The sequence below is a fragment of the Phodopus roborovskii genome, unplaced genomic scaffold (assembly GCF_943737965.1).
Source record: "Phodopus roborovskii unplaced genomic scaffold, PHOROB, whole genome shotgun sequence".
NCBI lineage: Eukaryota > Metazoa > Chordata > Mammalia > Rodentia > Cricetidae > Phodopus > Phodopus roborovskii.
The window spans coordinates 3469428-3757785 of NW_026126558.1; the positions used below are offsets into that span (position 1 = coordinate 3469428).

The 288358-nt window shown below is 45.7% G+C and overlaps 1 protein-coding gene across 2 annotated transcripts; it reads left to right on the forward strand.

Annotated features, from left to right (window-relative positions):
• Nucleotides 1-38990: 38990 nt before the first annotated feature.
• Sipa1l2 (signal induced proliferation associated 1 like 2) lies at nucleotides 38991-199680 on the forward strand. 2 transcript variants are annotated; one of them, XM_051201622.1, is made up of 23 exons: nucleotides 38991-39180; nucleotides 86842-86908; nucleotides 118818-120562; nucleotides 130127-130260; nucleotides 132125-132313; nucleotides 136852-137026; nucleotides 138202-138305; nucleotides 143555-143712; nucleotides 146206-146782; nucleotides 150413-150687; nucleotides 160698-160955; nucleotides 162578-162661; nucleotides 164168-164268; nucleotides 164666-164769; nucleotides 167001-167386; nucleotides 170317-170541; nucleotides 175404-175557; nucleotides 178627-178846; nucleotides 185143-185274; nucleotides 195447-195500; nucleotides 195999-196122; nucleotides 196833-196914; nucleotides 198400-199680. In XM_051201622.1, the coding sequence occupies exons 3-23, from the start codon at nucleotides 119077-119079 to the stop codon at nucleotides 198544-198546; spliced, it is 5169 nt and encodes a 1722-aa protein (XP_051057579.1). In that variant the 5' UTR covers nucleotides 38991-39180; nucleotides 86842-86908; nucleotides 118818-119076; the 3' UTR covers nucleotides 198547-199680. The 2 variants fall into 2 exon arrangements, with proteins under 2 accessions (XP_051057579.1, XP_051057580.1); XM_051201623.1 differs by lacking the exon at nucleotides 195447-195500.
• The last annotated feature ends 88678 nt before the right edge of the window (nucleotides 199681-288358 follow it).

The following is a 288358-nucleotide window of genomic DNA, read 5'->3' on the forward strand; positions in this document are numbered from 1 at the left end:
AGCCATCTCATTACACAGCTGTGGCGTGCACATGACTGACAGATGTAATCAGAGCTGTGTCTCTGCCTGCATTTGCAGGGTTCTCAAATGACTCCCCTCTCTGCCTGGAAAGAAGGGAGGGATAAGTCAGGAAAACCTTCCAGGGGTTCCTTGTATGCTTTCTTGGTACACACCACTCTGCCTTCACCTCCCAGGAGCTGGGATTACAGGTATATGCCATGCTGGGGATTGTACCTAGAGCTTCTTGTGTGCTAGGCAAGCACTCCACTAGGTAAGCCACAACCCCAGTTCTGCTCCGTAACCATCTTAATGATGGTTGCATTATTGGATAAGATTTACAGAGAAAACAACTTCCTTTAAAATGCATAACCGAGTGGCTGGCAGAGGAGGGAGTACAGGGCCTTGACTGTCCCAGCTCCCTCCAGAGCCCAGCATTCCCAAGCATATTATCCTCTATTTGGGGGGCACCTTTCTCCATAGGCCTTTCAGAGAGTTCCATAAACAGTAATTAATACTGTGTAAAGGCTGGACTGTGCTGTTTACCCTGGCTCTCAATTAATTAGTTAATTGCTCAGCTAGGAAGTGAAGGTTTGTATGTAGCACACGCCTGCAGGCGTGTGGACACACACACACACACACACACACACACACACACACACAGAGTGAGTCATTCACAAAGCTGCTCCCCAACAAAACACAAGATATACACATGCTGAGGCAAGACAAACAAGGCAGCTGCAGGAGAAGCTTCCAGGCCCTCAAAGACAGGTGGGGGCTGTTGTTTCAGCCTTCCTACTTTCCAGTGGGAGGGGTGAATCATCAAAGGCCCGACCCTGGTTTTCCAGGGTGCGGCTGCCTTCTCATTGTGCTGATGGATCTATGTGTCCTGTGCCTCCTAAAGGGCCCAGAGGAAAAGGCTTGTTCCTAGCACTACCCAAACTGTAAAGTGCTCCTAGGGCTTAGGGTTCAGGGAATGCTGTGGGGTGGAGGGCTTTGAGAAGCTGCCCACTGTCCCCATGTCCCAGCTGAGCAGTAGGTCTGGGTAGGTTCTTCTCTGCCTTTCTTAGAAATCTAATCCCTCAGTAGACAAATCGAATTGGGTGTATCCATGGTATACCCTGTGATATTCTCATATGTGCACATGTCATGAGATGATTTCTAGAAGCACGATGAGAGGACCCTCCTCTTACTAGTTCTCACCTTATGCTCCGGGTAAGAACTCTTACAATGTACTCTCAATGAATTTCAAGCATGAGGCTAAAGGTAGCTCAGCTGCTGGGCAAGCACCCTACCAGCTGAGCTAATCCTCAGCTCCAATTTCATGTTTCTCCATCCCTAGTCAACAGAGACTTAGCTTGGTTCCCTGTGGGGCACAATGCCATTGTGTGTATCTCTGTGACATGGGTTAATGTCCTTCAGATTTACAACCAGGAGTGGGATTGAGTAAAAGGCAGGCAAAGAACCTGAATAGACATATCTCTAAAGACGGCAGATTCTGGCTTTTTAAACAGTATGTGTGTCCATGTGCCTGTGTGTGTGTGTCTGTGCTTATGTGCAAGTGGATGCAAGCTTGAGGAAGTCAGAGGCTTAGCTACCCTGCAGCTGGCATTATGGTGATATGGGTGCTGGGAACTGAACTTATGTCCTTTGCAAGAGCAGTAAGTGTTCAGCAGTATGATAATATCTTAGTGACACAGAGGAACACTAGATCTCAGACTCTGACACAGGCAGCTGCTGTGTCACTGCTCCTCTTCTTCTTCATGTTGCCAACTCACCTACTCCACTGATGCTGAAGGCCATCTGACTTGAGCTGTTCCCAGGCTTGGGTTAAGTATCATTATCTTCATCAAAGGTTCCTTCCATGTTGGCCCTTAAATACCCATAAACCCATGCTTTCTAGAAATAACTAACATTGTTTAGCCAGCTTTGTCTCACCTTAGAACTCATGTTCTGCTTTATCCCTGGAAACATCAAAAGACTTAGGTTGCTGGGATAGTATCCTAGTAAACCCAAGTTGTCATCATTAGTGAATGCATTAATTCTAGCTATCCACCTAGCAAACACTATATTACTTTCCAATATGCTTCCATGGCTTGGGGTAAGTTTTACAGTTTCTGAGTAGAACTTCAGAGCCCTGAGTGAATGATACACTGGGGGAGTCAGAGCAGGAGATAGCCAGGGCAGAAGATTCTACCCAGCTGGGGACTGGCCTCTGAATCAGTAGATAGCTGGTGCAGCAGCATGACTGACAAGCATAGGAATGGCGTGTACATGCCTTGGAGTGTCCTCAAAGACAAGGCAGTGGTTAATTAGTGGTTCAGAGCAACACAACCTGGAAAAGGAGAAATTGTTCCTCTATCCAATGCAGGCCCTGAGCCTATGACCATGGGTTGAGGAAACTGGAGTTGCCTGAAGAGGGAAGACAGGCAAAAGGGAGGCAAACCATCAAAGCAATCACATAGCTTCAAGGGTAAGTAGAACTCCAACTGCACAAGAAACCTGGAGTTATTCACCTAAGCAAGGAATCTGGGACAAGAATTACACCTTTGGGTAAATTGCCATGTTGAGGGAGGGGGGCTAGGGAGAGGTTTTAGTTGATAAAGTTCTTGCAGAATAAGCATGATAACCTGTGTTCATATCAAAGAACCTGCATTAAAAAGCTAGACATGGGGCTGTGGAGACGGTGCAATGTCTGCACATGCTTGCAGTGTAAGCATAAGGAACTGAGTTGGGATTCCCAGAATGCACAAAAAAAAAGTGGACATAGTAGCATCCTGTAATGCCGTGCTCCTCTGACAAAATGGGAGGGGAAAGCAGAAGAGTCGCCAGAAGCTTGCAGGCCAGCAAGCCTGGTATACGTCTCAACAAATAAAAGATACTCTCTCCAACAGGGTGGAAGGCTACTACCAACATCTGAGGCTTTCCTATGATCATCACATGTGCACTAAATCACAAATGTGCTCTGCTCCCACATATGAACACACACACACACACACACACACACACACACACACACACACACGTTTTTTTGTTTTATTTTTAAAGTGGGCATGTTGGTAGAAGAATGTGCCTGCAGTCCCAGGGCTGGGGAGCAGAGGAGGAGGACAGGATCCCTGGACTTGTTGATCTGCCAGACTAGCCAATCAGTTAACTCCAGGTTCAGTGAGAGACCCTGCATCAAAACATGCAGGGGATTGAGGAAGATACCCTACATCAATCTCTGATCTCTTCGTGCACACGCACACACCAACAACCACTCACAATACAACATCTAAAATAAAAATAAGGGGTTGGAGAGATGGCTCAGAGGTTAAGAGGACCAGTTGCTCTCCCAGAGGACCCAGGTTCAATTCCCAGCACCCACATGGCAGCTCACAACTGTCTATAACTCCAAATCCAAGGGATCCGACACCTTCATACCAATGCACATAAAATAAAGTTAAATTTTTAAAAAATTAAAATAAATTTCACTACGGGCTAGGTTCCTCTTTTGCACCTTGAATTCTATGTCTGAAGTTCAGGGGCTTAAGTCAGTTGCTTCTAACATCCAAGTCAGATGGGTGAACAGTGGTTGTTTCCAAGTGGTTCAGCTTTGAGACTGAAACTGCATGGCCTGGGGCAGCAGAAACGAGCTCCAATTTCTCTCAAGGTATCCTAGCCTAGCCTTACCCTTTCTACAGCCTGAAAATCAAAACTTAGCTTGCTAGTCTCTAAGGGCTGTTAGTTCAACGAGATAACAATTAGTGCTTGTTTCAAAACTATGCTGTGGTCTTAATGGAGGGTCATTTTCTATGGGAAAAGTAATCAGAATTGAATTGGAGCTTGCTTAGTTCTATGAACTGTGGCTGATGGTTCTCTATCTGTGCATCCACCAACAGTTCCCACTGGCTGCTCACTTGAGAGACATTCATAGGAGACCCAGTGTGACAATATGATGTTCAGTAGCAAAAGCAACCCTGTTCAGAGACAGTGTGTCTGAGTGGTCAGTCTGCTTTCCTTCCTTTCTCCCTCCCTGCCTTTACAACTTCCTTTTCCTCTTCAACTCTATTCCTGCACTTCCTCCATTACCCATTCAAGACCCTGGCTGAAGTACAAGCAAACACCAGGCATTTCCTTCAAGATCTGGGTCAAACCAAAGCAGGCTGTGGGTGCCTTGTAACCCTCTCCTTAGCCTGATACAGGAAATGAGTCCATCTTATCAAGTGCAATGGAGCTAGTGTTGGAGCCTCCTCTGCATCTCTCATTTTCAAGGCCCTATAACTAGTGATAACTGGGAACACTGAGTGATAACATTTGGATCTTGTTATGGCCTCCCCTCAGCTGCTGGGTATAGGCTATTGCCAAGATTCTGAAGTTACAGTAGCAGTTGTCTTCGGCGATCCTTCTGTAACATCCTTGCTCAGGCCACTAAGTATGTTATCAGAAATGCTAGGGGATCCCTTCATGGTCACCAGATGATACCAGGGAAATTGGGGTCCCCTTTTGGAGTTCTTTAGTGAATCCACATGACAGTAGCCTTGTTAGCTACTGTTCAAATCATTTCTTGTATCAATCATGTCTCAAGAGGGGGTAGCAGGCTCTCTGGAATTTAATCAGTGGGTGTGTGGTTAATATTGATTGTCTTAACAGGATTTGGAATCACCATGGAAACAAATCTCTGGGCATGTCTGTGAAGGATTATCTAGATTAGATTAACTGAGGTGGAATGACCTATGCTAAATTTGGGTGGTGCCATTCCATGGGCCAGGAGTCCTAAATGGACTAAAACAAGAAAATGATCAGAGCACCAGCTCTCTCTCTCTCTCTCTCTCTCTCTCTCTCTCTCTCTCTCTCTCTCTCTCTCTCTCTGCTTTCTGAATGTGGATGTGATTGTGATATGACCAGCTGTCTCTCAGTTTTGCCCACGTGACTTCCTCATAGCGATGTCAAAATAAGTCCTTCCTTCTTTCCTTCCTTCCATTGCTTTTTGCTAGAGATTTTGTTGCAGCAAAGAGACAGTGACTAATAAAGATGGCTTCCTACAGTCATTACATACCTAGTAGGGTATTTTTCAGCTAACCCATTCTTGGGGGGGGGGGTTGCAGGAAGCTGTACCATTCAACAGACATTTCCAAGAGACAAAATGAAGGATCCCCCTGACCTCTGGGGGAACAGATTCTGAATACTTTCCCATCAGGAGTCATGGGAATCTGCTCAGCCCTGCAGCCCTTGGGACATGGTCAGCTCTGATCTCCAGTGTCCTGGCCTGCACCCTGAGGGACACTGTGGCTAAACCTGAAGAAAGTAAGGGCAGAGGTATGGAGGACAGAAAACCAGAATCCCACAATGGCCCTGTGTACCAGGTTTGGCAAGGAGTTTGGGGCAGCTGGACTCTTTGGATCACATTGGAGAAGATTTAGTGCCTGCACTCCACCTACGGAGTTAGTCATTCTTGATCATGGTGGAATCCTTGCTTATTGATGGGACTATCTGGGACAGAATAGGACATAAAATGTTCAGGCTCCCATGAGAAACTAAAAGACACTGGGCATGAAGTTAGGAGTTTCAAGATGTCAAGAAAATAACTTCAATCTTGGGGCAAACACTTTGCAAAAGCAGACCCTTCCCACCTGGAAGCAGATAGACTGAGACCAAGCTATGGGTTTCTAGAGAAGCTATCCTTCAAAGCAGGGTGGGAGAAGAGAGAGAAAAGGTGCTGAGAGGCAGAGGCCAAAAGATGTAGAAAGAGCTAGAAAGTATCCAAGACACTGAGGGAAGACAGATTTTTTTTTAAACAAAGAACCCTAGGGCTACCTTGTCTTCATCCTTGCATTTCCTGTAAACCTATTTGGGGGTGGTGGTTCCACTGCTTCTGAATATAGTCACCTGCCTCAGGTTACCAAGGAAGGTTACCAAGGATCATGTAAGACCAGGAGATAAAACAGGCCCTTGTGTGTCACCACTAACCTGATGGAACAGTCTCCCTAATAAAACATGAAGAGCTGTATTGAGCCATAATGGACAACAGAAATAAGGGAGTGATCACAACAAATTCCAGTGAGCTTGAGGACGGGATGAGGGGAGCAGGTATCTGGAGGGAGCTGAGAACAGCTGGAGAACGCTGGTCAGTACTGGAGGTAGTGGTGCTTTGATAGTTTCTTGTGGGGCTTATTTGGGATGTGAGAGTGGGGTTTGAATCAAGGCCTCATGTAGCTCAAGTTGGCCTTGGACATGCCATGTACATGAGGATGATCTTGGGCCCCTTATTCTAGTGACCACCTCCCAGATGCTGGGACTATGGGCTAATGAGCATGTTCTCCAGTGTGTTGTTTGCTTTTTGAAGATGGGAGAGAAATAGCATGTGAGGTGATTTGGATGAGAAACATTCCCCCAGGCCCACATATTGGAAAGCCTGGTCACAGGTTGGTGGCACTGTTGGGGGAGGATGTGAAGCCTTGCTGGAGGAAGTAAGTCACTGGGGTCGGACTCTGAGAGTTTGTAGCTCCCATCCATTTCCAGTTTACTCTCTCTGCTCTGTGTTTGTGGTTAATGACTTGATCTCCCAAACTCGCTCATCTAGCCTCCTGTTGCCATGACCTTTCCTCCCACCCAATACCACCAGCTCTCCCTCTGCAATTGTAAGCCAACATCAGCTATCCCTTGCTTTGGTCATGGTGTTCTATCACATGAAACAAATATAATGTGTCTATATGGATGAGAAGAATAGAAAAAGAATGAGATGGGGGTGGGAGTTGACAGGGAAAGTTCCCTAAGCCAAACCCACAGCCTGGTTCCGGGGATTGGATGTGTACTGGTATGCTGGTAGTTTTGAAATGATGCCAGACTTCATAGAGGCCATTCCATCACTAATCAGGTATTAGTAATAATAATAATAATAATAATAATAATAATCAATAAACTCCTGGAAGGACAACTCTTTAGAGTATAGTGTCCACAAGCTTCTTGGATGTATCCATGGAGGACCAGTCATTGACACCCATTCTGACATAATCCTGCCACTGGGCCAGCACTCACTTACCAAAGAAAGGGGGAATGTGTATTCAAATTTTGGAAGAGGGTGTGTGACTGCATTTTCAGGGAAAGACTTTAGGGCAGGGACTAAAGCATTTTTCCTGCTGGACTTTCCTTTATTCTCTATGTGAAGTAGAGGATGAACATGGTGGGAATGTGCATCTTATTTAAAAAAAAAAAAAAAAAAAAGGAACCTCTGACCTACCCAGTACTTTCAACCCCTCAGCTGCTCCCCTAGGACACTCCACCCTGGCATTTTGATAGATCGTTACATGTGTGATTAACTTCTTTTCTTTACTTCAAAAAACAACTCAGAAACTTGAGACATTCCTACAAAGACTTAAGCAACATAGAAATAGATTTTTCTTTCTGTGGCACTTTATCGTGCAGCTCAAAACATACTGTCTCAACACCTGATCTTCAGACTTCCCAGGGAGTGCATCTTGTTTGAACTGTGACTCCGGTGGGAATTCTGTTGATTTTCCCTCTGTGGTGCATCCGATTGTTTCCTTTCTGAAGAAAAAACATACAATCTGAACTAACCTGCTCAGTGTCTATAGTTTACATACTTATTACAGCTTAATCATCTGCTTTTCTATGATGCTTAGGGTTAGTTGTTAACTGGACACAATCTAGATCAGTGGCTCTCAACCTTCCTAACACTGAGAACCCTTTAATGCAGTTCTTCATGTTGTGGTGAACCCCAACCATAAAATTATTTTCATTGCTACTTCATAGCTGTAATTTTGCTACTGTTACAAAACACAATGTAAATACCTATATTTTCTGATGGTCTTAGGTGACCTCTTCAAAAAGGGTCAAGACACACAGGTTAAGAACCACCAATCTAGAGTCGACTGGAAAGGAAGTTTTGGTGGGGGATGGCTTAGATTAGGTTGGCCTGTAGGCATGTCTGTGGGGGTTGTCCTGACTACATTAACTGAGGTGGGAATACCTACCTATTTCCTGGACAGGGATCTTGAATCGTACAAGGGTAGGAAAACAAACAAAGCACTAGAATACAAGCACTGAGCCACTGCTTTCAACGGTTGACTGTGGATGTGATATAACCAACTCTTCAAGGTCTTACCATTTTGACTCCCTCACAATGATGGACTATAACTTGGAATTATGAGCCAAATATCCCCTTTCCCCACCCACATTGCTTCCATTAGGAAACGAAACTAAAACACTCAGTTGCCAGGATGTAAGCTATAGGAGATCAGGCATTAGGTCCCTGTCCCTAACACCTAGAATCATGTCTAGCCATGTGGTTGGATGTTGCTTCAAAGAACAAAGGAAATTTGATGTTGACTATTTTCCATTTCAACATGCTAAGATCACTCCTAGACAGCTCTACTACATAATTTTCCATTCTGATCCTGTTTCTTAATCTTATTTACTTAATTCAGTGACAATCAGAATTTGAAATCAACCTTGTGTAGGTCTTGGCTAAGAGGTAGGCACACCCAACTGACTAGCCCCACCTTGATCCACTGATGGCAGACAGGAGAAAATGTGCTTAAACAGAGGTCCTAAGGGATCCAAAGGGCAATTTCAGGAGAGTCAACTCAGAGCCATGCTAGGTTTCACAGGGATCAAGGGGTTATTACAAAAGAGAACTTTCTGCTGTCGCTGTTGTTCTGGTTCACAAAGATAGAAACTGAAGCTCTGAGGTATTAAGGTGTCCTAAATTAGAAACTCAGAAGTTAAAAAAAAAAAATCAGAACTCCAGCAAAACATTTGCAAATGATAGCTTGTCCCCAACTGGCTCATGTGTTTGATCACTTGGTCCTTAGCTGGTGATGCTGTTTTGGGAGATTGGGAGACCTTTAGAGTCTCACTGGAGCAGGTGGACCACTAGGAGTGTTGGTGGTTTGGTTTCATGGCCTGGCTCTGCATTGCACAGGCTCTCTGCCTCTGATGATGGACACAGTGTGATCAGCTACCTTGCACTCCTGATGCTGTGACTTTTCCACCATAATGAGCTGAGGCCACTTGAACTGTGACCCCCAAATCAATGCTCCCTCCCTTAACTGCTCTTTGTGAGGCTTTTGCTCTTGGCTGCAGAAGAAATGACTAATACAAGCAAAGGAGGGGATAATGCTGAGAAACAAGACAAGGAACGAAACAAAGTTTCACCTTTTAAAAGAAAAAAAAAAAAATGATGAGAATGCTATGCCTGTAATTGTCATCAGTAACTCTGGCCAGGGAAACCAGATCCAGTCACAGTCTGGCAAGGCTTCTGGCTCACTTAGAGAACTGATACTTTGGCTGGACTCTTGAGAAACCATATAGATGTAATTCAAAAATTATGAGCAATTGAAAAATAATCTCTAGATACAAAATATAAAAATAGTTTGAGCCAACTTTCATTTCCTCTCCCTCCATTGAAGGTCACTCCTCCTTGCTCAGGGATGAGCTCCAAATTGTATTATCTCTCTAATTCCATGCTCTCAGTAGTGACTCACCCAGAGTCATCTCCCACTGAGGCTGAGGAGGTGGAGGGCAGGAGTGGGCAGCTACTTTATAAATTCTCTTCCTGTTCACTTTCTTACTCTTTAGTTTCTTTTCTCCCTCTTCAGCCTTTACTTATAAATTGCCAAAACATCTGGCCAATTTACTTAATATCCAGATGTTTGGGCCTTTACTTTACATTGCCTTTTTAAAATTTTTTTTATTTTTATTTTTTTAGCTTTGTAGGTAAATATAGCCTAAGCGAAAGTGAGTGAAGGTTGCCAGCTGCTGAAAATGGAACTAACTAGCAATCAGCAGCCAACATCTGCTCCTCGTTTCTCCATGGCTTCCTGGCTCAATCAAAAAGAATATGTGTAATCTTTGAAGAAATTCCTGGAGAAGTTTAAAAAATAAAATCACTGGAGAATCTTCACCTTACTGGTATCCGAATCAGGAAAAACCCTGTGTAAGTGATGGGAATAGATTCACACATTTAGCATGGGAATCCAGTTAGGAGCCGAGATCCGAAATGGTCAAAGCTATTTGTTGCACAGACTCCATCATTTGTGCTTCTTCTCCAGCGGCACCCCAGCATGCCCTCTGATAAGCATGGTTAATTACCTTGGTCCAGGAGCCATAGACTAATGAGTCACAATCCTATTGGGCTGTAAATCTAAGCTCCAACCCAGTCTTCAGGGCCCCATTGCAGTGAAGCCTATGTCCCATGGTGACTTGAGCCCTTGGCCACATTGTCAGACAGGCAACATGGGAAAGGTCCAAACTGCATCATACTTCCTATTCTTCCTTAAGGTTTGGATGTGAAAACCAGACTGAAATATGTTTTACTCAACTTGTCACTAGTCAAAACACTCCACCTATAGATGACAGGTTAATTTTGTAATTCCAGTCTTGATTTTATTTTGGATGACGTATTTATTGGTTGTTCACTCATTCATTCAGTTACTGATGTGAAGGTGACCACACTTTATAGAAACCACCTACTTTGTTAATTTTTGTGTTTTAAACAGGGTCTTGGGTAGCCCAGGCCGGCCTCAAACTCACTATGTAACCGAGGCTAGCTTTGAATTCCAGATCCTTTGCCTCCACCTCCCATTGTGCCACAATGCCCACCATATTATCAGTCTTAGAAACATATTTAATGACATGATAACACTGATAAAGGCCACAGAAGTCACAAAGGGGAAAACAGAAACACAATTTTACAACTGCTTATTATTAACTTAAAATGAAGAGGTAGCTTCATCTCATCTCTTTAAACATAACCTATGCTGGGCCATTTCTAATCTGTAAAAAGAACAATTTGACAGTGTTAGTTAGGTACCACCATGCAGGCCATTTGACCTGCTTCTTATAAGCTTGGCACACAAGAAAAGCATACAAGGAAAGAAATGTCCAAGACATACATCAAGAACCATGATTATCACACTCTAACACAGCTGGATAACTGTCGAAAATGCAGGCCACAGCCACACAAAGTAACAGTTAAAGTTAAAAATGAAGTCATATGTAAACGAAGTTAAAAAATAAAGTTAATTTTGTGCAATGTTTCATGTAAACTTCACAGTCTTGGGGACAGTGTTCTACATATGTCATGGGTTGAATTTTTAATCTCCATCTTCAATATTTTTTAATTAAATACATTTATATGTGTGTGTGCTGTGCTTGCGTATCTCTCTCTCTCTGTGTGTGTGTGTATGTCTGTGTATGTTTGTCTATGCATCTGTCTATGTGTGTGCATGTCTCTCTGTGTGTCTGAGTGTGTGTGTGTCTCTCTGTATGTCATGTCCATATATGTGCCTGTGTTTGTGTCTGCTTGTATGAGTGTGTGTGTGTGTGTGTGTGTGTGTGTGTGTGTGTGTGTATATGTGGAGGTCAGAAGACAATTTCACTGGGGTGGCAGGGGACTGAACTCAGGTCACCAGGCTTGTCAACAAGTGCTTTTATGTGCTGGGCCATTTTGCTGGCCCTTCATCAGCTCTTAAAAATTGATTATTAGTGTGTGTTAACTGTACAGAGCAATGATTTTCTTTTGACATTTTCAAACATAATGTGTTTTAATCATGTCCATTCCCCTTCTCCCTCTCACACCTCCCATTGAATCCTTTCCTCTTGACAAATAATTACATGTCTAAAAAAACTCTAGTCTAAATTTCCCATGTCCTTCCATGTTTTAGTTTTTCTGGATCCCCATGGGTCATTGCATATTTCATCAGTTACTGTGTAAGAAGTGTGGAAATATTTTAAAATCACTGTGATGTCATGACTTTCTATTTTTGCTCTGTAGTGTTTGCTTTCTATATTTGGAAGCTTCTTATTAGGCAGATGATTGTAAAGCCTTAAAAAGACTGTATTTTATATGTATGGGTATTTGCCTGCATATATGTCTGTGTACCACATGCATACCTGTTGCCCATGGAGGCTAGAAAGAGCATCAGATCCCCTGGGACTGGAGTTACAGATGTTTGTGAGAGCCATGTAGATGCTGGGAATTAAACCCAAGTTCTCTGGAAAAGCAACCAGTGCTCTTAATCACTGAGTCATCTTTCCACCCCAGTGTAACATGTTTATGCCCCCCCATGGTGATGACCAGTATTAATTATCAAGTGGACAGATCCCAGAATCACTGGGAACATGAGCTTCTGGGCATTATTTTGATTGTGTTAAGTGAGGTGGGAAGTCCTGCCCACTGTGGGTGGTGCTGTTCTTAGGCTGGAATCCTAGATGGTACCAAAAGAAGCAGCAGCTGCTACTTTCTTTATTCTCTGCTTCCTGTTTGTGGATGACCAGCAGTCAAGGATCTGCGGCCTTGACTTACCTAAGCCACTGAGCCTGAGCCACTTAGTTTTTGTCAACTTTACACAAGCTAGAGCCATCTGGGAAGAGGGAAATACAGTAGAGAAAATGCCTCCATCAGATTAGTCTGTAAGCAAGTCTGCAGGGCATTTTCCTGATTCATGATTGATGTGGGGGACCCAGCCCAATGAGGACTGTGCTACTCCTGAGCAGGTGGTCTTGGGTTTTATAAGAAAACAGGATGAGCAAGGCCAGGGGTAGGAGGCCGGTAAACAGCGTTCCTCCATGGTTCAGTTCCTGCTCCAGATCCTGCCTTGAGATTCCCCATCCCACCCCACCCCCGCACTTCTCCCAGTGATGGACTGTGACCTGAAAGTGTGTGCCCATTCCTCTTCTAGTTGCTTTTGGTCAGCATTTTATCACATGAACGGAAACTAAACTACAACACTACTTTAGAGATGTGATCCAGAATGGCCCCTTACTCCATTAAGTTGCATATGTCAGAGCATGTATCACAGCTACTGGAAATGTCCTATTTCCTCATTTTCCTCAGCGATTCTTCCTGCCTTCAAGTTATCCCCAGTGATAAAACAGTTCCTCTACTTCCTCTTGTGTGAAAGCTGTAGTGTTTGTCTTTCTCTGGCCTCTCAGATCTATATACTTATGATGTATCTCTTATGAGCAAAATTATAGTTTATCTAATCTGAGTATTTGCTTTTTAATATATTTAGTCCATTTGATTTTAATGCTATCACCTCCTGTTTCTGTCTTGTCAACTTCTTAATCATGTTCTCTGCTTTCTTACCACTTGTTGCTCTGCAGTGGACAAGGGTTTGATTGCTATAAGCCTGTCAGGTGGATAAATAAAGAGGGTAAAGATGTATGGTTGTGTCTGTAACTATGAGTGATCCCCCAAGAGATTGCCCCCCAAGAAAAAAAAGAGTTTATAATTTTTGTGAATGTATTAAGTTAATGGACCACTAACTCCTATCAAACAAAAATCTAAGAATGCTGGCAGGTGGCACCTGAAACACACAATGAAAATGTCCTGGCTTTGCTGTAACCAACTCACCCAAATTTCTGCCAGGGTATTTGAAAAGTGCCTAGATTCGTGGCTATCGTTTGTTGTTACCAAACAAACAAAAAACTGAAGAAGCCAGGTGTGGTGGTGGAACCCTAGCACTTCGGAGGCAGAGGTAGGCTATTTTTTTGAGTATGAGGCCAGTCTGTTTTATATAGTGAGTTCCAGAACAGCCAAAGCTATGTGGAGAGATGATTTAAAAACAAAGCAAAACAAAACAACAACAAAAAAACCACCCCTATGAGACTATTGTTACTATGTTAGAACGGAACACAGAGTCAGACATGAGCAACCTCAGCCTGTGTCCCTGGGCCATTGTCACTTCATATTTGGCTTCAAAATAAACTCCTTTGAGGAGAGAACTGTGTGATGTACATGCACACACACACACACACACATACACACACACACACACACAGAGAGAGACACACACATTCATCCAGCATTAATTGATTTGTCCATACCTATTTTAACTAAGATCATATATGTTGGATTCTCCAAAATGAAATGTATAAACATCTTCAGTATCAGGAGACTGCTAACTGAGCCCTAAGAAGTGCTTATCTTTCTTTACATAAAAGTGATTTTTGGTAGGCAGGTCTCTGTGAGTTCAAGGCCAGCCTGGTCTACAAAGAGAGTTCTAGGAGCGCCAAGGCTAATAGATAAACCCTGTCTTGAAAAACCAGAAAAAAAAAGGTGAGTTCTGTGCTACTTTTGGCTGGGTGTGGTATGGTAGTACACAGTTTTAAACCCAGCACTTGGGAAGAAGTGTCAGGGGTAATCTCTGTGAGTTCTGTCTGGTTGGCATAGCCTTTTCTAAGCCAGCCAGGGCTATATAGTGAGACCATGTCTCAAATAAAGCCAACACTGAAAATCAGTTATTATTTTATGCTACTTTTAATGTTTATTAGGGGCCTACCACACATTAATAACAGTTATGTTAGGTCTCAGGCTGCCTGTATATCTAGAAATGAACTCAAGTGGGACCATAGGAGGATTTCTGGCAGTTAGATAAAAGCCAGCCTTCCTTAGGAACTTGTGAAACTGGCTCCCATCTGCTAAAAGGAGTCATTTCCCTTACCTCTGGCAGAGGGGCATATGACTCTCCAGTGTATCAACACCCATGCTGGCCTCATGGCTCCCTCAGTATCACAAATGCCTGTTATACTCTTCAAAGTCCATGCCAGCTCCTGACCCTTCCTCCCCCAAGTTATTCATTCTCCTTATAATCCACATGCATGGTTTGTCTGCTCCACACTCTATCTCTTGCTATCTCTAGTGCTGGGATTAAAGGTGTGTGATCCCAAGTGGAAGGATCACCTTTGTGTAAGCTCTGTTTTAATTTTAGACGCACATTCAATCTCATGTAGCCCAGGATGGCCTTGAAATCCCAGAGATTCATCTGCCTCTGTCTCCTGAGTGCTGGGATTAAAGGTGTGTACCACTACCACCTGGCCTCTGTGTCTAACTAGTGTGGCTAGCTTTGCACTCTGATCTTCAGGCAAGCTTTATCTGTTAGATCATAAACAAAATATCATTACAGAAAAAATTTTGGATTATGTGATAGAGTTTTGTAGTTGAAAAACAACTGATAAATTTCATGGGAGTGAGAGAAATAAGTGAATACTTCTGAAACAAAAGCAAGTGAACAACAATGCACCCCTATTTCTGCCCGTGCTCTGACTTAAAACAGTAGTTTTTATAGACGTTTGTCTCTGGATATAGATGAGACACCATGGGGAGAAAACTAGGGTGTTTTGCTCACGGTCTCTTCAGTGACAGCATTTTCTAACCTACATTGGCTCAACACACTTCTGAGTTAGAGAAAAATGGTATGTGCGTGGTGAGGAACCGCAAACCATGCATACTCAACACATTCATGAAGTAGACAAAGGATGAATCATAGAGGGCTGCAAGCAGAGTGCTTCTAACAGGGACAAAATGTGGCAGGCTTCTCAGAGAGGCATCCTGGCAGCCCAGTGGAAACAGGTTTCAGGCAAATGCTCCCCTGCTCTGCTGCCCTGTCTCCTGACATGAGGCCTGATACCATGCGTACTAGCCCACATCCTCAGATGCTTCAGGTTTGTACTTCCCATACTTGGATGGTTCATTTATGAGTCTGGGTCCTCTGTGCATCTCCAGCTCTTTGCCCTGAACCTAGGGGCTTCCAGAAGAGAGGAAAAAAACACCCCATCCAGTCCTGTGGTTTGCATTCATGGACCCCCCCCCCAATTCACTGAGCTGTTATCCCTGGGGTACCATGATCCCAGCTAGCCTCTGAATCCCTGCCTTGTGTTATAGCTGGAGAAACACCCAACTTCCCCACTTGCACCAGGAGATGGTCTGACACCCTGACTTGTTTCAAAAGATGTTTCATAATTCTCCAGCTTGGAGATGGAGAGAAGGAATATTTTACTTCCTGATTTTCTGTTCTGCTCTGTGACCTAAACACTCTTTTCTCAGACCCCTAATCCCAAGAAAGCAATTTTGAATTACTTAGACTTTTATAACATAATTATCAGACTGTAAAACACGGACTACAGAAGGCCCATACAGCCCCATGCCTGGAGCCGTGTTTTCTTTGTAAGTAAAAATTCACAAAAGGAAGACAGATGATCTTTCCAACTATTCAAGGTTGTTCTTGTCTACAACAAACAAAGGTTAGGGAAGACCTTTGGATATGGAGGATAAAGATCCCTAAATTCCACCTTGTCTTCTTTAATAGCCTGGATCCATCTGCTGCTGCCCCTGTGGTTTTATGACTCTCTCCAGGGTCATAAATGGCATGGCTGCAAAGATGCTTCCAGAAGAGAAGAGACAACAAAGCAAGATAATTGACATTCCCCCAGTCTTACGGCTCTTAGGCTCAGATATTCTTTTCTTTAATGGACCCGACCAGCTCTCCATGCCCAAATATAAATCAAGTACTGTATACATTTCCAATGCACCCCTGAGTCTCCGCTGAGATAGAGTGCTGGAAGAGCCTGTTTTCCCATGCACCACTCCTAAGAGAACTTTCAGTGTTGCTCCAGAGAGCTTACTCTGGATCCCTCTGTCCTCCAGCTGCTCTTGTCACCTGCCTTTTGTTCTGTATGTCTGTTAAGATTCTGGTCATCTCAGCACACAGCTTGATGTCTTTGATGCAGTCCTTGCATCCCTGCCCATGTACTAGTACAATGACCTACAGACAGGCAAAGAACTGTTCATTCCGAGGGACTTCAGCCAGTTGTATTGTGTGAAGTATCTGTGATAACTGCCCTGCACATCACTTGCTGGGTAACACACATGCTACATGAAAGCTCAAATCTCAGGCTTCTCCCTCATGGCCTATCTCCAAGCATAGCTGGCTTTCTTCTGTTAATGCTAGTGAGACAAGCTGCTGTGACTGGCCTGTGGCTCCTTGGGAAAAGCAGAGACATGGCTCAGTTAGTAAAGAGTTTGCCAGGCAAATGTGAGGACCTGATTTGGGATCTCTAGAAGCCACATAAAAACTGTGTGCATGTCTATAGCACCAGTGCTGGTGGGAATAGAGTGTCACTGGCCATCCAGTCTAGCTAAATTAGTGAGCTCCAGGTTCAGTCAGAGGTCTTGTCTCAAAATACAAGATGAAGGAGATCGATTGAGGAAGAAATCAGAAGTTGACTTCTTGCTTATACACACACACACACACACACACACACACACACACACACACACACGGAGGTACACACACTAAAAGTATTTACTTATAATTGTGAATGTGTAGGATGTGTACAAGTTCAGGCTTCCAACTGTCTCTGCCTCCTGAGAGCTAAGATTAAAGACCTGTGCCACCATGACTGGCCATCTTTTAAATACAGCATGACTTTTCCGAATTAGATTTTGTGACAATCTGTCTGTGTGTGTGTGCATATATTTGCATGTTCATCTGGGAGGTGATGCATATGGAAGCCAGTGTCATTCCTCAGACACGGGTTTTTTGAGACTCTCTCACTGGCCTGGAGCTCCCCAAGCAGGCCAAGGTAACTGGCCAGGGAGGCCCAGGATCCTCTTCTCTTCCCCTCCCCAGCTCTGGGATTACAAGCACATGTCATCACACCTAGCTTTTTTCAAATGTGGATTCCAGGGATTGAACTCAGGTCTTCATGTTTGCAAGGCCAACACTCTACTCAGTGAGCCTCTCCCTGGGCCACTTCTTGTTACTCATGAATGCTGGTCTTGCTGCCTTTTGACATAATTCTCATGATATTTAATATATATTAACTACCAATTGTTTATTGATTAGAATGATTTAAGTTGAGTTTTTGATGTCTGGGAGAATGTCCAGGTCTATGAATGACATGTATCTTGTTGAATGTCTGAAGGACATGGGGAGTAATTATTTTATAAACCGTGTTTCTCAGCTGATATAAAGCCTCTGCTTCATATATGGTGTGTTGTTGTAACACTATGGTCCTGGTACATTTCCATGGCAAGTTCTGCTCTAAGTCCCAGAGAAGGGGCTGGATTAGACAGAATCTTAAAGATGGAAAACTTAAACTTATCTATCTACTCATGCTCAGTAAGAATCAATCAGCCTGGCGAAAACAAATTGGAATAGTGGAAGCAGGGTTGCCTTTGTAGACATGGTGATGGCTGTAGTGGAGGTGTAATAATCACTTCTTAAAATATAGTGTCTGTGTGCATTCATGTGTGTGCGAATGTGAGTGTGGGCATGCCATGATACAGATGTGGAGGTGTGAGGACAAACTTGGGTGTCGTCCTTGCCTTCTACTTCATTTCAGACAGGGCCTCTCCTGTCACACTCTACTCTGTACTCCAGGCTCACTGGCCCTAGAGCTTCTGGAACTTCCCCTGCCTCCCGTGTCTCCATAGCGGTGCTGGGATTATGGAAGCTTGCACTTTATCCCCAGCTGTGACATTGCTTCTGGGCATCCAAACTCAGGCCAGGCTTGTGGAGCAAGTGCTTCACCCAGTGAGTCATCTCTTCAGCCATGAGAAGCGTTTGGGGGAAATGGCTCAGGAGTCAGGAACATACTCTTGCAGACCTGAGCTCTGTTCCCAGCATCAGGCAACTCACAACTGCTTATGATGCCAGCTCCAGAAAATGCAAAGGATTTCTGATGAACAGTACCTGAGTGCCAAAGAAAGGCCTCCAGAGACAGGTGGGGTGGGGTTATATATGCCTCCCTTTCTAAATCCTGGTTCTTTTGAGTATAGCTTGGATGGTGACCATGAACTGCTGTGTGGAGAATCAACGTCTCCATCTGCATTTCAAAGTATAGTGCCAGGACCTTGAACCTCAGTGGGAATGCTTTCTTTTCAGTGATGTTGCTGTTACCTTTGCTGTTGTGATGGTCAAGCTGACTGGAGACCTACAGAGGCAGCAGTTCTTAGGCATTCTCAACTACACTATGCTGTCTAGGACTACAAGAAGGTAAGCATGCCTCATTCCCTCCTCAAAGTCCTTGCAAAGAAGTGTCTCCACTGGTTCCTCCCTCCAGCCTGGGGACTGTAGTCTTGGAGATTCTTCTATTTCTACTCACCTCTTTTTCTTCAGCATAGTCTTTTCCTAGGTCAATTGCTCTCTCTCTCTCTCTCTCTCTCTCTCTCTCTCTCTCTCTCTCTCTCTCTCTCTCTCTCTCTCTCTCTCTGGGGTTCATCTGGGAGTGAGAGGCTGCACAGCTGTTTTCCCTTCTCATCTGGAAGTCTAAAATAGGTTCTGAGGTACAGAAAGAAATAGTGAGTCTGGATCTGGTGCACTCTCTTGCATGACACATGGCTGAGCAATGTTAAGTGTCACCTGTGCCATTTGTTCACTTTGTAAGTGACTTGAGGTTACTGCAGCATAGTTGTCTTTATGAATCAAGTTTGTTTATCATCTATTTTGACAAATTCTCCGTGTGATAGTTAACATTGTTGCCTAGGAGACCAAGCCTCTGGGCATGCCTGTGAGGGTAATCTAGCTTAATTAAGACCAAGACCGGCCCTAAATGCATGACTGAATTAAAAAGGAGAAAGCAAGCTCAGCCTCAGTGCTCATCTCTCTCTTCTTCCAGACTGTAAACATAATGTGACCAGCTGCCTCACTCTCCTGCTGGCATGCCTTCCCCACTGGGATGGACTTCCTCTCAAACAGTTATCAAAACAAAAACAAAAACAAAAACAAAAAAACAACCTTCTTCCCTGAAGTTGCTGTGGCCAAGCATTCTGTCAAAACAATGAGACAAATGAATAATACAGTGAAGCTAAAAGGGAGGCCTCTGTCTTTTGCCAGGAAAGCAGGAGTTAGAATGAATGAAGACTCATATTCAACCATGGATTATTTCCCAGATAGGCCATATATTGGAGAATTGGATTTTAGGGGCAGCTTTCCTTCCTCACACCCTCTTCCACACACACCAAATGAACACCAGGCTCTGCTCTGAAGCCACACCTTGTGTCATTTCTATAGATACAGAGCCTCCCGAATACTTCCATTTCTCTGCCTGTCTCCCTACCTGCTATCCCAGTCTGCACCAGAAAAGCAGCCCTGCGAATGGGAACCCTTCTGGACATTGACTCCTACCTCTCTAGGATCAAGGATGGTTCTTTGTCCTGCATTTAGGTGTGACCTTTGCTAAGTACAAACTGCTCTAGTATTTAAATTAGAGAATAACTTATCCTAATATAATGTAGAGCTGTGCATTGCAGATGGAAGAGCTTATTTGGGGGGAGGGGGATGATGACTCATTCCTTTCTAGGCCTTCTTCCAACTCTGAGAATCTAGGATGCTTTGAGGACCTTATTTTTAGGAACAGAAATTAGAAATGAATTGACTATCCCTCCAAGAAAGAGAGAGGGAGAGGGAGAGGGAGAGGGAGAGGGAGAGAGAGAGAGAGAGAGAGAGAGAGAGAGAGAGAGAGAGAGAGAGAATCTTCTTACATCATCTTTAGATTTTTGTCCCATAACATCAGGGATGTCTCTTTCAAATACCACAGTTCATTCGCTTGTTGGAATCTGGTTCAATAACACCATTATATATTTATGTGGGTTTTGTGGGGGAGCAAAGATCAATAGAGATATTTCCAGCCATGTTCTAGAATGATGACTTTCTTTTCCTGCTCTATTTATTATTTATTGAGTACCTCTTTGTGAACAAATTCTGTCCTAGATCTTCAATGTGATTGAATGGGAGGACCAACAAGGCCAACCCCTATGTGGTGATATCATCCTCCCGAGTTTGGATTTTATTGGAACGTGCTTAAGATTATAGATGATCTGTCCATGAGAATCATATCAGTTACTGTTATATTTTCAAGATAACACAGAACAGCAAACCCAGCACAACACATAGCTTGCTATCATTTGGCAATATACTGAATATAATAGGAAACATCCACAGTTTTCTGTGGTTAATGTGAACAATGCCCAGGCAAAGGCATAGTAAAAAGGCCAACACTGAGCTGAAGTATAAGTTGCTTCCTTGAGTCAGCCCCTTTATAAACTACAAAAATTAGACACAATACCTCCCCTGTGGGTGTTTCCCCAAGAAGCAGAGGGAATAGACTTCATGTTGGGAAGGGAAGGGCATAGCTCTGAGTCTCAAGTGTGAAGGCCAGACTCTCATCCCAAAGGTGCAGGGTGGACTTCTTTTGAAAATCCCTGCTTGAGTTTTCCAGCACTCTGTATACTGGAGGTCTCAGGGGGGAAAAGCCACATTTGTGGGATGGGCTGCTGGAATGTTGCAAGTTGGGAGCCAAAGTATGCTAGGGTACCTTTAGTCCCTTTGATACCCATTCATAGTCCACCTCTGTGTTCAACCTAATATCCTTAGGACTACTAGGTAAATCTCTGGAATGCACAGACAGGCACATAGGCTAAGAATGTCATCAGATCTGAAGCCCATCACAGAGACTCCCCACTATGTTACAAAACACTGCCTGATGATCCCATGGATGTATTAAAAAAAAATCCTTGATTTATGGCTTTCTTTGTTCTATAACTATGAAAACTTCATGAAACTGTTACCACCCTGGACAGTGGTATTTAGAGAAACTTGAGTCTGTGTTCCCAGGCCACAGTCATTCATATTTGGCTCTAGAATGAACTGTCTCTTATTCCCTTTGAATGAAAGTTACATTTTTGCTTTGTCAGAGAATTTGATGCAGAAGTTTGGGAACCAACGAGTTTACTAAGTTGGCTCAGGATTCTTGACCATCTATCTGGAAAGCAAGGACCTGGGAAGGAGTCATGGATGATCAGTCCAAGTTCTAGTCTTTGCAGACTCTGAGGGTCTCCTGTAGCCAATGTGGCTATGCCCTATGTGTTCAGCCACTTTTGCATTGGTTCTTTGGAAAGAAGGTTGAAATTTTTGATAGTGACCTGGTGTGATAAGAAAGTCTGATGCATACCTGTGAAGCCCTTCTCCAAGCCTAATGGTCTTGACATTCATATCTTCTCTTGTGGCCAGTACTCTTGACGTTTGGTGAAGGAATGAGTCATATGTCATGACACATGAGTTGGGGTGATGGCTCTGTGGGTAATGTGCTTGCTGTACAGATCTGAGGACTTAAGTTCAAGCCATAGAACTCATGGAAAAAGCAGAGTATGGTGGTACACATTTGTAATCCTAGTGCTAGGAAGGTGGATCTGGGGGGGCTCACTGGCCAGCTAGCATAATGTATCTGATGAGCTCCATGCTCAATGAGATACCTGTCTCAAATAAACAAGATGGGTGGCTCCTGAGAACAATCAATTGAGGTTGCTCTCTGACCTCTGTGCACATATACATGCACCTGAACACACAGAACTGTATAAATATAAACACAAATACACACACACACACACACACACACACACACACACACAACCACACACCATGTGAGCAGACCTCAGAGTGGAGGCAGCTTGTGTGGCTTCATTCACATATGCACTGATACTGAAAGACGAGGAACCAGAAAGAAGGGGTGACAAGTCCCCGCAGATGACCTCATTGGACACTTACCTTGTAGTGGGGCAGGCCCTGCTAATCAGACTTTATTCCTATCTGGTGATGCTTGTGTCTGGCTTGCTGTTAACACTCTAGACAACTGCTTGTCCCTCTGTCCAGCCACTGCAGGTACTTTCAGGTGCCTTTGTTGTTAGGGCTGCTCTTGAGTGCACATAGATGCTAAAAATAAATTCCAAGTGCTACTTTCTAGCTGCCTGGTAACCCACAGTTCTCTGCCTTATGTGCTTCTATTCAACTGGCCTTTGGTTGCTATGCTCTGAGAAACTGGGTCTATGCAGACACCATGCCCAGAAAGCAACAGATGGGCTGGAGGTGGAGAGAAAGAGACTTCACAGGAGAGCTGAGGACTGATACTCTGTGACCTTGCCCAGCTGTGCCTTTGAGTAAATTGTGTTATCTCACCGAGTCTGTTTCTTTTACCTGGAAAAAATGCAAAGAGCATCAAAGTGCTCTCATTTTAAGTGTGTGTGTGTGTTGGATACAATTTTTAATGTCAACTCTGTAACGCTTTGGATTCATATGATAAAAATTATTTGGAAGTACAAACCTTGAGTTTTATATGTGTTTATTCATGTTTAACTCTTTCTCCACCAATCAGGCATGGCTAGCTTCTTTCCAAGCAATAAATGACAACTTCTTCAACGAATTCTTCTCCTCATCCTCTTCCTTCTTCCTCTTCCTCTCCTCCTCCCCCTCTCCTTATTCTTTTCCTCTTCCTGACACACCTTTTCATTTTCAGTGCTAGAAATCTAATTCAGGGCTTAAACATGCTAGTCAAGCACTCTTCCACTAACTTTTAGGTCAGGTTCTAATTAAGTTCATCAGGATAGCCATGAACCCACTCCATAGTGCAGGTGGCCTTTGAACTTTTGATCTCCCTGGCTTAACCTCCTGAGTACCTGGGATACAGACCTCACCATCAGGCTCTGCTGAAACCTTAGACTTTTAAACAACTGGTTGGGGAAGACTATCTCTGGGGAAAGGAAGCCACAGGAGGACTTTGGTATCAAGTTAGAAGAACATAGACTTATAATGAACTAACATGAATGAGATAGGCATACAAGCTGAACATTAATATGTCAATGTTTCTAATTTTAAACACTGTCTATGTTAATGGGCTAGGGAGAGATGGCTCGGTGGGTCAAGTGTCTGCCAAGCACAAATGAGGACCTGGCTGTGGATCCCAGCACCTACATTAAAATCAGAGCAAGGAAACACACATCACATTGCATTCCATCACATTGCATCCTATCACAGCAGCACTAGGAGAGCAAGCAGGGTCAGACAGAGCCTAGCTTTTTGGAGTGAGCTAAGTCAGTTGCTGTGCTCTGGACCCAGTGGGAGACCCTGTCTCCAAAAAGTAGGATGAAAAGTGATCGAGGGGGAAAAAAGTGATAAAGATATAGAGGAAGATTATTCAGTGTCAACTTCTGGCCTCCACACTCATGTACACACACAATCATATATTTGTGCCCACATATGTGCATCCTCATGTGAGTGTGCACACACACACGTGCATGCATGTGCACACACACACTCATATTAAATTAATTGCAAACTTCTAGAGTTAACATTACTTGATTTTTAAAATAGATTTATTTACTTTTATTTTATGTGTATTGGTGTTTGCCTGCATCTATGTCTATACCTACATGTGGGTAGTGCCTGTGGAAGTCAGAGAACAGCATCAGACCTTCTGGAAATGGAGTAACAGATAGTTGTGAGCCACCATGTGGGTGCTTGGGATTAAACCCAGGTACTCTGGGAGAGCAGTCAGTGCTTTCAACCACTGAGCCATCTCTCTAATGCCCATTCCTTTTGACACAAGGCTTTACTATGTAGCCTTGACTGGCCTAGAATTTGCTATGTAGATCAAGCTGGTCTTGAACTCACAGAGATCCATCTGCTTCTGCCTCCTGAGTGCTGAGATTAAAGACATGTGCCTCCATGCCCAGCCTCATTCGTTACTCAATGTTCTACCAACAGAAATGCTAACTTCTGCGTTATGAGATATATGAAGAAAGGTAGGCACAAAAAAAAAATCCCCAAAAGATAATGGGAAACACATCTGGGAGTTAAATGGAAGCCTCGCTATTTTAATTAATTTTGCATCTTGTGATAAAAAATATACAAGAGAACAACATAAAGAAAGAGGGATTTACTTTGGCTTGCGGTTTCAGAGTATTTATCCCATGGTTACTTAGCTCTGTGTCCTTGGGCAGAACATCAAGGCAGCAGGGGTGTGTGGCAGACAGGAAGCAGAGGAAGGGTCACACAGGAAGAGACCAGGTCAAACAGAGCCCCAGAGATATGTGCCCAGTGACTTCCCTCCTCCATCTGATGTTAGCTGCTGTGTATCCCCATTGTCTCCCAGCAGCGCTGAAATCACCTTAGAATTCCCACCATTCACCCACTGGTTAGGTCAAAGCCCCTGGGGGCACCTGGTCTCTGAATTGCCCTCATAGACACACCTGGAGGTATTATGCTTCAGTAACCTAGGTGCTTCCTAATCCATCTGAGTTTCCGGTCAAGACTAACCGTCACAGCTGGTTGTTGCCAATAACACAGTGTGCATGGTGCACACTGAAGGATTCAATGATCCAGCTGACACTGGCCTAACCTCCTGTAGTAGAGATCTTTGGGCAGCAGCTACTGGATCCTCTCATGGTTCTGGAAAGGACAAGATCTTGGCAGAGCAATAATCTACAGGCTTCTGTTAGAAGTGAATGAACAGTCTTCACCACTATTTACAGTGTGACCTTGTTTTACATTCTCCTTCCTCAGACAGAGGAAAGGGATGGAACCAGGGAAGTGTTTCATTGTCAATTGTTTGTAGAGATAGTGAAAATAATAAGGCCACAGCCTTTGTGTTTCACAGTGTACTCCTCTGGGCATGGGAGACTCCCCCAAAGGATGAGGATCCAGGGCAGTCTAGAAGTCCTGCTGGGATGTCTAGATCAAGGATAGAGGAATGGTACAAAGACCAGATGTAAGGAGGGATGGAGCTGGGAAACCACATGGGCTTGTGAATATAATTAGAAACAGAGGGTCACTTACCAGCTTTGGAAAACACACAAAGGAGAATGAAGAGAGAGGTAGGCAACTTTCTTCCTAGTGCTCACTAGCCATCTACTTTGTCTCAAACCACAAATAGGCCCATAGGTGGCCCTTTCCCTGGCAGAAGCAATGGGATGAGGGTGTTGTGGGGAGATATGAACAAATGTCTACTCTTCCCCAGGACACCAATGACAGAGCTGATGATTCCACCAGAGTCCAACTTGGGGAAGCAAGTGGCTTATTTGGGTCACTTACAGAGAGCATGGATGGCAGTGTCTCCAGTTTCCACACCTGTGTGTTCTAGCCCTTTCCAGGACCACAAGGCCACGCGGGATTAGAGCAGACTTACATAGAGGTAGGAGGGGGGTAGAAGGGAAGGGCTGAGACCTCAGGTGAGGGTCTGATGAAGCCCCTCTTTCCTTCTATGAGGGAGCTGATCAAGGGAAGCCCCAGTACTCTAAACATAAGCAGATAAATAATTATTTTGCAACAGTGGAGATTGAAGTTTATGTCTCACACATGCTAGGCAATCACCCTATGACTGAGCTATGTCCCCAACTTCCCCCACTTTTTGTTTTGAATTTTAAACAAGGTCTCACTAATTTGCCCAGGCTGCCCTTGATTGAACTCACTCTTTAGCTAACGCCAGCCTTGCATTTGTGACCCTGTCTCGGCCTCCTGAGTAGCCAGGTTCACAGACCCACATTGCCAGGCCTGGCTGGTAATTTAGATTTTTGTTTTGTTTTGTTTTTTGTTTTTCGAGACAAGTTCTCTCTGTGTAACAGCTCTGCCTCTCCTGGAACTCTATAGTCCAGACTGGCCTTGAACTCACAGAGATCCTATTGCTTTTGTTTCTGCCTCGGGAGGATTTTTTTTTTTTTTTTTTTTTTTTTTAATGTAAAAAGTCATGCTATCAGAATGTATGGGGAATGAGTAGAATTTCCTTTCTTCAGCCCTGGAAATCAGGAGAGGATTTCTCTGATAAGACTTTGAGGACTCAAATGAAGCCATTGGTGGCCCAAGACCTTTTGACAGGTTTAGTCACAAAGGGGCAGGTAATATTGCTGGAGAAAGCACTCTGGGAACTCTCCGGATCTTCCTAGGAAATTACAAAACTACATCAAACCTTATAAAAGTCATTCCTCATATCCCAACGGAGAACAAGACTGATTAGAACCCGACAGAGGTGAAAAGGACAGGAGAGGAAGCACTCAGGGGCAGACTAGGGCAGGGCAGAGCCAGGCAGGGGAAGCCTAGAGGCTGGGCTCCTTGAGGCTGCAGAGAGAGCTGAGAGCCAATAGAAGTGCTGGGAGGAAGGGAAGAGGTGGGTTGGCTTGGGGCTCAGGACAAGTGCTAGACCACAGATAATCCCCTGTAGAGGGGATCAGCCATGCCTTACATCCCAACCAGTACTATCCCTTAACTGTTAAGCTCCCAGCAGATAGCAGCTCCATGCTAGGGCAGGACAATAGGATTAGCTTTGTAAATTATAGGCTTAAGGTTTCTTCTAGTGCCTCACTAATTTGCTAAACTCAGAGACCTCTCTTCTCTATGATCTATAGGCATAAGGAATTTTCCTCTGTTCTGCTTCCCCTGTGGCAGGTGGCTGGCTTGCTGAAGGAGGGTTTAGCTGAAACCCATCCCAGTGTATCTCTGGAAGCTGGAAAGCATCTCAGTATTTAGCATCAAGCTCTCCTCCAGATGGGGTAAAGTGACAGATTGACACTGGAGAACTGGAATTCAAGGAGAAACCCAGGAGACAAAACTTTGGACTGAGTCTTCAGATCTAAAGAATTAGAGGAGACGCCCGTGTTAGCACTATGAGTATATGGGGGGTTTGTTGTTTTCTTATCTATAACTTTTTGGAATTGTTAATAAATACTATTTTACAATAAAATCTATCTCACATCTGTCCTTGCCTGATAAGGCTGGCTTAGCTTATACCTGCCACTCATCTTTCTATGTGTTCACTGCTGCTCATTCAAAGCTGTCCCCTCCCTATGGGATCCTGTGTGGCTTTCCTTGAGCCTGGCCCACTCCCCTCCCCTCTGCCACCTTGCCATGGTTTCTATTGTGCCAGCTGAAGAGAACCTGTGGTCAGAGATGGAGAACACTTGGGAAGTATCTCCAATACTTCTCCCCCACCACACACACCCTGATTTTTTTAAAAGTCCTACCTGGAATAGGGATGTGGTACCTGGAGGCAGCAAAGTCATCCAGTTACTCAGAGACACCAAGATTCAGGAAGCACCTAGAGAACGGCAAAAGCAATGAATGCCCTTACAGACAAAAGCATCTGGCAACGCCAATAGTCTTTTGTCTCCTCTCATCCAAGTACTAACCAAGCCTGACCCTACTTTGCTTCTGAGATCAGGTGAGATTGGGTATGATCCTGGTGGTGTGGCCTCAGACCACCTTCTGTCTCTTTATAGGAGCAAATGAAATATGTTTGTTAAATCTGCTGTCAATGAGGCCCGTGGGGATAGTTTCTCTGCTCCTAGTGGCAGCAGCTGGAGGCTTCCACGGAGTCCTGGAACACATTTTCAGGATGTATATTCACATAACTGGACTAACACACTCGCTATGGGATGGCCATCATTCTCCTCCATACAGGCCTCTCCATGGCTGCCTGGGCATCTTCATAGCACAGGGTTGGGTTCCAAAAGCAAACAAGCAAGATAGCAAGGGCAAGCCCAGGGCATCTTCCCAGCCTGGACTTAGATGCTACCACACAGCAACCCTATTACCACAGGCCATCAGCAGAGTCACAGTACCCACATGGCTGAGGGTTAGTGGACAATACCACCTCTTCACTGGCTGTGGTGAGGTTCTAGGGTGGAAGACACAGCTGCCAGCATCTAACTGCTAGGAGAGCTGAGGGGGCGTGTATTCTAGGCCAATGGTAGTTGTTTCTTCTACGTCTGCACTACAGAAGAGATACGCTGCCACTTCTTTTACAGAAAAGGCCAAACATCCAGCTGGGGATAGAATTTGGTTGGTGGGACACTTCCCTAGGTTCCATTCTCAGTACCACACAAGCTGGGTATGGTGGCACAAGGTTATGATCCTAGCAGCCTGGAGGGAGAGGCAAGAGGATCAAGAGTCCAAGTCACCCCAGGCTACCATGTCCAGTTAGTTTATGTGATGTGAACACCAAAGAGACTGAGGTGTTCAGTGGCTGAGTATATTCCCTGAGTACTATAGCTAGTTGATGGACCTTGGACCACCTGGGCTCCCAGGCTTTGGTGAAAAGAAAAGGCATCTTTTGGCAACCACAGCCATGGGTAAGATTCTTTGAATGAATGGCTTTGTCTTCCTGAGAGACAGATTTAGGTTTCTTCATAAGAGAGTCTTCGTGGTGGTAGGACCTGCCTTACCTGAATGAGAAGTGTTCTGTCAGGAAGTACAATATGAAGGCAACAACAGGTCACAGGTGAGTCACTGAGATGCAACCAAGAGGAATAATAGTGTCCCATTCTCCATGGAGTCAGCCGCCCTCAGACTAAATGCCAGCCTGCAGCTCTTTTCTCAGTGGGCCCCATTGTCCTTTTGGTTTGAGTTTTGTTTTTGTTTGTTTTTTGAGACAGGGCCTTATATATGTTAGGATAGCCTTGGTACCATGTGGCTGAGGATGACCTTGCATTTTTGGCTCTCCCTCCTCCCCCCTGAGTGCTTGGGTTACAGGCAAGGGGTACCACACAGCCTGGGCTTGAACCCAAGGCTTCCTGTATGCTAGACAACAACTCTACTAACCAAGCCAGATTCCCAGTCGCTGCCCTTGTCCTCCTCATTATCCTTAGCTGGTGCCGATTAGCAGAAAGACACTTTTTTTTTTCCTTAGAGCACCTGCAGAAGAAGTGCCACATCTTGTTTTGATGCTGTGTGCAGTGTCACATCTTGTTTTGATGCTGTGTTTTGTTCCCACTGGAAAATGCCAAACAGGCTGAGTTGTAGGCTGGGGAGAAGGGTTAGAAAGCTGATTAAAGTTCTGAGGAATAATTCAACTCAGTTACACATTCTCTCTGTCTCTGCCTCCCTCTGTGTCTCTGTCTCCTCTGTCTCTCTCTCTGTGGGTGTGTGTGAGAGAGAGAAAGAGCAAGAGAGAGAGAGAGCTAATCTATCTATAATTCAACACAGCTACACATTCTCTCTGTCTCTGTGACTCTGTCTCCTCTGTCTCTGTCTCTCTCTCTCTCTGTGGGTGTGTGTGTGTGTGTGAGAGAGAGAGAGCTAATCTATCTATAATTCAACACAGCTACACATTCTCTCTGTCTCTGTCTCTCTCTGTGACTCTGTCTCCTCTGTCTCTGTCTCTCTCTCTCTCTGTGGGTGTGTGTGTGTGAGAGAGAGAGAGCTAATCTATCTAATCTATATCCTTTGAGTTAAAATGAAATTTCTGTGCAAAGTTCAGTAACTCTCAAGTTAGAACCAATGCTGACTAAAGATTTTAAAGACAGAGGGTCAGGTTAAGGTCATACACATGCTCTCAGGTTGAAATCACAGTTGAGTGTATAAGAATTTCAGGAGGGCTATACACAATGGCTGCGCTGAGAAAACAGGATTAGCTAATGTACTCAGTGACTTTGACCCCTCCTGTCAGTTACTTTCATGCTTACTTTTACAGTGTAAACATAAAAATGGTTTGAATGGTAACAATAAAATCATCTTCACAAAGCAACAATTCCAGTTTTGTTATTTCTTTAAAAGCTTGAGATCTTCAGGAAATGCATTTGTGTTTAAGTTTAGGAGATTTTTTTGTCTTCTGAGAAAAAGAATACTTATTTCCATATCTCAAAACAGGGTGGCAGGGACATAGCACTCAGCTCTTTAGAGCTTTCTTTCTTTTTTTTTTTTTAGAGCCAGGGACATATAGCCCAGGATGGCCTCAGGCTTGCCATGTAATTGAGGATGAACTTGAACTCTGGATCTGCCTGAGTCTACTTCCTGAGTGCTGCTTTGGTCTTGGGCAAGCTTCCTCCGGGGTAGAATGAAGGGAGAGTAGTCTGTTGAAGGTATGGTGTCCCCCCCCCACCTCTGTGGCTCCAACGTTGGAGTCCCAGGCTGATCTGCAACTGTGGGTGTCGCAGGACACCTAGGCTCATGATGCAAGGCTCGAAGGAACACAAGCCACTGGTCAGAAACAGTAACACACTGCAGGACTCCACAGTTTCTGTCATGTGCCTTTGGGGAAGGAGTGACTGGGAGGAAGCTACTGACAGACAACCAGCTCCAGCATGAAGAGAAGAGGGGTTGGTAGACATAAGAAGTGACCCCATAACAAATGCCTTGCACTGTGAGGATGAGGTTGGAGACACTTTATAATAATCTCTTGTTCACATGTGCCTCAGAGGACGATCACTCTTTGTACCCCCTTCCTCTCTATTGCTTCTAGGACATAGGAGGGTTGATGGTATCAAGGAGGATGGAGAGGCAGAAAGAATGTATTTGATACTAAGATTGCCAAAGGGTCTGGGTTCTGGCTCCAGGTACTAGAGACACACATATCTCACACACACACACACACACACACACACACACACACACACACACACACCAAGAATGGCTTTAAGAATTGCAAGTGGTCCCACTGAATTTTAATTGATTTTTGTTTACTTACTAATTTACTTTTAGTGTTTTGAGACAAAGTATCCCTGGGTAGCCTAAGCTGCTTTCAAAACTGCTTTGCAGTACCGGTTAGATGTAAACTCAAAGTGATCTTCCTGCCAGTTTCCAGATGTTGGTTCACAAGGGTGAACAACCGTGCCTAGGTTTAAAGTGATGATATTTTTTAAATGAGATTTACTTAAATTTTATGTGTATAAATTTTTTGCCAACTCATGTCCCTGTGCACCAAATGCATGCTTGGTGCTATGAATGCCAAAAGAGGGCATTGGATGGCCTGGAACTGGAGTTGAAATGGTTGTGAGCTACCAAATGGGTGCTGGGAATCAAACCCAGGCCCACTGGAAGAACAGCCAATGCTCTTAACCAGTGAGCCATCTCTCCAGCCTCTAAGTGATGATTTTACCGTTTGCACTGTTTCTCCTCATTAGCTATGAGGATGTTCCCACTTCAGTGCAAGTCACAGATGTTGTCTTGTTTTGAGACCACCTCTCCTCTCCAGTTATGTAGTTCTACAGATCACCCAGTTGTAGCTTTTTGTGCCAGGAGCTGCCTCTTCCTTGATGGTGCATGGGGCCTCCTGTCAGTAAAGGCAGCTTAGCGGACATACTCCCTGGGCCCCCAGAGACAGGTACAGAGGATAGTATGGAGCTAATGCTGGGATCTCTGGTGGAATTATTTCATTGGTGAGGTGAGAAAACCCATATTTTCTGCCTTCCTTGGGTTAGGTTCTGGTGGGAAGGACTTGGTCACTATTAAGAAATCATGATAGTTCAGGAGAAGATATGGGTGGCCTTGCCTAGTGTGGAGTGCACAAGGTTCCCTGAGAGAAGAACAGGAGCTGGCTAGGAGAGGAGGGGAGGAAAGGAGACAGTGCTGAACGAATAGAGGAGCTGCAGCCAAGGGAATGATGTTCAATGGCAGAAAGGTAGTGACTGGGTCTGCGGAGGAAGGAGAAAGGCAGGAACTGCGCTGGAGGCTGTGGCACAAGGTGGGCTAGCCCAAGATGTGGGGCTTCTCTTAGGACCTGTAGGGAACCTGAAGCAAGGAAGAAGTGATTGATTCCATGCAAGAGCACAGCGGAGCAGGGGGATTAGAAGAGATCCAGACAGGAGACAGCAAGATAGACAACCTCTGCTCCTGCCCAGGCCACTTAGGATGATATATAAGAGTATGGAGGCAGAGTTGGACCAGAAACACAGATGGACACATGAGAGCTCAGAAGTCCTGGCTGAGGGCTGGAGGAGAGTAAAAGGGAGGCGTGGGGTGGAGGAGAAGTCTGGTGGCCATGCAGATTAATGGGCAGACTGTTACTGAAGCAGGGACTGCACAAAACAGAGTATAGTGAGGTCTCAAGATAGTAGGTTTTGGGTACAGTGAATTTGAGCCAGTGGCAGATGATTCCTTCCTGAATCATGGAGGCCAGAGGAAGGAGGCACTACAAGGAGAGTCTGGTACCTGGTGCTGAGTAGCAGCACAGCATCTATCCTGAGTGCCCCAGTTAGCAGACAGACAGCCTTTCGGGAAGCTTGATAGACTGAATGAATGTTCACCATTAAGCTGCAGGCAAAAATGCTGATTCATCTGAGGGAAGGGTGTTAGATGCCCAAGGTGGCTGCCACAAGCCCTTTACGTGGTTATTTCTTAGCATTCTTTTTTTGGGGGTGGGTGATAAAGAAATAAAATTTTGTTACTGTCAGAGTGCACTTTTAATTTTCTTTTCTAGCTCCCTGGTCTTCGTTTCTGGAAACATTGGGGTCAGGAGGATCAAGGTTCTTTAGTTTTGTTTTATGTTTCCTTCTTGTTCTGTGAGTTCTTGTTCTGTTCCAAACTTCCAGTAGTCCTCTTGTCTCAACCTCTTGAGAGCTGGGATTAGAGGCGTGAGCCACCACACCTGGCTCCTTTCTCTCTAATTGTTCTTTTGACTTTAAAGCATGGATTTACTCTCTCAATAACAAAGACATTTCAAATATTTAGTCTTTAGATTTGTGGCTAGAATTTGCACAGCTTGTCCTTGGCTACACTTGGGTTTCTCTTTGGTTGCCTCGCCCTCATTTTGCTTTTCCATCTCTCCCCAGGCTCTTGTTCACCTAGGCCCCTCTGAAGTAAGGAGTGTGCTACAGAGCAGACAAGCAGATGTCAGACTTAGGAGCTGTCTCTATGTGGAACCAGGGTGTAGTAACTATCTGGTCTTGACAGAACATTGCACGTTCATCTTAATTTCTCCCTTGTAACTTATGAGTTTCCCCTACACATCTAGTTTCTTATGTGATTTAAGTGTCATAAACATTTCCATCTTAACATTCTGATAGTTTGCCTTTATAAGCTAGTGGTATGGGTTGGGTCTGAAATGCCCTCGAAGGCTCACGGTCGAAGGCTTACTGTCCAGTGTGGCTGTGTTAAGAGGCAGGGCATTGTGAAGACTGGATCTCAAGGACTCTGACCTCATCAATGGGTCCATCCATTGCTGGTTCACAGTTGATAGGCTACTGGGGGAGGGAAACGGGAAATTAGAATGTGGGATCCTTAAAGGAAGGTAGGCCTTTCAGACTGTGTGCTCCAAATGGATTTCTCCTCCACCGCTCCCTTTCTCCTTGCTGAGGTGAGCAGCTCCATTCCACACCATGCAGCCCACCTTCTGTTTTGTTTCACCATATACCAGGAGCATCAGAAGAGACAAGCGAGAGTTGAACAAATCCTTTGAGACTAGGACATCAAGCAAGCCATTCTCCCTTTTAAATTGACTTCCTTGAGGACTGTATTGTGGAAACTGACAGAACATAAGCACTTCCTCCAAAGCACTTAAAATACTAGATTCATTGTCAAATGAATGAATGAATGAATGAATGAGACAATCAGAATAAGGCACCTGCCTACTATTTTTCTATATTGCTTTCAACTTTTCTTACACTACTTGGTATTTCAGAGTGACTTAGGAATTGTCACCAAGTGCTGTGAAGTCCAATGCCTTGCAGGATGGAACTGCTTACATTTTATTTTATCTTAAGTTATAGTTTATCAAGTATTATTAAAAGTAGTAGTAGTAATAGGTGTGTGTGTGTGTGTGTGTGTGTGTGTGTGTGTGTGTGTCTAGGCATTTGTGTAGCGGTCAGAGGACAACTTTCTCTCCTACACTGTAGGTCCCAGGGATCTAACTCAGGTCATCTGGCTTGCACAGCACGCACTTCTACTTGGCTCCAAAGCTTAGTATTTAATTACAACTTTAAAATGTTACTGAAGACCTTCATGGCTTGCCAAATGACAGGCGGCTGTAGATTCATAGCCAATATTAAAAAGAAATCACACGTAAGAGGTGAAGCCACACATATATAAGTGGATATAAATGTTTTCTTGTATTGATTTCTCAAGAATTATTACTTGGCAGAATGTGTGTAGAGCTCTTGACCCCTCCCTATTGATAGATGCCATCTAGTGGTGAGAAGTAATAGCTGCTCACAGGTAATCCAATTTACAAGAGATTGTTATCACTAATTTTGTAAAAACAAAATAAAAAATACTGGTTAAGGAGCAGTATGTTTCAACTAGGAACAAAATTCGGGGATGATGGGAACCTGAAATCTGCTGTGGTGTGGAATAGGAAAAGCAGTCCTGTTATTGCATCAAGTGATGTCTTACTCAGTCATCAGTTTCTTGTCTGACCCAGCCTGGAATCAGGCAATGGAAATGGTGAACACTGGTAACTACAATGTTTCTGCACTCAGAGGCATCACCCACCTCCACCCTTGGGGTTTTATCATCCACCTTATCTTTGGAGATGAGGGGATGGAATTTTAAGTTGTTACTTATGTATACAGCCAAGTGTCTGAAAGCTTCTAAACCCTTTGCTGTTGAGACTCTGAGGGCTGGGATGATGGTGAAGACTCTTCTTGGGTGACATGTAACTTCTGCTCTTCCTTCCTCCTGCCCTGTACAGAGGCAGAAGGCCCTCAAACCTCTCTGGAGGCAGTTGTCCCTCCTTGCTTGGTTGCAGGCCAGGCCTGAAGACACTAGAGTAGGAAGTGTTTAAATCATCAGAAAAGAAATTGCACCCATACCCATCCTGGAAGTCCATAGGTGTGGGCACATGGGCCAACATATAGGTCTCCTCTTCTGTGAAATATGAAATAAGGTTAGGAAATCTTTGTCTGCTGAAAGATACCCATCAGTCACTGAAGTTTTTGTTGTTACTTTTTTTTTTTTTTCTTTTTTGAGACGTGATCTTACTCAGTAGCCCAGGCATGCCAGCAACTTAATTGTGTAGTCCAGGCTGGCCTAGAGCTTGCAGCAATCCTCCTGCCTCAGTCTCCCAAGTACCAGAATTATAGAAGTTTGTTAGTCCTTATGCCCAACATTTTGCATCTTTCTATGTCTCCATGGCGATCTATGGTACTTTAAGTTCACAGTGACATTTTAACTATATTTTCACAGTTTAGATCTGTTTCCTGCAGAAACCCAGCTGGGTTTGCTCTTCCTGAAGGCAGCTGCCTCTGTTGTCTCCTGTTGTCCCCAGAGTGACCCTGACAGAGCTGAGATTTTTAGTAGGTGCCATTCTTGGTCTCCTGTGAGAGTATATACATTATGTCACACGATGGCAATTAGCACTATAATACATTTCTCTCTTGGTTTTCACTTCAAGGGAACATAGGCTTTATTTTGGTCAGGGATAGTGGTATATCACATATCCAGGGCAAGCAGCCAGTAGTGTGTGTGTGTGTGTGTGTGTGTGTGTGTGTGTGTGTCTGTCTGTCTGTCTGTCTGTCTGTCTGTAGTCTGTTTGTCTGATAGGGTGTGTGCGTGCCACTATATACTTGTAGATGTCAGAGGACAACTTCATAGAGTCAGTTCCCTCTTTCCACTTTTACATGGGTTTTAGGGATCAAATAGGTTATCAGGCTCATGTACCAAAAGGGCTTAACCAACTGATTCATCTCCCCAGCCACCAAAGCTACTTCTTAAAACCTTGTTACGACTGGAAAGATGGCTCTGTGGTTAAGACCCCATTCAGTCTTGAGTTCAATTCCCAGCACTCACATGGCTAGTTGCAACTGTCTATAACTGTAGTCCTATGGAATCCAGCGCCCTCTTCTGGTGCATAAATGTACATGCAGGTAAAACATCCACATACATAAAATACATAAATAGATAAGTGTTTGCTAAGTGCAGTGGCATATGCCTTTAATCTTACCACTCCAGAGGTAGAGGCAGGTGGATATCTATATATTCAAGGCCAGTCTGGTTTACAGAATGAGCTCCAGGACAACCAAACTATATATAGAGACTTTGTCCCCCTCCCCCCCCCAAAAAAAAATCAAAGCAACAAGACAAAAACAAAACTTGTTGAGGGACCTTTTCTATTGTACTTAAGGTCACATCCATACATTCTGTTGTGAGAGGCTCCTACTGTGAAGACAGGGGAAGCATAGCCAGAAGCTGGACACATGTGAGGACAACCCTGCATCCCAAGCAAACAGAACCAGCAGAGACCAGTGACATATATGTGTGTACTGCATAAGCAGGGACACTGCACCAGGCCAGAGGGCATGGCTGCTTCCCAGGCCGGCCTGGTACTATCTCTCTGGGTTTCCCAGTCATTGGCACTGTTTCTTTATTTCCTCCTGTTTTAGTATTTCCTTTCTCTTTCTTCTTTCTTTCTTTTCTGGAGATGAAGGTGGCATTTTGAGCTTTACACAGGTCAGGCAAGTACACCTCAGCCAAGCTACACCACCTTCTCCTTCCTTTCCCATCTGACAGCTTTGGCACAGCCTTTGCTGACTATCCTAAGGTTGGTCTGCATGCACCATCTCTCCTTGTGGGTGCCAGAGCACCTACCTGCTCTCAAATGGCTCCTTGTCCTGAAGCCTCATATGGATGTCAACATCCCTTTGGTTCTTTTGTTTGTTTGTTTTGTTTTTCAAGACAGGGTTTCTCTGTGGTTTTGGAGGTTGTCCTGGAACTAGCCCTTGTAGACCAGATCTGCTTGCCTCTGCCTCCCGAGTGTTGGGATTAGAAACACAAGCCACCAAAGCCTAGTTGTTGCAGATTATGAATATTCATTTGGCACGAAAAGGAAAGCTTTAATGGGACGGTTGTAGTAGAAAGGGGAAGGAAGAAATAAAGGTGGAGCTCTATATCTTCGATAAACTGGCCCTTGACCTTTACTACCCTGCATGTATCCTGGTAGGTTAAATCTTGTGGCTTGTTAAGGAAATTAACAAGTGAAAAGGTAAACAGACACAAGCAGCAGGAAGGTTAGCTGGCAAGCTTAGCTCCTTGGATTGGCTGGCATATCTTTGTTCCTTTCACTTCTCTTAGACTGACCAGTGTGGGACAATTGGAGAGGAAGGATCCCTAGAGCTTGTTTATGTAGGCACCCCTAAGCACAGGAGACTCCCTAGGGTAATGAGGCCTTTGAAAGGCAGGGAGGGAGGCTAGGGGAAAGTGACCAGGAGATGATGAATCTATAATAGCTCAACTAATTTTCACATGCATTAGTGAATGCTTGCATTCACATATGTGTATACATGAATCCAATGCCCACAGAGGCCAGAAGAGGGTTTCTAATCCTCTGGAATTGGAGTTACAGAAGTCCAAGAGTGGCTTTTGGAAGCTGGGCACCAAAGCCAGGTCCCCTGCAGAAACGGTGAGTGCTCTTAGTGGCTGAGGAATCTGGCTCACACTGGGTTTTAGACAAGCTCACCTGTATGCTTCATGGTTGGTATTTTTCTTTGAAACTTCAGCAGTCTCCAAACCTTTGCTAGAAGAGGCATTTTATATTCTTTCTGTAAGATACCTTGAGCCCATGGCCATGCACTGTCCTCCTCATCAGTGTTGTATTCTGCAGTCTAAACCCTGAGTTTAATCTTCACATGCCTCGAAAGCAATAGATCAGGGACTTGTAAATAAATAAATAAACTTCCCAGGAAGCACAGCAGCATAGGTCATTTATCAAGCTCCATGCTTGCTGAATACGTACATACACGACCTTGCAAACACTAAGTATGAAACAACCATTGAGAAAGACCTCAAAACCTGAAGATCTCAGGATTGTCGTGTCATATACAGGTCGCTGAAATGTTTGCCAGGCCAGTTCTACGCATTCCACCTATATTATAAAATGATATATAGAGGATTGGACAATGTGTACCCAGAGAAATACAACGTGGGTGGGGATCCACTTTGTTTAAATTTTACCAGAGTGTGTGTGCGTAGTAGGAAGCACTGCGACCAGGAAGGACGGATAACGTTATAACATTATCTCTTCCAGGGAGAAGCTCAAAGTCCCAATCAAACCAGATCGAGACTCCAGGGACACAAGGTGAAGCCGGCTTGGGAAATCCTGCCACCTGCACCTCCTCAATTACGCCTCCTCGAGCCGGTACATCTCAGAATAGGGCCCAACCCAGGTGGACTGCAGCAAGCCGCAGGTGAGACTTCCTGGAGGCAAGACAAGGCCTGAACACGGGGTGCAGACGTTCCGGGCAGGAGAGAGCCCACTCGAGCATCACAGGTTCCCCCGACCTGCGCTTAGGACTTTTGCGTCAAGTGCGTCCCCCGGGCTTCGCAGGACTGTTGTGATCCTCAGGAGGCCAGAAGGGTAAGAGCTTGCGGGGCTGAGAGGCCACACCCGGAGAGCACGGGTCGCTCCGAGGGCGCCCCGACTTGCGAGCGGTGGGAGGCCGGTTGCTCCTCGCAGCAGGATGAAGGCTCGCGCTCCCTGCTACAAGCGACTCACTCTCCCAGGACGCTCGCGCGCGCCCGACGGCAAGGTCTGGCCAGGAGGCGCGCCAATGAGCGTGGGCGGAGCGCTAGAGGCGGGGTCTGTCCTGTTGGCCAATGGGCGTGGGCGGAGCTCTAGGGGCGGGGGCTGTCCGGATACTGGCCAATGAAAGGAGCTGGAGCGCTCGGGGTGGGACCTGCCGGAGCACCGGCCAATAGGCAGGGACTGAGCGCGTGGGGGCGGTACCGGGGCGGGCGGCGGCGGCGGGAGCCGGCTGCAGACGGAGCCGGGCGGCCGAGGACGCAGCGCGGCGTCTGGCGACAGCTCGAGCCGCGGGCGCAGCGGCCGCGCGGGGAGCGCGCCCATGGGTAGCGCGGGACGGCGGCGGGCGGCGAGGCCCCGGCTTCTGCGCGCCGGCCCTAGAGGGGCCCAGAGGACTGCCGCTCTAAGGTGCGTGTCGGGGGGTTGCGGGGTGCGTCCGCTGGTGCGGGTCGCAGGGACCGGACCTGCCCGGCTGCGCCCAACTTGCGGGCCGCTCCCCCGGGGCTCCCGCTCCTTTGTACGCGCGGGCTCGCATCTTCGCGGGTGAGGACTGCGGTCCGGGAGCTACCCAGCAGCGTCGGCACATTCATTTCAGTCCGGTCGCAGAACCCAGAGAATCAGTTTCGGCTCATCCTTCCGAGAGCGAGAGCCGAGGACAACTTGGCGTCACCCCTCCGGGAGACGTTTGGCGTCATTAACCGGCTCCGGGTACCTTAATTCAGCCCGGCCAACGCCAGCACCAGTGAACCGACAGCAAGTGCGTTTTCACGAATTGGGGCTCGCGGTACCTGATTTTGGTCAAAACAGGACTTAGGCGCTTTGGATTCTGCTTAGAGTTGACTTGGTTTGGACAAAGATGGCTTTAAGAAAGAATAAACAGCGAGAGAAAAAGGCAAAGCGAAAAACACCCCAAACCCAAGTCATTCACAGAAAACCGGGCATCTTGGTTATTCTCATTGGTTTTCTCAGTAACTTCAAAATAGTCCCAGAAATGTTCCTTTTGTCTGCGGTTTCACTTCTAAACTTTAACACTAGATGGCTTTCTTATGACAGGCAGTACACTGCCCGCTTGAGTTTCCTGCGTCTGCAATCTAGGCTGGGATTTATTTATTTATTTATTTAACGTCTTACAAATTGGAATGGAAGGGAAGAAAGTATCCCAAACTGCTGCTTTGTTTGAAATATACTATTCCCCTTAAAGCTTAAGCCAGTTATTTTTGAAAATACAGAAAAGTGGGTTTTGGTGTCTACCACCTAAAAGGTGAATATGACCAAGCTGAGCTCTGCATCGTGTTTTGACTTATTTGGAGAATGGAGAGTCCTAGGGTGGGTTTGGTGATTACACTTGAATAGATTTCTACTTATGCTGTTTTCGCTGCCCGGGTTTAGTTTGGAGGCTTCGGGGACAGGCAGAGATGGGATCTGTGGTAGGAAAGAACAGTCTGTCTTGAGTTTGGGGCTTATGCCTGAGGGTTGACTAGCAGCATTTGAGGGAGATTCGTAGTTCGGTGCATCTGCCTGAGTCATACTGAGGATTGTGTCAAGGACCTCTGCATTTCCTTCTTCCCTGATGAGGTCTGCTTCTTTTTTTCTAACTGAGCACAGCTCTTTAATGACTAGTACAGTTGCCTCTAGTTAACTGGTCCAGCAGATTTTTACATTTTGGGTTAAGTGCTTTTTTTTTTTTTTTTTTTTTTTTTTTTTAAATTTAAACCTAGAGGCTTACATGTACTAGACAAGCACTCTACCACCAAGCTACATTCCTAGTCCCACTTAATTAATAACTTAAAATAGTCATTCATTTATTCTTATTATTTTGGAAGAGTCTCACTAAGCTATCTAGGCTGACCTCACATGGTAGCTCAAACAGGCTTTGAACTTGTGATCCTCTTGCATCATGAGTGACTTAAATGACAGGTGTGCCCTGCCACGCCCCACTTCTTGTTCAGTACTTTTACTCTACAAGCAACGTGACAGCTAGCTGCAAGTCTTGCTCAGATAGGCAGGCATATTAGCTGAAGAAATTTGAATTTGGCTTTATAGTTGTCATTTCTTGTGTGTCTTGCTTGGCTTAAAATACAACAATTTAAATTTGTATGCTCTAAATTAGAATGTATTTTTAAATATGGGAGGGGGGGAGATCCCCGGCTGAGTAGACATCTGGGAAGTGGAGAACATAATAAAACAGGAACTGCTTTCCTCACTACCCACGTGCTGCCTATAGATGGGGTGAGGTGAACTTGCATAAGATACCTTATAGACATTTGTTTGCTCCAGAGGATGAAGAGAGCAATACTGGATCCAGTTAGGGTGTGGGGGTGGAGCTTCCGCTTGGGAGTGCAAGCCTGGGAATTGCACTGTCTGGCTTGAGTGTATATTTTTCAGAACATGATTTTGATACTATAAAATGCTAGGCTTCTATAAAGAGCATTTTGTTTTCTTCTGTAACTTTTCTCCTCAAGAGTGGGATTATCATCTTAGTCAACACTATAGAATATACATTTGGAAAGGGCATCCATCCCCCCACCTACCCCCCACCCTGCCACTGGTATGATTTTGGAAGGGCTCCTTTCTGTAGCTTGGGAATCTTCTTCACCTGAGACAAAGGTACAATCAATTAGATTGAAAATCTATTTCCAAAACTAAGGAATTGTTAGTACCAATGGCAATTTTCTGGCTTGAAAACGCTGTGCATGGGCCTAGTCTTGGAATTGTGTGTCCACTGACATGGATCTGCTCCTAATGCCTTGTCCCAGCAGTAGTTGTTAAACCCAGCTTTGGGAAGCCTTGAATTGTCCCTTTGAACTTCTGATCTCTGGGTGGTAGGTAGTAGATTCAGATTACAAGTCTTTACAAAGATGTGGTGGATTTTAAGAAAACTTGGATTATGCTTGCTAACTTGAATGAAATATGAAGTTAAGCCCTAAAGAATACACAAGAACCATGGTCTAGATTTTCTTCTTGTACCTATGTAGGCTTTCCTTTTTTGGTGAGTAGGAGGAAGGGTGAGACCCTGGAGGGCTGTTCTTTGTAGTTCCTAGGAGAGTTTGGGTAAAGCAGAGCATAGCTCCTTTTGGCTCCAAAACCATAGGTTTCTTTCTTTCATCATTTCACTTTTTGCTTTTTAGTGTGTGTGTGTGTGTGTGTGTGTGTGTGTGTGTGTGTGTGTGTGACAGACATGATGTCGATTTTCTTCCATCACATGGATTCCTGGAATTGAATTTAGGCTTGGCCTTTACCCACTGAACCATCTTACCAGCCCCTTTTGTTTCTTTATTGTTTAAAATACATGCATTAGAGCAATAAAAGTGCCTGGCCAGGATGGTTTATATTTCCCATAATTATCAGTCCTGCTAGATTCCGTGTATTGTAAGTTTGTATATAGTGAACCTCCTTGTATGGATTTATAGTTGCTAGGTTTACCTTTGAAATCAATGACTCTGAAATTGCTTTTCTATGCCAATTGCGTTTAGCTTTGACCCTTTTTAAGGAGAGGTAGCCATGCAATTAGAATTCAAATGCCTCCCAACTTCAAGGGTAAATTAGATTGATCGTCTCTGAACCTGATGCATAAACTTTTCCCAAGAGTGGCAAGTGCTCTAGGGGTTCAGATCTGATGTTGCAGGGTTTTTCTTCCTGTTAGAGTTCCTCTGTAGTGAACTGCTCCTTGAGACCTGTTTCCTGTGCAGCATTGTGTAGAAAACTGAGTAATAGAAAGGAAGACAGGCTGTGAGCTGAGTATAATTGTCATGTCAGCCACTATTTCTGTGCCAGAAAGGACTTTTAGCACTGTTACCATCAATCCATAAAATTTAGAAAATAAAACCAAGCCACATGTGGTATATTCTGATGGTCTCAACACTAGGGATCAGAGGCAGGAAGATCAGGAGTTTAAAGGCATCCTTAGCTACATAATGAATTCAAGGGCAGCCTGGGTCCCCATCTCACAAAATCAACACAAATGGGGCTGGAGAGAGATCTCAGCAGTTAAGAGCACTGGCTGTTCTTCCAGAGGATCCGGGTTCAATTCTCAGCACCCACATGACAGCTCACAACCCTCTGTAACTCTAAGATCTGACATCCTCACACAGACATACATGCAGGCAAAACACCAATGCACATAAAATAAAAATAACTAATTTAAAAAATAGCACAAAAACAAATTTTAAGGATGTTAGATTTATATGCATTTGACCTTAATACCCTAAGCACATCATTTGAATATGCATAGTTTATTAATTAAATGAAACATAGCCATTATTAACTATTATCAATGCATTTAATCAAGATAAGGTAGGGCTGGTGTGGTAGCTCTTGCCTGTGATCTCAGCTCTAGGGAGGCTGAGGCAGGAGGATTGCTGGGAATTTGAGGACAGTCTAGTCAACAAAGTTTGGACCCTGTCTCAAAACAACAGAAGAAGAAAGTAACACCAAAAAGATATGTATTGGGGAAGAACCCTCCCCCCCCCACCGTGTGACTAACTGGAGAGAACATTTAGTGTAGTTACCTCATACCTGCTCATCTGCCCACACATACCTTTTCCTTTCTTACATGACAGTGAGAATGTCACAAAGAGGAGGACTTAGAAGGCACGGCCCACTTACCTAGGTTTCTTTGGTGCAGATCCTTCCATACAGTTTCTGATTGCACTGAGAACTGAACCTGGAGCCTTGGCACAAACCAGGCATGTCTCCTACTGGACTAAACCCCAGGCAGCTTCCATATGACTTCCAAAGGGCATTTTCCAGAGGAATCCCAGTGGGGCCTGGAAAGGGGAGTGGAATACCACTTTTTGATGGTTTCAAATCAAATTAAATTCAATTAAAACGGGAAAGTTTTTTTTTTTTTTTTTTTTTTTTTTTATTTGCAATGCTTGGGGTTGAATTCTGGTCTTCCACGTACTAGACATGTGTTTTACCATGGAGTCACACACTTCTTTTTATTTTTTATTTTGAGACAGGACTAAGTTGCCCATGCTGACCTTAATTATTCCTTAGCCTAAGATGGTCTTGAACTAACTTGGGATCCTTCTGGCTTGACCTTCTGAGTAGCTGAGAAGACAGAACTACACCACCAGGCCTGACATTAGGAAGTTTCTTGAGCTATGGAATAGCCTTGTGCTACCTGTTCTTTGGAATTTTACCCTGTCCAGGGCCTTTAGTACACATCTTTTTGAGCAGTGGTTTTGAACCTTTCTAATTCTGTGGCCCTTTAATACTGTCCCTCATGTTATAGTGGACCCTAGCCATAAAATGACATTGATATTTCATAACAAAATTTGCTACTGTATGAATTATAATGTAAAGTTCTGATATGGGACCCCAGGGGTTTGCGACCCACAGGTTGAGAACCATTGCTCTAGAGCACTGTTTCATCTCTGCTACATACTTGTCAAAGTGAGGCTAGTAAACAAAGCTCCTTCTGGCTGGTGTTGAGCATGCCAGTAGGACCAGCATGCTCTGGGGCCGCCTGTCCTGCTTGCTGTCTTTGTGTTCGTGTCCAGCCCTACTGCTGTCTCTGTGTTCTGGAGCCCTGAAGCCCTACACATGTGCTTCTACCTTGTTCTGTGACGTCCACTGCTCTCTTCTGCTTCCTTGTAATTAGTTCTTCTTGTAGTATATTTGGAATTTCGTTCTGTTAACACCTTTGCTGTTCCTCTCAAAGAAGTGCTGCCTGGGTCTAGCCAAGTAAGGACACTTGTCACTAAGTCTGCCTCCCAAGTCTGAACTCCTGAGTGGGATACATGTGTTCAAAGTAGAGAACCAAGTCCTGAGATTTGTCCCAGACCTCCACGTACGCAACATAGCATGCACTGTCCTCTCCACTAAATGAGCACGTTAAGAGGAAAATGTGCCATCTGAGCTTTAGGACAGTCTCTGTACCTCTTCCTGCATCCTTGGTGGGATTTTTCCATTGCCTGGGCACCCAGTGTGTGAGCCTTAGCCATAGGGGTTCCCCCACCACCTCTTACAGCCAAGCCCTAGTACAGATGGGAGTGCTTGGTTTCTTGTAACCTACTGTATCTCTCCCCCTTCCCACAGGTTATTGGGAAAGATGGCGCCTAACTTGCTTTGCGGGTTCTGCTGACCAAATTATTCTAAGTCACAAGTGAGTCTATGTTTCAGTGTGTCCCTGGTTAGACCTGCTTTGCATATAGTTAGTGATTAGGAAATGTATACTTAATGACAGGCTGACTAGCTCTGAGATGTTAGGGGACCACATGGCTTTCTAAGGACTCGAACAGAAAATTCAGGAAAAGCATTGAGTAGTGCTGGACATCTTCTCGGTCTCAGTTTTGTGTGGTCTTGTTTCCATTGCTTTTAGACAGTAAGAGCTAGAGCTAGTGTTTTCATTATTATTATTATTATTATTATTATTATTATTATTATTTCATCATCATTATTGTTAGTGCATGTGTTAGTTGCACTTACTGTTGCTATGACAAAAGCAGCTTGAAGAAGTTTATTTGGGCTCACAGTGCATATATAATCTATCTTGGTGGGAAGGCTAGGCAGGAGTGTGAGCCCTGGTCACAATGCAGAGAGATAAAGCGGTGTTCAGCTCACTTTCTCCATTTTACTCAGTATGGAACCCCAGTCATGGATGTTGCTGTTCACATTTATGGTGACTCTGAAGACCCACTTAGGTTAATCCCAATCTAGAAACTCACAAACATGCTCAGAGGCTTGTTTCTTTGGTGACAAGTTCTAGATCCCATTGACAATATTAACCATTACAGCCCATATGTATTTCTTGTGCAGTTTTCCTTCAGCCACAGGGGCATCTTGAACTCTGTGTACATGTTTCCCTACTACTTTGCGTGTTTACCACCTCCTCTGAAAAGTGTCCTCTTTTATTTGTGGTGTTTTCAAGAAATCAGAAGTCTAAAATAGGTGAATTAGTTAGCTTTCTATTGCTAAGACCAAAAATCTGACATAAAGCAGGAAGAATTCTTTGTGTTCATGGTTCCAGAAGTGTCAGCTATCATGGCAGGGAAGACATGGCCCAGCAGCTCACATCATGGTAGGCAGGAAGCAAAGATCAGAGGAGGACCCAATGTTGAGCAGACTCTGTCCTGTTTCCTATTTCATACCAGCTCTAAGCCCATGGGATATTGACACACACATTCATAGTAGGTCCTTACCCAGTTATGCACTGGAAACGCCCACAGACACACCTAGGTGCGGACCTCATCAGTTAGGTGATTCTAAGTGCAGTCAGGTTGACATTGTGTGTTCAGTTATCCCTTTTCTGTTGGGTGCTTTTGAGACAGGGTCTCCTGGGCTAGCCTTGATTTCACAATCATCCTGCCTCAGTGCTGGGGTCACAGGTATGCACTATCACAGCCACTACTCTTAAATTAAAAGACCAGAGCAAAGAACTGGTCTTTGACATTGTTACTTGGAAAGTGAGGGTTCTTGGGTATGTAAAACATCATATATTCCCAGTGATCTATTGTACAGGAATCCAGATTTCTAAGAGGCTTGGAGGGTCTGGGACCCATGTTGTCAGTACAATGCCTCCCTTCTCTGTGCTGTGGGGCGTGTTTTGGATTTGGTTCTTGTGGAACTATGGGATTCGTGTTGTTCCGGAATAGCTCTGGGCTGTAGTCTTCTTTGTATTGAAATGTCTAATAGGGGATTTTAGGAATTACAGTTTTGGTCATTCATCCGGGGGAAATGCTACTGTTACAAGTGTTTAATGCCTTAATCCAATGAACAATGGCTGTTTTGTAGAAAGGTCTGCAGGCTCTTTCCAGTGTACAGTCAGTTCTCTGAATGTCTGTGTGTGTGCATACACATGCATGTGTACATGTGTCTATGTGTACACATATATGCTGCTGGGCATGGTGAGTCTTGCCTTTAACCACAGCAAAGGGGGGGGGGGACAGAATATGGTGGATTTCTGTGAGTTCAAAGCCATCCTGGCAAGTTTCAGGACAGCCAGAGGCTACATAGTAAAACCCTGTATCAAAAACTAAAATAAATTACATGCATACTTGTGTGTATTATGTCTTAGATCTGTATATGTACACATGTGCTTTATCATGCTAAGATGTCTTGAACATCATAAAATACAAGCAAAAGTATGAGAAAGATGTTTTTACACGTGAGTAGAAGTAAAATTATTTTTGTCTCACACCCCAGTGGCTCATTTGCCACCCTTCAAAATGTGTGACTCCAGTTTTGGAGCCAGCTGCTCCCCATCCTCCCCCATGTAATGCTCTATGGTGTATAAACAAGTTTCCAAGGGTCCAGGGCTAACTCACTCTTTGGGTTCTGTGTTTACTGTATCTGTGTCTTTCTTGGGGGGGTCTTTTTCCTGTGTCCCTGGGACTATTTGTGGGTGACTTGGTTGGGTGTGGTGATGGAGATGCCAGCCTCCTTGAGATGTTCCTGGTTTAGCTTGGTTGTAGAGGAAGCCTCACACCATTACAGCTATTTCCTGCATAGAATTGGGAGGAGGTATGACTTATTACTTGTCTGTCCAGAAGTACATGAGAAAGTCAAGAGCATGCTGAGTACAGCCTCACACATTGGCATTCTGTCTCTGTGTGACGGGATGGGACTGTGCTTCTCTGTTTTTATGGTTCAAATGTGAAATGTCCCCCATTGGCTCATGTTTGAATACTTGGTTCCCCAGATGCTTTTGTTGTTTTGAGAAGTTGCAGAACCTTTAGGAAATGGGGCCTGTGGTGGTTTGAATGAAAATGGCCCCCATAGACTCATAGGGAGTAACATTAGGAGGTGTGGCCTTGTTGGAGGAAATGTGTCACTGGAGGTGGGCTTTGAGGTTTCAGATGCTGCTTGCTGCCTGTCAGTCCAGATGTAAAACTTTTGGCTCCTTTTTCAGTACATCGTCTACATGTTTTCTGCCATGATGATAATGAACTAAACCTCTGAACTGTAAGCCAGCCCTAATTAATTGTTTCCCTTTACAAAAGTTGCATGGTCATGGTGTCACTTCACAGCAATAGAAACCCTAACTAAGACAGGGCCTGCCTGGAAGAAGTGGATTACTGTGAGCAAGCCTTATGGCTTATGGCCATAGTAATAAGCCATTCTGGAACCACATGAATCCCATGGTTCCACAGGACCCAAGCTCAAAAAACTTCCCAGAGCACAGAGAAATCATATGTTGTGGCTGACAACATGGGGACCAGGCCTCTCAGAAGTCTGTGGAAACCTGCACAATAGATCACTGAATATGATATAGTAGTCATATACATAATTATGCATATGATGCCCAAGAGCCCCAATTTTCCATGGTAATAATGTCAATTCATGGCTATGGTCCTGGCCTAAGTTCCTGATAGCTGGTCCCACAGAGATGTGAGTAATTTGCTGTAATCCTACTGACTTGATGAGCTATATCCTGAAACTGTGAGCCAAAATAAGCCCTTCCCTCCCTATGTTGCTTCTTATCAGGCATTTGGCCATAGGAACAAGTACAGGAAGCAGCTCACCAGCCCTTGGGCTGCAAAAGGGCTGTGAATACAGAAAGATGGGATGGCTTCCAGCTAAGTACTATACTCTTACACTGCCCTCTTTAGCAGGATGTATATCGCACCCTGAGCATTAGTTTTATACTCCTGCATCTTGTTTCCCTTCCCTAGAGCACCTTTGTCCTGTGGGCAGGGACCTCCCTGCTGTGTTCATTGTGCTTCAAATGTTTTTGCCACACCATTAGCTCCTGGCCATCATAGTTAAATGACTAGAGTTTGGAAGCGAAGGAACTTTCTGAATCTTGACTTTTGTTGAAATATGTTGTGGATTCTACTGTGACTCACCCTAAGTGGCCTTTTGCACTTCCTGCATCTCTCCCAGGTTCATAGGAAGTGGCTGGCACTGAACTCTGGAGCTGTTGCTGCAGGAGGCAGGAGTTCCTGCGGAGGGATCAGCAGGGCTGCACAGGTCCAGAGAGACTGCTGAGCACTGCCTAGAGTACTAAGGTTTTGAAGAGATGGCACACTTCCCATGAGCTGGTGGTCTGCCCTTTCTTGTGTCAGTTTGGTCCCCTAGGGTGGGTCCAGCCCTGTTGGAGGCCAAGGGGGAAAGCTGAGTTTTCTTGGAAGCCTTGGCTTGGGCTACTTGATACAGATTACTGGGGGAAATGAATGTGGAGGTGCTAGCACTCTGTTGTCCTTCTCAATCCTGAAAGTTCCTATGGGAAAAGGGGATGTTTGAAAATTTGGTCTGCAGAAAACAGGTACCCTTTCTTGCTTATGTGTTTTTAATTCAAGACTAACCAAAAGTCCATTGGAATGTATGACTTAAATATGACAGGCACAACAAAACTACAATTGTTGCTTTTATTTGAGACAAGGACACATGTAGCCCAGGCTGGTCCTGAACTCGTTCTGCAGCCTTCAACTTCTGATCATCCTGCCTCCATCTCCTGCATGTTAGGGTTACAGACATGCTCCATCACATCTGGTTTATGCAGGACTGGGGATGAAACCCAAGGCTTCCTGCATGTGAGATAGGCACTCCACCACTGAGCAAACTCCCCAGCCTTGCAACTCACCTAATAGGAGTCTTACATTTCATATCCTAGCAGAGTAGTGGTTGTTGTTTTGTGTGGAATCTGCGAATCATGGTTCTTTCTCCATGCTATGAGCAGAGCTGACTGAGGGATCAGCCATCACAAAGAGTAGGGATATCCAATTGGTTACCATATTTTATTTGAGGGTCATTCTAAGACATTCTCTGTGAATTGTGGATCTATTCACTATTTTAAAAGTTATGGTCTGTAGGAATGAAGGGGACTCGTGTGCTTGACATATAAAGAGAATGAAGAGCTGGGAGGAGACATTCCAGAACCTAGGCAGGTTTCAAAAGTTGTGTGTGAACTTTTCATGTCTTTTCTTCCTTGCGTCTGCCTTATGTGGGAGCTTTTTAAATATATATAACTTAAGAAAAACTGTGTGTATGTATGTATGTATGTATGTATGTATACAGACATGTGCATCTGTGTATGCGTGTATGTTCACATGCCTTTGGAAGCCAGAGGACACCCTCCACAGGCACTATCCACCTTGGGTTTTTGGGGACAGGGTCTCTCATTGGCTGGCTGGCCAGGGAGTCCCCAGGGACTCACTTGTCTCCACTTCCTCAGCTTTTGGACCATAAGCATACACTGCCATGGAAGGCTTATTTTATGTGTGCCTGGGGGTTCCAACTCAGGTCCTCATGCTTACATGGCAAGCTCTTTATCAACTGAGCCATATTTTCAGCTCCTACATGGGAATTTAGTGAGTCCAGTGGGATTTGTTTCCTGTTCTAGATACTGTGGCTTAATGAGAAGTGTGCTTTTTCTGGATCCTGTGAGTTTTTAATGTTTCAAACCTGGGTTTCTTGGATCCAGCTGTGGTGCTCTGTTCTGTCCTGGGCACTGTAGCTGCCTCAGGGCAAGGCAGATCTTAGTATATCATGGGAAGAGGGGTGAATGGAAGGGAAGGAAGAAGGGAGAGGGGTAAAGAAAGGTAGGGACAAGGGAGTGTGGTGGAGGCAGCTAGCTTACTGTCCTAGAGAGTGGGCTGCAGAGGGTGGAGGTACCTTTCTCAGTGGTGGATGTAAGGATTACTGTGAGGTAGCAGCCCAGCTTGGGAGTTGTTGGTCCTTCAGAGGCCATTTCTTCAGCTCTGAAAGTCTCTGCCAAGATTAAAAGAAGTGTAAGAGGGAAACAGTTTTTGTTTCTCATTTCTACTTTGCAACATTTGCATAATCTTTGTTGAAGCCAGCTGAATGTGAAGCCCTAAATAAATTCCAGGCATTTAAATATTTAAAAGGATTCATCCACAGTTCTCTACTCACCCAAAGAATAAACGCTTTCAACAAAGAAAATAACACCCTCGCAGATGCAGCCCGGATAGACTGTGTCCACCTTGTCACTGAATTAGAAAATGTTAACAGCAAAGCTTGCCTTTGACGGGTTCTGAAACTGGCTGTGTGCCAAAATATTGTTTCCCTGCTGGAGAAAGCCGGTGGGTGTGTTTCATGCTGGCAGCTGGCCAGCCAGGGGCTCTGACGTAATCACCCGGTCCCCGTAACTACTTTGCAACTAATTTTAGGGCAGTTAAATCTAGTCGCTGTCTGGTGGCTGCTGTGCGTCTGGTTCAGTGGCACTTTCTAAATCCATCCTTTAGCTTGGCACCAAAGCTCCTGGCTCTTCCTAGAATAAGCCTGGGGCAGAGGGGATGTTGAGTCAGGAGGAGGAGTGAGGCTGGCAGGTGGGGAGAGGTTGGGCTCAGGTCTCATCTTGCGTTGTGCTGTGTCATAGAAGCAAAGCTTAGGTGACTGTATCTATGACATTGCCCCCTTCCCCCACACTTGCACAGGCTGAGGAGGGGAGGAGCACACCAAGGCTCCTCCTTCTTGCAACAGCAGCCCTAGGGCCACTTGTTTCCTTGTCTCTGATCTGCCAGCCTCACCATGCTAAATATTGAACCTGCCCATCCTTTCTGGAAAATATAAAATGAGAAAAATAACTTTAAAAATTTGTAAAGTGGCTGCAGCTATTTAGAGCATTATAGGGAAGAGAGAACTAGAGTTGCATGCTTGTGTTTATTTGCATGTGTGCATGTGAAGGCCTGAGGTCAACATCCGGTGTCTCCCTCGGTCTCTTTCCACATTGTTTTCACCTGTGCTTGCTGGCCAAAGAGCCTTGGGGTTCTTCTGTCTTCAGGGCTGAGGTTATAAACATGTGCCACCATGCCCAGCTTTCTTTCCTGGGTTCTGGGGATCAAACTCAGGTCTTCATGTTTGCACAGCAGGCACTTTACCAAGTGTGTCATCTCCCCAGCTCTTACAGTCAGTTTCAGCGATGATGTGGGGCTATAGGCTACAGGTTTGTTTAAAAGTCTGGCCTTTTATTATTGACAGAGCAATTGCATGATTGATTGCCAGGCTTGCTGGGAACCCCTGGAGTTCTTGACCTCTATCCTCATCCTACAACCCTCTATTAGAGTCTGTTTTAGATTGCAAAGAAACTCATGGGTGCTTTTTCAACGGAACTTCCCTATCTGACTAGTTCAGAGTAGAGTGTGATGGTTTGAATCTAAAGATGTTCCTTGGTAGTTCATGTGTTGGAGGCTTGATCCCCAGCTGATGGGCTATGGAGAGGTGATTGGATCATGAGGATGTTAGCTTCATCATTAATTAGTTATTGCTAAATGAGCTGTTAGGATGTGGGGTCTATTTGGAAGAAAATTGTTCTTCAGTTCAAGATTATGTCTTGTCCTTGACCCTTTGCTGCTACCATGAGGTGAGCAGCCCCCAAGCCCCCAGTTTTACTCACCTTGGCACAGGCCCAGAGCCATGGAGCCAGCCCAGATATGGCCCAGAACCCTGAAATCTTGAGTCAAAAGAAACACACCCTTCTTGAAACTGTACTCTCATAGGCTTTTGTCACCGAGAGAATGGTGTGAGCACGAAGTCTTGTTCTGATGTCCTGTGTGAGGGGGATTAGGGGAGGTTCCTGTGTTCTGGGTACTGAGAGGGTGGTAGGAGATAGTGACCTGGAGCTGAGCTTTGGAAAATGGTTAGGATTTGAAGATTCTCCAAGTGTGGCGCTCACCATTAGCTCAGGTGGGCCTTGAACTCATGATAGTTTTCCCAGTTCAGCATCATGAATGCTAGAAGCTTAGGCATGCACCACCGTGCCAGCTCTGGCTGTGTTTTTAATCTCTATTTCAATGTAAGCTATAAGTGTGGATCCATGTTCTTCATCACTGAGCACTTCCGCTTGCAGTTCACTCACAAGTTTAGAACTTACCCATTGTGTGAGGTGCGATTTCTAGGACAAAATGCAGAACTCTTAAGTATTGTTCATCCTGTGGATTTTGACAGATGCCTTATCCTTTGTAACCCACACTCCAGTCAGGGTGTGAAGGGTACTGGCTGCCCTGAAACTTCTCTCCTGCCCCTTCCTGGACAGCTTGCCCAACCCCACCCTAGTTTCTAGTTTTCTGCTGTGAGGTTTTGCGTGTCCTTGTAAAGATATAGTTACTCAGTTACAAGGTTCGCACTCTTCAGCTGTGTATGGATATATTACTATATTTATTTTAGATCTGTGCTTAAATATATCACCCTCCACACTTGCTGTGCTCTCCTCATGGGGTCGGGATCATCCTCAGTGGCCTATGATGCCCAGAGCAGTTTCCTCCCTGGTCTCTTAGACACATTCAACCCCCCTTCCCTGCCAAGGAGTGGCTCCCTGTCCTGCCAGCCAATCTGCCTGCCTGGTGTCTTTCCATGGTGTATTCTGCCTCTGTGTGCTGCCTCCTGGGCAGGGCCAGCAGGGGCTCCTGGCACTGGCTGAGCTGCTTTGTTTCTTGAAGTTGGGTCAGTAGAGCTCAGCTGTTCAGCTGTATGTGCTGTTTGGAAAACTCGAGGCAAAAGAAGACACGGGTGTGTCCTTGTGAAGCTGAGGACTCATTTTTAGTTCAAACTTGACAGTTGCTCCAACTCTCTGGATTCGGTTTGATGATGTCATCTACAGAGGAAACAAACCACCTGAACCGGGAATACCAGATTTTCAAATCTGCTGTGCTGAGGTGGTACTGGCTAATGCAATAAAATCCCCCGTGGAATTACAAGTGACTTTGTAGACTGCCTCTTTGTCACGCCCGTAGTCACTGAAGCTTTGGGGACCAGGCTTCTCCAGCCATAAACAGAACTAGCTTTTACCTAATGCTGGACAACAACATGTTTGTTATCAGTGTGTGTGATTCTTACTTAGGGCCAGGTTGGGTACAGTAGGTATTCTCCCTGATCAAGAAGACACATTCAAGTGTAATTCCTGACAGCCAAGAAACCTTTCTTTGCTATGTGACAGCCTGAGTTCTGCACAGATGACACTCTGGACCCAGGCTCCTGCCATCTTCTTCCTCTGCAATAAGGCTTTGTCCTATCTCACTAAGTGATCTGTAGTCCATAGTCAGGCTTGCTGAGAAGGAAAGGTCCCTCTCACTTTGCCCTCATTCTTTCTATGACATTCCCTGACCTCAGGGGAAGCAGGGAACTATTGTTAGTGTCATCACTAGCTCATGTCTAGTTCTGTAGAGTTGACACCAGGCTTCATGACATCTTGTCTAATGCTGCCGCTCGTGAGTAAGGCTTCCCTGAAACCTGCCTTCATAACAGATGACTCCTGGGAAGGTCATGTAACCTAGGGAAAGCAAAACAAGTGCAATCGCTGGTTTTGGGCCTCTGGTTGCTGCGCTTTCATCCCACACTGTAGAATGTGTGCCTCCATGACTGTGGTGTCCAAGGTCAGCTGCTTTCTTGCCAGAGCTTCAGTTTCTGCACTTGTGAATGGGGGGCATTTTTTGTTCACTGTGCAGCATTGCTGAGAGGTGTCTGTCAGACACATGCCTGCCTTTATCTGCTATTTGTAGTGGGCTCCCCTGGACCAGGCTTGGATATGGAGGATCAGCTCTTGGTGGTAGGAGGTAGATTAGTGTTGCTGTTGGGATTCTCCCATTGTGGGAAGAGAAGACTTTCTAATAATATGCTTCCTAGTCAGTTTTTAAAATCTTTGGTATTGAAGGCATTGCTACCTTGTGCAGTTTAGTTCCATATGGGGGAAGGGAGGGTAAAATCCAGTATGAATATGAATGAGGGCAGACTCTAATTTAGAAAGTGGTATTACTGGGGATGTAATGAAAGACTTGGGTTCCTGTTTAAAATCCAGACTCATAATAGAAGGCTTAGGGATACTCCATGAATGGAATAATAGTGATGGCTTACTCAGGGGCCAGAGGGGCTCTCAGGAACAGGGCCCTTTTGAATGACAGTAGGGCTTTGGGGCTTGCATGCCATTCAGAGGGCATTTGGGGCTCTTTCCCACTCACAGGAGGGGACCTCAGTGGGCCCATTGGCTGCTAGCCTTTTAAAATACTCTTTCCAGGTGCCAGTTCAGACTCATTATAGTTGCTGCTTTAGGGTTTGTGGGAATCTACTGTTGATGGAGGGCTGTGGCTAAGCAGCTACAGATGACATGTGCTGTCTTTATGCTGCCATAGTTTGGAAGTTTTTATATATGTGTTCATGTGTGCAGGCTCATGGGCTTGTATGTGTGTGCTCCTGTGTGTGTGGAGGCCAGAGGCCAGTCCTGGGAGTGGCTCCTCAGGTATTGTTCACCTTTTCTTGAGACATGATCTCTTATTTTCTTGCAGCGCTGATTAGGTGGCTGGCTGGCCCATGAGTCACAGGGATCTGCCCGTCTCTATCTCCCCAGCTCCTGAACTACAACCACAAACCACCATGTTGGGTGTTGTAATGTAGGTTCTGGAGAATCTGAACTCGGGTCCTTGTGTGTGTGAGGCAGTTACCTTGCCCTCAGAGCCATGCCCCAGCTCCAGTTTGTTTGTTTTTTCTCCCCATGTCTTTTTGTTGGCAGGGAACAGAAGAACAACCAGGAACCTAATGGTGGATGTGGAGCCTGAGGACACTGCCACCGTCTTAACTGAAATATGCTCCTTGTGTGTAACCAAGAAAGCTGACTTGGGGACTGTAGGGGGCTGATAAAACCCTGAAGGGTGTGTCCTGACTGTCCACTAGTGGACAGATACCTACACTGCCCTCAAGTTGAAGGGGATTCTTGGCAGCAGAGTGAAGGTTTCTCAGAATTCCTGTCTTTGTGGAGGAGTCAGGAGGAGGAGCTGGAGAGATTACAGATCCTGGCTACCCTCTGGAGCAGTGGTTTTTACATAGTACCCTCCCACTAAGTGATCTTTCTGTTATTGTTGGACTCAGAAGAAAGGCCTGCTGGACCACGCCTCTGGTTCCATGGACATTCCTACATTTCTATGTTGGAGATTCTTCTGCGCCTAAGGCTCAGGTGCTGGGTGTGTCCAACCAATTTACGAAGGACCTGAAGGAACATTGCTTGGGCTCTAAATTCGGATGAGCTAATTTGACCAAGTTAAAACACTTTCTGGCAGTTTGTCTTTTGTTCTCAAATAGTAACTTATTTTGAGATAGGGTCTCATGGTATCTCAGGCTGATCTCAAACTCACTATGTTGCCAAAGGAGGATGGCTTTGACTCCTGAACCCCCTATCTCTACCTCCAAGTACTAGAATATTCCATTGCACCCAGTGTTTGCCATTGGAGGGTGGAGGGGCTTTGTGGTTGGTCTCTTTGTGAACAGAGAATTGCCCTATGCACCCAGGATGCAGCTTAGATCTGTGTCAGCATGAGCGATTCTTTCTGAGCATCTCTGGCAAATCCCCTCCACTCTGTGGCCTATATTCTGACCCTGCCCTGGGTTCTCGTGAGATGGATTTGCAGAGAGGAGACAGATGTAGACTGGGTGCTTCCTCTCTGCCGCAAGGGCTGCATGCAGCTGCCCCAGGTTGCTGTGGGGCCAGGTGCTTAGGATTGCCTGCATGGCTGATGTCTAGGGGAACTGTGTGTGCACTTCCTACTTCTTTAGAGGTCAGGAAGGGATCTGGGAAACAGTGCTTCACTGTTTATCAAGTCTGCTGTCTTTCTGCTGTGCTCCATCTTTAAAATCAGAGGCATTCATGGAGAGGAATCTCCCTCCTCACATCCCTCAGGGGGGCTTTGTTCCCTTGTTAGACTCTGGGAGGTGGATGTGTCCAGCCCAGTGCTGTTCCTGCACCTGGCAGGGTTTACTGTGACTTCCTCCAAATCAGTCCATCCATATCACACAGCACAGTGCCCCACCCCCACCCCCCAGCAAAGGATTGACATACTCTGTTTTCTTCCAGCCCCTCACAGATCAGTGCTTCTGAGAATAGAATAAATATTGCTTATCAAGAACACACAGACAGGGCTGGTGAGATGGCTCAGCAGGTAAAAGCACTCACTTGTACACAGGTCTGATGACCCGCGTTCGATCACCAGAACTCATATAAAAGTGGGAGGAGAGAACCAACCCCATAAAGTTGTCCTCTGACCTCCACACATGTGTCCATGGCACATGGCACACATCACATATGTGTTAATAATAAGTAAAAATTAAAATAACAAAACACACAGTGACTGGTTTCAATGGATGGAGTCATAGTAACCCTAAGGGGGAAAACTATTGATAACTTACGCTTAACACAGGATGAGTCTTGTAACTTTGCTGCTTTGCGGTTATAACCAAACAAATAAGTGCCGAGATCCATCCCCTAGTCAAATGCTAACCACACATTTCATGTAGGTATGTAGAGATCATGCTGTGATAAGCCTGCTTGCATCCTGCTTGCTGATTAATTGGGGTTGGATCTGTATACTGTTGGCAGGAGATGGTATGTCTCTAAATAGGTCTCACAGACTTTGTCCTAAAGGCATATTGATGAAAACGGAGCACGGATTGATTAATTGGTGTTGTGGTTGTTTTTTGTTTTTGTTTTTTGAGTTTTTTGTTTTTGTGTTTTTGAAACAGGGTCTTCCTGTGTAGACTGGGCTGACCTTTAACTTGTGATCCTACTGCCCCAGCCTCCTAAGTACAACTAGCATTCCAAGAGAGCATTGTTGTACCCTGGGTTGGAAAGGAGATTTTGAGACAACTTCAAGAAAGTTCAATTAAGTCATTTTGAACTTTTACCCCAAAATAAAACACAGGATATTGGCTCCCATGGTTTCTCTTTGACCCCCTTCTTGGGTTAAGGTTTCGACTCTGTTCTGCAGGTCTATAGTTAATTTGTCCTTTGAACACCCTGGCTCTCAAATTCTTCATGCTTTTGTATTCAGTTGCCAACTATAAAATCTCATAGTCACCCTGGCTTTATAATCTTAGCTACTTGCCATTCCAGTTCTGCAAGATGGAGCCTGGTCTTGGGTGGTTTGAAGGGAATGATTATCTTAGATTACTTCTCAGAGGAGCAGTGTAAAAGCCTGGAGCACTACTGGAGAAGAGTTGACTTTCTTTAAAGAGAGGGATGTGGGGGGGCTGACTTTATGAAGGTTGGTCTTTCCAAGTAGCTAGTGGACTAGGCACCTCTCAGAAGATTTATATTGGGGGTAATGGGACCTCAGGGTCTCTCTGCCCAGCTAAGCCTGGGCTTGTTGGCCATGTACCTCTGCTGTGGAGGTGATCATTTCCCTGTAGCAGAATGTGTGGAAATGTGAAAAGGAAACCCTTTTAACAAGTAGTTTTTGAAGAGAGGAGGGCTTTGTTGGGGAATAGCCTGTACTAAGAGGACAAATTGAAGAATGTGTGCACCTATGGATTCCAGCACATCCATTTGTATTGTTTCTTTGGAGTCCTTACTCTGTTTCCATGTGGTCTGTCCTCTGTATCATCTCCCTACACGACTTGTATCTCCTGTTGAGAAGCTGAGACAATGATTTTCTGTACATGCCAAACAAGTGGCTGGAGGTGGGGTGAGGGTGGAGGTGTGTAATAAGAGCTTAGAAACAGCTTTGCTAAAAGATGGGACTTCTTACTTAGGAGTCGAGTTCACTAAAGGCAGAAAGCTTGGTACCTCAACATTCTCTCCTCTACATTTCCTTTACTTTGTGTCAGTCACCTACTTAACTACATGTAGGCCTTTTGATTATCTGAGTATCTGCCTATACCTGGGAGCCAGACTTATCCTCATCCAAAACTGAGGAACCCCCCCAGGTACTGTCTAAGCCTTCAGTCATCATGGATGCTGGGAAGAGTGAAATCTTAGGCACAGATAACCCCAAGTAGAAACTAAGGTTTGACCCCAGTTTCCCATCATCACTTGTGGGAACTGACTGGGAGAGAGAGATTTCTCTATCAGTGTTGAGATAAGTTCCCCCAAGGGTGCTTACTTACACAACTCAGGCTGGGGAGGTGGCTTCGTGGGTAGACACTCACCAACAAGCTTAGGGACCCGAGTTCAGTTCCTGGAATCTACATGGCAGAGGGAGAGAACTAAATTTGTTCTCTGGCTGCCGCATGTCAGCAGTAGGGCATGCACACCCCTTCACCCCAATAAATAAATGTAGCAAATAGATATACCTCACACTTGCCCAGTTCATCCTCTTTTTAAACCTTAAGCTGAAGTCAATACCCCAAAGGTGGGCTGAGATTTTTTTCTCCCTCTTTCCACCATGTTTTAATCATTGTCCTTTTCATACAGAGATACTCTTTCTTCTCTCCTCTCTCTCTCTCTCTCTCTCTCTCTCTCTCTCACACACACACACACACACACTCACGTTTATGTAATTACACATTTATGTAATTATAAATAAAACTAACCTGGGTGGTGGTGACACATGCCTTTATTCCCAGCACTCAGGAGACAGAGTCATGGGGATCTCTGTGAGTTTGAGGCTAACTTGGTCTACAGAGCTAGTTCCAGGAGAGCTAGGGTTGTTACATAGAGAAACCCTGTCTTGAAAAACAAAATAACAACAACAAAAATAAATAAAAATCATCTTTTTTTACTGTTATGCTTCCATCTGACTTCAGGGTAAGTGACTGAACCTAGTTTATTGGGAAGCTTCAGATTTGGGATGCTGACCTAGGACTCTTGTTACAGGTGGGCACATCACCAGCCAACTCCTGGAGTGTGTGCTGAAGACCTTGAAATAGGCATCCTGCTCCAGCTCTGGGCCAAGGATTCTAATTCATGAAGCCAGAAACCACAGCTTCTACTGTGGGCTTTCTGAGTACTGAACCAAGCTTAGTAATTGTGTGGGGAGTTTTGCCCTAAGAAATAGTCACAGCTGGTTTATGTATGCGAGTACTGAATAGAAGATCTGTTATAAGGTGAAAAGTGTTGGCAGTAAGACAATAAATATGATACTCCATACCATCAAGTAATTTAAGTCAATTTAACATCTTGTTTCATAAGGCTATTTAATGACAAGGGAGAATGTCTACAAAGTATTAATATTAAATGTAAAAATGTTCTTGCTGAGCAACATATATGATCTCAGTTTCCCAGGAAAATGCACATATTGTTAGCACAAGACTACATTAATCATTTACTGTGGCTATTAGTTGCAGATACATGTAATTATCTTTTCTTATGCTTTCTATATTTTTTGAAAGGAATGTACTAATTTTGTAAGAGAAACATTCTATTAATATATTAGAGTGAGTTATGTTTGTTAAAAGGGATCAGTCTTTCTAGTTTGGGTTGGTTTTCTTTCCCTGTATCCTCCTCCTCCTCTTCTTCTTCTGAGTATTTAAAATGTTTTAAAGATAACTTATTAGCAACTTTACTAGCCACCTATAGTGGCTAATAAATGTTGTTGGGTATCTATAAAAAGCATTGTGCTCTGATTGTCTATGTTTAATCGCCATCTCCCATAGGGACATTTCCTTTCAATATTTATTAAAATTTAGGCATTGGGGTTTTTAAAATGTCTTTCTTCTCTCCTTTAAACTTGTTACTTGGAATTATATATACACACATAGTTAGAAGCACCAAAATTAACTCTGGCTGTTTAATTTCTTCACTGATAGTAAGGAGTCTCACCACCCTGCTTTTATATGAATCCTTTAGTCCGCATAGATAACTTCCCTGATTCTGAGTTGCCGCTAAACATAGATTTTTGACATTGACTTGAAAATAGCACTGTAGCCCTCTCTTATCTCTGAGAGCACAGACATCTTGACTCAGAAAATTCGGTGTGTCTTTTTAGCTGTATAATTGCCAGCCCTTTGATACCACGCTCTTTGACATTTACATTAAAAATAAAAATTAGCTAATTTGTAAGTTGTAAGGTCTTAAAAAATAGTTCATTCCTCTTTCATGCCTATGAATGGTTCTATTAAAATTCTAAGATGGGTTATTAAATTATATGTAGTGTCAAAGGCTAATTGTCTCTCTGTGAATTAGCGTACGTGATGTAGAAAGGCCTGGTTTAAGCATTACCTTTGAGAGGCAGTTCTGAGGTCCATTTGCCAAATCTATCCATTCATAGTATTTGGAGATGAAAAATCTGTGGACTGTGAGATCCCTTCTGTAAGAGTCCTGAAGGAAGCCTCTGGGAGGCTAAATTGGTCAAAGCCTGGAGAACAAGTAACTGTGGTGTCTTTGGTTCCTTAAACGGGATATTATGTATCATTTCCCACGTTCCTCTGAGGCTTAAGAGACATTGTGAAAGAGTGCTATGAAATACTGGCTTCTAGATGTGACCTGGTCCATGGTCTGCCTTTGCACTCAGGAACTCACCGCAGCTGTAACAGTTACTGCACAAGACTTACACAAGAGTCTTCATTTCGTTGTGCACTGACTGAGGAGGTGTTCATGGGTCTCCCTGATGGTCTCTGGGCCAAAAAGCAAAAGGCAACAAAGTAGGAGGGGGATTGTTGGAGAGAAGATGGCTTTAGCAGGACAGAGGGAGAGTGGGAGAGGAGGAGGGATGATAATGCCAAAATTCAGTTCATGTACATGTCTGACTTTAGAGAGCTAAAAGTACATGGATGCCTGGACATAATCAGTGTTCTACATGAACTCCCTGGTGTTATATGTGTGGTTGGAGTGGCAGAGTTAGCCAAGGCATCATCTCAGGTGAGCAGGCAGCAGCTGTCCATGAGTACCTGAGAAGTTTGTAGCCATGTGCTATCAATGGAGAATCAGAAGTAATTTCCCCATTCTGTCATTTTTCTAACTTTAGAAACCATATCTCACAAGTCAGTGTAACCTTGGTAGGGTGAGTGGAGTGTGAGGTTTGACGTAACCATCCTGTCATTGTTGGGACACTGGAGACCCCATAGTTTGAGCAGTGGACTCCCAGATTCCCACTTACACACAGGGATGGCATACCTGAGGGGAAAACTCGTGAGCTTCTGGGGACTGGTGTGAGGATTGTGCTTGGTACGCAGCACAGCACAGGCTCTTATCATTCAGGGTAAGTCTCCCCTGTACAAAGCATCATCTACATGAGCTGAAAGGTGTGGCCATCCAGTCTGAATGCTGTGCAGAGAATGAGAGTTTGTGACTGCTAGGAATAAGTGTTAAGTAGATGTTTGAAAGTCAGAATACCCACATTATGTTCAAGGGTGATGGTCCCTGTGATTGGTGACAGTGGATGTTAGGACATGGGGTTGGAGAAACTTGCTTGATCCTTGCTGGGAATGGCCCTTTTGCTTGGCTACCTGGAAAGCCCCCTTTACCTTTCAACTGTGTGTAGACAGGGTCTGTAGAAGGGCTCTGTTTTCCCTGGATGCATTTGGTCCCTGCTGTGGTACCAGATAGAATTATTTCAAAAGCAGCATTCCCTAACTCTAACCCTTAACCCTAACCATAGCCATAGCTCCTGCCTCCCAATGCAGCCATAACACTTGACTCTAACTAACCCTAAACCCTGACATTAACTTCAACCCTAATCCTAACCATAAAACCTGACCCTAACCACAACCCTAACCCAGTGCTAACCCTAACCTCTGACCCTAATACAAACCCTAACCCCTAATCCTAATTCTAACCCTAACTATAACCCCTAACCCTAACATTAACCCTAACTTTACCCTACCCCTAACCCAGAAGTACCCCCATGCTCTCAGTGCCCCTTATTAAGGCTAGGGTCCCTCCTGCTGCAGTCCTCTGGCAAGTTAACAGACCTGCCGGTTCTCCTTGTGCTCCTCTTGTCCCCTGCCCCTATATCTCTCCTTCTGAACTGTGAAGAAAGCTTTCTAGACTGGTCATCAGTGGGACAGACATTGCAAGGTGATCACTTTCAGTTAATGTGATGATGTTGGTAAGTGCAAACTACATTTAAAAATGCAGTCTCTCTCCCATCTGGATGACCACAGCTCACGTGCTCAGTGATCACGCGCAGCTGGTTGCTGCCACATCAGACAGCATGATGGGATGCTTTCATGAGTGCACAAGGCTCCCTTGTTCACTAGTCACCCTGTAGTCAGTCTCCCGGCCTTGGGCTTCTGGATAGATTCCATCCTTTATTCTTCATGGGGAACACATTCAGGGATGGCCCTCTCATGTTTAAAATCTAATTGTAGATGTGTGCTTCCTGCAGGGCCAGTAGGTCCCCAGCACTAGTTCAGGTTTTCTCAACATATTATTCCTGTGCTTTGTTAGCCCGGTAGCGAAGCATCCTTGACCACCAAGCAGGGCTCACTTCCTCAGCTGGGCTCCCTGTTGGCTTCCTAGAGGTCTCTAAATATTCCTGAGTCTACTCCCTCAGAAAAAATTGTAATAAAATTCTAGCACTACACACATTTTTGAAGTGACATCCAACACTTTCATGACACATTTAAGTAACTTTTGTTCATGGGACATGGAAAAACATCAAAACTAATACGGGAATAAAGTGAGCACTGACTTAGTTGGAATCTTTCTTCACAGTGTAATTTGGGAGAATCAATTGAACTGCCTGATTGTGGAAAAATATCAGTAAATGCTGTGAAGCTGTCACCTGTGCCATGTCTAATGTGGTTTGAACCCTCTTGGGTTCGTTTGCCTCTGGCCCCTCTGAGTCTGAGCATCCCCACATGGCCCACATTTGCCAGGTACACATCTGCCACATACAGGGATGGTACCTTTGGGCTTCGGGCCAGGTTGATTATTAAAGACTTATAGTGGCTGAGGTTCTGAAGTATCTTTATGTAAAGCCCTGGAAGTTTGTAACCATGGCTACAGTGCATTGTGGGGAGATCTTGGTGGGAAGAAAAGGATGCTCACCTTTTCTTTAGAAGTCTTGTAGGGAAGGTGAGGGTCTAGATGCTCATTAGTCACACACTTTGCACATGGAGTGTCAGGGTCATCGGATCTTCAGGCTGATGGCTCAGGTGGGAGACAAGCTGTAAGGCAGATTTTTCTGTCCTTCCTCTCCTTTGGACCTGCTATAGAAGACTGTTCTCTTTAACTTAAGATATCATCTCCTATAAAAGTATACAAGTAGATAATCATAGGCAAAAAATTAATTGAAAAAAATGATACAAAATGTCGTTTCTGGCAGCTGTTTGATTATGTCACACTAGTATCACAGGCTCTGGATCCCTGCACACTGGAAGCTCCCTCTTCTGGGAGTGTGTGCGTGCATGTGTGTGTAAGCTGGGGTAGTAGGGGTGCCTACAAGAGACCCTTTCATTGGCCTTAGGAACTTGAAACATATAGAGGAGTATTATAGAGTGTTATTATCCTCTAAGCATAAGATCCCTAAACTTCATATACTGTGCTTGCAAGATGCCCAGGAGATTGGGCCTGCTGCCATTCCCTCATGGGAGGGGGTGAAGGGGGTCATTGGACCCTCACATAAGATTCCAGCTGTACTTTCTAACCAGTTTTATGTAAGTCCACTCTAATTCCAGAGAGTTCCAGAGTATATAATAGAGTATGGACAGATACTGAAGTGTGGGAGGGCAGACTAGGTCATATAGCTCTGGGGAAGTTGTTGTCTCTGCTGGAGTGAGGCTTTCCAGTGGTGTGACTGCTTTGGGGTCACCCCACTTAAGTAGCCATAAACACACTAGTTCCCTAGGGTGGACCTTTGTGTGCTTGTACTTCGATTTGACATTGGAATCCTCTAAAAAAGGGGGAGGGTGGATACACTTGTTTAAAAATAAGGTTTGATGCTGGACATGGTGGTTCATACCTTTAATCTCAAAACTTGGGATATAGAGGCATGAGTGTGTATCTCTGTGAATTTGAGGCTACCTCGTCTGCATAGCTGGCCAGGGCTACATTTTAAGATTCTGTCTCAAAAACAAAACAAAACAAGAAATCAGCCATGTTAATTTTTACTCTACTAGGGAAGGCAACTAAGAAAAATCTATAATTGTTTTCAAATTCTATTTAATATAGCACAAAAATGCCAAAGAAATGGTTTCTACTCATTACTTTGTAGTAACTATTAATGCTGTCACAATGTGACTGTCACTGTAGCTCCTCTCCTTTCCTAGGGCCACTTGGGGAAAGTTAGGTATCCCTGGCACAGATTTGTGCCCAGAGTCTGGCAGAGCACTGCATCTGTGCAAGCATAGTCGGGGCGGTGGGGGGGTTTCTCTGCTCACCAGAGCATTTTCACGCAGTTTAGTATCTGCTAAGTCTGAAGCAGACCCCAGGGGAAGTATTTCTTATCTGGCATAGGAGGAGCCCAGGGAGATAAGCAGTGCTGAGTGGTTTATTGAATGTTCTTGGGCATGCGCCTTGCAGAGCAGTGGGCCTCTAGCCTGTGACAGAAATCCTAGCCAAGGGAGACCCAGGCCATGCTAGGAGCTGCCAGCAGAAGTGTATGTGCCACAGCTATGGCCATCACTGTGGGGAGACTTGGAGCAAGGATGGGAAGATCTGCCCTGTGTGTTGCCCCTCGATGAGACCAACCAGCTGCTTCCTCTGGTGACCACATGGGGGTTGCACACCACAGACTCTGGATTTCCCCAGATCTGGTCACACACATGTTAGGACAGTGTACAGAACATAGTGCAACTTCCTGAATGGGTAAAAATGTCCCTGGCCACAGTTCTTACAGATGTCTGATCAGCTGTCAACACTGCAGCCTCAGGTCTCCTGCCAAGTGGTGTAGTTGATAGGGCAGAGCCAATAACTGCACGGGGGGGGGGGGGGCGCGGGCGCGGGCGCGGGCCTGCTTACAGAATCTGCTGTGTGACCACAGCTATCCTGGTGGAAGAGTCAGCTCGATAAAGAGCTGTCGGCTGTAATGTGTGACCCCAGCCACTGTGCTGTTAATTTACACAGTGTATAACCTGTGTCTGAAATCCCCATTCTGCTGCACCCAGGGCCTAAAGCACTCTGTGTCTTGTTTCTGAGCGTGCTCTTTTTTTGCTAAGGGAAGCAATGTGATCAGAGCTAGTGAATTTTGGGTCACCAAGGAAATTGCTCAATAGGAAACTGCAGAATTAAATTTAAATGTACAGGCTTAAAGTCACAGGGTTTAGAGGTCTTCTCTTGGGGTAGCTAGTCTCTAGCTAGGCAATAAACAAGTTTTGTAGAGGCTTTAATGGAGTTCTCAGCCCAACTCAGGGTCAGACAGACTTGGACTGAAGCTGGCCTGTGGCTCTGTCCTGTGGCTCTGTCCAGGGCCTTCTCAGTCTGGATCACTAATCTCTCCAGCTGTGGACTGAATATACCTTCATTCTCTTTAACAGGTTAAATTCCTAGCTCCCAAGATGATGATATCAGGAAAGCTGGGGTGGGGGTGGGGGGATCATCACCAGGGGTGAACCCTCAGGCATAGGAAGGAGACCTCTTCTACCTCATGCATGTGCCTTTCATGACCCCAAAATTGGGTACCCCAACCCCAGCACCAAGCCTGCCTGTGTCTTGGACCTTAGACTTCCAGCCTCCAGGACAGCCAGAAGTAAACACCTGTCTGTAGGCACCAGCTAGACCATGGTGTTGTTACAGCAACTGGAATAGACTGAGCTTGTTTAGCACACCTCTGTGTTTAATATGTAGCATGTATGCCTCAAAGGACTATAGGTGTCCCTGAGTTGGCTACAAGCTGTGCTTTAAAGGAACAGTGTCACACAGAGCAGGCTTGGCCTTGTGAGCCAGATGTGGACTGAGGTCAAGTCCTCACTGGAAGGCACAGAGCTTGGCCACACTCTCTGAAGTCAAGATGTAGTCTCAGCACATATGGTGGGCTTAGGCGCCATGGGGAGTTCCCACTCTGCTTGACTTTGCTCAAACCTCCACTTTCTCTACACAACCCACAAGAGCCTTTTCTTGCTGGATTATGAAAAGCAGTGACCAGCTTGCTGTGACTGCCACATCAATTCTTGTTGCCTCTTCAGGCTGAAATTGGGTCTCTAAGTGACACCACCAAGTCTGTAGGTCCCTGATCTATGCCCCTCCCACTGCCTCAACCTTGCTCCTTTTCTCCCTGCTCCCAGATTGCTTCTCCTGTGCCCTCTCTCCTGGCTCTTGCTCTTGTCCTAGCCCTTCCAGCCCCTTTCCTGCGTGGCTACTTATTCCCCGTCAAGATGTATCCACATCTCTGCATGTACCTTGTCACACCTTAGGTTGGTGCCCATTGACTCAGCCTTGGTGGGGGTCAGGGAACAAGCTAGTGTTCCACCCTGACATATATCAGGGCTCTGCTTGTCAGCTTAGTTCCTTCGTATTTCATGTGCTCAGCACATCTTATGGAATGAATGAGTGACCATTCTGGAAGCAATTCAGCAACCAGCTTTCCCACGAGCAGATCCTGGTATAAGCTCAGGCACACCAAGTGTGTGTGTGTGGGGGGGGGGGGAGTTGCTGTCACCTTTTATGTGGGGGGTATTGTTGTCACCTTTTAACTTTAGTTGCTTTCATATTTATTAGCTTGATGTGTCCATCTGGGAAGTGAAATTGATAGTTACCATGCACAGCTGTTGGGATGTTTAGGGTGCTTGGTAAGTCTTTTTCCCCTGCCCTAGCCTTGACAGGAGCTGTAAATAGAGAGGATGGGCGGAGGCCCCATGCTCCTTGTCTCTCATTGGCTGTTGACAGAGGAAGCTGGCTGGCGGGCACAGTTTGGCTCTGCTGACCATCTCAGATTGAGGCCCCACACCCAGTAGTTCCAGGCATGGGGCTGTGCTGGAGGATGTGAGTCAGGCCATCTAACTAATAAGACAATGACAGAACCTGTGCTAACGGCATGGAGCCTCTCACAGGTGGGAAGAGCACTTCTCACTAATAGCAGCTCTTGGTTGAAACCTCTTCTTCCCTAGCGAGCCTCTCAATATGGGTAACAAACAACTGCTGCTTCAACACATGGGAGCTCAGAGAAATACAACAGGTGTGTTGAACTCACCCAACCCTTCCTTCTTAAGAATGTTGATGCTTTTAGAATACATTGTTGACAAGACATGATTGTCTTGTGACTTCTCCTGGGGAGATAGAAAGAGATGCCTATCTACCCCAGATAGGGAAGGCAGACCAAAGAAGATTCTGTTCAAGTTAAGCTTGGGAACCCAGTAGCTACTCAGAGGCAGCCTCACCCCTAGTTGATTGTTTACAGTTTGGTGGTGATTGGAATGGCCTGGTGAAGATCTTGTGATCCTATGAGCCTCCCCACTGCCTCTGTGAGGGAGTGTTAACAAGCTGAATCTCTGCATCATCGCAGTTATGCTGCTCTGAGAGAACTGTGCTCATGCCCAGCCCAGAAGCAACGCTGCAGCGGCACAAAATGGTTCTGCCCTTGCAGCTTTATTTTCTGGAGTGTTTCTAAGAGTCTCCATTGCATGAATGAATGAATGCAGTCCTTCCCTGTGTGTGACCTAGGCTGTCCTGCAGTGTTTGAGCGATGCCTTGGAAACACCCTCAGCTGACAGCCAGATTCTTTCGAATCTTTTACACGTAGGACACGTGTGTGGTCGGGAGATCCTTCTAACTACAGTCTTCTTGATGTTTCCTGCTGTTTATGAGGGAAAGGGAGGATTACAGGGTGGGAGCAAGGAGGGAGTCAGAACATACAGTATTTTCAGGGCCTGCACGGACCCATTCCCTCATGCATTGTTGCCTCACCAGTCTGGCTTGGCCTTAGGATCGAACTTCCCTTGCTTTCTGCTCCTTCCTCTGTGTGCAGCTGCCATCCTCGGGTTAAAGCCTGTGGCTAACCAACCTCTCTAGAATCATTCAGGGTATCCTAATGAATGGGAATAGTCTAGGGAGCCTCCATCCAAGTGAGGGGACTCAGGAAAGCATCAGTCTTTGGGGACATAGCTTTATGATTTATTTTATTTGGTTAATACTTGTTTTGTGTTGGGTTTGGATATTCTTGTTTTGGAGACAGGGTCTCACTATGTAGTTATGGCTGGCCTAGAACTTACAATGATCCTCTTGCCTCTGCTTCCTGAGTGCTGGAGTATAGTCATGGGCAGTTCTGATGGTCTCTACATATCCCAATCTGGTCTAGTGAAAACTAGTTTTTTTTCTTTTGAGATTTTTGAGGAAGAAAAGCTCAAATTCCAAGTATCTATAAGAGTCCATCCTTCTCCAAGAACAGGGGAAGAAGATGGCTGTTCACCTCACAGATGGATTGCAGGTATTCCAGCAGGAGGGTTCCCCTGCCAGAAGTTTGTGCTGCCAGTCAGGCTGGGGCAGACTGTGTCTGTAACAATGAGGTGAGCAGGGCTTGAAGAAGGTGACAGCTGAAAAGAATCAGGAGCTGCCTGGCAGCAGAAACAGTGGGGCACAGAGGGGTGATGGCTTCTGCCCTTCACCTGCCCTTGCTCTCTCTCATGGTGGGGTGACTGAGACAGGCTACATCTTCCAGCTTTTTCTTCAGATGTAGTCGCAGACACCAAGCCGAGTTGTCTAATTTTCAGCTAGTGTGAGAGTGAGGCCAGCTCAGGCCAAGGCTTGGCATTTTCTGTGCTGGATGTCAGATAAGATAGGGTTAGGTATCCGTGTCAGCAAGGAAAGATCTAGTCCCTGAGAGACTGAGGCCTTGCTGCCCACCTAGCAGGGTCCATCATGCAAAGGGAGAGGGGAAGCTGGGAGTGAGTTAGGACCTGGGAAGTGGAGTGTCTGTCATGGGCTCATCTGAGCCCAGCTACCGGTGCCCTCCTGGAATCTTCTCAAAGCCAGGCTGCTCAGTAGAATCACTGGGCATTTGAGAAGTTGGTCTGTCAGCCACTGCAGTTCACCCTGTGGCTATTGTGGCCCTACAGTCCTTCTGCCATCTGTGAAGGGTGCCTCTGGGTACTAGGGGATACCAGATCACCTAGACTGCTGGGAAGAACATGTGTGCCTCGATGAGGACTCGGGGCGCCTCCTGTCTGGGGCTTGCTCCTGTGCTCTGCTCTGCCCCTCTGTCACTGCCTGTAGTATTGACACTCTCTATATGGACTCAGGGACTGGAAGTTAAAAACAGTTCCATGATGTTAGATTATTTCAGGAGAGGTTCCGACTAGCTCCAAGATGCCATGTGTTAAATTTAGGAGTCTTGGGCTATTTGGGGCTGGGAAAGCTTTTATGGAAAATGAATGCTGAGATTTTTTTTTTTTTTTTTTTTTTTTTTTTTAAATTCCCTTAAATCCTCAGAAGGGCAGCAGCAGCGTGAGACTGGAGGCAGGGCGAAAGAGCACCAAGGCACTTGCAGTTTCTCCCCACAGCTTCCCTCCCCTGCTGTTGGCTCCTCTCATGAGACATTTTGTTGCCGCTCCTCCCCGCTCTTGCCCCTTGCATGGCCTGATCTGCTCTCCGTGCCTTCCCCTTTCCCTCTCGTCCAGGTCTTATGTTCAGCCTCTGTTACCAGCTGTGTAGTATCTGCCAGAGCCACCTAAGAAGGCAGGGATGAGGTCACCCGAGTTTGGCAAGGAGCTGGAGTGTGGGCATGGCTGGGGTCAGGTGGTTCTTTTTCTCTGCCAGTTAAATAAAGAATCAAAAGGAAGGGAAAATCTGAAGTGCAACAGGTAGCAGAGAAATCTTAAGCACCACAGACATATTCCTCAGCTGAAGAAAGGTGTTCATTGAGGGAGGGTGAGGAGAAAATGCACACAGCAGACACACAGAGCAGAAGACCCTCTGCTTTGCAGAAGCCAGGACTCACTCAGAAAACAAACAAAAGTTTTGAGGGCAGCAACTGTTTGTTTGCTTGGCTTTTTTTTTTTTTTTTTGTTGTTGTTGTTTGTTTTGTTTTGTTTTGTTTTGTTTTCCTCCCCTAATTTAGAGTTGGTCAGTTTGAAGAAAGATGGGATTATTGATTAATTGGTCCACTCTGTTGTATAACATATCCTGATCCAGTATTGAACTTGTTGAGCCAGTCTATTAGCAGGGGGCCTGCTGGTGGAGACAAAAGCCAACAAGACCTTAGGCTTCTAGGCTTTTATCTCAAATAAGGAGGGTGAGGAAGAAGCCAGCCATCTTGGAAGTACACCACCTTTATTGCCTAGCCATGGCCCTTCTCCATTTGCCTACGAAGAATCTGCCTCTCAGTGCCTGACACACGTGGGTCGCTGGAGGTCCCGTGCCCTGAGTTGCTGGCATGGCTTTGTGCTGTGGAGCCGCCTGTGGACCTGGGTGTGGTGGCAACCTTACACAGGGCAGGTGCTACAGTGTATGCTGCAACCAGCATTGCCAAAGGTCCGCGTCCACTTTAACTCCAGCCTCTTTGACAGGGTCTTCTACTTGGGACATCTTCATTCTGTCCTGACACTGCTGAGATTTTTGTCTTTTTTTCAGTTGACAACTTGTTAGGCAGTTCTTGCCACTCTGCTGACTTCGGAGATGCCTGGCAATGTCTTATGGTTTGGACAGTTTCTAGTCACGTTAATGAAACCATAATAAATCATTTTATGAAGAGCCCCCTGGGGACAGGAACTCTAAGCTGGCTTTCCGATTCTGCACACTGCAGAGCTCTGCTTTCTAATGAAAAGCAGTGATAGGTGAGGCCTAAGCAGGACCTGCCTGAGTCCCACTGGCACCCAGAACCCTGCTTGTAGCCTGTGTGCACTGCCTTGCTATTCCCCAGCTCAGAGGGAGAGTGAACTCTTTGCTGCAGGGCTGCCAGAGAAAATGGAGCCTCAGCTTTCTCAGGGTTGCTTTGGTGTTCGCCTGAGTGACATAAGCTGCGACCGTTCCCACGGTGTTCCTGCAAGGACTTGTTGAGCAAGGCAGGCTGTTGCCCACTTCCTGAGCAGTGGAGTAGAGGTAGCCAGTCCAGGCAACAATCTGCAATTACCTGGGTGTGCAGTGGGCCAGCCACTGTTAGCACAGGAGCTAAATCACAAGGAACTGGTTTTCTTCATTTTGAGTGGTCCTGACTGATTTGTTTGCACTTTGTAGTTACACGACAGAAGGACATGTTTAAAAACTTCTCTTCCCTCCCTTTCCTTTCCTTCCTGATTAACTAAATCTTGAAATAATAGTGTTTAGTTTGATTTTACATTGATTAATCTTTTTAGTTTTCTAAAGTTCTGTAAGGAGAGTTTGGAAAGGCTGTGGATTGTCTTTTTGAAAACAGAATATTTTTTATTTATTCTTTGACAAGTTCGTACATGTAAGCTTCATGTCTTGATCACATACATCTTCAACACGCCTCTCATACTCCTCATGTACTCCCAATGTGCCCCGCCACTTCTTTTCCTGTAAATGTTTTAATTCATTAATTTAAACTATATTTTATTTCTAATTATGTGTTTGTGCCCTTGGGTGGGTATGTACATGTGAATACCTGCAGAGGCCAGGTATTCTTCCCTTGATGGTTGTGAGCCGCCCACTGGTGGATACTGGGAACCAGATATGGTCCTCTGTAAGAGTAGTACACGTTCTTAACTGCTGAGGCTGAGACATCCCTACCCGTGCTTCCCTGTGCCATTTAAAATAACCTATTAAGCTGAATTAAGTGCTACCTGCTGGGGTGTTGTCTGATCCTTTTGACTTGATCTTGTCAGGTTAGCACAGATGCAGTAAGTCCCTAGGCATGGAGACCATGCCTTGTCCCCATCCTCTGGGACTTAGATTTTGTTCCATTCCCATCTTCTGTGATGTTCCTGATGCTTGGGTGGGATATCTGTTGTGATAGATGTCCTGTTTGGGGGTCACCCAATAAGCACTCATTCTCAGCACTTTGATCAGTTAGGAGGAGCCTTGGTGCTGAGTGTTGCCCACTCAGAGAGAAAAGTTTCTGGTCAAGGTTGAGGGAAAGATTAATCTATGGATAGAAACATAAATATTTAAAAAGCAGTCTGACAATTTGTCACTTGCCAAAGCAGGACCAGTGACGCCTTGAGCCATGCTTCTCGCCAGGTTTACAGTACAAGGCTTAAGTTCCTTCCTGTGGAGCAGGGCTCAAATCCAGTCCAAAAGCAGTTGGTTGCCTCCAGAACCTTTGTGTCACTGTTACACCAGTGGCCACATTGTGCTTGCCAGGTTAGTGTTGTAGCATGTGCTAGGTCCAGTGCTGGGTAAGACCACTGATGTATTGTCTCTCCCAGTGGTCAGTTCAAGCTTGAGTTTTCTATGTTCTACAACCAAAGTGTCAACAATAGGGTCTTACTATCTAGTTCTGGTGCGTAACCAAGAGCAATAGCAATAGTGTGTATTGTCTTGGGGGCCTTTGGAACCTCTCTGACCAATGACTTGTAGCGGCAATATCCTATGCCTGGAACTGGAATTTTCATTTAATAACTCGTGTCTTTCAGGGGGGTGGGAAATCCACTCCCCCTTTTTTCCTAGAGAACTTTTTTGTTTAATAATCAACATTCCTTTTGTATGTGTGTGCAGCATGTCCCTGAGTGGTGTTTGTGTGAGAGTCCAGATGGAGGCCAGAGGTCAATCTTAGATGTCCTTTATGGCTCTCCAGCTTTTAGCCTTATCTTTTGAGATAGATAAGCTCTCTGGTTTATCTGGAGCTCCCTCTTTCAGCTAGATTGGTTGGCCAGGGACCATGCAGGGTCTGCCTTTATCTACCTTCTTCCATCCTTGCATGGACTTACAGGCACATGCCACCACACCTGGCTTTGTGTGGGTGAGGGGATCCAAACTTTAGGTCCTCATGATTGTTCAGAGGCAGTTTTCCACGGAGCTGTCTCCCTGGTCCAACATTCCATTGTCATTGCCTTTTAATTTTTTATGAGTTTTTCTTATCCTCCGGTGTCTGAAGGCCAGGAGTCTATTGAATGCCTAAGGAATCACCTTTTATTTTCACATATAAACCAGAACTATTTCTATTTGAAGCCAGCAGATTCCCCGTATACAAAAACACATTTAAAAAGGGTGAATGCTTTAGATAAGTCTTCTCCCAAATAAGAACCTCTGAGAAGCCAGCAGCAGGTGGCCCTGCTCCACCACACCAGTTTAGAGATGTTCACCTCTGGAGACAAGGCTGCCACTCACTGCTCCAGCAGCGAGTGCAGAACAAACGTGTCTTGGCTGCTCATTCCTCGGTGACTTCTGTCTGCCCAGCTTCCCATTTTAATTCTGGCAGTAAGCGTCTGCGAATGTCTGCTAAATATTCTTCTTGCTATCAGACAGCCCCCAGCCAGACTGTGTGTGACTGTGTGTGTAAGAACCGAAAATTTTATATTCCTTCCCTTCCTTCTCCCTGGTGGTTTACTCTCTATAGCCAGTTTATGGGAATAGTCTTTGGGCAGCAATGGAAGGAGAGGGAGAGGGACACGGAACTCAGTCCCAGAAGTAGCCCCAGTGGGAGTGGCCTTCTGTGACAGGTGGAAGTTAGAGGCTGGGGTTCTTGCCATTTGAACTGTGCTTGCATTTCTTTGTGTGAGAGTCTGAACACCTTTTAGGAAATTAAAAGTGAGAATGTAAGAGTCTGGGCAGACAGTTCAGTCTGTAAAATGCTTGCTCTGGAAGTATGAGGACCTGTGTTTGATGGTCATGACCCAGATAAAAAGCCATTGTATTGGGAGGCAAAGATAGGCAGATTCCTAAGCCTAAGCCTGAGCTCAAAAAAGCAAGATAATTGGGGAACAATACCCTACACACACACACACACACACACACACACACACACACACACACACACTCACACAAACACACACACACACACACACACACACACAAACACACACACACTGGAAACATGGGGAAAGCATCTTTATTCTTCTTGGCCTAGCAGGTGGGACTGTGGTGTGGTGTGATGTCTCTTCATTGGATCTTGGTAGCCCAGGGACCCAGGAACTTACTATTTGTCTTAGCGCCCCCCCCACTGTGCCCTCCTCCCCCTAGCTAAAGAAAACCCTGTCTGTTTGATAGCTAGCCAATGAAAGGGCTCACAGACAAAACATAGCAGCAACATAGACTCCCACCAAGCACAGCTTTGCCTGTGGAGGATCCCTGTGGACCTAGCCACATCGCTATAGTCTGTGGAGACTGTCAACCCTGGGAATTCTATTGCCTATCAGGCAGACCTGGTCAGAGCTGGTCACTTCAGCTCCCACGGTGGGGGGTGGAGGGGTGGGTGAGTTGGGGAGTGTTGTGGCTCATCTCCCATCTGCTGATATGGAAAAAACCTCACTACCGCCATCGAGAAGCTTTTTAAAACCCCTGCTTTGCTGTGCAAATAGCTGGGTTATTTTCTAGTTTAGGCTGGGAAATGGGAAAGTTTGAAATACTTGAGCTCCAGGCTGTTGCTAACTTTGTTTCCCATTTAGATGTTCCTGTTATTTCTTCCTGTTGCCCTTCAGGCCAATGTCTATGGCCACATGAGGCAGGGGACTCCTCAGTCCTTCCTGTTGCCTGCAGTCCAGAACCAAGAACCTCCTCTCCTACCCCAACACACGCACACAGAATTACTAGGATTTTGTCAACCAGGCCTTCAGTGGGGTCAATTGCCTTTTGTATGTTGTAAACTGTATGGAAAACAAAACAAAACAAACAAACAAAAAACTAGGAACCCAGGCTTTCCTGTCTGCTTGTGGCACCTGGTGGCTCCCTGGTCCCTCCTGGCTACTTCTGGTTACTGGTCTGGTGCATGCTCACCACACTGGACATAATAACTCTGGTCCGCCGGAGCTGCAGGGTCTCATCCATGTTTGTTTGAGGTGGATCAGGTCTTGGGAGGAAGGCGGGGAGGGGTTGTTAGTATATAGCTGCTTCTACAGGCCTGGCACTGGCTGTGCGTAGCAACAAGCCAAGTTCTGCTTCAGAAGGTGAGCTGGAGTTTAACGCTCATGGCTGTCCAGCTCTCTGTCTTTTCTCTGTGCCCTCCTCTCCCAGAAGAAAGTATATGAACACAGGTTTCTTCCCTCCTCTCAGCCTTGCCGTTGTGTTGTTCTCACTGAGTTAAATTTCTTTCTCCTTTAGCTGTATTAAGCTTTGGTGTAATTAGTTTACTTTCTGCAGACTCGGGTGTGTGCTGACATAAATTTCCCCTTGACTTTGTGTCAGTTGTCGATGCATAGTCCTGGTTGGCATTCCTGAGGCAGGCAGTGGTGAGATCCTGGGAGCGGAGGTGAGAGTTGTCAGGGAGAGATTTATGACTATTCTTGTTCCTGTAACCAAATATGGCCAGAGCAACTTGAAGGAGTAAGGATTTACTTTTGCTCACAGTTTGAAGGTAGTTCATCATGGGTGAAGGAGCACAAAGCTGCTTACTTCCATCTCAGTGGACCGGGAAGGAAAGGCAGGACAGGAAGAGGGCTGGGGCTGTAAACCTCAAGGCCCACCCCGTAGGAATCTACTTCTTCCTACTAGGCCCCATCTCCTAAAGGCTCTACAAGCGCCCTACCCCCTACAAAGCCATCACCTGGAGACCTAGTGTGCAAATTCCTAAGCCCTGTGGGGCTATTTCATAGTAAAAGCACAGCAGGAGGCGAGGTGTTCTTTCCAGTGCATTTTCTCTAAGGTGTCCATGGTCTCGATTCTCTGGTGAGACAGAAGACAGGAGAGTGGGGAGTGGTAGGCGTCTGAATCACATGTACCCTCATGGACTCAGGAGACCTTGGTGGAGAAAGCCTTTGCTGGAGGCAGACTGGATGTGTGTGGTGTCCCACAGCAGGAAGCACCCTGGGCTTCAGGAAGTAGAAACTGGCTTTTCTTTGGAGGCGATAATGAGAAATTACTTCTTTTCTCATGCTTGCTTCTCATGCATCTCACTTTGATGAACAAGGCGAAGGCACTCATCTATCATCCCTCTCTTGGACTCAGGAGACCTCCTTTCTCCCGAGAGTCACATAGTAAAGTTGTTGGCAGGATTGAGCAAAGTTCTCCCTGGAAAACATCCAGGCTCCGGACCAAGAGGGAAACAAGCCTGTGCCCACTCAAGTGTCTGGTGACAGCCGAGCTATTTGCCAGTTATGCAGAAGATGCTTTTTAGAACTTGTCTCATCCTCAGGGTTCCAATTATTTTGATCTCTCACCCCTCCCCCAGAATCCAGTGGTAGAGGAAGGAGACTGGGGGGAAATCCCTGCAAAGATGAGCCTGAGCGGCTCTTGCTATGGTAATTAATTGGCAGGAAAATCAATAATTGAGTGAGAAGTCTCTCAGTCAGTGGTGACAGAAGACAGTGCAGTGAGATGCCTGTGAACTTGGGAGACGGCATTAGAATCAGGGAGCTAATTAGATGAATTTACATACTGCCTGCTTTTGTAATGTCCTGCACGTGTAGGAGACCCAAATGTCTAAACCTCTTAACTGCTTGACCCTCAGAGAAACTTAAGTGAATATATATCTGACTTCATGAATTAAAATGGGACTACCTTTTGCATTGTCTGTCTGATAATTAGAAAATGTTAGCTCACTTCCTTTCTTCACAGATCAAATTCTTTCCCATTCATGTGCCCCTTTGTGGTTTCTTTTGGGAGCTGCTGTCTTAATGTTGTTTGTAGATACTGACTTGGAGCCAATTTAATCACAGGGTTTTTTTGTTTGTTTGTTTGTTTTTGTTTTTTTCCTTACAGATTATTGAGAGCCTCAAAGATGTTATTGAGGACCTCAAAGATGTTTTGTTTCTATGAGTTCTGTCAGTAGTCATCATATGAAAAATGATAAACAAATAACTATAGAAACCACTATTTAGACACAAGCGAAGGCTGAGACTAGCTCAGTGGTAGAGCACTTGCACAAAGTCCTGTTTCCATCCAGAGCAATGCAACCCCAAACAAGGACCAGCCAGGGTCCTGGTGGATGGGGTAGCTTTTTTGAAGGGCTACTTTTTGCATAAAAAGCACGGCATTTCTGTTTTCCTTGGAAACAGACACTTCATTTCTTTTTCTTTAAACTGTCTATGGCATGGCCTCATTGGGTAAATACTTGGGATAATTTGCTCTCAAGTGGCAGATGTATCCTGGGAGAAAGTAACTCACTGGCTCCTAGGTCTGTCCCAAGGTGTGATCCCTTGAGTGACAACTGGATGCTGAAGGAGGGCACCTTCAGCCAGCAAAGTGTTAGTAGGTGCATGCTCGGCCCCAAGGGTAATGATTTTACACAATTAATTATTTTTATTTGTTCCTGAAGGATATTGAAGATGACCTATTTAACTTTTTAAGTATTTAAAAAATATTTGAGCTTAATATATCATTACTCTTTATTCTTTTTCCTTTCCTACCTCCAGATCCTCCTGTATTTTTGTCCTCTCTTGTTCTCTTTCAAATTCATGGCCTCATCCTCTCTCTCTTGTTCCTAAATACATAATGCAACTTGCTCTGTCTGTATAATGTTACTTGTATGTATATATTTTCGGAGCTGACTATTTGGTATCGGATAACCAATTGGTATGCTGATTGCTCTTCTCTAAGGAAGACTATTTCTCCCACTTGAAGCTTTCCTTAGTTGCCTGCCAGTCTTTGTCTAGGGTTGAGGCCTTGTGAGCTTCCCTTGTTCACATTAGCATGACTGTTAGTGTCTTCCTTGTTCATGCCATGCTTAGGCAGCCATATTAGTGAGACTTCATGAGTATAGCTTCTGATTTGTAGGAAACAATCTCCCAGTGAAGTTCCCATACCTGTAGCTCTTAGAGTCTTCTTTCTTCTGCAATGACCCCTGAGTCTTAAGTTTAGGAGTGTGTTGTAGATGTTACAATTTTATTTGTATGTGTGTTTGATTGCATGTGTATATGTATACCACCTGTGTGCAGGGCCTGTGGAAGCCAGAAAAAGATATCAGATCTTCTGGAACTAGAGTTACAGAAGTTGTGAACTGCCATGTAGATGCTAGAACCTAGCCTGGTCCTCTGCAAGAGCATTAAGTACTTTCTTAACTACAGCAATATCTCTGGCTTATTTATTTAGAGACAGAGTCATGTTATGTGGCCCAGGTTGGCTTTGAACTCAAGATCATCTTGCCTCAACCTTTTAACTTTTGAGAGTTTGATTACTGCCTCACCATGTTAAGGCTTTATTTTTGTTTTTACTGCAGTTTGACAGAGAGATGACCAAGTAGTTTGGTGTTATGACCTTGCCTTATGTTCCCAGGCTGTCATTTAACACAAGGTTGCTTTTATACTGCTGATATTATGACAAATATTGTGAAATTAGTTTATCCATTAAAGCTCCCCAAGGGCTCTATGTGATTCAAGTTCACATAGTTTGAGAACTGCTACCTTAAGGTATGGAGGAGGTGCTAGAGAACATGATTTGTTTGGTAAAATTTGTTGCAGAATCATGAACATTTAAGTTTGAACTCTAGCCTGGTTCAGTGGTACCTGTAATCCTACAGCCATGGAGGCACAACAGGTCCCTGAGGGATAGAGACGTTTGAAATAGACCTCTGCCTCCCCCCTCCCCCACACACACACACACAGTGTGCTAAGTGAAAAGAATAGGATCTGGTAAATATTAATTCAGTATCACTGAAGTAGACTGGAAATCTGGTGTATATGCATAGGCTGGAATCCACATAAGGCATTTAATCCCCCTGGAACAGTGCTGATATCTTTTGGGGACTGCATGACCTCAGTAGCTCTGTGATACTTTTTGGCACATTAAGACAGCATGGAGGTAGGTCTTCCCCATGTGTGGTCACTTGATCCTGAACTTTGCAGATGCCGAACCATGAACCAAATAAACTTCTCTTTATAAATGATGAGGTCTGTGTTATTTTGTTACAGCAGTGGGAGCATATTATAGACATGTGGGGCGCCCACCATGGGCTGTGTGAGAACAACTAAAGCATGGTACTCTAACTAGGGGCGCCAGCAATCCCTGTGCCCTGGCCCATAATTCAGTGCCTGGTACATGACTCAGTAATTATCTTTGGTAGTTTGAATAATTTGAGGGAGTTAGATCTATAGATGAAGGGCTTTAAAAAATCAATTTTAAGTTAATGCATAAAAATGAATCAAGGGTAAAATGTTATTAAAAAAAGTAGTGTTCTGAATTATACCTGCCCATCCCTCCTGCCTTCCTGTGACCCTGTCCTCTTTTCTCTATACCCAGCCCTACTTGTCTGTGGCCCTTAAACTCCAGTCACCAACTGTGTAGGTACTCTCCTGAAATACTAACTGCGGCCTTTATGTAACCCACTAGTTTGAAAAGCTAGCCATAGGGTTCTGATTGAGAGTATGCCCAGGGTAAAGGGTTTCCTGTTGGGACAGCTGGCCTCACTCTCAATTCCCCAGTGTTTGTGCTCTGTGACCAGGTCTTTGGGCTGTCTGCCTTCTGTATACAGAACAGGAAACTCTTTTTGTGTGGCCCTGTGCCTAGAAGGACTCCTTCGTTCCTATCCATGTTTCTCTCTGGTTCTTCTGCCTTTAACAAAATCTACCCTGGTGATAGTAAGGTTTACTTTCTCTTTTATAAGTCAAAGCCACCACCTTTGTGCTTTGGTTTATTTTTTGTCCTGAAGTCATTGGGGTAGCAGGTTCCCTGTGAGTTGATATTTTGACCAACTGCATTTGTTTCTAAAGGTTGCTGAGTTTGTGTGACTGCAAGAAGGGTCTTTTCTAGTAGCTTGGAGCTTGTGGGCTGGAGGAGCCATGTGGTCTGGTAATGGGGTCCTACAGCTTCCCACTGGAATCTATATTATACAGATGGGTGTTGGCAGTCAGTTGTGGCGGACAGGAACCTAGTGATGTCATGCTGTCTTTCTAATTGTATTCCCTTGAGCACACACAGAAGGACCCTGGTTCCTAGTGAGAGGATATAGGCTTGGATTGGAAGCCCAGTCCCCTGGCTAGACACTTTGTACTGAGCAACAGCTGGGCTCTGAGAGGCAGCAAGCCTCACTTTGTCCTTTCATGTGGAATCTTCCTGGGCTGGCTGGTGAAGCCACACTGAGTCATCCTTAGCTTCTTTTGGTGTTGGCCTCGTGTTTTGAAATATTCCGACTCTGTTGCCCTACCTGGTTGGCTGTGCATAGTTATTATTTTTGCAGATTAGAGGCACCACCTTTTCCAGTCTTTCTCATCACATGGTTTCCTACTTCAAGCTGTGAGAGATTTAATTCAGTTCTGTAGGCGTTTATGGGGTGTTTGCAAGTCGCTAGCTTCGTTATTACAAACCTGCCTCCTTGTTTTCCCTGTTGCCTGGAGCCCTTTGATTTGCATGCTCCGTGCCAGTGCTGTGAGCCTGCTCCTCTCACAGCTCTCCCTTGGTGGGTTGTTAAGACCGAGAGCCTTGTCATGGAGATGAGTGGTCCAGGCTTGACTCTCTTCCTTCTTTGTTCTTCCTGCTTTGTTGCAGTGCTGTATTTTGCTGTCTGGTTTGTACACAGAGCTTTGCCTGGCAATCTGGTAGCTCCCTTTTTGGAGTGGTAAGTCAGGGAAGTGGAAGAGGAGAGAGGCTATTAAAGGAGAAAATGACTCTTTCCATCGCCTCTACCAAAGCAAGAGTATACTCAACTGACTGTTTATGGAATTGTATAGAGAAACCAGGATAAAAGTTACATATTCCTAAGTACAGTGAGTTACCAAAATGGGTGGTAAAAGATGATTCTCTTGCATTTACATCTTCAAAGGTTTCTTGGAATTTTTCTATCATACCATATAATTGGTTGCAGAAGTTTGCTGTTTATGTCAAGTGATAACCTATGCCCCAGGTACACACATAACAGTTAAGGTCTATGCAAGATAAACTTAGGAGGAGCCCTGTCCTGTTGAGGAAATATTCAGTATCTGTTAACCAGAGTCTCCCAGCCCCCACATGAAGAAACAGATCCATAATTTTCCGTGAATACATTCATTCATTCTCTTACAGAAGTAGTCTGTGGAAGAAAATCTACCTGTGTTTTCTCTTTCGTACCTTTCTTTTGTTCACAGAGAATGGTGGATTCTCATTTGTGTTTTGGGTGAATGGTAAGTCAAGCATGCATCAAGGAATTCATATGGCAGTGAGCTCTGCCCCTTTGGGTGTATAGAAAGAATAGAGACAGCATGAGTGGGGAAATTATCAGCTGGAACATAGTGCCTGTTGTGGATACCTATTGGCATTTGTTTGAGTCTGTCTTTTCTTGGTTTATTATGGTTGATCTTAATCAGCAGCCTTAAAATAGAGAATACACTTGGATTTCACAAATATGGTTCATTCTCTTCATTGTCCATTGACTTAATGAGCACCAGTGTAGGTTTACACTATAGGACACCCAGGCTGAACATGTTCAAGGCATTGTTTGTTCAGTTGGAACTCTGATCAGCCGCTGTACAGAGCTCAGCTCAGCAAGGCTCTCACTGTGCTGTACTTGACCATGGATCAGAGATCATCTCTTAAGATAATGAGTATAAATGATAGCTTCTCATTTCTAATGTGTTGCTTGTCTATAAGCAGGTACTAAAGCAAACTAGCAGATGACTGTGGAAAGCCTGGATCAGCTATGCATGCCAGGTCAGGGGCCTTTGTTGTGCCTGGGTGGGGATGCGTGTGTGGTACACTGTGCTTCCTAGCATAGAACATCATGTAAATGAGCCTGCATTCCATTACTGAAGAGTTTTAGTGTTTTACAGATCAGGAGGAGGAGAGGATGTTTCTGCAGGTGCCTTGATGACTTCTTACTCTTCCTTGTGCCAAAGCAAGTGTGACGAGCCACTGTCTGGGCATGAGAACCAGAGTGGCAGAATAGAGAGCTGGGTGAACAGAGGCTAGGAAAGCTGCCAGGACTGAGCTGGCTGCCTTGCCTACAAATTTGGCTTTGTAGTCATTATGGGATAGAGCATTGTAGCATTAATGTAGTAGGAGTCTGTTGGTTCTGAGGTTTTCCTTATTCAATCTGTCTGGGGTAAATGCTGAAAGAGGCAGAGAATTTCCTATACCACATATGCTAGTGATAGTAATTCATTATTAACTCCCAAGATTCACAAAGAAGAATTAATACAATAAATTCAGGGGGAGAGGATAAAAATAATAAATTCACTGCAGTGGCAGCAGTCAATTTTTTTTTTGAGTGTAAGAAGCTCCTCTGTTTATGTTTATTTATTTTATGTTTATTTATTTTTACCAACTATTTGTTGATTTGTTGATTGCCTGTTACACCTAAGGCTCCTGCATATCAAGAACTCACAGTGTTACAGAAGAGAGTTCAATGTCCTTGGGGTACAATGGGGAATAAGGGCACCTGTATTCTCTCCTGGAGATGTCAGACAAGATAGTGATGACCTTTGAAGCCATGGAGGATGCTACATGGAACTGAGAGTGCCCTGTGAGGTGATCTGGGGCTGAGAGCATGCCCAGTGAAGTGGAGTACAAGGCCGAGATAAATGTCATGTGAGGGGAGGTGCCGTAGGGCTGAAAGGATGCTGGATATGAGGTATGAGCAGTGGTCCAAATCCCAGGTTTCCATGTTAGCCCTAGCAATGTTGAGATGGGAGTGGCAGGTCTGACTGAGAGTCTACTAGGTGAATACCTTCCTAACGGTCTTAGGATGAAGGGATGTGGGCCTCTGGTGTCCCCTGCTCTCCAAAGCCTTTCCTTTTTCCCTGTGCTTCTTCCAAGTCAAATACGACTTCCTCCTTTTCAGTGAGGAGGATCCCACCAGAAATTTCTTCTGGTGCCATTTGAGGACACTTGGATTCATTCTGTGGGAAGCCTGGCTTCCTGTAATAGGCAGTGAATTCTGGTGCCAAGAATTGCATCTTGGTGTACAGAGCATGTAGGTCTGCATGTGGGTACTAGATGTGCTACATAAATATTTGTTGAATATTAAATAGCTTCAAAGGGTCTCTGTGTCCAGTGTCTCTCTTCCTTTCCTGAGTAACTTGAAAAGAACCAGAGTAATTACATAATCATGTCCTTAAGCCATCCAAGTTACAATGTTCTTCACATTGGGAATTCCACAGGATCCTGACCTGCCTCAGTGCACAGACGTGTGTGTGTGTGTGTGTGTGTGTGTGTGTGTGTGTGTGTGTGTGTGTGTCTGTCTGTCTACTAGCCTGGATGAGTGGTTAGCATATTGAACACATACCATAGTCCAAAGCATTAGTGTCCAAAGCACATTTCCAGGAAGGGTGATGTCAGTGCACTGAAGTCCCTTATGACCCATAGTCCTAGTGAGTGTGATCTGTACCTAGCACTAACGGTTCCTGTTTTCACCTTGTCTTCAGAGGTGTAAATTGGGCTTTGGGGGCGGGGGGGGGGGGCAGGGCTGGTGTCCAGCTGTTCTGGGCAAGCTGAACTAGGCCCAAATGCTGGTATCTGCTGCTATTTATTCATGTCAGAATATCTCAGATTGATGAAGGATATGAGGTGGCCATGCCCAATCGCATAGGATGCTGAGGGGAGAGAGATGAAGCTTTTGTTGATTGCCAAAGCTTCTGGGCCATGAACAGAGGGACAAGTCATGGCTTGGCATAACTGATTTTGCCTTGCAGAAATCTCAGTACATTGACAAGGAATTCTCATTTCTTTGTTTTTTGAATGGTGTGTGTGTGTGTGTGTGTGTGTGTGTGTCTGTCTGTCTGTCTGTCTGTCTGTCTGTCTTTATGTACCGATGTATGTGCCATTCATCTTGTTTTATGAAATAAGGTCTCTTCACTGGCCTGGGGTTCAACAGTTCAGACAGGAGCATACCTGATTTTTTTCATGGGTTCTAGGGATTGAACTCAGATCCTCATGCTCACACAGCAAGCTCCAGCTGAGCTGTCTCCCCAGCTCCAAGAATTTTATGTTATAATACAACAAAAACAAAAGAAAACACCACAAGCTGGGTGGTGGCGGCAAATGCCTTTAATCCCAGCACACAGGAAGCAGAAGTTGAGGCAGGTGTATCCCTGTGAGTTCAAGGCCAGCCTGGTCTATAAAGTGAGTTCTAGGACAGCCAGGGCTACACAGTGAAACCCTGTCTCAAAAAAAGAAAGCAAAACATAACCTTCCTTGGATGCTGGCTTTACTTGAATGCCAGCAGGGTTGTCTTCTTACCAGTTGGAGAAAGAGCTAGATGGAATACTTGTGGGTCAGTGCTATAAGTACTTTCTTAGAACCTCACTTCATCAGGAACCCTGCTGGTAGGAACAAGGTGTGGGGGAGGGGCATGTCTGCAGGATCGGTTTCTGTGCAGAGCACCTTGTGATGTGTCTCAGCACAGACAAAGGAATGCAGACCTTCCTGTCCCTCTCTGTTATGTCCCACCCAGTTCATGGCAGTTGCCCAGAGAAGATTGCCTTGCTGAAAACCCAGTTTCACCCTCTCAGACCACCCCCACCCCCCACCTCTGGAGAGCTTAGACAGACAGCCCATGCCTCATTAAGCCACCTGTGAAGGAGGAAGTGCAACCAGGCTCCAGAGCCCCCATTGCTACTTGGAGAATCTTTGGCTTCCTTTCCTGCTCATAAACAAAAGCAGCCAGCTGAAAGAGTAGGCATTTCTTATCATGGGATGCTTGCTGAGTCAGAGGAAGGAAAGGAGCATTTCCAGAATGTTCATTGTGTAGGGCATCTCACTATAATATACAGAAAAGTAATTAACACAAAATTGAAGGCATGAGACTGACTATAAGCAGTAGACTTTATAAACTTAATTTGGTATGTTATGTCAGGGTTTCATAATGCATGCACATGAGGGCATTTGAGAACAGAACTCTTAGAGGAAAATTAGAGTCTTGAACTTTGAGAAATATTGATGCTTCAGAAATGCCCCTCTTTTAAATTCTGGAAAGTCACAAGAGACACTTGTCATTTACAGTGCAGTAGTGACTCCCAGATAGGTCTCCCTGGTGACTGCTGAGTGTGTCAAACATAGCATCCCTCTTGCCTGTCCTCTGTGGCAGAGACCATCACATACACAGTGTAGAAGCTAGGAGGTGGTCTATGGGCACTTGCGCAGTGCCTGCCGTGATGTGGGTCTGTGAACACTTGATATTACCTATTTATTTAATGTTAGGAATTTTTTGATAAATATTTTGGCTTTGGGGGCATTTAAATTGTGGTTTTAAAAAAAGCAGTTCTTATTATCAAGTAAATTCCCATTTATGCAGCCTTGGTGTCAGTGTCTGTCTGTGTTTGTCTATAAAACTAGAATTCTATAAGGCAGCTTCCTCACATCTCCTTCCCTCAGATTCTGCTTCTGCTTGGAGTCTACACAACTCCAGAAACCCCACTTAGGAGAAATTGCCTCAGCCTTTGTCCCCTTGTGACCCATGTATCTTACTTAGCAGTCCTCAAGGTTCATCCATAATGTATTAGATATCAGAATTTCCTTCCTCCTTAAGGCTGAATACAATTCCATTGTATGAATGGATTAAATTCCCTTGTATGAATGGTCCTCATTTTGTTTATTCAACCATCAGTGGACACTTGGGTTGGTTCCACTGTTCACTTGTTGCAAAGAGAGCTGCTGTCAACCTGGGTTGACACATAATCAGTGGTTCTCAACCTGTAGGTTGAGACCTCTTTGGGGGTCAAACAACCCTTTCACCAAAGACCATCAGAAAATACAAGTATTTACATTAAGACTTATAACAGTAGCCAAATTACAGTTACACAGTAGCAACAAAATAATTTTATGGTGGGGGGGGTGTCACCAAACATGAGGGGCTGTATTAAAGGGTCTCAGCATTAGGAAGGTTGAGAACCACTGCTTTCAGTTCTTTGGGGTGCAAATCCTGGATCCCATGGCAAGGCTGAGGAATCCACTGACTGTACTTCTGACTCTGAACCTCCAGTCCCAGGGTACCTGATACCCTCTTCTGGCCTCCAGGGTCACTGTATGCATGTGGTGTACACACATGTTAGGCAACACATGCATACACATATAAATAAGTCCTTAAAAGTATTTCTTGAGCCGGACATTCGTTGGTGGTACACACCTTTAATCCCTGCACTCTGGAGGCAGAGGCAGGTGAATCTGTGTGAGTTCCAGTCCGACCTGGTCTACAGAGCTAGTTCCAAGACAGGCTCCAAAGCAATACAGGGAAATCCTGTCTCTAAAAAAATCAACCAACCAACAACAAAAAAAAGTATTTCTTGAAATGACAGTACACAATAGGGGAGTGATAAAAGACTGGCAACAAACCCTTTGCCTTCTGTTATAAACAATATTTTTCAGCAATAACTTCTGCAAAGCAAGAGTAGCAGTGTACAGAGAGACTGTGTTTGCAGATCTCTAAGTGTGGATGCAGAACAGGCAGCTAGCTACAGCTGGGTTCTTTTACCTGCTTCTTTGGTCAACCTTTGACACTGGCATGTTTTATTCAACTGCAGCAAGTGCCATTACAGGCTGTGAGTGGAGGAGAAGGAAAAAGATAAGATATGGCTTTGGTGTCGTTGATGAACCTGGGTCTGACCTCCTAGGGTCCCCGGAAGGAGCTTGGGATCCTAACTACACTGAAAACTACTGTTGAAATTTCCCTCAGAATCTGACCAGATTTCTTCCTTCTCCTGCAGGTTCTTGCTTCAGGCTGTGTGAGTGAGCTGCAGGCTCTGCTCCGGAGCAAGGCTGCAGTCCTTTTAGGTAAGCTGCTACTGGCTGCCATGCAGACCCAGTTATCCTCCACAGTTATTATTTGATGTTTTAATTGGATTCCCGTGTCCCAATAGTGTTCCTTTGGAAAGGTTGTGTTCTTTTCTGTGTACTGAATGTTGTGATTTTTCTTGCTCCCAACAGATGTGGTGAACACAGCTGACAGGGCTTATACAGGCTCCTTTGAACTTTGGAGTTGCCTAAAAGGGGGAAACAGGGGTGCTTCAACCAAGTAGCTGATGAGTTTCTATACATGTTCCATTGTGTGTTTATGAAGGTATACATTTTATATTCAACTTGTGCATATCTACATAGAGAGTGCCCCGTAAGTAACAGGGACTCAAATGAATATATTGTGGGCAAAGGGCTGCCTGACTGTCCTGGAGGATACAGGATGTGGTGGGATGCTGAGATGAGCTGTTGTGAGTTGGATGGATGAGGCCGATGGAACCCATGGTCATCTGGCCCACCTTTTCAGCCTTGAGTCAAGGCTGTGCTGCCCCCTTCCTCAGTGAATATCTAGAAACAGCAAGAAATGAGATAGATCTGTGAAGGGGCCTGTCAGGGCATACTAGGTCTCTAACCTGTGTCAGAACTAGTTCCTACCCTACTCTGCCCTGCCTCGTAAGACCACACACCTATGTGCATATCTGTATCTCTAAGATACCCTGGCTCTAGAACTTCAGTGTATATTTCCTAGGAATAAAACAAACAAAAAACCGTGCATTTGGGTCACAGTGTTTCAGTTATTAACCTTGGATTATTTAATTATTTAATACCAGCTTATTTATGCTCCATCTGTTATCAGCTCCCAATTCATTCATCATGTGACCCAGAATGCCCTTCTAGCTGGGTGCTACCTAGAACTGCCATGTCCCTTGTTCATCCCGTTACCTGCAGCCTTTGGCTTCTCTCTCTCTCTCTCTCTCTCTCTCTCTCTCTCTCTCTCTCTCTCTCTCTCTCTCTCTCTCTGTGTGTGTGTGTGTGTGTGTGTGTGCACACGTACAAGGGCAGGATGTCACCACAGGAGATGCCCACATCACTCCATCTTTCTCACTGCACTGGGCCAGTGCATGAGGCTCATGTTTGTGGAGAGAATATGGAATTATAGGTCAAGGGCCAGGGTAGCTTCTCCAATACAGCTGTGTTCCCTGCTGATGGGAACCAGAAGACTCAGTCCACTTCCTGTGCTCAAGGAAGCATGTGAGCCTGAGTAAATTCTGATGGGGGTGGTGGTTAGAAACTGTAGGGAGGTGAGGAACATTCAGCACAGGAAATAAGCAGGGTTTGCTTTAAGCAAAGGGCCTTACCTTCCAGTGCTGCAGCTTCTCTTCCGCTGGGTGACAAGTCAGTGCTATCAAAGCCAGGTGGTGGCCTGAGGGCCTCATGGAGCTACCTGGACACAGTTGAGGACCCTCTGGTGTTTCCTTACCTTGGAGAGCTGGGGGAGGCAGCTGTGCTTGTTCTCCAGCCTACAGGGTATACTCCCAGACCAAGGCTAGAAGGTAACCATGGGGTGGAAGGTCCTGGGCAAGTCCTAGGATGTGCTCAGCATGAGCAGTTCTGAGGCCTGCTAGAGATTTTAGGCATCTGTAGTTTTGTCAGAAATCATAGTTTATATTACTACATATATAAAGAGAGATAATATTTCATACAACCCAGAGACATGAAATAGAGAAAATGTCCCTGTGTGGAGAACTGTGTGAAGGTGACCACAGACTTCCCGTAAATCTAATCACATTTACAATGCAGGCACATTTAAAAAGTAGAATTACCTAGGTGTGGTTCTGCAGACCTTTGACCTCAGAACTCAGAGACAGGTGGATATCTGTGAATTCAAGGCCAACTTGATCTACTTGGAGTTGCAGGCCACCAGAGCTGTTGATACCCACCCACCTGACCCCCAAAGCTCAGTGGGTGAAGGCGCTTTGCCCTGCAGGCCTGGCAGTCTGAGTTCATTTCCCAGAAACCACATGGTAGAAGGAAATAACTAACTAATGTTTGCAGTGGTACGTGTGTCCCTCCCTCTCTGTCCTCTACACACATGTGTATACATGTATACCTGCAAATATGTGGAGTTTGCCATCCTGGTGTGTACTGGGACTTCCAGTGTGCTTCACTTTGGAAGGTGTTTCCAGCCCTGCATTATAAAGATGTATTTCTGTATATCCACTTAGTGGAAAGCCGCTGAGTTGGCTCTTAGTTTATGAATATGAAGGCTGGGCTCTGTCACAGAACACATTGTAATTTCATAAGCTGTTTCCTTTCTTTGGTTTGTTTGTTTATACAGAGCGTTTGTTTTGCGGCAGTGGCAGTGGAAGGTTTCATGAAGGAGGCATTCACAGAGGAACAATGAGGAGCGTTCAGACTTTGATTCCTTAGTGAAATAACTGTTTTTGTTCCGTGGAGGCTTGTCTGTGTTAATTAACCATGTGTCTGAGAGCAGTTGGAGAATCCACCACAGCTTGAGTCATTCCAGCCCAGGCGTTCCTGCCTCCTACTTTCTATGGGTCAGGTTCTTGATGATCTTGGGACATTTGGTTCCCTACACACCTGGCTAGCCAACCCGCACTTTGAAGGACTGTTTAAAGAGATGTGAACAGAGAGACTAACCAAGCATGTGCCACAGCGTGAGACCTGTAGCATGAATCTGCTGATGAAATTTTTGTTTATATTAAACACAGTGGGGTTAGCAGCCATCATCTGTGACGAGTCTTTCTCTGTACTTCGTGTCCTTCCTTCTGCTAGGGAGGGTAACAAAGCCCCAGAGTGAGAGAAGGGTTGTTGTGGAAGGGACTAGAGTCTTGTGCTAGGCTGTCAACCTTGAACCATTTTGGCTGTGGATATATGTAAACAAACATGCTAGTACATGGACTTTGAGTGGTGGTGGCACATACCTGTAATCCTAGCATTCAAGAGGCTTTGGCAGGAGGGTTGTGAATGTAGAACCAGGCTGGGACTACATGTGGAGACATTGGAGAGAGAGAGAAAGAGAGAGAGCTATTTCAATACACACACATCCCAAAAATGAGCTTGGGGGAGCCTGTTTTGTGAAAGGAACCTAATGTTAGAGTTGGACAGCAGCCTGCTTTGCCATCAGATTGTGTTAATTTATTTAACCTTGGGCAGTTTGCCTAACTGTTTGCTTGTTTGTTTGGTGCTGGAAATTGAGCCCAGGGCCTTGCCTTGTGTATGTTAAACAGACATTATGTGCTTCACTTTCCATATAATCAAAATGCACTGAAGAGTCACACCCCTGTCAATAACCTCTGGGCAGGGCAGGCCCTGGTGAAGGCTCTGGAGCCTCCCTGTCCCCAGGAAGCAGTGTTTAATAGGCGAACTGTGGGAGTATCTCCTGTGACTGATCTCAGATGCTGGGTTTCAAGACTGGATGGTCACATCCAGCTTGGAGAAATAGCTATACAACAATCAGTCTCAAGCTTCCTGTCAGAAGTTATTAATGGGACACTTGCTGCACTGACATAGCTATTTAACTATTTTTTTTCTGAAAAAATTGGCTCAATTGTTGGTAACATGCTTATTATGATCTCTTATGTCCATGTAACATAATCACTCTGTTTTAAAGAGACTACAGTAAGAATTAAATCTGAGCCAGGTTGACCATGGGCAGGCAACACAAATGACCCTGAATGACATCTTCCACCATGAAAGAGATGAATTGCATTTTATGGCCTCCTGTTATTCTGTTCCTGTAAATCAATGTATTTTCCATTCTGCTGGTGGGAGTGTCAGGTGGGTGGTGGGTGGTTACAGCCAGTTACAGCCAGCCTATGGTCTCTAGGTTGCCTGTGTTATCTCTCAGCACTTTTAGCCTCAGGGTTTAATAGCAGGAAGCCTGCTAAATTTCAAGGTGCAGTACCAAAAGCTGAGTCTGTCACAGAAGTGGCCTAAGATAATTGTGGCTCTGGACCTGCAAGCATTCCACATTGAGGGGTGTTAGGGTTAGCACTGGGCCATGGCAGCCCTAACCGCCTCTGCTCAGCTGCTCTCCTCAATAGACCACTTAGAGGGACAAGAGACAGTGAAAAGCCAAGAAAGAAGATTTATTCAGTATGGCCACACTGACAAGAGGAACCCAGATGTCCAGTGACCCCCCCCCTCCCCCAACTTCTATTCTTCAGAGTCCTGACAGGAGGTTTAGGTTGAATAGAGGGCAAGAGGTGTGCATAGCTAAGCAGTCCTGGTCAAGGTGTGGGCCTGCCCATCACTAACATGTTATTGTTTCAGCTCCAGTCTGCCCTGCATGGTGGTCTGACAGATTGTCAGAACTGTGTAATGTCTCTTCCTGGGAGACAAGCTCTTCCTCTGGCTGGCACCAGGCGTCAGCCTTTTCCTTCAGGAGCATGAGATTATTTGGAAATTCTACTTTCTCAGGGTCTGCTCTTTCAATAGTCTGATAGCTGGGTCATGGGGGAGGGGGGAGAACACAGATGTCTCTAGAGTAGCTTCATTCTATCCAGGACAGTCACAGGGTCAGGATATCTCCTGGCTTGGATTGAGCCATCTGCGGCTTCTTTATTACAGATGTGTCCTCTTCAGAGAGCTTCAGCACATACACAGTTACCTCCCCATCTTGGTCTTGCTCCATGTCCACAGTAAAACTTCACGGCAAAGATGTTAATGTATCGAAAAAATATGAGAGCTAGAATCAGCATTGTAGGACTATTGAAATGTAGCTTTTAAGTTTTCAGTTTGTTGTGTGTCCTGTTTCTGATGCCACCTCTCACAGTGCCATCTCTGTTCTGTCCACAAGGGCTCTTGGACTCTTGGTTGTTGAGATTGTGCAGGCTTCAACCTTCAAAATTGTCCACTGGAGATTGGTGTGTGTGTGTGTGTGTGTGTGTGTGTGTGTGTGTGTGTGTATGTACACATGTGTGTATACATGTCTATATGCAGGTGCACATGTGTATATGTCCACATGGAGGGCAGATCCACTTGGAAATATTATTCCTGAGGTGCCTTCCACCTTGGTTTTGGTTTATTTGTTTGTTTGTCTGTCTGTCTGTTTCTTTAATATGGAATCTCTCACAAATTTGGCGATAAACTCACTTAGCAATAAACTAGTTGGCCGATGAACTCCAGAGACCCGCCCGTTACTGCCTTCCCAGCACTAGATTCATGAATGTATACATCTGTGCTAGGCTTTAAAAAAAAAAAAAAAAAAAAAAAAAAACATGATTTTTACGTGCGTTCTTGAGGTCAAACTTGGGTAGGTCCTCATGCTTGCACGGTAATCACTTTACCCACTGAGCCCCAGACTCAAAAGTGTTCTTGTTGCCTACTTTGCTGGCTAGGGTAATGGAAAGAATTAATGTATTAGATGTGATGAATGTAGTAACATACTGTATGTATTAGAGTGGAGAACCTTGTTCCTCACTGCATGTGTGGAGGTCAGAGGACAATTTATACTGTCAGTCTCTCCTTCCATCTTTCCATGGGTTCTGGGACCCCAGCTGTGGTCACTAGGCCTGCAAGCACCCTTTACCTACTGAGCCATCTTGCGGCTAAGAAACTTGAAACTCCTGGCGTTTGATATTTCAGAACTGAATCAACACAGAGTTGCCAACACCTGTTTTCTAAGCTTTCCTGGATGATTCCCTTAGGCAGTGGCAGTGGAGAAGCCACTTGGGCCCAAGGGAAAATTAGCAAGGACAGTAGTTATCATGTTGGCATCACCTTCAAGGCCACTTCAAGGGACAAGAAAGTTCTCTTTAGTGGCCATGAATAAATAATGTCATGGGTCCTGGCTTCACTTCTCTGCCATTACCTGCCTGCCCTCTCTTGATGGGGTGTGTGTGTGTGGGGGGGGTGGTTATAAGGGCTGATGTCTTTCACCCTGTGGTCTGAGGATACAAAGTCTGGGGAAGTGTTCAGGGAGGAAGACAGCTAGCTACAAGAGCCTGATGCAGAGGGAGATCCATCCTGCCCTCCTTTCCCCATCCTTTGTCTATTGTGTGGAGCTCCTGTGATCTGCCTGCCTGGGAACCACACTATTTTTAGGCACTACTCCACACAATAGGTTTATAAAAAGGCTATTGAACCTTTTGAGGCTGCTGTGTTCTGTCTGACAAGGCTGAGTTACAAGCAAGCTTTCCCGCCTCACTGTTCAGGCGTGTAGGATTTCTTTTCTTCATCTTTCATTTTCCTTTTCTTCCTTGGAAAGCACTAGTGTAGCTTGGTGATCCAGAGGTTTGACGGTCTTGACAGGCCTTGCCAGGTGTCTGTGGAGCACTCGAATGCCCTTTCTCCAGCTCCATTTCATAGGCATTGGTTAAGTTGCAATTTGTTTTATTTTCCTCTTTTCCTTTTAAAACGTGCTAAAATATTCATAGTTAGTGATGCTTCTGGGAAAAGTGAACAAGGGAGGTGTTTTCTCCTTCTGAGTCTTTTGTGTCTTTACTTGTGTTCTCCAAGGAAGGGAACCCCATGCCTGGACTTGATGACCAATCTGGAAAGCAAGCACTGTTTATTACTTTATGTTTGTTTTTAAAAGGCTCAGTAGGCAGCATACTTGCCTAGCATGAACGAGACCCTGGATTCTATCCCCATTTCCACATAAACCCATGTTGTGACTCAGGCCTGTAATCCCAGCACTTGGGATGTAAAGGCAGGAAGATGACAAATTCATAGCCACCCTTGGCTGCATAGTAAGTACAAGATCAGTTTGGTCTTTATGAGACTCTGTAGAAACAGAATCAAAAAGAGGATGAGAAAAAAAAAATGTTAGTTTCTTATTTTAGGCTCTGAGTGAGTTTGTTTATCAAGATGGAAGGACTGACTTGCTATCACTGAAATGGAAAATCAAAACAACACACACAGACACACACCATCTTAAAACTTGATGCTCTCATGCGCCTACCAGATACATTGGTCACTTCTTTTCCTTGGTATCTCTCGATTAAGATGCTATTCCAAGCAGTTTGCTAGACTTAATGCTGTGCAGCTGACTTTTTCAAATGCACAACTTCATAAAAACCATTCTCAATCTAATTTCCTTCTAGGCTACTAGCCAAGTGAGGATTTTGGATTTTCTTAGCATTACTTGTAGGGTTGGTAGACTCCAGTCCGCGATGACCTTGTAATGCTTGCAAAGCTAGTTAGCACCTCCTCTGGTAATTCTCCTGGCATTAGGACATCAGCCACTGTAAAGAGAGGTGTACATCTTTGTTGAGGGTACCACTTAGGTTCACTTGGCTGCTGAGTCATTCTTCCATTTATCTTCTCCAGTGTCTCTCATGTTCCTTGAGCTTTTCAGTAACCTAACTGACAGCCAATTAATATTGATGTCTCTCTCAAGGTTCCTCTGGTGCTTGGCTCCATGGACACCTACTCTCTTCAGCTATTGAAGCTGTTTAGTAATTTCCAAACAGCATTTCTGCACATAGATCCATTACCAAGGTCACTGCACACAGCATCCTGTGTCCTCTTCCCTGTTACCTCTAGTGTTGAGGCCCAGAAGATGAAATTTCCACCAAGTCCTCCTGAGGGAGTTATCCATATGGGCCATCAGTGGTTGAACCATAAGAGCCTGGATGATGAGTAGCTTAATCAGAGTAAGAAGGATCAAACCCATTCCTTTCACTTTGTTTTGTACTTGAATGCAGTACAGAGTGTCCCACAGACTTCTTAGGCTACCCACCCAGATGCAGGAACTGGCTTTGCCTGTCTGTATTTTCTGTTGCTGGTGGGGCCAGGTGACAAAGGGTAATTGTGTGGATTGCATGTCTATCCAGCCCCAGACTACAAGCTAAGTGGAGTCTCAATAAGTATGTTTGTATGATGAGTTACTGGTGATTACCTTGGCCACCATCTTGTTCTGTTTGTGTTTGTGTCTGCTTACCTTTGCACACTGGTGGTTGTATGTGCTGTGAATATGTTTTATTAGAAAACACAGGTTCTCTTTAGGGGTGACTCAGAGCCTGGTAGGGACATGTCTAAACTGTAGTTGAATTAACATTTCATGGTGACAGGTACCTCTTTGTAAAAACAAAAATGTTTTTATTTGCTGAGAAAGAATCTTGGTTTATAGCCCAAGATCACCCCAAATACAGTTGTCCTCCTGCCTCAGCTTCCTATGTGCTGTTGTTCCAGATGCAAGCCACCATGCCTCGTTTATAAACCCATTTAAATAATCAAAGGCTGACTTTTGAGGATCTATCTGAAGCCTCCCTCTCTCTTATCAGCATAAATGATATTGGGGAGTGCAGAGATAATCAAGGAGAATGTGGTGGTGATGAGAAAGTTCCAGTTTGTGTTCTTTGCCTTTCTGACCCAACATGTTCTGATCTCATCACATGGAGACAGTGTTCCTCCTGGGGAATGAAAGGTGGGCATGTCTAAACCAAAGGCCTTCTCATCCAAGTGAGCAGGGATGTGTGCACCAAGACACCATGCTGTTCAGTTGTTTTCTTCAGTACAAGAGATTGAACCTGGGGCTTATGAGCGTATGCTAGGGAAATACTTTTTCACTTTTCTTTAGTTGAGGCAGGTGTCACAGAGTTGTTCATGCCCCAGAGAAGTTGAGTAGTTGTTACTAGCCTTGACCTTTGCTCCTCCTGCTTCTGTCTTCAGAGTCACAGAGATGACAGGCCTATGTCACCAGGACTGACTTCTTTAGTAATATTTCAGGAGTAAAACTTCATGTTAACCAACGTTCCACTGATGTCTGCTGAACTTCAGCTTGGGATGGTGGTGATTTCATTTACTTTTTCTTCATAAAAACCAGGACTCTGAAATTCAGTGTCTCTGTGACCCCACATTGTTCTCATTTCTTAGCCATCTGAATTTTTGCATGGCTTCCAGCTGTGGTACCTTACATGCTTCTGCAAGAAATTCAATCTTTGTAGGCTCTTTCATTTCTAGCTAACTGACATAGGCCAAGGCCTACAGCTGTGAAATCCACCAAGTGGAGGCTTCTGTCTGTATCTGGGCCTGACTCCCTTGGTGCTAGTTAGCCTCTAGTCCATGTGAAACACTTGAAAAAGTCAAGGAAACTGGATGTTGTTCTTGCAGACCATGGGAGACCAGCAAGCAGCACTGTTCCTCCCATGACCACTAGACAGCTGCTGGAAAGCACCCTGTATCTGAAGCTGTGTGACCTGTGATAAATGCCAGCTTAGTGGGTAAAGATGGCTGACTGAAATCTTAATCCCAGAACAGTGGTTCTCAACCTGTAGGTCTTGACCCTCCCCCTTAGCAAACCTCTATCTGCAAAATATTATTATTATTATTATTATTATTATTATTATTATTATTATTATTACATCATGAGTCATAACAATAGCAAAATTACAGTTATGAAGTAGCAATGAAAATAATTTTATGGTTGGGGGTTACCACATCTTGAGGAACTATATTAAAGTGTCAGTATTAGAAAGGTTAAGAACCACTGTCCTAGAAGATTCATTAATGACTGATGGGATACAGTCCAATGGTGGATAAACTTTTAAAGGGTCTGATTTGGCTAAATAAGTGACTTTAATAACCAGGTTACCAATTTCTGTCTTTCTGGTGTCATGCTCATAGCTAATATGTTCAGGTGAAGGGGTCTCTGATACAGGTTGGAAGATGGCATTGCCATTATCATATTGTCACTAGTGTCAGAACAGAGAACTTGGATTTGTGTGTGTGTGTGTGTGTGTGTATTCATGTGAGTATGTGCACATGTGTGCTTGCATGCACATTTGTGTAAGGAGTAAGGTTTTCCCTCCCGCCACTGGTCTTGTCCCGCTGCCTCGCCAGCCCCAATTAACACACCAAGACTCTGTATTTGATATAATGCTGTTGGCCAGATACTAGTTTCTTATCGGCTAGCTCTGTCTTAAGTATTAACCCATTTCTGTTAAAGATAAGTACTTCCACATGCTCTAATCTTACTGGGGAATGGGGCAGGCGTCTAGTCTCCCCAGTCTCTCCATCTTGACTCCTCCTTACTACTTCCTCCAATCCTCCTTGTCCCCTAGTCCCACCTGTCTTGCTTTCCTATTGGCCAACAGTGCTTTATTCATTAACCAGTATGAGAAACATATTTACAGAATGATATCTCCCATCACATTTGGAGGTAAGAGCTTATGTGATGTGTCTTCCTTGATAATGCTCCAGCTTATATTTTGAGGGACAGTCTCTCACTGAGTCTGGAGCCCGTTGGTTGGCTAGGGTAGCTGCCCCTAAACTCCAGGGATCTATCTCTGTCTCTCTCTTGCTGGGATTGCACATGTGGATGCTAGGAATACAAACTCAGATCTGCATTTTATACAGCAGGCACTTTACCCACTGAGCCATCTAGCAAGCCTTTGGTTTTGTTTCTTAAGTGCAAAGTGAATTTCTTTGCTGAAAGACAAAGTTTATTAAATGGGATGCTGGTACTTGGTGGTTGAGCTCTGCAGAGGGGAAAATACTGATTCAGCCTGGTCAATTTCTGGTGTCATCTTCATACTCCCAGGGGCCAGCAGCAGGCAAGTTTGGCTTTAACTCCTTGCTGGGCTAGGAGGACTACTCTCTGGGGTGCTCTGGGTAAGTTCAGACACTCTGCTACTTTATATAATTGCACAACTCCCCCCCCCCCACACACACACCCATGGGATGAAGACCCTGGAGTGTGAAATTAACACATCAAGTGAATTTGATATTGCAGTAGCCTTGGGCTGGTTTTTGCAAATTAAATTTTGCAGAAATTAGCGTGAGCCTTGCAAAGGCGCATTAATTTAATGCCATTGACACTGAGCTACTTCCTTGCACTTCTACCCTGAGACAGAGAGGATGGTTTTATGCTAGGATAATGATGGACCCTGGCTGTGTAAATTTTCTGTTTGGTGAAAAATGCCAATAGCTAAAAAAGGATTGCCCAAGTAAACCTCCACCCATACTGCACCCATTTAAAGATAACATGAATATAGAGTCTGAGGAGGTGCAGCAGTCAGTAGAAATAAAATTTCCAGAGACTTTCATTAATTGACCTTCAAGAGAAAAAAAAAGTTAATTTTTCTTTCTGAGATGGATTCTACATTTCAGGCATGTCATGATATCCAAGCTCACTATCCCAGCTGTAGTGCCAATGCCTGCACAGGAATTCTCATTATAGAGAGGGTTGCTGGGGCACCTGGAGACCAGAATAGGAGTCAGCTGTGCAGTGACTTTAAGACTTGGACTGCATATCCAGCCCAGGGTTCCTTTCTGTCTGGATGCCAAAACTCTCCCTTTGGCCATGTCCTCAGTGTATGTTCCAACAAGTTCTTGTCTTGTGTATCTGTATATGTACACATGTGGTGTATGTTTGGAGGCCAGAAATCGACCTTGGTTTCTGACTATCCAACATTTTTAACTATTATGTATATATTTGTGTGTATGCTTGCTCTGTAATGTATCAGGCACCTGCAGAGACCAGGGGAGAGTGTTGGATTCCCTGGCACTGGAATTACAGAGAGATGTGACTGTTATGGGTGAGGAAATTGAGTCTGGATCCTCATGAGTGATCTTAACTGTGTAGCCTTCTCTCCTGCCCACCTCTTTGTTTTTTGAGACAGGGTCTCTCTGACCTGGAGCTCACCAATTGAGCTAGGCTAGCTGGCTAGTGGGCCTCAAGGATCCATCTGCTTCTGCCTTCTTGGGAGATGACATGTGAGCCACACAGGTGTGGTAGCACCTGGGTTTTTATTGGGTCATCATGCTTCAGTGGCAAGTCCTTTACCAACTGAGCCATCACCCCGCTCCTCAGACCCTTTTCTGGCATCACATGTTATTGTTAATTGTGATATGTCTTAGCTTTCAGGGTGGAGGCTTTTGTGTTTTCAGTTTGCATCCCAGAAGCTAATCCCTCCTTCCAGGTCCCATGGTGGGGAGGAGCACAGATTTCCCTGTGGGAGCTGAAATCACATAGCACTGGCTTTCCAGGTAAGGTTCTGTTTGCCCAATGTGGCCGTGGCATGTCTATTTCCAATGCAGCAGCTGCTACTTTGTTGGAGCTTACTCTCCATGCCTGCACTGCTCTGTTGATGTGGGATAGTGATTCACATAGAAAGTCTGCATTAGCTGTATCAGGGTATTTGAATTTGTGATTTTATCTGTGGACTGGAGATGTGACTGTGGTCAGGCAGGTACCAGGTGACATTTGTAGCAGTTCCTGGCAATAATTTGTCTAGCTGGCTTTGTGTGTGTGTGTGTGTGTGTGTGTGTGTGTGTGTGTGTGTGAGAGAGAGAGAGAGAGAGAGAGAGAGAGAGAGAGAGAGAGAGAGAGAGAGAGAGAGAATTAGGCAGGTAAGAAAATAGAGCCAGGAATAGAGTTCTCAGATTTCTCAGATTTTTTAATCCTTGCTTCAGTGAGGCAGACAGGTGTCTCAGTTGGGAATGGTAGCATTGGCTTGGTCCCCTGAGCACTGAAGAGAGATGGCTGGGGCTTTCTGAGGCCATGTGATCTGTCAAAGATAGCTTGTGAGAGGAAGCATTCACAGGAACAGGGAAGTTAGTGGAGGTTAGATTTGGTTAAGGAGGGTGGAAGAGGGAATGAGCCCCAATAGTGGGGAATGAAATAGAGGGCCTAGACTGTAATGGGTTTAGGGGGGTGAGGGTCACTTTTGTGAAACTGTGACCCAAAGTGCGTGAAACAAGTCACTTACAGAGAAAGGATTTTTCTTGGTTTATGAGTTCAAGGGATTCATCTTGTGGTTCATGTACCTGGGTAAAACATCATAGTGGCCAGAATGTTTCAAGAAAGATTCTCACCTAGTGGTGGGCAGGAAGCAGAGCAAGGAATTTACAAGGGACCAAGTCTAACCTTCAGAGACATACCCCCAGTGACCTGTGACCTCCAATTAGGCTTCACCTCCTGGTTTCCAGAATCTTTCAAAGTAACACCAGGAGGCAGGGACCAGGTGTTCAAACCCCTGACTTCAGCAGCAATTCAAAGCTGGCCTGCCAAGCCACATAAAATTTGGGGGTTCCTGCTGTTACTGGGAATTTCAGAAGGCCCAGGGTCTGTCTCCAGTGCATCCCTGCATGAGTTTTAGGACAGGCCATGGTGAGGTCTGACAACTGCCCTCTGCATGCATTCCTTCTCAGGAACCCATGCCTCCTGAGAACATTTGCTGCATGTAGCTCTTTAGGCTGCACATTTGTCTTTCTAAGGGACTTTTACTGCTGTGACAAAATACTATGGCCAAAGCAAGTTGAAGAGGAAAGGGTTTGTTTTTATTTGAATTTCGTAGCCTGAATCATAGTCCCTTGCTGGAAGCCAAGACAAGAACTCAAACAAGGTGGGAACCTGGAAGGCAGGATCTGATGTAGAGGCCATGGAGGGGCGCTGCTTACTGGATTGCTCATCATTACTTGCTCAGCCTGCTTTCTTATAGAACCCAGGACCACCAGCCCAGGGATGGCACCACCCACAGCAAGTTAAGTAAACCCTCTTACATGACTTAAGAAAATACCCCACAGGCTTGACTACAGACTGATTTTATGGAGGTTCCTTCCCCTGAGATGACTCTAGTATGTGTCAAGTTGATGTAAAACTATCCAGCACAGCATTCATGCTGCCTTGACCATTCTAAAATAGTGTTCACTCTTTTAGCTGAGCTGTGTGCTACTGGAACCATCTACAGCCTTCTAAAGCTGGGCCAGTTATTACTTCAGGTGCCCTTTGAGGACCTCATGGCTACCTACAGATGGCTGGGTATGAGCTTGCTGCTGGCTCCTGGCTTATGATGGGCAGATCTTTCCTCCTCTCCTCCTGTGATGGAAGTGTTTTAGTTAGGAAGTGATGTTGTACTTTCTAGGATTCTAGGAGGAGTTTTCTATGACCAAGAGTCTTTGAGATTTCTGAAAGTAGAGTTTCAGGCCAGTGCGTTCTCTCTCTCTCTCTCTCTCTTTCTCTCTCTCTCTCCCATATATATATAACTCAGATTAGTATGGAACTGACTGTGTAGCCAGGTTGGCCTTGAACTTGTGGTAAATCTCCTGCTTAGCCTCCTGAATACAGGGATTGCAGATGTGCACCATAAGGCTTGACCTGGGATGGACTATATTTTAGCCATCTCCTTTGAATAGGACTGGATAATGCATGGTGAGATCCTGCAGGACAGTTTGGGATTCTGTCATCTGTAGTTGGCACTTCTGGGGCATCTCAGTCAGCAGGTGTGGGAGGTCAGAGCTAGACTCACCTGCTCCAGACACAGTGCAGCGTTGAAGGAATGTGTGATAGTCTTCTGCTGGGCTTTGCATATGGGAGAAATGTAGACAAGGAAACAAACCACCATGCTGCCTTTTCCCTGTGTTTTTGAAGAATCACTGTCTTCTCCATACATGGAAGAGTGGCTACATGGCATGGAGCTCACATGTTCTCTGGATTTTGCGGTTATAGCTGTTTTCAAAGTTAAGGCTTCCTTGAAAACTGAATTATATACTGGCATTTGTAAGCAGCTTCTGGTTTGGGTACAGCTTTTATTTCATGAGTTCTAAAGGAGAAAAGTAGAATAATAGAGAAAGACACCTGATTTTACTTTATAGTCACAAGGTGTTGTGTACTCTAGTTATTTTCTTTTGCTGTGATAAAACACTTTGACCAGATGCAATTTATGGAAAGAAAGGCTTTATTTCAGTGTGTGGGTCACTTCCATCTTTGAAGGAACTCAGGGTAGGAACTTGGAGGCAGACCTGCTTACTACTAGGTGCAGTATTACTCTAAACAAGGGAACTTGCTGTATAGTCAAGAAGTACAGCTGAAACCATGGAGGAATGCTGTTTGCTGGCATATTCACAGGCTAATGTTTAGCTAGCCTTTTTATACATCCCAGGACCACTTAGAGGGGAATAGATATTGCTGTGCCCAGTGAGTGGGCTGGGCCTTGCTACAGCAATTAAAATCAAGGCATGCCCCTAACCCAACCTGATCTAGGCAGCTCCTCTCAGATAACTCTAAGCTATGTGAAGTTGTCCAATAAAGCTGACAAGGACAGTATGCAGACTCCTCCCCTTAAAGAATCACTCCCTTGTTGTTATTTTAATAGAAGGTAATTGACCCTTTTTGAACCCGTTTGATAAAATGAAACTTTGAACCTCTGTGGAATGCCTAAGTCAACAGGCCCTGGAGTTTCAACAAATGGGGCTGCTACAGACCCGTATTTCTGGAAGGAATACATCTTCAAGTGTGACAGTACCAGCTATGCGTGTTACAGAAATAGCATATTCTTGCGAAAATAGTAAGTGCTTCATTCTTCTTGGGTACAGCCCATTGCAGAAACAGACTGGAGGGAAACCTGAGTGCCTCCCTGAACAAGAATAAAAACATCACTATTTTTAGGGGCGTGTGGTAGAAAGGCTTTGCTATTGAAGAGGCTAGACAAACAAGTTTGTTAAAAATAGGACCTTAGGTGTAAACATTTTGTTTTTCGGTCCCTTCTTTTAACCCAGCCACAGAATGGAATCATCCTTGGGTGAGCATGCTCCCATACGTGGTGGGCATTTTTGTGTAGTTGTTGTTTCCAAGGGTCTGGTTGCTGGCAACCTATGACTTAACTCTCAGATACCCTGGAGAGCTGTGTCTAACAATCAGACTTCCATCCCTTTGTCTTGTTCTTTGTGTTCCTTCCATGACTGCATTCCAGTTGGTCTAGTGGATACTCATACTCATCAGAGGGGTAGACAGGGTGTTAAGGTAGAAATTTAACCCAAAATGTATTCATTTCAGTTAATTCTGGCAGGGAGAGTATTAGATATGAGATGGCAGTCTTTGAAGAAGGTTGGGTGCTGCTCTTGCCCTGGGTAGAGGATTCTAAGTTGGCTGAAGTCAGGGCTCATGCTCTGCACAGTTTCCTTCACCTACCTTAAGGCTTTGCCAATTGGCTAATTGCTGATCAAAACTTGAGTGAGAGGATGAATGTTTATGAGGGACAGAGCGAGGCTGAATGTGTGTACTTCATACAGGTGTTGGGGTATGTACACCTGGGCTAAAGGGAGATGTCAGGTGTCGTTTTCTCCCTTATTCCCTTGAGACAGGGCCTCTCACTGAACTTGGAGCTAGGCTAGTGAGCAGTGAACCTCAGCAATCTTCCTGTCTCTCTGACCTGACAAAGCACCGGATCACAGACCAGGTTACAGGCATGCTTGAGACCATGCCCTTCTTTGTATGTGAGTGCCAGGTCTTCATGCTTGGACAGCAAGTGTTTGTATTAGTGCTTCTGTCTTAGGCCACATAATTACTGCATTTTCTTGTGTTGCTGTCACCTTCTCTGTTAGAGGACATGTTGGCCCAGGCCTGCTGCCTGCACCATGTAGATGTTGGTTGAGTTGATGGAGACATTGCTGATACCTTTGAGATCCGCAGGCTGCTTCTGTAGGCATTGATCATGACAACAACAGCTCAGAAAGGCGGAATCAGCTGTTTTCCAAATGCCTCTCTGACTTGTTCTGGCTGATGGTACCACTGCTGTCAAGGTTATTTCTTGTGCAAATGAAGGTGGCTATGAGGCTCCTGAGGCTGGCAGTCCTGTTTGCCTAAACTAAGCTACCCTGACATTGAAGTTTCTCTATTGTCCTGGAAAATACAGAAGGGGGAAAAACTCCAAGCCCAAAGCACTGTGATAAAGTCTGGCTCACGGGTGACTGAGTAAGAATGCACACATTTAAAACCCTGAGAATGGTAAATATTTGCCTCCCTGCAGAGCGCACAGCCTTCCTCCTGTGTCTTGGTTATTTAGCCTTCTGCCAGGCTTCCTGAAAGCTGTCCCTGGGAGTAGTGAGCACTCTTCTTTGAATGCTTCAAGGTGCTGACTGTGGAACTGATGGAGTGGGCTTATTAATAAGTATTTATGCAACAGCAACAAAATGTGGACACTAGAGGTGTTAATCTGAAGTATGAGGGGTTTCTGAATCTCAGGAAATTCAACATGACCCTTTTCAAGAATTCATGTAACTGCTCTCCATGCCTGCCCTGGAGCCATGAACAAATTCCCTGTGGGTTTTCTCCATCAAACTGTCCATCAGGAGCCTCTCTCTTTCTACAGCTGGCTTCAGAATGATCCAGAATGCTTTCCTTCTTGCTTGTCATCTATGATAGCAGGAATATAGGGAATTAGAGACATAAAGATTCAAGGTAGAGACAGTGGGTAAGCTGTCCAAGCCTGAGGTCCTGAGTTCAAACCCCCAGTGTTCATGTAGAAAGTTGGGCATGGCAGCACTGTGGAGGGTGGACACAGGAGGCTCACTGGGGTTTGCTGACTGCCAGACTAGTTCCCAGTTTAATGAGAGACCTTTGTGTCAAGGGATTAAGATGGAGAGTGACAAACCACAAACCTGACATCCTCCTCTGGTCTAGTTGTGCGCAAGGGTGCTTACACCCTCCCTCCCACATGTGCACATTCCACACACATAAAACATACACACGGTCAAGATTAACACGGTGAAGAAGCAGAGTAAAGCTGATCGTGTTTTTGCATGTTCAAACTCCAAGTTGAAATTGGACCGGCAGGATGTTGGTTCATGAAAGACTTAAGTTCACTCATCTGTTCCCTAATCAGGCTGACAGTGACCTCGTCTATCCCAGAAAGTAGCATCCTGTCTATATAAGCTTTCCACAGTGAGGCCACTGTACTACACTGGATGCTTGTAAGCAGTTTGTGAGGCCTCAGCAGCCTGCTCCCCTCTGTAGTAGATAGTTATCCCCTAGCCACCACAGATGTCTTGAAGTGGGCAGCTTGCATCCAGGAAATGAATGAGTACCCAAAGGAGGTGGCTTCCAGGGAGTAATTAGAGAATCCCAGGAGGAGAGCAAGCAGGTGGACAGGGATGAGAAGAGTCAGAAGGCTGGCCTTGGCAAGAAAGTGCTGGAGCCAGCCAAGGGTACGTGAAGTGCTGGGTGGGCCAGAAGCAGAAGTGCCCACAGTGGCCAGGGCCTTTGAGGTTGCTCCTACACCTCTGCCGGTACACTGTACACCCAACATACAGGGGCAGGTCCTGTACCCTCTGTAGTTTCTGCAGGCACTCTGTTCTTTGTCAGTTTTCTCCACACCTCTAGCTCTCCAAGACCGCTTGTTCTCTGTGGAGGTGCACATACACCTCTGCTACCCTTACCTGCCCTCACCTTCTCCCCAGACCCATTACTAACCCTACTTAACACTTCCTGTCTGGATGGATGCCATCCCTGTATGATGTGCCCCTTCCTTACAGTTTGTCTGAACCCTGTATATGCTCAGGCACTGTGTTCCACTTAGAATGTGGTCTTTACAAGGTGACCAGCTGTGTCTCTCCTGGGATACTACTGCAGTGCTGGCTTGCTACCAGCCCAGGCTTAGTTCATGTTTGTTGTAAGAGTAAACTTGCCACAGTGTGAGGACTCACGGAAGACACAAACAAGAATAAGCTCGATAAAGACACTGCATTCATTTACTCTTGCAGTGTCTTTATCGAGCTTATTCTTGTTTGTGTCTTCCGTGTGACCTCACACTGTGGGAAGGTACCTGCCATACAATGAAGCCATTTGGGTTCCAAGTTCATTGTGAATTGAGCAAAGGCTGCTAAGAGACAGGAAGAATGGTGTTTGCAGTCTGTGCTGGTCCCCGGGGTGGGGGTGGGGTGCCTCTGCTGTGCTTGCTCATCCTCCAAGCCTAGTGCAGCTCCAGAACAGTTCTGTCTGGGCCTCACAGATGTCAGCAGAGCTGGGGAGGCTCTGCCTTCAGTGTCTCCATGATTACTGCACTAATATTCATTTGAGTATTTATTTTCCTTTTGCTCAAGTAATTATGCTGTAGCAAAGCTTGACTGTAAAAAGCCGGTTATGTAATTACCTCTCTAGAAAATTGGCTTTCGACTTGCACTTGGGATTAGTGTCTGAACAGATCGAGATTCCACTGCGGGACACATGTGGGTCTCTCCTGGCCTGTTATGTGTCAGAGCGCCTCTGCTCAGCACAGGTGTTCAGTGGGTGCTGTGGTAATCATTGAACTTGGGGGTTACCACATGTGCCTCACATCAGGTCCAGCCAATTAGAAGAGTTAAATTGTAAATAAAAACAGAAAAATGAGATTTATTTTATATTATTTTATGTGACAAAACCCCCAAGTCTGTCTTTGGGTTCCTAAAATGAGACCATCTATACATAGAACGTATCTTGAAAAAACAGGGTTCTTCAGACAGGTGAATAGAAGACAACCCAAGAGTGGAGGCTTTGTCCTCAGTCTCAAGGTTAGATGGGGCCCAGGAGAGGCCACTGGATGCTGCTTCCTTCAGAGGGGAATACGGTCTTTCCTTCATGACCTTGAACTAGTTCTTATGAGAGTAAACTGTTAAAGAGGGAACCTAACCCTGAATTCCTGGCTTCCTGCTCATACTGACTGATTCATGCTCAGAAATTTCCAGAACTGGAACTAAACTTTCCCCCGTTAGGCACCTGGCCAGATGAAGGAACCTCGTTTTAGTAACAGAAAGCAGATTAGCTCATGGGCTTCCTCAGACAGTCTCTTGCTTCCCATGGGCCTCTGTGGGCGTTGTTCTCCACCTGTTGTTTTGTTTTGTTTTGGTCAGTGTGCTCTACATCTGAAGTCCTAGCTTTTTGTGCATGTGTGTTCCTGTGCTGTCGTGGGCATCCCATGTGAGCATGTATGGAGTGGGGCAGACAACAACCTCCCTCAGTGTTGTTACTCAGGCAGTGTCCAGCTAGGTGTTGGGGACAGGGTCTGTCACTCAGCCTGAAGCTCACAGATGAGGTTGGGGGCTGCCTAGCAAACCCCTGGGATCCACCTCCCTCATGTTGGGTTACAAGGCATCCAAATATGCCCAGCCCTTTTGTGGATTCTAGGGATCTGAACTCAGAATCTCACAGGGTCTCTTAAGTTCCCGCATATGTCTGTGAGACTGGGGGAAGTCAGGAAGACAAAAACTCCAATTGGTGCATAATTTGCATTCTGGAATGTCAACTCTGGCTCCATATCTTATGACTTATTTAAAGGTCTGACACAGAGACAGAATTTCTGGGGGTCTGGTGGCAGTCTAACCTAATCAGCAAGTTCCAGGTTCCACAAGAGGCCTGTGATGGAATGTGAGAGTAAATGTAACAAAAATTTTAAATGGAGAGTAACTGAGCAAAACACCTACCATGGATGTCTGGCCTTCATATACATGTGTGCTTGCACTCAGAAATAAAATAAAAGAATCTTTGATTGTCGGGTGATGCCTGAGCCTATCACATGCTGCAATTGCAGGTGTGAACTACCACACCTTGTTTCTGTCTGGATTTTTTCTTTAGACAGTTGTGTTTTGTCAGAATAAAAGGCCACATGCTCTAGTTTTGTTTTTTTTTTTTTTTTTTTTTTTTTTTTTTTAGCAAGAAGCACAATTCAGGACAAGCGGCAGGAGAAATGGCTCTACCTCAGCTTATGTGGTTGGTTGGTACCTTGTGTAACTGTGGGTTTTCCTGTCGTTCTCATGGTTTTAGAAGGCAAGTTGATCACTGTTCTACAAAGTCAAGCACTCTGGAACACTTGAGCTCCACACAGTGCCCCTGGCACAGTCCAGTCAAGTGCTTCTATCCAAAAGTCAAATATTGATGCCATATTATAGCACATCCTCTGAAATCCCAGCACTTGGAGGCCAAGGCAGGAGGATTGCCTTGAGTTTGAGGCCAACTAGTGCCAGACTAGCCAGAGCTGTATAACAAGACTCTGTCTCAAAAGTACTAAAAATCAAAAAATACGTTAAGTGCTGGTGTGGAATGTGGCAGTAAGGAGCTGCCTGTCTGACAGCTGTTGTAGAAGGGGGCATCTAATTTTGGAGTCTTTCTGGCAAGGATAGGAACTGATGAGGTCAGTTTTAGACATTCTGAGCCTTTGTTTTCCATTTTATGTATCAAGACTTAGCTCTTTTGGGCCTCAGGGACTTGTCGTTGATGGTGAGCTGGTAAGTGGGGGCTAATTTTTCCATGTGATCCTTCTACCCAATGGTTTGTTTATTTTGAACAAACTGATGCCAAGCATGGTTGGGATCACATTCTTTTGGAGAGAAGATCATGGTCGTCATCCAACTATCTTAACATTAAAGTTCTTGTAGCTGGGCAGTAGTGGCGCACACCTTTAATCCCAGCACTCAGGAGGCAGAGGCAGGTAGATATCTGTGAGTTTGAGACCAACCTGGTCTACAAAGCTATGCAGAGAAACCCTGTCTCGGAAAAAAATAAATAAATAAATAAAAATAAAAGTCCTTGTAACTATCCCCTGTTCCACAATGTGGAAGTAATTCAGTTACTTTTCTGTATATAAAAGAACAAAAATTTGGATTTTAGGAGATGGTTTCAGGTGGTGGAATGGGTACTGTGCAACACAAAGACCTTAGTTCGATCCCCAGCAGTCACAGAAAAGCCAGATGTGGTAAAAACACATGTGTGACCCCAGCTTTGGCAGATGGAGACAAGTGGATCCTTAGGCTTGCTGGCCAGCCTAGCCTAATCAGTGAGCCCCACGACAAGTGAGGGACCTTGGCTCAAAAGACAAGTTGAATAGCACCTGAGGTATAAGACCTAAGTTTGATCTCTGACACCCCCCCTCAAGCATATGCACACAATAAAAAACTAATTTTTATGTTAGAAAAGAAAGGTTATGTTGCAGCTTACATTGATCCGTGAGTTTGCATGTAGGTGCTCTTAGATGTGTGTACCATGTTTGAGATAGTTGGTATGATTATGATAATTTAACATTTCATTATTTTGAGTACTGATACTGTTTTTTTCCTGACAGGAAAGATTTCACCAGGTCACCCAGACTGCATTATGTACCATGTGTTGGGCCCATCTGGGTGGCAGCATGGGAGAGTATTGGTTTCCTTGTGTCTCCTCAGTGGATGGTACTGTGTGGCTATAGACTGTCCTTTGAGGAGTAGGGGCACTTGGAGCTAGATGGAGGTACTGTGCAATGTAGCCTTTTCCAGCACAGCCTGGGAGCACAAGTAAAGCTTCCCTTCAATAGCTTCTTGCTGGTTCTTGGGCAGCTTAGCTGTTTCTTCATGCCTGGGGAAAACAGCAGGTGGAGAAGCCTGATTTTTGTCATGTGCGGCTTCCAATATGTACAAACAAGGTGTTTCACTCACTGCATACAACCACACAGGGAGGAGATCTGCTGTTTTCTTGCATTTTTCCCCCTTCCGTCCATTTCTGGTGCATGCATGAGGGGTAGGGGCAGAGTCTCATGTATCTTAGGCTGGCCTGCCTTGAACCCACTTTGTATTCAGGGAGGATTAAACATTCAAAGTCCTTGTAGGTGAAGGCACACATCCTTAAGCACAACTTAGATATTTCTCTGCCCCTCTGTGTGCTGGTCAGCTTTCTGTTACTATAGCATGTGTCTGAGGCAGTCATCTTATAAAGATGTTCATTTTGAATCTAAATTTGGAGGTTCCGGTCCACATTTTCTGAGTCTGAGGGTGTTACATATGACACAACTTGTATTTGTTTTGTGTGCTCAGACAAGCCAACTCCATGGTGGTACCTGGTAGTGCAATAGAATGATCTCTAATCAAGTAGCATTTGTTGAGTGGAAGTATTTTGAGACATTAAGATGCTAAGCTGTTTGGATATAGGAGGAGGTGGGTTTTTTGACATTTACTTTCTGTCAACTCTTTCTCCTGTCACTTGAGAATGATCATTCATTACTTTTAAAAAATAACATGATTACCGTTCACACACAAAAGCAAACAGATAGTAGGGGGACTTTGTGGTATTGATTCTGAAACTATATATTGTTTTATAGTGGTAGTATGGGCTATTTCTTAGTTCTGCTAAAATCCTATTGTTTATTTTTATGCATATGAGTGTTTACTATCATGTGTTTATTTGTACTACATCTGGGTATTGTCTGCTGAGTCTAGAACAGGGTGTTGGATCTCCTGGAACTGAAGTTACAGACAGTTGTTAGCCACCCAAAGTGGGAGCTAGGAATCATGTCCCATCGTCTGTAAGAGCAGAGCAGTCTGTGTCCTTAACCACTGAACTACTCCTAGCCCACAAGTTTTAATTTTATAGCTTGTTTTCTCTTATCCTGAGTGCTTTGATTAATGACAGGTACCATGTGAAGCTGGTTCAGGGAAGTTGTCCCTCAATACAGTGATCACAGAGGTCTGTAGAACTGTGATTTCATCTTCAAAGCCACACTGTGGCCTCAGGTGTCTACAAACTTACGGGGTTCAATGAGATTCCCTCTGCTTCTCTGTAGAGGTAGTTCATATGTATGCAGCATTATATGGCTAAAACACTGGGGTATTTTGTGTATTAGCTGCCAGTAGAGAGCTGTATGGCCATCAGAGACTTGCTTGGGACAGAGATGGCACATTTCACTGGCCATCCTAAGAGAGTAACTTGTGTGAGTGGTAATGAGTCTGTCTCCATCCCTCTTGGGCTCCCATCCTGGGCACACTGAGGCCCATCTAGTTGTATAACCATTTGGACTCTGACCTAGAAGTCAGAACATCCCCACCTCAACCCACCCAGAGCTGTAGAGCATGTCCTCCTCAGGGGAGAGCCATCCTCCTTCTCAGGGGAGAGCCATGCAGTCTGAGCATCCGTGGCACTGATAGAAGACCAGGTTTTTCTTATGTGGCATGTCTGTGGATGTTTGGCATTAATAAAAACCTGCAGAAATGTTTTAGAACCTGAGATCGGAAATGGAACACAAAAGGATTTCCTGGGGAATTTCTTATCTTTTAGACTTGTTTCCAGGTATTTGACTTGTAGAAAACTGTGATTCTGGTTTTGTAGGGGAAAATAAAAAACAAACCCACATTTTGCCAATGAAGAATATTAAAATTCAGGCTTCTGCCTGTGTCAGATTTCATACAAAAGACATTTTACAGTCAAACCAGGGAAACGTGGAAATAGAGATTTATAATGGAAATGCTGATTCAATTTGAGCCAAAGCCAGATATTTCATGAGGGAAAATTAGATTAAACAGTAGATGCTTAGAGAGACTTAAGATTGTGACAGCCTAAAAAAAACATACGCTGTGCATGCTTCCCAGGCATTCGGGTGCTTGCTGTGGCGAGCGGGAGACGGCTCCTTGATGTTTGAGGCCTTTATTAAGTGCCCTTTATCTGTCTTTGGATCACTGGACCCCAGAACGTATGGTTTGGAGTCTGGCAATTCTTGCACATTACTGCAGGATCAAAACCTGATGTTGTGAGTGGAAGTAATTCAGTCCTGTCACGGCTTGTTGTCTTTGTGAGTTTGAAAGGCCATTTTAGTTGGTAAGCATGGGTCTTCTAGTTACCACTGACCATTTAGATGTGAGGGCAGGGAGCCCCAAGAGGAGGGTCACTGGGACCTATCAGCAAGGAACATTGCCAAGGGGTGGGGCTTCCTGCTGTGGTCGGACCTAGACCTGAGTGAGGTCAAGGCTGTCCCAGATATGCATCCCATTCCAGGGGCTGCCAGCCTACTTCACACTGCCTATAGTCTCCTAGATATGCACACATTTCCAGTTTGATCAAATCTAATTATCAATCATTTTCTTTGGTTGACAGTGTGGTTGGTGTCCTATTAATGTCTTGTCCAAGAAGCAATTGCCAAATCCTCGTTCATACATCTAGCTTCTGTGAGCTATATTTCTTGTATGTGCTGGGGTATGCAGGTTGTGTGCACGCACATACACATGCACGCAGGTCAACATCACACATTTTTCCCAATCACTCTCCACTGTAATGTTTAAGACCAGGAGTTCTTCTGTTCAGCTTGGCTGGCCAGTCACTAGGGCCCAGGGATCCTCCTGACTTCACCCCGACCCCCACACAGCCCTGTCACAACAGGTCTACAGGCATATGCCACCAAGCATGGCTTTTATGTGAGTGTTGGAGATCCAAACTTAGACCCTCAGACTTGCATGGCAAGAACTTTATCAACCTCCCCAGACTCTCCTTATTGTTTTTCTTGTGAGCTTTATCATTTTTATACTTTTATATTTAATCTGTTTTGGGTGATTTTTACATATGGAGTTAAGTAGGGGCCAGTTTCATTCTTTGTATATGCACATCCTTTGTTGAAAAGGTTATTCCCACTGAATTCTTAGCATCCAAGTTGAAAAAGACTTGACAATGCTCCTGAAAACATGCTACAGTCAGGGTGTGTCTTACTTTGAGCCAGCAGTGAATAGATTCACTGTATATTGCTACTCAAATTTTTTTTGTTTTTTGTTTTGTTTGTTTGTTTTTAATCAAGCACTTAAGTTGTGTATAGAAGTGGGCAGGGCTAGCCTTCTCTCAACCTCTATGCTGAGTGGAAGAAAGCTGCTTTGGATTGGAGGGTTTCCTGGCTCACCATGGACACTGAGCCAGCTGCTTAGCTCCCTAGGTTCAGTTTTAATCTTGGATTGATTGTGGTTCTATGGAGGGAAGGGCAGGAGTCTGCTTGTAGTTCTTAAGACTTAGTGCACCAAGTTTCATGGGAAATGTTTATGTTCCCTTCTTTTCCATGTGAAACCAACCTTAAGATTTAAGGCAACTTCTGAAAGATTTGCTCTAGGATTTAAATAAAGTCAGGCACATTGGGCAGGCTAGGGAAGAAGAGCTTGCTGTTTGGGCAGGGAGCATTCAAAATACCCTGGATAATAACATGAAGTTAGCATGTGTGAACATAGAGTTGGGAGGTCCAGGTGCTGGCAAGGACCAGGATAGATAGGTGCAATGCCCCATGCTGACTCAGGCTTTGTTCTGAGGAGATGTGACAATGATTCAACTAGGTTGGTGGCAGCTGAAGCAGAGAGGGAAATGTGTCTTAGAGAAGCATTGGATGGTGAACTTGGGAGGGTGTGGGTTGGATGTGGACTTCGGGAAGAGCTGGATGAGAACTTGATATGTTGTGGTGCTGGGTAGGGTGGGGGTGGGGCCCTGGAGAGGCCAGAGTATAAGCATGAATGAGCAGTCACAGGGAAGGTTGGAAGCATTGAATGAAGCAGCTTTGAGTTGTGGATAAAGACTGAATCATCAGCATAGAGAGGGTGTGCGGAACCCCCAGGATGCATTCAGAATTTAGAGAAGGCAGCCTGGGATAGCTGGAGCACCAGCATCTGCAGGAAGTCCTAGGAGGAGGAGCCAGCAGGAGATTTTTAAAGAAGCAAACAGGGAGTCGGTATCCAGTGGTTCGTGTGCTCTGATGGTTTCTGCTGGGTCTGCAGCCACATGGACTGGATAACAGATGTAAGCTGATCATGAGTGCCAGCCCAGGGCCCATGCACAATAGTAAGGGTGGGGGAAAACAGTTTGTTTAGCAGGCTGGGCCTTGCCCATGTGGAACTAGCAGAAATTCTGCCTGATACACCCATGGCTCAAGTTCTCCTGTTTACCTTGGTCCTGAAAGCCTGTACATGATGGGCTAATTATAAGGGGTTATCTGTGGACGAAGTCTCCTAGGGTTTGCCCTGAAATCCTGCTGTACTCTGATGGAAAACAACTTAACTGTACTTTGGGGATCTGCTTTCCTGAAGGTGACCATGTTGGGCAAATTCCCCCAGGTAGCACATGAATCGCCTAAGGAACTATGGAGCTAACACCAGTGTGAGCTTTTTATGATAGTAAAAAGCTGTGGGTGGCTTACCCCTGTAATGTAGTAGAGAATTCTACTCTCTGCATTCTCATGGCTCGAAGTGTCAACCTAACTTTGGTACAGTTCAGGGGTTTTGTTTGTTTGTTTTTCAAAAAATATGTGAATAAAACACTAATTTTCCTGCTTAGATTTAACAAAAAAATAAAAAAAAAAAAAAAAAAAAACAAAAACCAGTCATACTATGATTGAATTTGCCTATCAATGGATTGTGGTTGCTACTTAATAATAGCTATATTGGCTACTTTTCTCATTTCTTGGACAAAATACCTGACAAAATCAATTTAAGGAATTGTTTTAACTCAGTTTGAAGGTACAGTACCTCATGGTGGGGAAGGCAGGTAGGCAGAAGCGTGTGAGGTGGCTGGTCACATTGTGTCAGGAAACAGAGAGAAAGAAATGCTGGTGCTTAGCTCCTTCTTGTTTTTCAGTTCATGGGATGGTGCTGCCCACAGTCAGGGTGGATCTTTCCTCCTGACCTAACCCTCTCTGGGAACTCCATCATAGACAGGTGCCTCTCTCAGGTTATTACAAATCCAGTCAGGTTGACAGAGAAGACGAGCCAGTGTAATAGCCCATTTCTCAGGTTAGTGGTCTCCCGTGACACCAGGCTGAACATACTTGGTCTGGGTGGCTCTGATGATGGGCCTTCAGAGAAGGCCACAGCCCAGCTCTTGACCTCTTCACCACAGAGAAAGTCAAAGTGGGGGTAATTTTGTTTCTCTGTGCTTTCTCAGATATGTTCTAGATGGATTCTGCTGTGGAGAATACGCATTTTCCCCATAGTTATGCTTGTATTGTCAATGCACTGTATAATTTTTTTCTATGAATGAGACTCATAATTTGTGCATTTTTGTGGGTTTCAACCATTTGCTACAGCTGCAGTCCTGATAAGAGACTCAATTATAAGCATAATATTAGTCTTTAAGATTCACTGATGTCTCATGGGAGGCATAGAAATGCATCTTATTTGCAGACAATTGTGCTTAAGCAGTGTAGTGCTATGGTTATGCCTCCTCCTTTTCTGTGGAATACCATGGGCATTAGCTTGAGTGCCTGTCCTTCTCTCAGATTCCCAGCCTTGACTTTGTCCTTTAGCTGTTTCCCTAACTCCTCCCTGTACAGGTCTCCTGTTCATGCCCTGGAAGGCCACACAGCTTCCTTGTTTCCTTTTTTCTAGTGGCCACAGAGGACTGGTAGCAAGTCGTTTATTTTTGATAGGCAGCAAAAACCATAGAACTTGACACAGTGTAAGAGTAATTTTTGTTAGGGATGTAGCTGAATGGGTAGGTAAAGTGCTCACCTAACATGCACAAAGCCCTGGATTCAGTCTCCAGCATAAACTGGTGTATGGAACAAGCCTGTACTTCCAGCACTAGAGAGGTAGAGGCAGGAGGATCAGGAGTTTAAAGTCCTCTTTGGCTACATGAGTTTGAGGCTAGCTAGGACTACATGAAAGAAACCAAACAAACACAGAGAGAGTGATTGCAAAGGTTTGGGGATGGTGCATTCTTGATATTGAAAACAAACTTGAGAAGAAAAACTCATAATCTGGAGAGTCTTGTGTCTTCTTCCAGCTGGTCATTGTCTGGACTTGGGAACTTGTAAGGATGAGTTTATTTGGCCATTTACATAAGAAAACAGTGGTCCTTATGCTACTCCTAGCAGGATGGAGCAGTTAGAAGGTCAGTGCAAATAGGTGCACATTCAGTGCTGATTATACCTCACAACACACCTCCTTAATATGCAATAAGTTTCATGTTTCATGAGGAAATTGCTGTGCGCTTATCATCTGGGACCCCTGCATTTGTCAACATATACTGTCAAAACCAGTATTACACAAGAAGAGCTGGCACATGGCAGATGGTTAAGATGAAGGATGTAAAAACTTGTTGGCATATAATAAGGTGACATGTAAAACCTGCTTGTTACAAATTTAAATAAAAAATATTATCAAAATAAGAAGAAAGAAAGAAACTTGTTGGGTTTGTTGGGTTACAGGGCTTTTGCTGCTAACTCTGACATGAAGCCTGGGTGCACTGAATCTTCCATTTTCCGTGACATCATCATTTGCAGTCACACTGCTCACAGAATGCCTCAGGAGTTTCTCCAAGGAAGCCACCTAACAGAAGAGGGCTCTGCATAGCCCAGAACACTCAGAGACCCATGGCAGATGGATGGACTGTGCAAACTGTTTCTGCGGGACTCTGTCTTGCCAGGGGGAGTTGCTGGGATGTGGAGAGGATGAAGTGTGGCAACCATTTGCCATCTATTCATTTGGGGGCATCTGCAGCTCCTTTGGCTGGTACTTCAGTGGAATGGGATGCCCTCTTTACAGGATGGAATAGCTGTTGGTTGTTAAATTCATAGTTATTTTAAGGGTTTGAGGAGAAGCCTTTTGGTACGTAATATCCTGCCCTGGGTTCCCAGGTGTTTACACTCATCCACTTTTGCAGATGAACATGTATCACATGTATCTACAAAGTTATAGTGGACTCCTTTTTTTTTTTTAATTTTTTTTTTTTTAAAACAAAGTCTCAAGTAGTTCTGGCTAATCTCAGACTCACTCTGTAGCTGAAGGTGACCTTGACCTTCAGATCTGGCAGTCTTCCCTCCCAAGTGAGCACACCACCATGCCAAGGTTTATGCAGTGGTAGGGATCAAACCCAGGGCTTCATGCATGCCAGGCAAGTACTGTTCCAATTGAGTTCCATCCCCAGGCCTGAACTCTTACAGTTAAGGCCTGTGTAATAGGTAAATGGACATACCATTTGAGTCTCTTAAAGTGTTACTAACCCTGGACCCACAGGGCTACTTTGAGAAGAGATTCACACAGATTCGGGAAGCTACTGTAAAGAATAAAAGAGGAGAAAGTAGAGGGCACCATGGGAACATGACACAGGGGTGCACAATGAGAAGAGAGTGGCCTGGTGTGTGGTCAGCTCTGCCCAGCAGTTGGTATTCCAATTAAAGGGAGCAGCACAGAAACAGCCCAGAGTGTGGGGGTGGTAGAAGACTCGAAGGTACTTGGTACAGTGGGATTGAGACATAGAAAATGGGGCTGAAGAGAAGACAGAGATGGAAGAGAGCCTCACACAGAGGGGAACATAGAGGGAGGGAAGCGAAGAGAGAATGCTCAACAATACATGGAGTCTCATTACTTGTCCAGTGCTGTTTACCCAGCCAAGAAGATTTTAAAATGGGACTCAGAGCCCCTAATTTCTGTAGCTTCATGCTTTGTCTTTGTGGCCCATGTCTTGTCCTCAGTAGTCCTGGAGGTAATGCAAATACTTAGTTAGCTTTTAGCAGGTCTGTTAGAGCTCGCTGAGCCTCAGCCCATCCCATGTATCTTGGTGAAATGCTGGTTGGCTTAGTTTGGCTATGGTGGATGGGGCCACTTGTGGCCAGACTGTTGGCTGTGCATGGGGTCTTGGCAATTTCCCACTTTGTATCATATATGTTAGGTACATTCTGGTCCTTCAGTGTGTGCCAGGACATGAAAATGTAAGGAAGTCATGTAAATAGGAAGATGAGAGTTTCAGAGAAGTTGTTAGGGTAGCCCTTGGCATTTCATACATATTTTTGTAACATTTTTGTTAGGAATAAATGTTTCTGTTCTCAGTGGCAGTGAATCTTATTCAGATTTTCCATTCCCGGGTCAGTTTGGAGAATTTGTATTTTACTAGGACATTATGGGTTTTCGATTTTGTTGTCATGTGGTCACTTCAGGTATTCTTTTATGCTTAATTAACATAATAATGCTCTGAATATGTATGTGCCCTTTGTGTTTTCTCGTTTTAAAAACCTGTGTGGTGTTCTGTCTCTGTTGAGAAGAAGCACATTTTTGTTTTTAAGTAGCTTTGATTTGCTTATCCTGTCTATTTTATTCCATCAATTTTGGGCTCTTCTGGTAAATTTTATTGTTTTTGAAACTGGCCAGAGTAATGAAACCCAGTTCTTTGTTTATGACTTTATAAGTTAGAGTAGGAGTCTCTGCACAGAAGATCTATAAGTTAATACTAGGAACCTAGAGTTTCCTGGTATTACCTGTTAGGGATTCATGTAGCTCTGTACCAAACATGCATGTATACATGAGTGTCTGCCCCCATGAGTGCTCTTGCAGAGGCCAGAGGAATATACAGTGTATTTCCTCTAATGCCCTCCTCATTTTTGGAGACCTCTCTCTAAACATGGAGCTTGCCATACTGACTGGACTGACTGGCCAATCAACTCTGTTTACATTTGCCAGTGTTCAAGCTGTAGACACTTACAGCCATGCCTGCTTTTACATGGATTCTTATGATATCAACCCAGGTCCTCATGCTTTCATAGCAAACGCTTAACACTAAGGCATCTCCCTAGACCCCAACTATTGTTCCTCTTAAGTTTAAAATTGTATTGTTTGTAAAAAGCAGCCATCTAAAGAACTGATGGGTTCTGTAGAAACCAGCTGGCTGAATCAAATGCATTTCAGTAGAAGAGGGGTGAAATCATTTGCCTTGTTTTTTTTTTTTTTTTTTTTTTTTTTTTTTTTTTGCCTCTGTTGTCACTCTCTTGATTTTCAGGGACTGGTTGCATAACAGTCTAAATTGTATAGGAAATGACAGCAATCCAAGCAGTCTACAATCCTTTTAATGATAGCAATGCTAGGTAGATTGAGAAGAGGCAGTTGTTCCTCTGTCTTTCTGAGAACACAGGTCAGTATATCCGGACATCTGCTTGTATTTTCTCCCCTTGGTTGTCATATCCTAACACCCCTTATTTCCTCAGTTACATAATGACTCTGGGGTAAATAACATAAGGCCATACCCAGACTGATAGCTTTTTTTAGTATTGGGGACAAAGCAAAGCAGCTGCCACCCTAGGAAAATATCTGCACTTCTAAAGGATGCCTATCTATTCATTGTGGCCACCAGGAGCTTTCCAGAAAGTTCTCACACTGTTTAGCTAATTGGATTTTAATCTTGTCCAACTGAACTGTAGTTGGATATTATGCTTATGGGAAGGAGAGGAGCCATTTCTCTCTTGGGTCCAAGTCATCCATCCTGTCCTGAGCTGGGAAAGTATGCCTTGCTAGCAATGTTTGTGTATGGTTAGAGATAAAGAAGATAGACAGAAAAGAGTAGATCCAATCACATTTCTACCCGTATGTCCCACCTGTTACAGTGTTTGGCATCTAGTGCCTGGGGTAAATCTTGCATCTTGGGGCAGGTTTTTCTAAGAGTGATGGTTTTGGTTTTCTGTGAGAGTCAGTCTTGCACAACAGAACAAGCAGGCAAACCTAAGCCATGTGACAGTTGACTGTTTTCTGTCTTTTAATTCAGGTGAAGGAAATGCTTATGGACAGGTGTCTTGAAGAGTGCTGCTGAAAAGAACAGAAGCAAGGACAGTGTCACTGTGACTGCTGGCAAGCACCTCCACCATGGCTTTGGAGAAACTGTGCTTTGAGGATGTTGTTTGCTGTGGGTGAAAGAGAAACTCCAGGCAACCAACCTTTCTGTCTGTTTGTGATAGTATTGTGTGATGACCACAGAGGTGGGTTCACACCATTGTTGCTGATGACTGCTTCTTGCCTCTGTGGACATGAGTGACCCAAGGCCATCACAGGTAGAGAAGCACAAGCTCGGCAGAGCTGCCTCCAAATTCAAGGACCCTTCCAGAACCATGCAGTCTGATGATTATTTTGCTCGGAAATTTAAAGCCATCAATGGCAGCATGGGACCTGCCACTTTGAACACCTCTAGTCCAAATGAGGGCAGTGGAGGTGGTGGCGGGCCAGCCAACGGCACCCCAGCAGTGCCCAAGATGGGAGTGAGGGCCAGAGTGTCCGAGTGGCCTCCGAAAAAGGACTGCACCAAGGACCTGGCTTGCAAGATGCTGTGGGAGAGCCGTTCTCAGTCCAGTTATGAGAGTGTCACCTCCATTATCCAAAATGGCCAAAATGACCAGGGTGACAGGCAGCAAGAGGAACAGCTGGACTTGGATTTTGTGGAGGCAAAGTACACCATTGGAGACATCTTTGTCCATTCTCCTCAGAGAGGACTCCACCCCATACGACAAAGGAGCAACAGTGACGTTACCATTAGTGACATCGATACTGAGGATGTCCTGGACCAACATGCAGTCAACCCCAACACTGGAGCTGCCCTGCACAGGGAATATGGGAGCACTTCATCTATTGATAGGCAGGGTCTATCTGGAGAGAATGTTTTTGCCATGCTCCGAGGATACCGAGTGGAGAATTACGATCCCAAGGTGACCAGCTCCTTTGGGTTTCCAGATTTCTTCCCCTGTAATACTGCCATCTCCCCCAGCCTTCATGCTGCAGCCCAGATTTCTAGAGGAGAGTTTGTCCGCATCTCAGGGTTGGACTACATGGATGGAGGGCTGCTGATGGGGAGGGACAGAGACAAGCCCTTCAAGCGCAGGTTAAAATCAGAGTCAGTGGAAACATCACTCTTCCGAAAACTTCGGACAGTAAAAAGTGAGCATGAGACCTTCAAGTTCACTTCTGACCTAGAGGAGGGTCGCCTGGACCGGGGCATACGCCCATGGAGTTGCCAGAGGTGTTTTGCCCATTATGATGTGCAGAGTATCCTCTTCAACATCAACGAAGCCATGGCCACGAGGGCTAGCGTGGGGAAGAGAAAGAACATCACCACTGGGGCCTCGGCTGCATCACAGACTCCAGTTCCTGTAGGCCCAGCTGGAGGCTGCGAGTCCCCACTGGGCAGCAAGGAGGACCTCAACTCCAAAGAGAACCCTGATGCTGATGAGGGTGATGGAAAGAGCAATGACTTGGTCCTCAGCTGCCCTTACTTCCGAAATGAGACTGGTGGGGAGGGCGACAGGCGCATAGCACTCTCTCGGGCCAACTCAGCCTCATTCAGCTCTGGGGAAAGCTGTTCCTTTGAGTCATCCCTCAGCTCACACTGTACCAATGCCGGTGTCTCTGTCTTGGAGGTGCCTCGAGAAAACCAGCCCATCCACAGGGAGAAGGTCAAGCGCTACATCATAGAGCACGTTGACCTTGGGGCCTACTACTACCGCAAGTTCTTCTATGGCAAAGGTAAGCACCCGGCTACCTCCACATGCTCCAGAACTCTCACTTCACATTGCTGTGCTTCTTACATTCCTTCCTGGCCGGGGGGTGGGGTGGGGGGGTGGGGCACATAAATAGCATTCACTCAGAAACCCCTCCCCCATGTCCCAGGGACAAAGCAAGGTATGGTTCTACCAGCATTCACTCTGGGGAACCAATAGGTCTATTAGGCTTACTTACAGAGTGTAGGTAAAGGGTTGTGAACAGGTGTATGGGTGGCCTTACAGCAGACACAAGAAAAGGTCTACATCCAGCATGGCTGACTCCCCAATGGCTGCATAGATGGGATCCCTCTTCCCTAGTTCTTGCCCTATCTACTTTAGCCCCTCTCTGAGACCACATGCAGTTAGAGCAGAATTAACACACAGCTGACTGGAAGGAATGACTGGGTATTCAAGTAAGGGGCCTACCACCCTCCCTGCCATTCCTTTTACAAGGCATCACCAGTCAAAAAGCCCAGCTGTGATGCTCAGATCAGGCACCACTGATCTGATGAAGATGGCAACAGTTTAGCTCAGAGGATAGTCTTGCAAAACATACTGTCCAAACTATCCATCACCTGAGGGAACAGCTTAAGAGGAGAAAGGATTTCTTGTGACGCGGTTTCAGAGTCCAGTCCATAGTCAAGTGCCCTCCTATTCTCAGGGTGGACACGGGAGCATGTTGTGCAGAGAATTTCTTTATTTCACAGTGGATAGGGAGGGAGGAGAGGAGGGAAGGTGGGAGAGAGGATGAGAGGGAGGGAGAGCGGGATTGGGGATCAGGAATCACTTTCAGTGACATAACCCCAGTGACCTGCTCTTTCTAGGTAAGTTCAACCTCCTCAAGTTTCTAGGGCCCTCCAAAATAGTGCCACCAGCTACAGAAATGTGGGAGACATATGAGGATTATGTCTTCAGAGCCTGCCATGAGCTTTACTGCATTAGAGCAACTTCCTCAGGGTCCCAGAGTTATGGCCCATGGGGCTTGGGTTGCCTGGTCAGTGATTTCCCACTGTAACCTGTTAGGAGCCCCAGGTCTGGCCATGCTGATTCGTAATCCCTGCCAAGGGCATGCCTTCTCCTCCTCTGACATCAGGCTTCATCTAGATTTTACCCATCTTACTAAACATCCTGTGATTATATCTGCCCTGTGTTGTTCTTCTACATAGCTCCTAACACTGTGTGGACTGGGTAATTATGTGGAGTTTTCTCGCTATTCTTTGCTCTTACCTTGTTGATGCTTAGATTGAATATATCAAAGCCTGTTGAAAGAAATTTATGGAATATCCGGATATGCATGATCCTGACAATGGGATTGCATGGGCAGAGATAAAATCTCCTTCAGGTGTTACTGCAAAAGTCTTTAATATAATATGAAATAAGTTATTTGCACTCATTTGTCTGAGCTGTCTTCTCCCCAGATTTTAGTTACCAGTGCACTCCTTTCCCTACTCTCCACTCTTACTGCTTTGAGTTCAGTCCGTGTTTGTCACATTAAAGCCCAGGAACCGCTGAACTGTGTTTCAGGCTGTGACCTCACTGCTGTGCCCATCCCTGGGTACCAGTTACTAGACATGTGGAGGACTGGCCTCCAGAAAGAAGTCATTTGCTTTTGGCTTTCAAAAAGGGACCGCAGAGGAGCAGGCTTCCTCACCAAGGCTTGTTACAGCTGAAAGCAGACACATGAAATCAATCTCTATTTGTCACACTCCAAAGTCCATAAGTAGCTCAGCACCTGGGCAGCCGAGTGCTGGAGTGTAGGGATCAGGATATAAGGGTTTCTATGGTCCTGTTGTGCAAATGCTTACAGCTTCCCACTCAAACTGTCTCACATCCAAAGTGTGTGAGAGAGGAGCCAAAGTGACTGCCCTATACCATTGCCACCACTGGACTTAGTAGTGGTCTCATAGTCTGTCCCAGGAGGTGGTTTCTATCTAGTCTGGTCTGTGTTCATCTGTTACTTGTTTTGAAGAACTCTCTGCAGTGACTTATTTCCTCTGCCCTTTCTGATTGCTGGCAAAGACACTGGAGAGCATTAGAAGCAACACTGTCAGACCATTTAGGTCAGTACACTAAATAAGTTACTAAGTTCTCAGAAATAATTGCTGTGTACACACCCCGGAGTGAATGTGAGGGGGTACAGCTGTGCTGGCTGGCAGTGCCAGGGTCTGGGATTCATCTCTGATTGGGGGATTAGCCAAGAACCTAGGGAGTAGCTGGAAAACAGTTCTAGATTGTTCTGTAAAGCCAGGAGAATGAGGGGATGTGTAGCAGGCCCTGAGGTCCCCCACTTGGGCGAGTGGCCTCCAGGGAAAGAAGTAAGGCTTCAGTGCAAAAGAGACTCCTGCTTCCTCAGGGCTTAGCTCTTTACCCGTGGCCTAGTATGACTTGAGATAAAATTGGCAGCAGCAGTGTCTACATGGAGTCATTAGGGACCAGCCATTGGTGGCCAGAGTCCTGAGGGTTCAGAATAGCCTAACCCCATAGCCTTAGTTGCTCGACAAGACAGAGCAGGGTATTCCTACAGGCTCGCCAGCAATTGGATGTTATTGCTTAAAAGCAGACCCATCAGGACAAGCTCTAAAGCTGGGCTCTGCAGATCGCTGCCTGCCTTTCCCCTTCTCCCTTTCAAAGCTCTTCTCTGTGGCTCTCAAGGGACCTGCTGATAACCTCTAAAGCACCTTTTATCTTCTTCATTGGAAACTCCTGGTCCTGTGGGTTGTCTGATGTGTAGGCTTTGTAATTACTGGGCATGGTTGTGCAGAGGTGACTTCTGGTGCCAGGATATGTCCCATGACAGTCACTAAACGATGATTCAGTGACTTTGTGAACCCATCAACTGGGGAGTGGCTGGCCACCTTAAACAGAGCCAGCAGCATGACCTGTCCAAACAAATTCTCCTGCGTCCTCAGAGAGTTTGAAAGGAAATAGGCATGATAGTAAGCATGGCCAACAGCAAGAAAAGGACATCCCTCACTCTGTCTGGTGATGACCAGGAAGAAAAGTTGGACCCTTGGCTCCACATTGCCACTGTCCCTCTCTGGGGCTTCTCCATGGCAGCACAGGCCACTTGAAAGAGTCCTGCAAGCATCCCAGATTCAGCTCGTGACTCTTTGTGAACTCTTGTGCAGCAGCAGCTTCAGGGTGTGTTTCAGATGTGATGAAGCTGACAACCATGAGTTCATGCTTGCCCTCTTTCTCCCTTAGCTTCTTTTCCTGTTGTTGTGATGAGCTGTTCTGACAGATGCAACGTAAAGGAAAAGGGCTTTATTTTAACTCACAGTCAAGGTAGAATCCATAGAAATGGGGAGTCTAGGCAGCAGGAGCTTGAAGCAGCTGGTCAACATCATATGCACCATCAGGAAACAGAGAGGGAGGAATGCAAGCTGCCTGGGGAATGGACCCCTCACAATGAAGATGGATCTTCCTGTATCCGTTAACGTGGTGGAGAGATGGTCCCCCACAGGCATGCCTAAAGGCCCATCTTTCCAAGAGTCTGGATTTTGTTAGGCTGACAAGACTAACCTTGATGCTCTCGTTCCCTCGCTGTCTCCTTTCCTCCCTCCCTTTTCCCTTCTGTCCTTTGGTTCTCCCCCTTTCTTCCTTCTTCCCTCCCTACTTTATAAACTGGCACCTGATAGGACATATTTGATTCCTCCTTGTCGTATCAGCTTCCTTCAGGGGTGCAGACATCTTGAAAGGAGCAGGAGCAGAAGGGTTTCAGAGTGCCATGAGGTCCCAGTCACGTTGGCAGTGGTGCTACCCAAGTGACGCTGCACCCGGGGTGCCCGCACATCCTCTCTGTGTCACTTCTAACCGCTGCTCCACCCAGCTCTTTGTAGATGCTCCCTTTTCTCCAGTGCCGACCTTCCTCAGCAGCACTCAGAGTGAAGGCTGTGTGCGTAAGTGAGGCCAAGAAGAGTTTATTCTGGGCTGGAGCAGGGCTGCTTGTACAACACTTGCCTGCCATGCACACGGCCCTGAGTTCACCAGCCAGCGCTGACAACAGTGAGAACAGAGACAGAAAAACCTACTAGCCCTCTCCTGTCACAACACCGTTTTACTATTTCGTGGGTGGGAGACTGGGGAACTGTCCTTTGCCATAGGCTGCAGTGCCCATCCATTGTAACAATGGCTTGAAAGTTCACACTAGTGAGGGACGCTCGCTCGTGGATTCCTACCCCAAGTAGCTCTATCTTTAAAATGAAGTCCTACAAAGGGCATAGGCCAGTGCCTGCCACACAGCATGGGCCCCCATGCATTTCTTACATAAGTGTGTGAGAACTTTCTCTCTTGAAAGAAGCCATTGTCCCTGCCACAGACAGGCACAGCATTGAAGGGCAGACCTTTGTTTTGGTGGTTAAAAGATGAGGAGAGAAGGAGAAGGGAGCTGGGATGGGGTTAGGGGTGTGTCTGGTAAAGCCCACCACCTGGTTCTAGACACACTTATTCCTTGTCACTAATGCAGGGTCATGGCTTGGGGGAAGGGGGTGTCTTATGAATCCCCTGAACTCACTGCTGAATGATTCATGACTGTTTCCTTTGAATTTCATGCCCCCTGCCTTTTCTTCCCATTTTATTTGGTCGATGACTAAAATAATAGGGAGTTGGACACTTAGATTCACATGGATAAACAGAGTGAGACCTAACAATAGTACTTCCTAAGACACATGTGCCTCCCTGAGGACACCATTGATAGACCCTGCATAGCCTCTTTCTCTGCCTCATCACCACCACAAACAGAGGCCCCATTGAGTCCAGGAGCTCCTAGCAGGAAGAACTACCCAGTAGTACTTGGGACTCTGGCACCAAGGGACATTGCCCCACACTTGCTTTCCTGCTGTGGGCAGTGAGAACACAGGGAGTTCTCCATGGAAGAACTTACAAAGGCCTGTTGACACTGGACCTCAGCGGGTCTTGGGTCAGCCATGGAGAAACAGGAAGGAGAATGCTGCTATTTCTGTTAGGCTTGCTTGATGGTCAAAGTGGAGAGCTCCAGGATACTTGTAAAGCCTCCTTTGGGTATGCTCAGATCAAGCTTAATGCCCCCTCCTATCAGAGACTGCACAGAATCTGGACAGCTATTGCCTCACTGGTAGCCTGTTACTTATGCTCAGAGATGTCTTTCTCCTCCTGAGAATATGTTGCTAAAAGCTATAGTGAGTAAAGGCAGCCTGGGGTGGCTCCCTCAGTTCCTAGTCTTTGAGGTTGGGCGCTGATTCTTATGACATACTGTTGTATGTCGTTTGTTGGTGGTACTGTTGTCCATCTCTAGGCTGTGCTGGCTCCCCCAGGTGACTTGCTTGTTATTGGGGTTTTTTGTTTTTGTTTTTTTAGCATATGTGTGTTTGTATGTGCATGGTTGTACATCTGTGCTTGTGTATGTGTGCACATGTATGCCCATGCATTTGGAGGCCAGAGGTTGACATCAGGATTCTTTCTGGACTCTTCACCCTTTTTTTAGAGACAGGGTCTCCCAGTTGAAATAAGTGCTTACTGATGTCATTGGTCTGGCTAGCCAGCTTGATGTAAACACTCACATACATGCACGCATACCCATCTATCTCCCTTAATGCATATGGTAAGCATTTTATCCACTGAGCCATCTCCCCAGCCCATGGCTTAGTTTTTACTTCTTACGTGATGTCAACCCCTGAAGCTGTTCATGGAAGTGGCTGTTGCTAGGCTGTTTATAGTATAACCTTTGCAGCAGCTCATTTCCTACAGCAAGTCACTCAGACCCTCACCTTCAGCCCCATCTGAAACATGGATTCTCATTGGGTTTGTATGAAGCAAAGTGTAGTATTTTATAAACATTTTATTTCTAGTGCTGTGGGTTTTCTGCTTTGGTTAAGTTTTGGTCCAAGGCATATGGCAGCACTGATACCTTGGTTTTCCTGCATGGAAACAGGTCTCCAATCAGGAAGCCTTTGCAGGAGCATGGCTGGGCGTGACTTCACAGTGATCTTCACTCACCCATTTGCCCCACTTTTATTGTATTTTGTCCCCAGCTCCTAGAGCACAGTGATGGACAGTGTAGACACACAGTTGTGTAGAGGGAAAGGTAATGCGCAGTCCATCTCAGGAGTTCAGAGAGCCACCAGCTGTGACATGCCACCCCAGTAAGCAGTATGCAAAAGCAGTGACCAACTAGTTGTTGTAAGGCAGAGAACTGGTAAGCTACATTATAGGAGGCAGTGGTCACAGGCCTCTCCTCTGCATGAGTTGAGGCAGAGGCCTGGGGGACATGGGTCCTGAGGCTGTGGCATCTATGACCTTGCAGTGTGCTTTACTATTGGACACCACAACCTGGCAGAGCTGTTCCCATCTATCTCTTCAGCCCGAGCCTAAGTGTGCAGACTGCCTGTCTTTCCTAGTCATCACATTGGTCACGTACCAGTTAATCTCCATCTAAGACACTGCAGACTCTAGAAACAGCCTTGAGCCAGGGGCCAAGGGCACCCCGGTCCTTTTTCTTCATTGGAGTTTGAACTCCCTCTCCCTCCCCCTGCCCTGCTTCTTGTTGAAATATCCAGGATACATCACCAAGATGCTACAATTCTCATTTCCCACACTGCGATCTTGTTAACTAATTTTCTTTTATCAAGTTCTGTTATATTCGAGTGATGTGTGGATTTTCATTCAACTTATCAACAGCTTTCTCGCAGCGTCCATCGTGCCAGGGAAGGATTTCATCTGATTCACTCTTGAAACAATTTTATGGAAATCATCAGCTCATTGGTTCAGAAATAAGGCCAGGCTGTGGGGGGGGGGGGAGGGGGCGAGGGTCTGAATGCACTCAGCTAAGAGGGGCTTACTCACAAGCCTCTGTCCAGAGTGTCAGGCCTTCTTGGTACGAAATTCTCAGGTCTTTCCTGAAAGGGATGCAGGATGCCCTTTGAAAGTGTTGCCTTTGTTTCCTCTGGGGAAGTGGAGGAGGGGGCATAGACTCTGTTTACATCTTCATGGTCTGTGGGCATGCTCAATGTAAGAGCTAGACAGCATGTTCTCAAATCTAGGGGGAAATGTTAATTCTTTAGAAATACATGCAGGCATCCTGCAGACTCCTTGCTGAAACCAAAGGCACTGTGAGGTTCCTAGCAAAGACTGGTAGGGCATAACTGCCATGTGATCTGCAGGCACAGGCATGTTGTCTGTGGACCATGGGAATCTCACCTGCATGTGCATACAGAAATACAGACATGGAGAAAGTCAGAGCCAGAAATGGAAGCAAGACGTGGCTGCAACATAGGTCAGAAAGAGCTGTAAGGAGGGATATCTCCTTTATTCTCTTGTTCCGTAGTTTGTGTCCTTGTCATCCTTAGTGAAAGAACTAATAAATAGTGCTTCAGTTTTCCAAATTATGGCTTCTGATTCAGTGGAGTATTATATGCCACTGTCCTCTTTAAAAAACTGTAAATACAACTGAATCCTTCCAGGCAATCACCTAAAAACATACCAATGGAAAACTCAGGTCTAAAATCTTCAGTAGTCTATTAGAAAACACAGTTAGAAATTTTAGATTTTGAAATACAAATATTTGAAAGATATATGTGGCATATGTACATGTGTATGTATATATACATATACACCCCTGGGGACAGGGCATGGATTCTAAAATACCATGAACCTGTGATCAAATCTGAAGAAAGACCAGTGACCACCACAGAGAGCTACAGAGTATTGCCAACAACAGTAAAGGTCCAAATACGTGGAAGGGCTTGGAAAGTTCTGTACTGATGAGGTGTTGGCTATAAGGTGTAGTGCCCTGGGCCCCTTTCCACTAATGCAGCATCAGGAATAACAAAACACACTGAAATAAACAGATACCCTCCTATTGCTGGTTTTAAACTACTGATTCAAGTCACAAAAGCTGCTTGGCTTCTTCAGCCCTGTGTTGGTGACCATTATCTTGGCTGGTATCAGCACAGACTATACCCACCACATAGGCTTTCTCCATTTTCAGTCCCCAAAGTAGCCTCCTTGCTGCTTTAGGCTCTGCCTGGTTCCAGAAGACAAAATACCTGTGTTACACTGGTCTAGTCCAATCAATATAACATGAACAGCTTGTATTTCAGAACCAATTTAGGCAGTGTGGACTGGAGTGGAGTAGGAAATTGCCCCTTTGGTGACTTCAGATCTATCCAGAAGTTCTCAGAGTATAAAACCATGGCTTGCAGAGCCTAGCAGACTCTGCAGGCTTCTAAAACTCAAAACCTGAGAGTTGGGTCAGTCAGATGAATGGAAACCTAGAAGGTGACATTCCGAGGGGATAAACGTGGTGTTTTGCATAAGGATGTGTGTGTGTGTGTGGGGGGGTCAGTATTTAAGGATACAACCCTTGGAGAACTGACCAGGCCATGTTCATAAGGAAATGAATGAACAGTTCCTGGGGGTTCACATGTACTACCTGCTCTGCACACAATACTGTGTGATATAGCTGTTGAGGACAAACACCCTCTTAACCTGCATTAATGGGCATGTGGGCAGTTGTTTTGCCCAGCCCAACTGCCTCTGCTATGCCGCAGTAAGACGAGCTGTTTCTGAAGAAACATTGTTGTAGACGCTGCACTGGGACATAGTGACGCCTGGTTCTGTGATCCAGAGAGAGTTGTCCACAGTGAGGAGTGTCCCATCACTAAGGCTTCTAACCAGGAGATTCACCATTGTGAGTGGGAATTGCTTCCTTGAATGTCCCCTGTGTCCCCACTACTAAATGTCACCAGATGACAGATGAGTGAGTGAAGGCTGGTGACTGTCCGTTAGAAGATGTGTCCTAGCCGGGCGTTGGTGGCGCACAACTTTAATCCCAGCATTCAGGATGCAGAGGCAGGAGGATCTCTGTGAGTTCGTGGCCAGCCTGGTCTACAGAGTGAGTTCCAGGACAGGCTCCAAAGCTACACAGAGAAGCCCTGTCTCGATAAAACAAAAGATGTGTTTTGTGGCACCCTGTGCCTGATAGATGGGACACCCCCAATGTCCATTCCTACCATGGTGTTGTGTGACTTTCAAGGACCAGAGATTTATGGGAAAGAAAAGGTGAACTGACAGTTTGGTGGAGAGAGTAAGTGGATTTGTAGGATCAATGACCTTCCCAGCCCAGTAATTATCATGTGTTTCCTGTCACTCAATTTCTCCTTAGACACTAGAGACAGTTTAATGACAGGGTGACCTTTGCCACTCCACTGATGGCTAAGATTACTCCAACAGGTCAGAGTGGCTCATTGGGTAACCCCAGGAGTCTCATTCCGTCAGAGAAGGCAGCAACACAGCCTTTGGTGATAACTCAAGGAGCCACACCTCCCCACCCATCCTGCCGAAGGCGCTTTCTACAGAATGGCAGCTTCAGCGTACAGACCCTCATGACACTGACAATGGGAAGCAGCATGAAAAGGCAGAGAGTAAGGGGAAGCAAGATAGGATGGAAGGCTCCACCAGTGCGAAGGGACCATGGTACAGCCTTGTGGCACTTCCTTGGTGACATCGTGCTACAAGAACCGATGCTGCTGTGTCACTTACTCTCCACTGACTCTGCTCTTTTGAATCCCAGAGCACCAGAACTACTTTGGAATAGATGAAAACCTTGGCCCTGTGGCAGTCAGCATCCGGAGGGAGAAGGTGGAGGATCCCAAGGAGAAGGAAGGGTCCCAGTTCAACTACAGGGTGGCCTTCAGGACAAGTGAGGTAAGAGGTGGCTATGGAAAGTTCATCCTCATTGCCACTTCAGTTAAGTTTTAAAAAACCTGATTTTAATGTCAGTCATCTAATGTTTAAGAACTCTTAAAGATGGTCATGTGATCTTTGGTTTTTGGTTTTTGTTTATATATATATATATATATATATATATATATATATATATATATATCTCCATCCTAAGTGAATACTTACAAGCCTGTCCTGGATCTTAAGTGGCCATAGTCTTACCATCACTTTACATAATAGCATGGTAAAGATGGAAGGTTCTGGGGCTGAAACCTGAGGACAGATGTGAGCTACACAGTCCTCACCAGAATTTGGAAATGAATTTAAAACCAAGTGCAGATGATGAGGCAGCCTGCAGTGGGGCTGGCCTCTGACAGGCACACATAACCAGTATGGCCACATGTCCATCCAGTCCACACCATGGCAAAGCAGCTTGTGTATCCAGCTGGCCTCACACTGAGTAAAAATCGAGATCACTGCACACATTGTGCAGCTAAGCAACACACCAACCACCCTAAGGAATCAGGTTCCCCTGTACTTCAGTCTAGGTTCTGTGGCCCGCATAATCAGAGTGGGGTCTATTTGGCAGACCTTCCAGAATGTGCCAGCTGACCACTTAAGTCAGACAGAAAAAAAAGAGGCTTTTCTAATTTCCTTTGCTTCTATATAAGTATGGTGACTCTGTATGTCTCGACTGACATAGGCAGTCGTCCTGGTGCCCTGGGCTCAATGCTGACTCTGTTCATATGGGCTAAGCCCTTTCCTTGAGTGACAGCTTTGGAGATAGACCTGTGCAGACTAAAGTTTAAGATAGTAATTAAATGTAAATAATTGATGAAACCAGCTGTGGTGATGTTTGTCACACTAGTCAATTGCCTTGAGGTCTGTGGACAGTGTGGCTAGTGCAAGTCAGGCTTTATGCGTGCCCAGAGAACACTGCACATATCTGATGTCCCTGTGATCACACTCAGTTCCCATGGCCAGGCAGTAGGATCACTTGTACCGCAGGGCAGTGACTTCTCTATCATGACAGCTTGGAATGGTGACCCAGGTGACTTATATTTACTTTTCTATCGTTGTGAAGACACCATGACCAAAGCAACATAAAAGAAATCATTTATTGGAACTCATGGTTACTAAGGGATTAGAGTCCATGGCCATCATGGTAGGGATCATGGCAGCAAGTGGGCAGGCAAGTATGGCACCATAACAATAGTTAAGAGCTCATATCCTTGATCTACAAGCAGGAGGCAGAGAGCTGACAGAATGGTATGGGCTTTTGAAATCTCAAAGCCTGCCCCAGTGATGTACCTGTTCTAACATGGCCACACCCCCTAATTCTTCCCAAACGGTTCCACCAGCCAAGGACCAAGCATTCAAATATATGCACCAGTAGGGACCATTGTCATTCAGAACACCACACTAGGCTTCCAAGGTATAAAGCAAAACATGAGACTGGGTGCAGTGGTCCCATCTCAGCCACCCACATGCAGCCCCAGGAGTGTTCAGCATGGATATTGAACAGAAGACAAGAACGGAGTAGAAGGGAATGAATAGAAATGGAGAAACAGGAGAAGGAGGATGTACTGTGGGCATATCCTGTGTTCCCTCCTCAGTAACCCTCCCATGGGGTTTCAGAGCTTTGGGGTTAATTGTTTGACTTTGCTCTGTCTTGTTCCTTCATTCTTAGGTTCTCTCTGTTTGCCCTTCCTCTGTGAAGTTGTTCTCGATAAAAGGAATGTTGACTTTATGTTTCAGATGAAGTGTCTTGCTTCCATTTGCTGAACTCTAAGGTCCCTTGTGAATAAGCAGTGACAAGTGCTAACTGAAGTCTCCTTTGTCCCAGCTCACGACTCTGAGAGGAGCTATCCTAGAAGATGCTGTCCCGTCCACAGCCCGGCATGGCACTGCCCGGGGCCTGCCCCTCAAGGAAGTCCTGGAGTATGTTATCCCAGAGCTCAGTATCCAGTGCCTGCGGCAGGCAGCCAGCTCTCCCAAGGTCCCGGAGCAGCTGCTCAAGCTGGATGAGCAAGGGGTGTGTATTGGGTGTGGCCAGAAAGCTCATACAAACTCAGACTATATGCTTGAAAAAGGGACACAAGCGCACGCTCACCTCCCTCAAGAGAAGGTCATACTCTGTTCTTGAACTCAATATCCTCCTGCCTCAGTCTCTCTGGGAGCCAGACATTAGCTCCTCCACCAAGTTCTCGTGTTCTTTCTTTTGAGACAATTTATTGTAAATGTCCCCAAGTAAAGTGCATGGCCCCAAAGACCAAGACCACTCCTGAAAAGTCCATGGAGGGTCCATTTTTCCCAAATCCATATAGTTCAGCTTTGTGGGAGCAGAGTGGCGAGACCACATGACAACTGGCCTGCTGTGTCTTCACAGAGTAAGGCAAGTGATTCATAAGGTCATAAGCCAGGCAGGTCCCGAAGCCATGCGCAGTTTTCTCAGACCTTGGGTGAACACCATCTTAGAATTGGACGCCAGTGAGCTGATTTTGGAGGCAATTGTTTCACTTGCTATCTTCCAGCTTTGTGATGTTGATGTGGCTATATTTTCTGATGATGTTTGGACTTGAGTGTCAGCTGACCTTTCAGTCTTGGAAATCAAGGACTACTGAGAAAAGAGGTTATTTGTTTTACCCCTAAAAGAGATGCAGTTTGCCATCACCCTGCCAGTGTTGTCCTCTTACTCCAGGCACCATTGTTTCTGATTATTTTCCTGAAAGCAAATCTGCCTGTGAGGGCACCAATACAACAACAACAAAAAAAGTTCATATACTTAAACCTTGCTATGGCTCCTCTTGCTTGGTTTCTGTAGCCCTTCTGGTTTCCTGTGATTGGCTCCTGGCTGTCTCACTTCCCTTTAGGACATAGTCAGGGGAGGAGATTCTGGCTTGTTCATTTTGTTTGTTGGATTTTGGTAAGAGAGAGAACACTGTGAAAAACTGAAAAGAAGTTGTAATGTGGAGCCTTGGGGGTTGTGACACATTGTCTCTATAAATTCACATTCCAGCTTCTATAATGCTGTTTTTTTCCTTTTTTAGAAGTGTGTATGTGTGGGTGGGTGTGTGTATGCACCACACATGCTCCTGTGAAAGACAGAGAAGAATGTCAGATACCCTGGAGCTGGAATTATAAGCAGTTATGAGCCACCCCACATAGGTGCTGGGAGTTCAGATTCTCTGAAAGAACAGCAAGTGCTTATAGACAATGGGCCGTCTCTCCAGCCCCCCTTTCCTTTTTGTTTTTTAAAGATTTATTTATTTCTGTGTGTGAATATATACACATTAGAAGAGGGCATGAGGGTCCCTAAAACTGGAGTTAGAGTTGACTCTGAGCCATCATGTGGGTACTAGGAATTAAAGTTGGATCCTCTGTAAGAGCAGCCAGTGCTCTTAACTACTGAGCTATCTCTGCTGCATACATTGCTGTTTTTCCTTCTTAAAGGGACTGTTCTGATTCATACATTAGGGAATCCATAGGTTGGCCTTTAAGAGTTACTTAGTTGGGTCATGATAGCCCCCAAGGGCACAACACATTATAGCGTCTTTGACAAAGTCTATTCTAAAGACCAGCTGCCCTTCCCTTCTTGGCCACATGGCCCAGACACACCAGGTGGACATCAGGTTTGCTCCCCCATAGGTGTCAGGTCCGACCACCAACCGAGCCTGGGAGCTGAGTTGCTGCACATGCAGCAATATTGTCAAGGAAATTCATGGGCTTTCTTTTTTGCTACCTTCATTTGTGTTTAAAACTTGTTGTTAATAATGGCACAGTATCTTAGTCACCGTTCTATTGCTATGAAGAGACACCATGACCAAGGCAACTCAAGAAAGCATTTAATTATGGGCTTTCTTACAGTTATTCCATTATCGTCATAGCGTAAGCATGAGCCATGCAAGCAGACATGATGCTTGAGAAATAGCTGAGAGTTTTACTTTTGAGACCTCAAAGCCCATCCCCAGTGACACACTTCCTCTATCTAAGTCACGGCTCCTAATCTTTCTAGTCCTTCTCAAGTAGTGCCATTCCCTGATGACTAAGCATTCAAATATATAAATCTGTGGGAGCTGTTCTTATTCAAACTACCACCTAAAGCTTCCGGTGTTGGGGACAGAATGGCCAGCCAGTGACCCTGCCCCAGGGGAAGAGATGGCTTAGTCCCCTGCAATCAGTGCATATATCCTGCTCACAGCCCTGAGCTACAGGAGACGTAGCCAAGTGTGTGTCACAGTTCTCATGTCCCAGCACTGGTGATGGGCTGCAGCGGCCATAGCTTAGGATCGGTCAGGTTGGGTTACAGCAGTGGGGAAGGGTTGAGGTCAGCCTGAGGTCAGCAGGTGAGAGACAGAAGGGTGGTCTGGGAAGATGAGAGTTTTACTTATGTATGGCAGTGAGCAACAGAGCCTACGGCTGGCTTCCAGTGGACTAGGAGGAGGAAAAGAGATGGTTTTAGGTTTCTAAAAGAGGCCAGGTGACAATAGGTCACTTCCTGAATCTCATTAGCTTGTTGCCAACTTATAGTGAGTGGTTCTGGGTCCCTAGAAGTTCTCCGATTTCCATCTTGCTGGCAACTCACTGGGGAACAGATGAGGGAGGGATGGTGGTGACAACCCATGCATGAGTACAGCCCTGTTCCTGGACATGTTCTGTGTGTCCCTATATCCATAGACTCTAGATTCTGACTCTGTCATTACATTTTCCAAAGGTCTTGCTTGGTACCTGTGATGTAGGTCTAGTGGTTAAAAACACCATTCCTATTCATTTTGGATCTAGACACAATTTGGTTTTTTGTCTGTTTGTTTTTGTTTGTTTTATTTTCATGTGTGAAAGACAGTGAAATCGGTAGCACAGTGCTGAGCAGGGAGTCTCCCAAGATTTCAATCTCCAGGCATCCATCTTTGCCAGAATAAATTCCCAAGGAATACTATCTATAATTCCACCAGGTGTGGGGAGTCAGGGAATGCATGCCAGTCCATGAAGGGCTCTGCTCTGCAGCTTGAAACCATACCTTTGAGGACACGGGTCTGGCAGTTGGTGGCCTTTCTGTTCTGTAGTTTAATGGTAATGGAGGGAGAAGTACAGAGTACGTGTTTGGAGCTTGTGATGTTAACTTAGACTCACGGAAGTCAACCACCTCTGTCCCTAAAGCTCTGAAGACCCTAAACTGTTTCCTAAGCAACTCAAGGCCAACTGCTTTTCATAAAGAAACAACAAAGAATTTTTAATTATATTTGGTGGTTTTCTTTTCTTTGGGGGAAAATTTTCCTTTTTAGACCCCAATAAAGAATAAGCCCTTAGCACCAGGTACTCTGTAGTTGCTGCATAACTTCTGGAAGCCCACTGTCAAGGCCAAACCCATTATCATCTTTGTGATGAGGGGCTTGTGGCCCACGCTCCCCACCAACCCTGGCATCTGTCAGCAGAGAAAGCTGATTCTGTCATGCTATGGGCACCCATCAAAGAGACAGAGAAACTTCCACAAGCTGCTTAGGTCACCCAGGAAGCACAGTTCGCTCTTACCATGGATAATGAGGTGGCCTAGGATGCTACTCTTGTGTTCTTGCTCCAAGAACTGCCTGTCATTCTGCCTTGTTTTGTTGCTGGAGTTAGCTGTGGGGTTCTATTAGAGGCCAAGTTTCCCATCTCAGTACTGAAGGCTAACACATTATGGGTCCTCATCTGCTGGGAATTGGTGACATCTGAAGGTCTGTCAGTCTCTCAGGCTCAGCTGCTGCTAGGAAGACCAAGGCCACTGCTGGCAGGACTGAGAAGTAGATCTTTTGGCAGGGGGAAGCAATTACTGAAGCTGAATCCAGTTTCTCTCTGGTCCTGGAGGAACCTGGTCATGGTATTTTGGTATTTTGACATGGTATTATTGACTGTGAGGTAGGATTGCTGCAGAAACTATTCGGGGCTGCTGTACATCTTTCTGGAGTAATGTGTCTATAGCCAATGTTTTCTTTTCAAAACAGGCAAATGTGAGAAATGACTATAATTGTACAACCAAACTTACTTTTGTAGAAACAAAACATTTTCTATGCGTGCACATGGATTGCAGTTCTCGCTGGAGTTCTCCTCTTACCAAACCTTAATTTGATTTGATTTCCCTCCTTTTAGCCAACATTTTCTCATGACGTTCAAATAAATTACAGAAGAAAAAGACAAGAGAGCTGGAGAGGGAAAATTTTTCTAAGTCCATGGCCTCTCTGTCTTCTGAACTTGGAAGATTATCCTAATTATGCTGAGAAGTATGTTAGATGAGGCATTTGCTCAGTTGCAGTTTTAGCTTCGTGTCTGAACAGGGCTGCCCACTCTTTCTCAAATCCCATGTGGCTCTGGCCATAGACACTATTTCTTAAAGCTTCTCACTCTTCTCTAGCTGTATCTTGGGGTTTCTGGACTTGGTTCCTATTTACAACGTCTTGCACAATGAGAGTTGCTTTTGGAACTTTTTCCAATATGCTTTCCTGGGAACCAGATCCCAGGCTTCCGCAGCTTTAACTTGGCTAGAAGCGAGCAGGTCTGGAGTCTCTGCCAGGTTCATCATGTTTCCTCTCATTTCAGCTGAGCTTTCAGCACAAAATTGGGATCCTGTACTGCAAAGCTGGGCAGAGCACGGAAGAGGAAATGTACAACAATGAGACAGCAGGGCCAGCCTTCGAGGAGTTCCTGGACCTCCTAGGCCAGAGAGTACGGCTGAAAGGCTTCAGCAAGTACCGTGCACAGCTGGACAATAAGAGTAAGCATGTGTGCAAGTGTGAGTTACAGTGCTTGTGCGGATGGGTATGCCTATAGCCTGGGAAGTTTGTGTTTGTATATGTATGAGTTCCTGTGTTTTTGTGAGTGTATTTTTACGTACTTGTGTATATGAGTAGGCCATGTATTTATATGCATGTTTGTGTGTATTTATATACATATAAAAACAACAGATGACTAGCTTTACAGTCAAAAGTTCAGACACCACCATTTGTTTAAAATATTTATGTATGGTGTATGTGTGTGTACATGTTTGTCTACGTTGTGGAGGGTGCATGCCTGTTTATATGGAGACTAGAGGTCAATGTCAGTCTCCTCCTATATTGTTTTCTGCCTTATGCCTTTTAATTTTTATTTCTCATGTACAACTCTTAATGCACAACACCATGATGGGCATGTGGAGGTAGATCATAGCGTAACTTTGAGCAGTCGGTTTCCTCTTCCATGTCATTGAGGCAGGTGTCTCGTCTCTGATGCTACATGAAGTACCCCAGACTATCTGAGCCCTGTGTGTTGTGGCAGCTCTGTTTCCACCTCCTATCTTGCCATATAAATGCTGGGATTATGGATGCATGAGCCCCATATCCTTCTGGCTTGTGTGGGCTGCAGGGATCAGTCTTGAATTTTCTGGCTTGGGTGGCAATAGGTAGCACCTGCTCACCCATCTCACTGGTCCATCCACTCTACTTTCTAAACAGGGCTTTTCACTGAAACTGGAGCTCCCTGATGAGGCTGCACTGACTGGCCATTCCATCTACCAGATGTGCACTCCTCACCTAGCCTTCTACGTGGGTGCTGCAGATCCTAGCTCACTTCCCTAGCCTCACTTGGCAAGCACTCTATTGACTGAACCATTCCCCCAGCCTCACTTTACCATTTCTTAATGTGTGTTTATGTAGGAAGGAGGTACAGAAAGAAACCATAATCTCCCCTCCTGAGCCCCTGAGTCTGTGAGAGCAGGAAAGCAGAGGCCTGGGGCCCAGCTCCAGGTGGAGAGCTGCTAACAGCTGAGCAGAGTGCCAGAGTTGATCCAGGTTTAAACACGGTGTGGCTTGTGCTGTTCAACCCAAATACCTTTGCAGAAATCACCATTCAAGTGGTAGAGCCCTGATTCTGTGCTTGCCTAACTAACTAGCTTTCTGATTGCTTTGTTTTCAGCGGATTCCACAGGGACTCACTCCCTCTATACTACATACAAAGACTTTGAACTCATGTTTCATGTGTCGACATTGCTTCCGTATATGCCGAACAACAGGCAGCAGGTAAGGCCTCCTGTGTGTATCATAGTATGTGCCCACTCCCATGTCAACCAGCACATCCGTCCAGACTCCCATACACACCATGCAGGTGGGTAAGAGTGAGACTGAGAATTTACATTTGAGCTGTAGGTTGTCCCTTTTAAGCTGATACTCTCTGGCTGTTAATGTAGGCTATCTGAGCTTTTATGGGAAAATTATTGTATTTTTTATTGATCAGGGAACTGAGAAGCTGGCTATATAGAGAACCCCATGTCTACCATATTAATTATGAGAACAGCTGTGTTGACCAGACAGGTTTATTTATAGGAAATATATTAACAACGGTGGGGCCTAAAGCTGTTCTTAGTTGCTGCTCCTCATCAGGGTTTTATTACATTGTTTTAACAACACAATGTATTGACCCTTTGTGTAGGGAGAGGATTCTACTGTGCTGGCAGTCACTCCCCCAGACTTAAGAAGTGTTGAAAGATTAAAAATGCCTAAAACATCACAAAGTAATTAACAGGATGTTTTGTGTTGCTATAAAATGAGTTGAGTTCTTATACTGAAATTGCTAGAATTGATAGCTAATACTGGCAGTGCTGTGGCTACTCCATGCACTTGGGAGTTTGAGGCACATAAGGTGGTCTTGTAGGGTAGCAGTGACACCCCCAGCCCCTTTGAAGGAAGAAGGCTGCTTGTCTGGTGATGATTCCTCTGGAAGGTCATAAGCTACTGGGATGTGATTTGTGGCATTTGTCTTGGAGTTAAGGCAGGACTGAGACACAGTTTTTTCTGAATGCTTACATTCTGGACACCACTCCTGCCTTCCTGTGCACAGAGACCACAGGGTGGCCTGAGAGTAACTTGTCTGAAGAATGAAACAAAATTAATGGCAGAGAATTATCTCTTTTACTTTTTTATTTTAATGTTCTTTATTTGTGTGTGTGTGTGTGTGTGTATGCGTATTTGCTGGGAAGTGGTGTTGCGGATGGTTGTGAGCCACTGTGTGGGCAGTGGAAACCAAAGCGGGGTCACCTGGGAGAGCAACCAGCTGAGCCACCTCTCTGGCCCTGAATTTTCTTGTTTCTTAAACAGTTGTGAAATCCATGAATTGAGTCAAAACTGATAATTTTTTTTCTCAAAGAAGACACCAGCTGCTTCTTTCCCGTCCCACTAGTTCTAAACCGCAAAGTTCCCTCAGCTAGGACTCTTAGCTCAGTCCTTGACCTTCCTGAGTGATCCACAGCTTTTCTAGTATTTATTGTTCCTCCTTCATCTTTGGAAGATCTAACCCGAGATTCCTGGGATTACTAGCCTTTACTGCCAGGCCCAACTGTGGGCCCCTAAGCAGTGTCATGTGCAGTGTGCCCAGGTTTTATTGTTACTACTATTTTATAATCCCATAGGTGTGGCTCATGGGTATTTTTAGATGACTAAATTTCATGTTGGTTTTGTCCCCATTCCTAAAGATCTATTGTGTAAAAGTAAGGCCTAGATGCCTAATCATTTTGGTGACTTTTTTCACCTGGCATTTGGTAGACTTTGCTGATTTCAAGCTGCTGACAGAATACTCTGGTTATAGAGAAGCTGTGGCACTCTCTGATTATGGGCATGGGTATTAAAATTTTGCCACAGGCTCTCCTGACTCTTCACAGTTTTCTCATCCTGCAAATAATGCCCACAAACTTAATAACAAGAGCAGAAAAATCTGAAGGGTCAATCCCTTGGTGACTGCCTTGGGACTCAGCCCAGCTGGAACCTCAACTCTGCCTACATACACCCTGGTCTTATTAGCACCAGAGTGTTTGTAACTTGTTAACTGGTCTAGGCTTGTCCTCAGAGGATCTGATATGGAGTGTTTGTTCCTGTAATAAATCAATCAGGGAGCTGCTTGTTGAGGTAGTAAAACCCCAGGAGCATTCAGCAGGCCTGAGCCCCTTCCCACAGGGGAAGCCTTACTGGCCTACGGACCATAGATGCCCCTGGACCCCACATCTCTACACAAGATAAGTTCACACTAGTCTCTCCTAAGGCTGTGTTTCCTGTGTGCCCTTTCCCTGAACAAACCACAGCTCAGCCAGCATGTGATGTCATCATCAAGAACTTCACACCTCACCTTGACAGAGACACCCTTTCCCCAGAGTAGGCTCATAAAAGAGGAGAAAGCAGGGTGTCTGGTACATAGCAGCCCTTTTTTTCTTAGCACATATGTGAAGTTCAAGTGGCCCTAACTGGAAGGGGCATCAAGCCCTGTGAATTACCTCAGGAGTGACCAAGCCCTTGGGGTTTTGGTGTTATGCTCATAGTGGACTTAGAAGGTTCAGTGCTTAGGCTGGGCTGGACTGTGTTAGACTGGCTACAGTCGCTGCTGTGAAGAGTTTTGCACCTCATGGCTCCTGGTTGCTATAGCTGATGAGCACTTGAGTCCTACAGCAGCCTGGCTTGTTTAGTGTCATCTGAGCAGATCACAATTATGCCCGTGTTCCTCTCTGACTGACATTTTCTGGCAGGATAAAGCACAGAGATGGCTCTGTGGTTTGCTTCTTCTTCGCTAGTGTAGGAATGACAGCAGCTTGAGTATTGCTGTGGAAGCTGAGGGCTGGGCTAGCCCTGTTTTCATCTCGGCCTTGTCAGAAAGGCACTGAAAATCTACACTCTGTCCTGTGTCTTCATCTTTACTTGTGGCTATCACCGCTTGGCTCATTTGTACATTTACTCTTGCTGTTGGTAAAGTGTGGTCATATGAGATGGTAAATCAGTTTGAAACATCAGTTAAGTTTGAGGACTTGCTGATGGGAACCAAGAACTACCAGCCACTGGCTTGTGTGCTCCTGTGGGGAGCAGAAAAGACTGTCTATGGAAATACAGCTGTGTTTAACTGTATGGAAGCTGTCTGCCTCTGTTTGTTTGTTGGTGCTTTGGGACAGGGTCTTGCCACATGCTCATAGATCAGTATCTGTGTACCACCGTGATTGCTCTGGACTCCCATGGTACAGAGCCCCTGCCCAACCTTTGGTTCTCTTAGTTCTGTCTTTGCCATCACTCTTAAGACATCCTGTCCTTTGGAAACTATAAATGAATGATGTGTAGGTCGGAAGGGCTGCTGTGTTCTATATACCATAGCTATGTCCACCACAGCACCAGGCCCATTTCTTTTTAATAGTTGTTTCATTCCTGACCTTCTTAAGTCTGGTCACAATATATGAAAATAAGTTTTCCAGGTATCAGGAAAGAGGGAAGAACTGATTTTGCCTAATGTAGTTTTACTCTCTCTCTCTCTCTCTCTCTCTCTCTCTCTCTCTCTCTCTCTCTCTCTTTCTCTCTCTGTGTGTGTGTGTGTGTTTTGTTTTGTTTACATGAATTTGAATAGATACATTTTACTTAGAGGAGTATCAAAGTCTGTTAAAACTACGAAATTGAAAAGGGAGGTTAAGTAGATCTGCTACTATGTATTAATTTATGTTTCAAAATTTCTTTCTCTGGCAGTACAGTAATTTCCCTGTGCTCAGAGATTTAACCACAGGATATAAATAGGACTCTTCCAAGCTGTGATCATGGATCTCACTGGCCTATGGAGGACTGTCTCTTAAGGAGGAGCATTTCATTTTCACTTCCTTGCCTCTTTATGTGTTAAGTTAAAAGCCAGGGAGCTAGCTCACTGTGGATCCTTTTTACTTCTGAGTTTAAAAGGTTTGAAAAGTTGAACTTGCTGTCCTGGGCAGTGAAACGTGTTCTGTAGATGCCAAATAAACTCAAGGGCAAGGTTGTATTCTTTGTTGTTGCCAGTGAAGGTTGGGGGGTTACTGCTGGAGATGGGCCCAGGCCCTGCAGTGATTGCAACAGCTCCTCAGTGGGTGACTGGCTGCATCTGAGGTGGGTGGGGCCCACTTCTATGCTGCTTGCTTGTACTTGTGGAGGGTCTTGGCATGTGGTCACAGGAAGGTGAATGTGGGTTTATGCAAAGTATAAGGAACGTGGGGTGGGTGCCTACTTACTTGGTAATGGGCATGCCTTTGGAAGGCATTGGGAAGTCAGGAAGCCAGTCAGTATTCCTCCCATCTTTGGAAAGACCACGACCTATTTAGGAATGTGAACCAGTCAGTGAAAGAGAGTGGCACCTGGGTGACCTAGGTATGAGGGTGGAGTGGAGATGCAGCTTTGACAGGCTTCTCACTAATGTGTGTTTATCATAACACACAGCTTCCAATGTTTCAGTCCATGGTCACTTGGCTCTGTGTCTCTGGTCTGTGTAGTTAGGTAGGAGGGCATGTCAGAGGAAAGCTATGCACCTCATAGCATCTGGGAGGCTGGAGGAAGGATTCAAGATACAGCCCTCTAGGGCAGCCCCACAGTGTCCTGCTTCCTCCAACCAGGTCCAGTTTCCTCATTTTCACCCCTTCCAAGTAGCATTCTCTGTTATAAGTCCTTCCATAAATTTATCCACTGGAGGTTAGAGCCCCCTGTGAGCACTGCCACATGAGGACTGAGATTTCCTGCATGAGGTTTTGGGAGACATTTCAGATCCCAGCCTCAGGAGCAGAGAGATCTGTCCAGGTAAGGTGTGCCAAGGCCTCAACACGGTAACTGTCTGGAAGAGCTCGGAGTGAGAAACATTCTTGCCAGAAGTGATGTCAGAAGCAGCTCTGGCTTCCTCCTCTCCCCTGGACATTTCAGTTTTTTAAGGTTACAAAAGATTGGGTTTCCTAGCCACTAGTGTAGTAGAATTCTGGACTCATTAATTAATATGGATTGTATCAAAAAGCCAAGTTTCAGATAATTAGTTTGAAGACCTATGCTACCCAAAGAGACAACCTCCTGGTTTTCTTGCAGAAATGGAAGCCAGCATGGGAGCCTGAGGTACAAGCCAGGGCTGTGTGTGCAGTAGGTCACCCCTCTTCTAAGTTGAAGTACTTAAACCATAACATATCTTACAAATATACTGAGAACTAGTGTGCTATTTTAGAATGAAAGAAATAGCTGGATAAAAATAAAGGGAGATTAAAATAGAAACAGATTTCTAAGTAAAAAGAATAGCTGGGGACGTAGCCAAGGGTAGCCCACTTTTCCCTCCCAGGTGTCATGCTCTCTCTGATGACCTTGAGTATTTTAGATATTTAGGGTCTTCTGCTTGTGGCACCCAGCTAACAATATGCCCAAGGCCATTGGAACCCAGGAAGGGGCTCTGTCCCTGCTCCTTCCTCAGTGGAGAGTGAACAGGTTGTATTATTAGTGTATTTTGTGTTACTCTGGGTGTTCCCTTCCCTACACAGCTTCTGAGGAAGAGGCACATTGGGAACGACATTGTCACCATCGTCTTCCAGGAGCCTGGTGCCCTCCCATTCACCCCCAAGAACATCCGCTCACACTTCCAGCATGTCTTCGTCATAGTGAAGGTGCACAACCCCTGCACAGAAAACGTGTGCTACAGGTGAGTCTGTGGCCCTACCTCCCATCTGGTGTTCTGTTCTTCTTCTGGACCCATAACTACCTAACCTCCTCCCTCTGGTAGTCCCTCCTCCCCCCCTTTCCATTGTGTAGCCCAGGCTGGCCAAGAGCTCAACCTGCCTGATAATATTTTTTATTTATTTTTGGTAGTGCTGGGGATTGAAACAGGCTTTGTGTATGCTAGGCATGTATCTACCACGGAGCTTCATTTGCTAGTCATCCTCATTCTAATTATATTTTTGCAACTAGTAATCACCTCCCTCCCATGAGAAAGGAAGGGCTGGATGTACAGAGTAGTGGGGTTCCATTTTCTGCTTTCCTGAGAGACTGAACCAGGGCCCATGGCTGACACCAGCCTCCTGTTCAGGAAGTGAATGGCAGGGAAAATCCAAGAGACTCCCAGGCAGGGCCACTGAGACCCAGCACCTACACTTGCTTTGATGCCTTTAAGGCCTGTGTATGCTGCAGAACCCCAAGACCATCTTCACTAGGCTTGCTTTGAGTCCTGGATCCTATCTGGGGCTTTGTCTTAGAGGTGTGTGTGTGTGTGTGTGTGTGTGTGTGTGTGTGTGTGTGTTGATAGGAGCGTCCCTGCCTTAGTGCTTGTATTGGGTATATGTGTGTTTCTTTATTTTTCTTTTTTGTTTTTTTGTTTTGTTTTTTCAAAACAGGGTTTTTGTGTAGGTAGCCCTGGCTGTCCTGGAATTCCCTCTGTAGACCAGGCTAGCCGTGAACTCAGAGATCCACCTGCCTCTGCCTCCCGAGTGCTGGGATCAAAGGCATTCACCAACCACACCCTATTTATTTATTTATTACTTATTTATTTATTTTTCTTAACTTTTCCATTTTCATTGTATTCTGGGGAGGGTCCACATGTACGTGTGTGTGTCTGTCTGTGCATGCATATAGAGGTTAATGTCAGGAGTCCTCCTCAGTGGCCCTTCTCCCTTTTTCACTGAGACAGGATCTCTCAGTTAAGCCCAGAGCTCACTGATATGATTTCTGGGGATCTGAACTCTGGCCCACAGGTTTATGCAGCAAGTACTTTAACCACTGAGTTTCTTTACTTTCCTTATCCTTCGGTTTCTTATCTTAACATTGAAGGCTCACACACCTACTGGGGAAATGGTTATGCAGCATGAATAACTTAAATTGAGCAAAAAGATGCCACTAGTCCTTGTGGACAGCAAAGCCCTGGGAAGGTAGAGCTCCTGCTCCACAGGCAGGACACCAGTGTGAGCACTGTAGCCCTACCTCATGTGTAACCCATTTGAAAATACTCTGGAAACCGCTAGTTCTTAGCTGGCTTTGCCTCCTAGTCAACTTGCAAGTCATGAGGAATCCCTGGCTCACTGTGAAGGATCTACTTCATGAGACCTGGAGTAAAACACAAGGTCACTTTCCCCAGGTAATGACTGTGGATGCACCTCTGGCCTGGCTAGGCCACTGCCCTACATTAAGAAAGGGTAGTAGAGAGAATATGTAATGTGTACTCTATATAAACACTGTGCTTAGAGTGGGTGGTATTTGTGCAAACATGGTAAGTCACATCTTCAGGAGTTTCTGAAACCCTCCTCAGGAATAGGCCAAGACTATAGCTTTATTGGTTTTGATACTGATTTTTTGATGCTATTTTTAGTCAAAGCAAACATTTTGGTTACTTTTCTTGTTACTGTGACATCATAGCTGACAAGCACCTTGAGGTTTAAGGACTTATTTTGGCTCACAGTTTCCATCTGTCTTAGTCAGGGAGGTATGGCAGGGTGTCCTCATACCTTGGTGTCCCACAAGCAGAGTGCTCTGGCTGAAGGCAAAGATGTCATCTTTAAGGCCTGCCCCCAATGGTGGATATCTACCAACTAATGTCCATGTCCGCAAGTTCCTCACCTCTTTGAGCAGTCCCAATAGCTGGGGACCAAGTATTTAAACATATGAGCCTACAAGGACATTTCCCATTCAAACCACAGCAGGTATTTGTAAGTACTTCTGGCCTTTATTCTTGCATCATGGCCTGTCTTCTGTTCTACGGTGATTTGTTAGTACAAAATACTTTGGAGGCAGGTATAAATTTTTTTCTTTTCTTTTCTTTCTTTTTTTTTTTTTTTTTTTTTTTTTTGGTATTAATTAAATGACTGTAGGAGGAATGTTTTTCTAAACCAGCATATATCTTTTATAGAGCATAGCACTTCTCATTGTTTTTCTGTATAGACAATGGAATATTTCAGTTCTTTTGAAATTTATTGACTTTTAAGAAATCAGAATGTAGCCACTGATTTAATATTTACTGGTTTGATTCTAATGAAAACCGGGAGAGTGCCTCAAATATTTGGCAGTGTCGCATCAGGTCCATCGATTCCCCTTAAAATTAGAATAAGTGTCTGCAAAATAGATGGGCTAACTAGCAAGTGTGGGAGCCTGTCACCTTAAAGAAGGGAAGTGAGAGCCATGACTCATTTCATTTTTCTTTCTTTCTCAGCGTTGGCGTTTCCAGGTCAAAGGATGTCCCTCCCTTCGGTCCCCCAATCCCCAAAGGTGTAACTTTTCCAAAGTCAGCCGTGTTCCGGGACTTCCTTTTAGCCAAAGTAATCAATGCAGAAAATGCAGCTCATAAGTCAGAAAAATTCCGAGCCATGGCTACTCGAACAAGACAAGAATACTTGAAGGATTTGGCTGAGAACTTTGTCACAACCGCCACAGTGGACACTTCTGCAAAATTCAGCTTCATCACCCTGGGTGCAAAGAAGAAGGAGCGAGTAAAACCAAGGAAGGATGCACACTTGTTCAGCATCGGAGCCATCATGTGGCATGTGGTGGCAAGGGACTTTGGCCAGTCAGCAGACATTGAGTGTCTGCTTGGGATCTCTAATGAGTTCATCATGTTGATAGAGAAGGACTCCAAGAATGTCGTGTTTAACTGTTCCTGCAGGGATGTGATTGGCTGGACTTCTGGGTTAGTGAGCATCAAAGTCTTCTATGAAAGGGGAGAGTGTATCCTGCTGTCTTCAGTGGATAACTGTTCCGAAGACATCCGAGAGATAGTGCAACGGCTCGTAGTAAGTATGGCTGTGTCCCCCACTGTCTGTGTTCAACCTCACAGTCCCAGCAGGTTGTAAGGAGAACTCCCCCTGTGATTCCAGGGCTTGGACAGTCAAGAGTGCTGGGTTCTTTTATTTGTTTGTTTGTTTGTTTGTTTGTTTTATTTATTTTTGAGACAACATCTCTTGTTCAGGCCAGTTTTGAACTCACCATGTAGCCAAGGGTGACCTTGAACTTGTAATCTACCTGTCTCCTTCACCTCATGAGTGCTGTGATTACAGCTGTGATCTGCCATATCTAGTTTTATATGGTGCTAGAGATCACACCCAGGGTCTCATGCTTGGTAGCCCTTCTCTCTCCAACTGAGCCGCATTCCAGCCCTACTGGTTGTGTTTTTAATGAGAGTCAATGACCACAGTGGTGAAAAAACACCCACAGCCACATGATGAGAAAAGCTGAGCCAACTTCAAGTGAACCATTTCTGTAGTAGTTGAAGAAAAGCCGGGACAATTATTTAAATATTTTCTAAGTTGTGTGATGGACACAACACACCTTAAAAAAACACAGAATTGCTGTTTGCAAGCAACTGGGTTCTCTCTCCTTATCCCTTTGTACATACTTATATAACAAATGTTTTAATTTAAATGTTAGGTTAAACATGTTAATCTCTTGTACTTCACAAAAGTGGGCATTAAATTAGAAAAACCTACAAAAGAAAATGACCAAAGTCATCATCAAAAGAGACTTCTAAAAAAGATGGGATTCTTTTAAGATCCTGGGATTGGGCGGGGCAGACAGGTCAGCTAGTAAAGCGCTGGCCATATAAACATGAGGACCTGAAGTGCATCCTGAGCACATGTGGAAATAGGTGTGGTGCCATGCACTAGTAATCCCAACACTGAAGAAGCAGAGACAGGGGAATGAATGCCTAGGGGCTGCTGGCCAGCCAGCTTGCCTAATCCAGGTTATAATAATACTGATATAATAAAAAGGCTTGATTGCAAAACTCAAGGTGAACATCTCCTGAGAAATGACACCTAAGATTGACTTCTGGCCTCTATACACATACATGTACACATGCACACACACATATCAAGACCTAGTCAGGCAATGGTAGTGCACGCCTTTAGTCCCAGCACTCAGAAGACAGAGGCAGGTGGATTTCTGTGAGTTTGAGACCAGCCTGGTCTACAAAGCAAGTTCTAGGGCAACCAGAGCTGTTACTCAAGAGAAACCCTGTCTCTAAAAAAAAAAAAAAAAAAAAAAAAAAAGCTGGGATCTTGCCATGTAACCCAGTAACCCAGGCTGTCTCAAGTTTACAGTATATCCCAGACCAGCTTCAAACTTGAAATCCTCTTGCCTCAGCCTCCCAAGAGCTAGGATTGCAATTGTGTGCCACCATGGCTTAATATGATTTTTAAAACTCCAACCCCCTGCATTGTGCCAAAGATGTAAAACAGTCACATTTTTGTTTTAACAAAGCAAAATTCAGATTTTCTTTGGGTGTGTGCAGTAGAGCAATAGCAGTAAATTTACTGTTTGGGTTGCTTGGTGTAATACAAGAACAAAGCATGTCTTGGCCATAAAACATCTCTTTATTAACTCCTTTCCCAAGGAGGATGTATCACATAGTCAACTGAGACTCATTAAAAAGGGATATGGATAGCACTTCCTGTCCTTTCTTCCCACAGAGGGTGAGTCTCTCTTTTATTATGAGAAGGCTGGTGTGAGAGATAGTAAAATCAATTAGCATCGGTTAGTGTTGGAGTGGCTACAGTCATTGCAGACATTGTCACATGAGATCGTTGTGCTGAAGGTGGTAAGGACACCACTTATTTGTAGATGGTGAGCCTACTGTCTGTTGCCTTTGGTACAGAGTACAGCCAGAACTGTACATTGGGCATAAATGAGGGGAAGAGAGTTCACTCCCAGAGGGACCTTGGGTGTGCTGCCTGGGTCTTGGAAAGGCATCCTCAGAAGAGCCTTGTCACATATTCAACTTCTGAATAGATTTTGAGTAAAGACCCGACATTTGTGTTGTCGGGTGTGCCTCACAAATTATGTAGCTGATCCCAGGTACATGGATGGGAGACTGCCCTTTTCCCACAGTTATTGAGTCTGCATAAGTAAGTATATAGGGCACTCCAGAAACAGGAGACTCTTGGTCTGACTTCAGGGATGTCTGAAAGCAAGAAACAATGATAATGAAGGGGAGTAAGTCAGAAGCGAAGCCTGGCCACTGTACTTCATCCTGGTACCTCACAGTGAGCTTCAGGTAGTGTTTGCTTTCACATCTTCCAGCACACAGGCTCCTTAGATGCCCTCTGTGTTAGGGCTGCTTGAAACAAAGCTGAAAAAGAGGTGAAGAAAATATCTGTCAAGGTTGGACACTATGGAATTGCTCTGTTAACAGTTTGAAATTAGTTCAGATCATTGAAAACGTGAACCTTTTGAAATTTCACTCCTAACTGACACAAGTGTTCCCTTTCTGCTGAGTCCCCAGCATCATGCTGGCCTGGAAGAAGCCAATTGGCAGTGTGTGCATTTTTTGTAACCATGGAAACCTAGACCAGATGCTGATGCAGGGAGCAAGCCACAGCTCCCCAGCTGTACTCACAGCCACGGGGCTCGTTAATAGGAATGTGTGCATTCAGAGCCAGGTTCCTGGAAACGGAGAATTTACTGAACTGAAACTCCATACACTGCCCCAGGGTTTTGGGGATGGGGGATGATACCTCCCAACTTGAAATTTCCCACAAAAAAATGATGTCATCATCTTCAAATGATGTTTAATGAGCCATGTTTTCCTTTCATGGCGTTGCAAGCCACATTCCATCAGTGCCTCAGAGGGTTACCGGGACTAATTACCTTACTTGCAGCACCAAGCTGCTGAACTGGCTCCTTCATGTGCTTCTTGGGGTGCCATGTAGACTCATAGTCTGCCAGAGGGGGGTCACTGGAACTGCCTGGGGTGACCCTTTGTCTCCAGGGCATAGAAGAGAGAAGGAAAGGTGGTTGAGGAACAGAGGACCCCTCTGCCACCTGTCAGCCCCACATTGATCAAAAGGGCCCTTGGTAACAGATAGAGATGGGTAGTCACACTCAGAAGGCCTGGCGGGACAAACTAGGAAGTCTGCAGGCCAGTTCATGGAAGACAGTTAAGGGTTTTCTCACAGTCAAGTCTCCCTGGGCCCTTCCTAAGCACAGGTGCAGTCACTGAGTGTGAGATCAGAAGTACTTTGAGCCATGTTTTGTTGTTTTCTTTTGAGTTAGATAAAAGAATCCAGTAGGCCTTAGAATTTGATGGTTGAGACAGAACAAGATCATCTCGTTCTGTTTCTTCTATCTAGAAGAGTAGAATCCAGTGCTTCAGAGCCCTGTTGTTGTCAGGGAGTGGAGGGAAATGCACAGCACATGCAAAGCTCACAGACTGCAGGTCTGTGACTTCTCAAGATTCAGACTGTGCACCATGCAACCGGTGGTCTGAACACTGAAACTAGGGCTTGCTCTCTGTCAAAGGCAATCATGGTGAACGCTAGATTCAGGAACAGGGGGGTGGCTGGGTTAGAGCTGTGTGGGTCCCAATAGGGTCCCATGAAAGCCAGAGAGAAAGATCAAACCTATGTAACAGCTTCTTTCCCCCTTAGATAGTGACAAGAGGCTGTGAAACTGTGGAAATGACCCTGAGGAGGAATGGGCTGGGCCAGCTTGGCTTCCATGTGAACTTTGAAGGAATTGTTGCCGATGTAGAACCTTTTGGTTTTGCCTGGAAGGCAGGCCTTCGCCAAGGGAGCCGCCTCGTAGAGATCTGCAAGGTGGCTGTGGCCACCCTGACCCATGAGCAGATGATTGACCTACTGCGGACATCCGTGACTGTGAAAGTGGTTATCATCCATCCCCATGAGGATGGCTCTCCCCGCAGGTAAGACCAGCTAGGTAGTGTGCTTTGATACATTCCTGAGTGAGTGCCTGCAGGATCCTCAGAGAGCCAGTCAGATGTCTCTGTGGATCACAAGAGCTTTCGATGGGCAGGTGCTGTGCAATCACTGACAGCTTGTGACTCTAAGAGTGTCATGGTATACTGACCCAGTGACAATGAGTTACTACGGACCAGGGGATTGGTCCATTTGATTCACCTGGCCTATGGAGACTTGAGTGTATGCAGCACAGCCTCCACAGCCTGCATACCTCAAGTTGGGATGATTAGTTAACTAGATGGATAGCAACAGGACTGCCTGTCTGAAGGAATGTAGGATGGCGGGTAGATTCCTGCGGCCATGCTGTGCTCAAGCTAAAGCCTCAGTGGTATCAAGTGGGTCCCAGGTGTCCTTGTTACCTGTCCTGAAAAACAGGAAGTGGGTAGCTACCCTGGAAGGTAGAGGTCTGTAAGTGGCGGGAAGGGACAGGAGTGAAAGTGGGAAGTGGTCTGCTACTGACAGATGACCAGCCTCAAGGGACACCACCAGGTGTGTCTAACCTGTGGCCCGGGAGCTACATGCACCTTCTGAAAGGACTGCTGCGAATTGTAAGTGTATTTCAAACGCTGGCATTTTATTTCTGTGTGGTTCCTTTGGGGTACATGTGTGGATGACAAAGTCATGTTTCAATGTCAGAGGTTTGATACCAATCAGACCATAGGGCAGAGGACACTCACTAGTTAAGACCGTGCTCCCTGCAGACTGCAGCCCATGTTGAGGGTGTGGTGGGCTCTGGTGGCCATATCTCCCATGCAGTTTGTGTCTCCATTCAGGGAGAGTTGTAAGGCAGATTCTGAAGCTTACTTTTTGGGAGGTTGGAGGAGGTCAAGGTTCTAGGGCTCTGCTGTGTGATCATGGGGGACATAGACATTCTAAAGGTCTTTCCACATTTGCAACATAGGGACTCTGTGATACCTAGCCTGTATGGTTTTTATAAAGGTTGGACAACATGATCTCTTAAAGCATTCAGAACTTTCTAGCATAGTTAGTGTTCCTTCTATATTTTAGTTGGGGGTGGGAGAGACAGCTTTAAATTCATTCCAGTTTCTGTCATATTTAAAAAGGGACTTTCTTATGCAGACAGTAGGTGACTGTGTATATCTTCTGGACTCATGACACAAGGGTACCCTTTCTCCTTCTTCCCAGTGGCACACGCCTAGTTGCATCTGTGCCATGTCCGGGCCACATGCAGCTGTCACATACTTGAAATGTGGCTGAATTTTTCACTTTAATTAGTTCAGTTTAATGAACCACAGTTGGCTCTAATGGCTGCCCTTTTGGGGAGCTCGGCCCTAAATGGGGATCTTTTAGAAAACAAACTGCTCTTGTATCATCTTGGTCCCTGTGGTTAATATGCCAGAGTTTGTAATGTCTGTTTCATTATGTTTAGCATTTGCTCCCAGCCCAGTGTGTTTGTTTTTGTGATTCTGGGGATGGAGCCAGGCATCTTACATCTGCCTGTGAACCCCACCCCTGAGCATCAGCCCTAGCCCCCTAGCTTTGCAGTGGCCGTGTTCCTGTGTTTGTCCAATATGTTTATAAAATAAATGGTTAAAGACCTGAAAAGAACTGAGATTCCTTCCTCTTAGTGTTAAAGACCTAACCCTGTAAAGCCCATAAGAGGGTCTCATAGCCTCGCCTTGCCTGATAATGCTCATTAGACACAGGGTGCTGTGTCATGTACCCTGCCCCCAGCCAAGGGTCCCAGGAACCATACTTAAGTGTGTATATGAAGAAAGATAAACTGCTTTACAAGAACCAGACTCAGATTGTCTCGGAGTATATCTTCCTTTCGGCCTTCCTAGAAGCTCATGTATCCTGTAAGTGAACATCTTTCACGGTTAACACTTAAGCCCGCCTGTAGTGGGAATACGTAAGTGTGAGTCCTCCAGTGGTGAGGTCAGGCCTACAGTCTCTCTTGGAGACTGACGACTGCAGAACTGAGTGAGAAGGTTTCCAGACCTCACCTAGGTTTGGTCTGCTGTTACTCTGCAAGAAACTCCCGAAGCTTTCAAGAATGTTAGATAATAAAAATAGTAACATTTTCATTATGCCTGGTATTTCAATCATACAATTTCAAAGAATAGAATTTCCTAAGGAATATTGAATTGTTTTCCAGCCAAAACAAATAAACCAGACTACAGTGTGAATGTTTTGCTGCTATCTTTTCCTCAAGAGCATGTTTTTCCTCTAAAGAGACTTTCTTATCTGCCTGGATCTGCCTATAATTAATTCTTTGTTTTAAATGCAATTGAAAATAGCCAGGATATTTATTCAGAGCCTTTGCCTTTGTTAATGTCCTTCCCCAAGCACAGAGTCTCTTTCTTCTTTATAGTGCACAATCACCTTCTACTGTTGTCACCTTTGGGAGAAGGTTCTGGAGTTTTAAGTCTCAGCACACGTCAAGCAGGATTCTCTGTTGTTTCCTCATTCTTTGTGAATCTGAATTTGAGTCTTTTTAAAGTCAGTATTTTCATTTCTTCTGATTCATTTTCACTTCTGATATGTATGGGCCATGATAACAGTATTTGCTATATTCAGATATCTTCTGTGGCCTGCAGTTCCATCACAATAGCTCTTAGCAGAAGTGCAGTTCTTTCTATCACAACCATGTCCTTTTCTAGCACAATCAGACCCTGTACAGTTGGCACTGTTAGAAAAAGAACATATGTGTTGCACATATCTACCTGTGTGCATGTGCTACTAAAGATCAAATCCGGGGCCTCAAGAATGCTAGACAAGCACAAGCCACATGTCCAACCCCATAGTTTTGAGACCAGCTGCCCTTGAACTGGCAGTAATCTACCTCTACATCCCAAAGATTCTGTCACTCCAGTCTGCATTATTAGACATTTTAAGAAACCACAGAAAAAGCCAGGTGGCTCACACCTTTAATCCCAGCACTCAGAAGGCAGAAGCAGGTGAATCTCTTGAGTTTAAGGCCAGCCAGAACTGATTCACAGAAATAAACCCTGTCTTGAATAAAACAAAACAAAACAAACAAAGAAAGAAAGCATGGAAGAGATGCTAAAAAGAGAATGGATAGACGTTGACTCATTGTCATTGTTGTATTGAGTTTAATTTGGTTAGACTTTCTTTGGTGGGGACAGAGTCCCCCAATAAATACACAGTAGCCTAGGCTGGCCTTAAACTCTCCATCTTCTTAAGTGCTTGAATTATAGTCATGCATTGATGCACTTTAAAATCTGAAACACTTGGGCATGAAGAGATAAAAGGCTGGGCTAGGTAGTGAGATCACCTGCTTCCCCTCAAAAGACTTGAATTTAGTTTCCAGCACCCACATTTGGCTGCTAACAACTGCACTGCCTCGGAGTCTTGAGTGCAGTGCCCTCTTCTGGCCACCTCTGGTGTCTGAATGTGCGTGTGTGCTTACACATGCATTCACATGCACATCAATAAATAATAACATAATCTTTTAAATAAAACTGAAAACTCACTTTAAGGGCGGCTTACTTTGATTCCATAGCCTGTAGTTAACTATACAAGGATTTGCCTGAGGCTCTGACAGCACATTTGATTTGTGGGGTAGAAAATTACCTCCAGTTTCTTTCAGAAATTGGCTCTTCGAGTCTGTCAGGGACAAAAAAAAATTGAAATGAACAGTTATGTGCATACACACACATCTATGTGTTTTTTTTTTCCTGAGAAGTTGCCCTTAGTGCAAGTTCCGTGAGGATGACAGAAATGGCCAAACGAATTAATTATAAGGAATTTTAACATTCATCAACACTGTGGAAAATGTTCCCATTTGTTTCGGAACCTCAGCTCAATAATAGTCTTACAGGGTATCAGTGACAAAATCGTTTGATCCCAGAGCCCATCTGTTTCTGCCCACAGCCTGAGAGGCCTATAGGTTAATTGACACTTCTTGTTATTCTTGGGTCAGAGGTGCCTGGTTGTGGCTCTTCACTGCTGAGTTAGCTGAAGCCTTCTGTAGGGAAGGTATTTGTGTTGCATCAAAAGCCATGAGGGTTTTGAAGTCCCTTTCTGACCCAATCTTGAGGACAGTCCAGCAGTCTCACTCCCGAGTTGGAAGGAAAGCAAAGCCATTTGTGATTTCTTGATGGGGCTTGGGGGTGGGGCTTGTTAAAGGATCTCCTGTTGGGGCTGGGACCCTTGAGTAAATTCATGCACTTTGGGAATGAGTGGCCTGGGGCAACATGGGAACAACTCTCTCCAAATGGAAATGAGCTGAGGAATGGGCAGCCCAGGCTACCATTGCCCTGGCTGCCTAATTAAGGTCTTTCTGGCTGGAGGAATTGCTCAGTGGCTTTACCTTTATGGCTTGCCAGGAAGCCTGAGGACCTGAGTTTGGATCCCTAGAACCCACAAGAAGCCAGCCCTGGTTAGCTTATAAGCTGAGCATTCCAATGGCAAAATGGGAGGTAGAGGCAGGAAGCTCATGGGCCATCTAGCCTAGTATATGCAGCAGTGAGCAGGAGACCCCATCTCAAGGTGGAAGGTGAGAACAGACACCCAAGGTTATCCTGTGACCTAATATAAGAACGATGGCACACATGCACCCACCCACATTTACACACACAAAGGTTTTTTTTTTTTTTTTTTAAGATCTTTTCTTTATTTCTCAAGGGGGTGGGGAGGCCCCAGACCTAACTCTGTCAATGACATTTTAGGGGAAAGGCATCCTTCAAAGGCTGCTATCTAAGAGAAGTAATGACTCACCAGAATCATGCATGACTTGTCACACATTGCTAGCAAATTTAGTAAATATGTCCAATAAAAATGGAAATGAAATGCCTTCAGTGATTCTCTGTGTTTTGTTGACACAGGTCCACATTTCCATTTGATACAGGGCAGCAGAGATTTCCATGGGCTTTCTGAGTCAAAATGATTGCTCTCATAGTGCTCTGTAAAGCAAAGCATCCTACATCATGCTTTTGTCTATTGCCTGACTGCCCAACTCTCTAAAGTACGGGAAGAAGGAAAAATAGGAAATGAGGAACAGGAAGAAAATTCCATTTTAATGGCCTGGCAGTGTGTGTGTGTGTGTGTGTGTGTGTGTGTGTGTGTGTGTGTGTGTGTGTGTGTGTGAGTGATAGTTGAATCTGCCCTCAAGGTTTTAGATTACAATTCTAATTTATATAGATAATGAAATAGGCATTGTGTCTGCTCTTGTCTTACCAATCCTCCAATGAACTTTGATATGAAATGTAGAAACAGTTCAGGACTTGAGGCTGTGGTGGCCACCTGGTCACCTGGCACATGCTCAAGAGTCCTAGCATGTTCTGCCATCATAATGATTACACCCTCCCCCTAAGATAAGAGGATTTCAGAACCTTTGGTGATTTGTGGTTTGTTTTTTTTTTTTTTTTTATTCATTCACTCATTCTCTTTGTCTCCATTTGTTTATTCATTCATACATTTGTTCACTGGTTCATTTTGTTGTTCATTCATACAGTTATTTATTTGTCGGTTGGTTCATTCATTCATTTATTTGAATTCATTCATTCATTCATTCATTCATAGCTCTCAACAAATTTGTGCCAGAAATTGCTGATCACTTGCCTTGTTAACAAGACAGCTTCCTCTTCACCCTGATGGGCCCCCAAGTCTGTCTAGCATTCTTAACGTAGTTCTTCTTGTGCACATTTTACCTGTTTAAAACAGAGTTTTGCTAACCAAAGCAGCAATTTTTTACTTGATAACAAAATCCATACAGCAGTTTGTAAGATACCATCACCCTCCCATTAGCTGGTTTCATTTTACATTCCACATGTAGTGCACCTGCTACCCATGGTGTAGATGGTGGACACTGCTGGGAGCTTGCCTCTTAGACAGCCCTTCATCCAGAACCGGCTACTGGGAATCTTCTCTGTGTATCCTAGAAGTGTTACAATGCAGTAGACTTTTTCTTTTTCTTTTCTTTTTTTTTTTTTTTTTTTTTTTTTCTTGAGTTTTCTAAGAAAAGGAGAGAGAGGTAGCCATTTGCAATGAGGATTTCTGAATTTTTCCAGTTGTGTGCCAGGTCCTGAAGATTCAGAATCTGCCCACTGATGAAGAGAGAGGCAGCTGAGTAGCTGTTCAGGGCCAGAAGGCCTCTCATGTGTGTGGTACCACCCATTCAATGCCAGACCTCTCCTGCTGTGTGCTGTAAATATGTATTGCTCTCTTTGGTTAATAAAGAAGCTGACTGACCAATAGCCAGGCAGGATAAGATTAGATGGAAAAACAAAACTTCTTAAGAAAGGGGTTGAAGAAGGGCAGAGTTGGGAGATGCGAGCTAGCCTCCAGAGGAACAAGATATGCTAGGGAAGAGGTAAAGCCAGGGAACTACGTGACAAAATGTAGATGAATAGAAATGGTTAGTTAAAGTTGTAAGAGCTAGTTGATAATAAGCCTGAGCTATAGATCGAACATTTTGCAATTAATATAATCTTTGTATGATTATTTGGAACCTGGTGAACAAAACAAAAGAAAAACTATACCTCTGTTTACACTCTCCATAGAGTGTCCCAATCAGTCAAGTGAGCTTTTGGTCTAGATCTCTCTCTCTCTCTCTCTCTGTGTGTGTGTGTGTGTGTGTGTGTGTGTGTGTGTGTGTGTGCGTGCGTGTGCGTGTGTGTGTGTGTGTGCGTGCGTGTGCGTGTGTGTGTGTGTGTGTGTGTGTACACCTATCTTGTTGGTGTCTTGAAAGGACAATTGCTGCTTCCTGAGCCTTGCCTTGCCTGAATCTGCCACTACTCTAGCCTTTGTAGCATCTGCAGCCTGGAAATCCATTCTATGGTTATCTTCTGGCAGGAAACTGTGATGCCTGGTGCACCAGAAAAACTTCACAACTCAAAAGAGGAACATCAGTTAGCCTTGCCCCCTTGTTGTGTGACTTGGAATGGTTCTTTTAGCTATTAGAAACCTATTAGCATAACAGACATTAAATATGTCAGCGATTACCTTAATCCCCAGGGCTCTGAAAGGGTTCTTGTACAAAATGAATAATAAAAAAGAAGCAAGTAATGTATTTAAAGGGATCTGCTTTGTTTCTTCCAGAGAAACAAAGTAGCTCTTGGAAAAAGACACAGTAGGACCTGCAGCCATGGTGTATATAAGCAGTCATTGTGGGTGTCTGTCACCTGTGAGGATACGGCTCAAAGCCTGGAAGTGGGGCCACTGTAGACCCAAGCAATCTTCTATAGGATGGTGGTAATATTGTCAACTTGATAGAATGTGGAGTTACCTGGGAGATACATGGGTGAGGAGGCTTTTTTTTTTTTTTTTTTTTTTTTTAAGGTCACTTTAGTCAAGTATTTTGTCACAACAGGGAGAAAAGCAGGTGACAGAGATGGGGTCTAGTGTTGAGAGCAGGGAACAGGAAGAACACTTAGGTGGTTTAGTTGGTAAGTCATTCCAGCAAGCGTGGAAGTGTGCCATGGTGAGTTCAGAGATAGTATTGTTTTTCAGGATACAACACCAACATATAAGATTCTCTAAGGTTCTAGTCCAGCAAACTCTGTGTCTCCTGCAGACCTGTAGCACCACACCAGCACCTGTACATCATCTGTTACTATTGTCTATAACACGTGTGCCTTCGGGGTGTGTGGTGAAGAGATTAGAGTCAGGAAGAAAACCTTTTACTTACTTTGAGATGTTTAGAGAAACATCACTCTGCTCCTTTTTTCACTCTATCTTATGCATGACACTCCTCAAATTCTAGGTGTGAGTGTGCGTTTATGTAAGTTTTTTCTTCCAGGATTCAAGTGAAATTAGTAGTGTGCTGTTGACAGCTAAAGTCCGCAGGCATGAATTAAATAGACCACCCTACTCTCAGCCATCTGCCTTCCCTTTCCCTTTCCTCTCTTAGTGGAAGAGCATAAGTGCAGCCATGAAGGCACACAACAGCCTGTGCCCCCTGCATCCCAGGTGACTACTGGCAGCGAGTGAGAGTGGACACAGGTGTGGGCCCCTCCTACTGTAATGTCCCACTTTGGGGTTTCCAGTGGAAGAATCAGCAGTCCTGGGGGTGCTGAATCTAGATACGTAGCAAAGCCCTCATAAACTCAAGTCCTTAGGTAAAAATTGATAATGTTTCCTCAGATTTCACTCAGAATAAAACAACGCAATCCAGTGCAAATCTGAACTTAAATATTTGACTTCAAACTCAGAAAACCCAGAGGCTTATAAACTAAGTTAAGAAGCAAACTTTGCTTTGGGGAAGGAAATAGAGTTAGAAGGTGAGGAACGAAGTGTACTGGTGCTCAGAGCCTCCTCCGCTGAAGACGGCATGGGTGCCTCTCTTGAAGTGTTTTCCCACCCATGCACCATCACCTACTGAGGTTCCCGAGACATAAACCAGGCCTTTCTTTTTGGCGGTTCTTCCTAGGCCCAGCATCAAGGTCTAATGGGTGGCTAGAATGATTTCTAGTCAGAATTTTCAAGAGAAGCCTTCCTTGAATTGCTACCCTTTGCTTTCCAGCATGGCTGTGGAGCAGAGCTCTGGCCAGCTCTCCACCTGGCTCTCTGTGTTCATTCAGGTCATGCTGTTGACCCAGGATCTGAGGTCCACAGGATATGTGGATAGGTAGCTCTGTCCATTCATGTGCTTCTTGCCCTGTGGGCCTTTCAGTATAGTTTTACATGTCTTTCAGTTCTGGTATTTTGGCTTTTCTTATAGTATTTCTTAGTAATTTCCTCCTTGCCCTCCCTTTGCCCTTTTGGTGAAAGATGGGTATTTTGGATCACCTTGAATTTTCTCATATTTCTCCCTCCTAAGTTCTTTGGGAGAATGCCTCAGTTTACCATTCCACTGTCTGGCCAGATTGTCTTTTTAACTCTAAGACCTTTGTCAATACCAGGGGCTCCTACTTGTTCTCTGAGCCTTGGATTGTCAGGGAGCTTCTCCATAGGACCTGGGACTGACATGTGTTGTCTTTCTGGTGAAAGTGGTCCTCACTCAGCCTTTGGGGACAGGCTGGATTTGGGTAAGGGTCAATAAGGCTGGGTTTCCTCTTTCATCATCTCCCACCCGCTCTTCTCGGTGCCACCTGCCCAAGTCCCTATGTTTCTGTCAAACACTGAAGAGCCCTGTGCTTGCTCTCTAATACCCTCTGGTTGCCCCATGCTTCTTGGACCTCAGGGCCTAGGGTTGCCCCCTGCTCTCTTAGTCTTAGGACTACATACTCAGTCAGCCAGCCATACTGGCATCTCTTGGCTGAGCCTCTGGGCTGTGCAGAGAGGGCATGGTGGTTCTCCTTCTGCACGTCCTGGGTGGTGCTGCGCTCCTGCTGTTCTTCAGCAGTGCCTTTGAAAGGAACTGGCATGCTTTACTGCAGTATCCACTAATGGATGCATGTTCTTGGAGCAGTTCTTTCAAAGGCTTCATAGGAATTTTATCTGACTATCTGGAGAGGGGCAGTGCCTGTGGATATTGATTGCTAGACCAGCATGGCCAATTGGGTGATTCACCCTGATGCCTGGGCCCTGGTAAACAGTGTCTTGTGTCTGTGTCTAGCTCAGTGGACATTGGTAGCACCTGGGTCTGGCCATGACCCTACTGTGTAATCCTGAGCAGGCGTGCAGCATCTCTGGACTTTGATGTGCAGCACTTGGAGGAGTACAGAAGGGCTTTGAAAACACCTAACAACTAACAGTAACTCACAGCATCCAAAGGACTATATTCTTCCCACTGTGCAGCACTTCCCACCCCAAGCAGCCTAGTAGTATGTTGGCAGAGAGAAGAAAGCCACAATTGGACCTTTTAGAGTCTCAGTCTATGACTGTTAGCCAGACAGCAGCTGAATAGTTTTGAGCATCTAGGGAATGTTGCCATAGGAGTGCCTCTTAGGGTAGATGTTAGGTAGCATCCAGTTAGGCCTCAGCAAACACAGGTACACTTGCAGGGAGAATCTGCTCCATCATGAGTGGGCCTTGCCTGGGGTTCCCTAAGAAGCTGCCCTCTTACCACCTCTTCTTGAATCCACAGGGGCTGTTCAGAGCTCTGCCGGATCCCCATGGTAGAGTACAAGCTGGACAGTGAGGGCACACCCTGCGAGTACAAGACACCTTTCAGAAGAAACACCACATGGCACCGTGTGCCCACCCCTGCTCTACAGCCAGTTTCCAGAGCCTCACCTGTGCCAGGCACACCTGACCGTCTGCAATGCCAGCCACTGCTCCAACAGGCCCAGGCCGCCATCCCCAGGAGCACATCCTTTGATAGGAAGCTGCCTGATGGCACCAGGTAATACCTATAACCTTCCTTATACACTAACTCAGGCCAAAGGTTGCAAGTGCAGCCTGACCAGTTCTATGATGGCTTGTTGTGAACGTTAGGCAAGCAGGGCAATCAGGTAGCCTAGGGCACAGGGGCATTCAAGAGTCTAACCTTTTCTTAAGGTAATGTCAGATGCCCTCTGTGGTGGCTCCAAACACCCCAAGGCTATTATCAGTGTACTCCTAGGAACACTTGAACATGTTTGAATAAAGTAAACAAACATGAACAGGAATTTCCCAGTGCAGGGATGCAACCCTCCAAGTAGTGCACATCTCTCTCGCCTCAAGCAAAGTGAGCTGAATTCAAATGAATCTAATGACAGGGTCTCACTGAGTTGCCTAGACTAGCTTAACTCACTCTGTAGCCTGCTCAGACCCTAAATTTGCCATCTTCCTGCTTTGGCCTTCTGAGAAGCTGAAGTTACAAGCCTGCTAACAGGCCTGGCTCAATAACAGCTGTTTCAATGGAAGAATGCATCATTTAAAGTTAAACCTAGTCATATGAGAAGGTGATGAGAGTTCAGGGCATCTAATTTGCATAGGTTGTATTTAAGAGCACAACAATGAATTCCATTATAATGCCTGTCTGTAAACTTCCATGCGACACAGAGATGTGTGTCTTTACTTTAGGCAGCTGATCCCTGACAGGCTCTGATCTGGTGCACTTGTCAGAACACACTGGAAGCCAGGGTTTTACTTACCTGAGACACTGTCCCCCTGGGCCTCTCTGATCTACTTACTTCCTCTGAAAGAGAAGGATGCAGACAATGTCAAGCCCTTCTAAGTACTGACCAGATCAGCATCAAGTGAGAGGCCTAGAACCAGGCACGGCACACTGTAAACTGAGATATATTTACCAACATAAATTACACATTTAATAAAGTGTGTAGCCCTTTCTACTGCCTCTATTTTATTCACCCAGAAAGTGCTCTAAGCTTCATTACTTGATGATCATGGGGTTTATAACCCACCCTTCGTGCTCTAAAGGCACACAGATTGCAGTGCAAGGCCCCAGCCAGTAACACCTGAGCAGGAGTCACAGCATTTAAGTAGAGTTTCGAAAATTACAGAGGAAGCCAGAATGACCCAGTTGCAGAGGGATTCCTGGCTAGCATTATCCCTATCAAGTGAGTTTTCACAAATATTTTGGGAAAGATCCATAGAATTACATTTCATAGCTGTATGAAAGTCAGTGGTTTTGCTGAATTTCAGCTTTGTTCTCTCCCTCTGATGATCCAGACATGGCTGGCATAAGCTCCTTGTAACAGGTGTGAGTGCTGCTCTCCTGACTGCATCCTCCAGCCATGTTCCTGGTTTTGTCCTTTACCGTTGTCATGTGCCTTCATCTTTAGATAGCTCACTTACCCACATCTCCTTCCTATGATGGGTTGCTAGTCATAAATCCCCAGAAATCTTGAGGCATTCCAGTTCTTAGAGTATCTATCCATGATTGGTTCCGTGTCACATTGTAATGTGATTGGCTCTTTGTCATGGACAAAGCAAATTTGTTTGTAACCAGCTCAAGTCAGACAGGTGGGCTGGACTGGCAATATCCGATGTCCATAACCCTATTGCTGTTCTTTCTTGCAGAAGTTCTCCCAGCAACCAGTCATCATCCAGCGACCCAGGACCTGGTGGGAGTGGACCTTGGAGACCACAAGTGGGCTACGATGGGTATGGCTCCTTCTCGCCTTTCTGCCACCCCCCAACCCCGGGGGAGCCTGTACCTATGCCTGGGATTCATTCAGTAGCATTCCCTGTGTGTGGGTTGCATGGAAGGCCACTTGGGAAATGTGGAAGTAATAGGCACTTATAGTAAGCACTGGGTCCAGGCTAGGAAGAACCATTTCTTTTGTTGAAATAGTCTTGCACTGTAGCCCATGCTGGTTTGTAACATGTGGCAATCTGCCTGTGTCAGCCTCTCAGGTGCTGGCATGGCAGGAGTGTACCACCAGTCCCAGCTAGGAAACTCCATTTCTGTGCACATGGTATTAACCAGTCTTTCTAAAACCTTGCTTTTTTTGTGACATTGAAGTGACTTCTGAACACGAGAGTGAAGAGCTGAGGACTCCGTGAACAGGAGCCCTCAGAGAGTCCCCATTTCTTAAGTTGCTAGCAAGAGACAACTCCTTGAAGCCAGAGAAATGAAGTTATCATTGAAGCATCTTCACTTCCTGTTGGAGAAGTGTAGTAGAGGCCACTGTGGTTTGTGTCATATCCTGGGAGTCGGCAGTGTGGTCACAGCTGGAGATCCTTGTGAATACACATACCTCCTGACCTTAATGAACTCTTGAGGTGACCGAACCACAGCAATCATGTCTGTGCTGTGTGGTGATTCCAGTCCACCTATGGTGGTCAGAGCCTAGGCCTGTTTGTGAACAGAACACAGTCACCCATCCATAGAGGCCTTGAACTGGTATGGACAGAAGACACCTGTCCATGGAAGACCCTGCTGCAGGCAGTCGTAGTACTGTCTTCAGGTGCAGAGCAGAACTCGAGTCCAAGCATTCTGTTGTCCAGTTTGGGCTTAGCGTGGACGATTACCTCAGTTGATAGACAGAGCTCTTCACAGCTAAATGTTAAATACCTCTTCTAAATGAAGCTACATGTTAAACAAGGAGGGTGTTTTAGTTTCCTTTATATAGATGGAAACCCTTGTGTGATTTAAGATCCACAGCATGGATTCTCTCCATACAAATCATGTTGTAATAGAAGCACATTTTCTTCAGTTCCTTTATTTTCTAAGATTTGTCTTCCTTTTGTAAGGCAAAGGCCTTCTGGGTGGAATCAAGACTTAGTCAGATTTTCTTTTCTTCAAAGCATTTTTTTCAGATCTATCACATACCTTAGTCAAAAGAAAGACAGATCACTGTGCCCCATCATAGCTGGACAGCCTGTGGCCTCTCAATGCTAGCAGTGTTAACCCCTAGTGAAATAGCATCTTCTGCTCTGGAGAGATCAGCCATAATACTGTGTTTCCACTGGTCAGGGAACCATTTCTGAGAAGGGCTTCAGGCCTAAAGCGCCAACACCCCCAACCCACACCAATAGAGGTTGGTAACCATGGCTTTTGTAGGAACCAACAGCTATCTTGTGCTTGTCCCCTGTAGAAACCAGCAGCCCTGTTCCTCTGCTGGCTGGTGGTGTCAGGAAAGTACAGCTGGACTCTTTTCTTTGCAGATGCCCATCCCCTCTACTGCTCGAGCACCAGGGCCCAGGCTCTGTGGAGTGTGATGGAGCCAGGGAACATGAGGACATCATAGAAGGAGGCAGGCTTCCAGGTAAGGTGGAACCCTGGGAAACTGGCCCCAAGGCTCCCCTTGACTTGCACTTTTTCCCACTGTCCCCACTCATCCCCTTGTTGGCCATACTCAGTAAGCCCCTCTGTGAGCTATGCCAGAGGACTTGGCTGATTCTCCCAGCATCAAAGGCAGTGCCTGAGGCTACCTGGTTGGTTCTGCTGTGGCTGTGGTTGTAGTGTGGCTTCAGACAACTGTGGTTATAATGCCTAAAGAAATAGGTGGTGCTGGTTTTCCTGGCTCCTGTGTATCCATTGGTAACCTGGGAAGTTGTAAAGTCACTTTCCTCCTTGATTGTTCCAAACTATCTATTACATTCCTGTCTTTCTTTCTCTTACTAACATTGGAAATTGGGGGTTCAACTCTCTTTATGTCACAGAAACCAAATGGCATGGCCCACCTTCCAAAGTCCTGAGCTCCTATAAGGAAAGAGCCCTACAGAAAGATGGGAGCTGCAAAGATTCCCCCAATAAGCTGTCTCATGTAAGTCGTTTGCATATGGCCAATCATACTGTTAACCAGGGCTGATGTCAGCACATAGTGGGTGGCAAAACACACTTGTCCACAGTGCTCAAGGACATAGGATGCAGTTCAGCACACAGTAGGACTGCATATGTGTTTTCCATGCTTGAGAGTGTGAGGCGAAGCCAAGCACACAGTATGGCAGTACGTGTGTATCAAGAACATGAATTACATACCACACCCAGTAGAGTAACATGCTTGCCAGCAGCTTGGGACATGCCCCAGCCCACAGTTGACCAGCATGTGTCCACATGCGATGCTCAGTCCTCTGGAGTACATTCTAGTACACAGTAGGGTAGGCAGCACACCTGTGCCAATGATTGACAACATAAACACCTTCCAGCAACAGTAGGTGGCACACCTGTAGCAGTATGATCAAGAGGGTGTTGTTTACCACGTAGGACACCATAGAAGAGGATAATAGGTGAAAGGAAATGAGAAAATGTTTATCTCCTCAATTTGTGAAGGAAATCACAGAAAGGCTGTACAGCAGATTACTGGCAAAGCCAACATGTACATCAACCCTCCAAGCCTTGATGTCCTGGGCGATAGTATTGAGATCTTGTCCCCAGATTTAGTTTGTTAACCACTTAGCCACTGAGTGGGATAGGGCAGTAGTGGAAAGTGAGACAGATATATGGTCAGAAGAACTGCAGTGAGGTCCTTCTGCTGATGTCACTGAGATGTCCGGTAACCATAGCTGCCTGCTGACAGTGCATGGTGGCAGCTGCCCACTGACAGAACATTCCTTGTTATTCCCTCATACTGACTTATGTAGCCTCTACAAGGCAAGTCCCCTAAAAGACTGACTTGAGAAACAGCTTCCAGTGAGACCCAGTACAAAGGAGCAGCCTGTGTACATTTGAAAAATGTGCAGGTGAAAGGAAGTTACAGACTTCCCTCTCTTGGTCAGCAGTGAGTTTTACAGTTCCCCTTAAACGCATGCACACACATGCACCCATGCACTCACGCATGCATGCAGCATTTCTTCCTACAGCCACAGCTCTCTCCTGGTATTGAGTTACTTCCTAAGTCCACTCACATCCCCCTCTACAGTTCCTGCAGTAGTTCTGTCAGAGGGAGACAGGATGTGGAAGGACCCCGGGGTCCAGTGGGATGGAAGGAAAAGAGAGATGGCCAAACCCCTGGGAAATGTCTAGGTAGGGTGCATTGTCCTGGTTCCAAAGCCCTGGTCCTGCTGGTTCTCAAGCTCTGACAAGAGTTCAATTGCTCTGAACACAGTGGACAAAAGAGGTCTCTACTGTTGTGTTTGCCATTGGTCTTCCAGGGCCCCAAAGCATCAAGTGCTCTTCAAACAGGTGTATTTTGGAATCTTCCCTTGGGACTTCATTTGGCTTTAGCCTCCCAAGAGCCTACATGGTTGATTGCAGGGCATGTCACAGCTTCAGAGGGCTTTTCTGCACGGGAACCATATGGCACTATAAGCTCAGGAAGCTTCCAGGGACTAACTAGATGTTTTACCCTTATGACTCAAGCCTGGGTCTCCTTCCTCAGACTTGAGCTGGCATTGGAACTTTTAGGATACATGCCATATTGGCTGTAAATGACTATAAATTGGCCATAAATGTAAATGGCTGAAGGTTACATCCTTCCCAGTCCATACACCCCTCAGTGATGTGTTGCTCTACTTTTGTGTGTTATATACCAGTGGTTGACCAAAGAAAGGATGCCTATCTCATGGCATTAATGGAAGGAGGCAGGGGGCAGGACCTCTGCCTGAGACCAAGCTGGTGGACTAGAGAAATGGCTCAATGGGTAAAGTGCGAACCTGAGTTCAGTCCCTAGCTTCCATTTAAAACCAGGTGTGGTGATGGACACTGGCAATCCCAGCACTGGGGAGGCAGAGACCGGAAGATCCCTGGGGCTTCCCAGCCAGCCAGCTGAATCAGCAGGTTCCAAGTGAAAGTCAGAGACAGTGTCTAAAAGAAGATTGACTAGCACCCTGAGAAACAAAAGGAGGCTGACCACTGTTACACACACACACACACACACACACACACACACACACACACACACACGATTAAGCTGTTGTGAAGAAAAGCCACATTTCTGGTGGCAGCACCAGGAGCACACAGAATTAAACCCAGGCCCTGGTTGTAGCCTAGTGTTTGAGGGAGAGCAGTGCATAGGGGTTTACCCAAAGACTGTCATCTGTCTATCCTCTTCTCCAGATCGGAGATAAGAGCTGCTCCAGCCACTCCAGCAGTAATACTCTCTCCAGTAACACATCCAGCAACAGTGATGACAAGCATTTTGGGTCAGGGGACCTGATGGACCCCGAGCTGCTGGGATTGACCTACATCAAAGGCGCTTCGACTGACAGTGGCATCGACACCACTCCCTGCATGCCAGCCACCATCCTTGGCCCTGTGCATCTGACGGGCAGCAGGTCGCTGATCCACAGCCGGGCCGAACAGTGGGCTGATGCTGCTGATGTCTCGGGAGCTGATGATGAACCTGCCAAGTTGTATACCCTGCATGGCTATGCCTCTGCCATCTCCACCAGTGCTGCAGAGGGCAGCATGGGTGACCTCAGTGAGATCTCTTCTCACTCCAGGTGAGCCAACATGGGCCACACAGTAGCTGCTCCTTCCTGAAGCAGTAAGGGCAGGGCCTGAGGCTGGTTGCTGCTGACTACCCAACTGTCTGACCTCTCAGCGAGATTTTGCCTCTGAAACTGTTGTCGAGATGTGCATGTTTAGTAATGTCCTAGTGATTTTGTTCTCCCTTTTAAATTTGAGGGTTAAGTCACCTCTCCCAGCTCAGCTTCTGACCCTGATACCTTCTGATAAAGAGCTGCAAGTTGGGTAATCTTCAGTGTCTATCAGCCATGTCCACCCTACAGGCCACCTGCATCCCAGGTTAACTGTGAATACAGCACAGCTCATTTATAGGTGGCAACATCATCTCACCATTATGTCAAAAAACCAGTTGGAGACCCCTGGAAAAGGGGCTCCTCATCAGGGACCCACCCTACCCCCTTGTGTAAGCTTGTGAACACCATCAAACCATCCTTGCTCATGAAGCCTGCTAGCAGGCCAGACTTGAAGTTTCTTGTGTGACTGTTAATGTACAGCTGAGATTTTTGGGTTTGGGTCTATGTGTGGGTATATGCACATAGCATTGTGCCCTCAGATGCCAGAAAAGGGTGTTGGATCCTCTTGAGCTGCAATCACAAGTAGTTGTAAGCCATCTAATTGTGGGTACTGGAAACCAAGCTCAGATCCTTCTAGAAGAGCAGTAAATGCTCTTAAATGCTAAGTCATCTTTATAGCTCCAATTGGGAGTTTTAAGTGAAGAGTTAGCTGAATGTGCCTGATGGTGCAGACCCATAATCCCAGCTATTCAGAGGCTAATCAAGGCTAGCCTGGGACATACAGTCAGTTAAAAATCAGTTTGGACATTTTAGTGAGATCCTGTCTCAAAATTAATTGATTTATATTTGTGAAATAGCTTGAGGCTCTGGTAAATTCAACACCCCAGTACTAGGGGTGAGGGGGAAGCTAAATAGAAGGGAATTGAATTATATTCTAATTATAGATGGATAATGCATGCCTGTAAGTATTTGTTCTGTACTCCTTCTTGACAGACATCTATATGTTTGTTTAAAAACTGATAATTTCAAATTTCTGCGTTGTCTTCAAAGACTCAGAGAAGAAATGTGTGTCATTGTGTCTGAGGGTGGGATTTAATCAGGCAGTGTGACTTCCACTGATATTTGCACTGGGTTCTGGGTTGCTCTCAGAGCTTCCAACCATAGAACATGGCTAGACAAACCGTAATGGGACAGTCCTTCAGGACCTAGGACTGATAGGCATGTCTCCAGGAGGTGGTACCTGCAAGCCCCTAAATAGGCCTCTGCTCCTGAGCAGTGGCCCCCAGAGTTTCCCTAGAACTCTCCCCTGCCCTCTCTTGGACATTACTAAAGGAGGCCAATGGCTGTCATTGCATTGTGTATACATTCAGTGGGAGTAAAAACTACACCCTCATTGGTTCATTTAACTAAAGGGGGACAGGATTTTTGCGTCATATTGCATCATGAAACCCAAGTATCTTGAACTATTGAGGTTCTACTTGGCCAACTGTCATTGCCCAACACTAGGTTCCCTACCTTTAGCCTCCACATGACAGCCTTTCACACCGTGAGCATTTTCCTCATGGCTAAAACTGATTGCCACCCACAGGCCCCGTTCATTGCTGTCCCCAGGTGAGAAGGGGCTCTTTCTGCTATATTCAGAAGGCACAGCTCTCGCTGAGAAGTCCCTGTACCAGCTAATTTCTTTGGTCATTGCTATGATGAGATCCATGACAAAGGCAACTTGAGGAAAGGGGTTTATTTTGACTCGTGATTTGAGGGACACAGTCCGTCATAATGGGAAGCATGGTGACAGAAGAGTAAGGCAGCTGTCACACAGTATCCACAGTCAGGAAGCAGAGATGGATGCTGGTGCTCAGCTCACTTTCTACTTTTTATTCTGTCCAGGACCCAGTCTGTGGGATGGTGCTGGCCACATTCAGGGTGGGTTTTCGACATAGCCTCAGACACACAGGTCAGCTCAGGGATTCCAGATGTAGACAACTTAACAAGATTAAGCTCACACCCCCACCCACGTCTCTCAACTCTCCTTGGCTGAGGGTGGTACTGCTGAAGGTAGCTGGAGCCTCTGCGGGGGGGGGGGGGGCTGCTCAGCAGCGGTGACACGTCACCATGCCGAGGGAGGGCCCCTGTTTCTTGGGGCAGAGGGGACTGAGGGTGTGGAGGTGTATGCCAAGTAGACATTCTAACTGCTTTTTACAGATTCTGTTTAATACAGTAAGCTCCGTGCTACACAATATTATATCCAGGGATCACGCGGATTCTACTCCCTGGATATTCCCACCTCTTCTCTGGATCAGATGAAAGTTGGGCATTCTATAAAAGCTACCTTGAGGTCTTGCAGCCAGCCCTGTAGCGTCTTTTCAAAGTTCAGGACACTTGTAAGAAACCTGGTGTCAGGAGTCAGGATACCCTCAGGGACTCGTGGAATCTGTATGGCAGAGAATTTTGTGTTCCTGAGAAGTGAGGTTTCCTTAGGCACTTCCCTTCAGTGCACATCCCCGTCATACTTAGAGGAAGAAGTGTTTGAAGGGATTTTCCTCAAGTACCTCACCTATTAATTTGGTGGATTACTAGGGGATTAAAAAGTCCATGAGGACCTGGGTTGAAGCTCCTCATTGGCCTTAGGTCTTTCTACCTGTAATGAGACTGAAGGCATGGGCAGCTAAGATGGAATTTTAGGCACTGAGTGAGCGGCCCTGCCACCTACTTACCTTTTGCTGTAATATTTCCCTCCAGTTGTATTTCTTATGTTGTTACTGCCACAAGAGAGCCCACATAGGAACGTGGGAGCTTCTGTACAGCAACCTGCCTTCCCAGCCCAGTGGCCAGCTCTGACCACAAGTCACTTCTGCGTGTGACAGTGTTTCCACCTCTGTCTCTCTCCACAGTGGCTCGCACCATTCAGGAAGCCCCTCTGCTCACTGCTCCAAAAGCACTGGGTCTCTGGACAGCTCCAAAGTCTATATCGTTTCTCACAGTAGCAGTCAGCAGGTTCCCGGGGCCTTGTCAAAGCCTTACCACAGACAAGAGGCAGCAAACAAATATGTCATTGGCTGGAAAAAGTCAGAAGGCAGCCCACCGCCCGAGGAACCTGAAGTGACTGAATGCCCTAGGTAAGTGTCTTCCTGTTACATTGGCAACTGCATTCACTATACTGGCTTCCTACCACAGGAAGTACAGTGTCTAGAAAAGGACAGCCAAACTGTGTGTGTGTGTGTGTGTGTGTGTGTGTGTGTGTGTGTGTGTGTGTGTGTGTGTGTGTTGTTGTTGTTGTTGTTGTTGTTGTTGTTAAGGTTACTGTTGCCGATAAAATATCATGACCAAAAGCAAAATGTGGAGGAGAGGGTTTATTTGACTTAAACTTCCACATCACAGTCTGTTACTGAAGGAAGTCAGGGCAGGAATCAAACAGTGCAGGAACCTGGAGGCAGGAGCTGATGCAAAGACCATGGAGGGTGCTGCTTAATGGCTTGCTCCTCATGGCTTCCTCAGCCTGATTTCTTACAGAATCCAGGACCCACAATGGGCTTGGCCCTCCCCCATCAATCACTAATTAAGAAAATGCCCTACAGGCTTGCCTATATCCTGATCTTACAGAGGCGTTTTCTCAGTCAAGGTTCCCTCCTCCCAGGTGACTATAGCTTGTGTCACATTGATACAAAGCTAGCCAGCTCAGTGTGTGCGCACACACATTTGTACACAGTCGTGTGGAATCCAGAGGCAGCCTTTGGTGATGTTCTTCAGGCATTGTCTACCTTCTTTGAGATAGGGTGTTGTAGAAAGTTATTTTAAGGTGTGTGACTTTCATTTGTGCTGCATTTGTTTAACGCTGTGATTTTGTGCCTGTCTAAAGCACCTGATGGTTTAAGAAGGAGCTGAATGTCCAATAGCTGAGGCAGGAGAAAGGACAAGTGGGACTGGCAGGCAGAGAGTATAAATAGGAGGAGAAATCTGGGGAAAGAGCAAGGAAGAGCAGGGAAAGGGGGAGAGAAGGATGCTAGGGGCCAGCCACCCAGCCAGCCACAGAGTAAGAGTGAAAATAAGATATACAGAAGGAAGAAAGGGAAAAGGCCCACAGGCAAAAGGTAACTGAGTAAGATAAGAAAAGCTGGCTAGAAGCAAGCCAAGCTAAGGCTGGGAATTTATAAGAATAAGACTCTGATTTATGTGGGAACTGGTTGGAGGGCCCCTAAAAGAACAAAGAGGAAATAAAAACAATAGGGCCTCCCGCTGACCTGGAACTCACCAAGTAGGTGAGGTTACTAGCCCTTGAGCCCCAGTGATCCTCAACTGGTATTACAAGTTCAGATCAATATGTCCAGCTTTTTATCTGGGTGCTGGGGATGGAGTTCAAGTCCTTGTGCTTGCAAGGCTAGCATTTTACCCACTGAGCCAGCCTGTTTTAAATTCTTTAAATGTTGGCATCTGTGTTTCTTTTCTAAAGTTTTCATTTGATGATGATGGTGGTGGTGATGATGTGGAGGGGTGCCATAGCGTATGTCTAGAGGTCAGAGAACAACTCTGTGAAGTTGTGAAGTTGGTTCTGGGTTCCTGGGATTGAACTCAAATTCTATGGCTTATACTTTAAGATAGAAAGCCCTTTGCCTGATGAGCCATCTCTCTAGCCCTTGACTTTTATATGTTAAAAAAAAAATGTAAAACTCTGCTGTCTTTGATTTTTGAGTCTATATCCAAAAAGCTATCTGCAGTGGAGTCATGGTAACAGCTGGCGATGGTGTGGGCATAGACTCTATGGTATCTCAAGGCCAAGGGCAGCATGAATTCCACAGTAAGAAAGCAAAAGCAGAAACACTTTACCTGATTGTTTTGTAGGACTCCTGAGGGTTGGTAGGCAGGTGGGGGGAAGACTGTATGCGTGTGAAAGGAGGAAAAGCTGAAGGTCTGGTGTCATCTAAGAAACATAAGAAACTGTGTGTCATAAGGTCTGATCGTGTGTTCTGCCATGTGAGCTTGCTATGGTGTAGGCAGGGACAGGGTGTGCCTGTGAATACACAGCTTATGGGAGGGTGCAGATTGTCTTACAGGGTTCACTTCAGAGTTAAGACTCCCATTTGTCAACCAGCACTGACATCTGATAAAATGATCCCATGTTAAACCCAACTATCATGTTTATAATGTCTAAGTTGACCCTCAAGTTAGTGCTTAAATTGTCTCTGGAATCTTGGAATATAGAGAATCATGTCAATTTGTTACAAAATGTTTGAGAAGGGCATTTCTACTATACCTTTCACATAACTGCTGGCATTGGGTGTTCTGTCTTACATCTTCATGAAATTCATCCCAAGCCTTTCGCAAATTCCAGAAAGCATTGTTAGAACCCTGGTGGATGAGGCACAGTCTCTGTGTCTTTATGAATGGACCTATACTGATGTCAAGGGGAAGGGGTAATACAGGAGTGTAGAGGGTAGGAGGTTGGCATCTTTGGGAAACAACTTCACACATTTTATATAGAGCCCAGCATGTCCCTGCTGCAGCTCTCCGCCTAAGAAATCTTCCTGGCCAGATGGTGTGGGGCAAGTGGCATTCTTCCATGTGTATGCTCAGGCACGTGTTATAGGGAGGTTATTCATCCTACCCCCACTTCCTAATATTTGAGCCCAGAGTAGATATGCTAAGGCATTGTGTCAGTGTAGGACTGCAGACCAGCATGTGTGTTCATATGTTAGGCATAATTGTTGAAGCCATGTCTAGCAGGTTCTAAGGAAAGACTGCAAGGCTGGATTTTGAGTGTACTGCCTACCAGGTCTCTGGAAGAACCATTCAGGAAGCTGCCAGGCAGCCATGAGGCTAGCACCACTGTAAATTAAGCATTAGCAATACCCCATTGGTCACAACACCAAACCTCATTTTCTGTTCTTTGGGAGAAGTTCATAGTTCTGAAATTACCAGTGTGCTTGGGAGATGGATCAGTGAATAAAGTTCTTGCTGGACCCTGACATCAATGTAAAAAGGGGTAGGAATAGTAGCATTCATCTGTAACCCCAGCTCTGACCAGTGAAGACAGGTGTTTCCCAGGGATCCCTGGTCAGATAGCCTAGCCAAAACAGTGAGCTTCAGGTTCAGCAAGAGACCCTATCTCGAAAGCTAAGATGGGGAGCTCAGTAAAAGACATCTCAATGTCAACCTCTGACCTAAACCTTCACACACACAAATGTGTAGACATAGCATACACCACCAAGAAGGAGGGAGAAAGATCACCAGTTAATTTAAAATTGTGTTATAGAGCTTTCTGGGATGGCTTTTGCCCTCAGTATCCTGTATTTTAAAATGACATAAGCAGAGGAACAATTGTACCTGGTACCTGAGTTTGTCCCTGCTTCTGCCAAACAGCCTTCCAAGCCCAGCCACATCCTCCCAGGATGGGCTCTGCTCTGCACCATCTGTATAATTCCTTCCCACATGCATATATGTGTACACATTCAGTGACCAGCACAGAATAAACCTTTGGAGCATATTTATGGCACATAGTTGAACACGTTTTTCCAGAATTAACTTAGCAGAGAATGCGGTGATTCTTATCCCATGGAAGCTAGAAGCACTCTCTGTAAGCTGTTATGATCCATGGTTTGGTTTTTTTCTCCACAGTGTGGCTGATGATGAAACCTGGGGGGGGGGTTTCTATGTCTCCCCCAAATGAAACAGGCCCTGCTGATGATCTTGAGCACTTCCCAGCCCAGAGTCAGGTACTTCTTGGACATGCCATTCCCAAAAGCCATGTATGGCTCTCACCTTAGAAGGATCTTCTGCAAAAGTCCCCAAAGTTTTGGGGTTCTGGTCACCCCCATCTCATGCCCTGTTATCACAAGCCTGTCCCCTCCAGTCATGTCTGAAAGGTCTAGAGAGCTACTGCCCCAGCCTGTCTGTTCACATTGTCAGCACCATCTGGACTTGAAGGTGGGAAGTGCCAGCAGAGAGACACAGAGAGTTTCCCATAAAGCCTAGTCACTGTGAACAGGCCCTGGTATGTTTCTTATTCTCACTCCCCTGTGAGCTGTCACACTGTGATGAGGTAGCATTTCATTGAAGCAGGCATATCAGTGCTACAGTGATTCGAGGGTCACCCTTTGTAGCTTTCCGCTGTGGGCAGCTGGATCCTGAGCCTTATGTTTACAGTTGTGTAGCACAGATCATCCAGCCTGATTATCCTGGGTCCTGGGAGTGTCTGGCTGCCCAGATCATGTTTTGATCACAGACTGTTCCAGAGTAACTCCCCAGTCTCCTGGAAAGGACCTGGGCACAGTAATTCAATATGGCAGGCTTTTGTAGCTTATACATCCATTTTCATATCCTTGTAATTAAGGGAGACAGTGGCTTTATTTATCCAAACAGCTTTGTGAAGTCACCAATAATGAAACCTACTTAGTTCATGCCTCAACCAATTTCTCTTAAACCCGACCACCTGGGGCAGCCTTCTCTCCTCATTGGCAGCTGTGGGGTCCTGCTGTCCAGCCTCAGGGAGGGTGCATGTTGCTGCAGCTCTTAACAGTGTCTGATGACCATGGAAGCCACTTCCTGACGCAGATTAGGAGGGAAGTGTGGCTTTATTTTAAAGTTGGTAGTGTTTTCATTTTGAGCTTTGGGGATCTGAGTTACCTCTGAATTATTCAGAAATTCTAACTATATTTAATCTCATTTCACAGATGTGAGATGGTGTAGGGATGGCACACACATACACACACACACACACACACGCACACACACACACACACAGTGATTTTTGAGACAGGGTCTGTTGCTGCCCTGGAGTGTGCTGATTACTCTAGACCGACTGGCCAGTGCCAAGCACAGCACCTGACTGTTTTTCATTTGGATTTGGGGAGATTGAACTCAGGTCCTCATTCTGACTAGACTATCTCCTCAGCTTGCAAGTGTCTACTGAACTTTCATATGACCACCAAGAGGTGTCTTCTAGGTCACAATTCCTCTGAACCTATGTTCTGATTTATTCCATCAGGATATATGGCGAGATGGACCTCATGTCCACAGCCACTCAGCATCCAGCAGTGGTGGGAGACGCTGTTTCAGAAACTCAACACGTCTTATCCAAAGATGACTTTCTGAAGTTGATGCTTCCTGACAGCCCCTTAGTGGAGGAGGGAAGACGCAAGGTGAGTGACCGTAAGGGCTTCAGAGTCACCAGGAACACTATAATCAGTCTGAAGCAAGTTTGAGGTGCTCATGGCACCTTTCTACAAGTTTCTCCATGGTCTCACCAACAGTCAAGAGCAGAGTGGCCATTGCCACTGCACATTTATCAGATTTTGGATTCGGATTTTTTTTTTTTTTTCCTCCAAAGGCAGGGTTTCTCTGTGTAGCCTTGGCTGTCTTGGAACTTGTTCTATACACCAGGCTGGCCTAGAACTCACAGAGATTTACCTACCTCTGCCTCCCGAGTGCTGGGCTCAAAGATGTGCACTACCACTGCCCTGGCTTGTATTTTGTTTTGTTTTGTTTTTGTTTTTGCTTTAGTACTGAGGATGGAACTCCAGAGCCTTGTACATTGTAGGCAAGAGCTGCAGCCCAGGCCTGCAATTCCTTCAGGAGACAAGCAAGCCTGAGGAGGCTAGGGTGGGGAGTGTGGGGAGCGTTGTATTCTTGAAGGTGCTCTGAAAGCCAGGCAGGCTCTCTAAGGTCTTGGCTCCAGCCATGAGCTGCTACATGAGCTTATGCAAGTGGCCTTTGTGTGCTGGTGTAATAAAAGATTATGACAGTAACTACCCTCCAGGTCCAGGGGTGTGCTAGGAAGTGACACATGGAAGCCTAGCATGATGCCTAGACATAACTAGAAATCAAACCTGAGCCAGTGAAGTTCACACTGCTTAACTCACCCAGGACCTCCAGCCTGTACCCTGCCCAGGTCTTCCTGAGAGGCTGTCTGTTCCAGAAATCTACCAAACCTTGTATTCTGCCATACAGAGTTGCAGAGCTCAGAGAGACAGTACTGTGCCATCCTTGTGCCCCGCAGTGCCTTCTCAAGGAAGGAATTCACTGCTCTTGTTCTGTTCTCCCACTCCCTCTCTGCCTCTTTCTCTCTGTCTCATAAACCACTTTTTAAAATAATGCAAATTAGGAACCTCCAAGCAGCAGTTAATGGCACTTGCTGCTGAGCCTGATGACCTGAATTTTGTCCCTATGATCCACATGGTAGAAGGAGAAGGTGGAACCCCCAAGTTATTCTCTGGCCTCCACCTATGTACCATGACATGTATGTGCCCCCCACACAATAATAAACAAATGAACAAAACAATTTTTTAAATAATGCAAAGTATTAAAAGACCACAAATAGGTTTTAGTCGGTCACTTCTTTTTGCAAGTAACTGAGACTCAGATAGTGGAATGTGAAGCAAACATATATTTGCTACTAGAACAGAACCCTTCTCTCACTTGTAATCCAAGCGTCTTTAGTTTAAGTGGGAAAGTGAGACACTGCCTGGTGTGGCAGTGAGCAGCCAACTGTATACTGCTTTCCCATTGTGAACAGCATACAGTTATCTGTCTTGTGTTCCCAGAGCAGCACCATCAGGCAGTGCCCCTCTCCTCCCCATCTCCATCCACTTTCATCTAAGCACTGGCACTCAGCTCTGAAGAGCTTGCTGGGGTGTGAGAAGGGAATCCCATCAGAGTGCCTCGCAGTGAGCCTTTTTCTTAAAACTTGTATCAGTCCCAGTTAGGGAACTATATGTGCTTGGGTTCAAGGGCAGAGGACTCCACAGCATGCAGCTTCTCAGAATGGGTGAATTTGTACTTGATGTGTGTTTTCTTCAAAGATAAATCACTTCCTTTCCCAGTACAAGTGGGCTTTACAGTTCACACACATTCTTCACTGGAAGACCAGACAGAATGAATGGAACACAGGCAATAGAAAGATTCCTAGCCTCCTTGCCACATCCACAAATGGTAATATCAACTACCAGAAATGGTAATATGTATGTGTTAGAAATGGCATTTACATGAGAGGAAAAGTGGTTTAGTATGCCAAGGAAGTGATGGGGATTCAGAGCAGATCTGACTCTTTGTGAGTCCTTGCTGCTTTAGCTGGGATTTGTTTTACTGTATCTGAGATTTAACACATAGTGGTTTCATTATAGTTGGTTGCCCCAGTTTCACTATGCTTGCCATTACTTAAAAAAAAAAAACCAACAACAAGGCAACTGAGAAAAGGATTTATTTCATCTTGCCATTTCAGATTACAGTCCATAAATGGGTAGAGGTCAAGGCAGGAACTTCAGACAGCTAGATGGTCACATCACATCCTCAGACAAGGAAAAAGGGAAGTGGGTGCATGTGTGCTTGCTTGTGCTCATTCAGTTTCTCCACTCCACTGCATACAGTTCAGGAGCCCTTGCCAAGGGAATGGTGCCACCCTCAGTGGGCTGGACAACCTCCCACAGACATCCCCACAGGCTGACCCAAGGTAGACATTGAGACACTCTTCCCAGGTGATTCAAAATTATGTCAGTTAACAAGCCGACCCTTGCAATAGTTTTGTCCCATTGACTGTAATTCAGTCTCCAACAATTATAGTACAGACTTTTGCAAGTGGTAATTTTTAAGTGTACAGCAGAATTTACTAGATTTAAGCTATTTTTCTTAAGCCCATTTATATGGCTCAGCAAATGTCAATGTTCAGAATTAGTTTTCTTATTTAGACTCATTTGAACTTCCCTACTGTCAGTTGACTGATATTAAAATCTAGTCGTTCCCAATTACCATCAAGCTACAGTGTGCTTTTGTGAATATCAGTTGCCTGAAATGGCGACCTTGTGTATTTCCAGGAGCACTTGCCTCTCTACGGTTCCATTTAACATTTCAGAATTAATAAAGATGTACATGCCTAATTTGTGCTAGTATTCCACAGAATGACAGAGGAGGGAGGGAACTCTGAAGTATAGGCATACATAGTACAGGAGCTTCCCTGCATGCTGGGCTTTCCTGGACTAATAGAAGACTTCAGGAAGCTGCTACTGTTGCTCAGTCAGACAACTCTTAACTGCGTATTTATTTTGGGTGTCTTTATTTGGTTTTGAAATGGTCTTGGTAAGGTAGCCTAACTTGCTTGTACTTGCCTCTCAGCAGTCCCCCTGCCTCAGCTTCCCATGTACTGGGGATTATAGGTGTGCACCACTACTCCTTACACTTTCAAATTGTTAGTGACTGCTACCTTTCTCATCCCCTAGTTTTCGTTCTATGGGAACCTGTCTCCACGGAGGTCGTTGTACAGAACATTGTCTGATGAGAGTGTATGCAGCAACCGGAGGGGCTCTTCCTTTGCCAGTTCTCGAAGCTCCATCCTGGACCAGGCCCTGCCCAATGACATTCTGTTCAGCACCACTCCACCTTACCACAGCACGCTGCCTCCAAGGACCCACCCTGCTCCCAGCATGGGGAGCCTAAGAAGTAAGTGGAGGCCAGGCCACCCTGGCTGCCTGTGTGGGTACATGGGCCATGTAGGTTCATGTGCTCTTCAAGTTGGATTTCCCAGTGCACATGTGGAATTGGATGTCAATTGTTTGGCACTGTTTTATTTGTCATTTAAATCATTTTCAAATAGCAAAGCTGCAAGGTGGTTTACATTACACGTTATTATCAAATACTGTTTTTACTTTATTTCTGAAGGAAGTGATGTCTAAAGTCTAACTTTTGCAAAAAAAAAAAAAAAAAGCACAATGGCGTGGAGTGAGTTTTCAGGTTGTGCCAAGCATTCCAGCTCTCCCTTTTCATGGCCCTGGTAACAGGTGATAGAAGGGGGTGTTGGGAGACCCAGCTCAGGCTTTATGACCCTCTGCATGTCATCTCTATTTCTGTGTGCCCAGCTTCCACCAGCACCCTGGTCACAAGTCAAGCTGATAATTGGCAGTTCAAATTTTAAAACTATAATTTTTAGAGAGAGTGTGTGTGTACACATCTGTAGATACAAGGTCTCTTACTGAACCCAGAGTTTGCCATTTCAGCTGTTCTGGCTGGCCAGTGAGTCCCTGGGCTCTCCTTGTGTCCTTTGCTGGCACTATGTTTGCAAGCATACATCAGCATGCTTGGCTTTCACATGGGTACTAGGGATCCAAACTCAAGTCCTCATGTTTGCACAGCAGGCACTTTCCCCACTGAGCCATTTCCCCAGTCTCAATGTGTCAGGTTTTGATGCTATTTAAATGTTAATTTCTGTGCCCTACACCATTCCTATCATACAGGGAAAATGACAGTTTGACCATAAATTTATATTCAGGCTGATTTTTTTTTTTTTTTTTAATTTCATTGTAAAAAGAACCATCTTTACAACCAGTTTAACTTCTGTGGTGTATATAAACATCCCAAGTTGTCTGACATAAGGATTCTAATAATGTTTAACAAGCTGGGGAGAACCTCATCTTGTACAGTACTTAATGTATTTCTTCAAGAGCATGGTACCCTGCCTGTTATAAAACCTCTGAGTTTCTCAATAGCAGGGCAAAAGTTCAGACAGACACATTTATTGTATTTCCCTTTAAATGTCACAGCCATACACCTCTTTAGAGACAGGGACTCATGTAGCTCAGGATGGCCTAAGTTTCTTAAAAGCTTTTGTGAAGCTACTGAAGTTGTTTTATGACCTTATTTTTTCTACTTCCCATACTATAAGTAGTCTATGTTGTTGAGTTTTCCATTCAGCCCTTTTTCCCACTGTGTGACAGATGCAGTTTTTTAGCTTCAGTTTCTTAACATAAATTGTAATAATAATAAATAAATAAACCACTTCTTAGACAGGTTTTAGGTTCATAGGACGAGCATAAAAATACTGTGGTTTCCATGTACTCCCTACTCCTTGAAGACTCTCCCTATCCCCCACCCTATAAGCCACATGGCACTCGGGTTACAGTAGAGCCCACTGAGCATCTATGTCAGCTAGGACTAGTTCTTGCTTTATGTTTCACTCTGCACATGCTCTGTACAGATGGTCAGCAAAATGTGTCTGCCTCCACAGCATTGTACAGATCAGTTTCACAGCCTTAAAAAGCCCGCTTCTTTGATTTTCCTCCTGCCCTCTCACCTTTGGCAAACATGGTTTCCTTGCTGTTACTGTGGTCCAGTAATGTCCTGTAGCTGGAAGGTGTCGCCTTTCATGTTGACCTCTTTCTTAGCATCAGCAGTTCCTCTGTGCCTTTTCTCATCTCTGAATGATAGTCCATGCTTTCTTTGGATCCTTCCATAGTTGTCCACAGTATCTAGGCATAATGAGGAAAGAAGCAAGACATACCATGTTCTTGTCACTCCTTTAAGGGCCCTTGTTATTAGGTGCACTCTCATAAAACACCCTTATTTGGTAATGTGTCTCCTTGAACCTTAAGCTGCTCAGATCTCTGTTCTGGGATAGACGTGTGAACTGTAATGTGTAACTGAATGTAAATAAGAAACCTTGAAATAATGTGTGGTGACTTATCCTCTCCCAAAAGCCTCTGATTCCCTTACTGCTGCCCATGAACCTTAAGTATCAAGGATCCAGTTGGAGGATGCTAGCTCCTTGTCCATGACCACCTCTGATATGATACCTGTGTGACAGTTTCCATCTGTCCCCTCAAAATCCATTCGTTCAATGCCTTTGTGGTTGTTGTACAGCCAGCCCTGCCCCCCCAAAGGGACTCAGCCCTCCAAGAGTGTGGCAGCATTCTGAATTCTGAATGAGCCCTCATCCCCAGAAGCAGTCCTCCAGTGGTGAACACCAAGGAGCACATGCCGGGAGTACCTCTTAGATTCTCAGAGACAGAAATGCTGTGTCACATGAAGACTTGGACTGTCCATGTGCTGTCTTCTAGCTTGGGTAGACAGATAGATCCAACCTTTTGACATCAGGATACACTATTGTTATCTCTAAAGCTCACATTAAAGAGCTACGTAGTTGATGCTGTCAGGTGGTCCCTTAGCGTTTATAATACCAATAGAGTCAGAGAGTCAGGATGGTGGAGTGATGTTAGGAATCCATAAGATTGGTGTTCAGCTAAACAGCATGTTGGCATGTTGGGTGGGCAACAGGGCCTAGACCCGAGCCACCTCTAAAATCTAGGTTCTCATACAATGTAGACAGAGATAATCAAGCAGAGAAATTGCATGGTTCTGTCCAGGTGAAACTGAACATTGTCCACCTATTCTCAGACATGCATTCAGGCCAATCATGCCCCCTTCTGTTCTTCCCCTCCTTGGGTTCCCCAGGAAGTACTCCTATTATAATCTTGTATTTCTCTCTTCTCTATCTGACCTAAGTGTTCCATAGCACACAGGCCTTCTTGGCTCTGTGAGGAGCCAGATGCTATTCTGGGAGTCAGTCACATGCTTCCATAGACTCTGCCACTATGCCCAGGGAACTAGTCAGTGCTGTCACCTAGCTGATCACTTTCTTTCTGAATCTCCCAAGGTGACCCAAGGCTTTGAATAGTTGGATTTGAAAGGAGAGCTTTGGGTAGCCATGACAAGGGAGTTTTCTCTATTTGAAAATGGAACACATGCAGAGTATAGTAATATCACAGGCAGAGTGGTAGCTCCTCCTTCCCACCATATGCAAACCCACCAAACCATGGACAGTGTTCATCTACCAGCTTTGGCTCCACATGGGTCCTCGCTGCTTCCACTGGCATGGTGACAGTGCTTGCTGGCTTCCAGTAATGTGGGCAGAGATGTGTATGCCAGTTAAAGACGAAACAGATTGCCACTGGTTTGAGTCTTTGGACATAAAGAATGTTAAAAGGCTGATCTTGTTCTTAATTACCTCATTTCCACTCAGTGGAAGAAAAAAATCTTAAGTGCCTGATTTTGACAGTTGGAAAAGGCACATGTAGCTCCTGGGTTGTCTGAAGGACAGCTAGAGCCTGAGGCTCTCCCTGCTCAGGTCAAGTCAGGCTAAGGTTCAAATCTTCCCCACACTTATCCCAAGTTTTTATGCTAGTAATGTGTCAAGTGTCTGCCAGCTCCCCCTTATCACTCAGATCTCAAGCAAGTGTCACCTCCTTAGACAGGACTCTGTCTCGAAGCACATCACCTAGCCTGTCATTTTCAAAAGGTTCAGAAAGCCCAGTGTGTGTGTCTTCTAATGACAGAGCCTGAAAGCTGAGCCCTTGCTGTCCCATCCCATAATGTGATAAGTACTCCCTGTAAAGACATCACTGGAGGCTCCAGCCAGAGGGGGCTTCTCACACAGTCTCCTCTCCGCCCATTCCTCGCTGTTGAATCTGCAGAAGTCCCCCTCACAGTGGGCATTGATGATGAGCAGCATTGCATGCTTGCTGTATTCCAGCCTTGGCTCCCTGCATGGCTGAAAGCTGGAGATGAGGGTGTCTGCACTTGCTGAGACCCTAGTCTCACTTAGTAGTGACTGCCTTTGTGCTCTCCTGTGAGCAGACTCTAGGGCTGACTAAGCTGCACCTGTCTGCACACCCAGTCACTCACATCTGCCCCTCAGCACCAAGATTCTTAATTTGTGCCTTGCCTTAGAAAAAGAGCTTGAACTTTTTAGCCCAAGACTACCATGCGGTTATTTCATTGAGTAACCCGGGAAGTGATCTTCCTACTGGAGGACGTTAACTCTCACTCAACCTTCTAAATTAGAACCAGCCACTGTCCCTTTCTTTGTTACCTAGGCCTCCATCCCCTCCTTTATCATGTCAGCCAGCCATTGTCCCTTTTATTCTTCTAACACCAGCCACTGTGTTCTGCAGTGTCCCCCAGAGAAGGCCATGGAGAAGGGACCCAAAAATCCTGAGTGTTTTCTCTCCAGCTCCTGCTCCAGCCTCTGCTGCTGGCTCACCACTTGACAGTGGCAGAGTGCACGCATGAACCGCTGGTATTGTAAAGATGCACAGGGAGAGGCTGCCATACTCTTCCCTCCGTGGAGACTGGGAGTACATACATTGGCAGACATCATCACATCTCAGCATGGTCGCTTGGAAACAGCACTGTCTGATTGGTGTCACTGTCACTGGGAGCAGGCTGTGGGTGTCCTTCAAGGCCACATGTGCAAAATGATGTCTGTCCCATTCCAGATGCCAGCACCTCACAGCTTCCCAGAGGGATGGAGGTGCAAAAATCACAGGTGCATTTGCTTAATTACGCCCCTGAACTTAATTGCAGGTTCAGCCAGCCAGGTGGTCATTACTTTGATTGGTCTCATTAGTCAGATGCAGCCAGAAGCAGCCGCATGCCATGCTCTGGGCAGGTTCAGAAAAGGCACTTTGAAATTGTCCGGTCAAGCCCTTTCAGAATTTATTCTCAGATGTATAAGGAGTTCTTAACAATGAGTGTCATTAATGTTCCAAGCATTTAAGGAGCTGCAAACGATGGTGGGGAGACACATGTGCACCGCTGAAGGAAAATTGTCAAGCATTTCAGGAAGTGAGGGAGGGCCCGGGGGCTTCTGGCGGGGCTGCACTAGGACTGTCCTGTGAAGTCAGAAAAGTGGGCCAGCAGCCCTGCCTGCACATAGGTCATGAAAAGACATCCTTTCTTCTCCCAGTCGGTTAGTTGAAATAGCCTTACTCCATTTGGGTGGAAAAGAGGCCCATGTAACGTTTCGTGATTCAGCTTTACTGACCTTGTTCTTCAGACTGTAAATCATCATAAAGGAAGAGATTGCTGCCAGCTTGTGTCTGGGCAGTGTGAAGGTTGAGGCACTTTTTAAAGGGGGCAGCTACCCTGAGGAAACAGGAACTTATCCCAGGTCAGTCAGGTTTGGGTACCTCCACAAAGCTTCTGCAAGAGTGTGAAGTAAGGATGCTCTACCAGGCTCCATGCTGACCACCCCTTCTTGCTCTATTGTCTAGTTGATGTCGTGTTGGCTGCTAATGACAAACCTCCATCTCTTTTGGGGATAGCAGCTTAATGTTTCCTATTTTAGCAGGACATGTTTTATAGAGTTTTCTAGGCCCCTCTTTGTGAGAGATGATGGCAATACCTGTGCTGTAACCAACTCTGTGACAACTGTGGCATTCATACCATAACTGAGTGGGGACATCCTCTCCATGCTATGACTGACAAACCCACTTATAGACTCTCTGACCCTGGGAGGATCACAGTGCTGTGACTAACTAGTTATGTGGAGACGACACCTATGCAGGGACTGATGGACTAGCAGAATCTAGGTAGGGACTAATTGTACTCATGCTGTGAGTGGCTGATTGTGAGGATGGTGGTACCCATGATCTGACTGGCTGACTGGCTGTGAGCAAAGTGACTAATGGAATGATAGGTTGACTAACTCCAGATAGGGAATCTGGTACTCATACTGTGACTGACTGTGTGAGAACAGTGGTGACCAAGCTGTGACCTACTAACTGACTGGCTGGCTCTGTGTGAGTAGCAGTGTTCATGCTGTGACTGACCATGTAGACAGTGACTAATGCATTGACAGAATAACTGACTGTATTGGGAACTGTGGTGCTCATATTGATGTACTCTGTGGGGTCTGTGGTACCCACGCTGGGATGAACCGACTGACTGGTTCTCTAAGAGGGTGATGGTGCACATGCTCTGGCTGGCTGACTGATTCCCTGCCAGGGTGGTGACTCCCATACTGTGTCTTACTGACTCATTCCCTAAGAGTTTGAGGGCGAGGGTACCCATGCTATGACTCACTGGCCTTCTGACTGACTCCCTTTGAGGGCAATGGTACCCATGCTGTGATTCTGTGTGGAGATAGACCGACTGGCTTACACTCTGATTTTGTTTCTACTCAGATGAGTTCTGGTTCTCCGACGGGTCCTTATCGGATAAGTCCAAGTGTGCAGATCCTGGCCTGATGCCGCTACCAGACACGGCCACGGGGTTAGATTGGTCCCACCTTGTGGATGCTGCACGAGCATTTGAAGGTAAAGATTTCACCCATACTCAGGCCCATCTGTGTGCCCGGGGAGCATGCTTCTGCAGGGCCTATACTGTAGCTCAGGAACACATGTGTGTGTATGTATTGGGTCATCTGGCAAAGGTTGAATGCTTTGCCCATCTTTGAAGATGTAGCTAGGGGAAGATGTGGTTCTAAGGAAGCATCTAGAAGTGTGTCACTTGGTGAAATCAGTGCTAGGCAAGGGATTTCAAACCCTAGATTCTGCTCCTGGTACCAGTTGCCACAGGTCAGACAAACCCCTTTTCCTCTTTGGCTCCAGTTCCCTGAGTGAAAAGCATGTATGATTGTCTAGCTCCCACCATCTCTGTCCTTGAAGCATACTTAAGGTGACATGGCAGAGAACCCTCAAGAGGCCAAAGCTGCTGAGTGTGTGAGGACTTGGTGCCAACAGGAATGACATATGGCAGGATCATTTGCCCCTTGAAAGTCCCCCTCTACCTGTGTGGGCCTTGGCTTCATCTAAGCCTGTAAGTCAGGGGGTTGGTTAAGCCCATGGGTCAGTAAGCTGCTGTGGGTCACTTAAGCCTATGGCTCGGTGCCTTAGTTAAACCTGTGGGTTGGTAGGCTGCAGTGGAAAAAGTTATACCTTTTGGTCAGTGGCTGTGGTGGGTCAATTGAGCTCTGAGAGCCCTTCTGGCTGCCCTGATGCTTTTGATCACCATTGAAACTGTGACTGTCTAGTTGAAGATGCCACCTGGGGTACATTCTTCTCCAGCTTCTGGTGAACTGTCCACAAAGTAAAGAAGAAACTGCTTCCCATTGTCTGGGCCTTGTGTAACACGGGACCACAACTCTTAGAGCTTTGGGCATTTGCCACTTGTATTATTTTTCTCATTGTTGTGACTATATGGTTTATGAGAGGAGAAACCTACCTCAGCTCGTGGTTTGAGAAGTGCCATTGAAGGCATGCTGGTTGGCAAGCCATGGCGGCAGTGGGAGTGGGCAGGAGGTATGACAGGAAGCAGGGCTGGGCCATAGACTTCAAGGCTGGATCCCAAGTCCTTCATCCAACATGATCCCACTGCTTATGTTTCCACAACTTCCCCAGGTATCATCCCAGCTGGGTAGCAAGTACTCAGACACACCAGCCCACGGGAAGATTTTACATAGACCCTGACACTGCAACGTTCTCTCTGTTCCCGCCTTTCCCAGTAGATGAATTGATGCTGGGTTGTTTGATGGTGCTACCTTGCCTTCTGCCTACTGTGAGGCTGTCAGGAACTTCCAGCTTTAACATAATATGCTGTCCCTACGGCTCAGCCTTCATCGGCCCCTCACACCTGTCAGTTGCTTGTGGCTCCTCCACCTTACCACCTATGACATCCAGCTACAGAAGGCCAAGGTCTGCTGCTGTAACCCTTCATCTCCATTTGTGATGTGGCCTGCTAGAGAGGCCTTGTTTATGCCCATGTCCCCAGAGGTACATGTCTGCCAGTGGAGGAATTTACTTTTGAGATGGGACAGCTGAGAGGGGACACTCACACACAGTGAACATGCCCTCACTACTTCCCCACTACATCACTCCCTTCTGGAAACAGTCTGAATAGTGTCCATGTACTCGTTTATTTCACTGTTAGAAGCTGCTAATGGTGGTGGGGTAAAACGTCTTACTGGATTCAGACTTCAGCACCCATATTGATATATGTAGCAGTTGACGTATCGGAAAACAGGTTTTTAAAAACGGAGTTTATCAGCCTGTTGGAGGGAACCGTTAATGTAACTGTTTCCTCTGGGTTAGTGATCTTAAATCTGCATAATGACAAGCAAAAGAACCTCCACAGATTGAACCATCCGCATTCCACCATAGAAGAAGGTAGTCCGGGGACCCTGATCTGAGGTTTCTGTCATTATGCCCTCTCATCCAGCTGCATGTGGCCTTTGGGATGATAGAGCATATAAAAGGCGGAAGGGTGCAGGTGGGAGTTTTCAGTAATGCAGCTGCCTCTGGGTTGCTCACACTCCTCTAAGTCACCCCCAGTAAACTCATCGACTTACCATGCTGCCTTGAATGGAGTCTTTTCTTTGATTCATAGATGCTGTCTCCATCAGGGACAAATAGATGTTTCTTTCCATCTCCTTAGGAAAACTCACACAACAGACACCACAATTCTTACTTACAAAATCAAAACAAGAACTCTTCCCAGCCAGTCATGTGTTCCACTGACTTGCCTTACTCATCCACCAAAAGGCCATGCTCATCGTCATTGAGCTAAAGCTTAAGGGCTTAGATTTTGTTATATTATTCAAGAGTAGAGCTAAGGCTATAAATTCATCATTGTACCCCCCCACACACACACACACACTCCATTACAACTGTTTGACTATGTTTGAATATGGCTAGTGTGAAGAATGGGTGGTAGTACTGTGACCATAGATGAGTCACCAGGAAGCTTGCCAAAGGCCATACCATGAGTACCCTTCCGAGAAAAGGTTCCCAGACCTTGGGGACCACAGGCAGTGAAGCAGTTCATCACGAAAACTAAGATGAAACTCAAGATCTGAGCTTTGGAGATGTGTGAAATGTTACTCTAGTAACTGCCTAAGCAGAATTAAGGAATATAATAGTTCTCTTTTTTATTAATAATTAATGAAAAGAACACTTACAAGTTAAGTATCTAGCCTATAGCCATAGAGAGTAGTTCTTAAAGAAATATACAGTGTTTTAGAAACATTTTAATGGGGAAAGTATGAAAGCTAATTTAACTGTACTTCAGAAGATTCCAGAAAACTGCACAGAGGGGCTAGGGAGACTGCTTAGTGGGTAAGAGCGCTGTCTGTATAAGTACAAGGACCCTGAGTTCAAATCCCCAGCAGCTATGTCAAGAGCTGGACACTGACTGTGCATTCCTGTAACCCAGCCTTATGGGGTGGGGCAGAGGTGGGCATATCCAGGGGCTTGCAAGCCAGCCAATCTAGCCAAAATGACAAGCTTCCAGTTCAGTGACACTCTGGTCTTGGTGTACATGGGTGTGCACACTCATGTATAAGCAGCACATGCACACATACACAGACAAATCCATTTTAAAATACAACAGCAGATAAAATGTCAGTGCACTGTCAGTAATCAGTTTTTCTTTGAATATTGATTAACATTTAGCAGATATGATCCCAAACCATAAAAGTGCATGAGCAAAATGGAATTAATGTGAAAGAGAATGTTACTGGAGCTGCAGCAGACTATTGTCTCCTGGAGAAGACTCTGTAATACGTCCCTCTGGCTTGTGTCATGAGACTCTGTGGTGCTTGGGGTCTTGCTGTCCCCTGCAGAATGCAGACCTGGCCAGCTCAAGCCACTAGCCTAGTGAACTGTTTTCCAAGACAGGTCTTGGCCAGGCCTGTCAGCCCAGCTATGTGAAAGACTAAACAGGAAGAGAACCATAAGTTCAGTGCCTGCCTGGGTGGCAGAACAAGATCCTGTCTCAGAGAGTGCAAGGTCCAGGATCCAACATCTCTAGTACAATAAATAAATAAATAACAGAACTTGGTTTCCTAGCATGCTCAGTGCTTTTCCCCAGTGTCAAAATTAACGAGAGGCTAAAGGGAACCTGTCACCAGACAACCTAGAAGTGGCAGCTCACTGACAATGCCTTAGCTGACTACTGGTGAGGCTCTTACTCAACACAATACTCTGTGCCTTCATCTTAATGGTGGGAAACCATGCACCTGACACTGTTCTGTGGCTTCTGCCCGGCTGGTTCCATTTGCATTGAATAGTAGGTGTCACCTTTCCCCACCTGTCCTCCACATTTTCTCATTACATATTCTCTTGCTGACACTAAAGAGGGATTAAAAGAAGTTATTCAGAAATGTCAACTACATAGGAATAAACTTCATAATGACATAATTGAGTATTTATTGCAAAAAAAAAAAAAAAAAAAAAATGGGGATGAGGAACAAAAGCCAGAGTGTGGAAGTAATTGAAAAGCTATTTGAGAATATTCGAAAATACCCAATATCACTCAAAGCTACCAAGTTTACAGTGAATTGTTTTCATTTTCAAAGAATAATGGTGGCCTTGTGTGAGGCTTTCCTGAAATCTAGAGGCAGCTTTCTTGTGTAATAGAGTTCTTTCTTTTTTACATCTCTGAAAAAGAGAGCCCCATTGAGACTGTAGGATTGCAGTGAGAAAACTTACATGAAATTCCATAGTAGACCCAGATTATTCATTGTTACCGGCAAGAATTTAACTAGTTTAATAAAAGAAAGGCTTTAATTATAGTAAGTTAGTAGGTGAAGTAATTAAGAGTGATTATTCTAATTTCCTGAAAGTATATCTAATAGAATTGGGACCTAGTTCTAATAAAAGATAAGATTTGAGAGATCCTTCCAAAGTCTCATGAAGGATATATCCTTATTCCCAGATAGTGTACATAGTGCAATTGGGAATATGTTGATGAGCAGGGCTTTCAAGTTCAGAAATTAAACAAAGGAACTGCCATAGTTACTTTCTCATTGCTGTAATAAAGTGCCCTGACAGTACAACTTAAGTGAGAAAGCATTTATACAGTCAGTTGTGGCAGGGAAGATATGACAAAGCCACTCAGAGCTTGCCGATCCCATTGTGTCCACACTCAGAAACAAGAGAAGGAACTAGAAGTGGGGCCAGGCTCTAAAGCACTAAGGCCCTCAGAAACCTCCTCCTTCCAGCAATGCTCCACCCCCTAAAGGCTCTACAACCTTCCCAAGTAGCGCCACCAGCTGGGGACACACATGCTTATATATCTGGAAGGCAGGATAAAATGAAAATTATTAAAGATTCTAAAATTGCAGAGTGGTGGTGGTACATACCTTTAATCCCAGCACCCAGGAGACCAAGGCAGGTGGATCTCAGTGAGTTTGAGGTCAACAAAACAAGTTCCTAGACGGCCAGGGCTACACAGAGAAATCCTGTCTTGGAAAAGAAATCTAAAATTAACTAGATAAACAATTTTTCAAAGTAGTCCTGATTTACCAGCTACTATTTCTACATAATAAGCCATCCCAAAATTTATAGCTACCACCATCAGCAGTCTTCCAGTGTCATGAGTTTTCTAAGGCTTATCTGGGTAGTTCTTCTGCTCCACAGGCTTCCAGAGCACATACTTGGAGCTTGGCTGTGTCAGGCTCATCCAGAGAACCCTACTCCTGTCTGTCTGAACTGTGCAGCCCTTGGGGTCATTGCATGCTTTCATACATGATGGAATCCCTAGTGGAATAAAAGCAATTCTGTGATTGTTTGGTGTCTGATCTGAGAAGTCCCAGGCTGTAATATCTGCCGTCATCTGTGGCAGAGCAAATCTCAAAGATATTCAGACACTAGGGTGGGGATGTGGTCAACACCCCATAATGGGCTGGTGTGTTAACACAGTAGAGGGAGGTCTGGTTGGCTCAGATTCTATAGGCATTGCTGTAACAGCCTTGAAAGACACCTTAAGTAAATCAGCAAGCTCCAACTATGTGTTCTTTGGAAATCAAGCCATCGTTAGAATTACAATGAGAGAGCAGAAACGCTCTTAAGTAACTGTAGAGTCTTAATATAGACAAGGACAGGAATGGATAGAATCCTCGGTGGTAAAATGACAGTCCTTTTTGAATTAATTTGAGATAAGTGCAGTTTCAACTCAGATATCTAAAGATATGCTAAGAACTTAATTGCACCCATTTTAAAAAATGATGAACGGTATTCAACAAAAAACCCTATTATAAATCAATAATAATTAAAATAGCATAATAATGATTTAAAAATAGAATAGTCCTTTTGAAAAAATAAAGAACATAGGCATCAGAATGTATTTAACACCTAAATGAGAAAGCAAATTATATACTAGAAAAGTCAACTTTACAAAAAGTGAAAAATAATTTAATATTACCATTTGGAAGATTTAATTACACAGTAATAAGAGAACATGTGAAATGTAATATTATATATAATACATATTATATATTATGTATGTATGTATTAGACCTTTTATGAGCCTGAAAGAGTAGATTTTAAAAGGGACATGGTTAGCTATAGAGAGAGGTTTATAATGAATGTGGTAGATAAAGCCAAGACATGTGCAATGCATAAATGAAGAGTGAAAGAAGCTGCCTCCCTCCATGGTAAACAAATGAGGTGTGTGGATACTGCCAGCTGAAGAAGACACACAGTAACTAAGTGTGCAAACAGTGTTCATGTAAATTTAAATGATAATGAGCTAGCTACGGGCACTCACCTACTCAGTGTGGAAAAGATCCTGCTGCTCCTGAAAACCACAAAGAACACTCAAAGCCACTGTTGTTCTCCAGATTATAAAGCAATCCATCTTCTCTTTCAAACATAGTGACAGTTCATAGCCAGGCCAAAAAAATGTACCACATCCCTTCTCCAGTTTTGAAATCTCATTCCTAAAAACTAGCTGATAACAAATTATTCAATATATAAAATAATATAGCACAATTAAGATCACTTAGAAGTAGATAGATAACCAGAGTCTGGGATAGAGAGGGTGATCTAGGTGCCAGTGGTATCAGCCCAGGGCCAGCAGGTCCCCTGTGCTGTGACAGTCACATTTAAGACCTGACTGGGTCACATGCCAAGCTTTTCTTTAATATGTCTAGTTCTGTCTGGTGTGGGATGTGATAACACTCTTTGCCTGTCAGAGTTTCTGAATAGAATTGTACACTTGACTAATACGACAAAATCCTTTAGCTGTCCACCATGCAGTGCTCAGCTTACCTTTTACTACTTGAAATGATGTTTTCTAGACTGTCCCTGACTCATCTTCTTAGTGAGTCTTAGTGAGTCACTTTGTAGCGGTTCAAGAGCAATGTACCTTCCACAGAAACTGAGCTTGGAGTTGGCAGTGCATTGTGACCCTCTGCCAAGGTGCTGCTTGCAGTTCCTTCACCCCTGTGAGCACAGTGGCCCTCTTAAGGATACTTCGTGGCTGGGCCGTGATATCCTGTAGGTGGTGTGTTATGCATTTCTGATAATGTGTTTATAGTGTGTTCACTTAAACCCAGGCTTAACAGGGTGTGACCCTGTGAACGGGATCAAAGCTACATAGAAAATCTGGCTGTGGGTCAGACTGAGTTCAGGAAAGGGAAGTAGGGTCTCTTTTGAAAGTTCGACCATTACAGGTCTGGGAGACAGCACAGTCAGTAGAATGCTCACCATCAGGCATGAGGACATGAATTTGTCCCAAAGAACACATGTGAAAAGCCAGGCATGGTCACTCACACTTGTAATCTCAGTGCTGGGAAAGTAGAGGTTCTCAAACCCCTGGGTTTCACTAGCCAGCTAGCTTAACCGAATCAGTGAGTGTTCAAGGCCATTGAAAGGCCCTGCTTCAAGAAACAAGGTTGATGTCATCCTGAGGAATATTAGCCTACACACACACACTTGCACCTGCTCTTACATGTGCATACACATACACAGGTCCTGGAGTTTGCTGTTTCGTTCATGTCAGGAGCCAGCCAGTGTGGTTCTGAGAGTGTCCTGCTTACCTGCTGAAGTGAAGAGCAAGTGTGCTTCAGAATTAAAGTGATACTGGCGACCAGAGTGACCAGTATTTACTGTGGGTGATGACTATCACCATGTCTCCAAGACTGAGTATGGGGCATGTTTGCTCACATGCGCTAATGCCTATGCTGGGTTACCTTGGGAATTGGATGACCACATGAGCATATTATAGATAGTAAGTCTATTAAGCCTGTGCCTTTAATTGTGTTTAATTCCAGTGCTGGGCTGCTGTGGGAATTAGATGACCAAATGAACATTATGGATGGATGGATGGGTGGATGGATAGATAGGTAGGTAGGTAGGTAGGTAGGTAGGTAGGTAGGTAGGTAGGTAGGTAGAGTCTGTGCCTTTAATATATGTTCCATGTGTCTTTGGCGCATTGCCTTTAGTCCCAGCACTTAGGAGGCAAAGGCAGGTGGATCTCTGTGAGTTCGAGGCCAACCTGGTCTACAGAACTAGTTCTAGGACAGGCTCCAAAACAATACAGTGAAATCCTGTCTCAAAAAAAAAAAAAAAAAAAAAAAAAAAAAGCTTAATCAAAAACTTTGAAGATGAAAAGTTTTTCATTTTTAAATATTTAGCACCAAGTTGATAGAAGTCTTAAAGTTATTGCTGTCTGATGTCTGATGTGAGCATAAACAGAACACAGGGTGCTGTTGGGTCCTGATGGTCATGTTAATGGTGGAGAAATAGAGAGCACTGACCACTCTGTAGATGGAAACTACGAGGTCCAGTTTTGTATGGTAAACCAGCTCAGAAGCAGATTGAAAGTGTTTCAGGTCAAGGCATGTCTGTGTCTTGAGCAGAGGCTGATTCCAGGGCTCCTCCCTTCTTGTCACTCAGGCCAGCCCTATAGCACTGCCTCTTTGCATTCCTCAGAGACTAACAAAGGCCCAACCCAGGCTGTGTGCTGTGCTTCCTTTCCTGTCAGTTGTCCTGTCAGAGCCTCTGGTTCCTTCTCCTGTCTGAGTGGAAATCTGAGGAAGCCAGAGGCTGACATCAAGATTTCTTTCATAGTTTTTCCTCCCACCATCCCCTTTGCCACAGGATCTCTTTCTGAACCTGGAGCTCACCGTTCAGCCAGTGAGCCTCCAGGCTGCTTACCTCCACCCTCCAGCAGTGGGGGTCACAGACACACTCTCCATGTTCAGCTTTTACATGGATGCCAGGGGTCCAAATCAGGGTCTCATGCTTGTGCAAGAAGAAAAACCCAGCCTAGGTTTTTCTAGTGTTTGGTTGCTGTTGTTTTTAAATGATACATTTTATTTGGGGCCTTCACAGAAGGAGGCTGTATAGAATTCTACATGTGATCTTAGCCAAAATGTTGGTAATTGGTATGTGCAAAATTCTGTAGCCACCCAGACCTCTTACTGACTCCCAGTGGGGTTATCCTTAATCCATCTTCACTATCACTACCTCTATTCAGGGAGACCACATGTGGATGTGGGCAGTGGCCAAACTACATTATTCATTAAGGTACAGGTTATTTCCTCATGTACCAACACCCAAGTATCAAGCATTAAAAGGGTAAAGCAGCTTTCTGTTAGAACTGAGTAGTTGCAGGATCTTTGTTGTGCTGTAGGTTAGATTTAGGCTTTACAGAAAAGTCAATTAAAGGACCTGTATGCCCATGGCAGGTCTTGGGCAGGCACCATGCAGTTCGAGAACCCTGATATGATGGGTCACTAGGTAAGCTCAGCAGGACATCTGAGAGGGCCCAGGGCACCATGAATAAGTAGGCTTGTGCCTTCAGCACTGTATGGCTGCAGTGACTTTCCATCATGTGCCCCTGGCAGCCCCAGCATTGCTATCCTTTTTAATTAACTGGTAGTGTGTGACCCTACATCAACCAAACAGGCAGGTCACCTCATTAGGAGGCCTGCACAGCAGCCAGCAGGAGACAGAGCTCCCAGCGCCTGGGTAGTGCTCCTCCCCATTAATCAATCCCTGTGAGAAGAGCCTCCCCTGTACTCACTAGCAGACTCGATTCCTCCTGTCCAGGTGCACATGCATGTGCACTCAGAGTCCAGGTGCAAGGCAGGCTCCCAGGGCCACTTCCTGAATCCATCCCCATGTTGTATAAAGACAGAACGTTTCCTGCCTATCTTGAGTATTGCTGGCCTGAACTCTGGGTCAGAGGTTAGGACCAGGAGGCTGGGCTGTTCCTGTTTTCCTTTCTTTCCTGCCCAGCCTTCTAAAAACATCAAATGCCAGGTTCATGATCTCTTGTAAAAGGAGGCTGTTTCAGCTGGTTGTGGGTGTTACACTGCTGGCATTGCTGCTCCCTCTGAGCTTCCTGCATGGTTTCAAGTGAGAGAGCCCAGCTGGTTGCTCTCACCACCACTGTTGTTAAATTTGCAGAGTGGATTGTTCAGGACAATCTGAAACGATGGCTATCTATGATTAGATATGTATATGTCAGACACTTTCACCCTGCTTCTAACTAGAATGCTTAAAGCATGAAGCATGTTGTCTCACCATGGTGTGTGACACTATATAACATTGGCACTGAGCCTTCTGGTTGCTGTTTTCTTACACATACACAGATAGGTGCACATAGACTCTTCACACACAAATGCTAACACGGCATGCATGCTGTACTCACACAACCTCATCTTTCAAGCATCATGGGAGAATTCTAAATCTTATTTCAGGTCTTGACTCAGATGAAGAACTCGGGCTTCTCTGTCACCACGCCTCCTACCTAGGTGATTGACACAGGCTCTTTGCTCTTTTGTAGCCTGTTCTGTTTATTTTATGTGTCTGCACGCCTGCATGGTGGTCCGCATACTGATGGGGGAGGGGGGTGCACCAGGGGCAAGTGCCCTGGCTGTTGTATCTCAGGAATGACCTCGAGTTCACGGTAGCTTGCACAAGGGTCCATCTCCATGGTTCTGTCCTCCAGCCACGCCATCCAGCTTGCTAGTTCATGCACAGCCATAGCTTTAGAGTCCTTGGGGTATGGAAAGAAGGCAGTAGATGTGTCTGTGGCTGTGGTATATGTACCATACACCCCATGAACGGCAGCCAGTCTCATGCTTTTTCATTGCCAACAGCTTGCCTGAGTTTCTGTTTCTCTGTTTTGTTTCAAACAGGGCATTGTGGTAAGGAGGGCCAGCAGATTTCATTCAGTAAATTGGTCTGTACAAAGACATGATGCCTGGTAGCTCTCACCAAACTGCTTTCTGTGTGTTCCTCATCTCCAGACCAGAGGGTGGCATCTTTCTGTACCCTGACTGACCTCCAGCATGGACAAGACCTGGAAGGGGCCCCAGAGCTGTCCCTGTGTGTGGATCCTGCCAGCGGCAAGGAGTTCATGGACACACCTGGGTATGTGGATGCTCCCTGTCATTGTCCCAGAACTCAGGTATCCCAGGCCAAGCTGGAGAGTCCTGCCATGCTAGAAACGATACCACTAGACTATATAACCATTGCACTGCATAGACAGGTCCTGTCTGATGGCTGGCCTATGCCCATAGTAGCCAACCTCACTGGCAGAGAAGACCAGGTGGGATCTCAAGTCAGCTACCTAATTACTAAAGCACTAGGCCGTGACCCTTTGTCAGTCAGTCTTGGCCCTCCAGGCCACTCATGCTGTGGGACCTACCTAGGGTACAGTTCATCCCAGACCCTGGCCCTTGATCAAACCATCTACCTGCTGTTGACATATATGAGGAATGCCCCCGTCACTTGTGATGCATGAACCCACTTCTGGCGTCTCTATGAACTGATTCACTGTTAACTTGCTATTGAACCTGGATCTGTTTTCATGACAAAAGCAAGTTAGGGAAATCAGATCTACATTTAGCCCCTAGGATTTAGCTCTGGCCCATCTCTTCTCCAGTTAAATAATCCTGGCCTTTGTTTTCTTAGCAGCCTTTGTGTCCTACAGAGTCTGAGTCCATAGAAGTAGCTATGGGAACATGGTCCCAAATTGTGAATTTACACATAATACTTTCAATGAAAAGTTTACTGACTCAAACACAAGCAATATCTTAGCCATGGGTCTCTTAAGCCCTCTTAATTGTACCGTTTACCAGGGAGCGATCACCCTCCACACTGACTGGGAAAGTCAACCAGCTAGAACTGATTCTTCGACAATTGCAGACCGACCTTCGCAAGGTATGATCCCTGGAGTCTAACAACAGGGCTTTTGCCCACATGCAGGAAATCAAGACAGAAATAGACAGAGGTACAAGGGGTATGTGGGGTGTACGTAGATCAGGAGACCCAGAGTATAAGCTGCTTGTGGGGTATACACCGGCTTGCCAGAGGAACAAGATGCTGCTTTGCAGGATTGCTTGGGAAGATATGGTGATGTGGGGCAGGAGTAACTAATAGTGGGAAGTGATCATTGGGAGAGACAAGGTTCGAAGACATTGAGGAGTGAATACCAGCAAGTTTCCTTTGAAAGACAGGAGATGGCAGTGGCTCAGAAAGTAAAAACTTGAAACTTCTCTAGAAGGGGTTGTGACATCAGTGATGAGGTGTGATGCACTATGGGTAGGAGAGAGAAAAGAGGGAACAGGACTCTAGAGTGGTCCATTAGATTTGGGAAGGCCTTGGAGACAGGACATGTGGACAAGGCTGGGGCCAGGCGGTCTCATCCCTAATGTCAGGCTGGTCAGAGTTCCAAAGGGAACAGCAGTTGGGTGGAGCATTGGCAGCCATTGCCCCCATGGTTCAAGAGCAGGAAGAGGAAGGGGAATCAGAGGAGATATGGAAAACACGGGTCTAATTACATGCTGTGGTGTTTCAGGGAGACAGCAGCTGAGTGCCAGCAGGGTGATCTGAGCCAACGTAGAAAGGGATGGAGAGGAGGGGGATTTCAGGACTGGGCTGGCTGTATGGCAAGGCTAGTCCTGACTCCCGGTCCAGAAGCTTCCTTCCTCTTGGAACCGGGGCTTTACAGGGTAGGGTGGTGAGTTTGGGGCAAGCCCAGAAGATGTGAGGAACCAGGAGGCCATTGTAGGAAAAAAGTAGACACCCTGAGGTGGTAAAGAGCTCTCGGTGACTCAGCCCTGTTCACCCACTGTGTGAGCCACTAGGAGCAGCAGTTGCTGTGACTGCTGTGCCTCTTAGCACTAGAAATCTGAAGCTTGGCATGTATTTCTCATAGCTATGTGTTAGAAGCACCAAATACTGTTATTTTGAAATCCTGTTATTGTGTACTTTTGAATAGCAGACTCTGAAAGTCAGCATGGAAATATGGCCAACACCAGAACAATAAGCATGGAATGAGAGGCCCAAGTGATTGTTCTAGACTTAGCATCCATAGGTGCCACATAGGCACCAGTTTTAGGCAGAGAGGAAGGCAACTGGAGAAGCCCTGCAGATCAGGAGGGTTCACACCAACCTAGCTGCAGTCTATCTCTTCCAGGTGGGTGAGGAGTAGTCTAACTTCTGATTGACAGCTCTTCGTCTTCTCTTGAGAATATACAGAGGAAGCCAAGAGGCCAGGGTGGCTCATATCCCTGAATGAGTGGGAAAACCCAGGCAGACCACTCCCTGGGGTTAAGTCAGAATGAGGGACCCTTATGCCCTTAGGTCCAGCTCAAAGGGAACAGCCGACCAGTGAGCCTATGACATGCTCTCTGGTTCCCACAGGAGAAGCAGGACAAGGCAGTGCTGCAGGCTGAGGTCCAGCACCTGAGACAAGACAACATGCGGCTGCAGGAAGAGTCGCAGACTGCCACCGCCCAGCTGCGCAAGTTCACCGAGTGGTTTTTCAGCACCATTGACAAGAAGGCCTGACCAGCTAGCTAGCTGCTCCTCATCCAGGGACCATGGGCTGGCCTGCCTGCCTCCCTGCCTGCCTGCCTGCCTGCCTGCGGTCCCTTCCAAGTTGGCAATGTAGTTTTACTTGCGCTTTCCACCACCTGTAGGTAGATGTCTCGCTGTCCATTCTGTGTCTCGCTACTCATCCTAGCAGGACAGACAGGTCGGGGGACCTGGACTCCTCCTGGGTAGCTGCAGCAGCAGATGAATGTAACTCCTGGTGAACACAGAAGTAGCCTGCAACTGAAAGGCTCCCCTGACAGTGCTCCTGCCTCAGCTTCCCTGGGGGAGAGAACTGGGTGTCACTAACTGAATTTGGTGACCTCCAGAGATGCTAAGCCAGTGTACAATAGCAGGGCTGTAGGATTGTAAAAATAAATACGGAGGCAGATAATCAGACATGTACTTTAATGTTAAAGGTGCTCTATATTTTTGGATGTACAGTAGTTTTATTTCCACAGCCACACTATCATAGCAATAAGAAGGGTGCAGTAAGTAGTTGGCAGAGCTCTGTCAGAGAGAAACCCTGAAATTTAACACTAGCTCAAACACTGTTACCGTAGAGACGTATTTATTTGCAGGAACAAACGGTGCCTGAATATTAACAGTGTTCTGATTTTTTTTTTTTAAGAGATGCATATGCCTTGTAAATGGCTGGACCTGTTGGTAGTCCCTTCATTGCATAGTTTGCTTTCTTGTAGTTGCTCTGCTGAAGACAGTCAATGTCTCCCCTAGCCCCTCCCCACTAGAGTTCCCTGATGCTGAGTGTCCGAGGGATCCTGTGTACAACTTCAGATTTGTTTATCTTTGTACAGAAACTCTGATAAAGTGTCTTGTATTTAACACTCTTATTTAAGCTTATTTAACCCTACCTTGTTAATTTTATATGATTTGGTTTCACCTGCACTGTATGGAGGGAGGCAGGCAGGCAGGCAGGCAGTGACTGAACTCACCCGGAACAGACTGAAGTAGGAGAGCGAGCGAGCGGAGGACTGGATGCTGCTGGCTAATGCATTGTTTGTATTGCTTTTCCATTTTTAACTGTTATATTTGAGATGAACATACATTTTGCTTTTTTAATAAATGTTCAAAAGAAGTCAACATAAAAAACATTGTTATCTGGTGCATGTAGATTATGACATGCCAGTTGTCTCTGTGAGTTTATTTCAGGTCATTTAGGATCCTGATCTATATTCAGAACTTTTTTAGCTGTGTCTTAACCTCTCAATGGTTAAGAGTGCTAAGGATTCATTACTACTCCACATACACTATTCTCTAAGTTTCTAGTCTCCTTGATCCGAAGTCTCCTTGATCCGAAGAGTATCCTTGGGAGAGTCTGAGGGTTCCCATTTTATAACCAAATAAACTATGACTTGGGGTGAGTAACTTACTCAACCTTCATTTAGGGGTAGAAAGCCATTTAGTTGGCTGATTTTATAAAAGCCAAGGCTTGCTATATAGGTTCACATAAACTCATCCTCCTGCTTCATCGTCCTGAGACCTGGATTTGCACATTTGTGCCACCATGGCTTCCTGCCTCCAAGGTACACATAGTCCTGGGCAGCTTGGCACTGTGCTAAACATACTTGGTTACTGACACCTCTTAACTAAGCATGCTATGAGGATGCACTGGTACAAACTAATATTGGAGTCAAGCCTCTAAAAGGAATTGCTTTTATTTTAGAATAATTAAGCAGGTGTTTTTTTCTCACCTTGTGGGGTGAATTGTTGTGTGTCAAAGCCTTCCCAGTATGTGGCAGTTGAAAGTAATTAGCATATTGGATGGGTCCCCCCCCCCCATACTAGGGAGAAGGTTTATTAAAAAATACCAGTTGCCATCAAAGGGCAACAATAGAAGCCTACCTTGCTCAGCTGCTCAGTTAATCAATGAGACAGAAGAAACCCATGGTCCTACCAGTCAATCAAAATGCAGTTTGATTACATGTCACTCACCAGGGATGGCATCAGACTTAGGGAGCCACAGCTTCTCACCTACAAAGTCTAAGGTCAGAGATGTGGTCACATAGAAGGATGAAGACATGTTGCAAGGGACATGGCTCAGCGGGTGAAAGCACTAGATGCAGTGGTGACCTGAGTTCTCTGTGGAACCACACAAAAAGCTGGGTGCATGGTGTGCACCTGTAAGCCCGGCACTCCTGTGGTAAGGTGGTAGGAGACTAGAGAATCACCTGGCAGAGGGTCTGGATAAGTCACAAGCCCTTGTGACACACCAAAGCTAACTGCTGAGCCTCAGACTGAGGCACCGTGGAGCCTCTGGTGTGGAGACTTCTTGTGGCACTGACTGTGTACTTCCAGCCAAATGGAGTACTCCATGTCCTTCTGGCCAATGCTCCGTGTCCCTCTTTACCTCAGCCACAGCTGTGTCACCTCACCATGAGAAATTTTGTTAAGACCTTCTGCCACCAGTTCCTGTCTCTGGGGGCCATTGAGGAGCCCCAGACCCTTGAAAACAAAGCCAGTGTGTGCTCCTCAGCATCCCTGGATGGAGTGAGGGCCGGCAGAGGCAGTGAAGACTGACAACCCGCCGTGCCTGAGGTTACACATTAGAGAGAATCTAGGCCATTTCTTTTAAATATGTGTGGAAGCTTGGAACCAGGATCTCATTCTAGGGATGTTTAAAAGCTTTTAAGGAAGAAAGCAGAAATGCCTGCTTATTTATTGTGACGCACAGGAGGGAAAACAATCAGATATGTACCCAAACCAGAGAAAGGCATCTGCTTCCTCACCTGCAGCCTCCACATTAACCCACCTGCCCAGCTACCTGGTTTTCCATCACAGACACTGGACAGGAAGTTAGGCACATTGAAAGCTTCCACAGACATCACCTCAAATGTCACATTTTGGGGAGGGGTAGCACCTACACACGTGTGTGCCTGCGGAAGCCAGAGGACAAGCTATCTGTCGTACTTCAGATGCCATCCACCTTGTGTTTCTTGAGGCAGGGCCTGTCAGGTCTGGAGCTGGCCAATTCAGGCAGGCTGGCCATCCAACCCCAGGGCTCCAGCACTCGAGTGTCATCACCACTGGCTTATTTTATTACAGGTTCTGGGGGTTGAAGGGAGGGCCTCATTCCTGTATGGTATGCGCTTTACTGACTGAACTCTTGTCTCCAGCCCCAGACATCACATACTTACACATGTGAACACGTGCACCCCTCCCGCAGTCAGTTCATCCTAACACACCAGATGTCCTGGCCTCTGAAACAGTCCAAGTCTTGGTTCGCTTGTCAATATGCCAACTGAAAACACCTGGATGTCAGGGCTCTGCCCGAGACTAGCAGAGCAGCCTCGTGTGGCACAAGAGCCAGTGAGAAACAGTGAGCCCTCCCCACCAAACACATGCAAATGTCCTTTTGATTCCTGGATTGTCCTCAAGTTACTAAAAAACAAAATTAATTAAAGTCAAGACCAGAGGTCCTGCCCATCAGCACCCATCCATCAACCTTGGGGACTGGAGTGGGAAATGTTCATGGAGCCTGAGAGCCATGAAGAGGGCTGGGGGTGATTCAGAGTCGATTATGTCAACAAATGTTCTGAAGTAATTCTGGCTACAAACGCATCTGTGAAAGGAGACATTACACTCTAACAGAATCTCCTAAAAAACTAAGCCTCATGAGGGCAGTTCTGTGTGAATGCACTCACTGGACATGGACATCAAATCTGTGTCTTTGTATATACATTTTATGTATCCAAGTATGACAATTTTCAATAGTTTCTAGTTTTGTTTTTAAATTTACATATCTGGGTGTTTTGCCTGTATGAATGTCTGTGTGGATGCCTGGTGTCCTCAGGCCAGAAAAGGGTGTTGTATCCCTGGAGTTACAGATAAATTGTGAGCTGCCATGTGGGTGTTTGGAATCAAACTCCTGTCCTCTGAAAGAGGAGCCAGTGCTCCTAACCACCGAGTCATCTCTCCAGCCCCGGGCTTTGGTTTATTTTCATTATTATATTAGTATTGTGTGTGTGTGTGTGTGTGTGTGTGTGTGTGTGTGTGTGTGTTACAGCATATAGGTGGGGATCAGAGGACAACTTTCAAGGGTCTACTCTCCTTCCACCATGTGGTTCCTGGCCTTTTTAGTGTTTGTGCTTGAAAATTTGACCTACCATGCCCTGCTGTAATTATCTTGATCCATATAGACACCTGTAGTCTTTGGTCTTCGCTGAGCCCCCCTCATATATGGCTTTCTTCACTCCTGAGCCGTGGCTCAGGTGAATTGTACTTAGATGAAGGGACAGGAGTGGAACAGTGTTTGAGGAGCTTGTGACTACAATCCCACATCTCTATGTGGACAGAAAGGACTGAAGAGAGGTTCAGAGCTGTGTCTCCATCAGTGTTCACAGCAGCTGGGAGATGAAGACACCGAGGTGTCTGTTATGAATGACGGGAAAACAGAATGTACACATACACTTATGATGGCTAATACTGTCAACTTGACAGAATCTAGAATCACCTAGGAAACAAATGTCTGGGCATGCCTGTGAGGGTTTCTCTAGATTGGGTTAACTGAGGTTAACCTGAGATCACCACCCTAAATGTGAGTGACACCATCCTATGGGCTGGGGTCCAAGACTGAACAGAAAGGAGACAGCGAGCTGAGCACCAGTGTCCATATTTCTGCTTCCCAACTGTCAATGCAGTGTGACCGGCCACCTCATGCCCTTGTCACTACGCCTCTCTCACCATGAAATAACCCTTCTTCCTTAAATTGCTTTTGTTGAGTGTTTTGTCACAGCAGTGAGGGAAGTAAGACAACAGTCAAGATTATTGTTTAGCCTTGAAAAGAAAAAGATGCTGACATATGTTATACTATGAACGAGAACACTATGCAAAGTGAGATAAGTCAGTCACCCCAGATGGGTAATCGTGTGACCCCACTTATATGAGGTGCAGCTATTAGAGTGGTCAGACTCACACAGAAAACAGGTCTGCAGAGCTGAGGGAAGAGAAGGAGTCAGTGCTTGCAGGAAACCAAAAACACCACTGAGAAGCCCCCTGGGAGCCTGGCTTTGATCTGCTGCCAATCATTCAGAGAGCCTGTGCTGGGGAGCTTAGTTCTGGGCCCCCAGGAAGAGCAACAGGGAAGAGAAGCTCTCTCTGAAGAGTGATTAATTTGGTAATTAATGCAGGGAAGAGGAAGAATGACTCTGAAATGTTTGCTTCAGGCCCTAAATTTTAACATTTAACTCTGCAGTTGCGGTGTCTGGTAGGATTTGGAGCTATGGCATGAAATCAGACATGGAAGCATCAGGGAGGAAATTGAAGATGCAGGGCTTCTGGGAGCTGGAGGTGCCGAAAACCTGTAAGGAGGGGGACAACACTTCAAATGGGAAGACAGGCAATTGTGAGAAGGCTCTGGTGCTTAATGGAAGAGCAAGTTGTTCACTAGTGTAAAAACCAAACTTGGCCGGGCTGGAGAAATGAGGCATTTGGGGACCACATTCACAGCAGGGCCTCTGGGGAGGTGGTCTTCAAAGGTAGGGCTGGTAAACAGAGGGAGCCCTGGAGGATTGCATTCTGAGTAAGATATTTGCTTAGAATTTGATTAACCTGTGTATGTTAGGACAAGTGAGACCCTGTAAATCAGTGGTTCTCAACCTTCCTAATGCTGAGACCCTTTAATACAGTTCCTCATATTGTGGGGACCCCCAACCATAACATTATTTTCGCTGCTACTTCATAACTGTACTTTTGCTCCTGTTATGAATCATAATGTAAATATCTGTGTTTCCTGGTGAAAGGGCAGTTTGACCTTCAAAAGAGTCATGACCCACAGGTTGAGAACCACTGCTGTAAGTCAAAATTCAATGAGGTATATGTTTGTCTATGTATGTACGGACATTGTGGACTGTGTGTGAATATGTGTTTGTGTGCTGCGCGCGCGTGTGTGTGTGTGTGTGTGTGTGTGTGTGTGTGTGTGTGTGTGTGTACACTTGAACATTATTACTAGAAGTCCATCGTGACTATCTTCCTCATGTGTCCTCCACATCATCGTTGTCATCATCATCATTGTTATCATCATCATTGTTTTGAGATCTCACTGACTCTGATGCTCACCAATTTTGCTAGACTGGCTACCAGCAAGCTCCAGGGTTCTCTTGTCTCCACCTCCCCAGTGTTGGGTCATGAGTTGAAGCCAATAGAAAGTCTTTATTGGCCAGCTAGCATCTACACTGGGTGATCAGAACCCCAGAGCAGCACCGAACCTTTCTCAGGGTGAGCCTCTTAAGCACTAATGCCATATCCTGGGTTGGCACACTTCAGTTTACTTCAGTTTACAAGAACAGCTAGCCAGAAGCAGAACTACAGAAGCTAAAAGGTAAGGTTAGAACATTTAGAGACTTTCCTAGAACTGTAGACATTTGTGGATTGGGTCTTTGTTTTCATTTTGGCAGGTGGTGCTGTCTGTGTGCTGAGTTGTACAGCCTGAATGGCACTTCCATCATGGAGTCAGCTGTGCTAAGGTCTGGGAGGCATTACAACCACCATGCCTGCCTTTTTTTAATGTGGGTGCTGGGAGTGAAATTCGGGTCCCCATACATATGGAACCTGCCTGTAGCCTTAATCCCAGGGCAATCCCCACCCAATGCCATCAATGAATTGCTGAGCCATCAGCACAGGTGAAGGACAAGGGAATTAAGACTCCCCATGGCTACATCACCCCACTGTCTGACTCTGAGAGAGAAAAAGCATGGCTCAGCCCTGAGCACAGCTGGAAGCCAACAAGGAGGCAGGTGGGATCTGTGCTGTCAGGGACACTGGATCAAGGTCATCATACCTTGAGTCTCTTGCGATTTCCCAAATACCTGCACTTGAACAAGTAGCCAGTGCCTCATGCAGAGTCAGAAGATACCGAGCCATCTTTGTGTGTGCCTACAGAGCCTCAAAACTCCTGGGAATCCATGCTTGCCTGTGAGGAAATGTCCACAGAAGCCTTGAGTGCCAAGGGCATGGAAGTGTCAAATGTGTTCTTCATTTAGGCAGGCTGCCTTGGCCAGAAGGGAACATAGACTGCCCTGTGTCCCTGGCTGCTCACTGTTGCCCTTAGAACCTGAGCACTCAGGTGGCTTCCCTTTGCTGGCCTTTGCCTGGTTGAGATGAGATGGGGAGTAAAGCTTCAACAGAGGAAGATCATTTGATCACCACCCCAGCTGTTTGCCTTTTGCCAGGTGGGTGGTCTCTGTGAGGGGCAGTGCGGGCACAGCTGGGTGGCAAGGCATGCAGCTTCTAATTCAAGGTCAACCCAAGGAGAAATCTTGCATTTGTGTTCCCAGTAGGTCTGGGTGAAGCTTACTGTGTGGATTCTTTCTCTGTCTTGGGAAAAGAAATCTCTTGGAAGTGTTCTCAGCCATGACTACAGCATTCAGGAAGTTGAGTTCCATACCTCTGATCTCACTGAAATGGGCCCAGAACTCCTCATCCTAATTCCTACTTCCCTCACCCTCAGCCCTGACTCCATTCTACCCAGGGATGAATCAATCCTTCCCATGGTGTAGACACTGTGCCCAGAGCTGGGGACACTACGCAATGGGTCCCTCAGGAGATAGCAGCATAGGAGAGGCACCTTAGCCATAGAGGAACCAGGCTGTGTGCCAGGGAGCATAGAGGGTCAGGAGAAAGGGTGTGCAGAGCGGCCTGCGGTCTATCACATCTCTAGTCTCCCTGGCTCCTGCTTCCCACCCTATGGCTGAGGAGCCAGAATCCCTGCCAAGAAGAAGAGCCACCTGGGAGCCAGGGTTCACAGGAACAGAACTCAGTATTAACTGTGTAAACACAGTTGGATTTTGTGCCTTAGAACACAGGGACTGTGGACCGATGTTTCCCTTATGAAACCAGCAAGGCCCATGTTTGCATAGTGCTGCTTGGGCATATGGCAGGACAGATGGCCAGGAGTCATTTTGCTGTGGCCTCAGCAGAAACCAGTACCCTTGGGATCACACTGGGCACTTAAGCTGGCATATTAGTTACTATCTTGTCACTATGACCGAATTCTTTACAGGAAGCAACTTAAGGGAAGAAAGGCATATTTTCAAATCAAGAAGGATACAGTCCATTGTGGAGGGGGGTCAGTGCAGAAGCAGGAAGCGGCTGGTCAGATTGTGTCCGGGGTAGAAAATATAGTGGACAGGAAGTAAGGCTGGGGCATTCTACCCCAAGGCTTCACTTTCCCCCCAAAGTTCTGCAATCTTCCAAAAAACAGAACACTAGCTGGAGACCAAGAGTTCAAACACATGCGCCTGGGGGACATTTCACAAACCAGTGTGCGGCCCAGCGCGCCTGGGCAGGTGGGACCTACAGCCTCTGTCCTGACTTGGTGACAGGGTCAGGTGGAAGGGTGGCAGGCTAAGTGGTCCAGTTCTCCCTCTACGCTTAGAAAGCCAGGGCTGGATGGGGACCCAGCCAGCCTCCTGGCTCAGCCTGGACAGAACGATGGTCACTTCACCTCCAGCCGGCTCCATGATGGGAGGTACTTACCCAACCCCATACTGCTGACAGGAGGTGGCAGGGCTGGCCCTCTGGAAGCTCTTCTTTGTAACAGGTGCTGGTGGTCACCTATGGAGTCACTGAGTTATTTCCTAGTATAGATAAGCCCCAGAGAAAGAGAAGTAACAGCTTCATCCCTTTGGGATAGGAGGGAGCCTAAGGTTAAATGGAACACTGGTTTGGGTGTTTCCCTAGGCCCTGCCTACCCCCGTTAGGCCTTTTTTGATAACTGCCTTTGCACCTTGCTGCCTTTTCTCCTCACAATGTCTTCTGGGATCAAGAAGCTACCATAGGGAGCCACTCTCACTTTCCCTGTCCGCCTATGCCCCTCCCCCAACTCTCCTTCACCTGATGGCCCTGTGTACATCAGCATCCCACTTTGGGGATGGAAACTCTCTTCCAACTCATTGCATCTGCTCTCATTCATAGTGAGTAGATGCCAGGTTTAAACACTGCTGCCCACAGGGCAGGTCGGCAGGCCTCAGTACTGGCTTCCTCTGGGAAGTCAGTCCAAGTCCCAGACCCTGACTCCTTCCCATGACTTCCTATCTACTCCAAGATGGCTCACAAACCTCCCAGGGTGGCCTGATTTCTTCCTCATCTCCAGGAAGAGAACAGAAGGAGGAAGAGAGGGAGGAAACGAGGGAGGGAAGGAGGGAGGGGAGGGAGAGAGGAAGGGAGGGAGTCAGAACAAGAGACATGACCAATGTACTGGTACCCTTATTCAATAGCAAGGCCAGGAGGATGCTGGAACTCTAGGAAATGGTTCAACCCCTCCCCTCACCACCACCACAATATGCATAGGGTTTCCTCTGATGAGAGCCCCTGTCAGGCTCTGTGCTGGAGTCCACACCAGGATGCCGACCTTCAAGGGGTTGTGTGATACTAGGCAAGATGCTTAGCCTTTCAGTGCCTCAGATTCTCTGTGTATAAGGAAGGTTGCTAATGGTAATTATGACTGGATGTGGCTGTGGGAACTGAGGGTTCAGAAAAAGCCCCTTTCAGGTGGAATTACCAGACACCCTGACAGACCAGCTATCCCCATGCTTGCTGGTGTTCTGCCGTGTCCCGGTCAATAGAGATACCAGGCACTCACTAGCAGTTCAGCAAATGTGCACAGCACTCAGAGACATGGAGTGACATGAGTGAATACTCATGAGTGGCCACCAAAGGACTACCTGTGAAAGGGTTGCCCCCTGCCGTGTGATTCTCTGGGACGGGGAGGAGCCCTTGGGAGAGAGAGCTGTGTAAGAGGTCTGTAGGTTATTGGGGGTGTGTCGTGTAGGAACCCAGCCCCTTCCTCTTCCATTGGCTTCTTGGATGATGAGGTGAGCATCTATGCCAGGCCATTGGTTCTGCCTTGATATCCTACTTCCTCAGACATTGATGATACTGGGTCTCCCAGCCTTAGACTGGAACCATCCAAACGGAGACAAAGCAAACCATCTCTCTGTAAATTAATTATCTCAGGTGGTCAGAGCCACAGGAAGCTGCCCAACCCACATGGCCTTCTCACCTTGCTGGTCACATTATCATGTAACAGCCCCTCCAACAGGCTTGTAGGTTTCTTCCCATGACCTATTCAGTATTTACCACCAGGCAGCAAATGATTGCCAGGTCCTGGGTGTTTGTTTGGAGAAAAAAGAAGTCAGGAAGCCAGCACCCTACCCAGGCCCAGGGATGTGCATCCTAGCCAGGTCACCTGAGGCCACATTAGCTTAGCTATCTTTGCTGAAAGCCTTTTCCACTGCCCACTTATGGCGACAAGTGTCACAGCTGGAAGAGAGCTGAGTTGTCAGTATTGCCATCAATAATGCAACAGTGTCTCGCTCCTCGCTGGGCCTCTTATCTCCATGGCACTGGGTGAATGATGCAGCACAGTGGCTGGTGCTCCAGCTGAGTCTCAAGCCTCATCCTCAGAACCAGAAAGACACAGAGCTCCCAGCTGAGCCCAGTGTAGCAGTCCTCAAGATCACAACCAATGTGTGCACACCTGAGTGTGTGCCTGCTGTATACATGTGTTTGTAACAGTGTGCACATTCGTGTCTCCACATGCATGTCCCTACATGGGCATGTCTGCATGTGTGTGCACATGTGTGTGCATATGTCCCTGTATGGGTATGCCTGTGCCTTTGTATTGGGCCCCAGTGTGTGAGCATGTGTGTGCATGTGTGGATGTGCATATGTGTGCATGTCTGTATACTTATGTAGGCCTGATTGTGTATGTATGTGCACATGCGTATGTGTGTCTGTATGTATATACATATGCATGCACATTTGTGTTTGTGTGTGCGTGAAAGCATATTCATGTAAATTGTGTATGCACATATATGTGTGATATGTACGGTATTTACCCATGTGTGTACACTTGTATGCCTGTGTGTGAATTTAAAATAATCCACACATATGAAGTGTCCCAGCAGGGCATGATGGTCATCTGTAATCCCAGAACTCAGAAGGTTGAGGCAGAAGATTGCTGCAAATTGGAGATCAGATTTTACTTCATAGTTAATTCTAAGTCAAGCTGAGCCAGTGAGATCTTGTGTCAACTCTTCCCCTGTCCTTACTTTTTAAAATCCCCAACTCACTAAAGACCAAACATAAGTGACCCTCCCCTCTGCAGCAGACCCTCTTCAAGGTCTTGCTCATTTTCCTGGAGGCAAGAGCACTTCCTCTAAGAAGAGGAAAATCTCTCAAAGGCAGGGCTGCCATAGCAACCAGCCAAAGCTTCCTGCTTCCAGTCCAACCCAGGGGCACTCCTGTTCCCAAGGCTCTCCCACATGCATCCAGCCTGGGAATCTGAACCAATGGCTGAGGAGAGAACTCTTTGGAACAACTGTCCCCTGTTCAGACAGCCAATCTGCTCCCACACTTCCATGCATTGCATTCACTGTCTGCCCCCAGCCCCACCTCTCAACACATTCCCAGGCTGGTGGGCTGACCTACTGGTTGCCAAGGTCACAGAGTCCTGATAGGTCATGAGAATCGCTCTTGGAATGGAGAGGAGGTGCAGAGGAGTGGGCAAAGTCCCCTGGGATCAGCAGCTTAGCAACTGGAGTTTCCAGTTCTCTACAGTGCTTTGGCAACAGGCTGGGGGCTTCTTCCCATTCATTCCACAAGCTGAGGTCCTGGCTCCTGCTCCTTATCAGCTGCTACCCACACATACCAATAGGACCGGTTGCTATTTGTGCTGGACACTGACTCTGGGGTAAGATTTTGAGTCCTGGGAAATGCCTGAGAGAATAGTAAGGGGAAAATGCTGTCAGTCTCCCTGCCAGGCCCTGGGTATACATAATTGGGGTGTTTTAAATAAGAATGACCCCATAGACCCATAGGGAATGGTGCTATTAGGAGGTATGATCTTGTTGGGGGAAGTTTATCATTGGAGGGTAGGCTTTGAGGTTTCAGAAGCTCAAGCCAGGCCTAGTGGCTCACTAGCTCTTCTGCCACCATCATATCCAGATGTAGAACTCTCAGCTACCTCTCAAGCACCATGTCTTCCTGCATGCCATAATGCTTCCCGCCATGATGAAACTGTAAGCCAGCCCCAATTAAATGTTTTCCTTTATAAGCGTTGCATGATCATGGTGTCTGTTCACAGCAATAGAAACCGTAAGTAAGACAATGAGGCTATAGGCAGTGTCCAGGTTTGCTGCCCTCTGGGGAACAGAGGAACCAGGGAGTGCCTGAAAGGACTGCACCTTATCCTTGTGACCTGGAGTCCAGCAGGGAAGCCTGAAGCAGCCAACTTTCTTCTGAACAACAGGTTTGATATGGCAGCCTGGGTCTCAGAGGTCAGGCAGGCCAAGCACATGTGAGCCAGGTTAACAGACAGCAGACCCTGGTGGGGTCTTGGTTCCCTGGTATGGCTCCCTCCTACCTGAAGACTAGCTATGTGCTTGACAGGACAGCAGGGTGGTAGGAAAAAGGGTGGTTTGACTTCTGTTGCTGTGATAAAATATCCTGGCCAAAAGCAGCTTAAGGAGGAAAGGGAGTCGTGATCTTACAATTTCAGGTTACAGACCATCATCAAAGACAGAAGCTTGAAGCAGCTACTGACAACACACCCACAGTTACATCACATCCACAGTCAAGAGCAGAGAGGTTAATGCATGCATGATCACTCATTTGTCCGTTTATTTGTGCTCAGCCTCCTCTCTCCGCTCTTAACACAGTTCAGGACCTCTTACTCAGGAATGGTACTACCCATAGTGGTCTAGGTCTTTTCACATCAACTGATAATCAAGATGATTCCCCACAGACGTGCCCTGATCCCCACAGACGTCAATCTGATCTAGACAGCTCCTTGATTAACTCTCTTCACAGTGATCCTAGATTGTGGCAACCTGGCAACTGAAGCTAATCACAAAGGGCTAAGTGGGTAGGGTCTTCCTTTCTCCACTGAGCCCCAGGCAGAGGCAGCACAGGTCCCCAGGGCTCACTGACCAACTGACTTACCCTGCTTGGCAAACTCAAAGCCCATCAAAGAAAAACAAACAAAGCCTGAGGACATCTCAAATTGTCCTTTGGTTTCCTGTGCACATATATGTATGAGTACACATACATGAACACCCCCATCCTTTTTTTTTTTTTTTTTTTTTTTTTTTTGAGATAGGACTTTACAGCTCTGGCTATCCTGGAACTCACTATGTGTAGACCAGGCTAGTCTCAAACTCAGAGATCCTCTGAGCTCTGCCTCCCAAGTGCTGGGATTAAAGGCATGCACCACCACACCCAGTCCAGTGTATATTATTTTAACAATCTCGAACTGTCCCATGGTGAGAACCTACCATACTTAACATGACTCCCCCAGCAACTTGGCTGTTGTAAGGAATACGGTTTTTCCTCCCACCGCCTGGTCTGGTCCCGCTGCCCAGCCAGCCCCAAATAACGCACTGAGACTCTATTTGATATAATTCTGTTGGCCCGTTACTTGTTTCTTATCAGCTAGCTCTGTCTTAAGTATTAACCCATTTCTGTTAATCTAATATTTCCACGTGGTCTTCTTACCAGGGAAAGGGGCCAGCATCTCATCTCCCCAGTCTCTCCATCTTCCCCTGCTTACTACTTCCTATTTCCTCCTCGTCTCCTAGTCCCTCCTATCTTGCTTTCCTATTGGCCAACAGTGCTTTATTCATTAACCAGTATGAGAAACATATACAGAATGACATCTCCCATCAGGCTGTTTTCTAGCTTTTCATTGTCATAAACAATTGCTTTACTAGACATGATTTACTCGTGCTTTTGAGTCCTTGTATAGATGTTCATCAAGGCTGGATTAGGAACTGCAAGGATAATACAAATATAAAATTGTATAGTTACTACCAAATTTTGCTTACAGGAGGATATACTAGTAGATTTTTTTTTTAACATTAGTTCTGGGAATCAGCAAAGGCCCCCATCCTTGTACAGCAAGCAAGATGGCCGTCTCCCTGGTCCAGGTTGTTTCTATTTAGAATTCAGAGCTTCTGTATTCTATTCTGTAGGCATTTTCTATAACAATATCTTCATCCTTGTCATCTTGCTTATTGTTAGATTTTATATTGTCCTGGTGATAAATTGTTTTGATTCTCTTGGGAAAAGAATCACCTGCCATGGCCTTTAGAACATGTAGGTCTTTTTTTGCTCATTTACATGTAGGTCTGTACATCAGGAATATTTTCTATCTACTGAAAGCTCAGTATCTGGCTACAGTCTTTCCCAGAGAGAGTCAAGATATCTGTTGCTGAATTACCAGGGTGATTCTGCCTCCTCTCTGCTAACTTGGAGCAGATTCCATCACACAGTCAGTCAATGGCATGCCCCTCGCCTATCTTGACACAGAGTCATTGCTCTGTTTGTCTAATGTGGGTTATGAATCTGTGGTCTCTTATATACTAATTTTATTGCATTATCAGCCACACACTGTACTGTTCACTAATCCAGTGTGTAAACCTCAATGGTGTTAGAGAATCCACAGACCTATACAACAATCAGCACAACCTTAGAATATTTTCACACCCTACAAAGAACCCTTGTGCCCTTAGCTAGCCCTCTCCACTTCCTCCCAAACTCTCCAGTCCTGGGCAGCAGTAACTCTTTTCCTTTGTGTCTGTAGGATCTCTGTTCTGGACCCTCTCCATCAATGGAATCCTAGAGAATGCAGTGTTTTAACCTGGCATCTTGCACTTTGATAACATGTCCAAGGTCCACCATGCCTTAACAGAAATAGTATTTCATTGCAGCTTACTTTATTTACTGTATTCCTTATTTTCAAATAGCATTAGACATATAGATGCAGATCATTTTGTTTACCCATTCAGTTGACAGACCTTTGGGTCACTTCCAGTGTCCGGATATTAGCCGTGTATCTATGTACAAGTGGAATGGTCCAGTTATAAGTTAAGTCCATATTAATCTTCAGAGGACCTGCCAAACTACTTCTCTACTTTACACCCTCCCAGTACTGCATGAGGGTTCCCACTCCACACCCTCACTGGCATTTGATACTTGTCCCCCCATATCCATCCTCATGCAGGTGAGGCTAGGAGTTGAGAATGTTAATGATGTCAAGCATCTGTTCCATCTCTTCATGTGCTGCGTGAGTCGGGGAGGAGGGTTCATTGGTAAACGCTTCACTGCACCGTGATGCAACAGGCTTGAAGTAGAAGAAAGCTTTCCTGGTGACCGTCCTATCTGCTTCACTGTGACAGCTTTGGTGTGTCATTGACGCTTGTTTAGTAGCAGAACTAGTTTTGCCTTTTCTCTGGACAGTACTCCAGAATCTAACTATAATCATCACTGCAAACCATTCCACTCACTTCTATTTCCCATTGATTCCCTTTCCCCATACTGATAAGGACAAGACCCAAGGGGCCGGGCAGATGGTTTTGTCAGTAAAGTTCTTGCTGTATTGGCATGGGGACCCGAGATAGATTCCCCAGAACCCACCTAAGAGCTGGGTGCTGAGCAGTGGAGACCAGTGGACACAAAAGAAGACAATAAAGGATCACCAAAAATGTACGTACAGTTAATAGCATAGAGAACTTACTTTTAGAGAATAACACCTTCTTTCTTTTTGTGTCTAGTGTGTGTCCTAAAAATATGCTATGAACCTTTTTAAATGACTCACCTGCGTTCACTTACCTGAACAAGGTTAATGATCTTATGAAAGAACAAAAGACATTAAAATGCAAAACAGAGAACAATTCTAATTTGTTGGTGATTCATTCCCGAGAATCGAGTATCTTGGGCAAGTCACTGCACCAAAATTAGAATTTCCGGGAGGGGAACACAGAGGTCAGTGGCAGGTATCTTTGTTAATCACACTCCACCTTATGCTGTGTGTGTGTGTGTGTGTGTGTGTGTGTGTGTGTGTGTGTGTGTTTATACCATGTATGTGCAAATACTCTCAGAGGACAAAAAAGGGCATTGGACACCCTGGAGCTGCAGTCACAGTATGGATGTTGAGGAAGTGAATTCAGACCGTCTGGAATAGCAGCCAGTGCTCTTTACCATGGATCCATCTCTCCAGCCCTCACCTTATTTTTGGGAGGAGTCTCTAACTGAACTTAGAACTTACTGATTTGGCAAAGCTGGATGGTCAGTGAATCTCATGAGTCTGCCTGGCTGTGCCTCCCCAGTGCTTGGATTACAGGTACACACCATGCTCAGGTTTTTATTATTCAAGTCCTCATGCATGAGTTGAGCCAACACCACACACACACACACACACACACACACACACACACACACACACACACACCTGTGCCCTGGGCAGGAAGCTTATGCTGAGTTCCGAGAGTGCCCTGTGTGGAGGGCTTGGCCAGTTCTCAGCAGTGCCTTCCCAGAACTTTAATGAAGGTTATTTCCTTACCATGGAAGGAGATTCCCTAGGCTAGTTGGTACCCAGGCGCCTTGTGAACATAATGATGGATTTCTACAGCCTCTGATTGCTGAGTTTGGAAAATCTCTTCATCACAGAAAAAAATGCTAAGCATCTCACCCAGCTGTGACTTTTTTTCCTGAAGCAATACACTGGGACATTACTCATCTCTTAGAAAGGGGCTATTAAATAATCCCACAAGACGGTAAACTACATGAAGCAGGTGTCTGCAAGAGAAGACTAAACATTCCATGGCCAAATATGATGAGCTGGTACCAACCCAGCTTCCGGAAAGCCTAATTTAGTTCTTGTTTCTTGATTAAAATGGGGCTCAAGGCAAGTACGCTGTTGTAGGGCCTGACCTAATGAGCCAACACAGGATCTTAGGTGAACTTGCTCTGCTGTGCTCGCCTCCAATGAGAGTAACTAAGTATTGAGTTTTTCATACAGCCTTGCCTATGGCAGTATTTGCTTACTTTATTTTAAGGTGTAGAAACACAGAGATTGAGAGAGGCTGGGAAGAATCCCAAGATCACGTGGTAGAATGGTTTTACTGAACAGAATAAACCAGTATTAAGGGCTGGTGAGATGGCTTGGTCCATTAGAGCTTGCCATGGAAGTTCCTGAGGTCCATTCTCAGCAGCCAGATAAAAAGGAAGGTATAGTGGTGTGTGCCTGCAACCCACACACTGCAGAGGGGAAGGCAGGAGCATCCCTGTGCCCCAAACACACATGTGCTATGGCAACAAAGGGAGGTAAAAAAACAAAAATGTCTCATGTCATCTGACCTAAGGAGCCCTGTCCAGCTTTGAACACTAACTTGAGTTGCTCCAGCTTTTGTGCTTTTGAGAATTCAGGAAATGTACATGTGTATTTAGAGGGGAAGTAACTTGAAATTCTTGAATATATACCCACACATCCTGATTTCTGTGCAGACCAGTTTGAAAATGAAGATGCACCCTGCCCCCTTGGAAGAGCAAAATGATGAATCAGTTAACAGCCACCAAATCTTGGCGAGGTGGCTCAGTGGTTAAGAGCACTTGCTGTTCTTGCAGAGACCCAGGTTCAGTTCCCAGCACCCACATAGAAGACAACCCACTGTAACTCTAGTTCCAGAATATCCAATGCCCTGTTCTCTGTGGGCACTGAATGCATGTGATATATATATATATATATCTCCAAAATGTTCATACATATAAAATAAAAATAAATAAAACCTTCTTTTTTAAAAAATGTAATTTCATGCCTCAAGACCCCAAGAAAAGGGGCTGAGATGTTGCCTGCTGGGACCCACAAGGTAGAAAAAGAGAACTGACTTCCACACCTTTTCCACTGACTTCTACATACACACTGTTGTACATAACCACCTACATGTATGTGCACATGTGTGTGCACACACACTATTTAATGTAATAAACATTTTAAGAATCACCAAGAATGTGTAATGCCAGACTAATTTAAGAAATGTCATGCTCAACTATTTCCTGTAGAGAACTGTGTCTGTTAAAATGCTGCCTGAACCATTACTTTTACTATAAATAGTGAGGCCTGCATATACCACGCCCTCTTGTCTGTGGCTGTGAGGAACTTCTAAAGAGTCTTAGGTCAGCTGAGGAAGCCAGTCTAGCATCCAATAGACAAATGTGTGTAATTCTAACCAGCAAGTCGATTATGAGCTGTTGATATCTTCAGGCATAAGCTGGGCTCAGCTTTGACCTCAATCCACAGGCTGCAGGCAACAGTGTGGATACCCAGCCATACTCTAGCCTTGAAGCTGAAGGTTGTGCCCCAGTTCCTTGCTCACTACGTCTTAGGTTTTGGATTCTTTCCTGGACAGACTTTCAAGGTCATAGTCTTGGAGATGCAGAGTGGTGTCTGTGTGTGTATGTGTGTAGTATTTTGTAGATGAGTGTAGGTGCACATGCATGTGTGGGCACACACATGGAGTAGCAAGAGGACATCAATCATGTTTGTTTGCTTTGTTTTTTGCTTTTTTAAGACAGGATCTCTCATTAGCTTAGGACTTGTCAATTAAACTAGGCTGGCTAGCTCCCAAGATTCTCATGTGTCTTTACCCCCCCCCCCCCCAGAGCTAACACTAAAAGTGTGTAGCACCACACTCAACTTAGATGCAGGTTCTGGTGTGTGTGTGTGTGTGTGTGTGTGTGTGTGTGTGTGTGCGTGCGCGTGTGTGTGTGTGTGCGTGTGTGTGTGGTGTGTGTGCACGTGCACATGTGTGCACAAATGTGGCAAGCACTTACTGAGCTGTCTTCCCAGCCCGAGGTACAGGACCTTTTGAGTTATCCCAGCTATGCTGTTCAGATCAGAAGCAGGAAACATTCCATCTTCCCTTGGAACAATTGATGCTCACAGATCAAAGGGCAAAATGAAAAAGGTTTTTTTTAGTCAGCTTTAACTATCAACTTGACCTAGCTTAGCACCACCTGCGAAGGGAAGTGTCCAATGAGGGATTGCTCCACTCTAAACCATGTTTGTTAGAAGTTTTTTTTTTTTTTTTTTTTTTTTTTATTGTTGGTTGATGTAGGCGGATCCAGCCCACTGTAGGCGGCACCACTCCCTAGAGGGATGGTCCAGGCCTGTATAAGAAAGCAGGAGCCTCTGAGTAAACCAGCTAAGTGGTGTTCTTCCACAGCATCTGCTCCAAGTTCTTGCTTTTATTCCTGGCCTGACTCCCATCAGTGATGGACTGGGACCTGGAAATAGAAAGCAAACAAACCCTTTCCTTCCTCAGTTACTTTGCCCCATGACATTTTTCATGGCAAGAGAAGGGAAAACTAGAGCAAGCTAGAGTGTAGACGCTCCATTGCCAGCTAGCAGCAGGCCTTGTTACCTCCTTGCAGTCAGCTTCCTGGTCCAGATGTCTGGTTTCAAAGTGCACGCGCATCTAGGAGGCAGCCAGAAATGGGGAATTTTCTTAGGAACAGTAGTTTGTTGATGATAGAGGTGAAGTTGAAGAAAATGCTAGAAAGACAGTAGAGGGCCAAAAATCAGTAGATGGGATGGAAAAAGAAAAGTCTCATCATTTCTTTCAGGTCAATACAGAAGTCACAGGGTAGAAAGTTCCTCTGGAAACCCAGCAGTACACTCACCACACATAGTAAGATGTCACCCAGGAAGCTCACAGCTTCCCTGAGATTGACCCTGGAGGACTAGTTTAAACAGCCAGGAAGGAAGGCTATAGTTTTCCCATGAGTCTGTCTTTATCCACCCCTCCTCCCTGCCCTGTGAGGGCTCAGGTTAAAAATTCTGGAAGGATGCCAGCTCCTAAGGTAGATAGATCTGGGTTAGACGACAAATAATAATAATGCCTGCTGTTATTAACCTCAGGCATGTTCCTACTGGGCGGGTTTTTTTGTTTTGTTTTGTTTTGTTTTTGGCTCGTTTTTTATATATCATCCTGATCTAAATCAGGAAAATTTATTCTTACGTCTGGATCAGCCCCCGCAGTCTGCACTGAATGGGCTCCCACCTCTGACAAAGCAATCGGCTTCTTCACGGTTGGCAGGTGAGTAAATTGGCTTTTACTAGGTGCCATTAAATATGGTTTGGGGTTGATTTACTACCTGCTGGCTTTGCATGGAAGTGGAGTACATAATAGTCCACACCAACAGCATTCATCTTTTGTTTTTAATTCATTGCAGTTCGTTGGGCAGACAGCAGTGCTGGTGAGACCTGAGCAGCATGGATAGTAGCATCTGTGGGTGTCAGGTGGGGCACCCCAGTTCCTGGGCCTGTAGCAGCATGTCTTGCCTCTTTCCTGCTGAGATGCCTGGTGGCTGAAGCACCCCTGGCAGGAGCCCCGGAACCTTCTGGCTGCTCCCAGACCTAGCCAAGCATGGCCCCCTTGGCCTTTGCCTTCCTGTCTGCTCAGCCTGTGGAGACCTGGAGGGACTCTGGTCATCCCCGAGCAGAGGTTTACACGGCTTCTTGCACTCTCAGAAAGCCTCAGTCCTGCCCTGCCCTTCCACCCACAAGTGTCTCCTCACCACATCTGCAAAGAGAACATCTGTAGGGTAGGCAGAATTAGCCCATACTGGGAACACCTCACAGGCCTGCCCAGGGGGAGCATCTCTCAGTTGATTCTGGGGCTGATCAAGACTAAACATCACAGCCTTCATTTTCACACTGTCCTCTGCCCAGCGTACAGCCCGTCACTTTGACCATGCCTGCACTTCACACACCAGCACAGGCCTTCAGCCATCCTTTCTTCCTGGTACAGAATCCTTCCTAAAAATCAGCTGAAGCCAGATACCGCCTCTGTAACTGAGCAACTGGACAAATGGCATCTAGTTAAGTTTGTGACCCGATATGCCAGTGGGTCGCTCTGAGTCCTAATGTCCCAACCACTTGCTGTCTTTGCCTCTGGGGGACCTTGAACCTCATTTCCTCACCTTTGTCCTCAGCCAGTGCTATTCTTTCACACTTGGTGATCATACAGAAGCCACAGTCACTCAGGATAGGGTGAGCTCTCCCGTGATGTGTACTTCTGAGTCACCCAGGCTCCCATAAGTGGCCCCAATAAAGTCACTGGTTCACCTAGTTGGCCTTCGGTAGAATCCTTACTTTGTCAGTTGCCTATCCGGTGTGGGTTGGAGTTCTCATGCATGCTCCCTCCTCTCACCTGCCCCTGGCTTAACCGACCAGCTCTGATCACCCTTGCATGCACATGAGCCTGTGTGACATACCCAATGCTCCTCCATCGCATCCCATCTCAGGGCTGCGCCACTGCCCGCAATGAGGCCCTTTCCTCTGCTCTCAGCCTGAGAAGACACTTCATTCAGGTGTCTGCAGGAGTAACGGCTGCCCTACTCCATCGTCTTGCCTGCCTTTCCTCCTCACAGAGAAAACACTGCCTCTTGTCACCCACCACTCGTCTCTGGGCTAGAGAGCCATCTTTTTTTCTTGTGTCCACCACCAGGTTATCAGGCCCTCCAGACAGTGAATATTGAGTAGGTCTGCTGGGAGAAATACTTTCCAGAAAATATTCTTTAGAAACAATGAACGATTGAAAGTCTCCCCTGTTTAATTAGTTTTGATAATGAGAACAAGAATAAGTGCAATAACAAGAACAGCGCAGGAATTTGGTGGTATGGGTCACCGTGGGCTTGCTGAGAGCATACCATGGAGCTGGGGAGATGGCTCAGCGAGTGAAACATGAGGACCTGAGTGTGTCTCCCAGCACCCACATAAAAACCTGGGCATGGTGGCAGACACCTGTAACTCTGCGCTGGGGGGAAGGTGGAGACAGGCAGATCCTAGGAGTATTGTCCAGCAAGTACAGCCAATCAGTGAGCTTCAAGTTCAGTGAGAGATCTTGCTTCAAACGTGATGGAGAGAAACCATCCTACTGCCAGGCTCTACCCTGCACTTATGCAGTCACACAAGTGTCTGTGGGGGGAGGGGGGCTATGCCGTGGGATGAAAGGATGTTTATTTTAAAGCAAACTTTGGAAAGTAAAGAGAATGGAGTGGAAGGAGTTTTCAGAGAGAGAGAGAGAGAGAGAGAGAGAGTATAAAGGTTGGAAGAGCGTGGGAAGGGGACAGGACGCTAGGTTGTATCATAAATCACAGCGGGGCTATTTTCACCTCCATTGTCCTTCTTTATTTTGTGTTCCTGGCACCAAACAATTCATCATTCCTGTTTCATATTACCAGCAGCAAAAATAGCACTTGGCTCAAATTTGAATGGGAGAGAGCAGCTTAGAAATCACAGAAAACGGTGGGGGCAGCTGGAGTTCTGGGTTTCCTGCGCCTCCTCACACTGTCGGCTCCAGGTGTCTTTGTGCTACTCTGATGCAAAGGGCCAGGGTGACAATGGTCTGAAGACAAGGAAGCACTTCTAGATAGTCTGTGTCGAGGGACCTCAGCTTCTCCTTTGTCCCAGTTCTTGCCTCAGTGCATGCAGTATGACCTTGGGGAATGCTTGCCCTCTTTGTCTGTAACACCTCTTTCCTTAGAAACCCTTAAGTTACTTGCTTATTTTGTGGTGTGTGTGTGTGTGTGTGTGTGCACGCACATGTGCACATGTCTGTGTCTGTGTGTCTGTGTTTCTCTATGTACTCTGTGTGTGTCTATATGTGTGTCCGTGTGTCTGTCATGTGTGTGTCTGTATCTGTGTGTATGGGTATGAGTGTGTTTGTGTGTTTGCGCACATGTGTGCACATGTGTTTCATGTTCATATGTATATGGCTCACTGTGATGGTGTGCTTGCATCCATGTGGTAGACAGACAATGACCTTGGGCGTCCTCTTCAGTGTTGTGTACACTTACTCACATTAACTTGTGGTTCACTGGTTACACTAGACTCGCTGGCCAGTGAAGTCTACCTCCACAGTGTGCTAGGATTACAAGCACAGGCTGCAGCCATGGCAAACATTTCTGTGGTTCTTGGGATCAACCACAGGTCTTCATGCTTAAGAAGCAAGCACTTTACCAACAGGGCATTTCCTCAGTCCTCAGAGATTTTTTTTTTTTATATATCACCATATATTCCTTTGGGTATCTATTATAAGGGACTATGGAGAAGTCATAATTACCAGGCTATCTGAGTTCTGGAAACCTGGACATCTGGGAGCCTTGGCACATGGTACAGAGTAGTCCTGAAATCCAGCTGTAGAGCACTCTGGGTGAGAGTGTACAAAAGTGACTATTGGGGAGAGAGGTAGACAGGCACAGGTTGGACCAGACAACATCAGAGCCGCCAGCCATTCTACAGACCCCTGAGGTACGACAGAGCCATCCCATGCCAGCAGCCCGATGGGATGGTCACTCCACATTCTTAAGGCTTTGTGCCCTCTTTGTGCCCCCGCTGTCCCTTATGTTAGCTGAGTCTAACTGCCACCTTCCCCAAGGCTACTGGCTGCTCCTCTCCGGGCCTTTCCTTTCCTCTCCTGTTTCAGTGCTCACATAAACTCATGGTGTCCAGATGGTCTTCTGCGGACAGCTTTTGGTCCAGGTGGGGAGGTGGGGTGAGGACAAGTGCCCAAAATTATCAGTTCCTACTTCAGGCCATGTCTTGTTGGACAGGTGTCAAAGACAGCACCTCATCCCTTCTGGGCACTGGGCCCATTTCCTGTTGTCTATCAAGGCTAAAGAACAGGAATTCAGTGGGCATATTGGGGAGCTGGGCACCAAGAATGGTGGTGCTACCATGCCCTTCCAAAAGCCCATACAGGGTGAATATTAAGAATTGGGGTGTTGTCGCCTGGTGGGTGGTAACATGTACCTTTAATCCAAGCACTCGGGAGGCAAAGGCAGGCAGATCTCTGTGAATTCAGGGCCAGCCTGATCTACAGAGCAGTAGCCAAGTAACAGCCAAGGCTACACAGAGGAACCCTGTCTCAAAATAACAAATAAAAACAATGGGGTGTTGTCTACAGGACAAGATCCTTCTTCTCTTGCCCTGGTTCTCAGGGAAAATGTCTGATTGGCTCATTCTTGATCAGGTGACCAGCCCTCACCCAGATACATTCCGTGCAAGATGTACCTCACAGAAGTGAGGAGTCATGTCCCAGAAGCTAGGTATTGGTTGCAGAAGTTGTTCCTTTTCATGGCTTTGTAAGTTACAGAGGGAACATTGGAAGCTCGGTGATGATTAGACCAGCACCTTAGGCATGGTCCTGAGGGAGATGTCTGGTCCCTGTGCTTTTAGACTTGTGCCTCTAAGAACCGCCACCTTCTGAGTTGCACTCCAACCTCATGGATCAACCCCCAAGAGAGAACCAGGAACAAATCTCTACTCTGAAGGTCAATTAGAGTTTGAACCGAAACACTATTCTGAAAAACAATCAGAGAAGACTTGAGGTTTGTGCTCAGTGGGAAGACATTTGGCTTCTCCATAGACTAGACTACAAAGATCCTGGTCAGGAGGAGGTATAACTGAGACAGTTTATACCAGGAACTGCATCGCCATGGGGTGACAGTTTATACCAGGAACTGCATCGCCATGGGGTCTGGTGCCCCCACCCCAAACACACACGCAAGGGCATTAGAGTGAGTAGAAGAGCTGGGGGCTATCCTTTGCTTGAGTATTAAGAGCTGACCTTGGAAGAAGCTTGTCTCTGGAGAGAGAGAGGGAAACCTCAAGCAGGGAGGCAAGCGAGGAGAGGAAACGGCAAGCAGCATCCAAAGCCTGCATCCTGGGCCCTTGTAAGCAAGCCTGCTTGCTACATTTCTTATTACTCCCAGGCACACAGTCCTCCCTCCTCCAACTAAGACACCACTCCCCCATTCTGCCTGAAAGTGGAAACCTTACTGTTTTAAACAAAAGGGAAGGATGGTTTCACACATATCCTCTTACATTAATCTAAAAATCTTGATGGATAGGTATCACTGCCTTACTTCTGTAAATAATTAAAAGTAAAAATAAACAACCCAACCCTACTCCCAAAGTCCACAAATTTTATGAAGCCTCTTCCAAATTCATATAGCTTTGCCATTTTGGGCTAAAGTAGAAATGAAATTCCACAATCCAAGACTCATCAATGGCAGTCTGTCCTGCTGTGTCCTCAAAGCATAACCTACCACAGCCATGGAGTGTTGGCTAGAACAGAATGCCTCTGAGAACAGTAAAGTTAAAACAAAACAAAACAAACAAACAAACAAAACCTATTCCCTTCATGTTTGCAATCCTATCAGCCCTGTTTCCAGAATGTTCTCTGTAGCCCCTGCTACTACTGCTTAGGCTTTAATTCGTCAGCTCAGCTGCAGATGGTGTCATCCGCTGGGATCCTGCTAGTTATTAACTAGCATCAGCATCCTCACTGGGGGGCCAGCTCCAGCTGATGCATCATCCATCCAGTGTTGCATCCCCAGGCAGCATCTTCTCTAAGACATCAAAGATGCAGGCTCCTCCTGTGCCTAGATGCCCTGACCTGTGGTTTCAAGCCAGAAGAAGTCCTTGATTCTACATCCTGGGGTAGGGATGCTGCAGGGATTTGCCAGAGGAGGGCCAAAGCTACCGCTGGGCCTGGGAATGGCTTCCTTGCTTGAACCTCCATCAGGTCCTACTATGCAGAGAAGAGCAGTGGCAGCATCCTTGGTGACAACCACAGAACAGCCTCACAGTAATTAAAGAGAAACACTGGGGACAGGTGGCAATGGCTGACTCTGCAGACATTGAGGAGGCCGTTAGAAAGAGCTTGGCTGTTCCCAGGTCTTCTCTCCCTTCCCTCATGCTTTCTCACTGGGAATCTGGCTCCAGGCCCAGGCAGGGACTGGCAGTCTTACTATTTTGGGCCCTTCCTGGCCAGCAATTAGTACTGGGATGGCTGAGCCCAGGCCGAGGAAAATCGGGATTTTTTTTTTTTTTACAAGAATGTTTCCTTTTACTAAACTCTGTGTGGAAAAAACAAGGATTAATTAGAATTATTCAAGCAGGGATGATTTTGTTAAAAGAAAGTAAATAGGGGCCAGCAAAATGGCAGGAAAAGACACCGGCCTGCCACCAAGTCTGATGACCTGAGTTTGATCCTGAGGCCCAGATGGCAGAAAGAGATAACTGACTCTTACAAGTTGTTCTTGTAAGACAACTTGTAAGACAACACACACACACACACACACAGAGAGAGAGAGAGAGAGAGAGAGAGAGAGAGAGAGAGAGAAATAAATGCTTTATTTCAAAAAAGTAAACAGGCATTCCTGTGTGCAATGTGTCTCTTCCATCTTCCACCAGGCCCCTGGTCCTCCCAGAACACCCACACACCATCTTCACTGATTGCCACATGTTAGCCATAGTGAGGGGCAGCCCCTGAGCCATCTGGGGCTATACACTCCCACTTTGAGAAATCTTAAGCTTGCAGAAATAACAATAGTAGAAATTACATCTCTCAGTCAAAGAGCATACAGTGATATACATGTCTATGACTGTCTGCCCTCAAATACAAACACCCATGAGAGCCTGTGTCCTGTGGCTGAAATCTGACATGCCACTGGGTCCATTATTTCTAAGCCATGTGCCCAGATCCAAACATGACAGCTCTCCTTGTTTTGAACACAACCTCAAATGTTTCCATAGTCATATGGTTCAGTGCGTCTGGACAATTGGATACTGTCCATAAAGAGCCAGGCTTTTATTCTTTAGCTTTATCCAGAAGGAATGGAGTGGAGAGTGGGTGCCAAAACACAGCCTCGGCTGACAGTCCCTATCTCTGGCAGGAAGCCCGAGATAGGACTATCTTTCACAGTCCCATCTGAAGCAAGGAGGTCATTCACAATGTGGATGACCTACAAGATGCTTGACAAGGAATGGCTGATTTTTCTAAACCAAGGGCAGAAAGGTCAGTGGTCTAAGCATCCTCCAAGAGTTCCCAGAATGCTTTTCCTGTAGAACACCTAGTCTCCAGGCACCAGACACACTCTTGAAAGCTCATGTCCCATTAAGTTTCCTGGGGAGGTAGAAACAAGCATGTCTCCCCCAAGGTAGTACACAAACAAGAGAGCAAAGGACCAATGCCCCCCAAGTCCAACTTGGTGAACCAAGTTGCTTCAAACTCAGCCAGGAGTTTATTGGGGTTACTTATAGGAGAGTAACAGCATGGAAGTCTCACTCCTGCATGGGAGACAACTTCCTCATAGCTGTATAGATGGAGTCCCTCCCCCATTTCAGGTAGCCTTTCATGCTCTGTAATCTCTAGCACCTCCCAAAACCTTGAGCAGCCAGGCCAGGGTTACACACAGTTAGGAAGGAAAACAGGAAAACAGGAGGGACTGGCTAAAATCTCTAGTTAGTGTCTAATGATCTTCTCTAACCCCTCCTTCAAAGAGAACAGGTCAGCAGGTCCAATCTTGAGGGTTTCTTGTAATTGTAAGTTGTCACAGCTACTCTGATGAAGATGGTAATTGATGGGGGATTTCCTTCTATGTATATGTTTCTCTTATTCATTGATGAATAAAACACTGTTTGGTCAGCCAGTCATTGGTGGTGTATACTTTTAGTCCCAGCACAAGGGAGACAACAAAGGCAGGCAGTTCTCTGTGAGTTCAAGGCCAGCCAGCCTGGTCTACAGAGTTCCAGGACAGGCTCCAAAGCAATACAGACAAACCCAGCCTCGAAAATGCCCCCCCCACAAAAAAAAAAAAAAAAAAAAAAAAACAAAAAAAAAAAAAAAGCAAGCAAACAAACAAAAAACACTGTTTAGGCAATAAGGCGGGAAGATAGGCAGGACTAGGAGATAAGGAGAATTCTGGGAAAGGTAGGCAGGAGCTTGCCAGAGATATCATGCTGCCTAAGGAGTAACATGTTGGATTACAGGTAAGCCACAGCCTTGTGGCAACTCATAAATTAACAGATATGGGTTAATAATTTAGAGAGAGCTAGCCAATTAGAAGCCCAAGCCATTTGCCAACAGTTTCATAAATAATATAGCATCTATGTGTTTATTTGGGGATGAAACGGTGATGGGACCTGGTGGGACAAGGAAAGCTCAAACATGTAATGGTTGTCATGATCAAGGGACATCATTCCACAATACCCCCATCTTCAAACATTCTTACTCAAGTGACTTTCACTCAAACCACAGATGCATTCAGCTGTGAGACAGGAGACCAGCCCCGCCTGACAGATGGCTTGTTGCAAAAAGGCAGCCAGGAGTAGGAAGGGGTAATGGTACCAGGCACATTGGGCATGCACTTTATAGTGTCATGAATTTCACACATATGTAAGCAAGACTTCATCTACATATCCCATGGGTTTTCCTGAGGCAAGGCTTCCAATGGTAAAGCAGAATAGAAAGTTCTGATGATGTAGAAGAAGACATTGTGTCAAATAGGACTATCTTCTTCAAGACTACTCCTGGAGCTGGGGACATGGCTTAGTGTGAAAGTGCCTGCCACACAAACATGAGGATCTGAGTTCACAAAAGCAGCCAGGCACAGCAGCATGTGTCTGTGACACCAGTGTTGGGGAGTAGGGGCAAGGGTTAGGTTCAGTGAGAAGCCCTGCCTCAAATAAATAAATAAATAAAAATAAAGTGAAGGAGACTGAGGAAGACATGAATGTCAACCTCTGGCCTCCATGTGCAGACACATACACACACACAGTGTCCAAGAACAATTTTCACAAAACCAAATCCTGTTTTCAACTGTCTGTGTTTATCTGCTTCTGGATTCTTTTTTTCTGAAACATGCACAGCACTACCCCTCATGTACCAGTAGGATAAACTCTTGTCTCCCGAGGCTGGGATAATGTACAGAGCTGAGACCCGTGGTACATCCCACTCTCCCACCAGTGCCCACTGGCTTCTCTTTTCCTCTCCCCAGGCACCTCACTGGGAGGGATGAGCAAACTGGAGCTCAGAAGGCTAGAGGGCAGCAGGACCCCTGTCTCAGGGCAGACAGACCTTTTGGTGAATTTCTGCTTAACTGGCTACAGAGTAGTGCTTATGGGGCCTGTCTTGCTGATTTCTCTTACCCTTCCCTGACCGACTCCCCCCCCCCAAAAAAAAAAAACCCAGACAAGGTATGGACATCACAGGACTGGGAGTATATGCTGAGAGTTCTCTATATTTGACACCAGGCCACCCCCCAGCTCCACATCTGTGCAGTGGGCACCCTTCCGGGCCCGGCTAAAAGACAACGAATACACACAGACTATTGTGAACCCCAGCTTCCCTTAGGATCAATTTCCCAAATCCACAACACAGGTAGTCATCACAGGCTGTGATGTGTCATAACCATGTGTTATCCTTAATCTTAAGTGTCAACTTAATTGGATTTAGAATCTCCATGGAAACACACCTCTGGGTGTGCCTTGGAAGTTTTCAGAGAGGTTAAACAAAGGAGGGAAGACCCATCCTGAATATGGGAAGCACTGCTCCATTAACTAGGATCCCAGACTAAATAAAAGAGAGGGCAAGCTGCGTGCTAGCATACTCCTCCTCATTCACTCATTCCCTCTTCCCCCTCCCCCCTTACCCTCTTTCTCCTGTCTCTCCCTCCCTCTCCCCTCCCACCACGGCGCCTCACCCCAGCCCCTGCTTACTGTGCCATGCACATTATTTTTTTTTTCTCACAAGAACCTTTGGATAGTGCCTCCCCTGGCTGCACTGGAAACCCTGCTAGACACTGTTAGGGGTGTTTGAGCCATGCCTGAGAAGGGGCAATGGGGATGGGGGGGGGGAGCAGTCTCTATGGAGCAAAGATATTTGTGAACCAAGAACTCCTTTCTCTAGACCCCTGTGCCCCTAAGAGAGCTCCAGGAGTCACATTCACGCATTCACAAATTTATAATAGAAGGTAGCACTTCTGATTAGTTCTAGAATGATCTGATTGTTCCCAGTGACAGACACAAACATCTTGGTAAGTGTCATTGCCAGTGTAGAAAGCACAAATGGCAGGCACAGTGTGTGTACCCAGAGACTCTGTGAGGTTGGCATTGGTCCCTGTCAATTCAGAGGACCTGAACAAGCCATGAGTTCTGATGAAACAAGAGAGACAGTGCCATTCGGACCAGGCTTCTTCCTCTGGTCTTTGGAGCAGGCGCCTCCCCTTTATGCAGTTGGTTCAATCCTTCGCCCACGGGTGGAGATGTCAATCATGCCCCTCCCTCCCACGCCTGCTGGGGGGCAGGGGCCTCCTGCAGCATCTGCCGAACAGTTGGTCAAAGCAGCCATGTCTCTCTCAGCCCCTCCTTCTGCCATGGCTAGCTGGGCCAGGGCTTTGTCCCAACTGGGAGCCCATAATATGTGTGCTGACTTGCAGAAGCGAGCTTTAGAAGGCCAACGGGAAATAGCCTGAAAAGGGGGAGACGGGGAACTGTGCACCATGGAGCAGAAACTGGGGGTTGTGAAGCTCAGAGCAGACAGGAGTGCAGGAAGAAGCGTGTGCCAGGTAGCTATGGTCATAACTGTGCCAACTGTGTGGGAGCAGAAAGAGCAGGCAGGAGTGGGGGGAGGGGCTGCCCACAGAGAGACGGTGTTAGTAACGATGGGAGAGAATACACACAGCATGCTGTAGAGAGTTTGCATGCCACTTCACACAAGACCCACCAGGATGAACAGCACCCTTGGGAAAATGGAAGTCCAAACCACGATCTGGTCCCCAGTAGGTACTGAGGATGCCAAGGAAGTCATGGTAGTTTTCCAGGACTGGCTGGAGCTGGCAGAAAGTCAACACATCCAACAGAGATGTGGAACAGGAAGGCCAAGGAAGGGGCAACAGACTGACGGCCTAGACTGTCCTTTGCACCACCTCCTAGGTCCTGGGTAAACTGAAAGCCATGTCTGAGAAGTCCTCAAATGCAAGGCACAGTACCTTTTCCTGCTGAGTGGTACTCAGGACTTCTCAACTCTGAGACTGGAGTGTTGTTATCCACTCAGCATGCATGAAGGTATGGGCCTCAGAGACATGTGCTCTCCATACCCATGGAGCATAGAGCCTCGTGTTTGCTTATTGGACAACACAGAGCCAATAGGAGCAAATCAAGGTATCTCCATCTAGGGCCCTGATATTCATGACCACCCAAAGGGACAAATTAGGCCTTGGAGCTATGTGGGTTGACAAGGCTACTGGGCATGTCATCTGCCACCAGCTGTCAGACAAGAGCAGACCTGCCACTTTTTCCCACAAGAATGGCCTGGCCTTCTTTGCATAAGGCCTGGGTGGGCAGAAGGCAGGGTTTCAACTATCCTTCTGTTGAGCACATCAAGCACACTGGAAGCAAAGCCCTTTTTTCCAGTTTAGCTTGGCTCAAGGTCAAGATGAAACACTAATCCCTCCTCCACCTCATCCTCCAAGACCTGAGGCCCAAGGCTGTTGCTCATCCTTCCTTACATAGCTAGAGTCCAGAGCAGCTAGCAGCAAGCCCTAGGGGCCAAACATGTCTGTGGCACCAGGCAAGGAGTGGGGGTCTGCAATCAAAGACTTCTTCCCAAGGCAAAGGGGAAGATAGGTCTATCAAACCTCAGGTGGATGTGAGGGACAAGTGAGGCCTGCTTGTCTCCATGCCAGGCCACACTCTTTGCTTATGACTTCTGCTGGGATTTCCATTGCAAGGCCTTGAGCTCATGAAGACTCTTTGCGGCTGGCCCCCAAGCTCTGCCCCTTGTCTCCTGCCTGCTGCCCCAGGTGTCGAGGTGGTTCTTTCTAGAGCTGTGCAAACCTCAGCAGGCACACATGCAAATATGTCAGGCTTCCCCCATCATTTGCATTTCAATGTTCCAAACCAACAATCATCCACCCTTGTGTGAAAAAAATAAGAATTTACAGAAATCTGGGCTAATTCTAAACCCTGATGAATTGCACCAAACTATAGAAGCTTACTGATGAGTCTTTTGAGAAAACCTGCTGGAATCCATTTACCTCTGAGAAGGTGCCAGGTGGGAACTGAACCAAATACTGACATTTTCTTTGGCTGTAGTTTAGAAATTACAAGAATCTCCCTCACAAATTGCCCCTTGTCTCCACCCTGTTTTAGGTGGATTTTATCTTTGCTCTGTTCACCCACCCTCTGGGCACCCACTGTGTGGGATGTGGGCTTGGAACCTTCTAGAGAATTTGATGAATGGATACCCAGGATCCAGTCCTGGGGATCTATTTTGTTCTTGAAGACACTGAATGTCACTCCAAGTCATCTTAGGGGCATACTTCCGCCCTGAGACTTACAGCTCTACCGGGATCTGGGTGGCCAATGGGCCCCCTAACTTCAGATGGCTTAGCTCCTGCCAGCTATAAGTGGATCTCCGTAAACTGCCATGACACCCCAGGGCTCTCAGCACCATTGCAGCTGTGGGACAGTTTGAAGAAACAGTGAGACACTGTGATGGGCAGTGGGCAGTGTGGTGGACAGTGTGGTGGACAGTGGAACAGTATAGTGGACAGTGTGGTGGACAGTGGACAGTGTGGTGAACAGTGGAACAGTGTAGTGGACAGTGTGGTAGACAGTGGACAGTGTGGTGGACAGTGGACAGTGTGGTGGACAGTGGATCAGTATGAAGAGATGGTAGGGCAGTGTGAGGGACATTGAGGCACTGAATCGACAACATACATACCATAATGACTATAGATATATTCACAGATATTTAAACAACAGACACATTTAACAGAAAACACTCAGGAAGATCGCATGATGTTTGAGATAATTTTAATTCTAATAACTAATGAACACCACTCCTAGGTTGGCTGGGGCCCTTGTCTACAGCGCGACCCCCACACAGGCTCTTTTGAAACCTATTGCCCTGCACTGTACACAAACCCTCCTCAGGACTACAGGCTTTCCCTATTTCTTTTGTTTGTTTCTATGGTTGATATGAATGTTACTCTTGACTTTGACAATTTTTACATGATGAAGAGATTTTGACAACTTTTTTGATGAAGAGATTGCTCTGAAAATATCATCCCTCAGTGATGAGACAGGCTTGTACGGGTTGTTGGTTGGTCCCATATTAGAAAAAATGATTGACAGGTAAGAGTCAGTATTTCTGCCCCTCCTCTGTGCCCCAGAGATGCATTGTTCTAGAAGGTGACAGAGCTACCATCCATTTAGTGGGCACAGACCCCAAAAACCTGTAGTTCAGGAGTAGCCACTCGCGGTTTTCTATGTTTGGTGTGCATCCCTCAGCAGTACCAGCACTGATGCCATGTCCTGAGCAGGCATTCAAGGACCATGAGGCAGAATCATGTGTGTGGGAAAACACATGCAATTTGTATTTCTATCATCTTCCTTTAAAAATAAAACTATTACATTTATTTATTTTGTGTGTCTGCATGTGTGAACACCCCAGAGCTGGGGCGGGGGGAGCAGAGACAGGAGGATCACTGGGACTTGCTGGATGCCAGCCTAGTTCCTGGTTCAATGAAAGACCTTGTCTTAGAGGAATAAGGAGGAGAGTAACAGAGCAGGACACCCAACCCCCTCTGTCCACACATAGGCAGATGACACACACACAGCCTGAATGGACAGGGCATGGCCTCCTGTGGTCAGGACAATTCCATTACTTCAGGGAGCCTGAAGACTGAGCAGGAACAATTCCAGTGCTGTAGACCCAACTGTTCCTGCAGTTCTGTGATTAGTGATGCATTCTTGCACACAAGCCTCTTTCTCTGTGTGAGACATCCCTTCAACCATGCAAACCCTGCTGGGGTTTCCCACACATCACCTCATATCCAGCAGACAGTCCTGTCTGCATCTTTGGCTTCTTAGAGAACTGCAAAGTAGAACTAGAAAATCAAGCTTGCTCTGATCTGCAGGCCTCACCCTCCCATATGGGAGCTTCCTTGGACATCCCCCTGACCTGCCTCACTGAAGCAAACCCTGTTTTTATGGCATTAGTCATGATGTGCATGAGCACTCACCAAGGCATGCTGAAAAAGTGCAGAGGGCCTATTCTTTTGAGTGCATGTGCTGATTTAAATAATAATAGTAAAGAGCCACGGTGCCGGTCCAAAGTCGGGCATGGCCACTCTGTGGAAACTTCTAGGACAACTTCACTCTTGTGCTTGAACAGTTGATATTATATACAATTATTACATATGCATGCAAACAATGTCTTATACATAAAGCATTATGTTTGACATTTTAACCTTTATTTAGGATTTCAGAATTAAAAAAAAATAGTAAAGATACAAAACAGTGAATTTCTCTATGATGTTTTCAAACATGATTATCATTGTATTTTGCTCATATTGATGCCCCTAACACTCTCTGCTCTTTCCTCCTCCTCACACACACACACACACACACACACACACTAATGCACACACACAGTGCTCATATACAAGTATGCACACATGCACACACAAGCATGCATGATGAACACATACATGTTCACATACTCCACACATAAAAGAGAACATGGTAGTTGCCTTTCTAAGTCTGACTTCTTTCACTTAATATAACTGTTTTGGATTCTGACTCTCAGTATGGTGAAGGTTATTTCCCATGAAGAAGGAGTCTCTGTTACTCTGCAAAGCTCAGGGACTCACTCTACTGTCTCCAAATGCCACCTGCTGGGCCAATTCCAGAGGCATTACCCTGTAAGAGTGCTATTATTATTTCCAGACTTTAAAGTCTGGTGAACAGAGTAAAAATATATATGGGAAATGGACAAAACCAAAGATCATCCCAAGGGGGCAGGAGGAGAGTGCTTTGAGCAGCCCTCGAGCTGGCTGGTCTTACAAACAACCAGGCTCATCTGGTCTCTGGTCAGCTGGGTACCTCAACCACTTGGCAGATCAGCTGAATTCTAGAAATGGAGAGGAGGATGGTGCTGAAGCTGAGAGTGGCCTCCTCCCTCTCTCTCCTCATCCTGCCAGGCACAGAGTCTTGGATGTGAGGGTGGGGTGACAGGGTCTTTAGGTATAGGTGGAGTTTTTCATCAGGACCACCAGTCAGCTCTGTCCCACCAGCCACTCCAAAATAACTTCATAGAAACTTAGTAAATTATAAATGCTCAGCCAATAGTTTAGGCTTGTTACTAACTAGCTCTTACAACTTAAATTAACCCATGTTTTTTATCTGTGTCTGAGAGACTTTCTGGTTTCTGCACTTAGCTCATTGGTTTGTTGTTGTTTAGAATGTTTGTTTTTCTGGAAACTCAGTCTGCCCCATCTCTGTTGTTTGGAGCCACAAGAATGTGAAACCTAGTTGTGCTGGCCTCTCTTCATGTGTTGACACAGCTCCCCCCCCCCCTCAGGTCTCCTCCAAGCAAATCATTTCTGGAATGTTCATCAATCCTCCTTCGAGGATGGGGGTGGTGGTGTTCCAGCAGCCTGAGCAGTATGTTAAGGAGAAACACTTTGCAAGATACTTTTAAAATCCACTGCCCAGAGCAGGACCTCAAATGGGCTCCTCATACATACCAAAACTCGGCATGGTCCCCATGTGAGTGTTAATGCAGCCGGACCCCTCCTTGGTTCCCTTGAGAGCTGGATTCACTGAAGCCCATTCTGAGCTTCCTACAGCTCTAACCCAATAGCTACTCTATGCATACACTGGTACTTTTCAATTTCAAGTGCTGCAGGTATTGACCTAGCCAAAGAGGTACATTTTCTATATGGCCCTGAGTCTTTGGGATGGGGAGGAAATGGGAGTCTGCATTACAGACCTAATGGCCTACTTGAGAGTGTAGGGACCAGGTTGGTCTTACAGCCCAACAAGCCACGGCTGCTGTTAACCCACGGTCAGGCATTTGTAGGCAACTTGTTACCACCTTGCTGCAGGAGAGGAGTCCCATTTATCCCAGCCCCAAAGTCTCCAATTGCTACCTAGAGCTGGGATTAGAGGTAAAATAGCTGCAGATTGTCGGGTGTTGGTGGCACACGCCTTTAATCCCAGCACACAGGAGGCAGAGGCAGTCTGATATCAGTGAGTATGAGGCCAGCTTGGTCTACAGAGCAAGTTCCAGGACAGGCTCCAAAGCAATACAGAGAAACCCTGTCTCAAAATAACAAACAGACAAACAAAAACAAAACACAAACAAACAAACAAAAAGCTGCAGGAACAGATACCCCTGTGTGAGTGAGTCATCATATCAGATGCTTGTTTGCCATCATCAGGAGGCCTTAATGAGCTCACTGTCCTCTTTAAAGTGTTCCCTTGTCCTGTCCTTTGCTCTCCTCTGTCTCCATCCACATAAATCTGGGAAACATCTTACTGTGACAACAGATAGCCTCTGGCTTTTCCTGGTGAGACCAGCCAGCCACATCCCTAGTCATATGTTCAGCTTGTTGAAGTCACTGTACAGGGAGGACCTGCTTATTCATCTGCAAAGGAAAATAGCTAGATCATCTAAAATCTAACTTCCAGCTTTCAACCCAAGCATCTGCCTAGGTTCTGGGTTTGGCTTTTTCCTCTTTTCCTCCCCCTCTCCTTCCTCCCCCTACTCTTAGCAATATCAGGGAGGATTGGACCCAGGCCTTGTACACACTGGGTAAACATTCTATCATGAGCTACACTCCAGTTTAGTTTCAGTTTTTTTTTTTTTTTTTTTTTTTTTAATTTGAGACAAAGTCTCACTAAGTAGCCCAGAATGGCTCAGAACTCACTTTGTAGCCAAGCCAGCCTTAAACTGAATGATACTCCTGCTTCAGCCTCCCAAGGCTGATTTCATAGCTCTACACCAGCCAAGGCCAAGGTTTGATTTGCTGAGAGCTGAACTGAAAAGATTTGGGAAGTGTCGGCATGACACCTGCTTCTGCACTGTCTCAGTGGTTCAGCTAGTAATAACAATCTTAGCAATGGTGCTGGGCCTGAAGGTCATGGATCTTGCCCCAGGATGGAACTCTGCTTTCTGTACACTGCCCTCTCTTCTTTGGCAGATACAGAGCCTAAAAGCATGTTGTAGAGTGCTTGGACACCCTCTTGTAAATGAAACCCTGCCTTACACACACACACACACACACACACACACACACACACCTCCCTCCCCCCATCTTCAGCAGATACAGACCTGTCTTAGTTGAAGTTTCTATTGCTGATAAAATACCACAACCAAAAACAACTTGAGGAGGAACAGGTTATTTCAACTTTTATTTGTAGGTAATTGTTCATCCCTAGAGGAAGTCAGGGCAGGAACTCAAGCAGTGCAGGAACCTAGAGGCAGGAGCTAAAGCAGAAGCCATGGAGGAGTGATGCTTATGGGCTTGCTCCTCATAGTTTGCTCAGCCTGCTTTCTTACAGCACCCAGAATCACCAGCCTAGGGATGGCACTGCTCACAGTGAGCTGGGCCTTCCCAGTCAATCATCAATTAAGAAAACGCCCTGGGTGGTGTTGGTGGTGCATGCCTTTAGTCCACGCACTTGGGAGGCAGAGGCAGGCAGATATCTGTGAGATATCTGTGAGTCCAGCCTACTCTACAGAGCTAGTTCCAGGACAGGCTCCAAAACAATACAAACTGTTTTGAAAAACAAACAAACAAAACAAAGAAACGAAGGGAGGGAGGGAGGAAGAAAGAAAAAGACAATGCTCCATGGGCCAATCTAGTGGGGCATATTCTCAATTGAGTTTTCTTCTTCCAAAATAGCTCTAGCTTGTGTAATGTTAACAGCACATAAGCTCAAAGCATTGTCCAGCAAGTGTGAGTGTCCTTCCAAAAGCAAAGGTAACTGAAAGCCTCAGGGTGACACTCTGTGTTAACCTCAGATGAGCAGGCCCTCAGCAAACATTGCTGAGGGACTTGAAAGGTCATGGTCAGTGCCCTTGTTTACAGAACCCCAGGCAAGCTGTGAGGTGATGCAGCTCATGAAACACAGGGCAGGTAAACAAACCCTGGCTCCCTCTGCTCTTTGTTTAGCCCACTACCCACCTACTTGCTCGGTCAACAGAGATTTGCAATCAGATTCTACTGGGCTCTAAGGAAGGACACACCGAAGAGGATTACATCATAGTGGCATAAGACAGTTCTAAGCTCCTGGTGTGTGTGTGTGTGTGTGTGTGTGTGTGTGTGTGTGTGTGTGTGTGACAGAGAGAGAGAGACAGACACACACACTCACACACACACACACACAGAGAGAGAGAGAGACTCCCATGCTCCTGTAACTAACCCATTAAACTCACTGGTTCACCAGGCAGGACTTGGGTGAAATCATCTTCTGTGTCTCATTGCCTCTCTGTACAGGTACATAGGCAGAGTTCCCCAGGGAATTTCTCACTACAGCTGAGATGGTAAACTCAGCGAATGCAGTATTCTGTTACCATCCACCTGCCGGCCTCCCCTCCTGGGGGGCTCTGAAAAGGGCAGGTCTAGTTTCCAATTTTAGACATTCCCAGTTGAAGCTTTCTGAGGTGCCTCACAGCACTCTGCAGGGGAGACAACCTCCTCATTCCACTCCCCCACACCCAGCAATTCTTACAGATGCAGCCAAGAGACATCAGAGTAGCTGTTGAATACCAAGGATGGACACTAAGTGGACCTAGAATGTAATGAACTTGAAAAACCCCAGATCTCCTTAGATGGTAAGAAAGCTTTCTTAAGCAAGCAATGCCTAGCAGGGGGTGAAGTGGCTTTGGTAAGTCTGAATGCACCCCACCCTTTCCTTCTGAGTCAACCACAGAATGAAAGATTGAGGTCAGGAGTCATACTCTGACCACTCCAACCATTTGACAGGCTCATAGACTCACCTTCTACAGAACAGCTGGGTGATACTGAGAGTCAAGATGTTTCCACCCAGGACATCTTCCCCAGGGACCCAAGTTCTTCTTGCTAAAGTCCCTGGGTCCCTCACAGCACTGGCTCTTTTTCAGCTTTCCTTTAAACGTTTTGTTTTGTTTTTTGCATATGTCTGTCACCACATGACTGCAGTCCCTATGAAGGCCAGAAGAGGGTGTTGGACTCCCTGGAACTGGAGCTATAGATGGTTTTTAGCTGTCGTGTGGGTGCTAAGAATCAAACCTGTGTCCTCTGGAAGAGCAGTCAGTGCCTCAGCTTTCCTTTTTCAACACAAATAAAAGCAACAGTAACAAGTCCTTTTTTACCACAATGGCTAGAAGCAGGTGTCAGATCCCTTGGAGTTGAAGTTCCAGGTGTTTGTGAGTGTCCTGATGTGGGTGCTGGGATCTGAACTCCGATACTCTGATAGAACAGTAAACACTTAACTGCTGAACTATCTCTCCAACCATAGAAACCATAAGACTATTATGAATTGGCTCTTCTGACCACCACAATTTCCATTCAGTGACTATTGCTTCTTTTAATTCCTTTCTCAAAGAGATGGTTTGCACAGCTGGCCACCTTTTTTTTTCTTTTTCCACTTGCGGTCTTCCGGGATAGGTAGAGCTATGCCACAGACCACAGACCACAAACCACAAACCACCAGTCTTGATCCAAATACCTCTTGCTGTTCTCCCTGCCAAGATGTGGCATGAGTCTTTCGAGCCCTTAGTAGGGTCAATGTGGTTGGAGTTGCTAAACTGACCTGAGCAAAGTGACTGATGCTAATAGAAGGTCAGATAGTGCCTACAGCTGGGACCCTTTTCACCCTCCTGTGACAAACACCAGCATGATCTGCTAATGGGGAGAAGCTTGTATCCCTGAGGCTTCAGCTGACTCCCATGACATCTGGTACTTTCTATGAGGCATTGATGATCTTCAAGGGAGCCCCTAGGCATTCCAACAGCTACCTACTTATCTGCTGTTGCTCAATAGGTAATCAATCAGGAATCACTATTGATCCTGACCACATAGCTACTATCTGGGCTCAAGTGGCTGGCCATTTACCTCTCCAGTAGGTATGACTAGGTAAATATGTTTTATTGTGACCTACGCATCACCAGAACATTCCTTGCTCCTTGCATCCCTTATCATGGGTTCACCCTGTGTGGGTGGGGGTTTTCTATACTAGAGACATTGTCTAAGTCTATAAAGTTGAGTATCATCTTGAGCGTTACAGGTCTCCTTTACATGAGAGTATGGTAAGACCAGTATCTTTGCAAAATAACAGAGGAATTGGAGTGAGCGACCCTGGAGGGGGGGTCTATGTGTCAGATAGCTTGTGATTCCATACTCTGTGTCTATAGGGCTATAAAGTGTCCATAAGTTATGCTTAAAGCTTCTGGAAGTAGGAGGTATGCCGTACGGCACTAGAATAACCCACCAGGCTGGTAACAGTCACTGTCGGCACTCAGGTTTATTAACATAAATAAAAACTCATCATGAGAAATAATTACATCCTCGATGGTGGCCCACCCTCTCATTCTCTTGGGCATTGAAAAATAATGGGAAGGTTAATACATTTCTCACATTTCCAAGCCTGTTATTATTTCTTGCTTACACAAAAATTACATAAAAGCCATCACTTTGGATCTGGGAATGGATGACATAGACTAGACGCGGATAAAAGCTTAACCGAAATAGAAAAGCAATCTGGCATCGCTGACAATATTGTCACAAAAATATTACATCTTATGAAGGGGATTTCTCAGAATTCAATAACAGCATGTTTAGCAGCTAAATGGAGTCATTTGCATATTGTGGAGAAATGAAAGTACAATAATCTCATGTTTGAAGTCTAATAGGATTTCCTGGGGCTGTGTTGCTGGGAAGCTTAGTCTGATCTTTGCTTTCTGCCCATCAGTCCCCTCCCTGTAGGCTTCTTTTTCTCCACTAATCCTCCCCTGACACTCCCCCTACCTTTCTAGTCATTATTATTCTTCCCCTCCCCCACCCTTTTCCTGCTTTGCCCCAGTCAGCTTCATATTTACTAAGTAACTCCAACTGCAGTTAATTCATTCCTGAGGATTTTCAGGGAAAACAGGTCTTGATTTCTCATTCTTTTTCCCTTTAAGCAAAAACGTGTGTGTGTGTGTGTGTGTGTGTGTGTGTGTGTGTGTGTGTGTGTTTGCGTGTGTTTGTGCGTGTATGTGTGTTGGAGGGGATGCACTTGTGCCAGAGAGTCTGTGGAGATCAGTGAGCAACCTCAGCTGTTGGTCTTCAGCTTCCTCTTTCCTACAATGTCTCTTCATTGCTAAGAATACCGGGCTAGCTAGCCTGAAGTGTTGAGGGGGATTTTCTTGTCTCCAACACCCATCTCCCAGTAGGAGTGCTGGAATTACAGAGGCATTATGGTGCCTGGCTTTATGTGGTCCGGGGATCTGAATTCAGGTGTTTGTACAGCAAGTGTTCTACTCAGTGAGCCATCCCCCCCAACCCTGGTCCTTTTTCTAACCTTCCTTTTCCTTGTTAGAATTTTACTGGCAGCCTCTTTCCATGTCAGGTCCAGATAATTGGTGCGGTGTCACTCACTAGAGCACAGCTAAAACCCATCAAATTCTGGACAAAGAGACTGGCTTTCTGATACTTGCCAGTTGTATGTGTTTTGACTATTTTCTCTTATTTTGCCTAAATTGTTTGGATAATCACTTTAAGCCACCAGGGCTGGGATGTTTCAAATGGTTAATCTGACTAGATAGTCTTAGTTGAGGCCCAGTACATTTGTAGATTACAGCATCACAATGTTCAATATTGGATCCCCCTCCCCCAAACAAGAGTCACACATGTGACAAACTCTCCTGGTAGATTTAAACCTTAAATTCATCTTTGTGTTTCCCCATGTGCACAGTAGGTGTGTGTGTGTGTGTGTGTGTGTGTGAATACTCAAGGGTCTAGAGAGATGGCTCAGCAGTTATGAGGGCTTACTTCTCTTACAGAGACCTGAGTTTGGTTTCCAGCACCCATGTTAGATAGCTCACTACTGTCTTTGACCCCAGCTCCAGGGGTCTCACAACTTCTTCTGGCCTCCAGGGGCACCTGCACACACATGCACAGATACACAGACATATACACAGACAAATAATTTAGATTTAATAAAGCTTTAAAAACACTCGATGGATTAAGGAAAACTAGTGCAATAAGATATTCAAATAACATGGAAAGGTTAAATCTTTTTAAAATACATACTTTACTAAAATGCTATTTTATATATTTTACTAACATATAGGAATTATCTAAGATAGATTTATTGTCACATTTTTGAACATGTGTGGAATGAACATTAGACAAAGTCATTTCCCCAGGGCTTTCTCTTACCCCCCTCCTCCTCCTGCCCTGCTCTCCTCATAGTCTGCTTTCTACTTTTCTGTCTTTTTATTTTGTAGACCTTAGTTTGATGTTCCATGTGTGTGATACTTGTGTGTGGTGTGTGTGTGTGAGTGTGTGTGTGTGTGTGTGTGTGTGTGTGTGTGTGTGTGTGTGTGTGTGTGTATTGAAGGTCTGGGGACGATGTAGGGAATCCTCAATCATTCTTCCTCCTTATTTATTGAGGCAGGGTCTCTCAATCAAACTCAGAGCTCACCGATATGGTTTATCTTGCTAGCCAGTTTTCTAGATCTAGTGACTCCCTATCTCTGTCTTCTGAGGTTGAAATTACAGGTGGACTGCCTCACCCTCCCAACACTTACATGGATTCTGGGGCTCCAAACTCCAAACTTCACATTTGTGCAGCAAGCCCTCAGTTGATGAGCCATCTCCCAGTCTCTTATTCGTTAGTTATCATAACTAATGCAGCAATTGTACACAAATGTATGAGATCTCTATGGTGTGTTGACTTAGAGTGGTGTAGCTGAGTGATATAGTAGATTTGTTCTGGGTTTAAGAATTCCCATACTTGTTTCCACAGTGGCTGCATCAGTTTCTATTCTGACCAAGAACAGAAACCGGATTTTCAATGTTAGGTTAAGGATGAAACACAACTTCAGGTTTCAGATCTACTAGCAAGTCAAAGGAACTTGTCTGAACTTGCCTACAAGAAACGGACAAGTATGACAGATACTACAACAAGTCCACACCTTGCCCTCGTTCTGACGAAAGTTTGTTGATGTGTGTTTGGTCATGAGCTGTGTTGGTGGAATGGGGAATGCTCTTACAAGCAAATGTGATATTATTTGAGGGGTGCATCTGAAGACCCTCGACTCTACCCACTGGCTAATGTGCAAAATGTCATAGTTACAGTAGTCTCACTGTCAGCCTCGAGTTTGGAGCTAAGGAGCACTATGCCTGCAGGGGAGGTGTCTTGGGTGAGAATGGAGGCCTCAGAGTCCACTCCACAGGAAAAGGTATGGAAGAACCTGAGCACAGTTGTATTGGTGTATTGAGTGAGTCGCAGGTGGCCCAGACAACTGGAGGGACCGGTGAAGAGATGAAACATCTTCAAGAACAGTTATGGAAATTGACTTTCTTCTGTCATCTCCTTCTGTTTCTGTGCTTTCCCATTCTGTCCTGGTCCACACTCTTCTGATGAAAATCATAGCACATCACCGTATTGTTTTCCTTCACAGAGCAGTTGTTGACTACAAAGACTCGGAATGACATGCATCTAGGCCGTAGTTCCTTTTTGTAATATAGATTTATCCCCAAACCCAACAAAACATTATTTCTATAGTTCACTTACCTTTGGAGTGGTTTTTATTGCAGAAAGAATTTCATGGTAATCAGGTTCCTTGAATCAACCTAGTTAAGCAATATGAGTGGTCCAAGTGCCTCCCCAGTGGACGTGAAACCCAAACCCCACTAATTTCAGTTTGGGGGTGCATCTTGAATGATGTCAAGGCATGTGCATGTGGATTTTTGAAAAGCCATAATTCTCCAAAATATAAGCTTGAGTCTAGAATCAGTTCTGACACATGAAAGGTGGCTACTGGATTGTTTTTCAGTGCCATTGAGTACATGGATGACGGAGTTCTGATGTTTGGCCTCATTATTCACATATCAGTGTGTGCTGTCACTAACAAACATGGTGTTGAGGAGGAGGGGCATAAATAGAGGCACCCCAACACCTAGTGCCCACACCTGACATGTGATGATGTAATATTCCTTCTATAGGGCAAGCTATCTCTCCAGAGACTTCAGAAAATTATGTAAAGCCTGCCCAAGCATGAAGGTGGGCACAGTGGTCACCCTGACTGTTTTCCTCCATAATGGGCTTTCTGGTGTGAATGAAAGGAAGAAACCACACCCACAAAGGCTGCTTGGTTGATTAGAACTTCAGTGATACAGAGAGGTTAGAGTGTTTCATGTCCACAGCCAAATTACCTTGGGCAATCATTTGCCTCCCTTAGAGCCACTTATAAGCCCTCCTCTGTGTGTGATCTAGCATCTTTTGTGACTGTCTTAGTCAGGGTTACTGTTGCTGTGATGAAATACCATAACCAAATGCAAGTTAGGGAGAAAAGGGTTTATTTGGCTTACACTTCCACACCATAGTTCATATCACTGAAGGAAGTCAGGACAGGAATTCAAACAGGACCGGAACCTGGAGGCAGGAGCTGATGCAGAGACCATGGAGGGTGCTGCTTAATGGCTTGTGTCCTCTGGTTTGCTCAGCCTGCTTTCTTATAGAACCCAGAACCACCAGCCCAGGGATGGCCCAGTCCACAGTGAAAGCCTTCCTCATCAATCACTAATTAAGGAAATGCCCTGCCACTGGATCTTACAGAGGCATATTGAGGTTCCCTCCTCTCAGATGACTTCAGCTTGTGTCAATTTGACATAAAGCTATCTAGCACAGTGACCATTAGGTAAATCCTTTGGAATGTACAAACAGACCTCTAGTTCTGCCAACCCAAAAGCTAGGAATAGCATCTGTGGCCTATAGAAGAGCTTTTCCCACCATGCTGTAACCGCCACTAATGTTTCTACCAACCAATGTATTCAAAAAGTGTCTTGATGTGTGACTTTGTTAGGTTACCATAAAAATGTCATGTAAAGGTTATGTATTGGAACATGGAATTTAGGTAACCTGTAATGCATGAATTCATCCCCAACACTTCCAGAAATAACAACAGAATGAAAGCTCTTTCTCAAATTCTGCCGTGGACACAGTTTGTTAAGCTGTAGACCTGTCCAGGAATCAGGGGACTTGAAAAGGCTGCCGTGGCCTGCAGTTAACTTTCCTTTTTAATCGTTCCCTTTCCAGCTCTGTTTCCCTCACCCAGACAAACTTCATAAACCCAGGCAGCTCTTCATTTCCCCACAAGAGGTTTTGAGGCTGCAGTCTTCCTGGGATTCTTGCTAGTGAGGAACAGTCCAGAACAGCCGTCCTGCCATCAAAGGGCATGAGGGCAACTGAAAGAAAATTGGTTGCCTTGTCTCCATTGCCACCCACCCCCACCGCCCTCTGCCTTGAGGATGTGTTTGCTTCTATTTTCTGTTCCATTTATTATTGATGGGGTGTTTATTTTCCTCACTTCCATGAGACTTACAAACCAAATAAACTGCTCTGGCTGCTGGCTGTTTTTGCTGGGGCTGCACTCCATTGATCCCTGCATAGGACACCAGAGTGGAAAGAGGTATCTGAGGGATAGGAGGAAACTATGCCAAGAAGCTGGGGCAGGGTGGGGGCATGCAGGGGGGGGGCATGCAGGGTGGGGGTCCTCCAGTGACTCAGCTGAACATCTAGCCAGCCAGCCAGCTCCAGAAAGCCTGCAATTCTCAAGGTCACAGCCTCCCTGACTTGGCTGTGGATTAAATCATTCTCCTGGGCCCTCTATGTATAAGCTCCTTTGTTTAGCAAAAGGAGAAAGGCCTGGCAGCTAGCCTTCCCTGCCACTGGAGGCTGGGAATAAGTTTTTTTCTTGTTTCTAGTGGGTAAGGAACAAAAGAGAACTAAGCCACCAATTCTAAACCACCAGGACATGTCAATCCATGTGTATCTATGTGTCTCAGTAATAATGTCTGCCACCTTGCTCCACACCAATCCCTTCCAAATGATGCTTCAAGCACCTGGGAGGAAGAAAATGAACCAAAAGTGCAGCCTTGCCCCTGGCCTTGATCTGCCCTAGAGAGGACCAAGGAGTGACTGTGGGCTAAGTAGTGCTTTCCCACAGGCTATGGCACTTCCCAAGTCCTGGGGGGGGGCTTCTCTCTGATCTGCTGGCAGCCCCAAGGACCTGGATAGTTTTTATGTCAACTTCATAGAGACTGGAGTCATTTGGGAGAAGGGAACCTTAAGCGAGAAGATGCCGCCAGCAGTTGGTCTGTGGAACATTTTCTTAATGAGAAAACGGGTTGAGCAAGCCATGAGGAGCAAGTCAATAAGCAGCACTTCTCCATGGCCTCTGCATCAGTGTCTGCCTCCAGACTTCCCTCAGACTGTTGACCTGCAAGTATAAGCTGAAATGAACACTTTTCTTCCTTGGTCTTTGTGTTTTATCACTGCAATAGAAACCCCATGATATTCTTGTTCAGCTGAGACCCTCCTCCTATTTCTTGTTGCTGCTTAGGAGGGTTGGAACACTGAGCTACCTCTACTCTGGGGCGGAGATAGCAGCAGTGTACCCTCTAGGCAGCTGGGTCTCTGACTTTCTCACAGATACCTGGAGACTGATTTCCTCAAGCTGACCTCATGGACTGGCCTGACTGCCAAGTGGGAGAAAGCACAGGAAGTGAGTTTTCTCCTCAGAGGCCCATGCCTGAAAAGCACAGTCAGGCTTAGGGAGTTGTAAGAAAGGCCTTCACTCTGGCAGGTAGTATTTCCTGGAGGGAGGCCCAAGGGACTCCCAGCCCAGAAGGAAAATAACTGGTCTGGGGCCCCGACCTCTTCCGTAGTCCTGAAAGGAGAGAAGGCAGCCCTGGAGGCTTATGAGACCTCAGCCAAGTTAAAACTTGACTCCTGGGAGGACCTGGGGGAAGTCGGGCTTGGCTTGCCTCAGGCCAGCCCTACCCAAATGCCCCAAGGTGGCAAATGCCCAACACTATCAAAATACAGGCCATAAATAAATCGTCCTGGGCAGCCAGCTGGCTGGAAATAGAGTGCCCCCAGGAATGACCTTTCCAGACAAATGCTGGACCTGAAGGTCAAAAGAGTCTTCTAAAGCAACAGAGAAAAGACAGGGATTGCCTGGTGTTGAGATGTCTCCCAACAGGCTCATAGGTTAGAACATTTGGACCCCAGCTGGTGGTCCTGTTTGGGGACTTGTAGGACATTTAGGAGGTGGGACAATGTGGATACTGTCCTCTCTCTTCTACATAAGGTTTCTGCTTCCTTATTTGCCATCTGTGAGACACATACTGTAAGGGCCCACAGCCACAGATCACTTGTCAGTACCATAGTTTCCCGGCCATGAGACTATGAGCCAAAGTGACCCTCTCTCCTCACACCCTTTCTCAGGGATTTTGTTACCGAAACTTAAGTCATTAGCACACGCAGAATGTCCAGGACTTACAGCCTCGCCCTACCTGGCATTGCCTGCATTCTTAAACACCCTGGAAAGTGGTGGCTCAGATGGCAAACAAAGCCTTCTCACTCCCCAGCTTCAGGACAGTAGGAAGTGTGGCTCCATCCTTGTCTCCTCAAGCCTTTATCAGATGAATGTTGAAGAAACAGGGGATGACCAGGTCAAGAAGAAAATGATTCTGCACAGTCTGAGGAGGTCAGACAATGGAACAGATAGATGAAAAGATCTGCAGAGATCAAGGGTACCCAACCTGGACCCCATCTGAGGAGGGACCGTGAATAAGCTAAGCAAGCCTAGTTGATGAGAGGCACCGAACTGTGGAGATCTGAGAGAGGGCATCCTGGGAGAGGAAGGGCCAAGTTCACAGATGGACTGGATGTAGGTTCAGTTTCTGCACCAGCTTAGGGTACCACTGGAGTGCCTGTTGCGAACTGGCAGGCTGATGTGTTTCCCCACCCCTGCCGCACCCTGGCTGAATTCTGGATTTACACTCCACAGTAAGCCTGCTGAGCTGCCAGTGGGAGAGGCTGCAGTTGTCCTGTCTCCTAACCTCATGGCTTCAGAGACTCATAGATGGCTGTAGCTCCATACCCAGTGTCCTTCTGAGTGCTCTTTGAGCTCTGTGTGTGTGCATGCACGTGCATGAAAGAGGGAGAGATCACACCCAGGTTTACTTGGAGTCCTGAGCATATTCTACCATGCAAAGTGTCATTTAAGCAACCAAGACAGAGCCAGCTGTGTGGTTGGCAATGCTTTGTTAAAGGTATCCAAGGCTGGGCACTCTGACCTCCTTCACTGCCCTTTTATGACCAGCTCACTTTCCAGGTGGGAGATTACCCTTCCAGGAACCCTGTTTCTCTGCTTCTTCTGCAGGTCTCTGGTCCTCTCTGAAGTCAGAGGTTACCGCCCCTCATTCTCAGTTCCACAGGCCAGGTAAACTCGGCTCTAGATAATCAATGCCATTGCTTTCTCTAGGGGGTTACTGAGCATCATAGCCTCTGGGACTGCAGCAGGAAGATGCTGTAGAGCAGAAATGGAAAGGACAGTCCCATTAAGAGGCTGCTGAGGCCACTGCTTGTCCTCCACTGTCCTGCACCCAGGTGAAATCCTTGTTTGCCTACAGCCTCAGCCTTGAAAATCAATGACTATGGCAACAGCCAAGGACACCTGCCAAGATTTACACTGGGCCTGGCCTTTGCTGGTATAAATTGTGTCATCTCACAGATGCAATATGGAGGACACATTATAAGGCCCTTCTCTACAGATGGATGAGTGGATGATGCTGGAGAGGTGTGCTACTTTTCCAGGTATGCACAGTGTTGTTCTTTTGATGCAACTAATGCCTAAGAAACACAAACATGAGACCAGTGCCCACGTGGAGTTTATTGAGAGAAGGGAGAGAAAGAGGGGGTAGCTGGTGGCCAACCTAAAGCAGGAGAGAGGGGGGCAGAGAGAGAGCAAGAGGGGGCAAGAGGGGGAGCAAGAGAGGGGCGCGCTTGGCACGCTTGCTTAAAAAGGGGGGCTTGTGCATGCGTAACTGAGTCCTCTGGCAGCCAGGTAAAGCTTGAGCTGCCAGGTAAAGCTGACATTAGAAGAGGCATCAATTCTCATTACAGATGGTTGTGAGCCACCATATGGTTGCTGGGAATTGAACTCAGGGCCTGTGGAAGAGCAGTCAGTGCTCTTAACCTCTGAGCCATCTCTCCAGTCCCCACTATTAGAGCCACACTCTAATCCAAAGTCAATTGTATAACTATACAAGGCCTGCACTAAATAAGCCAGCCAAAATTCCAGCATGGATAGGAGAGACACTCAAAAGTCCCACCCCTAGCTGAGGAATTATTATTGGCAGTTAGTGGCTATTTGGACGAGTCAGTTTGCTTCTGAGATGTGGCACCCCAGTAGCTTGCCCATGCTCCAGTGAATGGCCCTATACCCAGACAATACTGCCAGCACTAAGTGAACTCAGTGGGTTAAAACAAAACAAAAACAAACAAACAAACAAAAAAAGCACATGAATTTGGGAGGAGCAAGTGGGAGGGGGCTATGGGAAAAGTTGGAGGGGCGGAGGTGGAGGGTGCATTGGATTAAAACACATTGTATAAATACATGTCTTCCTCATTAGTTTTACTTGTCAGTTTGACATGACTAGAGTCTCTTGAGAAGACAAACCTCAATCAAAGAACTGCCTCACTCAGACTGGCCAGTGGGCAAGTCTTTTTGCATTTGGGGCATCTTGTTTGTTAATTAACGTAGGAGGGCCCAGCAGTATCAGCCCTGGGCAGGTAGACCAGGGCTAAGAAAGCCAGTGGCACAGAATGGGGAGTGTGCCAGCAAGCAGTGTTCATCCGTGCCACCTGCTTCAGCTCCAGCTCTGACCTCCCTCAGCCTGCCATGGAATCCACCAAGGCTCCCCTCAAACTTTATCCTAACATTGGTGTCTCACTTACTCCTTGGGTCCCCATTCTGAAAGACAAGGCAAAAAGGCTTCTATCAATGAAGCAATCATCACTATCAGGGATGCTTCCAAAGCTCCCAACCACAAGACTGTTGTTACTGAAGGTCACTTCAAATGGCCATGAGTGGTGTGAGTTATGTTTTCCCATTGCGAACTAATTGCCAGAAGCCTGGCCTAGGGACCTGCTGATGAGGCATCTGTTCTAAAGTCACACTCAAGGAAAGATGAGGCCAGAGCTGGGAAGAAAGGAGCCATGGTGGTGGTGGTATTGCTCAAATGCTCCACGCCCTGAAGATAAGATAACCCTGCTGAGTCCTTCACAGATTAGCATGAAGGCCAGGTGATGTCAGTGGAAAATGTAAGAGATAGGTCCATGAAGATAACAATGCTGCCTCTCATCCACATTGTCACTCCTAGCACACAGTAGGGGCTCTGTGAAGTTGAAGGCCACAGCAGGGGCTGGGTGAGAACTTCAGACAGCAGGTGCTTAACAACAGGGTCTCTGGTGGGGCATTGGGCTCAGCTGCTAGAGTGCTTATCTAACATATAAAGCCCTGGGTTCAATTACCAGCACCATGCAAACCAGACCTGATGGTGCTTTGCCTCCTATGCCTGCACTTGGGAAGCTGAAGAATCAGACATTCAAGATCATTTTTAACTATGCAGTCAGTTCAAGGCCAGCTCTCAAAAAGGTTCTGCTCAAAAAACTATCAGGATAATTTATTATTTATTGTTTTTTAGAACTAATTTTGTGTGTGTGTGTGTGTGTGTGTTTTGGATGCTAGAAGAGGGCCGATCCCTTAAGATCTGTCTGCTGTGGGTTCTAGGAACAGAACTCTAGTTCTGTGCAAGAGCAGCAAGTACTCCTAACCACTGAGCCATCTCACTACCTCCAGGATCAGGGTGTTGATGAGATCTTCAGGCTGGAGTCCAGGCCCTCTGTCTCTTTGAAAGCAAGCACATCTTAATGCCCTATGAACTCCATGTGGACATTTGGAATGGCTTTGATGCATCTACTCTCAGTCAAACCGAATAATGATACACTAATTTATTCCATCTGTGGCTTGGCCTCCTATCTGTTTTTCTCCTTTCCTCCCCTGCCTCCCCCACACTCTTTCCTCCACGTGTTGGCCCATCTGTTCTAGGTAGGGTGTCCCTGTTTATTTCAGCTTTCTGGCACAAATGCTTGGAACTGTCACAGACTATCCCAGAACCTGTATTAGGAGTGCAGGTGACATAGTGTCCACAAAGCTCCCATTGTGCTGATACTGAACTTCTCAGAGCAAATGCAGGTGGCAAGGGCAGGTAGCATGTGTGGACACCCTGCCACAGAACATCCTTGGCCAGTGAAGACAGAAAGACATGGGCTCCCATCCTCACTACTATAGGCGACCTGTGATTTAGCTACTTAATGTCCTTGGCTTCCAGCAAACACCTCTACTTTGCTCCTCTCTTGAGTGACAGATCCCAGCTCTCCTGTGAGCAGAGGATCAAGGCAAGCTGGGCAAGTGCTATGCCCTATGGATACATCTCTCCTCCATACCCACCACATGTGGTTGCCCTTGACAAAAGTATCTACTCTCACTCTCCCCAGGAGAGAGGCCACAGGACCCTGGCTTCATCTAGCTCTCCAGTGTTCCACCACCAAAGCAAAGCTCAAGGGTGGCAGGATGGTCTTGAACACCTGTAGCACACAGGGAGATGTGGGGTGGTTCTCCAGCCTTCCTGAAGTCTCTGTGGGGTAACACAATCACAGGCAGGTGTGGTGGCACTGGGTGGCTCCCTTGCTGTGTGTGGTGCCATTGTGGGTTGGTGGGTGGCATGGTGGCACTTCCCTCCAGCTCTGCAATACCAACATTGATGTTGCCATCTCTCTATTGCCATCACATTATGCTCACTGACAATGTGACACTAACTTCAGTGGGCAGATGTTGCTTCTGTTTTTCACTTGAGTTTTCAAGAAGTCTTGCAGGGCTGGCTTAGCAGATAAGAGCACTGGCTGCTCTTGTACAGGACTGGAGTTCCAATTCTCAGCCCCCATGTTACCTTCAAATCACAATTCTGCCTTACATTCTAGGCTTTCCCTGGCCAGTTTTGCTTTGGGAGAGGGGATGCAAAGCAGTGGGTGTGGGGTATGGGAGGAGCTGGCTGAGTTACTCACACTGTTGGCTCAGTGTCTACCTTCATTTTGCTAACAAACACTATGTCCTTCATCATCAGGCTTGTTCTTCAGAGAGCCACAGCCCATAGCTGCTGGCCTGACAAAGAGCTGAAGGCAGCTCCTGAACAGACTTGTGTGGCTTCCTGCAGGTCAGAGAGAGGGGCTCTGTTCTGGCCCCACTCTGTACTGCTGACATCTTTTGCTTCCTCTCCTCTTGGGAAATGGAAGCAGAGCTACAGGGAAAGTAGGAGTTGCTGTGATTTGAGCAGACCTTCAGCTTGTGCTTGGATCTGCTTCTAGCCACTTCTCTGCAGCCTCGGCTGCATCCCATTGCACACAGCCTCAAGGAACAAGCATCAGGGCCAGATTTCTGTGATGGCTTGAATGATGCCACCTCAGTTCCACTAATAAAAGCATAGCTCATGGTAGATGTGTTATGAAGGAGTACAGGATGGAGAGGGTGGATCCAGAGTCATCAAGATTGGCATGTAAAAGAAACCAATGGCAGAAGAAGACTGGAAGCCCCTAACAAGATTCAAGTGAACAAAACAGAAGGCAGAGCTATGTAAATCACTCCACAAGCAAAAACAAAACAAATAAGAACCCTGAGGCCTCTTCTGGCCAGGGTCCCCAGCTCTCTGGCCCACATGCGTTTCCAGGAATGCCTTTCTCTTTCAAACTATTTCTACTGCTTCCCAGGTATCCCTGAACCAATCATTGTTCCCAAACAAGAACCTGGAAATTCTAATAGGTGTCCTCAGGACTCTGATACAGGCCCATGACAGTAACAGGGTCTAGGAAAGCTTGTTAAGCAAATAAGAGCACAGTGGGGACTTTGGAAAATAGAACCCCAGGTCATTTTGCTCTGGGGGGGGGTTGCCTAGGATCCACCCCAGCTTCCAGTCAGAGGAGATGACTCCTTTTTTATGCTCAAAAGGGATGAACCTTCTGAGCTGTGCTTTGGTATCACTGACTCCTCTGACCAGTGCCTGCACTTGGCACAATGGGAGGATGTAAGTCTCCCGGGAGATCTCAGAGTGAGGATGTTCCTGAAAGCAGAAATCCCCAGGTGCAAATACGTTTAGAATTTTTTTTTTCAAAGAATCCAGAGGAGCAGGCTTTATATAAGGGAAACCGAGGTAGGTGCTTGTACTTTAATTTACCCACCTGTTCCCCCTTCAAGTAAAAATATTTTGGTACATGACCTATGACATAAGATTGACCTTGGTACACTTAGACTGTATTACTTGGAATCTAATGAATTTTGGAGGCAACAGGTAAACTGAGATTTTGGAACAAAAAATGTAAGGAATCTGGTAAAGACTTGAGTTTACCCTGTACTTCCTTGGCTTCCCTCCAACAAAACTGTATTCAATTTGAAGGTTGTTGTGGAATATTAGTTTAAGATGTGTTTATAATGTGGAATTTGTTTATAATGTGGAGTATTTGTTTAACGATGCAAATATGTGTTGCATTCTTTTATATTGCATTTGTTTAACTCTGTAAACCTGTGTTAACTTTGCTTGCATAAAACACCTGATTGGTCTAATAAAGAGCTGAACAGCCAATAGCCAGGCAAGAGAGGGATAGGTGGGGCTACCAGACAGAGAAAATAAATAGGAGAACTCTAGGCTTGGGAGAAGAAAAAGAAGGGACAAGGAATGAGAAATACAGAAGGAGAGGTAGATGCCAGGGGCCAGCCAACTTGCTACATGGTAAGAAGAGAAGAAAAACACATATAATAAAGGAAGGTAAAAAGCCCAGAGACACAATGTAGTTAAAGAAAAGAACAGGATAATTTAAGTTAGAAAAGCTGGCTAGAAACAAGCCAAACTAAGGCAGGGCATTCATAAGTAAAAATAAGTCTCCATGTATTTATTTGGGAACTGGTGGTGGGGTCCCCAAAGAATAAAAGAACAAAAAAAAAAAAAAAAAAAAAAAAAAAAAAACCAACCTGACTACAGAAGGTCAAAGCTGCAAAGGATCAGGATGCACAGTGTTCAATCTCTAAGAGCAGTGAACAGATATGGCTTCATGTTAACCCAAGATCCCATCATGGTTCTACTTGGTTGCCTGGGTCAAAGTTAGATGTCCTTATACCTGCCCTCCTGTGCTTCAGCCCAGTGGGCTTCAAATATGGTATCTGTGGCAGAGCTACAGCTTCTGACTCTAACATCACCACCACCACCACCACCAAGAATCAGTGGCTGCCATAAAGCACTGTACCTTAGCAGGTAGGACAATGAAGAACCCAGTCAGTCCCAGGCCTGTGGCAATGGTGATAAGGCTGTTAACATTCCTCCTGGAACTGTGTTTGGAGACTCTCTTATGAGAGTCTACCCCCTACCCTCTCTTGCCCCGGCTCTTGGGGGAAGGTACTAGAATATATTAGACATGGAAGATGGGCCAAAGGTGGGACTCCAGCAGTACCACTTCAGGGTGTACTTACACATGCTGGGTGGGACTTCTTGGTGGTGCAGCTGCTTTTCAATTACAGATGATCCTTAAGAAAACTCATTGGTTCACCAAGCTGAGACTGAATGGAGTCCTTTCTTTAGTCTGCCAGTGTCCTCTCTGGGGAGAATAGACATTTCTATAAATTTCCCTGGGAAAAGTAACTCAACAGCTCTGGGTGCAAGGGTCCTGCATCCATTTCTAGAGTCACCTACAGTTCTCAGTGATGGAATGTGAGCTTCAGGTTTGCAGGCCCCATGCTGCTTGGGAGAGCATTATGTCTGCCCAAGTGCCTAGCTAACATGTCCTCTTTATCCAAATTCCTCTCAGCTCCGTGCAAACTCCAGCAAGCCCACAGCTGACATTGGCAATGCAGGGACAATGATTCCTGTGGACAATGACATCTTTGCTGATGGTGTTCCCAGACTGGCTTTACCTAGCTTGACATTGGCCACAGGTGTCCTACTTTGTAAGTTGCTAATGAAAAATTCTGGAGATAGTCATCTGAATGTTGCTGTTGCTGTTTCTAAGGATACAGAAACATAGGTGCTAAACCTGACAATACTTAAGAAAGGTCTAGACGCATACCTTCACTTTGTAAGTTATTCCCTAGTAAATAGGTGGACAGAGACAGCACAGAAGTGGGAAAGCTGGCCATGATATTTTCCAGATGGGTATGCTCCTAGGGGTAGACCAGATGGAGCTGGGGCAGGGTAAGTGTCTATGCACATGCTGGCCTACCTATGCTAAGAAACTCCCTCTTCCCAGTGCAAGCTGATCCATTTATGTGCCCTGTTGTATACCTTTCACACCCTGCTGGCCCAGCATGATATCACAGACCAAGGCTTTGAAATGGGTTCCCTCTGACTCAGGAGGTTGTGGGCTTGACCATTCACACACCAAAGACGCTGACAAGTGTTTTCCAAGCAAAAAGTTGGATTGAAGCTGCCAAGAACCAAAGGTCCTCTCAGGTCTGCATCATGGCCAGCCATTAAATAAACATGAGTGTCTCGAGAGTAGAGGCACTTTATTAGATTGTAATAATTCTTCCTTGTTTGTTCTTGGTCTTAACACTTTAATACATATTCTCTGTCCTGGCTTAGTTGAGAACCTCTCCCAGAGCACAATTGGTTTACAAAGCCCTGTTCCCAGTGAAACACTGTCAGGGAGTGTTGAGAGTGTGTGGTTCAATGACCACACTGGCTTGAGAGGTCAGCTGGATTGGTCATCTGTAGTCCTCCAGCCTTTAGTTCCTGACCCATAAGCAGGACTCAGATTCTACCCCCAACCTCCAGTCTTTCTCCTACAAAGAAGAAACATTATTTTGAGAAATTATCCTTTCATTGCTAGTGCTGACAACCTGGCCCAAAGCCATGGCCCAGGAGGTCATGGCTCGAAGGAGGAACCTACTACTATTGTTTTGCTAAATGGCACCTGACAAACTAACTGCCTTCTAAATATTTATTCTTGTAGCTGTAGATTAGCACTGGCCTCAGCTGTGGCCAGAGAACTCTCTGCAGTGGACCGCAGTTAATGGAAACTCAGAAATGGCCAAAGTGTGGAGAATAAGTGACCATTGGGTGCTCAGTCCAAAAAGGACATCTCTATCAATGCGCACCCAATACTCCACACACACTACCTCCAAGGATCCATCTCTATCAGTGCCCACGCCATACTCCACACACACTACCTCCAAGGATCCATCTCTATCAGTGCCCACCCCATACTCCACACACACTACCTCCAAGGATCCATGGCCACTTGCACATGATCAAGGCAATAAGATCAGCCAACAATTTGGACCCAGGAAAAAATAAATAAATAAAAAAGTAAAACACAAAGGTGGAAAGGGGAGGTGTTGGGAGTACCTGAGAGTGTGGGAGTGGCGACTGGAAGTGGTGTATATAATCAAGACACATTGTTTACAAGATACATTGTTTACATGAACAAAATTATGGAAGATGAAATAAAGGGATACACACACACATACACACACACACACACACACACACACACACACATATGTAGATCTTGTCTTCCATAAAGTGTTTGGATGTCTCAGAGGACAGAGCTGCAGAAGAACAGCTGTGGAGATGTCTAACTCTTCTTAGTCACAATTTTCAATACATAGAAGCCAGTAAGAGACCCCAGTGGCACAGAGGAGAGGGCCACTATGGTATTCCAAATGTCCTCCTTATTAGAAAACCCAGGACTTCCAGGTAACCAAGGTAACCAGACCCTAAGCAGATACAGCCACTTCAGGGTGGAAACACCCAGGCCCCTGGCTTTTAGTCTGTAAGCCTAAGTCACATACGTTCCATCTCCCAGATAAGCCTGTTACCTCATGGCTTGGGATCTCCCTCACCCTTCACAACCTTTCAAAATGGCCACCTCACTGTCTGGCAGAATCAAAATCCCTCTTAGCTTTGGATCCCTGTCGTTTGGTGCTGCCTGCCTGAATACAGTTGATAATTCTCCTAATGACACTTTCTCCTGAAGGACAATTGTTGTCTGTCTCTAGATCTTGCCACCTATTTTCTCCATCTCCAGTTAAATTTAAGGGCCTACCTGAGGAAGGCTGGGCAGGCATGCACAGGACCAAAAGAGTGTTCCTTCTTATTTTTCCATGGCAGTTTACGTTCTGGAACTCAGTTTCCCCATCTGTCTGTTGCTGTCTCTCTTGTCTCACGAACCAGTTTCCCTCTCCTTTTCAGTCTAACTTGGCTGGTTGTTGTTGTTTTCCAGTGTGGGTGCTTGAACCCAGAGCTTTGTACATTCTAGGTAAGTGCCTTGTCACCCCGGCCCCCAACAGTGTAACTCTTAAGACCATCATTTCATTGACTGATTGAAGGCGATATACAAGTTTGTTGTGTATGAAGATAAGGGGAAATTGAACACGATGTTACACTGGGCATACATTCATAGGCTATGACAGCTGGACGGGCTGAAGAACCCACAACTTGAACTCAAGGTCACACAGATGGTTGCAGGCAGATATTGGTCCTGACCTTGAAATTGGATGGCCATCCTATTGCTCTTGCTTCTACTGCAGGCTGCCATCTGTGCTGATACAGAATGACACCCGGGTTCTTGACTATGCTGTGCTAAATCTGGCACACTGAGGGGTGAGCTGAGGTGGCACTTATCACTTGCTTTTGACAGCAGAGTGCAAGGGAGAAGAGCAAGACACAGTTTAGTGTGAGTGAAAGGGCAGTGAAGGGTTTTCTACAGCAGACCTGGCCAAGACTGGCCCTGGCAGGGAGACCAAGCCACTCTCACCATCTGGCACCCTGGAGGACACACTAGTAGGGTTATACAACACAAATAAAGTGCAAATACGGAGAGCAGCACCCATTAACCAGAGGCAGTGCCCCACAGCTGTGTGAGCAAGTGGTGCTTTAGATCGGAGATGCTGGCTACCTTCTTGCCCACAACCTGTGCACTGAAGCACCTCTCCCACCTGGATTCTTCTCCCACTGATCAAGACACACATTTGGCTGGGCACAGATGGTGGCGCACACCTTTAATTCCCAGCACTCGGGAGGCAGAGGTGGGGACTCAGAAGGCAAAGGCAGGCAGATCAAATCAAAACAAAAAGACACAATTCAAGATTTGCTCAATCTGGACCCATTGCATTTGTGTGTGTGTGTGTGTGTGTGTGTGTGTGTTCTCATTCACAACTCTCTTTACTTGGCCCCATCCATTGCTCCTCACCTGTCTGGTGTGTTGCTCTCTACCTGACCCCATGTGTTGCTCTTTCTTCTACACTTGGCTTTTTTACTTTCTATGTCCTTTGTAATTTGAATCTTTGGTTACACATACTTTCATTATAGACTTCTCAAAAATCCTTTCCACTGGGCTAGGCAGATGAATGTCTCAGTGGTTAAAACTTTTGCCACGCAAGTCTGACAAATGGAGTGCAGATCTCCAGAACCCACACAGAAGCTGGGTGTAGTGGCACATGCATCCGTGATCCCAGCATGCCCCACCCCCCTGGGTGATAGGACAGGGAAAACGTAGACAAGAATTGATGGGACTCACAGGTGCTTACTTAGTATACACAATGGTGAGCAAAAGAGACCATCACTCAAACACAGTGGAAGGTAAAAGGGCTGGGATTGTCCTCTGACTTCCACACTAGTGCTATGACAAATATGTCTCCTCTGGTATAGCCCTTGTTACTCTGTGGCTGTGTAACCATGTGTGTGCAGGTGGATGTGTGGATATGTGGATGCACATGCTAGGATGGATACACGTATTGTGGAGGCCAGAGAACAACCAGATTCATTTCTCAGACATTGCCATTTATTTATTTATTTATTATTTTAGTTAGTTAGTTGTAGATAGGGTCTCTTACTGGTGTGGAACTCACCAAGTAGGTTACGTTTACTAGACACGGAGTCTGAGGGCTTTGCCTGTCTTCACAGCCCCAGCACTGGAGTTATATGATTGTACCACGTGCCTGGCTTTATAAATGTGAGTTCTGGGACTTGAACTGAAGTCCTTGTGCAGGGCAAGCACTTTACCAATAGAGCCATCTGCCCAGCCCCAGTCCCCCTGTCACATTGCCAGCTTGCCACTCAGTGGCCCTGTGTAGCAGGTGGCAGCTGCATTAGCAGAGGTGTGGTTGGGGTGGCATCTGGGCCCTTGGGCAGCACAGTAATGGTGCTACAGGGCTTGGAGGTATGACAAACCTAAGTACAGGACAGCAGACTAGAGCTCTCTTCTGCCTGTGAGTTCCGGATGCTACCCACGTGACACTGAGAAACTGGTCTGATATCAGAAAAAGGTACTATTGTTAGTAGGTTTCACTGCCACGTCACAGCTCAGTCACAACAGGGGGGTGTGGGGTGTCTTGTTGGCTAATGGGTAGGAACTGGTTCTTTAGTCCAAGACGAAGGGGAGGAGTTTTGAACTGCCATCCATGAGGCCCAGACCTAGAGGAGGCCTACAGTGGGAGGTGTGCTCATTAGTTGGGCCAGACCTCAGCTCAGCCAGCTGAGGCTCTCCGGAAGCAGAGTCTCAGAAGAGAACAAGAAACAGGGAATACACATCGCCTACATCTGCATTGTGCCCAGATGAGGCTGTTGAGGGCCCCGCAGCCAGGCCTTGCTTCGAACTGCAAGTATACAAGCCAGCTGTATTCTGGAAGAGGACTCAGGACTTTAAAATCCAGGGGCAAGGTTAGGGGGAAGGCATATGAAAGTGATGGGAAAGATTACTTCTGTTCTTCATGGATGTTCTGGAAAGCCCTCCAGGAGAAGTGGAAATGGTCCAGTTGAAACAGGAAAGCAGGGCAGAGGACCAGGTCCAGAAGGCCTTACATAATATTAAAATGCACACCCTGGGCAGAGACTTAATATGCTAATGAGACACAGTATGCATGAGGCTGTATGGAGAACTCCATGTAATAGAACATGCACAACAAAGCCCATGCTTTACAAATGACCCCCAAGACCCTGGAGAATGTGGCATAGAAGCCCCAAACTTTGGTAGCACACTTGCTGCTGAGTTTCTGATTTTTTTCTCAGTCCTACTCTACTCCCTACTCCCTCCTTTAAGTTTATATAGTCTTAATAATTCTCGCTTCGTTTGCTAGTATTCATATGTACCTGTCTAATTCCTTGATCTAGAACACAAGAACTTGTCACCTCCCTGGAGGTACCCACAAAATCCCAGTATCACAGCCAGACATATACATATACTTCTTTAGCCAAGTGGTCATGGGGCCTTTGTGTGGCTCAGAGCACCAAGAAAGGGGTAATGATGAAGGCAGGGTATCCACTGCCTTGTGTTCCCAGGATGCTGAGCATAGTACATGGGCCAAGGTACACAGTAGCAGTCACCATGATGGCTGTATACATGGTGCAGCTGCAAGGGAAGCTATAGAGAGTTCTAGCTGGCTTGAGGACAGCTGGGCCTTGTTTGCCTGGGATGCTGTGGTGAGATGTGCAGCTGGATGGGAAGCCAGGTGCAGACTTGTGGCAGCTTTACAAACCCTCAGGGCCTTTGAGACCTCTGCATCTGGCCCTAGGCACTGATGTATAATTACCTGCTCCAGGACTGTCTTTGAAGGTCATCACTTGCCTCACACTGGGCTCAGACTAATTAAATTAAAACAAACTTGATGGAGAAGAAAAATGACTTGAACCTCAGGAGGGTGGTAAGGTGACCATGATGGGTCTGGAAATGCTGTTTGAATCCTGCCCCAAATTTATTTTCAAGCTACAGACTCTGCCTAGCAACCCCTGGATGAATGCCTGTGAAACCCCATAGGGCAATGAAACACATCTGGAGTCAGAGGGAAGCCTTCAGCAAAGTCCCCCAGCATCCCTGAATGAAACACACCCCATCCTGGCCATTCCCACAGAATCACCTCAGTTGATCTTGAAAGCAACCCACCCTTGGCTCAAAATTGGACTTCCTGCCAATCTGCACAGTTTCTGCTCACACTGGACATGCTGTGCCCAGGCTAGTGTCCCATCAGTGGGAGTGGTTACAGGAGATTTTATCAGTTATAGAACAAAGAAAGTAATGAATTAAAACACTCACCGAGTCCATGGAGTGGAGTACAGGAAAGTGTGGGGGGGGGGGGTGAGGGGAGCTGGGAATCATGCTGCAGGTTTCAGGCAGCATCTGATGACACTTCTAGATTTTACATTGGTGAAAACCAGTGATCCACTGCTCTAGTTTACTTTCTACTGCTGTGATAAGCACCACTACCAAGAGCGTCATGGGGAGGAGAGGGCTATTTGCTTATACTTCCAAATCCCAGTCCATGATTGAAAGAAATTGGAACAGGAGCTCAGGTAGGAGCTGCAGCAGAAGCCTGCAGAGGCACACTACTCAAAGACTTGATCCCTTGCCTCTGATCAGCTAGCTTTCTTAAACAGTGTAGGCCAGGACCCCTGTCTAGGGATGGTACTACCAGAGCAGACTGGGCCTTCTACATCAATGTGACCGTGAAGACGATGCCTCATAGTCATGACCACAGGCCAGTCTGATCAGGCAGTCCCTATAACTGGTGCTGCCTCAGAGAACTGGGCTGTGTCCTAACAAGAAGATCTGCCAAGAATACACCTTAAGGTTTTCAACAAACTTTCGGTCGGCAGGTCAGACACAGGTGTGGGCAATAGACAGTTTTCAATGGGACTAAAATAGACCAAGATAATGTGGCTCTGTCTGCAACAATTTAACCCTTCATAATCTTGAAGTTCAGTTATTTGGGCCTTGTAGAATCTTTAACATGGGTGCAACATTCTCTCTTTCCTGCTTGCTTTTCATTTTTTCCCTTCTGGGAATGTCAGTTCACACCACACAAGTTCTTGGAATACCTATATGCCCATAGTACTAGGTACTAGTATATACCATGTTCCCAGCCTCAAAAGTCTGGAGAATGACATGGCAGATTTATGATTGACATGGCACTGACCATGCTTCAATAGGTTCTGGTTCAAGAGAAGGTCTTGATCTATAAGCCTGGAGTGACCTGCTCCTCTGATGGCCTTAAGTCCTACTCTCTACCAAAGACACTGGGGTGACATATCACAGAGATTGGCTTTCAACCATTAATAGTGCCTCTGTTAGAAATCTCCTGTTGCTACCCATTTAACAAACATGCTCAGGAGATGCCACAAAAAGCTCTACAGGCTAAGTATCTCAGCATGAATGACAAGGGACTTCAGAACCAGGAAGGAATCTTGTGAGTTTCCATTGCATTTCTGTCTTCAGCTTTTATACTACCATCTTGAGTGCAGAAGTGCCTGGTAAGCACGTATAGAATGAATGGTGGACACACAGGTGTCCCAAGCCAGCATGAAGCAAATCACACTGCCCGAATGGCTCTCACGGTGATTATTAAAATGAGAGGGAACTGTCATTCCTAAAAGCACTACAAATACAAATTTTCCACCACACTGTGGGCAGACAGTACTAGAGTCCAGACTGACATTAGGTCAGAAGGCTGCATTTTCTAAAGCTGCATCCATGGAGGAGGTTTCGGAAAGTCCTGTGAATCGATGTTCAGAGCAAGCATGCAGCCCAAGAGCCTCTTTCCCCTCACCCAGGTCCTTTCTTATCAACAGGGGAGGGAGGGGGAAGGCTTGGGAAGGAGCAGCTCCCTTTTGACTACAGGTGATAGATTTTCTTGGTTTGCAGAGGTGATTTGTGTAGGGCAGTCTTGGTTGCAGGGCCCTGGAGTTAACTGTCTTAAAAATGTTTCCTTTTAGTGTGTGTGTGTGTGTTTAATCCATATGTATAAACATTCACACATGTAGCACATGTGTACAGTGACTGCAGAAGCCAGAAGAGGCTGGGCCTAAAATGGTTGTAAGTTGCCATGTGGGTGCTGGGAATGGAACCCAAGTTCTCTGGAAGAGCAGCCAGTGCTCCTAACTCCTGACCATCTCTCCAGTCCCATGAGTTAACTTGCTTATCTCATGGTACCATGTGCCTGACCCCACTCTTGTCTCACACATGGGCTTCTCGGGTCAGCAATGCCTCAGCCAGCCAGGAATAGTGGATGCTGAGTAAACCATGCCATGCCTCCTCTCATATGCACACACTATCAGAGACCACCTTCTATGGCTGGAGAAGCTTCTTGCCTCCCCCACTCTGCAGCCATGGCCCCTGCAAGTATCCACTTGGTAGCTGCCCTCCCTTTGTTAGGCTCTCTCCAAGTCATCTGCCTGCTGGGCTCCTGAGTTCCGCTGTCTGAGTCTCAGAGCTTTTTTTTTTTTTGTCTGGCTTTGCTTTGCTTTTTCTCTTTTCTCATTATTTTCCTTCCAGGGGCTTTGCTCTGGCCTGGACTAGAATTTCTTTCTTCTCCCTGCTTTGGGAAGTGTTTCATGGGGTTAATTTCTAAGGCTTCCGTGGAGCTTGTGTGCGTGCATCTGGTTGTTCTGTTGATTCTGGTTTCCTTTTCTCTCTTTGCAATCTCTCTCTCAGCTGGAGTTTGGACATGCATCCTTTTCACCCTAGGGTCTTTAGTCACGTGGTCAAAGATCAATAGACGTGTCTCACAATAAAACATGTACTATAAAAACAGAGTCTGAATTCTCTGACTCTGACAAACAGTAAACACTTGTGAATTAACTTAAAAAACATTTCACAAGTTGACACAGTTTTGCCTCCAAGATTCAGAACTGGATGCCAGTGCCAGCCAGTTCTCATTAGCTTTGACACCAGCTACAAATAGACCAGGTTCACCAGCCTCAATTTCCTTACTTGAAACAGGCTGGACCAAATAACAGCTAGGCTAAGCTCTGTCACCCTTGCCCACCTCTGTGAGTGCTGTTTTCCATTATGAAGACATGATAGCTTCCCTGCCCCTGCCACTGGCCTGTGTGTGTGTGTGTGTGTGTGTGTGTGTGTGTGTGTGTGTATCTCTGCCTGTCTGTCTCTGTCTCTATTTTCCTCCGTGTCTCTTCCAGTCTCTGTGTTGGTTTCATTTCCTTCTTTAGTCAGTGCAGTAAGCCAGCTGCTCTCATGCCTCTTTGTGACATTCCAGTGCTGCTTTGAGTCTGCTCTGTGCATTGCTATTTTTCTTCCAGTTCACCCACTGAACACTACTCCGTTGCCTCTGCCAGGCAAAGCAGGCAGCCATGAGAAGCCACCAGAGGTGTTTTCCAGAATCAAGCCACTGTGTGCCCCACAGCCAAGAAAAGGCACAGATGTTTGGCTTTGTGGCTATTTGCGGATTCAGCTCTGTCCAACCCAGGAGGACACAGTCTTTGTCCCAAGCTCTTTTCCATTGTGCTTGTCCCACAATCCCGGAGGGCATCGGTAGCCAGATTTACCACCCAAATGGCAGAGTGATGCAAATTGCCTTATCATCCACGCATTTTAAGCTCATCCTGTGCTTTCCCACATTGCTCCCTTTTAACCACAGAGCAACATGGCAGCTGTGTACTAGGCTCTAGCCAGCTACATCATCATGTTTTACAGATGGAACTCAAGCACAAATGATGGATAGAGGCAGAATCAAGATGTCCTGGCTGGTGCTGAGCTGCAGCAAACATTGTTTTCCTAAAGTAGGCCCATGCCCAGACTCCTAGAAGCCTCAGCGGAATACTGTGGTAGAGCCACCCCAATTCCTTTCTACCTGCAGGCTCTGTGAACAGGGCAGAGCACTAGACACATCAGGTCCCTCCATGCCCAACTTCAGCTGTTCCAGACTGTGTAGGATGAGGCTGGGCCTTGGGGTGCTCAGGGAGTCAGCCCTGAGCACAAGAGCTCTGCCAGTCTGTTCCCCAAGGCATCATCAACCCTCACCGCCAGCCCTTGCCCGGCCTTGTCTCCACTCTAATCTCTTTCCACTCCAAAGGTGACAGTGGCCATAGAGACCATACTTCCTGATCATTCCATAGCTTCCACGTCGTGCTGAATGTGAGCCTCCTGTAGGCAGGTGTCCTGTCCTTCAGTGTAGACCCTGGTGGGCAGACGCTCTTAATTGAAAAGAAATACACAGGCTTGTGTTTGAACACTTGGTCCCCAGCTAGTGACAGTAATTTTGGGGAGTGGGTGGCTAGAAAGCTGGGAGGGTCTTAGGGATTAGAGTGAGGTACTGCCTCAGACCCAGCACAGAATGAGCTCAGGACAAAGCTGGGTGAGTTAGTGAGAACCTATCTGAAAAGAAAAAGTGAAAAGAAGCCTGAGGTGGTACAATGTTTGCTGAGGATGTATGAGACACTGGGGCCTAGTCCCAGAACTAAAAAAATAAAAATAAAAAATACAGACTCATTGCCCTGGATACTTACAGTCTGTGTGGTTTTGTCATCATGCACAAATCGTGCTTCAGTTTGGAATGTTGATAGGTTTTTCTCCTTCTTCTCTTCTTCCTCCTCTTCTTCCTCCAAGGAGACCTGATCTATCTGTGCTGGATGTGTCTAGGCTCTTGGCCTCTTGTTCAAGAATAAAATCAAAGCTTGTGCAGATTGCAAAGTAGCTAGGAAACTTTGCTGGAAGCAAAGTGATAGCACAAATCAGAAAGGAGAAGCAGCCACACATAGAAACACCAGCAGAGTCAATTCCCTTCCTCACCGCTCCTCAGATCCTGGCAATGGGCAGCAACCCTGTGGTACTCCTGGGCCATTGCTGTCTCCATGGTCACTAGACTTCCCTCCCCCAGATCCCCATCTTCTGTCTCCAAGCACTCTTTCTTTGTAAGAACGTTGACCTCTGGCTTAGGTCCAGCTGAACTCACCATGACTTGGTCATGAATGACACCTGTAAAGAACCTATTTCTAAGTGTAGTGGCACTCTGAGGCTCTAGGTAGACACACCTTTGGGAGTTCTGCCCCCTCCAGCATCTATCTTCTTCTTCTGTTGGAGATGCCAAAACCAGATCCAGAAGGGTATAGACCACACTGAGCATGCAGCTCCTCCCTCAGTGGCTGGCTCTCCTAGCCAGCATTCCGGAGCTCCAGTCACCAGGCTCTGGGCTCTCAGCCAGGCTCCTCTCCTCGGGGATTAACTTTGCTTTGAATGATGAGCTCCAAACACTTGCACTCTGTTTAAGAGAAAAATCTGTATGACTCAGCAACCCCGAGACAAGATTGTTAACCTCAGGATCAGGCACATATTCTGTGGAGGTCCCAACACTGTTGCTGGGAACAGGAGACAGTCACACCCCTCCCCCAACCCAAACCTTCAGTGATCCTGTTTGCATTTGATCTTATGATGTAGACAGACAGGCGATGAAACACTAATCATGTTTTCAACCACATAGGAAACAGTCCTGTGCCCTGTGGTGTTATATTCCCCACATATGTTACGGCATGAAGCAACCCCGAGGTAGTGGTTATGAGTGAGCACTTGCAGACTTGACCCAGGATACAAGAGTCTGAACAAGGGAAGGCTCTACCCATAACGGTGGCATCCTCCGTGTTACTGCTGCTCAACAGGTCGCCTTGCTTTCCTTGTCCCTCTCTGATTGCTCTCCAAGGACCCATCCTAATCCCACCAGGGTTCCAGACCCACAAGGGACAAACTAACCTGTCACTGTCCCAGAGTATGTGACAGTCTTGAAAAGGTTCTGAAAGGAACTGGGTGTCTGATGTTGAAGTAAGCTCCTGTTGTCACCTCCTCCTGCCCCCAGCCACACAGAGCATTTTAAATGTAAAAAGTACTTCTAAGACATAGCCAGGCACAACGTAAGGCCTAGGAGTCCTTGAAGACCAGGAAGGAAAACAAGACCAAAACAAAACAAAACAAAAACTGTCCCTAAAAATGACTGAGGCAGAAGGAAATCCCTCAACTCTAAGTAGCATGACACTTCAACAGACAAAATTCATATAAACAAATGAGGTAGGGATGGTTATCCATGCCTAACTAGGCTAGCGGGGCTTGAGCAGAGCTCAGCTGACTACTTAGGGATGTGGCCTGACTCCAAAAGATGCTGTGTGGCTGGAGCATCTTGTCCTTGGCATTGTGGGAGCTCAGAGCCCTGTTCCCACCAGGGTCCAGGCTGAAGGGCCAGTGAAGGTGCCCTCCAGAAGTCTTTACAATATGTGTGAGCAAGCATGAGGACCCAAACTCTCCTCAAGGATGAGAAGCATCTGCACACCCTGCAGGGAAGGATGGGGCCCAGTTACCAACAGCACTAGATATGAGAGGACAGAAACACTGGGATCCAGGAGCAACACACCCCAGATGCTGGGTGCTGGATGCTGAGCCAGGTGCAGTGCAGGGATGAGTTCACAGATGGAGGATTAAAGTGGGGGCTCTCCAGTAGCAATCATGAAGGACAAAAAGGTGGCATGAAGTATTCATCTAAATCCCAGTGTCTGTTTAGCTCGTTTGCTTTTAGAGATAAACATAGACAAGTTTAAGCTTTAGTTCTAGTACTCAGGAGGCAGTGGCAGGTGGATCTGTGAGTTGGAGGCTTGCTTGGTGTACATAACAAATTCCAGGTTAGCTAGGCTATTCTGGTAATAGTGAGACCTACCTCAAAAACAAAACAAAACAAAACAAACAAACAAACAAGAACAACTAGCTACTAACTATTCTCTCTCTCTCCTTTTCCATGTTTCTGGTCTCAGTGGACCAGAAACTCTAGGGCCTGAGGGCCAATCCTAGCATATCACTTCTCTATGAGCCACTGTGTAGATGTATTTTCTTTTTGGGCTGCTATCTCACAAAGAATGACATGGAGACATATTATAAATTATGAAAGCTTAGCTGATAGCTTAGGCTTGTTTTTAGCTAGCTCTTACAACTGAAACCAATCCATTCCTATTAATCTACGTGCTGGCCAGAGGCTTGTTTACCTCACTACATACTGTCCATTCTGCTTTCCTGCATCCTCCCTGTCTCCTCTTGTCCACCCCTCACTCCCTGCCCCTTCAGCATCCTCTGTACCTGGATATCCTGTCTAGTTATGGGCCATTCAGCTTTCTCATAAACCAATCAGAGTGACACATCTTCACAGTGTACAAAAAGATTTCACAATACCACTGTTCCTGTCAAAACTCATGCCTTGGCTTCCCCTGCAAACTCAGGGGAAAAATCCACTTTCCACAGCATCTCAACCTTGAAACACACCGTGGGAAGACAACATAATGGGAAGTAAGAAAATAAAAACATTCCTGAATCCTTCTTCTATTAAAGTCAGTACTTCTACTCAGAAGTACCACTTATCTCCATCATGTCTTTCCTACTATAAAGAAATCCCTTGTGTGTATGTTTATTGAATTCTTCACTGTTGTTTTCAAGTCTGGCTCCCTACATTGCACAGGCTGGCCTTCTGCCTCCCGTCTTGGAATTGCAAATGGTGTATGGAATGAAGTTTCTACCCAGCATGTCTTTGATAGTGGACTTTGATGGCTTTTAACTTCCAACAACAGCAGAAGGCATGAGGAGCTTTGTGGGCCAATTGTCTTAAGAATCTGAGTAGTTTCAAGAATAGAAGCTTGGGGCTGTTGACAACTGGGAAATAAGATGGTTCCGAGTGCCCACAAGAACCCCAGACATTGAGATATTGCAATGTGGGTGCTCATCAGAGTCCAGGTGCATGAAATTGAGACTTCTCTAGCTATTTCCAGCAAAAAAAAAAAAAAAAAAAAAGATTCAGCAGCAGAACTTAGGCATGTTCAGTAAGGGCAGGAGAGGTGAAGAGTGGGAGGATGTCGAGCCAATGCCAAGCTGGCCAAAGGACAGCAGCAGCCCTCCCCAGCTCAGTGGACAAAGCAGAAGCAAGAGAGCACTACCAGCACCCATGTAGGGGCCAGCTGGGCCCAGATGGCAGACACCAGGAAGCCTCAGAGCTAGCCAGCTAGTTAGACTAGCTGTGTGGGAAAGCTCTGGGTTCAACTGAGAGACCTTGCCTCAAGGTCCAAAGTGGAGAGCAACTGAGGATGACCCCCAGTACCCTCATGCCCTCACACACACAGGCACACACAAAGGTTCATGCACTCACATGTGTGCGTGCTCCCACACAGGCACGCACACAATGCACACCTGCACATGCAAAACAAACAAGAAATGACACCAGGAAAAGCTTGAGGCCTTGTGGGGCAGGAAACCAGGAAAAGCTGCTGAGTTACAAATAATGAGAATACTTAAGAAAAAAAAAAAAAAAGACTCTTGATGGAGTGGGCTGTGCTGTGGGAAAATGGAGAACATCCGGAGGTTACTAGATCATGTCAGAGATTAAGATAAAGAGATCAAAAATAGCCCACGTCCTGCAAATGGTCACATACCAGGGGCAATTTTAGGGGAAGGAGACAAAATCCCACTTTTCTCTAGTGAGTGAGAAATAAATCCACTTCACAAAGAATGAGGGAGACTCCCTCACAGAGGCTGAGGAGAGGACCACAGCTCATTGCTTGTGATGTACAGCATCTCAGTGACATGGCAGTCGGTCAGTTCCTCCACTGTGTGGCTAACCTTTAGCCACACTGTCACCCACAGGCTCAAGCTGCTCTGTCACCTGAGAGTCAGTATGGTCACCTGACCCAAGGACGGGCTCTAAGGCCCAAGATCTGTGATACTCTGTGGAAGCCACGTCCTGGCTCTGCTATGAGATCATGCAGCTATACCTGTGAGGCTGGCTGCCATGCCTCTTTCCTGTCTGTGCTCTGTGCCCAAAGCCAGAATGGTGGGTCCCCACAGAGAGAAGGACAAATCAATATGATTAGTTAATATGGTCTTGCTTTTAGGAAAGCTTGGGAGACATGTGAAGCTGACTGTGGGGCTAGTCTTTAGCAGGGTGCTAGTTTAGTGACCAGGGTGGTTAAAGACAAAAGGACAAGGGAATGGGAAGGGACAGAGGGAAGAGAGACAGAGCAGAAAGTGGGGAAGGAGTGAGGGACAGGAGGGAGGAGGGGGAGAAACGGGAGGGATGGAAGAGGGACAGGGCAAAGAAGGAAGGAAGAACCAAACAGCAGGGTAAAAATGAAGAAAGAAGCTCTGAGAAAATTCGGTCTATATTTTTTTAATTTAAAGAAAAGCCATCTAGGCTTAGTGGTGTATAACTTTAATCCCAACACTTGGGAGGCAAAGGAAGGCAGATTTTTATGAGGCCAGCCTGTTCTAGACTAGGCTAGCCAGGGTTACACAGCAAAAAATAAATAAAAAAATAAAAATAAAAATTGGGCAGTAGATTTCAGCTCAGAGCTCCTGTGGATTTCTTCTCCCCAACCCCTCCCCACCAAACCCCTCCTATTCCCATCTGCTCTGGCTTAGTTTCTCTCTGGCCTCTCCTGGAAAATCCAGTAGGCACTGGAGAGCAATGTAGGCCCCTGACACCAGGACTAGCACAAACAGTACCAAATGGAAGCACTGTAGATCCATTTCCACCGATGTGTTAGCCTGGGGACTGCAAGCCTTCCTCACCCCGCCCCAAACACAGCAGGCTGCCATGGCAGCACAGACTGCTGCAGTTCTGGGGCTGACATGACCTCTCTAGGACTCTTAGAGAAACGTGCACTGACCAGCAGGGAGGCTCCAAGAGTCTGACTTGATCTGTGCGGAAATCACTGGAAATGCCACTGACTTTTGACGTATAGCAGAGTGGGGACAAAGGCTCTTCCATGTGGTTCTGTCACTAGGCTGGAGTCCCTGTGACAGCACCACTTCACAGAATGGATGGGACACACTCATGTTCAAATGCATCCGGCTGCCCCCCCCCCCAATGTCCCCATGTCCCCATTCAGAGAGCTATACTTGAATGTGACCAACAGAGCTGTGTCTGCGTTAATACTTTAAAGGAAAGCTTTCCGCAGTCCTAACATGTAGCTAGGAGGTTAGTCACACACTCTCTTTCCCTGACCTTGGCCTTCGCAGAAGTAGTGAATGCTACCACGGAGTGGCTGGTGGCTGCAGAGGGAGCCGAGGTCACTGAGGAGCCAGGCAGGCAGCTAGGACTCTAAGACTCTGATCAGAGCGTCTCTCACCTCAGCACTGCCACAGACTTTTATGTCTCATTATCATTTCTTCTAGAGATAAACAAAACGGAAATGAAGCTCAAAAACAAACAAACAAACAAACAAAAATGCGCCAGGTACTTGCTCAAGCAAATAAAATAATAAATGTAATTTAAACATTGTTCTTGCAATTCCTCTTCTACTTTATACCGTTGGATCTGACCTGAGGGACCAGTTCTACTTCTTGGGGTAGGGGCAGGGCGGGGGTTGGGATACCTAGTCTCAGAGCCAAACATGGCCCTTAGTAATTTGCAGGAGAGTACATCAGAAGCGTGAGCTATCTGGTGTAGACAAGACACAGGGGTTACTTGAGAGAGTAGACCAGTGTTTGCATGCGCTAGCTATCAGGGGTGGGGTGTAGTGGGGACAGCAACACTGCCCCACCCATAAAATAATCTTGCACTTTCTATCCTATGGGTGAATATCTATCTCCCTTCTTTCCACTCTTCACACCTGCCCTGGACTTGGCTCACCTGTGATTTCCACTGTGAGTCTGAAAACTGTTTCTTTTCCAAATGAGCCAGGCCTTTAACCCTTAAATCCCTAGTCACCCATAGGGCCATGTTTTTCTTCTTAGACTTGAAGTCTTTATGTTCCAGGCATCTTTAGCTCTTTCTTCACTCTCTAAACATCTGTTTGGTTGTCTCCCCGTGGACATTTGCTAAATCATATGGTTTATTTCGGGTGTCTGGTTGTGGGAAAATGTCTCCTCTATCCATCTATAACCACCTGTCCATCTATCCATCCACTTTATAGATATATCCATCTATAAAATGTCATTTTATATGACAATTTTAAATCCAGTCTTCTTTTAACTTTAAAGAACCAACTGTTTTCCTTTTCTTACACAGGATTTGCCATTTGAGTGTGAGCCAAGGGCCTGCAGGGACAGCATCTAGGGTCCCTTTCCTGAAAATTCTTATCAGGCAAAGTTTACAGGCAGAGAGTAGATGCAGAACAAATAGCAGCAGCCACTGTGCCTTGTAAGGCTTTCCCAAACGATCTATCTTATCCAGCAAATCTTTCAGCAAACCCCTGAGAGGACGTGATTTCCCGTTAACTGCAAGTGACATGGTTGATGTCTTGAATGCTTTCCCTTAGCTGGCCAGAAGCCTTAGCTCCTATGCTTTTTCTTTCTATACACTAGCTCAGTTTTTCCTTTTCTGTTACCAGGAAAAGGGAATCTTTAAAAACTATTGTTTATGTGTGGATGTGTGTAGATCTGTGCATAGGTATGCCTATGAATGTCCAGGTGCCTACAGAGGCCAAGAATAGGGAGCTCTATCCCTTGGAAATGGAGTTACAGCCCTTTATAAGTCACTTGACAAGAGTGCTGGGAGCTGCATTGCTTTGCTGAACTGACTGATTGTCTTTATCAGATTGGTCTAAGGGCACGTCTTTGGGGGGGGGATCTCGATTGATAATAGATGTAGGTGGGACTACACTACTGTGAACCAGTCCTAGGTAGGTAGTTCTGGGTCATATAAGAAAGCTAGCTGAGTACCAGGGTAAGCAAGCCAGAGACTGAGGCGAACATTCAGAATCCTCTATGCCATAGAATCTATGGTTTCTGTTTCAGGTTATTGCCTGAGTTCCTTCACTAATTTCTCTTAGTGACAGGTTGTGACCTGAAAGTATAAGCCAAATAAATCCTCTCCATTCCAAGTTGCTTTTGGCTGGGAAAAAGAAATAAAGATATGAATATATATATGTGTGTATATACATACATACACACACATATATGTATATATATATATGTAAAAATTTTATGTGAGTGTTTCCCTGCTTGTATGTTTGTGTACCATGTGCTTGCCTGGTGCCTGTGGAAGCCAGAAGAGAGTGTTAGATGCCCTGGAACTGGAGCTGTGGGTGGTTGTAAGCCATGGTGTGGTGCTGGGGAAACCCTGGTTTTTTGCAAGAGCAATTAGTGCTCTTAACTACTGATCCATTACTCCATCCCCCCTTGGCCAAACTATTTTACTGCAACAGAAAGAAAACTAGAAGAGGATGACTGAGAAAATGGGTGAGATATCCATCTACTTTCTCTTTCAATCTCTCTCTCTGTGTGTGTCCACATACCCTGTGGTTTCAAAGCAACAGAAGAAACTATCTTAATTATTTTATTATCATTGTTTCTATTGTTTATTACCTTACATATTTTATACCTGAATGCTGCAGTGGGATACTCATCAGTGTGGATGCTGCAGTGGGACACTCATCTGTGTGTGGATGCTGCAGTGGGACACTCATCTGTGTGTGGATGCTGCAGTGGGACACTCATCTGTGTGTGGATGCTGCAGTGGGATACTCATCAGTGTGGATGCTGCAGTGGGATACTCATCTGTGTGGATGCTGCAGTGGGATACTCATCAGTGTGGATGCTGCAGTGGGACACTCATCAGTGTGTGGATGCTGCAGTGGGATACTCATCAGTGTGGATGCTGCAGTGGGACACTCATCAGTGTGTGGATGCTGCAGTGGGATACTCATCAGTGTGGATGCTGCAGTGGGACACTCATCTGTGTGTGGATGCTGTAGTGGGATACTCATCAGTGTGGATGCTGCAGTGGGATACTCATCAGTGTGGATGCTGCAGTGGGACACTCATCTGTGTGTGGATGCTGCAGTGGGATACTCATCTGTGTGGATGCTGCAGTGGGATACTCACCTGTGTGTGGATGCTGTAGTGGGACACTCATCAGTGTGGATGCTGCAGTGGGACACTCATCTGTGTGTGGATGCTGCAGTGGGATACTCACCTGTGTGTGGATGCTGCAGTGACATACTCATTTGTGTGTGCGCGCAGGGAGGCGGGGGCAGGGGAGCTGGCCTGAGGACTGGGATGCAGGACACGGACATCTCAGTAATGTAGAAGCCACAGTGAAAATAGGGTTGTAAGTTTCTCAACTATCAGATACATCTGCAGGTCCCAAGAGTGAAATGAGTAAGCCTTCCACACAGCTCAGAAGCCTCTCTAATCCTGTCACCTCTCCCCTGGCCCTAGGCAGCAATAGGACCAGGAAAGGACAGTGGCCAGACCTGAGGGGCAGAGGTAGGCCCTCCCTATTACATGAAGTGCACCTCCTCCCAAAGCTCTTGGAAATAACAAGCCATCCCAGGACCTGAGCTCTGATGTGGAGCTCAGAGGAGCCAGGGCATATTCCCATCAGGCACAGTGTGGCTGCTGGACAGCAGGGCTGTCAGCTTTGTAGAGACTCTCTTGCCTGAAACCATCTTGCTACAGGATGCATCTGAGTTGCCACCCACGGCTTCTGTTTGAGGGGTCCCTAGGGGCAATAGAGACCTCTCAGCCCTTCCTTCACTAGCTCAGTGACGAAAGAGTTGGGGCGAGTGAGTCAGGCGTGGGCATGAATTGTCACACATAGATCAGGGTGTTTACATCCAAAAGCAATCGAAAGAAAAAAAATTTGTATCTCTCTGTAAGTTGATGACTAATCCATTTCCTGTGATGTGCTTTAGCTAAGAAGTAATAACTCTTCATTAGGAGGCTGCCCAAGGGTGCTGAGCTGCCATGGCAACAGCCCTTCATACAGACAGACGTTCATGATTCCCCTAGGTATCTTTTCATCTGACACTTTTCCAGAACATTTAGTATTTGGACCAGAACATAGATGTATAACAGATATTTGTTTACAAGGATGAGCATGTCTGTGGCTGTGGCTGAGTACCTGAGAAAGGCAATTTATTAATTTATATGGGATAGAGATATATACAGCCCTAGATTCTGGAAGCTAACAAGTCTGAGAGCATAGGGTTGACTTCCTCTCTGTGCAGCCAAGCTCTATCATGGCATAGCAAAGGTGTCATGTGGTAAGACACAGCAAGTCAGCCAGAGGAAGCAAAGGTCCTATGCAAGTCAGTCCTGTGACAACCTATCAGTTTGTTAATGATAGAGGAAGAGAGAAGACATTGTGCCTTAATCACTTCCTGAAGACCCCACATCTCATCACTGCTGCCTTGGGGACCATGTTTCTAAGGCTTGAACTTTGGGGACTATGTAGTAAGGTGATATAAGTGAAATAGGAGCATGTGTGTGTCATATATATATGTATATATATATATATATATCACAAGTAATATCACTGTGTAACACATGTGTATATATTACAACAATATATTGTATGCATAAATCACTGTATGCAGATAGTTTCTCTACTGGACGGGACCCTTTCCATTTGAAATAGAGTAGCTATGTTCATATAAAGTCCCTCACAGAAGGGGGAAGGGACATGTTCCCCAGAGCACAGGGGAAGTGGGGGTGGCAGTGAATGGAGAAAGAAGTAGGAGAAAATGAGGGGGAGGAAAGGAAAACATGTGTGACCAGGAAGATTGAGTCAGGGTAGGAATAGAAGACAGAAGAGAGAGAACATAAAAAAGGGAGCCATTATTGGTTTGAAAAGAAAATTGAACCTAAAGAAAGGTCTAGAGACCTACAAGACTGCCGCCAACTAACAATTTGAGCAACCGTGGAAAGGCTACCATAAATGCCCTTCCCGGATAGTGAGATCAACAACTAACTTATCCATGGAGCCCTCATCTGGTACCTGTTAGAAACAGAAGCAAACACCCATACCTAAACACTAAGTCGAACTAGAATCCAGATGCGAGAGGACAAAAACACGTTGCAGAAACACATAGAGACAGCTGACCTGAACAAGGAGGAGCTGACGGGCCCCCAGACTGATAGCTGGGAAGCCAGCATGGGACTGACTCAGGCCGCCCTGAATATGGGTCTCAGCCAGAAGGACTGAGCAGTCTAAGGGACCTCAGACAGTGGAACCAGGATGTATTCCTGGTACACAAAAGGACCTTGCTAACACATCCCCCATGGAGGGATACTGCCTTAACCTAGAGACAGGAGAAAAGTCCTAGTCCCTACTTCAAATGACTTGACAGATCTACATGACCACACCGAATGGCATTCCTCTACATATGGAATTGGGGTGGGGGGATGGGAGGGGAGGGTGGTCAGGGTGCATGGGAGGGGGCAGAGAGGGTAAAAGGGAGGGAGGGAGAGGGGACTGAGATGGACATGTAAAATAATAAATTAAATAAAAAATTAAATAAATAAATAAAAAGAAATAGAGTAGCTATGATCACCTACACAAGACCTTCATGAGATATGGCCTGTTAATGTCCCTGCATATGTGTATACATGGGGTGGATGTATGGTCCTTAGCTACCCTGCTGCCCTCAGATGCTTTATCCAGGAGGAGGTACCACAAAAGCCTGATCAAAGCTCCTCTTTAACTCTGGCTCCAAGCCCTGGGAGTCAACAGTTGCAGGTTCCTCTGACTCAAAACGGAAAGGAATCCCAGAGATGTAACCTCTCCCACCCTGATGTACCATGGCGGGAAGGGAGGCAGCTGCAGTCACAGCTGAGCACTAGCGGCCTGTGAACCACAGAGTCCTGCACCACTGGGGAGGGGGAGCAGGGTAGGGAGGTCAGTATGGAACCCCAGTCCCAGGCAGGGGAGCATGGTTTACCTTCTACCATCTCGTCCTTTGCAGGCCAACAAAGTAAAAGTTGGATTTGAGACTTAAAGGAAAGTCCCAAGAAGGCAAGGATATAGAGAAGAGGGCAAGACTTCCAGTAGCTCCCTTATCCTGGCCACGGCCTCCATATGTCAACCTGTGGAAGAAACTAATGTAAAATCTTACAACAATAGCATCTGTGAGTGGAGAAGTACCAGTTCTGTGTTAGCAAGGAACCCTGAGGTGTCCCATCATGCAGTCTTTCTGCAGCAGTCAGATTATCATAAACATTGGCCAGGACACATAATCACTGATCTATAGATTTTACTCAACACACACAGTGGTCCCCAAACTCAGGAAGATGGCTGTTTGTGTTACAAGGTGGCAGCCTAAACCTCATGCTGAGAGTCTCTTTGACAGCTCAGTCCAGGGTTCCAGTCACTAATGTTCACTAGGTCTTTACCAGACATGCTCCATGCTCCTCTAGCTATCCTTTCCCTTCCCGAGACAGCAAATTCCCTGTGGGTGGGCCTGATAGCTAAGGGAGAGCTTACACAGCACCTGGCATGCTCCTCTATGCTGACTGTGGGACTGGCATTAATTCTCTTACTCTACATCTCTAAGCAGCTTGTAAGCCAGTGAGAATTTATATCACAAAAATGAGAGCCCAAGGCAGAGAGAGGGTGAGGAGCTTGTCCATGGTCACACAGCCCATTAGAGAAGGAAGCAAGATTCCATGGTGAATCTGGGCTATTTCTGTTGCACTCCTGTTATTGAGTCTCAGAGAGAGACAGTCAGTGCAACTCTCCTAAGAGGGTGTAACCTGACGGAGCCAACAGCTCTAAACACATCTGAGAAAGATGGTTTCCAGAGATGAGAGAACTGGCTTGCAGGTGGGATGGTCTCACTTCCCAAGGACTGACAGCTAACACTGCCCAGTGAGGTGTGAGTTCTCAGGGGCAGGGCCCTGGGCATAGCCTTAGAGTGACCTTGTTCTCTGCGCAGTGACAAACGCTGGAGGGCACTAGACAGGAAGAAGAAAGATCTTTCTGCCTGTAAAGAAGACTCAATCTTTAGGCTCCCCTCAGCAACTCCAGAAGTCCTAGAGACAGACTCCAAGGCTCCCCTCAGCAACTCCAGAAGTCCTAGAGATAGACTCCAAGGTCAACTTTAGCACCAAAAGCTGTTCCTTCTGTCCCTGGCTTGTTATGTTGAAAATAAGGAAAGCTTGACTCCCTAAGCTTAAATACTACAAAGAATTGTCCCCCAGCCTCCCCTTCTTCCCTTTGTATTTTGTGTGGGTGCATTTACACACACACACACACACACACACACACACACACACATCTAATGTTGCAATTCTGATCAAATGTACTTTTTAATTAAGAAAGTATATCAAACATAAAAAGACATTGGGTCAAAATGGGCAAGCCATCTTCCCTTTAACTGATGCAACTGCAGCCATTTAGATATTTCATATTTGTTATTAAGCCTGCAGGGGAAGTCTAGGTCATCAGACCCACAGAAAGGGAGCTGCTGGTCTAATTTAGGTCTAATTTGGATTAGGGTTGGCTGAGAGTTCTGTGGGTCAGCTGGTCTGAGGTCATCAGAGAACAGAAGACAAGACAGTGATATTTCATGTTTAAACTCAGTCCCTCACATCCACAGGAGGTAGAGCCATGTGGGTGTCAAGGCTGTTTTATTCTTAAGACTGGGTGGAAATTTGCTGTAGGAAGTACCATAGCTCCATGCTTCAGTTTCATGATGCCCGTCACAGGCAGCCAGGCAAATGGACTCCAGCAGCTGCCTAATTAGATGACCCCAGCTAGGGAAGACAGGGCCCGTCATCCTAAGCACTGTCTCATTTCCTCTCCAGTCTCCAGTTTGCAGTGGAGTCTGCAATGCTAGGTGATTTACTCCGACTGAATTCTACCTTTGGGCTATCATACAAGGGCAGGAAAATAAACGAAGAAATTGCTTATTCACCTGGTAACTTCCACTATGGATGGACTCTTTTGAACAACTCATTTTGATAAGAATCTAACCACAGTTTAAAGAAAAGAGGGATGTCATGGGAAGTAGTTTCTTGTCACAGTTCCAGGCAAGCTGTGGAGTCCTCCCTGACCCTGTCCCCTCTATCCAAACCTAAAGGCCATAGAAGATGGAGACAGGTGTGAAGACCACATAGGGCCTTTTGAAAGCCATGCTCAGCAACCTCTGCAAGAGTACGTGCAAGTTGGAAGGTTGCCTGACCTCCATGTTACTTACCTTTTGCTCCTGTGACAGAAACATTTGACAGGAACAACTTAAGGGCAGCAGAAGAGCTGTAGCTCTGGGTCTCTGTCAGTCATAGCACATGGCTGAGCCTCCTCACATAATGGTGGGCTGGGAGGTAAAGAATGTCTGGGACTAGAGGCTAGCTAGAACTTTCAAAGGTCTGTTCTCAGTGGCTGGCTTTTACCAGCTAGGCCCTACCTGGTAATAGTTCCACAGTCAGGGTTTTCAGCAAGAATTAACTCTGCTTTTAAAGTATATTTTTGTGTGATGAAACTTCAGGATCGAGTTGTTGATTTCCTTTTTTAAGACTGTCTCTCACATGGCCCAGGCTGGCTTTTAACCTGCTAGGTACCCAAGACTGGCCTTGAACTCCTGATCCTCCTGTTTCTAGTTCCTGAGTGCTGGGATCACAGGGGTTCACTCAGCTGCATTAATAGCAGCTGTGTACAAAAACAGAAATGAAAGGGTCCTTGAAATGTAACAAGAAGCTCCTGACAGCCTGCAGAACCCTCAAGTGGAAAAACTCCATCTCTGCCTCAGGCGGCACAGGGACCCCTTCCCTGCACTCCTCCTGCCAGTATGACAGAAGCAGGTGGACCCCTCCCTCTCTCAGCCCTTATTTTTTGAAGATGATACTGTTTCTGATGGATTGAGCCCCAGGACCCAGCTCTGAGTCTAGCTTCCATGACCCGCAGGCAATGTGTTACGGCGACACACAGAATGTCACAGAGAAGTTCTTCTCAGACAGTGACCTCTGGGACAAATGTCCATTGCTGCCTCTGGGAGCCACATGAGCAGTGTGAGCACAGTCTTATAAATTCTAGAACACCCGTGAATGCTGAAGGAGAGACATTTCCGAGATGGTTAAACCAGACCCCGGACTCCCTCAAGGACTATTTTTAAGGCTATCAATCTTTGTATCAGCTGCAATTTACAGCCCTAATAGCTGTTTTTGCCTCTGTATGTACCCATAAATAAAACAAATATAAAGAAGGGATTTAGACGTAATGGAAGCAACACCTACTCTGTCCATCCCAGATGACTCAGCTCTGCCTCACAACCTATCACTTTTTGTGAGATCTTAACTGCATTACATTCTGTGGATGTGCTTTGCAAACAGCAATCACAAAATTCCCAAAAGCTACGGGGTGGGGGTGGGGGGAAAGACTCCCTGGGATGGAAGATGGGTATCTGAAGGAATTGTAAAATGCCAGAAGCCACAGCCCTCAGAATGTGTCTAGGAGTCCCAGGGGAGTCTGTGTGCAGCAGCTAAACAAATGTAAACATTACAGTGTGTGCTTCCTAGCGTAAGATTTTCCTCGCATCAAAGTTTATTGGTATGTTCAGGGCCTCAGATCATGGATACAGATTCCCACATCACAGGGCCCCGGGGCAAGAAGGCGTATCTGTTACTTCCTAATTTCTGCTGTGCTTACTCAGTAGACCACCGTATCTTGTGTTTCTCTTTGGGATCACAAGAATAATGTCACAACTTTGAATGTGAGTCCATACGAGAGCACCTTTTTGTTCGTTCTTTCTCATAACATAGCTCTCTCTTTAGGAAAAGTAAGAGACAGGTTAATCTCAAGCCAAGTGTGGGTGACTTTCCTTGGCTTATGTTCTGTTGCTGTGGTAAACACCATAACCAAAGATAACTTGGAGAGGGCAAAGATTGATTGGTTACAGGTTATATAGTCCATCAAAGGAAGTGAAGGTAGGAACCTGGAGGCAGAAGATGAGGCAGACACCACAAAGGAATGCTGCTTCCTCTGGCTTACTTAGCTCAGCCTGCTTCCTTATACGACCCATGCCCTCCTTCCTGGGATGGCATTACCCATGGTGGGCTGGGCCCTTCTCCATCTATTAGCAATCAAAAACATGTCTAGCAGACATGCCATGTGTCAATCTGATGGAGGCAGTTTCTCAACCGAAGTTCCCTCTTCCTAGGTTGTCAAGTTGACTACCAAGATTAGCCATCGCAGTGAGCATAGTCTGGGAAGAGGGATTCTGGTCACCTCAAACATGTTTCAATGTGGGAAGAATTTTAGGAAGTTATACAGCAAAAGAAAATTGTAAGTCAAGGTGGTTTTGAAAATACATTAGCAGAAATATCGGGTAGGTTGGTTACAGCAAATGAGAGAAAACTGAGCTACAAGTCTCAGGTGCCACCTGATGGCATTCTGAGCTTTTGGTTTGGCGTAAGCTATGCAGTCCGTTACATTAATACATCCTGAAGGCTTAACCTGATAGTCACACACAACAACCTAGACATACACAGACACGTGAGGGTGAGGAGGAGAGTTAAAAACTCAGGGGATTACCCGTTTCTGTACTGTAAATTGACGAAAATGAAATAAGTCATCCTTTGTGGGACAACAGATACGCAGCAGTCCAGTGGGTGAGGGCTCTCCATCCACAGCCATGTGTGTGCTCTTTCCTGAGTGGCTATCACTTGGCTCCTCTACACTCCAGAAATTTCATTAAGGTTGCTCAGGAAAGATGCCAATCCTGGCATCATGCTCACATTAAACTCTTCTTTTTCCTTCCTTTTCCTAACGAATCACCTTTATTAACACACAGCGTCTGCTGCCTTGCATGCAGCTACGCCATGTGTGGCTACTTAAGATGAAATTAAATAATCAATTATTCATTACTGAATTAGATTTCGCTAAAATGAAATATTGAGATTCTCAAAGAAGACATTTTCAGTGCTTTGTGTTCCTGTGCCCAGCAACTACCAGAGGCTCTCTTCTGAACACTGGCCAAGTTCCATGGGACAAACATGTTTGTTTGTTTGCTTGTTTTGAGACGGTGTTATTGTATAGCTCCCAGCTGATCTCAAATTCACCATGTAGCATTAGTTGTCTCTGAGCTCCCAATCCCCCTGCCTCAGCCTCCCAAGTGTTGGGGGTATAAGCATGTGCCACAAGGCCCAGCAACTCTACTTGTTGGGACAGTGAGTAATGAATGCTTCCTTTCCTCACCTTCCTGGGTTTGGTTCTGCTCCTAGGATTTTAACTGTAAGAAATGAGAGCCACACCCCTGCCTGGATTCAACATTCAGTGTGGGAGGCGAATGACTGCGAATCTGGATGGGTGCCCACTCCCATTACAGTTAAGGACTCGTTTTTCCCTGCAAGGGTCCTTGAGAATCATCCACAGAAGAGGTTTTGGAGATGCTTTCAAACATCACAGGGAGATGCATCCAAACGCGAGCAGGCTGGGGAGTGGCAATTAGTTCCTCATTTCATCTCCCTTCTGCATGATAGGCTGAGCGAATAGATGGGCAGTTCTCCTCCTATGCAGGCAGGGAGTGTGGTATCTGAGGTTCTGATTTCCTGGGGCAAAACTAAAATACAGATAGTCTACATCCCAAGTATTATCCTAGAGAAAACAGAAAGGTGGGTCTCCAGTATAGCAATTCAGTCCAGTGTCAGGATGACTTTGAACTTCTGATTTGGTTTCTACCTTCCAAGTGCAGTGGCTACAGGCCTGCACGACCCTGCCTGTCTGTACCATGTGCACAAATAGGGCTTTGTGCACATCACATCAGGTGCTCTACCAATTGAGTGATATCCTGCCAGGGATCCAAAGAGCAAAGAAAAGTCTTCCTGGGGTGCCGAGTCAGTACAGGAACAGCCAGGCAGCCCTCTTGGAGCTCAAGAGCTCAGTCTTGCCTCTGGAGCAGCCTGGCCTCTCTCCTTGCCTTGGTTTTAACATATTGATGTGATTTGTGCAGAATATTATTGCCTTGGTCTGGTTTTTGTTTGTTTTTTAGGTTTTTCCAGACAGGGTTGCTCTGTGTAGCTTTGGAGCCTGTCCTGGAACTAGCTCTATAGACCAGGCTGGCCTTGAATTCTCAGAGATCTGCTTGCCTCTGCCTCCCACGTGCTCATTGGTGTCTGTTTTAAATGAAGAAATCTGCCCCAGAGTTTAACACTCAACTGCCCTACCCACCTGGAATATCAGCAAAAGGAAGGACACCTGAGGTCACCAGAGGCTTCATGTTTTATCTTTAAAATGATACTAGGGTGGAAATGTCTATAATGGGTGGAGAGAATGGCTGATTTCAGGTAACAAGTTACTCTCTCTCACACACACACATACACACATGTGTGCGTGGGTGGAAATATTATTTTTGGTGACTTGTATGTGTTTGATGGCTGAGTGCACAGGTATGTGTGCTTACTCATGCTTGTGAGTGGGCACATGAGTATCACAGATTCTTGTTGAGGTAGGAGGACAACGTTTAGCTCAGGTTTACACCTTCCCAAGCTATTTGAGACAGTCTCGTTGACCCTGGCTTACCAGGCTAGCTGGCCTTAGGCTTCTGGAATCTCTTGTCTCTGCCTCCCATCTCTTCACAGGTCTGTGGGGTCTCTGACACTTGTACCATCATGTCCAGCTTTTCCGTGGAGATCTGAAATCAAGCCATCGGACTTGCATGGTAGAAACATGATGAGCCATCTTCTTAGAAGCTGTGTTGGTGGGCTTTTGTTTAATTTTCATCTGGAAATCACAGCCACTCCCTTTCAAAGCTGCTCCTGGAGTCAGGCACCACTAAGACCCCCTCCCTGGGAAATGGCCTTCTACCAAACTCAGCTGGCCTAGAAGCTGCTGTGTCCTGGGAATGGGGGCTTTGTCTCTCAGATTCCTGCTGCTGAGCCGTCTAAAAGCAGCCACACCTCTGTGCACAGATGTGACACAGCTTTAAGGAGAAGGACATCTCCTTCTGAACCCCACCCCTTGCCCTGATTCTGTTCCAGAAGCCTGAGTAAGTTTGCAAAGCCTGTCTCACTCCAGCCATCCAGATAGCAAGTGCTCTGAGTGAGGAATGAGATGAGCCAGGATGGAATCCTCCCTTCTTGCCATGACTTCAGCCAGGCTAAACCACCAGTTCCTTTGGAAGCCTGACTGTCCCAAGACCCAGGGAGGAAGCAGAGCCATCACCCACAAGGTTCTGAGACCAATGACTCCATGAGGAAGTCAAGCTTTTAGGAAATGGGTTGGGCTTAGATGAAAACTCAAATGAAAATAAAGGCTAATACAAAATGGGTTTTAAAATGAAAAGCCAAGTGGGAATGGACAGACAGAAAAAATTGCAAACTCAAGGTCCAGGAGAATAAGGGTGAGCCTGGGGAGGGCAGGGAGTTGGAGTTACAACCAGTGGTGGTTGGCAGGAGTCAGAAGACAAATACTCCAAACAGTTGCCATAGGCTGTAGCAGTTTGAATGCAATTGGCTCCCATAATCTCAAGGGAGTGGCACTATTAGGAGGTGTGGCTTTGTTGGAGTGGGTAGACCTTATTAGAGGAAGTGTGTCACTGTGGGGGCGGGCTTTGAGGTTTCCATTGCCCGGTGTCTCAGTCAACTTCCCATTGCCTGTAAGATGTAGGACTCTCAGCTATTTCTCAAGCAGCATGTCTTCCCAAATGCCACCGTGCTCCCACCATGATGACAATGGATGGAACCTCTGAAACTGTAAGGGAGCCACCCCTTTATAAGAGTGCCTGTGGTCATGGTGTCTCTTCACAGCAATAAAAACCCAAAGACACCACCCCTTCCTCACATCTTCACTACCTCCTACTCACTCTCTTAAGAATTATTAAGACCGCCTGCAAATGGTGTCCTTCCTCAATTAGTCTCCAACCTCCCCCATTCCTCCTTCCCTCCTTCATCCCTCCCTCTCCTACTTCTTGTTTTATCTTCTTCCTTCCTCTAGCAAGGCTTCACATCCTCAAGGTTTTACAGTCTTCCCAAACAGCCATCAGCCTGAGACCAAGTATAAAAAAAAAATAAAGAAGACTCTGATGGCATTTCACTTTTAAACCACTAGTTATTCCTTGCTGTGTAACAAATAGCACCTCAAACTTGGTAGCTTAATACAAGCACAGCATCTTCTAGGGTTAGCAAGTCAGAACCCAGGTATGAGGAAGATGTTGTTTCAGGCTCAGGGTCCTCAGAAAGTCCCAGTGAAGCTGTCTACTAGGCTTGTTACCATCTCAGGGTGACTGTAGCTGAGACCCACTTATATAATTTCACGGACAAAGGAGTATTGTGGTCTGTTCTCTGTGGGCCTCTCCTTGGGCCTCCTCAGTTCTGAGCACCCAAGATAGGTACAGCGTGTTTGTGTTACTCAGTCTTAGAAGAGACCCTCCATCTGCTGGTCACGCAGATCAGTTCATGTTAAGTAAGGGAGGGGACGGCAATAGGTGTGACTGCCATGAGTTAGGATCCATAGAGGTCACTTTGGCTATGGTGGGATGAAGTAATCGGATTTGCCTTGTGAAGAGATTGCTTTTGCTGAGGTGGAGAAGATAGATGGACAGGCCATGTGTAGATGTAAGAGACAACTGGGAGGCCACTGCTTGCTGTCTTCCAGCACGGCCAAAATAACCATAGCTCAGAGGAAGATGTGGATGGATTGGAGAGATAATTAATTAAACAGAACAGGCTCCAGGGATGATTGGAGGTGAGTGAGGCAGAGTCTGGGTTCATGGCAACCCTTAGACTTCCGGCTTGCACAACCAAATGTGTGCAAGGTCCTAATCAGACAAGAATGTCACGCAGACCTAGCTGTGCTTGTGATAGAAGATGGAGTTTGATTTGGGTGATATTGGGTTTGGGATGAATAGAAAGCCCCAAGAAGAGATTAGGCTCCTAGGACTAGTCTGCTTGACACTTGAAGGCACACAGATGCTGATCAATACCACCAGGGAACCAAACAGAAAGAGAAGTCCACCAGATAGAGAGAGGCATTGGGCCAAACCTTCAGAAATGGCAGCTTCTCTGGGCCAGTGAAAGATTGCAGCTGTGTGGGAAGGATTTTTATTAATTAGGAAGGTCTCCAGGGTAACCACTTAGAGAATATTCACAGAAACCAGCCAGAGTCTGTTGGGGACTAATGGCCCCCAGCATCTACTCCATGCCAGGTCATTAATGTGTGGATGATCTCTGCCATTATCCCCAGGGGGAAATGCATGCATGCACTTCACTGTCTGAGGGGTGGATGGGCATGGCCTGATAATACAGCTTGGCCTTCTATAAGACCATGATAGCCCAATGCTTGAGCAATAGCTAGTGAGGACTGGGAATGTTTTCCACATTCTTTTGGCAATGACTGAGTAAGAACCATACCGACAGCACTGGATGGGTCTGCAAAATCAATGGGGCTCTTGTATGAATGATCTGGGCCAAAACCCACTGATCACTGGCCCCAATTCCTCTATCTTGATAGGAAAGTTGATCTGGATCCCCGTACTATGCTACTTGATTCTACTGTCCAACAGTACTTGGCATGTTTGTTCTTTGCCTCTTCCTAATGAACAATCTTTTAAGGAAGTAGCCATGTGTTGTTCAGGGAGGCATCAGAAAGGTCTATACTGAGCACACTTGAATACAGCACCATGTTGCAAGGCTGCCTTTGAGTATGGGTATGGGTCTGAGTATGAAAACTGCTTTGGTCAAGAAGCTATGCATGAAATTCAACTCCTTTCGAAAGCTTGCCTAGACCTTGTAATTTTCCACTCATTATTTATTTGGTCACAGAGAGGGATCAGAAGCCTTTCTGGCTGAGGGATGAGGGTCTACCAATCACCATCACTCAGTGTGGGCTCACATTTTGGTTGGGTGCTGGAAGCCTGCTCTCATGATGAGTACTGAAGCTATTCCAGACAGCTGTCTGCCATACTGTCAGGGGTCCCATCTCATGGGTGTCAACAAGCCTGGTTCTGTGAGAGCATCCCTCAGCCCCCTGTGGACAGCGGAGAAACAACTCAGGGCTTCTCATTAACACTCCAGCCATGTTTCTAGCATACTCCTTGTTTTGGTATTGAATGGAAAAAAAAAAAAAAAAGAAAGAAAAGAAAGAAAGAAAGAAAGAAAGAAAGAAAGAAAGAAAGAAAGAGGAAAGGACTGCTCCTGCTCCTAGGTATGGTGAAGGAGAAAGTTTATTACAGATTTGTGGGAGAGCAGAGCCAGAGGAAGACACATCAGGGAGAGTCCAGAGTGATTATGTGTTGTTGGTTGTTTTTTGCTCTTTTGGTTTTTTAGGAGCCCTACCATCCAGCTCCCAAAAAAATCACACGTGGAGTTATAGACGAGTTTCTGTTCCACCTGGTCCCACAGCCATTTAGCCCCAAATAAACTCACAAAGTCTTATATGAATTTATATTAATTATAAACTGTTTGGCTGATGGCTCAGTCTTCTTATTGGCTAGCTCTCTTTTTATTATTAACCCATTTCTATTAGTCTAAGTATTTCCACATGGTTTTATCTTACCGGAGAATGTCTGGACCTGTTACTCCTTTGTCAGCTTCTCTCTGCCTTCCTCTCTACAGAATCAGTGCTTTATTCATCAACCAATAAGAGAAACATATATACAAAAGGACATCCCCCAACATCTCTTTTCTGTCTAAATAAAAAGAAGGGGTTAACTTTAACATAGTATATATAATAAAACAATTATCAAGCAAGAATTATAATTACAATATTCAGTGCTTTAACATTTGGCAAAATTTAAAGAAAATATTTTATCATCTATCCTATTCTTGTGAGCCTAAAGTTTTATGTGTAACTTGTCTTTTATCATAACAAAGAAAAACCATAACCATAACTTTCTGTCTTCAAAACCATCACAGACCACAGAATGATAATATATAAACTCTAGAAATGACAGAGACATCTCACTGCCTGGACAGTCACCCAAAGCTCCTTTGTAACATTGGGGCATCCATCTTTAACCCATAGGCCTAGAGCGTCTGCAGACTTCTCAGCAAAGCAGGAAATTTGAAACAGTCTTGCCTGTGTTGGCAGTTTGTCAGTCATTTTTCTCTGTGTCCTGCAGAATGTCTGTCAGACTCTTCCATGAAGTAGGAGCCCTGAAGGACTGTACCATCTTGTTTTGGCAAATTCAGCAGTCACTTTCATGTGTTTAAACAGCATACAGTCAAACAGTCCAAGCAAGAGCAGATACCATACAAACAAGAGAAGTTTCTTGCCCAAATGGCTATTCCTGCCATGTAAAGCTTCTTTGATGCCCATCTTCCTTTCTGATGCGATTGTGTTGCCAGGAGCAATTGTATCTCACTGTCATGAAAAACCCTAATAAACCATTTTAAATGCCATATTCTGTAGGTCTTTGAAAGGTTTGAAGACTGTCTATCTATCTCAAATATATCCCTGTATATCTAGAAAACCCAACTAACATAAGTTTTGACTATTACAGGTGACTATATATAAAATCTGTATTTAATTATATATTACATTTTTAAATGAGCTGTAAAAACACAATACCTAAACAAGAGGAGAAATATAAATATAACAAAGTTAACCTTAAATTTGTATCAATAAACCAAAATCCATATCAATGCAAAGTATTCATTTCTATATCATAGTCTCTTTTTTCTTTACAAAGAAATTGTGATCATTAATCATTTCTAACAAACTCTGTTTAAATGAAAAAAAAACAATTATAAACTTGGGAATTTGGTCATCATTCTCTCCAAACTGCTTCCTGCTGTTTGGGGGCGCTGTCAATACCATGGAATCCAGAGAAAACCCAGAAACCTGACCAAATCCTGTCTGTAGTAGTCTGAGGCTGCATGGTCCCAGCTGTCCTGGATGTTGGATCACCCGGGCCACTGCTTCAGGAGGTCTTGCTTGATCAAACCATATTAGTTTAGAAGGAATCCACAGCTTTTCATTTTCTGTGGAAACAAAAGCAGAATCTCTTTTCCAAAGTAACATGTTGTTAGACCTAAATTTTGAAGTCAAGGCATTTTCAAAATATATAGGTTGGATTAATCTAGCAGCATTTATAATCAAATGTCTTTTTAACAGCCATTGCTCTTTCTTCAGCAATCATATAATTCAAAGCCAACAGTATAACATACATTATCCAGACTTTCTATGTATTTTCCATCTTTATGTGGCTTTAAAAAATTAATCTACTTATTTTACTTTTATTATTTATTTAATATATTTTTTTGAGACAGGATTTCTCTGTGTAACTTTGGCTGTCCTGGAGAATGTCCGGAACTGTTACTCGTTTGTTGGCTACAACGCATCTCCTGGCAGCTTCTCTCTGCGTCCTCTCCCCAGAATCCTCCTGGTCCGGTAGCCCCATCTATACTTCCTGCCTGGCTACTGGATGATCAGTGCTTTATTCATCAACCAATAAGAGAAACATATATACAGACGGACATCCTTCATCATGGAGCTTTATTCTTACTTATGAATGTCTGGCCTTAGCTTGGCTTGTTTCTTGCTAGCCTTTCTTTCTTTCTTCTTTTCTTCCTTCCTTCCTTCCTTTCTATGTTTCTTTCTTTCTCTCTTTCCTTTTTTTTCTTTTTTGTTTTGTTTTGTTTTTAAAGACAGGGTTTCTCTTTGTACTTTGGAGCCTGTGCTGTACTGAAACATGCTCTGTAGACCAGTCTGGCCTGAAACTCACAGAGATCCATTTGCCTCTGCCTCCTAAGTGCTGGGATTAAAGGCATGCACCACCACTGCCTGGCATTGCCAACTTTTCTTATATTATCTCGTCTACCTTTTTTCTCTGGACTTTTACCTTTTTTTTTTTCTGTATATCTTTTCTTTCTTTCTTACTGTGTGTCTGTCTGTGTGGCTGGCCCCTTCTTTTCATGCTCCCTCTTATCCTGCTTCCCAATCCCTCTTTCCCAGATTTCTCCTCCTGTTTATTCTGACAGCTCCGCCTATCCTTTCTCCTGCCTCACTATTGGCCATTCAGCTCTTTATTACTCAAATCAGAGAGTCCATCAACCTGGTCAGTATTAATTAAAGCTTGCTTTACATTTGGCTCCAAACTGTGGTGATGGTCTTATTCTCCCCTGTGGGATTAATCACATTCCATCATGGGTGTTGGGGGAGGCCACTGGACTTTTAACTATGCAGCTGCCACTCCCAGTCACCTGTAAGCAATTCTTCTTCAATTACACATGGCTTTAGGGTTTTGGAGAGGGGCTAGAGGGTATAGGTTGAGGGAGCTCCACCTATGTGACTACAGGGAAGCCATCATCCATGGTGGATGGTGACTTTCCACAGCAGTTGCTTTGGGTTGGCCCACATTCCTGCCAGTAAATCCTCACATATGTTCTGTAAATACTTCACCTCAGGGTGAAGTATGGTAGAATCCTACTTTGGTTTGCCATTGGGACCTTAGAAGGAGGGAGTAGATGTTTATCTCTCCCTGAGGCTCATCCACAGCCCTTATGGATAATACTTTCTTGGGTATTTTTATCGCTTTGAAGCTTTAGATCATCTTTTCTGCCACCTGCATGGGCAATCCCAGCATCCCCCGGTAGTGTGAGCCACTGTGTTTTCTATAGTTCCAGGGGCCATGAGTGTGTTGGGATCATCCCAGGGTTCCTAGGCAGGGTGCTGGCCTCTGCTCTCGATAAATTCTTTCCAATCAACTGCAAAATTCACCCCACCCTGAGCCACTTCCTACTGGTGCCCTTGGCCATGTCCTGGAGCTATTTTGGAATCTGGACTTTTCCTTTTCCACAGGAGCA

Excerpts from the sequence above, each read along its gene's own strand:
- Sipa1l2 (XM_051201622.1), top strand. The coding sequence starts at position 119,077 with ATGAGTGACCCAAGGCCATCACAGGTAGAGAAGCACAAGCTCGGCAGA. Across the intron at positions 150,688-160,697 it reads GAGGATGGCTCTCCCCGCAG|GGGCTGTTCAGAGCTCTGCC; the intron begins GTAAGACCAGCT and ends TTGAATCCACAG. Across the intron at positions 196,915-198,399 it reads TGCAGACCGACCTTCGCAAG|GAGAAGCAGGACAAGGCAGT; the intron begins GTATGATCCCTG and ends TGGTTCCCACAG.